At 34.9% G+C, this 274,507-nt stretch overlaps 9 protein-coding genes and 15 pseudogenes across 16 annotated transcripts; 15 read left to right on the top strand and 9 right to left on the bottom strand.

Annotated features, from left to right (window-relative positions):
* Positions 1-5,175: 5,175 nt before the first annotated feature.
* Positions 5,176-7,650, top strand: LOC120184152 (protein KNATM-like). Its single transcript, XM_039188694.1, has 2 exons — positions 5,176-5,313; positions 7,522-7,650. The coding sequence occupies exons 1-2, from the start codon at positions 5,176-5,178 to the stop codon at positions 7,648-7,650; spliced, it is 267 nt and encodes an 88-aa protein (XP_039044625.1).
* A 3,362-nt stretch (positions 7,651-11,012) lies between these two features.
* Positions 11,013-12,133, bottom strand: LOC120184031 (mitogen-activated protein kinase kinase 9-like). The gene has a single exon (XM_039188604.1). It carries the CDS (start codon positions 12,090-12,092, stop codon positions 11,103-11,105), a length of 990 nt encoding a protein of 329 aa, XP_039044535.1. The 5' UTR covers positions 12,093-12,133; the 3' UTR covers positions 11,013-11,102.
* A 5,338-nt stretch (positions 12,134-17,471) lies between these two features.
* On the bottom strand, positions 17,472-18,771 carry LOC120184100 (annotated as a pseudogene).
* A 9,549-nt stretch (positions 18,772-28,320) lies between these two features.
* Positions 28,321-33,909, bottom strand: LOC120184123 (annotated as a pseudogene).
* Positions 33,910-56,403: 22,494 nt separating this feature from the next.
* Positions 56,404-59,112, top strand: LOC120184114 (monoacylglycerol lipase-like). The gene is made up of 7 exons (XM_039188669.1): positions 56,404-56,894; positions 57,647-57,685; positions 57,801-57,871; positions 57,941-58,005; positions 58,100-58,189; positions 58,263-58,355; positions 58,439-59,112. The coding sequence occupies exons 1-7, from the start codon at positions 56,524-56,526 to the stop codon at positions 58,835-58,837; spliced, it is 1,128 nt and encodes a 375-aa protein (XP_039044600.1). The 5' UTR covers positions 56,404-56,523; the 3' UTR covers positions 58,838-59,112.
* Positions 59,113-65,837: 6,725 nt separating this feature from the next.
* LOC120184115 lies at positions 65,838-66,977 on the bottom strand (annotated as a pseudogene).
* Positions 66,978-76,984: 10,007 nt separating this feature from the next.
* LOC120184051 lies at positions 76,985-80,336 on the top strand (annotated as a pseudogene).
* A 26,574-nt stretch (positions 80,337-106,910) lies between these two features.
* Positions 106,911-108,831, top strand: LOC120184151 (annotated as a pseudogene).
* On the top strand, positions 108,769-110,160 carry LOC120184104. 3 transcript variants are annotated; one of them, XM_039188659.1, is made up of 2 exons: positions 108,769-109,303; positions 110,030-110,160. In XM_039188659.1, the coding sequence occupies exons 1-2, from the start codon at positions 109,007-109,009 to the stop codon at positions 110,042-110,044; spliced, it is 312 nt and encodes a 103-aa protein (XP_039044590.1). In that variant the 5' UTR covers positions 108,769-109,006; the 3' UTR covers positions 110,045-110,160. The 3 variants fall into 3 exon arrangements, with proteins under 3 accessions (XP_039044590.1, XP_039044591.1, XP_039044589.1); XM_039188660.1 differs by having other exon boundaries at positions 109,932-110,150; XM_039188658.1 differs by lacking the exon at positions 110,030-110,160 and adding an exon at positions 109,437-109,615.
* A 1,301-nt stretch (positions 110,161-111,461) lies between these two features.
* LOC120184103 lies at positions 111,462-119,074 on the top strand (annotated as a pseudogene).
* Positions 119,075-122,145: 3,071 nt separating this feature from the next.
* On the bottom strand, positions 122,146-123,135 carry LOC120184150 (annotated as a pseudogene).
* Positions 123,136-124,714: 1,579 nt separating this feature from the next.
* LOC120184146 lies at positions 124,715-125,944 on the top strand. The gene is made up of 4 exons (XM_039188693.1): positions 124,715-125,091; positions 125,179-125,259; positions 125,470-125,609; positions 125,788-125,944. The coding sequence occupies exons 1-4, from the start codon at positions 124,777-124,779 to the stop codon at positions 125,942-125,944; spliced, it is 693 nt and encodes a 230-aa protein (XP_039044624.1). The 5' UTR covers positions 124,715-124,776.
* Positions 125,945-133,336: 7,392 nt separating this feature from the next.
* Positions 133,337-136,983, top strand: LOC120184084 (aldehyde dehydrogenase family 2 member B4, mitochondrial-like). The gene is made up of 10 exons (XM_039188644.1): positions 133,337-133,505; positions 134,008-134,142; positions 134,217-134,359; positions 134,431-134,814; positions 135,070-135,159; positions 135,733-135,906; positions 135,976-136,113; positions 136,228-136,365; positions 136,456-136,517; positions 136,594-136,983. Exons 1-10 carry the CDS (start codon positions 133,421-133,423, stop codon positions 136,865-136,867), a joined length of 1,623 nt encoding a protein of 540 aa, XP_039044575.1. The 5' UTR covers positions 133,337-133,420; the 3' UTR covers positions 136,868-136,983.
* A 2,008-nt stretch (positions 136,984-138,991) lies between these two features.
* LOC120184145 (light-inducible protein CPRF2-like) lies at positions 138,992-140,512 on the top strand. The gene is made up of 6 exons (XM_039188692.1): positions 138,992-139,345; positions 139,550-139,634; positions 139,728-139,809; positions 139,853-139,952; positions 140,026-140,151; positions 140,297-140,512. Exons 1-6 carry the CDS (start codon positions 138,992-138,994, stop codon positions 140,510-140,512), a joined length of 963 nt encoding a protein of 320 aa, XP_039044623.1.
* A 412-nt stretch (positions 140,513-140,924) lies between these two features.
* On the bottom strand, positions 140,925-147,723 carry LOC120184144 (annotated as a pseudogene).
* An 11,187-nt stretch (positions 147,724-158,910) lies between these two features.
* Positions 158,911-161,074, top strand: LOC120184199 (annotated as a pseudogene).
* A 1,075-nt stretch (positions 161,075-162,149) lies between these two features.
* LOC120184198 (peroxisomal membrane protein PEX14-like) lies at positions 162,150-166,679 on the top strand. 5 transcript variants are annotated; one of them, XM_039188719.1, is made up of 12 exons: positions 162,150-162,375; positions 162,645-162,883; positions 162,968-163,007; positions 163,103-163,284; positions 163,481-163,670; positions 163,788-163,877; positions 165,018-165,088; positions 165,206-165,248; positions 165,342-165,403; positions 165,535-165,579; positions 165,668-165,736; positions 165,969-166,679. In XM_039188719.1, exons 1-12 carry the CDS (start codon positions 162,312-162,314, stop codon positions 166,473-166,475), a joined length of 1,602 nt encoding a protein of 533 aa, XP_039044650.1. In that variant the 5' UTR covers positions 162,150-162,311; the 3' UTR covers positions 166,476-166,679. The 5 variants fall into 5 exon arrangements, with proteins under 5 accessions (XP_039044650.1, XP_039044652.1, XP_039044648.1 ...); XM_039188721.1 differs by having other exon boundaries at positions 162,642-162,883; positions 166,002-166,679; XM_039188717.1 differs by having other exon boundaries at positions 162,642-162,883.
* Positions 166,680-168,106: 1,427 nt separating this feature from the next.
* LOC120184143 lies at positions 168,107-176,062 on the bottom strand (annotated as a pseudogene).
* An 11,585-nt stretch (positions 176,063-187,647) lies between these two features.
* LOC120184074 lies at positions 187,648-189,292 on the top strand (annotated as a pseudogene).
* A 344-nt stretch (positions 189,293-189,636) lies between these two features.
* On the bottom strand, positions 189,637-201,184 carry LOC120184073 (pantothenate kinase 2-like). Of its 2 annotated transcripts, XM_039188639.1 has the most exons (23): positions 201,092-201,184; positions 200,271-200,612; positions 199,438-199,650; positions 199,225-199,283; positions 198,723-198,839; positions 198,481-198,600; positions 198,282-198,376; positions 198,091-198,184; positions 197,812-197,943; positions 197,307-197,419; positions 197,012-197,204; positions 196,014-196,222; positions 195,872-195,916; positions 195,664-195,712; positions 195,078-195,160; positions 192,019-192,135; positions 191,445-191,508; positions 191,145-191,291; positions 190,889-191,047; positions 190,594-190,677; positions 190,082-190,276; positions 189,863-189,934; positions 189,637-189,762 (listed from the first exon to the last, which is right to left on the bottom strand). In XM_039188639.1, the coding sequence occupies exons 2-23, from the start codon at positions 200,587-200,589 to the stop codon at positions 189,667-189,669; spliced, it is 2,775 nt and encodes a 924-aa protein (XP_039044570.1). In that variant the 5' UTR covers positions 200,590-200,612; positions 201,092-201,184; the 3' UTR covers positions 189,637-189,666. The 2 variants fall into 2 exon arrangements, with proteins under 2 accessions (XP_039044570.1, XP_039044569.1); XM_039188638.1 differs by lacking the exon at positions 201,092-201,184 and having other exon boundaries at positions 200,271-200,663.
* A 377-nt stretch (positions 201,185-201,561) lies between these two features.
* LOC120184142 lies at positions 201,562-202,661 on the top strand (annotated as a pseudogene).
* Positions 202,662-208,338: 5,677 nt separating this feature from the next.
* On the bottom strand, positions 208,339-210,706 carry LOC120184082 (annotated as a pseudogene).
* A 28,856-nt stretch (positions 210,707-239,562) lies between these two features.
* Positions 239,563-243,617, top strand: LOC120184141 (annotated as a pseudogene).
* Positions 243,618-246,412: 2,795 nt separating this feature from the next.
* On the top strand, positions 246,413-248,957 carry LOC120184080 (annotated as a pseudogene).
* The last annotated feature ends 25,550 nt before the right edge of the window (positions 248,958-274,507 follow it).

Raw genomic sequence — 274,507 nt, 5'->3', positions numbered from 1 at the left:
CGTTTCTGTCTGTATGTGGATAAGATGTATGAGACAAATTTGGTGTCTCTTAGGTTTTTGTGTGCAGAAATACCAATCCCCACCGTTTTATGGATGGGAATCACCTTAAAATACATAGATTTCTACATAAATAGTTTCCTTTGTTTGAATCATGAATTAGTTAAGTATTATAAAAAGACAACGAACAACGATTATAAATTACCAAAAAAAATATAAATAATATTAATTCATTTAAAAAATACAGAGAAAGAAATTTTATTATAATATCAAAATTATAAAAATCTTCATTTATATTGAAGTTAATCAATAATTTCAGTAATTATATTTTATTTATAAGATTAATTACTTGATGAAAATGAAAACTTAAATTATCAAAAGCTTTCTTGAATACAATTTTATCTTTTAAATAAAAATTAATAAAATAAGATTATATAAATACAAATTTATATAAATTTAGATTATATATCTTGTTCATTGCTTAGGATGATTATAAAGTATTACCCGTTTATAATATTTCTTAACTATCGATAGTGCACACATTCTACAGACGTAACTGTTCGAACTCAAGATTTTTATAAAACAAATTACACTTTCTTTAATTACTAATGTCACTTGATGAGTTTAACTTTAGGTTGTAAAAAATATATTTAAAATGATAAAAAAATTTATCCAATTATAAATTAAAATCATACGAACCAAATTACTTCAATAGTTAAAATGATGATTATTATCTTTAGAGATCACATATTTAAGTACCTACTACTATAGTGTATTTAAACGTTTATTGTTAAACCATTAAAAATCTTTAAAACATATACTATTACTTATAATCATTCTAAATTAATTACCTTAAATTAATAAAAAATGTAAAATCAAATCAAGCAAATGAGAAGAGTATGATGTAAGTCGGGCGAGAATATGGTGACGAGCGGAGTGCCACGTGGCAAAAGGAACGCCCCCAACTTGAAAGTCTAACCGCCTAAAACCTACCATGTAATTTGAAACGCCTGCTTCGTTAGAATACAATTTTCGTTTGTAACGCAGCCCTTTGAAATCTTGACCGTTGAATTCAATATCAACAAGATTCCACACTATTAATTGAACTTAGTTCCATCTTAGATTTTTGTTAATCTAACATGCTTTGGTTGGATTTGCCATGCCATTTTATATAATGGACTGATTTAATAAATTTAAGGGTAAAATACATAAATGACTCCTCGATTATAGGATACTACTTTATTACGTCATCGCCATTTTTTAATAATTTGGGATAAGTACATGGTAGTATATGTTCAAAGATAAATCTCAACCTTTTGACATTGATCGCTCACACTCCTTGCATCTATTGTGCTCGAACCGGGGTTCTCAAGGAATAGCAACAATTCCTTTACCACGGAGGTCACTTTGGTCCGTGCCCCTTGACTATTAAAATTTATAAAATGGTCATCCGACTATAAAGCGTTGCTTTGTTGAATCCCTCGACTATTAAAAGCTAATGAATGGTCACTTGACTATTCATTATATTCCAAACTCGTCCTTTTTCATTAACAAATTGATTGTATTCTGAGCTAGTCATTAATCTACTGACTGTGATAGGATAAAATCTGATCCTAGAATTTCAAACAATTATCATATCTCAATCTTCATGTTAACATCAAACTTTGACGGTTGTCAATTTTTTAATAGAAAATAACGAGATTGGAACATAATGAATAATCGGGTGACCATTTTGCAACTTTTAATAGTTGAAGGACTCAACAATGCAATACTCTATAGTCTGAGAACCATTTTGTAACTTTTAATTGTCGAGGGACTTAATAAAGCAATATCCTATAGTAAGATAACCGTTTGTGTATTTTAGCCTAAATTTATGTTGAATTGATTCACATTCAAATTTTAATAAATTCTTAATTATTCATTTTCCAATTTGACTTGAATTATTTTATAATTCCATTATAACATTTATAAATATTAATATGTAAATAAGTTTTGTGTACAATAATAAGATCAATTCTAGAATCAAAAATTTAGTTAATGAACAATTGTCTAATATGGAAGTTGACTAAATTTGTTTATAAAAAATCTATCTTATTCAACTATATTAAGCTTTAATTAGACTAATAAGTTAATAAGGATGATTTTTTTTTTACTTAAAAGATGACTTATTTGTCTATTTGTAAATTGAAATATATTCGTATAAAACGTGATTTTTACGTTAAAGTAATGGAGTGGAATACTATTTTTATAAAAGAATATATGAAAAAAATTATATATTTTTATAATAATTATCAAAGTCGTATTTCGATGATATTTTTGATAAGGTGACTCGTTATAGAAAAATTTAAAAAAAATTATGTTAGATGAATGTTACATTCGTCGATAATCATTACCGATTTTATTTAGAGTCGGTGATAATTATCGACCTTTTTTACTTCAATTATATGTGTTTGATTATCAAAGAAAAAAATGAATGGAAAAAGTTAAAAGTAATCCATTCAAGTATAAGAAAACACTTTATCAGAAAAGAAGCACAATGTGTGAAGACGAATACAAAGACGTCTCGATGGGACGAGTGAGGACGTTTGCGGCCCTTAGCCCCAATCGTTCATCGAGGAAAATATAAAAATTGTATTTAAGCACCCACAAAAATCATATTCAATCGGTACAAAAACTTACAAGTATTGAATATATTGATAACCGATCATTGCTCACCACAAAGATAGCTTAACCTTCAATTTTCCTATCACAAAACGGTTTTACCAAAATCTATTGCTTTTATTCCTTTTTGTAGCATATGGGGATTAATGTGCTTATTTTTAAGCAGGGGACTAAAATGCAATCCAAAGTATAGTAGAATAACTTTTATGAAATTTTACCAGACCTTTTTTTTATTGAAAATAAAATAAGGGTAAATAACACCATTCCTTATTGAACTTTACTTTCCCCTATTTCACTCACAGTACTTCAATTTTTCTATTTTGCTCACTAAACTTTACATATTGAATTTTTTGCTCACTCTGTCATTAACTTTTTAACGGTGTTATGACATGACACAAGCACCAAAACGACGTCGTTTTGAAAAACTCAATATACACCAAAACAACATTGTTTCGAATGCTCTTCTTCCCCCACTGTCGGCCACCGTAGAGGGTGGTCTTTCGGTCTCAAAATTCATGGGTCGACTCGTCTCAAACTTATGAGTCCGAATCTGGTGGTTGTTTCACCAAAAAATGTCCTAAAATATGTGAATCTCGACTGAAACGTTTTGGCTTCCTCACTTTCAGCTCTATTTGGACTTCGGAGTAAGGTCCAACAGAATGGAGGTCGAATTCGAACTCAAGTGTCGAGGCAAAGCAACCCATGAAATTTGGGACCGAACGGTTACCATCTACAGCGGTCGATGGGGGCATCCGACCACCTTCTATTTTTATTTTACAGTTGGTGAGCAAAATAGGAGAAAGAGTAAAGTTCAGTAAGGAATGGTGTAATTTACCCTATATTTCAGTTTTTTTTTATAATAAATAAAAAAAAGACATGTCATCACAATGTTAGAGAGATAAAGGCAGAGTGAGCAAAATATTCAATTCATAAAGTTCAGGAGGCAAAATAAAAATTGAAAGTATAGTGAGTACAATAGGAGAGAAATAAAGTTAAGTAAATAAGGGTGTAATTTAACCATTAAATAAAAAGATCATTTGAACATGGTCAATGGTATTTGATCAGCGGAAAAAAAAAGAAATTCATTCCACACCAAACTTGTTCGGTCTTTGGCTGCCGTGTCTTCATACGTCCCCCACTCCATCTCTATCCTTTTCCTCCTCAATCTCTCCCTCTACGTGTGTGTATATATGTTACGATTCGTATTTTCCCCATCAAAACATAAAGATTTGAAGGAAGAGAGATTTGGGTGTGAGTTTTGTTAAGAATTGAAGCAGCAGAGATGGAGTCGAACAACAACAACCACGACAATAATTTAAGAGGAAAAGAAGACACGGGTAATGTTGCAATTCACAACCAAGTTCGGAAAATAAAGCAGGAATCGGAGCAAATCATCGACTGGTCGCCTGGACAGCCTCAGATGAGACCTGTTCTTAGAGAAATTTCCCGACATCAGATTTCTCGTCGGTCTCCTTTGGGGTTAAGCGGCAGCCCAATCTCCGTCGGTTGCTGGAGGGAGGCTCGTGAGATCAGTTTTTGAACAAAAGCTATAATAAGAAACTGTATTCAAATAACATGGGGATGGCAACTTATTCCCCTGTATTCATAGGCATAGCCATCTAAAAATAGAGAAGCAGAAATAAACAAAGGAAAATGTTACGTAAAATATACTTAAAGAATACCATGAGGGAAAAGTTGTTTACCCTACGAAAGAATTTCTAAAACTTTCTTTCTTTTATGAGGAAAGTCATATTTTTCTTATAGTTCTTTACACATTCAATTTAAATAAAAAATATGTTCATAATATCTAGTATTATTTGAATGTTCATAATATATGTTCTCATATATATGGATATATATTACTAGTAACGGAATGTGAAAATGAATCGAAAGGTTTTCCAGATATGGGACACATTGAAGTAGTAAAGATGCCCCCATTTATGCAATCTTCCAAAACCCTGAAATAATTAGACAGGAACTGTAGTCCCCTCATAAACAGTGCTCGTCCTCTCTTCTTGTCTCCATCAAGAAATTTCCACTTAATTACTAATTAATTATGTATATGCAATGGCCGATAGATATCGAATTGTCGAGGTTAAAAAGTCAGGGAAGGCAATGAACAGTTAAGGAACAAGGTCTTTTCCAAGAGTGGGAACAAGGCAAGGGTAACGAAAGAGTACCCTGATATGATAAGCAGTAACGAATTTGGAATTTTCTGCTACAGAAAGTGTGGAGGAGAATGAGCAGTGCAAACGTCAAATAAAGAACAAAAAAAAATAGTAGTACGAGCTAAGCTTCCCATGAGTGTGTTTTCTGTTTATCTGACTGATGATGATACCACTTTCAGGATATGCATGCATGGGTCATTACAAAAATGGGACTACCTTACCTTGTGATGAATTTTGTTACCAGATCGTACCGACAGTGCTATCTGAGGGGGTTCTTTCTTTTAGCTTTTAACTAAACATCTTTCCATTACAAGTATGGCAAAACTAAGGAGTTGTTTCCATTACAAAGATGGAGGCCAACAAGAGTGAATATCCTCACCAGGTGGAAGAAGCTGGAGATAGTGACGACATTGAGCTTCTCAAGACCAGAATTTCTAGTCATCCTTTGTATGGGAGGCTCGTTCAGAATCACCTCAACTGCTTAAAGGTTCTCTCTCCCACTCCCTTCATGTGTAGTTATAGCATGGTAGCTAGCTAGTTTATTTGCGTATGGTTTATGTTATGTAGTATTGACTATTGACCTTGCTAGCTAGTCATTTCTGGTTAAGCTTAGAGCCAAATATATATTTGCTATACCAACCCATTTCACCAACATAACATTTTATATCTGCTAGAAGGTAAAACATTGAGGCTCAAGCTCTTAGCCAATTGCTTATTATATAGGCCAGTGCTTTTAGTGTTCGGCTTCATTGTTTCATAAAACTGTGTTTAATGGAGGGAAAAATTGAAAGGGTTTTGAGGGAGTGGGAAGAAACCATGATGACATATATATGGAATAAGGGACACGTGAGGGTTTCATGGGCACTACTCCCTCTGCATGACCTTCCACCATAAATACTAAAGAGTAGCTCGTGAGAGATTCTTATTTAGGCGGATCCTTTGAGAATTCGTTCTCCTTAGTCCTTACCTTCCTCGCACAGTACTCCTGGTTTAACCGCCGTGTAAACCACCATTCTAGTAGGCTATGCTTTAAATTTAATATACAGTGGCATAGGCGTTAAGATTCCTTTTTCCTATAGCAGGTAGCAAGTTGAGAATTTTTTATTTATATATTTTTCGCTTTGATTAGGTTGGTGGCGTTGACAACAGTGGCACAGTAGCAAGGGAAATCAAAGGCAGGCCGAGCTTTATAATAGTAGCAATAATATCAGGAAGAATCCATGTTCTAGCAGCATGCACCTAAATCAAGGTCGGTACTACTATTTTTAAGTTCGGGGCAAAAAAAAAAAGGCCCCAATTTAAAAATAATTAAAAAATATGTAATATAAAAATTTTATTAGATTTTTTATTAAATTAAAAAAATAATTATTCATTCTAATATAAAAGATGTCAAAAATATATTTAAGAATACAAATACTTATAAAAATAATACATTCGGTCATTTTTTGATGCAAAATCATTTATGATAGCATTTGAAAATGAAAGAACGATCTTATCTAGAGTTTGAAATATATAAAAATTAAAAAAAAGAATTTGAAAACGTGATCTACCTAGAATTTTAAGAACAATCTTCAATATGATTCAAGCACCACAATTGATGATAAACAAGTGTGACTTTACGTGTGAGAGAAATATGATAAATTAAAAATGAGAAAAATAATTTTCAGAGGAATCGTGAAACATGAAAGAGAAAAGAAATATGCTAATTATACTTAAATGTTTTCCTCTCATTAAGTTTTGATGAAAAAAATACGTTAATAAATTTGTTTATTGATATGAAAAATCGGGAAAGAGATTTGGTGAATTTATTGTGGGAATTTGGAAAGACCAAAATTAAAGATATTCAATTGATTTTTTTTTTTAAAATTTTGGGAAAGAAATATTGAATTAGAATTTGATAGAAGAACAAATTATTATATAAAAGTCAATAATGACAATTGACACCTTAATAAATTCATAGGCCCATTATTTTATTGAGTAAATTATATATTTAGTACATAAACTATCAGTTTTGGCCCGTTTTAGTACCTAAACTTTTAATTTTTTCAAAATCATACCTAAGATTTAATTTGTGTTTCATTTTAGTACATGTCATTAAAAACTTTAGTTTTTTAGTTCATTTTAGTACCCATTCAAAATTTAACGTTAAGTTTTATTTTTTTTTTTGAAATTTTAGGTACTAAAACAAACCAAAACTTATAGTTTAGGTACTAAACGCATTAAGTTTTTAACGGCGGGGTACTAAAATGAAATGAAAACTAAACATTAGATATGATTTTGAAAAGAAATTAAAATTTATGTACTAAAACGGATCAAAACTGATAGTTTAGGTGCTAAATGCATAAATTACCCTATTTTTAATTTATTATCAGAAAAATAAAAAAAATATTATACTTAAAATAATTAATTTGTGGGCCCTGGGCGGGTGCCCCTCTTGCCCTGGCCCAGGGCCGGCCCTGACCTAAACCAATCAGAGTTAGACCTATTCATAGTAAATTCCTTCTTTCTTTTATTTCAAAATTACTCACTCATCCATTTATCATATATTTTTTGTGTATTAGTGCATGATACGTAAGCTGATTTTAAGTTGGATTTTCCCTCTTTTTTTGAGGTTGCTATAAATGTTAAGCTATGGAATCAAAGGTAGAGGAAGCATTAATTCTGGATATTGTTAAACACGTTGGCATGCATGCAGGAAGGATATTCCTGGGCACTGACCAAGCTAAAGGAAGCCATGGAAGAACCTCAGCCCGAAACAATAGCTTTCATCAATGGCATGCATTCTCAACTCAGGGACGTCGCCGGAGCTTCCCTTCTCCCCTGACGTCTTTCTGTTAATTTATTTTCAACCCCCAGAAAGATATAGCTTTTGCAATCAAGACTGGAAGTGGAAATGCACTAATTGCCTTTAGACTTTAATAATAATCATATGCCCAGCCAATAACTTGTGCAGCACGAAGCTGGAACGAATAATTCAAAGTGAAGGATCAACAGAAACGAGAGTCGTCGAATGCCGTGGATCATTGGATGTGCCGGTTGATACGGATTGATACCACGATTGTTTTCGTCGTCTTTAGATTATAATATTAAACTATAATTGTAGCATAACGGATTCGTCGTTACAGTTCTTAAATTTATTATAATACCGTAACTAATCTGAATATATTATTTTTTTTAAAAAAAATAGATAAAACTCCCGTAATTATTAATTATATATTATGTAACGTCCAGACATACTCAACTGGCCATCTATCGGACACAACAAGTTTAGTCTTATTCTTTCGATTTAACGAACCAAGTGGATTGGAAACGACAAGATCCTTAAAAATAGTTTAGGAAATGACACGTGACAGGAATATGTGACGTCATTGATCAAAAAAAAATGAATGATGTGTAATGTGTGCAACTAAAATTTGACTGGGTAGTACTTGCAGCTGATACTCTACTACTAGACAGACGGCTTGGTTTGCTCTGGTTCATGCATCCTTCCACCTTTTCATCTTTTGCCTGTGTCCCTTTCTCAGTATCGAAACTTTCAAGAACCATCCATATTTCATGGACTAATTCTACGCTTAATCCTTACATTATATGTAAATTGCAGATTTAATCCCTTATATATAATGTGATCATTTTTCGTATTTGCATTTTAAATCTGAAGATTTTCATCTCAATTCAAACGTTCTATTAGTAACACTTTTATCGTTCTTTATCACACATGAATAAAACAATATGAAATTCTCGGACTTGATTACTCTTCTTAAGTTGATCTCTAAATTTTTTAAACTATGTTAATCCTAGAATTTAACTACTTTTCAAAACTTACATAAGCTTCGGATATAACTTTTATAATTTAACCATTTTTAATTTTCAATACTAATTCAAACGATATTATTTGAATTTATTAAATGTTTTTTTTAATTTATGTGTTATTTATTATCAAAATATATGTGCCATAACTATCAATTATAAACATATTGGAAATCAAATATCGATTATTGTACGTGCCATTACTCATATTTCCCCTTGTCTCTTTTTTGCATATGGATACTCTCGATGATTATCAGTTTCACTGTCAATTTTTATTTATTCTTAAACTTTTAATTAAAATGGTCCCCTTTGCCGTTTCATATCATTGATGATATTTCTGTTTACCCTTACTTGGAAAAGGAATCTCCCCCTCTCACCATCCTTTTGTTTTTCTTTACTTTTCAGCGGCCAACGGGTCATCAGCTCTACTCAATGTCTAACACCTTCCACCATAATAACTTCACGTTGGATATATGTTTAGCTCTTTTGGTCTAATTATTCTCTTAGTCCTTGTACCCTTTGCAAATTTCAAATTTAGGTCCCATTCTTTTTTTGTTTTTGAAAAGTAAAAACTCCTCCATATATGATATTTCACCAAAGCGCCACATCGACTGGCGGAAGTAGAGAAAGAGTGTCCATAATATATCACGTTAAGAAGGTTTGACATAAGAAGTCACGCAGGACGTCTTCCAACCCTATTCTTTTGATTTAGTAATTGAATTCATAATATCGTCAAAGGATTTTTTATCAACGTGATTTTGTGACTTTAAAGAGAAAAAAAAAACTTGCAACTCACACCTATTTTATTTCGCATCCTTAGCCCTTGCTAACATAATATGTTTTGATTAAATCAGTCGATAACAATACCTATTTGGTGTATGAGTTGGCATTACACACTTGAGTACTTATTGGCTGTTTAAGCAACCTCGGCGAGTTAAAAAGGGAAGGGTAAAGTGTTTGGTGAAATATAAATTAATTTATCTAACAAGGATTTTTTTTAAAGACTTTTCAATATTCGGTTATCACACGAGCTTCAAGTTGGATCGAATCGAATTTTAAAGTAAGAGTAAAACTCTTATAAATGTTCTAAACGAACATAAGTTTGTACATGAAAGTTAAAAGATCAAATTAGAAATTAGTGATTTTAATTAACTTGGCATGTCATCAATGCAAAGAGAATTAATAGTCGAATGATAATTTTACGAGTAATCGATAACATTAATAACCTTAATACAATCTCTAGAAATTGAGTAATCCAATAAAAGAAAAGTAACATAAATGTAACATTTTTGTGTAATTTACTTTAATTTTATATTAACGATGAAATTTAGAAGAAAGAGATCATTGAAAGTATTCAAAGTTTTTACAATAAAATTTGCCCAAAATCTAATATATTGACCAGAGAAAAAGAAACAGAGGAATAAAGTCACATTAAACTCATGAAATTTTAAAATATATTTTGAAAATGTGTAACAAAAATTAAAAATGGAAATCGTGGGCTATTTTCCTAGAGAGAAAAAATATGTCAAATTATTGTTTTAGTCCCTCTAATATATTCATATTTGATCAGTAAGTTAATGTGGATTTTTTTTAAGAATAAAAAGATACCATCAAAACCCTACAAGTGTTATCAGTGTTATCTCGAGGGTGACAAAAATAGCACGTGCAAGTGGAAAAATTATTAGACGATTTCAATTCACTACATCATCTATGGTCCCGACTAATAATATTTGTTCATATTATTTTTTTCAAGGTGAATCTTCACATTTTTCCTACATGTAAATAAGAAACAAGTAGTTATTTGGAAGTTATTTTAAAATTTGTGACTTTCATTCACTAAAATCACGTATAACGTGATGAGCCGAGTCTGTTAAATAATTTATAGTGAAACTTTTTCATATATATTTTCTAAAATTGGTGTATATAATTAAATTTACATCTAACAAGATAATATATATATATATATATATATATAATAACTTTTACCTCATAAACTAAGTATTATATGATAAAAAATAATATAAAAAGTTTACAAATTTTTTAAAATATAAATATTTAAAAAATAAGATAATTTTTATAAAATATATTTGTGAAATTTTTAAAATTTCATTTTGTTTGAATTTTTACTTTTGAAATAAAAACCCTAAAAGTTATAAAAACTCATTTTTTTCCGTAAACTATAATATTTTATTTTAAAATATTTTTAATTTTTTAAATAAGTTTTTGTGTGTGACAGTTTCTAATATTGCAATAGTAATGCCATTAGTTAACGAAAAATACTCAAAGTTAAAAAAAAAGGTGCAAAAAATAAGTTTGGGAAATTATCCACCTTTGATTATTGATCATTTTCGAATGTGATGAATCTAATAGGAAATAATATATAAAAAAAGATCCGATTCCAGATTTAATTATTGTCTATACAAAAACCTAATCCCATATCCCATAAAAAGTTCAACCGGGTATTAGGATTCACGATCCGTTTGCCGTCGGGTAAATTAAACTGTCGGCGATCGGATACTTGATTAAGAACGGATGCTCCAAGAGCTGAGAAGCGGTCCACCTCTTACTAGACTCTTTCTGCAAGCAACACTCCATGAAGTTCCGGAACTCATCGGAAGCACCCGGCGGCAAAGTAGGTGGTTCGCCGAAGCATATCGCGCACATCAACGTAGCCCAGTCGGGTCTTTGACCCGCCCGCAAGAACGGGAAGTGACCCACGTAAAGTTCCATCAAAGTAAGCCCCAAACTCCATATATCGCCGAGGAACCCATCGTAGTTACCTCCGTTAGCGTCGGGGTCGAACCGCTCCGGACTCATGTAAGCGCATGTTCCGACGTAGGAATTGCACGGTTCCAAAGTCCGGGACATGATCTTGCTGACTCCGAAATCGGCGATCTTGACTTCCATCTTCTTGTTCACCAACAGATTCGAAGGCTTGAGATCTCGGTGAATTATCTTATGGCTATGTAAATAACTCAATCCTTTCAGAATCTGTCTTGTTATATGAGCTAGTTGAGGCTCCGAGAAAGTACCCTCGTTACGAAGAAGAGTATCCAAAGTTCCCGCGTCCATGTACTCCATCAAAATCGCAACATCCCCGGAAGGCTTCTCGTACGTTTCGTAGCAGCGAACTATGTGAGGCGAATCAGTCTTCCGTAGAATATCCCTCTCTCTGAAAACCTGTCGACGTGCCGTCAGGTCGCCGTCGCCGTAAACAACTTTCAGTGCATAAATCTTGGAAGTCCTTTTGTGTTGGACTTTGTATACAGTGCCGCCGTTTCCGTGGCCGAGTACACCAAGTCTCTCAAGCTCCGCTGCGGGGATAGAAACCGAGGAAGCGGCTTTGACGTTTGAGGCGGCAGATGGAGGTGGAGGGAGAGGGAAGAAGGGGCGGCGATCAGAAACGTCAGGCAGCGGGAGGCGGAGGTTAATCTGGCGTCGCTCACGAACTACTGCCATGTGAAGGAAAAAGGTAGGTATTTGGGGGAGAAAAATAAATGATTTTGAAGGAAAAGGAAGCTTTGGATATATATAAGTAAAAAGTAAAGTGAAAGAGTCTGCTTAGAGAGGAAGGTGAGAGGATAGAGCGGTTAAGTGGGCTCCAATATTTTAAAATTTAATGGATTGGTTGGCGATTATATAAATTATTTGAAATTATATAATTTAATATATTCGTGGGGGCAGAAGCCCTTAAATCTTTATATTGACATGTCGCTTGAATGATTAAAATAAGGGTAAACAACTTATTTAGTATCTAAATTATCTGTTTTAATTTATTTGACTCTCTAAAATTTTAAGTTTTTTCAAAATTATATATAATATTAGTTTTTATTTTATTTTATTACCCTACTGTTAAAAACTCAATAGATAGGTTGACGGAACAGAGCTCCGGTGGACGGACAATCAAAACCATACCCAATATTAGTTTTTGTTTCATTTTAATACCACGAGATAATGACAAGTCAACCAACATAGTCTAGTTTCAGGCCATTAGACGATTGATGATTCAGAGGATGAAGAAGTCGAAGAGTCCATCATTGATTGAAGAAGATTTAGACATTTTTCAATGAAACAGACGTTGAAATCACGTTCAATGGGTCGAAAAAGGTACGGGCTGGAAAGTTTGAGTTTCATTGACTGCTTGATGCGACTGTCGATGATTGTAGACGTGGCGACCGACGAGATGGTCTGCTAAATTTTTAATGATGACATACTAAAATAAAACAAAAACTAAAGGTATAGTTTTAAAAAAAATTAAAAGTTTAGATACTAACATGGACCAAAACTGATAGTTTATGTACTAAATGCGTAATTTACCCTTAAAATAATTACATTATTCAATTTAGTTAAATAATTTTTAAAATAATATTAGGATAAAAATATTTATACTACAGTATTCAAATTATTCTAAAAATGAATCAAGTATTAATAATTATATCTAAAAATTATCATAATTTAAATTCTTCCTTAAAATTATTATCATATGAGTCAATTACTTGTTAAAAAAATCTGTCAAATAAAATCAATGAAGCATATATCAATTTTTGATTGATGGAGCTTTTATTCGAAATGAATTTAGTCGGCGACGATTAAATGTAGGAGAGAGAGTTCAGTAGGGTTTTAGGTGGATTAGGGGTGTATTTGAGTTTTGGACTAGTTTAATATAAAGATTTTCAAGTTTAGGTTTAGGTTTGTACAAAGCGAAAATAAAAAAAAAAAAGTTTGTATGATAAGTGTATTTTTCTTTTAAAATTTAAATATATGTTAAAAGAAAATAATAATAAGGGTAAAGTATACAAATAGTCTCCAAACTTTTAGGGCGATTGCATTTTGGTCACCTAACTTTTGAAACTTGCAATACAATCATCAAACTTTTAGTTCGTTTTCAATAAAGTCCATGTCGTTGCCGCCCGTTAGATTTTACTGACGTGCCATGTTAGCAAAAACTAACGATAGGTACCTTATTGAAAACGAACTAAAAGTTCGATGATTGTATTGCAAGTTTAAAAAGTTGAGTGACCAAAGTGTAAGCTCTCTAAAAACCCGGGGACTATTTATATACTTTACTCTAATAATAAACAAAGTTATCTATCAAACTAAACCTAAAATAATAATTAAAAAACATGGGTTGCACGAGAATACGTCAATAGATACAGCTTTTATAGATATAAATCATGAAAACTACTCTCTAACTTAAAATTATTAATGATTACTAATAAATAAATAATATCGTACCAATAAATTCTTTTTAAAAAATAGTTTATTGTGCATACGTGACGGAGTATGAGAATAAAATGTATATATATAATGAAAAAGAATAAAAATTTATAGATAATAAGGCATTAGTTGATGAGTAGGAACATGGTGGAATACAGTCCATAGATGTGCAGATTTGCATTAGTCTTTTAAGTTTTAATTAATAATCTAATTAAAGTGCTCAACAGGGAAGATCCTTCGGGGATTCATTTAAGAATACCAAAGTTATATTCTGAAGGGAAATATACCTAAAGCTCGTTGAACTTTGTTCAAATGAATATTTTAGTCACCAAACTATAAAAAGTTATAGCCGTTGGAAGTGAGATTATAAATAGATGTTTGGGGTTTTGGTTTTTCACCAAACCCTGAATTCAAAAACAATGTAAAAATTCACACGTTCCGTCAAAATCTCAAAAAATGACAACCCAAAATATATGTTACGATTGGATAAGTCCCATGTTTCGTTGATCTAACGTGTGTCGGACAGTGATGAATGGGGTATTCATAGTCGAGGGATGAAAACCAGAGACCCGCATCAGCGGATGATGACGTATCTACATCAATTTGGTTTATGTTTGACCTTATTTTTACGTGGCTTTAAGGTGTATCCGGTGTTGATCGAGGATCTGATCGAACGTTGATGGCATGAGACGCACACATTCCACTTCCGAGTGGTGAAGCGACGATTACTCTGGAAGACGTCGCTTACCAACTCGATGTTCCTGCCAATGGAGCCATCGTGGTTGCGTAGAACATGTACGACCCTATGACGTTGATTCATCAAGTTTTGGGGAAATGGCTACCATCCGACGTCATGAGGGGATATCGGGTGATGATAACGTGGTTGGAGTCCAAATTCCAATTCACGGACGAGTCTACAGAGACAGAGGTTGTTTTTGCCTCTCGAGCAGTTCTTCTGCAAGTGATCGGATAGATATAATTACCAGACAAATCCGGTAATTTGGTGCACACGCAGTATCTACGATATTTTGATGACTTCGCTGTGTGCCGTAATACCAGTTGAGACTCAGTTATTTTGGCCTTTCTTTATTGGGAGCTTTGCAAGGCCACACTTGCCCAACTGGTCGAAAATCCTATGTAGCAGGTTGTCTGATGCTGCTACAATCTTGAGCTTGGTATCGCTTCCCATTTTTACACCAGTTACAACAGCCCCGGTCGAGTTTTTGATGGTTGCAAGGTAGTTGTTTACCTTTATTTAGGTAATTGTTTAACTTTATTTATTTATTTTTTTGAATTTCTAAATTTAATTATTATTTTTTATTTGTTTATAATGTTATTTTTTATTTTTAAATATTTTAGATGGTGTCATAAAATCTCCGACACGAAGTTGGCGAGTGTCACGACATGAGACATACAGATGAGGATCGACACTGTCGTGTGATTTGTGGTATGAAATACGAAATTTTTATGATTTTTTTGAATCTTTTTAACTTTATATGTACTTACTTTAATGCTTAATATTTACAATTCTCTTGGCTTCCGTACGTCGATAAAGAGATCTTACATGTATTGCCGGGGATTTTTGTGGGGTCCCACTTATGGTGTGTCGTGACGCCATTGTTGCATGATGCGATTGTAGAGTGGCACACCGTAGACAGAGTGATGCAACAGTTTGCGTCGCACCAGTCAATTCCTATACTTATGGTTGAAATGGGCACACTCCATGCAATCGATACACGTGGGAAACATACCGAAAATTGGCCAATGAGACACGCATTCTACATCGAGAAATGGAATCAGTGTGACCAATCGCTCCTCCCACGTCAAGACATCACACCACTGGACCTTGATTTCACCTATTCTCCCTATCTTTGAAATTACGAAGAAAACGAAAAACTATATCTGACAACACTAAAAGAAAGGGAAGAATGGCAAAATCATCAGGCCAGACGAGCCAAGTCGAAGTCTAAGAAGAAAGCATCATCGTCTTTTGCTTCCCCTTCAGCATCTGTCGCTGAAGAGTAATATCATGCATCACATACCAGTTTCGGTTTCTATCCTTCATTTCATACTTCAAACGAGACTCGACCGAATTTGGTTAGAGGTTCATGGGTTGCACCGCAATACACTTAAGGATCTTCCACAAAACATGCGATTGCGGGTAAGTGGGACCATATCTTATATGGTCACCAAAGCCAAGTCGAAGCAATTACAGCGATGATGGCGTCAAATGTCATAAATCCATTACCGTATTCCGAAAGTGGATCGCAGAGTGTGTTAAGTACACCTCCTCGAGAAGATGAGGACGACGACGGCCAAAGCCTACGACCCCGGCGTACTCGACGAGCCCCATGACATTATCATTCGACAACTCCTTTGTATGGTCAAGAACTTCGAAGACATAAAATTTTTTCATGTAAAAATTTATTTGTTGCATTTATTTATTTACTTTAAAAATAACTTTTAATTTTATTTTTTTAAATTTTACCAGGCCAACGTCACCTCGAGGTGACGAGTTCGATGTGGCTGTTGTTGTTCATTGCTGCTAAACTACCCGTTGACCAACGACTAGAAAACAGAGTAAATTTGAATTTGAAGGAACTCGTCACTTCGACGTGATGAGTTCCCCTATTATATATTAAATATTTTTAATGGATTCGTCACCTCAACATGACGAGTCATTAAAATCCCAATAAAATAATGGTTCACGTAGGGCCCACAATACGAGGACCACAAAAATTAATATCGGAGGGAATTCGTCATATCGAGGTGACGAGTTCGATGTTCACTGTAGAGAATGCCGTATTTTTCAAAATAATTTATGGGTAGGCCCAATACCCTAAATAGTTTACCAGCCTGGGGTATTGGGCCAAAAAAACCGGTAGTATATTTCTTAAGTGGACCTAATTATTCTATTACATAACTGGGCTCGATTATAGTTTTAAACTCTCCCATCTTGCACAAACTCAGCTGGACCTAACATCTTAGTAGTGGTAGCTAAACAATAGAAACCCAAAAGTGAATACAATCCCTCGATTGAGCCCGATAATAATAAGTTGATTTTCCAATGTTATAATGCTATTTATTGCATGCTATTAGCTATGATTTCCCAACAATTTTCTGGCATAACATCTATAACATTCATTTATATGTTTGAAGAAAGTCTTCGTTAAGGGATAAAGAGTTTTCGACGATGATATAATGTCAATCAAACGGTGAAAATAAAAGATGGAAGAAGATTTTCGCATCTAATTTGAAGTTTATTTTTAGGGGAAGATAAGTTTATAAAAGGAGCTAGGGTGAATTGGGCGAAGATATGTACACTCAAATCTGAAGGTGACCTGGATTTACATAATGTGAAATCTTAGAACAAAGTTCGTTCTTTGTTTTTGATCAGTAAACTGTTGCTGCAAGAGGGATCTATTTGGATTGCTTGGATCCAGGAATATGTTTTTAAGAGCATCTTCTTTTGACTCAACAACCCAAAACTTCAACCTTACTAACATAACCAAAGCCGAGCAATTTCACATATATTTTCTCGAGAACAAATCAATTTTACGAGCAATTTTGAATTATATTTTCAAAGAATCAAGAATTTGCAACCAAAAGGAGAAAAAAATATCAAAAAGATCTATTGATGTTGTTGAAATCCAGAGAATCAATACACTCCAGTCCAGGTCTGTATGGATTCATTAATTTCAAAAGCTCAGTTGCTTTCTCCTTGGTTTCGTCGCTGCACCCGACTTGTATGAGCAGCAAAAGCTTCTGAAATGCACCAACTTGCAGTGCTTCCATCAAAACTCTCTCTTCATATTTGCTCAGCTTCCAAATGGCCGAAACAGAGTACTCGGTTGCCAATTCTGAGACGCGCAATATTTTCTTCACCAGAACCGGCATCGCCAGAGCGTTATTGCAAGCAGATTCCCTCCCTTGTTTTGTCTCGCAGAGTTTGCCTATGACACCTAAAGCCCTCTCGCAGTAACTTTTTTCGGACTCGATTATGGATTCTAACAGTAAAGAAACGAGGCCCATTTCCACGAATTCAGCCTTGGTCTTCTCGTTTGATGGTGAAACCATGTGGAAAATCACCATGAGTGAAGCTTTTGTGATCCAAGGAAAATAGGATCTTTAATGAAGTTGAGTAGGATTCCGTTGACTCCATCAATGGCTGCCAAGTGTTCTCCGTATTGCTGGTCGCAAGAGAGAAGCTCTCTCAGGACGTTAATGGAGTTCTGCTTCACGGGAATGTCTTTTGATTTCAAAAACCAAACCATGCAACGCAGAGAGGCTTGTGATCCAAGGTATACTTGAGCTTCCTGGGCGAGTGGGAACATCCAGTTCATCACACCCAACATCTCCTCCAACACTTTGGCGTTCATCTCAAACGACTCGCCGGCAAACGCATCGAACGCCTCCGCGATGACTCCGGAGACGTCGTTTGCCACAATGCACCGCCTGTTGCGCTCGCTTTCGAGACCCATTTCTTGATTTTATCAACGGAATCCAGACAGCCATATTGGTCCAGTCGTCTCTTGGAATCGGTAATCGAAAACAGAACCTCGGAGACCTCGGCTGAGCTGACGGGGATTCTGGGTGTCGGGATCCTTTCAATGCCGTGGCTTCGATTCTCAACGCACCAATCCTGGATCATTTTCCTCAAGGAATGATTGGGTGTCTGATCGAAACTTCTGAGGACTTGATTGGTAACAGGGCAAGTGAAATTCCCATCTTCCAGCCATTTGTCGATGCTTTCTCGATCATAAGTTATCCCGGAAGATATTGTGACTGGATCCTTCATAAGATGAAGAGCAATCGGGCAAACGAAATGCCTTGGGATCTCAAGCTCCATGTGATTCACCTTCTTGTCTCCATTTCTGGGTTTTTTTCTTCTCCAACTGAAAACCATTGCCAAAGATTTGATATCAGATTATTATATCAGAGCGAATGGGTTCAAAGGGGGAGCTCCCCGAGGTTTATATATCGAATGGAAACTGGGGAGTTGAAGATGTTCAGTTCTTCACACGGCATTCAAAGTTATGGACTTGAAAACAAAGGATTGTTGAAGATTGAGAAGCGTTCAACTTGAATTATTAGTAACGATCCCAAAACGCAAGGTAATTAGGTCGGGGAATGCGAGTCTTGAATTTTGACCGTTGAAAAGAAAAAAAAAAACACATATTTGAAGGTTTAGAAATTGGATTGGGTGGAAATGGTGAAAGACCGCCCTTTCCTTGCTTGGAGTTCGTACAAGTAAACGGAAGCTTGTTTGAACGTGTTTTTGAGGTTGCGGATTTGACGTGTAGGCCTGCATTTTCTTGGTCTTATATCTGAATTATTCCAATCCCTTCCGACCGGCCATCATAACCTTCCTATATTAAAAAAACATGAACATTTCAAAATATGAGTTTTAAATATAATAGAATGGTTTCTTCATTGACTATAAGTTTTAAGGTTGTATGTATGTACCTAACATAACGTTCAAGATTGTTTAGGTGATGGTCTCGGATTAGAAGTAAGCTTCCAAGGTTGAACTTGTACACGCCATTATGGGGCGTCAGACTCATATTTCTAAATGTTCTTTAATACCTAATAAAAATTAGTCTATCAATGAGCGGTAATTATGGGGCGTCAGACTCATATTTCTAACTTGTACACGTCATAATGGATTTTTGTAAAATTCGATCTGAATTAATCGATTAATACTAATAATTAATTTTAAAAAAATTCAAACAAAAATATCAGTAAATTGCATGGGTGTTAGAATCGGACTGATGAAATGATATAAAAAGTTAAAAGAAGTGTTGCGAATCTTTTAAAAAAATATGAATCAGTAAAATCGATGATTTAATTATTTCAATAAATTTTAAATTTATTTATTATTGTTGAACCGATAACTTAATCAGTTAACCAATATTTTTAAAATCGGACCGGACCTTGAACCGGTGAAGATACTGGTTTACTGGTTCAACCGGATTCAACCGGATTTTATATAAAATACTATATTTTTTTAAATTTTACATAATATTCAAAGCAATATTAATATATATAACACTTTTTTAAAGTTTAAAATATTAAAAGGTATAAAAATATCACAAGTCATAACATATATAAGTTAAATACCATAAAATCAAGTGAAACAAAATGATTCAAATCAATACAATATAATATTTAAGGTCAATATCTAATGAAAATCATCAACAACTAAATAAAAAATATATAATTGATACAAGTATCAATCATCATAATCAGAAAATAAATTTAGGACTGGATTTATATTTTTAAACTTTACCCTAATTAAAACCCCAAAATAAGTTAAAGTGTTTATTGGCGGGAAAAAGATTCTCCATTGGAATTGTCGTGTTTGTTATTTATAGAATAACATTTACTTTGGAAAAAAGTTTGTAGAATTAATTGAGGATGATGTAATGATTATTGATAATCGTTCATTCAAAAACAACTCTTTAAATTTGGTGTCGATTGTATTTACACTTACACAGAGTACGAGGCTGATGTATCCTCATAACTTGTATACGGTAATCGTAAAGTGAGCAAATTTAAATATAATAAATTGTTTTTTGATTAAAAATATAATAAGTTATAAAATATATTAAAGTTCAATTATATTTAGTACTATATTTAATATTAATTTTATTTTCAATAAAAAATATATGATATACTGGTTTTCTTTTCATTTTAGTGAAATTTTGAATAAATAAAATATTTATTATATTAGAATTAAATTTAAAATAAGAATAAATTAAAATTAAAATTGATTGATAATCTTATTATATTAGAAAATACATATTTTAAAATATTTATTTAAAAAAAACAGAACTGGTGAACCGGTTGAACCGGTCGGTTCACACCGGTTTTGCCGGTTCGTTGCAACACTGGTTTTATAGGATAACCGGACCGGATAGGCAACCGGTTCCCGGTTCAATCAGTCGAACCGGCCGGTCCGGTTCGATTTTAATAACACTGCTTTTAACTGACAATTTTGGGACAACTATGTGCTAGCTTTAAACGATGGACTATGCATTATTGTTACGCACAACGCTAGGCCGGTAAATGAGATGAAATATTTCGTGAGTTACTCAAAATCGATTCAGTTAAAGCTTAATAAATGCTCTACTCGAATGGATTCAACTCGAGCTGTAAACCCTAGATCCGGAGTTACAACTGAATAAGAGTGACCACGATGATCATATAAATGGTTCATGTGCGAAAGCTACTAAAAATATCCTTTTAAAAGCATTTATCAAATACGAATTTCAGAAGTAAAATCATGCCACATTTTAAAAAGGTTATATAGACACCCGTTTTTGTCCGAGTCTTTTCTATTTAATTTTAATTTTATTATTATTATTATTATTACTATTATTAATTATAAATTACATTTTTGCAGGCCAATTCTCGAAGCCCATTACAGACAGCCCAAACCAAGACTCAAGAGGACCCATTTACATCCGACCCAGATCCAGTCCGACCCAACCCAGCAAACCCGGTTCCAGATCTGACCCAACAGGACCCGAACCGGCCCAACTAAACTCTAACCCTAAATCAGAGGATAAGATATCCATCCACCACCGCTTGGCCTTTCAGTTTCCACCGCCGGCACGTGAGCTTCACTCACTCCTCCAATCGGTGCGTTAGGCTTCGCCGATTACTCCCGAGATGACCGCCATCAACAATCTGGTCACACAGTGAAGCAAATAATCATCTACGGTGCCCAAATCAATTCATAACCTAACCTAATCAGAAACCCATACCTTAAATCCCTAAAATTCAGGATTTCACCATACCCAAAATCAGAAATCCCATGCCCTATACACAGGATATCATCATAATATCATCTTACCAAACTGAAAGGAGATCATAAGCAACCATTTTAAAGGATGAGACATTCGACAAAAAAAAAACCCAGAGAGAAAACCCCGAAAAAAGAAAAAAACAGAAAATATCAAGGAGGAGAGAACCATATTCGAACAAAAAAAAAATAAGAAGAGAGAAAGGACTTCCCTTTTCGTCGTTGGTGGATGACCAAGTCCTCCGTCGGTCTATAATCTCAAGCCTTCGAAGGTAAAGTCTAGCTTTGGTGGTAGATCTAAGGACGAGGGTTTTGGTGAGGATTTTGGGTCGTTTAAAGTTTGATTGGTAAGGGAGGACGTTTGGGAGTCCCTGTTCTTTTCATCTTTGGTCACTGGTGCCATTCTCGGCGGTGGTCGTGTGGGTGGAGGGAAACTTTTCATCTCCCTCAGTGAGGAGATGGATTGGTTTCAGAGAGTTTTCCCTCTCTAAGTTGGAGAGAAAGAGAGAAATAAGTGAGAATGAGAGTCTGGCCGAATTAGGGTGAGTACTATAAATTATACGCAAATAATGTGCAAGTATACACAATTGCTCAAGTAATACAACGATGAGTGAGTATCGTCTCCACAGGGATTGGGTGAAATTACAAAAGTCTAACCAAAGCAATGCACTATTATATCTAAGCATAGTTAGTCTTGATATATACAAATGTCACGGTAAATGAAAAGTGTATGAAGGTGGATGTAGATGAATGGTCTGATGGTGTAGTAAATGGAAATGCAGTGGCAAGAACATATGTTTAGTGTTGAAAATGGTGTAATGTCGAGGCAATGAAAAATGGTAAAAACAGTAAATAAACAAAAAATAAAAGATAAGTAGATAATCCTCACACGACAAGCTTTCACTGGAATGAATGGTAGGGATTGATTTAAGGATACTAAGCTTATCTCTCAGGCAGATCTAAGCTATCTAGTCTTTACTTACTCGACAGGGATTTTCGAAAGTGTTCACTCTAGTCAAAGGAACCTAACAGAATAGAATGCCTAGGCATCTGCTCTCACTCAACGATGTTGACAGACCACACTATTGATAAAAACACCCTTTTTAGTCGTTGAAATCCTATCCTAGTCTCTTCCGAGTACTAAAGGATTAGGATATAGTATTCCTGGGTCGGTTCAAAGCCCCTTGAAAATATTATAACCCATTGCTTACGAGGATCTTGTCTTGTGTTTCTCTCGAATACTACAAGTATTTTTAGCTTAGGTTTCTCTCGAACACCTAACCTTCATCTAAGAAATGGACACTCTCATGCCTCTTACAAGCTTAGATGGTGAAACATTCATAAGCAAAGCAAGCAAATAACCAAGATAAACATAAATATACCATTAAAATAAAGTTTAAACAATCCATTAAACCAACCACCACCAAATAAGTTAGTTCATGGTGGGGTTCGAAATATCTATATAACAAGCCATAAAATATTCGTTCTAACAACCCAAAAATAATATGAAAAATAACAGCAAAAGGGAAGTGAGTAGAAGCCTTCAATGTGCGCCACCGGAGGTCTCCTCGGTCACCATAAACCACCTTAGCTCGCTAGCTCCTCTCGGACGCCTAGCTCGCCACTCCTTGGAGCTTTATCAATGGAGGAAAACCCATGGAAGAATAAGGGAAAAGGAAAATAAAAATGGGATTTTTCTGCTCTATGCGTGTGCGTATGTATGTCTCTTCTCTCCCATGAGGTGTCATATATAATAAAAATATCTAGGGGTAATGATGAGGTTGTTGGGTGATGTTGGGTGCAAAATACCCCTTATACCCCCTAGAATCACACCACTTGTGTGAACCTTATCCTCCAGGTGGCAGTGGTCCTCTGGCAGGCGGTTACAACAATCATTTCACGTGTAGAGCCAGCTGTCCACGTACAACTGTATCTTTTTGTCGTTTTCTGTGCCATAAATGCCAAGACATTTCAATCTGCTTCAGCAACGTGTGATGCTGCGGCATTACTTCCCAAAGAATCCTTTTGTCTGCTATTCCCTGCATACCACAAACAATTGCACCTTTCTCTCATACAACAACATTAAGAAATAAAACAACAATACCACCACAAATGCAACTACATACAACTACATGATCCTAAAATGACTAAAATGAGCTTTTAAACAAACAATAACTTAAGTGAAAAATGCCTTAAAAGTAGCCTTTATAGGAAGTTAACATAGGGCCTTGATTTTGGCCTTATATTTGGCCATAATTACGACATCGTTTTGCCTGAGGGATGGACCGCGTGTTTTTAGAGAAATGGTGTAATTATAGTTTAGGTCCCTCCTCATTTTGTAATGTTAGGTTATCTGTTATCAATAAAGTTTTTTAATTTTTATTTTGAGCTCTGATTTCATGATTGTTATAATTTAGTCCTTTATTGCCTTTAAATACGCTTGTGTTCATATTTGAGCTTAGACCATTGTACTTTACTTTGTTTATACTTATGTATAATACTTTTCTTGCAAGTTCATTTTAGTCACTGATCTTATATATTATACCCGTTTCTGTGATTGTTTGAGTATGGTCTTGAAATTTGTAAATATTATATTTTAGTCACTGTTTGCGTATTTGGTTTAATTTCTGATTGGTCCTTTATGTTCATGGTTATTTTATTTTAATCCTTTATATTGTCTATGTGTTATTTTCATTTTTAATACCTGTGTTATTTAATATTTATGATATGGGTGCTATTTTTTAGTAATTACAGTTGTAGTCCCTAAGTTTCTATTTATTTTATTTTAGCCCCTGAAGTTTCTTTTTTTTGTTATTTAGATCCTTTAAGTTTTTGTTTGTCATTTTAGTCCTTGAAACTTCTGTTTTAGCTATTTTAGACCTTCAAATTTCTGTTAATCATATACTCATTTTTGGTGATTTCATTTTCGGTTTGTAATATTTATTTGTTTGTACTTTAGTTCTTCATGCATGAATATATTACATAATATGTAATTTTATGTAATTTAATATTCCTAGCTATATTTACTGTAAATATTTCGTACACTTTCGATTACATTTATTTCCCTTTTGTATCTTTTATCTATTGTATATTATTAGAATAATTTCAAGAACGTATTTGTAGAACGGTCGTGGAAAGTATCACTTGATCGAAGTAGTACAATCCGATACGATGTTCGAACAAATGTGAACTTAAAATAAAATTGATTTTATTTTGCTAATTAATTTTTATTTATTTTAAGTTCAACAATTGTAATGCATGTTTCTAAATAGTGTTTTATTTTATTTTATGCTAAATATAAATATTCAATTTATATCCGATTCACATTTTATCAAAGAGGGAATACTCTTTATTGATAAGAAATAGTTGAAATAGCTTTTCCGACGGAGGATTGTTAATTTCGAGGTCTCTTTTCGAGTTAAATAATTTTCCCTAACAATAGTTAATTCGAAGCAAATTTAATTAATTTTAATAAATGGATCACATTTTAATTATCGATGTGATTTATAGTTTCCACCATTACGACGATATATAAGCGACACAGTATCGATTTTTTGGCGTTGTGGGGGTGCTAATCATTCCCCACATGTAACCGACTCCCGAACCCAACAAATCGAATATTTGGTAAACGCATACCAAATTTTGTCTTAAAAATCGATTTTTCTTAAAATTGTTTTAAAAAGACATTTCTAGGTATTCGACCTACCTAACCCAAAGGTCGATGGCGACCTACCTAACCAAAAAAATGGTTATGTCAGGTTAAAAATAAATTTTAAACACATATTGTATGCAATCAAGACCTCGCTTCTGATAGCCAAACTACTCATATAACTGGATAATCTGAAAAGAGAAAAACAAGAATAGAATGAGCTACAAAACTCAGTATGTCCTCTACAATAAACAAAAATATCAATAAATATATAACAACACAAATAATATGTAAACAATAACATCAGGATTCAACCATTAGAATGCAACATCAATAATACACAACCATACCTCTCGTCGCGGATAAACAAGATGGGGACGTTCCCTTCAAAGAAGATCCCAGTCAGAAACAGAAATCATAATGGGAATTTAGCTCTCATATGAGGATCCCAAACAGAAACAAAGCGGGGATACAATCCCTTGCAGAAACAGGATGAGGATATAATCCCATGCAGAATCAAGATGAGGACTATGCCCATATAGAATTAGGACGAAGAATAAATCTCATGCAGAACCAGGACGGGTACTATGCCCATGCAGAATCAGGAATGCATCAATGAGCAGTTCGTGAATGATACCATGTTATACAGAAAATAGAAATGTCACGGATAAATAAAATCAGATTACGATCATGCATTCAGGTAGTAACATATAACATAATAGCACAGTACGCCTAGAGTATTGAACAGGTCTAGAGAACACATCTAACAAAGATAACCGATATCAGTTAAGTCTTATGCTTTCCACGACCAGTAGTACTACGTCATTCGAAATATGAACATATCTCGAGTAAAATGTGCGGAATCAAACTGAGCCGACCAAGATGGTTTGAAACTATTAGAGAGCTGTACCGTAAATAAATTGATCAAATTACGGATCAGATCACATGTTTAGCTAAATGTAGGAGTTTAATCCGAATACAAGCTCATATAAGACCGTGTCAAACTAAGCTGCATTAAAGGCTGACATGTTACCATGTTCTTATTATTAATATTGTAAAATAATAATAACACGTCTTTTGTTTTTTAACTAAAATCTTGAAACATAAATTTCCATTTGAAAGGGGTAAATAGCACCCTATCATACGTATATTAGCAATAATGACAACAATAACAATAAAAAATATATATTATTATTACTATTTCTCACTCCCCACAATTACATGTTTCAGAAAGACAGGATATCCAACACAATTCAATTCCTAAATTATGTGGCAACAAAGGTGGGGCTTCCATGCTTTATTGATTTGGTTAAATGACAGAACAATGAGCTGAGTGGACAAGAATCAAAGCAGTGAGACAGGCTAACATTGACAGAGTCGAACAATATTTAATATTTACTTCTCTTAAAAAAACAATATAAGGGAACGTGGTCTTACCCGAAGCTATATGATTGTTCAGCAGATGATCAGAGTAAAGTCGAGGCAACAATGTAACGTTTAAAGTTCTAAACAACATATCCTTGTGAAAAACACGACAGATGAAAGATGAATTTGAACAAACGAATGACGTTTACCACAATGGTTTTGGCATTTGATCAACCAGAGAGTTTTGGCTCATGAACAGACACTCGAATGGTGATGAAACCTCATGGTGAAGGAAAATGTCATCCGACAATTGTTAACAAAAGCAACCAGACTGGGAGAGACAATGCAGAGAAGAAAATGCCTCCCCCGCCCCACTCTCCAGCAAAACTGCCACACAACTTAAAACTAATGTTTGTACCCTATATAATGGTTAAATCACAAGGCTTGCCCCCTAGACTTTCTAGAGTCTGCACTCTGGCCCATAAGTTTATTTGAATTTATTTTGGATCCCTACTATTCCAGAATTGATTCTTATCTTTGCAAATATCCGAGTTAACACCATTAATGTATAATTGAGTCATCAAGGTTCACATTTATTTCAATTGAGATCTTTCTGACATGACTTTCACCAAACCAAATGAAATTTGTCTCCAAAACTATAGCCCCAAATTTGAGATGTTACACGAGCTTGAGCTTGACTCGAGATCTTAATAAGCTGAAATAAACTACTTGATAGTCGACTCGAAAAGTTCGTGAGCAGTTCGAAAATATAATATATTAAGATTTTTTTAAAATAACTTATTAATAATATTAACATTTATGTGTTGTTTTTTTTAAATGATGTATAAAATTTTCATGTATTTAAGGCTCCAGTTTGAGGCTTTAATAGAGTTAAGTTTAAGATTTTTTTCCTTTTCGAGCTTTTAAGAGTTTCAGTTCATAATTTTGAGTTTGAGTCGATCTTGAAAATTTTAGGCCCGCAAGTTTTCGAGTCAAATCGAGCTCCATTTCAGAGTTTTCAAATTGAGTCGAGCTCAGCAATACTCAAACTCAACTCAACTCAACTTGTTTACACCCCTACGCAACACTTCAAAGAGGGATGCAAGTTGTCTATAAGGTGTTAAATACATTAATTCCATGTTAGGAAAAAATCTTTAAATAGATGATATTGTATATTCTACTAAACATGTTTTCCTGAAAATATGATTATTTTTTATATTCAAAATCGTTTTTATCTTAATAAAAAAATCGTGGTTATCAACCATGTTTTCCTTTATTATTTTATTATATATTTATTTATTTTCATTTAAGTTCACATATATGTGAAAAAAACGTGTTAAAGTTTATTACAAATTCATTAGTCATCAACCAACCTAACGTAAACGTGCAAGATTTGTTTAATAAAAAAAATGCAACAGCTCTTAAGCCTAAGCCATACACAACTCGTACAGGATGCAGAAGAGCATGCACCGAAAGCAAGAAACTATGCAACAGCTCTTTTACTTAGTTAAATAATAGTAATAAAATTTGAGTTTATCTACAAAGGAATGGGAATGCACCCTATTTATTTCTTGTCCAACAAATAAACTGTACAGATATACAAATTATCATCCCAAAAACCCACAAAAATGACTGGAAATATGAATCTCCATGTAAGAAAATATGCTGAAAAGATTGGTAAGCAGCCATCACCAAGAATGTTCAATCTGCTGCAGAATCTATGATACATTAACCACACATCAGATATTGATCACCCTTCCCAAGTTAAATCTTTACTAGTAGCAAGATTCGATCGAATTGCAACTGTTGGCTTTGTGATTACTGGGATTATTCCTGCCTTACAAACGGAGATGAACTCAATTCCGTGCTGTAAAACGAATCTTCTCCATTGATGGCGTACATATTATCATTCTTTTCTTCATCCCATTTCAGTACCTCTCTTATATATTTGAATGCCTCGTCGATCGATTTTCGTTCTCGGCCTCTAGTCTGCCAGACAAACAATTTTCTGCCGCATATAGAATAGTATAGCTCCTTGAATTTCACCGCCACATAATAGTATGCTTGTTGTGCCAGGGCTTGGTGGTTGTGATGAGGCTTTAAGGGGCTAAAATCCCTGAACCACTCACAAGTGGACAAAGGGATCTGGTTTATCTTCTCCTCCAAGACATCGTATTTGGCCAGCAAAAGCACGAAAGGGATGTCCCTAAAAGAAGGGTGGCTCACCAGATTCTCAAACATATCTCTGCTTGCCAGCATTTTGTTGCAGACAGGGCCTGTACCACATGACCACGTCTCGTCATAATCGCTCAAAGCAACACAGAAGATCACCGTCCTTACATCTTCAAACATTTCCAGCCATTTGCAACCATCGTGCAGTCCCTTGGAATTTATCCGAATCAGCTGGTACCTGAGGCAACACGAAAAAACAGATATTACATTATATATATATATATATATATTTCATTGGTAAAAATAGAATAATGAACCATCAGAGAGGAAAAGCTTCTACTTGATCAAAGGAGTAGGGCAGTCAAAGTTTTCGTTGTATACTTCAGACATGGGGCTCCTATCATCAAATGAGAATTCAATGGAGGCAAGACCATTACTCTGAGTAACTCCCTCTGCGTACAATATATCTTTTCTGAAGGTTCATACTCATTGCTCGATATTTCAACAGCCTGCAGGGGAACAAAGAAGAATAACGGTTTGTTAAAACAAGGTCAACAAAGAAGAAAAAGAAAACCTAGATCACTGCTAAATGCTTCATGAAACAGACAACCATGACTTGACGTTTCACACCTTTTCCAAAAAGTATTTGGCAACATCTGGAAGATGATGCAGTTCCTCACTTCTCTTGTATGTCTCCTGAATGGCAGGATCCTTCCAGATCTCATCGACAATAGGAGCATACTCACGGGTTGCAGCGGGAAAGAATGCATCCAAGTCTCCCATAGCCATAATATCCAATAACCAATCAGAAAAATTCTTGAACCTTGCATTGATTGAATAGATACACTGGTCGGTTCCATCCACTCCTGTTTCATCCGAATGAAAATAGCACAGAATTATTTTTTCATGGAAATAAGAAATACCCTCTAGCTACATATAATTTCATAAAAGTATTCTTTAATGACAGTTTTTCACCGTCCCAAAAGCTTAAATTGATAGGAATGGAATCATCTTTTATATGTAAGTTCTAAAATGCCACTTCACATTCCACGGGTTAGACACATCATCTTACCCTCAGAAAACACGCTTCTTGAAGGCCTTTGATCCTATAGATCACTAAGAAGTTATAATCCTAAACTTATCTATTAAGGAATAGTGGTTAAATTGACAGAAGAAAGCAGTGGCTGAGACTGGCCTGGATCAACAGGCGGAAAATTGATATCATAAAATCTGGATAAAAAAACATGGGAAATGAGATTGCAGTAAGACAGTAATATTGAGACCTGATGCAGAATTTTCAGCATCGGAATTATTAGTTCTTAGCTCCGACAATGCTTCTTCTTCGAATCTCTCTCGTCCTTCAAGTAATACACTTAGATACTTGTACATGTGACTTTGAATCATATGCTTAATGCTCTGCATCTCTTCTGGTGTGAACCCATTTCCATATAAAAACTTTGCCTGTTGAATGAATTGAAAGAAAATGTGTTACTAAAAAATATACTCAAAACTAAAACTATTAACACCATTACCATGTAGCATAACTATTAACACCAAGTTATATTAACAAAGAGCTAAAGAAATTAATATATATATATATATATATCCTCAAAACTCCACAGCAGGACGATAGAAAAGTGAACATTGGGAAATTTGCAGTAGAAAAAAGATTTCGTTTTAAGTTAAAACCACATTTGTCAAGATTACGAACAAGACCAGAACAAATATATCAAAGATCGGGTGGATGCTGGTAGACTACAAACGATAAGCATTTTACATAATCGTAAGAAGAAAGCTTGGCTAATAATAATGGAACTATTATTAACCATGGAATGATCATAGAAGCAGGTGAAATGAAAATAATATGCATGCAGTAAAAATAGTTTAAAACAGAAACCATGCCTGTTTGAAGATGGTACTGGTACCAGATCCTTCCAACCCAAATAATAGCAACTTCTGTACCCTTCCCTGCTCCAGATACTCGGGCACTGTTCTCCTTGAAAAGGTAGTTGGATCTTCTTGCAGCCCGTGAGGATTCGCAGGTGGTACAGGCAGCGAAAACAATGAACAACAGAAACGAGTAAAAGCCTGCCTACCAAAAATCAAACTCTACTGAATAAAAAATCAATTCAACTACTGATTGAATTTTAGAACTTATACTTAATGTAAAGATTACAAGAGAACCTTTTCCCATATCTTTCCCTTGATGTTATTTTGACCTTCTTCCTCATAGGATCCATCTTCATATAGCCAAAAATGAGTATCCCTAGGGCATTGTACCTTTGCCAGCTGAAATAAATTAAAGTGAAAATAGAAGCAACATCATTATGCAAAGTAGTGTGTCTAATGAAAAAAGAAACCATGTGTTCCACCCATCAGAATGAGGAATCATGCGTTAGAGACTAGAGAAATAATACACTGAAGAAATGCTACCATCCACCCTACATAAGGCTTAGCGTTGTTCGCAAATTTAGATGGTAGAAATGTTGTTTACAAACTTTATACTCAATCACTAGAAACAGGATTCCTCTGTCAGTCCATGATACTCAAACCTTGCAAGCACTAGCAAAGTGGGACAGAGGGGACAAGCAAAACAAATTTGGAAGTACATATCAAAAGAAAAGAAGTCACTCTCTCCAAAATAAATTTGCTCAGCTATAATCACAGGCATGACAAGGTCGGTTCAGCCCTTTAGTTAACATACCAATTTCCAGAAGGCAGAAAGAGGGAGCAAAAACATGTTGCAGTTTATGTCGATAAAGTTTTTGCTTGACGACCTTAGGGTTTTGCTCTTAGGAGCAAAACGCCTTAAATATTTCTAACAAGTTGCAAAGGGAAAATGTAAAACACCTCATAGTATCTAATTAGTCAGAAAACAGCCATTCTATCAGAGAGTTAAGGTGGGAAACAGATCACTCTGCCCAAACTTGCATGTCACTAAGCATAAGCATCATTGTATGTAGAACACATGAAACTGAGATAAGGTTAGTAATCATCTTTAAAGGGAACATAGTAGTTAATAGGAAGGCTACAAGTGCTAAAACAACATAGAAGATATGGAAAAGTGAAATTGGAATTTCTAGTTCGTACAAAATGACCTTAAGTTTAGGATTAAAAGTCTCAACCATCTTCTAATTTTTAAGTAGGACTGCGTAAAAGAAAAATTGCGTGTAACTCATACACTAAGCCATGACCGAAAATTGCGTTAGTACACTTTTCCCTGCAGAACTGATCTTGAAAAGGAATTGGAACCAAAATAAAAGTTTGTTGTGACAAACTATAACCTCGTCCATTCAAATATAGATTGAATCATAAAAGATAATTTCACTAAAATGACAGAGCGAGTCATTGTAAGTGAAGAAGTTTTCAGGTCAATAGCATGGACTTTAGAATGGTTTCTCATTTAGCATTGATAAACAGCTCAATTTAGAAAGCAAACAGTGATTATTTAAAGCAAACTGAATTTAGCTTCACATCTCTGGTTTCCATTTTGATAAGGAGAAAAATTCTCTTTGTCCCATTGAACTCCAGAAATCTTTATAACACTATCAGACATACAGAAAACCCCATTAATACATTGATGTGTAACTTTTCACGTGTGAAATCCAATAGCTTGAGTTAACGCTTTTCCGATAATCATCATCAAATATAACATGTCGCATGTAATATGAAGAAAAGCAACTTAAGTACCTTCAACATTCTAAGCTCAATCTTGGTGATTTCCCGGCCATTGATGTAAACCCTTGTATTCCCATTGCTAGCATCCTTTATCAGCTTATTCCCAATATTCAACTTAGAACTAATTATCCTGTCGGGCTTTTCCCCTTCCTGAAAGTAAACTCAAAAGGTTCAAAGTTCAAATACATGAAAATAATATAATAAATAACAATCCAATTTGAATACAGAATTTTACCTTTCCCCACAATCCAGAATCCTTATCATACCAGTACTTTCCAGGCTTCAACTTCTGAGGTGGTAGGGCGCACCCTAAAAGCTCAGCCAATTCATCGTGATTCAACTGTCTCCCATTAACAACCAACTGCTCAGGCCTCAATTGATTGGCCGCACACTCTTTCTCAGCCTTCATGATCTGCTTAACCTCCAAAGCACTACAAAGTTTCCTCAAAAGCCTGGAACTTTTCCCAAGTCTAGACCTATTGGATTCATCGATAGGCTTCCCGATGCAACTTACGCACTTCCTTCCTTCCGGCATAGACCCCATGGCCTTGAGCAAGCAATTACTACAATACCTTGCATCGCAGACCAAACACGCCTCTCTTTCCTTCAATCTACTCCGTTTCTTCTCACACCTGCTGCAAACTCCTCTCTTCCTCTCCCTCTTCCTAACCCCACCTGTTTCCGCATTCGTTACAGCAGCAGCAGCAGCATCCACGACGCTGGAAGAAGAAGAGTACCCACTTTCTTCTTCTTCTTCTTCTTTTTCTTCATCATCATCATCGTGTTCCGTACCTTTCGGCGTATTAAACGTCACAACAGCATTCTTCTTATCATCTGGCTGAGTCGGCGGCGGCGGCGGCGACCTCTCAACCTCGATCTCGGAGTCGGAATCGCCTTTTCGAGAATCAACCTGGGATCTTGAAGCGGAGGAAAGTCTATGGCTTTCAAGGGGGTTTCCATTTGTGACAGAATAGCGATTCTTTATAAATCGGGAGAATTTGGGTTTATTGGGGATCGAAGCAGCGACGGGAATCAAAGAGGTATCAGAAATGGAGAGGGCATCGGGATCGAGTGGATCAACACGAGGGACATCATAAGGAATAGGAGGTCCTTCGTATTCAATAGCGATAGAGTAATCGAGATGATCTTGGTCGGGTAACGGAGCTCCCACCGGTAACATACTTCTGATCACATCTTCCCAAGCTTTGTTATCTTCCTCTGCTTCTTTAGATGCTTCCATTGAACGGTGTGTCCGAGTCCGAGCTTCGCTCAGGAAGATGAAGAAGGTGCCAGCTGAGGCAGCCGTTATGGAGTTGGCAGAAAGTAAACGGGGGAAGGTTTAGCGCTGAAGATTCAGTCCGTCGTTATATTTGACGGCTTCAAAGTAGGATCCGAGTTCGGGTTTAATTTTTATTTTATTTTATTTAAAAACAACAAAATGCTAAATTAAATATAGAAATTCACGCTGTAATGGTTAAACAAGTGGAGGTCAGGGGCTGTTTTGTTAATTTTAAAAAATTACGGATGAGTGCAACTAGCTGAGATGTTGCAGGATAGATTGAGGGGTATTAAAGTACAGCAGTAATTCTTGAAATTTTGAAATTTTACTTTCTATTTATTATTTAATTTTGTACTCCTAAAATTTTTAATATAATTTATGAAGTTATATCACAAATGCAGGTGTCTGTGGACGAAAATATTTGGATTGGATTAGAATAAATATACACGTGTGAAAATGCTCGGAGATCATCGTGTTTAACTCTCTCTCTCTCTCTCTCTCTTTCTCTATGTAGGGGTTTGTGGTGAAGTGAGTAAGTGGGATGCAATTAAACGACCATTTTCTGTTGTCCCAATCTCCAACCACCAAGGAAACCATTATCAGAAACCATCATCATCTTCGCTGCTGCGCGCCTCCAAACCTAATCTCTCAGGGCAGGCTCTCTGCCCACACATAATTTTGACTTATAAAGCACAAAACGTAAATTATCCACACATGGCACTGCACATAGGCATCAGTTTCTGTTTTTTTTTTATAAAAAATAACTTACATGCAAGAATGGCCCAATAACCGATTAAAACCCAACAAAATCGGATTCTTTAAAAAAATTAATTTGGATAAATTAGGAGTCAAGATAGTTACCATTATTTTTAATTCTCTCTCTATCATGAAGAGGAAAAAATATTCTGTTAGGGGTCGAGCAGTTTTTTTTCTCAAAAGTCAAATCTCATGACAGATGGATGATGGTAGGTTTCAACTTCAAATAGGGATCGGGGCGGCTAAAAGACAGATCCCGCCCGCCCGTGCCCAATGTGTAACAACACAAAAGGAAAAGAAAATGGATGATTTGAATCCGAAAATACATCGAATCAAATTTAGAATGAAACCAAAACTCGAAATGACTGAACCCAAAGCCCACTAATAGTAAGCAGCTTCGAGTGATTTCAAAATCATAAACATCTCCAAATTCCAATTCAAACCATTAAGATCTAATTAAGGAAATAGAAAATAACCTCAGTGACCAAAAATGCCTTATAATATACGATTTTAACAAACTTTTTTTGGATTTACCAAAATGACCAACTAAATCGCAATGCGATCGATAATTCGCAACGCGATCTCTGGTATCGCAAATCAGTTTCCAGATTCGCAACGCGATTCTGACTATCGCATTGCGATTTTCCAAATTCGCGTTGCGATTTTCCGACTATCGCAATGCGAATATGTAAATCGCAATGCGAGTATGACTATCGCAACGCGATTCTGACTATTGCAACGAGATTCTGACTACCGCAACGCGATTCTGACTGTCGCAACGCGATGCTGACTATCGCAATGCGATTTTCAAAGCGCCATTATTATCGCAACACGTATTTTTTTTCAAATTCCAAACACGAATATTAATATATCAAAACACTGAACCGTCCATAGTATATCCCATAATCGCAACTCATAACCTAAAACCCTAAATCACAACTCAGTCTCATCTCCATCTCTCACTCTCTAAGGCGACATCCGTCCCCATCTCCGACGAAATCCGTCTATCTCCATCTCTCAGAGCTACCCTCACAATCATTCACGGTCAGAAATGGAAAATCAACCAAATCAACCACCGAGGGTTAGTTTTTTTAATTATTTTTATTTTAAAATTTTTGCATTATTATTAGGTTTTTCATATTGAAATTGATGATAAGTTTACTGGTAATTTCAATAATTGATTAACCATTTCATTTAGATTGCTTATTAAATTCATTCGATTGCTGCCAATACTGCTAAATTGTTTAGTCTTTAAACCCTGTGAATTTAGTATTTGTCTTTGTTTTGTCTTTTGGTTGAAGTAATGCAATCCATTCAAGTTTCAATTTTAGTATTTGAAACCGAGAATCGCAACGCGAAATGAAAATCGCAACTACATAATCGCAATACGATTTTAGTTTCGCGTTGCGATTGTCAAATTCGCGTTGCGATAGTCATTTTCGTGTTGCGATTTTCATTTTCGTGTTGCGATTTTAAGTTTCAGAAACTATTCTTCTTCTGCAAATTGAAACTTGAATGAATTGCATTACTTCAACAAAAAAACAAAGACAAATACTAAATTCACAGTGTTGCAAATTTAAGTTTGAAGAATAAACTACTACTCTTTATGTTTATTGTTCTTGGTATATCTTCACAGTGTAGTTTTTGGTATATCTAACTTGGTATGTTTATTGTTTTTGTAGAACTTTTATTCTGCTCAATTGACCTTAAGAAATAAATTAAGCCTGGCCAAAACAATTGCGTCGAAGCTTTCACCTGCACAAAGAAAAATATTTGAGGATACTTGCTTCGGGCCATGGCTGAAAGTACAACATCCGGGTGGAGATGCTATGTTGACCCATCTGTTTCTTCAAACCATGACTAGCGATCTACCAGAGACTATACAACGTCATGATGAAGAGATATAGTTTGATTTTCCACCGGCGTATACGTGTTTTGGGCGGGAGGAGTTTTGCTTAATCACCGGTCTACGCTTCGGACACGATGATGTAGGTCGGTACACTAGACATATTACCCGCCTATCATGGTTATCCCGGGTTTTTCCTGAGCTGTCAATGGAGAAGCCGAATTTACACGTGGAAGACTTGACGAGATTATTGAATAAGAAAGATGGTTTTACTCGGATGGATGACGTCGATGTTGTCCGAGTATGCCTTCTAATACTTTTGCATGCCGGCTTTTTAGGCAGAGAGGCCAGACAAATTATTCCTAATGATCTAATTAAATTGGTAGAGGACCTATATGCATGGAACCTGTTTCCGTGGGGTTCGTATCTATGGAAAGCTACATGGAATAAGTTGTCGTCTGCCTTTGATGATCGAAAAAGTTTGCGTGGCGATGGTTCCAAATACACTTTGTCAGGCTTTATTTGGGCCTTTAAGGTAAGAATTTTTATATAATGTTTCCAAAATTATAATTAATTATTATTTAACAATTACTAATATTTTTTATTATATTGTTTGTAGATTTGGATATTTGAGGCATTTCCCTCCATGCAGACATATGCATTAAAAACTTCTAATGATATTCCTAGGGCTATTTCCTGGAAGAGGAAATGGACCTTGCAGTAATGGGAAGATTTACTACCGTATACGACAATAAATAATGTAAGTTAACACAAATACTACCATATGTTTATAAACACGTTATTACTAGTACACGTTTAACTTTGTTTGAGCTTTTATATTGTTAGGAGTCCAACACTCCATTACAGAGGCTGACACCCACGGAAGCTGAGCTTGCCACTGATTGGTGGCAAGCTAGTAAGTATTTTTTTGATGGCACGGATGATGAGCAGCCTCCACTTCGAGAACCATCACATGATCGACCCGACTATACACCTCCACAACGAGAGTCATCACCTATTCTGTCACATCATCGAGCCTCTTCTCCACCATCACCTCATGATAGGCGACCGACAAAGATGCCACGACATTTATCTCCCTGTTCTCCACCTCCACGGAATGAGTTAGGGGAGTTACGTGATGAGGTCAATACCTTGCGTGAGGAGGCCGGTACTTTACGCGATGACAATGGTGCATGGTGTGTTGAGGTGTCTACTTTACGTGGTGAGGTAGCCGCTCTACGTGAGATGGTATATCGTTACAGAATGAGGTTCATACTCTATGCAACGAGGTAAGTTTAATATTTTTCATATTTAACTTGATGATAAATTTACTCGTAATTTCACTTAGATTAACCATTTCACTTAGATTAACCATTTCACTTAGATTGCTTAGTAAATTCATTCGGTTACTGCCAATACTGCTAAACTGTTTATTCTTTAACCCTATGAAGTTAGTATTTGTTTTTGTTGTCTTTTGGTTGAAGTAATGCAATCCATTCAAGTTTCAATTTGCAGAAGAAGAATAGTTTACTTTCGCAGTGCGAAAATGACTATCGCAACGCGAAAATGACTATCGTAACTCGAAAATGACTATCGCAACGAAAGAATCGCAATGCAAAATGAAAATCGCATTGCGATTCTCTCGTTGCGCTAGTCAAATTCGCGTTGCGATAGTCATTTTCGCGTTGCGATAGTCATTCGTGTTGCGATTTTAAGTTTCAGATTCTATTCTTCTTCTGCAAATTGAAACTTGAATGAATTGCATTACTTCAACCAAAAGACAAAGACAAATACTAACTTCACAGTGTTGAAAATTTAAGTTTCAAGAATAAACTACTACTCTTTATATTGTCATTGAACCTGCACTAAACCTATATGTTGTCCTTTTAAATGTTTATATAAGTGATTACTTTTGGAGTGTTATCTGATGCATTTTGTGAACAATGATAGAAAAATGACTTGGGTGAATACCGTGCAAGTTTGAAATATATTTGTCTTTGTTTTCACTGTTTAATATCATGTATGTTTATTTACTGATTTATGTATTAATTTATTTTTAGCGGCCCGCTAAGGTGGATGCTCTACGTCGGGTTTTTCTTGCAAGACGGAGTTCACGCATCAGACGGCGTACATGTGCCATTAAGTCTCCGTTCACCCCAATAGTGCAAAGAATCCGTAAGAAAAAGCCCGACTCACCTGTCATCATTCAAGAGGCCTCCCTTATCGTTCAAGAGGCCCCTATTATCCCTCAAGAGTCCCCTCCCACCGTTCAAGAGGCCACTGTCATCGTTGAAGAGGTCCCTCCCAACATTCTAGAGCCCGATTCACATGGCATAATATATCGAATTATTGAGAAACCCCCTCACGTGCCGGACATGATGGATTATTGTTGGCTTTCGTATAAGTTACCGGCCAGTACCATTCCGGCAGATAAAGTGGAGAGAAAACAACTACCAGAAATAATTCTGGATAATACCCTTTGGGCTAAGACCGCAGTTGATTTTTATCTACATGAGCGGAGCCAAGGGTGTTACGCTGGCATATACAAACTCAACGATGATATGCATTTGTTGATTGAACGGTCTTTGTGGGGTGTGTTATTAGGGGTTGAAGACAATGGCTATTTCGATGGGGGGTAAGTCTTATATTTCTTCTTATATTTCATTTTGATTAATTTTTTTAAATTTATGTAATTCACTAATATATGTCTTTTTTTGTAAAACAGTATATTGATGCATGAGTGTCATGTCTTCTAATAGTAAGGAAATTGAAAAGAAAAAAAAATACGCGATATACAATTATGCCGACGTCTTTTCACGTAGTTCACTTGAAGAATCAACGACAGGAATCATATGTGTTGGCTAATGGACAAACTAAACTTTATCCTGCATGGTGGGAGGTCGATAAGGTTAGTATTTATTTTTTTTAAATATTTTAAAGGTGTTCATAAATAAGTGCGCAATTTGAATTATTACTTATGATTGTAGGTGTTTATCCCTGTTTTGGAACGTACTCATTGGCTTCTCGTCGAGCTTCAGCTCCCATCCCTGAAGACAATAGTATATGATAGCATGATAAATTACATATCATTATCTGATTTGAGAGATATTATTAAGGGATGGAGCTCTCATTTGGCTAAATTCTTGGATGCGATTAATTATTGGACTTATTCTGGAAACAAGAAGCCAAATAAGTTCAATGTTACAGTTATCAGAGACGAGACCGCGCCACAACAAACGCCGGAAGCTAGAGGGGATTGTGGTCATCTCGTATGCATGTGCTTGGAGCGTTTGATGACAGGAAGTACACAGTTTCTACCTCCAACCGATAGAGATAGAGGTGCAGTAGGCTTGTGGTTTTGGCATTTTATGGCTAGAGTGATATATTCGAGACGCTGCCTACCTGCATCCGCGTTATGAAAGTGTCTATAAACAATTTGTAATTCAAATGCAAGTGTTGTTAAGTACCTAGAATTCAATAATAATTTGTTGTTTGTTGGTTTTAGATGTGTAGAAAGTGTTATTTGAGCAAATGTTTGGTTTCTGCAGGTTAATCTTGAAGTAAGCTGCGTGAAATTGATGTATGGGTGCATAAACAACTGTCTGGGGTACACTTTTTTTTATTGTTTAATTGATTCTTAAAAGTCTGATTTGTTTAATTGATGAGGAAAATAAGAATTATTATCATTTTTTGCTTGTTTAATTGATTTATAAAAATTGATTTGTAAAAGTTGATTTGTTTAATATTGATGTGTAAATAATTCTTATTTGTGCTTGTTTAATTGATTGAAATGTAAAAGTTGACTTGTTGATTTCAATCTGCATCATATTGAAGGCAAAAGACATGTTGGATGTACACTTTCGCAACGCTAAACTCAAAATCGCAATGCGAAAGACAAAATCGCAACGCGAAAGTCAATTCGCGTTGCGATAGTCTAATACACTTTGCGATTTTCTCGTTGCGATAGTCAAATACCCGTTGCGATAATCAAATTCGCGTTGCGATAGTCAAATTCGCGTTGCGATAGACAAATTCGTGTTGCGATTTTTGCGTTGCGATAGTCATATTTGTGTTGCGATAGTCAAATTCGCGTTGCGATTTTTGAGTTGCGATATTCAAATTTGCATTGCGATAGTCAAATTCGCGTTGCGATATTCAAATGAATGTGTAATAAGTGATAACAACTGAACATATCATAGCAATGTTCATACTCAAGTTACTAATACATGCCTAACTGAAAATGTTAAAAGTTTACACATAAAATACACATAATAGTCAAATTCGCGTTGCGATATTCAAATGAATGTGTAATAACTGATAACAACTGAACAGATCATAGCAATGTTCAAACTCAAGTTACTAATACATGCCTAACTGAAAATTTTAAAAGTTTACACATAATACAACGTTTGCATTTAAAAATCACCTAAGTTAATAGTCGCAAAAGGTGAAGCCGGTTGTGATTGGGATTTTGATTTTGATTGCGATTTTGATTGCCTTTTTCTTGACACCATATGAGCTTTGGATTTTAATGAGGATTCATATTTTGGTAGAGGAAAAGATGATTGTGATGGCACTGGTGATCCACATGTCAACCTTGTATGACCACTTTCCTTGCACCGACTACATGTCGATCTCTTCTTCTCTTCACCCTTAGACGGTATACTATCGTGACTTTTTGGTCGGCCAGGTAGCCTTCTGTCCATGGCTAGTGGCAAAATTGTTTGTAAGTCATCTGGTATGTCCCACTCAGAAGGATGTGGAATAGGGTAGATAATCTCGGCATAAGTCTGTTGATATACTTCTGTAGTGTAGCAATCCATAGCATAGCGCTTGAATCATCTTGGTTTAGATGAAGAGCAACTTTTATAACATGCCCACACGGATAACCAGATGTTTGCCATTTCATACAACTACACGTCTTTGCATTTAGATCGACAAGCCCATTTAAGTTATTATCCAGTACTTCAAACAAAGTGTTTGAACATGGTTCAACTCTCCATGACATTGACTTCACAACACGTTTCGTTATCTTTTTTTCAGTCCAAGGTGTAACACGATGTTCCAATGTTCCTGTAAATTTAAATAAATAATACTTAGTAAAATATATGATAAGTTACAAATTTAAAGAAATAATACATGCATGGTTTCTTTTCTTGTAGTACCACTGTTGAATAGAGGCTCGAAAAAACTCCATTAACATAGTAATGGGTAATTTCCGGGAATGACGACTTAGAGCGTTGATTGATTCTGCACTATTAGACGTCATGAAACCATATCTTGCTCCAAGTTGATGTACTCTTGACCATCTTTTAAACCCGACATCTTCTAGTGTTTGAGCACACTGAGGCAAAACACGTCTTAAACAATTTATATGCTTATTAAAATCCACTTCCTGATAAGCTTTTACAGCCTTCCAGTATGTCCATTTGTGATTTTTTATACCAACAGACCTTGATTTTAGATTTCTATATAAATGAACACCACAAAGTCCATGAAAAGCATCTGGGAAACACCTTCTAACAGCGTTGTCAATTGAGTTTGCCCTATCGGATATGATTGTCAGATTGCTAATAGGACCTATGCAATCCCTAAGATGCCCCATAAACCATGTCTATGAATCAGAGGTTTCAGATTTGCCAACCCCGTAAGCTATTGGCAGTATCCCATTGTTAGCATCCATGGCTACTGCTAATAAGTTTACTCCAAGGTATCGACCTTTTAAATGTACTCCGTCAACTATAATAACTGGGCACATGCAAGTAATAAACGAACGAATCTACAAAATCATATACACAAGAAATATAATCATTTAAATGTGAAATGCATGTAACTAACAAAAATGAGTCAACAAAATTATATTGATTTACTAACCGCAGCACCAATGGCGATAAACAGCTACTCAAAGCGTCCATCTCTATCTGTTTTGATATGATTTACCGACCCAGGATTTTTCAGCTTTAAATTGTGACAATAAGCCGGCAGTTGGGCAAACGATGCTTCTGGCGACCCCCTCAACAATTCCAAGGCATAACATTTGGCTCTCCAAGCTTGAGAATATGAGATACTAATCTTGAACCGAGCATTTATGTCAGTCATAATTTCATGTCCCCAATATACCCTGCCATTCAAAAACATTAACTCAGCCAGAAAACCACCCAACACCTTTTTGTTTGTCTGTCTATGGTGAGGAAAAACTTGAGTTCTTGAACATGTATGTTTATCAATAAAAGTCCTAACTTGAAACATTTCATAATCTTTTATCCTCTTTGCAATCATATGCCACGTACAGTTTTTGTCAATCATACACCTTGTTTCGAAACGATCTTTGCTTGATTTGTTAACTTTTAGTTGATAGCCATCTTCCACACATTTCGTATACAAAGCTATCTTCAAGTCTTCATTTGTATCAAAACAATCATCTTTCTTGATACGAATAATTTTTGTATAACAATCAACTGCTATTTTTACCAACTCTTCTTCCGGTATCTGAAGTAATTCTGGCATATTCCAGTTATACTCCCGTGGCATTTTCTTCAGGGATTTCTTTTTCTTCTTTTCCTTCTTCAGGGTTATATGAATTACAGAATGGATGTTCAACATGTTCATTCACAGTCGTATCTTCCTCCTCATTATCATCAACAACATCTTCCTCGTCAGCGGCTGTTTCATCATCAAAATTCGGGTATTAATCAATATCAAAATCATTACACGCAGGGTCTGTTTGTTCTTCTGAAACATAATCAAAATCCGAGTATTGACCAAGATCAAAGTCCGGGTATTGACCAAGATCAAATTTCGAATACCGACTAGTACTCACAATTTTTTCTGTTGGCTCATCATCGTCTAACTGGTTAATACGAAAACTGGAATTTGGTACTGAAAGTTGATTGGGATTTGGATTAGGGAAAGTTTGTGGGTTTTGAGATTGTGTTTGGTATTGGAAATGTGGTGAAACAAAATTTGCTTGGTGATGAAAATGTGGTGGAACCATTGAATTTTGAGCACCATAAACTGTGGTTGAAAAACTTAGTTGATTACTACCCGCTACTGACCCAACTTCACTACTTCTAGGTTCAACAACATACAATGTAACATCATATTGCGAAACACTAATGTAAGCAATTAATCGTTCAACATCTTCATTGTCGGTTAACAAATAAACTTTACCTTTTCTCTGATAAGATAGCCTAAATCCACTTAAGGGCTCTAAATTCAATTTATTTGCAACACGTAACATTAGAGTTTCATAAGTTAACTTTTTTAATGACAGTTTTAGTTGAAGATTCATGGGTAAAGGCATATATTGTAAAACACCATGAACATTCTCCCATGACCCTCCAAAACACAAATATATCCAAACATGATCAACATTAGATGATTTCATTATTGTAAATTAATTTACTAAACAAACGAGCTGCGAAACTAAAACCTTTTTCGGATGGGGAAGGATGTCGTTGGATATAGGAACGGATGTCGCCGGAGAGAGTAATAGATGGAGATGGAATAAGTTACGATTTAGGGATTTAGGTTATGAGTTGCTTCTGCTGCGTAGTTATATACCCAAAATATTTGTGTTGCGAAACTAAAACCTATTGCGAATTTAAAATTCAGTGTTACGACAGTCAGAATCGCGTTGCGACATTCAGAATCGCGTTGCGATAGTCATAATCGCATTGCGATTTACATATTCGCATTGCGATTTACATATTCGCATTGCGATAGTCGGAAAATCGCAATGCGATAGTCAGAATCGCGTTGCGAATCTGGAAACTGATTTGCGATACCGGAGATCGCATTGCGAATTATCGATCGCATTGAGATTTAGTTGGTCATTTTGGCAAATCCAAAAAAAGTTGGTTAAAATCGTATATTATAAGGCATTTTTGGTTACTGAGGTTATTTTCTCTTAAGGAAATATCCTCCAAAACAGATAATGAAGAAACAATGCATGACCCTATTTTTGTAATAATAGAAATATGATACGTTACAAAATCACCCATCAAACATAATATCAAAGGCCCATAATGTATCAACCCAAAAACAGAGTAAAAGCCAATGCCTATTTTTGTAAAAACATAATACCCATAAACAATATTGCCTCTGTCATGCTTATTGAAGTAAAGACTGAAGCAAAGCTGAAGATTGAGAGTGTAGGATGAATGTTAGTATTATGATCACATGCATATGAGTGCATGGATGTAATTTTTTGTTATTGTTTAGTTAGAAGCTGTTAGGTTTGTTATGCATATTTCTCATGTATAAATAGACACTCTCTAGCTCAAGAGAGTTCAGGTTTTTGTTAATGAAATTGCATAGAGTTCTATCTCTCATTTTGTTCATTTATCTGTTTTTTGAGATAGCTCAAATGCTACTGTCCCAACTTCCATGGGCTCTAGCTGCTCAGTGTCTGTGGATTCTTCGTGGTACCTTGACACTAGAGCTACTCATCATGTAACGAATGATTTGTCTGTCTTTCAATCAGGTACCATTTATACTAGAGGTAGTTCCTTGCTCATGGGTAATGGTGAGGGAATTTCAATCACGCGTATAGGTCAAGGTTTTTTGAGTTCTAGTAAGAAACCTTTGATTTTGCAGAATATGTTGCATGTGCCTAACATAAAGAAATAGTTGTTATTTGTTTCTCAGTTCACTCGTGATAATGGTGAGTTCATGGAGTTTCATCCCTCTGAATGTCTTGTGAAGGATGCTCGGACTCAGGTAACTCTACTTCGAGGGAAACTCACGGATGATGGGTTGTAACAGTTGCTGCCTTGTGAGAATCAAAGGCCTTCTTGCGTGGTGAATAACGTCTCGAAGTCACTTGTGTCTTTGAAGTTGTGGCATCAACGTTTTGGCCATCCATCTCTTGATACTGTTCAGCATGTTTTGAAGTCGTGTAATCTTGTTTTTAATAAAACTGAAGCAGTGAATGTGTATTCTGCTTGTATGCAAGGGAAATCTCACAAGTTGCCCTTTTGTAAATCATTAACTGAGTATAATGCACCTTTTCAACTTGTTGTTTCTGATGTTTGGGGTCAAGTTTCTCTCTCTTCCACAGATGGATTTCTTTATTATGTTTCTTTTGTTGATGTTTGTAGTCGTTTTACTTGGATGTATCTCTTGAAACGTAAATCTGAGGTGGCTCAGTGCTTTCTTGATTTTGCAAAATTTGTTGAAGTACAGTTTGGATATAAAGTTAAAACTCTTCAGACTGATGGTGGTGAGGAATATCAACCACTTCGAAAATGGTTCTGTGCAAATGGGGTACATCATCGTCTCTCCTGTCCTGGTACCTCGGAGCAGAATGGTAAGGCTGAGAGAAAGCATAGGCACATTGTTGAAACAGGACTGACCATGTTGCCACAGGCTTCTTTACCTCAGAAATTTTGGAGCTATGTCTTTGTCTCTGTTGTTTATCTCATTAATCGATTACCCACACATGTTTTGCATGGGAAGTCTCCATTTGAAGCTCTGCATCATGTCTTTCCAGATTATTCTTTTCATAGGGTGTTTGGCTGTGCTTGCTATCCTTGCTTGCGTTTGTTTAATCGACATAAGCTGGATTTTAGATCAAAGAAGTGTGTGTTCCTGGGATATATCACTGCTCATAAGGGATACAAATGTCTGGATGACTCTGGCAGAGTAATAATTTCGAGTCATATTGTATTTGATGAAAGTGTTTTTCCTTATGAAGTGTGTAATGTTTCAGGTATTGCTCCAGATAATGGTGTCTCCATGGGCATTATTCCTCTTGTCTCCCCTACACAGACATCACATGCTCCACCAGCGCATGCTCCGCTTGCATCTGCTCCACCACCAGCTGCTCCATCAACTAGTGCACCATTCTCCATAGGCGATATTCCTCTTGTGACCACACATGTTCCATCTCGTGTTACAACATATGCTCCTTCAATGCATGTTGATAATGCTCTTGGTCCCATGCGTGATGCTCTTTCGATGCATTCAACGCATGATTCCTTGATTGCAAGTGGCCCACGTGATGCTCCTTCAACGCGTGCTTTTTTAGGTGAAAATAGTCCACTTGTTTCCACGCATGGTGCTCCACTTTGTTCAACACATTCAACGCATATTCCACGTGATTCTCTAGTTGAATATGCTGATGGGGTTTTGAATACATGTGATGCGCATATTCCATATGCTCCAAACAACTCATGTGGTCCCACGCCTTCATTAAATTCCACAATATGTGAAAATGCCCCTGTTATGCGTGCAAGGCCTCCACTAACTGAAAATAATTCATGTGATGCTCCTTCAACGCACTCTACTGATGAGTTTTTAAATAACCCATGTGTTGCGCCACTGTCTTCAACACTTGGGACCATACCTTTTGCTGAGATGCCTAACGTCGAGGATCAAGGATTAGATAACGTGTATGTGCGTGCTACTTGTGATAATACGCGTGGAGCCACACCCAATTATAACATTGTTAGGACAAGTACTCATAATCCAAGAAATAATATTATTGGGGATATACGTGTTGCGCATGATGGGGCCATACTGTTTAATAATGAGCCACCCGACCATGATGTTGTACATGGGGTCACGCCTTTTGGAGCACTGGCCGACCATGACTATGCGTATGGGGCTACTTCAACGGGTGAAAATGTGCATGAGGCTGTTTCAGTTCAAAATATACATCCTAAGGTTACCAGGGCCAAAGATGGTATTCGAAAACCTCGTGTTTTACATGTTGAATATCTTGATGAAGAACCTCGATCAATTAAAGAGGCTATGAAGATTCCTCATTGGAAGAAAGTTGCACAAGAGGAATTTGATGCCTTGATTACAAATAAGACGTGGTCCCTAGTCCCTCTTCCTAAAGATCATGTACCCGTCAACTGTAAATGGATCTTTAAGGTGAAACGTAATGATGATGGCTCGGTGTCTCGATACAAGGCTCATCTTGTTGCGAAGGGGTTTCTTCAACAACCAGGGATTGATTACCATGAGGTGTTTAGTCCAGTTGTGAAACCTGTAACGGTCCGAGTGATTCTTACTCTTGCTTTGACAAGAGGTTGGTTGTTGCGTCAAGTGGATATTAATAATGCCTTTTTAAACAAGGCATAGATGGAAGAGGTTTACATGACTCAGCCTCCAGGTTTTGTGCAAGCTGGTGGTGGTTTAGTTTGCAAGCTGCATAAAGCAATCTATGGCTTGAAGCAAGCTCCTCGGGCCTGGTTTGAGAGCCTTCGAGAGAACCTGGTCTCTGAAAGGTTCTGTTTGTCTAAATCTGACTCTTCTTTGTTTGTTAGAAAATCAGAAAATAATGTAGTCTACATGCTTGTATATGTAGATGATATTATCTTGACAGGGAGTGATGCCAGTGAGGTTCAGTGTGTTATTGAAAAACTGAACACTCGTTTTGCGTTGAAGGATCTTGGTTCCCTTAATTTCTTTCTTGGTATAGAGGTGTGTCATGATGCTGATGGTGTTGTCCCGACTCAACAAAAATGCATTCATGAGTTATTGCATAAGCACGGTTTTGATGAGGCAAAGAGTTTCCCTACTCCGATAATTTCTAATTGTAAGTTGTCAGCTGATGCTAGGGAACCTGTTGAAGATACGGCTCAATACAGGAGTATTGTTGGGGCTCTTAAGTATATTGTGGTTACTAGGCCAGACATTGCGTTTGCTGTATATAAGGTCTGCCAGTTCATGCAATCACCGCGCAACAGTCATTTTCAGGCGGTTAAGAGGATTCTACGCTATCTTCAGGGAACAGCCGATTTTGGTTTGCGTTTTACTGCGTCCTCGCGAATGTCCCTGACTGGTTTTGCAGATGCAGACTGGGGATCTGACCCTGATGATAGGCGTTCCACCTCTGGATACTGTGTCTACTTTGGTGGAAATCTTGTTTCCTGGAGTTCACGCAAGCAATAGGTGGTTGCTCGATCCACAGCTGAAGCTAAATACAAGAGTGTGGCTTCTGCAGTTGCGGATATCATTTGGATTGAATCATTACTGCAGGAATTGTTTGTTGTTCCACATGGCAAGGCTACCTTGTGGTGTGATATTTCCAGCACGGTTGCAGTTTGTGCCAATCCCGTTCAGTATTCAAAGTTCAAGCATGTTGAGCTTGATTTATTTTTTGTACGAGAAATGGTTGCTGCTGGTCGACTGCAAGTCAATGAGGTCCCTGCTTATGAGCATGTTGCAGATGTCTTCACAAAACCACTCTCATCACCTTCTTTCCTCAAGCATAGACACAAACTCTTGGTGACTCAGCTGTCTAGAGGATTAAAAGGTTGAGGATACAGGGGGAATATTGAAGTAAAGACTGAAGCAAAGCTGAAGATTGAGAGTGTAGGATGAATGTTAGTATTATGATCACATGCATATGACTGCATGGATGTAATTTTCTGTTATTGTTTAGTTACAAGCTGTTAGGTTTGTTATGAGTTTGTTATGCATATTTCTCATGTATAAATAGACACTCTCTAGCTCAAGAGAGTTCAGGTTTTTGTTAATGAAATTGCAGAGAGTTCTATCTCTCATTTTGTTCATTTCTCTGTTTCTTGAGATAGCTCAAATACTATCTTGTCAATGCTCCCCCTGAATTGATAGTCAAAGACGATGCTCAACTTAACATTTTCTTCTCCTCCTAGTTTCTAGATGGGGTCAAACGTAACAGTAAAACAAACAAGATTGGTCATACCGTTAGACCAATTATAACATCCTGAGTATCGAGTCCAGCATTTTCAGCAAGCGTCTTTGGCACCACAAGAAGGGCATCTGTGCGATAACTTCAACACCTAATTGGGCACGCTGTTCCAAATTTATGAACATTAGAAATATTTCATGTCATTTCACCAATTGTAGACAGGGAAACATACCAGACTTACCCCTTGAACAGTTTTCTTTACTTCATTAATTAGGTATTGTCTAGCTGCAACTTCAAAAGCTCCCGCACCCTGAAGCACAAGTACATCCATATATCAAATAATATCATAAAAAGTCTTCTTAAATTTTCCTTACAAAGACAAGATTACAGCTAATAACATGACTGAAACAATTGCTCCAATTATCCCAATGTCACCCAACTAAAAAAAGACCCTAATACAAAAGTACAGAGTTTAGCGATTCTTTAACATGGATTCAAATCAGTCACGCGAGTCCTAACCTTCATCAATGTAGCGCTCAGATTGCTTCATTAGCTCGCCAATGAAGAGCACAGTAGATGTAGTTCCATCGCCGCTAGCGTCATCTTGTGCAACAGCTGTCCTTGCTATCATAAAAGCAGTCGGGTTTTGAATTTGCTGAAACAAAATTTTCCAATCAAACAACTATGTAAATCGTACGAAATCAATTGTTTCCTTTCTCAAACAAGAAAAATCCACATCATCCCTAACTATTTAACATTCTTGTTGCGGAAGACGGCTATCGGATAGAGCAAAATCGCAACTGATAATTTGAGAAAATAAAAATGAAGATAAAAATAGACACAAAATTTACGTGGAAAACCCCTAAATAAAATAGGGTAAAAACCACGGGCAACGGTAGAAGAATTTCACTATGAGAAAATAGGAATTACAACCTCTCTCAATCTACCAAGGAGAAAACAATGATAATTCTCTCTCGATAAAAAGGAGAAAATAACTCTCAAGAAACTCTCTAAATTCTCTCTAGTATTGGAAGAAAGCTAGAATGCTTTGGGATGATTTTGAAGCTAAATGAGCTAGGGTATTTATAGTTAAATTTTAAGGACTAATCTTGTAAATACCCTAAAGTCTAATGACTAAAATTAATTTTTCCATTCAAAATATTCAACACCTAATTCATGCCTACCATTCCCTTTTTCAAAGTTTTAGGTGGAATTGATTTTTTTTCAATTCCAACTTTCGGTGGGAATTTATCAATTTTCAACAATCTCACACTTGAAGATTTGATTGGAACAATCATATCTTCACACCATTCTTTCTACCTTGTACCATCATGTTGCTTACATTTCTGACAGACCACAAAAGGATCGACATCAAGTAAATTTATCAGTGTTGATCGCCTTTATCATGAAATCTGCTATGTTGTCTTTGGTATGGATCTTCTGCATATCTACTGTCCCTTCTTCCACCTTTTCACGAATGAAATGGTACTGAACTCGTATATGATTTGTCCTTGAATGAAATGCTGGATTCATTGCTAAATGCAAGGCGCTTTGACTATCACAAAACAGAGAGACATACTCTTGATTGTGCCCAAGCTCCTCCAATAGCATCTTCAACCAAATTGCTTCTTTACTGGCTTGTGTAGCTGCTACATATTCTTCCTCTGTTGTGGATGTAGCCACAACTGACTGTAATTTTAAAACCCAACTTACAGCTCCACCAGCAACTTTGAACACATACCCTGTAGTAAATTTGTTTTTATCCAAATCCCCTGCATAGTCAGAATCTACATACCCATTGATTAGTAAATTTGATCATTCATAACATAATGCAATATTTGAGGTCCCTTTGATGTATCTCAAGACCCTTTTTATTATATTCCAATGCTCTTTTCCTGGATTCGCCATGTAGCGACTAACCACTCCCACTGCTTGTGCAATGTCTGGTCTTGTGCATATCATAGCGAACATCAAACTTCCCACTGCTGATGCATACGGTACTCGAGACATCTCCATCATCTCTTCTTCACTGCTAGGACTCATACTGGAGGATAATTTGAAGTTAATAGGAAAATAGGATAGAAATTGGCTTACAATCTTGCATGCTGAATCGTGACAAGATCTTCTTCAAGTAATTCTTTTGTGAAAGCCAAATCTTCCTATTACTTCTGTCTCGGTGAATTTGCATCCCTAGAATCTTGTTTACTGATCCCAAGTCCTTCATTTCAAATTCCCTAGCCAGTTGTGCCTTCAATTCTTCAATATGATCTTTGTTGGGTCCTGCAACCAACATGTCATCCACATACAACAACAATATAACAAAATCGTTATCACCAGACCTCTTGAAATAAGCACAAAGGTCTGCATTAAGTCTGTTATATCCAAGGCACATAATGAAGGAATCAAATCTCTTATACCAACACCTCGGCGCCTGCTTTAGACCGTACAGAGATTTGTTCAACCTGCAAACCAAGTTCTTCTTTTCTTCTTTTTCAAAACCTTCAGGCTAGAGCATATAAATCTCTTCTTCAAGATTTCCATGAAGAAAAGCTGTTTTAACATCTAGATGCTCTAGATGTAAGTTCAATGTAGCACACATTGCCAAAACTACTCGAACTGTTGTTAGTCGAACCACAGGAGAAAATATTTCATTGAAATCAATACCTTCTTTTTGAGCATATCCTTTGACCACCAGTCTTGCACGATACCTCTCAACTTGATCTTCACCATTTCGCTTGATTTTGAAGACCCATTTGTTACAAATTGGCTTCCTTCCTTGTGGTAGTGGCACAAGGTCCCATGTATTATTTTTATGAAGGGCTTCAATTTCTTCTTGCATCGTCATCACCCACAGTGAAGCATTTGAGTTGTTTATTGCCTCCTGGTATGTTGATGGCTCACCGTCCTCTGTTAAAAGGCAGTATGCAATATTACCTTCTATAACATAATCTGAGTGCCAATTGGGACGTCTTCTTACACGATCTGATTGACGAGTTGTTGGTGCTTCAGAACTCTCTGGTTCTTGTTCATCATGTGCTGGTTCTGCTTCTGAAGAATCTCCTTGTTCAAACTCCTTTTCCACATTTATCTGTGTAGTCTCTGACTTTTCAGTGCTATAATTGTCTTCTTTTCTTTGTAGTTTATCCTCTACAAAGATAACATCCCTGTTGATGATCACTTTACGGGCAGTGAGATCCCACAAGCGATACCCCTTGACTCCATCAGCATACCCCAAGAATTTGCATTTCCTGGATTTTGGATCCAGCTTTGAGATTTCTTGGGAGTTGTACATCACGTACACAATACTTTCAAATATATGGAGGTTTGAATAATCAGCTGGTTTACCAGTCCACATCTCCATTGGTGTCTTCAGCTCTATTGTAGTTAATGGAGCTCGATTCACCAAATAATAAGTGGTATTGACTGCTTCTGCCCAGAATGATTTTTCTAGGCCTACGTCCCTCAACATTGCTCTTGTTCTTTCTAACAAGGTTCTGTTCATCCGCTCTGCCACTCCATTTTGTTGAGGAGTGTTTGCCACTGTGAACTGTCTTTTGATGCCTTCTTTCATGCAAAAGTCATCAAATTCTTTGCTTGTGTATTCTCCTCCATTATTTGTTCTGAAACACTTGATCTTATTTCCAGAATCAAGTTCCACCCGCACTTTGAAGATTTTGAAAGTTGAAAACACATCTGACTTCTTCTTAATAGGATACACCCAACATCTCCTAGAGTAGTCATCAATAAATGAGACAAAGTATTTTGCTCCACCTAGGGATGTAACTGGTGCTTGCCATACGTCAGAATGAACCAATTCTAGAACATTTTTACCTCTAGAATTTGACGTGTTGAATTTCAACCGGTGCTGCTTACTTGTTATACAATGCTCACACAAAGGAAGTGATATCTTTGTTAAGCCGAGAAGTAGATTTTGTTCCACAAGGACTTTCATTCCTTGTTCTGACATGTGTCCAAGTTTCTGATGCCATAGCATTGCAGAATCTGAACTACATGAGGAAACAGAGGCTTCTGCTTCTAGCAAAGTCTCTCCCTTCAGCATGTACAAGTTTGCTGCTATCTTTTCGCCTTTCAGCACCACAAGCGCTCCACGTAACACCTTCATGATTCCTTTCCGTGTTTCAATCTTGCTTGCATTATTATCCAACAATCTGTAGGATAATAAATTTTTCTTTAGGCCTTTCACGTGCCGCACATCTCGAATAACTTTAATTGTTCCATCATACATCTTCAATTTGATGGTTCTCACGCCAATGATCTCTAAGGCATGATCATTGCAACTATACACAGATCCTCCTGAGACAGGTTTATACTGATGGAACCATTCTCTTCTTGAGGTCATATGATATGTTGCTCCTGAATCAATGAGCCATATATCTGCAAATCTTTTTCTTCCTTCCACGGTGGTTAACGCTTCACAGCATAGTGCATCTCCATCATCTGAAGTGTTTGCGGTATTGCCTTGTGGATTGCAGTTTTTATTTAGACTCCAACAATCATTCTTCAAGTGACCCTTCTTTCCACAGTTGTAGCACTTTAAATTCTTCTTGCTCATCGACTTTGATCTACCATGTTTGTGACTGCTGCTTTGGCCACGTTCTGTTGATCTCCCTCTCGTCGTTGTCAACACTTCTGCTTGTTGCATATTTATTTTTCTGTCTTCCTTGTTCTTGCGCCGATTTTCTTCTTGTAGAACAGCAGCTGCAATGTCATCGAAGACTAGACTGGTGACATTATTGTTTGTCAAGTTGATGATGAGTTGATCATACGAATCCGGTAGACTTTGAAGTAGAAGTTCATTACGTTCTTGTTCTACTATTTTACAGCTTAAGGATGTAAGCTGAGAAAATAAAGTGTTCAGTGTGTTTAAGTGCTCCGTCACTGAAGTAGATTCTGACATCCGAAGAGTGTACAATTTCCTCTTAAGGAAAATTTTATTGTGCAACGATGTGGCCTTGTACAATTTGGTGAGATGATCCCATATCTCCTTAGTTGTCTTCTTTTCCTCGATGCTTGAAAATACTTCATCTGCTAATGCTAGATGAAAGTTTGCCATAGCATTTCCGTCCATCTCGTTCTATTTGTTGTCATCTGCGAAATCCATCGGCCTTTCATTGATAGCCGCTAGACACCCGTCTTTGCACAGGATGGCCTTCATCTTCAATTTCCACAGTGAGAAATTTCTCCCATTGAATTTTTCAATATCAAATTTTGTTGCCATAGCTTCTATTATTGATAGCTCCCACTATTTCACTATCGTGAATAGTTCTCTAGAACCTCAAAGAATGGGTAATACCTTCTTATTTTCTTATGTTGGAAGATCCACCTTTTGGTGGCAACCAAAAAGACAATAAGCAGATATTACACACTCAAATCTGGCTCTGATACCAATTGTTGCGGAAGACGGCTATCGGATAGAGAAAAATCGCAACTGATAATTTGAGAAAATAAAAATGAAGATAAAAAGAGACACAAAATTTACGTGGAAAACCCCTAAATAAAATAGGGTAAAAACCACAGGCAACGGTAGAAGAATTTCACTATGAGAAAATAGAAATTATAACCTCTCTCGATCTACCAAGGAGAAAATAATAATAATTCTCTCTCGATAAAAAGGAGAAAACAACTCTCAAGAAACTCTCTAAATTCTCTCTAGTATTTGAAGAAAGCTAGAATGCTTTGGGATGATTTTGAAGCTAAATGAGCTAGGGTATTTATAGTTAAATTTTAAGGACTAATCTTGTAAATACCTTAAAGTCTAATGACTAAAATTAATTTTTCCATTCAAAATATTCAACACCTAATTCATGCCTACCATTCTCTTTTTCAAAGTTTTAGGTGGAATTGATTTTTTTTTCAATTCCAACTTTTGGTGGAAATTTATCAATTTTCAACAATTCTTTCACAAATAAAAAAGAAGCATTTAAATCTGGTTAAGAAAACGAAACATTTTCCTATCAAGCAAATAACAAGGTAAAATGAGAGATAGCTATAAACTTTGCAAAAAAAAAAAGGAAAGGAAAATGAACGACCCATTTCTTTCAATATAGTGTTTCCATCTTTAGTGAGCTTGATATCGGCAGCTCCACCGACAAGCATTTTGATGGTGCCTTTGGGACCCATATTTGTTTTGAGAACATCAGATGTCTTTGTAATTTAAAGATGGAAATCTAATCTTAATCCGACGGGTTATGACCCGACCCATTTGGGTTGAATTTTAAAAAAATCGGGTTTGAGTCGAATTTTTTAAAGGGTAAGATCGGGTCGGGTGAAAAAACTCCAACCCGATATGGTCCGAGAATAATAATGTAATTTCCTTAAATTTTTTATTATTTTTAAATTAAGTCATTATTTTATATCGGGTCTGGTCGAAGGCAGGTGAAATGTATATATTTTTTGGGTCGAGTCGGGTCGGTGGAGTGTATAAAATTTTCGGGTCGGGTTGACCGAAAACTCGATCATAACCCGACCCGTTGCCATCTCTAATATATTTAAAAAAATCAATGTGGTCCACCAACTCATAAAATAAACTCAATGGGGGTCTTTTGATCAATGTTTTTCATCATTGACCATTACGATACTGACGTGGAGATCCAGGATGTTGACATGATAGTTTACGATGGCTGATAACATGGTAAATAACATGATAGATGAGCTAATGTGGACCGTAAAGATTATCACGTCAACATCGTATATCGTCATATCAACATCGTAAACTATTACGTCTACATCGTAACGATTAACGAAAAAAAATATTGATAAAAAAATCACATTATAAGTTAAAAAAATGATTATCACATTAATATTTTTAAAATACTTATACTACCGACGTATTTTTACGTAAACTATATAATGTAGTAAAATAACTTTTAGATCCTAATACAATTTACTCTCTTAAGATTTAAATCTAATTCTATCATGTGACAATTCCAGCCCTCCGTTCGACGCGCGTCAGCAGAAACTATGGCCGAACTTTTTTTATTTCCTTTTCCGTCAAAATAGATTATTTTCCATTTTACTTGTAAACAACAAAAACAAACTACGTTTATTTCAGTTACTTATCTGCCATGAATTCTTCCAGATAAGCATCGTCTAATCCATATTACCAGTAAACATACCTCCCTTCATTTTCCAGGAAAATGAATGATTTGGGTCGGATCTAAAATTGGTAAAGGCTTAATTTTTATATGACCTTAACACAGATAATTTATTGGACAGCTAAAGGCAAGGTGTTTAGACAATTTTTTTCTATTTTGAGGTGTGTTTTATGTTTTTCTCGTTTTGATTTGGTTTCTCTAGGTTGATGATCTGCTCGTCGAAATAGAGTGATTATCATAATAACTATAGAAGCTCAAATTCAAAACGTTTTCTTTTTCTTTTTCATTTTGTTAAGTATTTCCGATTTCACTGGAACCATTGCAAACCCAGAGAGACGATTTCAGGGATTTGAATCCTTCAGAATATAACTTCTTAAAGGAATGGCGGGGGAACCGTTACCGTGGGGCGTAAGAGACCTCATCAACGAGCTCTTCTTCTCCTTACAATCGCTGAGGAGCCTGCTGCTGCTTCTTAACGCCGTCGTTTTTCTGTTCCTTTTCCCGTTCCGGGTACGGAAACGCGCCTCCGTGATGAGTTCCGAGGAGAAAGTGGGGAGGGATGAAAAGCAAGAGAGCGGGAGGAAAGGTTCGGCGGCGCCTGTGGTGAAGGTCCCGGCGGAGAGGCGTTTGCTGGCGATCCGGAGGGTGGTTCAGGACGAACCTAACGTTATCAGGGAGTTCTCGTTGTTTTCCGGTGCAAGAGGTGATACGTTATTCATCCAGACATGGTCTCCGGCTTCGGTCAAAATCAGGTCAGATTTTGATGAATTTTTTGGGTAAAATAATCACTCAAAGCAGATCATTTTTATAAAAAAAAAAGTTTTACTTAATCATCCAATTATAATATTCTTACAAATAAGTCACTATCTCATTAAATATTATCCAAAATATTAACATGACATGATATATTAATAATTTTACTCTTCAAAATTTATGTATTCTGTAAATTTGATCTAATTCAAAATAATTTAATAAATTTAAACATTCATGTTTATAAATTTTCTTAATTTAGTATTTATTATTTGTTTTTCTCCCAAAAGGATCATATTATTTTCTTGTCACTTTCTTAGTATTATATTTAATATCATTGTTTTGATTCAATGGATTTACTTAATTTGATTGTATCATAAAAATGGCTAAATCAATGGCATTTTTTTAAATATATAAAGATTAGATTTATTAAATTATTTTAAAATTTAAAATTGAACTAAATTGATGAAATGTCTAAACCTTAAGGGTTAATACTATTATTATGCCAAACCACATTAAATATATACTTTATCATGTTATCTATAATTTGGCGCATAAAATCCGATTCAATAATTTCTCTATATAGTCCCATTTAATTTGCTTCATGCGACAGTCTTTCTACAATCTCTACCCTCCTTTTAATTTACAATTCCCTCATTCTTGAATCATACATTCTGTTATTGATTTATTTTTCCCAGTTAAACTTTCTCACTTTATTCATTTTGATACTGATGTTATCTGTGTGTGTTTCCAGGGGAGTAGTTTTTGTCATGCATGGCTTGAATGAACACAGGTTTGCTATTTGGATTTAATGCCTTGTTAGAGATCATCTTCACTTTATTCCATTTTTTTTTTTGGTTTTGAATCTTTCGGTTAATGTGTTTGCTCTTTTTTCCCTCTCACAACAGTAGCAGATACAATGATTTTGCGGAGAGGCTTAACGCTGAAGGATTCAAGGTCTACGCAATGGATTGGATTGGTAAGTTTCTGTTTCAATCTATGGTTCATAGTTTCATGGTTAAGCTAATTTGCTGGTAATATCCTGTAGGACATGGTGGAAGTGATGGGCTACACGGATATGTCCATTCTCTTGATTATGCTGTTGCCGACATGGTAAGTATGTTCAAAGGTTTAGAAGCAACATTTATCATTGAAGTAAATATTGAAAGTAGCATCTCCATTTATATATCTTCCCAACTTGTTTCAGAAGTTGTTGCTTCAAAGGATTTTATCTGAAAATACTGGTCTTCCATGCTTCTGCTTTGGTCATTCCACGGGTGGCGCACTCGTCCTTAAAGTAAGGCCAACAATTGTGGTCGATTAGTATTTGGGATCATGTACCGACATTGAATCTGTTGCGTTAACTGTAGGCAGCACTTGATCCGGAGGTTGAAGACAAAGTAGCAGGCATCATATTGACTTCCCCAGCTGTGGGTGTTCAGCCATCTCATCCCATCTTTGTGGTAAGAGCTTCCTTGTTCATATCATTCTTCTCTTCTTCCTGCATTGCGAATGAAATATCATTTCATATCTATTTCCATGTCAGGTACTTGCCCCTATCATATCATATCTATTTCCGAGGTTCCAAGTCAGTATTGCGAATAAAAGCGGGAAGCCGGTTTCAAGGGACCCGGCGGCACTGGTGGCTAAGTATTCGGATCCACTGGTGTATACCGGACCCCTCCGGGTAAGAACCGGCTATGAAATTCTTAGAATCACAACCTACTTGCAGGAGAATATGAGCAGATTGAAAGTTCCTTTCCTAGTTCTCCACGGCCTGGACGATACCGTGACCGATCCTAAAGCTTCTCAGAAACTGTACGATGAGGCCTCAACCGACAAAACCATCAAATTATTCGAGGGTCTCTTACATGATCTCCTCATCGAACCTGAACGACAAGCTATAATGGATGACGTGATCCAGTGGTTGAATTTTAGAGTATAAAAGGAGTACCTTGAAAAGGATAAAATTAGAACACAACTCTCCCAAGTTTTGCTGGTATAAGGTTTCCAGTGAAGTAGATGACATTAATTTGTATGTCCAAATAAAACTCACCACTTCAATGTCGGAACCTCACAGTTTTTCTTTTTATTTACTTGATAACATCTTGTCATTGATAGGCCAGACTGATTCACCCTGGTTCCTGAAGCTCTGTACATGATGGTCTCGGTTACACGGTGTAAATGGAAATATATTATATAGCTCAAAGTTTGCATCGATTTGTTGTTTTATATTAATTCAAGTGCACTATGTTTAAGAGACGCCATTGTTATCATATTTCAAAGCTCTAAAACTAGACAGCAAATGAGGCGGCCGACGACATTTATATTGTAACTATAGAGAAGTAGCTTCTTTTATGCCTTTGTTTCTAAATATCAACTGCCTGCAAGTTTCATCTAGTGCTGATAATGGCTGAATCTTTTCACCATGCAGCTCCGGCATGTGAAATGATTCGGGAGGCCGATACAAATGGTGACAAGCACTATCTATTCAAAGATAACTCTATCATTTGACATAAGATCTCTAGAATTAACAATAATTCATTTATCACCGATATCAATTAGTTGGTACTTCAATTTTATTATTTTCACGGTTCCTTTTATAAAGCCCAATACTTTTGATGTTTTAGCTTTCACTTTATGGAATTGCCCACCTCAACTTCTCTTTTTGGATTTAAAGACGTCACATGGCTTGTTTCTTGAGCCGTCACCTTTCAACTTTGGGGGAAATTTCTAAAGGTTTTTTTTTTTAAAGATTCCCACTTCATCATTATAGGTAGGGTTTATTGTCGAAAGCTCTTTAACATCTACTTCATTTTCGTATATGATTTTTGATTTAATCATGAATTCCGTCCTTCAAATTGTTTGATCATTTTCGTACGAGTAATTTAAATAATTTGATCTAATAAATATCAATGGTTCATATCCATAATTGTTGCATATTACTAGTATACATACAAACTTGAAAATGCATCTTCGTCGTCGTTTTTAAAGTCCTAACAATGATTCCTTTATCATTTTCGTATATGATTTTTGATTTAATCATGAATTTCGTCCTTCAATTGTTTGATAATTTTCGTATGAGTAATTTAAATAATTTGATCTAATAAATATCAATGGTTCATATCCATAATTGTTACATATTACTAGTATACATACAAACTTGAAAATGCATCTTCAACGTCATTTTTAAAATCCTAACAATAATTCCTTTATCATTTTCGTATATGATTTTTGATTTAATCATGAATTTCGTCCTTCAATTGTTTGATCATTTTCGTACGAGTAATTTAAATAATTTGATCTAATAAATATCAATGGTTCATAGCCATAATTGTTACATATTACTAGTATACATACAAACTTGAAAATGCATCTTCAACGTCATTTTTAAAGGCCTAACAATAATTCCTTTATCATTTTCGTATATGATTTTTGATTTAATCATGAATTCCGTCCTTCAATTGTTTGATCATTTTCGTATGAGTAATTTAAATATTTGATCTAATAAATATCAATGGTTCATATCCATAATTGTTACATATTACTAGTATACATACAAACTTGAAAATGCATATTCAACGTCGTTTTTAGAGTCTTAACAATAATTCCTTTATCATTTTTGTATATGATTTTTTATTTAATCATGAATTCCGTCCTTCAATTGTTTGATCATTTTCGTATGAGTAATTTAAATAATTTGATCTAATAAATATCAATGGTTCATATCCATAATTGTTACATATTACTAGTATACATATAAACTTGAAAATGCATCTTCAACGTCGTTTTTAAAGTCATAACAAGCCGGATAAACATGCCAAAACCAGCAAAGCATTTGTCCCTTAATAGAAAGGCTTTTCTCTCGCAAATAACACCTCTGTTTGTCTTTTAAGACTCTTTCCATTGTGTTTTGTTCACCACTAAAAAAAATCTTTCTTTTTGGTTACTTTTTACTTCTTGTTCTCTTCCTCGGTGTTTGTTCGCCATGCAAGGCATGGAAATTATGTGCTTCGAATCCCTTGCAAACCCAATGGGGAGGGTGACGTGCCCCAGCAACAACAGACCTATGCACCCACAGTTGAAGTTATCACACACTTTTTAGGTGTCTGTGTGAGATTGATACTATATAAATCCACTACCATATTTAAGATCTCATGGAGGCACGCATATGCATGGAGACTGAGAAGGGTCCTCTACCCAGAATATAGTATACGTTACAACCCAAAAAGATGAAAGAAAAGAAACAACATCCTTGTCTGCTATCACTACATGCATGATCTTACTTTAAGCACCCATTATTTTATTTATGTATATTTATTTTAGGTATATAGTGTTTATCACAATTACATCAGAATATTCGATTACAATAAATTAGATGAATTGATCGTACAGGACCTATGAACACTTATACCCTAAACCTTGTAAAATAATATATAAAGTTGTCTACCCAAGCAAGTCATGAGATATTAAGAAGAAGAATGAGAAATGAAAAAGGGCAGAAATAAGGCTGCCAAGCTGGGTGGTAAGGTAAAGGAATTTGGGGATGATTGGATTTGGATTCGTAAACACATACCACGTCGCAGGTGAACGTGGTTTGCAATCATATTGCCCATTGATTCCACCATTCCTTGTAATGTAACTTTTTCTCCAAATTAAACAATTAACATGTAAGGTAGGGGTCCTACTACTTAACATATTTGTTGCATGCAAAGCTACAAAAAATTTTTTTTGAATGAATTATGCCTTGTTTCTCTCTATCTGATCTCTGCTACTTGGGATCAATTTTGAAGCATTTTGATTGGGTGTTGAAACAAAGCTTTTATTAAGGAGAGGACACTAATACAATCTACATCAGCACTGGGGTGAGCGTTCGATCGAGTCAAGTCGAGTCAAAAATTTTTTAGTTATTCGAGTTGATGAGTCATATTTTACAACTCGAGTTTACTTGAAATTTTTTTCAATCGAGTCAAGTTGATTTTTCGAGTTTCTATTTAAATTTAATTGTAAATATTTATAATATTATAATATTATTTTATTCTAATTTAAGTGACTTTCTATAACCATACACACAATACAAATATATCTCTTTATATTTTTTTCATATGTGATATACATATATCATACAAATTTCAAGAACTTGAATCAAACTTGAAAACAAATCTTACCAAGGTAACCCATAAATAAAACAATGGTATTGTTTTGAAATTCTACCGATGATATACCACAAAGGGTTGTTTTGATAATATTCTAAAGTTGATTAGTGGATTGTTTGTTTGTATCCTGCATCTGATGTGATTTGGTTAAATGAAAAGCTGAAGTTATTTTGGCTTTTCTGCTTGGACTCACTACAGCGTAAGTCATTTCCTTGAAGTCTTCAACTGCTAGCACGCAGCATCACTTGAATATAGCCCACGAAAACTTCGATTAGTATTACAAGTCAAAGCGTGAGAGGAAGAGGAAGAATGTGATGGTTCTTTTTCCAAGTGATATGTTAAAAAAAGCTCCATGTTTTTCAGTGCCATAGTTTTTAATGACAGACAACTCTCAGTCGTCGTTCTCAACGTCTTCATTTTATTCGTTCGTTCGCTTTCACATATGCATCAGAGTGAGGCCCAATAGGGGAATTAAGAAGAAGAAGCAAATGCATTTTTCTCTTTCTTTCTGCAGAGGGCCACCATTTATATATGGCTTTTCGGCTCAGATCAGTCATGTTTGAAATTTGTTGTCATCCTTTTCCCCTTCTCAACAACAACAACAACAAAAGGCCGAACGAACGGCAAAATCTAAAGCTGGGAACTTTTACGTGACATTTTCTTAACTAATGTGCTTCTAGTCCTATTTTTCCTTCATGTTTCTACCTAGGGTTGTAAATGAGACGACATATATCGCGAGCTACTTGAAATTAACTCGGTCAAAGCTTGATAAATTCTCGACTCGAATTCTTAACGAGACGAAAATAACTACTTAATACTCGACCCGAAAAACTCGTGAGCAGCTCGAAAATATAATATATTAAGATTTTATTTTTTAAATAAATTATTAATAATATTAACATTTATGTGTTGATTTTTTTAAAAAATATAATATAAGGTTTTAATGTATTTAAGGTTTAGGTTCGAGTTTGAGTTGAGGCTTTAATCAGGTTAAGTTTAAGATTTTTTTTCTTTTCGATCTTTTACGAGTTTCAGTTCATGATTTTGAGTTTGAGTCGAACTTAAAAATTTTAGGCTGACGAGTTTTCGAGTCGAGTAGAGCTTAGTAATACTCGAGCTCTACTCGACTCTTTTAGAGCCCTATTTCTACCTACATCTATCTTTTCTTCTTTACCTCACCCCTACCAAACAAACAGTAAATAAATACACTTTTTTGTCTAACTTGGTCCAAGTCCCTTTACTCTCTGAAACTTTTGAAAGTTAATCCCCTATTTTAATTCCAATAATTGAAATACTCTTGTTTAGCTTTTAAAACCAGACCTATTAATTCAACATATTCGAATTTCGCTGAGGGTTTAAATTCCTGAAATGAGAAGTAGGGGGGCTAAATTTTAAAAGTTTGAAGGGGGCAGAATTAAACCTGTATCTTTACTAGTGATTGAATGACGTGCGATACACGGAAGGAGCTTAGCACATGAAGTAATAATCAGAGTTGTTTCAACTTGGTTGTTTGTTCTCTTTTTTGGTGAAGCTAGCTTAATGAGCAAGCGATAGTTTGCCAGAAAATGAATGGTTAAATTGTTACATAATGGCAATGGCATGCGGGTATGTATTTGCATGCTTCAATGTCTAATTATAAAATCGACAAATTTAATATGATTACTGTTGGCTGTAAATGCGATTCAATCAGATTTGATGTTTATGTTGGCCCAACAAGTATTCCTCTGTAGGCCTTCGGATCTTCATTACTCATTCACCGTTTATATTGGGTCTGTTTCTTTGAGGAGAAATTAATTACGGAATTGGTTTTTCTTGAAATTTCGTGTTTGTTTCATGTAATTCGTTTTTTGAAAAATGTTTTTTAGTATTTGGTTGGAGTAAAACTGGTTGGTCAACGTAAAACATTTTCCTGGTCAACATAATTTTATTTGTGTTTTCTGGAAAATGATTTACGGTCTAATTTTTCGTAAGTCATTTTTCGAACTTTTCACTTTAAAGAATAAATACTCAAAATAATTTTATTTATGAATTTAATATTAATAAAATATTTTAATATCATTTTAATCAAAATATTAATTATTAAAATATTTAAAATATATTATTAATATATCTAATAATATAATATATTTTTAATATTATAATAAAATAATCAATATTGTAATAATATAAGATATTATATTTTTATTTTAATAATATATAATAAATTATTAATAAAATTTATATTATTTATTAATTTCATAGAAATAATATTATTAAATTATTAATAATGAATAATATTATTTATATATTTAATATTAATATAATAATATAATAATATTTTAATAAATATATTTAAAATATACTAATTAATATTTTTAAAATATAATATAACACTAATACTCTAATAAATAAATAATATAATTTATAATATTTTTATTTCAATAAAATATACCAATATTAATATTTTATTAATAAAATTATAAAATAATATTTAATAATAAATAATTTATTTTAATAATTTAAAAATAATAATATTAAGTTTTATGATAAATAATATTATTTATTGTATTTAATATTTGTAATAAATAATTTTTAAAAAACTCATCAACCAGTGGAAAAAAAGGTTTAAACAACATATTCCAAACATCGTAAAACGTTTTCGAGATGTTTTTAAAAAAAATATAATTCATTTTACGGAAAACGTTTTCAAAAAATGTAATTTATTTTCCAGAATTCAATTTCCAGTAATTCAATTTCCAGTATTTCATTTTCCAAAATTCAATTTCCAGAAAACTAATTACAGCCAAACAAACAAACTCTGAATTTCCATTCGAGTTCTAATTTGTTTTATACTTCATGTTTGTTGTTGGTAGCTGTTTCTCCCTATAATATTGTTTTAAAGGTTTAAATCTAAATTTTTAAGTATGATATGTTATAAAAGTTAATATATTTCAAAATCATGAAACTTCCTCGTTTTTTATGATAATCTTAAGACCCTCGTTTATGAGTCCTTATACATAAATTAAATCTTAGGTATGCCCTAGTCATGAACCGAATGAGTCACTCTTGACCTAAACTTTAGTCAACAAAAAAAATCTTTATTTTATATGCACAAAATAAGTTTTACTCTTTCATTATTCTTTTTTAACTCTCCTCTTAGTTTCATTTTCTAATGAAATAACTTGTTGAATTTTAAAAATTATTAATGTTGTATGACGGAATATGTTTTAGGATAATGTCTTAAACATATCTAAAGTTATTTATCTCGTATCTTGATTCATCAATTTAGTACAACAATTTTCATTATTATATTTCTTATGATAGCATCCAACGCTTATTATTATACTATATGTGTTAGTCACATCAATTATAAACTTGGAATTTCTCTCTTTCTAGTTAAGAGGTATCACTTGTTCTTGTATTATATTAAAAAAATTAACCTAACAGACATATGATAACTTTAATTTTTTAAATTCATTGCTAAGGTATCTAATATTTTTTTTTAAATGTATTAGCAAAGTGATTTCAATAGTTAAGAGATAATTATTTTTTTTAGAAGTTTTAAGTTCGAAATGATGTTTGTAGGGGTGTTTGAACGTTCATTGTCAAACAATTGAGAGTCTTTCGAATAAATAATAACTTGAGTCTAATAATAATAATAATTTAAAATAAAGACTAAAAAATAAAGACAAATGATAGATTTATAATATTATTCGCGAAGTTTTCTGAACTCTCACGTATCTAAATTAACAAAAGATTAACCTTGAAAGATGATGGATCGAATCAACAATTTCATGAGATCCATAGAATCAAATCTACAATAATATGTTTTGTGTATACAAGCTATATATATAGCACACATAATCATGCATCCCCCTATATAACAGCCTAAATTCGTTGATAAAATTTCTTAAATATATGTTATGTCAAATGATGCAGTGGGAACAATATTACCTATGAATCGTTGGAGTTAGATGTTTACAAGGTGTGTAAGTGGTGAGTGTTTTACAGGAAGGATGATAATTAGGAGGAGCTTCCCAGCGATAAGAAATCGAAGAAGGCAGGCCCAGGTTTTGTGTGGTGTTGATTCACCTCTTCCTCGTCTCTCCTGCTGTTGTCTGTCACTTCACTTGTATTGGAATCCGTGTTTACTTTAAGGAAATCATAAAATTCAATCGCTTGCTCTTTCTCATCTGCAAATAACATGTTGCGAGGGAACCCTTGCTTGTACTTGCAAAAAAGTAGACCAAAATCATGAGTTATTATCTGAGGTTGATTACAAGGCTTTTGGTGATGATAGGGAAGTGATCGTTGTCGGCATCTACGAGCCATGATAACATGCCAATGGTTCTTCACGGCGTTATCAGTTCGACCGGCAAAAAGCCTAGCAATCACTGCCCATCGTTCCCATGGATACTATGAGCGACCAACAGCCGTTCTTCTTCTTCCGTGAAAGGGCTCCGGTTGATCCTCGGATCCAACTGGTTAAACCATCTCAACCTACAGCTTTTCCCTGATAAATCAAATCATAAGCAAGGACAAAGAAGATAAGATATTTCGCATGTCCAATGCCAACCCTAGTTCCGAAAAGGGAAACAAACATAGTACCTGATCTCGCTTGAAGCTTTTCGGCTATGGCGTTCCAATTATGAGGACCGTAACGTTCCACCAACTCGCGAAGCCTTTCATCTTCAGAAGGCCTTCAGTGACCTCTGCTGCACATCTGAAGAAGATTAATTAAAAGGGAATTGAAGTACTCAGATCAGAGGGTAGAGGGTGGGGGCTAACAAGACAAGAACAGTAAGTACATATATAGATGAGATGGTATATGTATATGTATATATATGGGAAGGGAAGGAGAGAAAGTAGAAAATGGGCAAGTGTTTTCCGTTAGAGAGTTGGAGCAGAGCGGTGATTGATGCCAACGTTTAGGCTAACGAACGCTTTTAACATTAGGGATTGAGTAATGAATCAAGTTTTTTACACACAAATGAGAAAAAAAACAAGGGGAAGAGAGGTTGCTTGGTGGGCTGAATTTCGTTTACCTTTCAACGTCTTCTCAACTTTCTAACCTACAACCCTCTACTTATAACCCCACCCATCTACCATTACATGATCTCTACCTCATCACAAACATACCCATTCCCCTTCATTTCCAAACTACTATTTCGTTCAACCCAGCGATGGTTAAATTTGAATATATTTTAGCTACCCGTTTGGTCGAGTAATATAATGATTTATTTAAGTTTTAAACTCTGAACCCTAAATACGACATACACTATTTAAATATGTAAGATCATAGAATATAAATGTTATATAAAAAATTTCATATAATTATTTAGACGTATATAGTCGTGTGATGGGCTTGGCATGCAGCTAGCAATAAAAATGAAAAAGGAATTTGATATTGTGTTGGGTTGGGTTGGGTGTACTTGTAAATTACGTGACGAGGTTGTAAAGTAATGCAAGTATATCGTGGGGTTTTAGGTTATCGTTAACCTTTCAGACCTAACTAACATTAACAGCTTAAAATTGGGACGTGTTTGATTAATACACTCATCTGTTTCTTTTAACAGTCAAACACCTGCTGACCTGCCCCCTTTCCCTATTTGTAAAATGTATTGGATGTGGTCTAGAGTATTACGATTCAACTTGATTTATCGGACTATAATATAAACATGTAAAATAAAAGTATATTTTTATAATATTATCCAATTCAAATGATTGGGCTAAAGATATCATCCACAGGTAAATTAAGATTAAAAAGTGGTTTAGGTTTTGAGAACTCAACAACTGTCCGGCATTTTCAAGTACAATACTTGGGAGTTTTAATTTGTACTACACTGGGGAAGTAAAATTGGTTTAGCTGAAAACAAAAATGGGGATTGGTTTGATTGTTGGCCTAACAATGTGCAAATGTTTTTGCTTGGCAAAATCCATCTTCCATCTTTCGTCTGCAGCGTAATTTATTTTTATATTATTTCAACCAAATGTTATTTGATGAAGTAATAGGATTACATGTGGAGAGGCAAGGAGTATACATTGGATCCCATCACCCGACTTTCACCTTAAACTCATCTCTAAAGGTAGCATTTTGTTGCAGGCTCCAGACAAACCATAGCCCAGCAGTATCAGCTTATCTGCTAAAATTTTCATACAAATTCTGTGAAAGTTATTTTTCATTTTGATCATTGGTGATGGTTATCTATTTACAAGTTTGTTGAGATTTCTGTCAGTAAAAGGGATACAAGAGCATCAAGCAAAACTGCATTGATAATAGACAGCCGTAAATACAGTGTTCATGATATCGGATAGTTTGAGCAAGTTCGGGTGGATTGTTCCAGCTACGTACACGACGCCTACAGGTGCCCAACACGTTGTCCTTCTGCGATTGGTGGTTGGGGCCGACAGACTTATCTCAATTCTCACAAATCAAGGCGGTGGTGAAGGAACTAGACTCGCTTTCGTCGCCAAGGATTCCCATGTCGGTGCCGTTGCCGAAGCAGGAAGAGGAGAAATAGATGAGGAAGCAATTAAAAGGACTAAGAGAATGTTTCAAGAAAAGGTGTCTAAGCAATGGAGGCATTCTGTGGAAAGTAAGAGGACAGCTGTGTATTGAATTAGTCGATTGGTATATATATATATATATATATAGAAAAAAAAGAGTACAAATCTTTGTTGTACAGTATCATTTGCAGCCGTAAATGGACTTGTTGGGGGCACACAGCATCATGTTTTACTTCTTACACGGTATTAATAATATTGGGCGTCAACCCAAACGAGTGACCAAGTTTTATTGGGTTTCCACCTTCTCAAATCCAAACTGATGAAATGTTTTTTCATCCCTTGAGCAGAGGCCCCAAAGTGTTGGATGCGTCGCCCGTTGGAAAAATCAAAATCTCCAAACTGAAATCAAACCTAAGCATTTCGTAAACACATTACTTATCTGTTGAGAGGTCTACAATCAAATCATACTTCAAAAACTGCCGAGTAAAGTGATAATTAATTTACTGAAACAACATATTGAATCGAATAGTAACAAATTCGGTGTCTTTTAAGTGATGAATCTTGCATGTAGAAAAAAATGATGCTGGCAGAGCTTTACATTTTCTTTTTTGAAATTTGATTCAACTCATATTCAGAGATAAGTTATGTCAATGTGGTCATTGGCAGCTTCGATTTCCGTCCAAGGAGATGAGATTGATCACCCAAGTAAAAAATGCATTTTTTTAAGCATATATATATATACATGAGATGCGTGTAGTCAGTGACGGATCCAGAAATAATTTTTAAGATGGACATATATGTATTGATAGAAGAAATTTTTTATATAGAACAAGCACTTATAAATTTTCAGAGTGGACACAATCATTAAAATTAAAAACAAACATTAAGAAATTCATATTTCAGAGTGGACACGTGTCTATCCTAAACTATACAAGCATCAGTCACTGTATGTAGTTGCATATACATGTAAAATCACACATTTAAAATTACATATGTGGGTGTATGCAAAGGACATGACAGTTGTGAGTAATTTACTCACATGAAGAAGTTTAGTTGCTGATCTTAAATTTGGGCATTGAGGTGAAGGGTTTTGATGTCAAAATGACCTCTACCTTTCTTAATGAGGACAACCATTTCCAGGTTAAGTATTGAATTTGTGCGATTCAAATTCAGGGTTGAGAATTTTTGTGAAGCATTTAACTTAACGGATACACGTTCACGTCTGAGTGGCCTAAGCAATGATACCCAGGTGGGTTAGATCGACCAAACCACCCCGTCGGTCGTTGTAAATACATTAAAATATAATTAGTAATGTTGGATGCAACATTATCATTTGCCTATCTGCCTCTCTTCTCTCATTATTGCTCCATTGCTTCAACGGATTTATATTTGCCTTCTCATATATTATATTTTCTATTTCATTAGCAGATTTTATGATGAGATATAATTTCAAAATATAAACTTAATTATATTTTTTATTAATATGGGTAAGTACAAGGTAGTATGTGTATAAATATAAATCACAATCATTTGATATTATATGTTCATTCTCTTGACACCTATGATGCTCGAACCTGAGACCTTAATTAATAATTAAAAAAGATAAACTTATTTAAACTAAATATGTTATTAAAATTTGTACTATGCATACATTATAAATATAATTAATGTATTTTAGTTTGATTAATCTTAGATCATGTTCATTCTTAAATTTGAATTTTTTTAATTTTGATCTAAATAATATACAATAATATAACTTTTTTTTATAGAAAATATAGAGCAATATAACTAAATTATATGTAAATCGTTGAATTCTAATAATTTAATTATAAAGTAATATAATTAAATTATAGGAATATAATCATTTGCATATAATACAATGATTAATAACAAATTTCGACAAAGGATGTCACGACTCCTGTACTATCAATAACTTAAGTATATAGTTCAATTAACTATCAAGGAGAAGCTTGACAAATTAATACATGCATGATTTTACCAAATACATCCACTTAAACATTAATTTAGAAATCACTAAAACTCGATATTTATGGAGTTTAATATATTCAAATCTTATAAACGAACAAAATTAAAAACATCTTATTTAATGATTTGATTTGATTTCATATCTAATTAGTTCTTAAACTGATATATATATATATATGTGTGTGTGTTTTTGGTAACTACGAATAAACAATCGTAAAGCAATAAGAAAAAGGAAAAAAAAACGAGAATATACGAATTAACATGAAAATCATTAAAAAAAATAACATATAAAAAAGAAAATTTTCACTATAGTCGGTCATAAATTGGAAGAGAATTGTACCAAGAGGTCATCAAAATTTTAAACCCTATATGCATATATATAATTGTACGGACACAATATCTCTAGTTGAATAAAACTATGCAATTCCAGAGTCTCTGCATTTACCAGGTACCTTAATTTTTCTTCTAATCCATTTATTCACCAAATGAGTTACCCAAAAAAAATTAAACCAAATCAAACAAAATTCAAATAACGAGCTCTAATCATATACAAAAACCTAAAATAGCATCAAAGAAATTGCAAACTGCTTCATATAAATTTGTTAGCTCGGGGATTAAATATTCTCAGCTACTACCTCAACATATACATATATACTTTGATTTCAACAATCTAGCTCTACTATTATTATTGCTCATCATCCATATTTAATTTTACGTCTGCATCAGAGCTTATTTACATCCCCATCAGATCTTTTTTTTTAAAAACTCATTAGAAAAAGCTAGAAGATCATGGTTTTATAGATCATGATAAGATTTGTTTTGAATTTGAATTGAGAAAAAGAATCTAAGAGTGCCGTGGAGATGATGATAAGAACATTTAAAGATGAATTAATTTAAGTCGGTCTATAGCGATGGTAATGAATTAATTAGGCGTAGTAGAGCTGGACCATCTGCTTCATTAAGGTGTATTTAAAGAGGATGATCATCTCGAAGTACACGCTCAGCCTTTTTAGATCATGACTCGCCTTCATGGTTAGGTTAACTATCCACTTTCTTAACCTACTTTCTTTATGTTCCTGTATTTTCGTTTCAATTTTGGAGCCCCTTAGCCCTACTTTTTTTTTCAAAAGCTTCGAAAAAATGTTTAGGGTTTATCCTTATCGTATGTTTCAACTTTATTCACTTCAAAAAGCTTGATTAGGGTTTTGTCAGAACATTGGCGGTGCAACTTGTAATGGAAAAACAATGGCTGCAGCATGACATGTATGATCATTTGTATATTGAATTCATTCTCTGACAAGGCTCGCAGACACAATTATATAAATACCGCTGTTGCATATATGTTATGCCAACACATTTTCCAGGTTTCTTCTGGGGTTCTTGAGTCAATGAACAATGAAAAACATGGAATTGTTTCGTCATATAATCTGCTTGCATAATTTAGGCAGTGGTGATGACTGATACGGCTGCCCCCTCTATTATTAAAAGTGAAATTAATGTTGATAATCTCATTTCAACAAGCTCCATCAGCCAAGTGGGGTTTGTTTGCACCACTTTCATCTACATCTTCTTCCTTAAGCTACAGCTCAAGACCTTTCTTTGGATTGCTTTATTCGTAATAAAACCCTTGACATAAGCTACTTCTTTCTCTATCTTCCTTAAACTGCATTGCCTAATTAATTCAGATTTCTTATCGTCTATAATGACTATTTATTACAACATTTTCCCGATCGTTAAATCGCCACGTTGTATGTTTTTTTACCTTCAGAAAAATTACCACAAGTGAAAGTCAATGCATAACGATAATAGCTTAACAATGGTTGGTTTAGTTGACTGAGATTTATTAGTCTTAACAAGTATTAGGCGTGTGGCATTCGGTAGCTTTAGGTATTGGATTGGTTCAGTGGGTTGAAAGTTGAAACTCTTTAAACCATTGATAGACATTAAGGTTCAAGTGTCATTGGTACCAGAAACGTATGCATAAATTTATGTTATAGGTGTAAACTTAAGAAGTTATGTTAAAAAATTTAGGGGATGCAAGGTTATAAAATTTTAAGAGGTGCAAAATTGAATAATCAATAAAAAATACAAAGAAAAATCTAAATTATAAGAGAATTTGAAAATTTTAGGGCCAGCACCCCTTCAGTTCATTGCTGATTGGTACTACATTTAGTGGGTACTATTGTTTGTCCTCTCTTAGGATATGTGATATACTTAGAATTGTGATCTAGAATTTTGTTTTATTCGATTTGAAAAGTTTTTGATGATCTATCTAGTGAATAATTTTTTTTAGAAAAAAATTAGAGATATATGATGGATGTTGAAATTATCTAATCTTGTTAATGTGTGTGTATATATATATATATACACACACAAAAGAATTATTAGGATTTTATGATTTTTTTATTCTCTCTTAATTGGTTTGATAAGGATTGTTGAATTGAATTTTTCTCTCGATCAAATAGAATTTATTAATAATAGAAAATCTTCTATAAGATTATATAAGAAAATATACATTAAAAAGACATAAAATTTAGAGTTTAATAAATTTTTGAAAAAAATACACAATTCTTTATTAAAGTTTCCATTCATTAATGTACATCCTCATAGTGAATATGTATATAATTGTGCTATTATTTTTTCTCCAAGTTAAAGGAAGAGTGTATTTAATTATGCAGAATATAATTTAAATGGGTGTAATTAAAACCAAATAGGACATGTAGGATAAGTGCATTAGTCTTAGGAAGTTCAATTTTATTTCTTTAATATAGGATTAATTGATTCCAGAAACATTTACAGTCCATGATGGTGTTCTCTAAAGTTATTGAAGTGAAGATAAAATGACAAATTAAATTAGATAGTGAAGAGCCTATTTATTTAATTAATTGTTACAAACATAAAACGACATTTGTGGCAAAACAAAGCGCACTTGACATTAACTTCTATCTTTATAAGGAATTGTGTCAATCCAGAATTCCTACATCTATAGGACATTAAACCACCATTAATATCTATGTATAGTTTATATAAAGTGAATGACTGAGGTAAGTGTCAAAATTAATCAAGTTTGAATATTTTCACTATAATGTTTTAAAATTAAACATTTAGATTAATTATACTTTTTTATTAAATTTTATGGAACAATTTGAATGAAAATGATACAATTGACAAAAACATAAAGAATGGTATTATTATATATACATATCTTAAGGTTACCTTCGAAAACAATCATTTTTCTATTTCACATAAATTTTTGAATAAATATATTTGCTTATTAGAGTCTTCAAGGAATCCATTTCTTCGTTATACAAGCCATTGAATTAGTCACTCTATATGAACACGACCTTTGATATATTCACTTGATCTATCAAAGCGAAATTTAAGATTTGACTATCAGATATGTATAACATGTTAAATTACAAATATTCATAATGACTATATGTATGATGTCACTAACTATGGCCATTTTTCAACATGACTGAGAGGGGGGCAGGATACACCTTCTTCTAAAGAAACCTCCTCTATGATGCATGCTTAAAAAAAATCTCCCACATAAAAATATCAATTAATGACTGTACTCTCACCGATTACGATTTTTTACTCAAATTAAAAAAAAAATTAACAATACCCAACAAGACCAACTTTATTTCCATTAACAAATATAAATTAAAACATTAATATATTTATTTCACCAGATTCTATAATCTTTATTTCTCAAATTTTCTCTCGCTCATAATCATTGCATATGAATTTACATACGAAAATACAAAATAATATAAAATACTAAACAAAAACTAAACTCTTTTGTATAAAGATAAGAAAAAAAAAAGTTCGACTTTGCTATCTGGTATTAAGGAATAAAAGATGAAAAAAAATAGGATAAAGTATATTAAACATCGTTAAACTAGGCTCAAACAACCGTTTAATCATTGAGATTTTAAAAATTTCATTAAATTTATCAAATAATTATTAAGTTTTATTATTTTATTACAAAATCATTACAATTTATCGATTATTATAAAATATTTATTAAATTTATAAAAAAATATTCATTATTATAATATCTCAATTAATAATTAGTTAGTGTACTGGGATGAGATATTAGATTCTTTAAGTAAGTTCAGGAGGTTCAAATCTTGGTGTTTGTGAATGGAACAAATAGAGTTGGAAGGATATTCATCGTTTCTATAATACTCAATATGGATTAGTTGACCAATCGATCAGATATCAGTGATTAGTTAAAAAAATATTTAATAATTAAAATTATTATTTGGATGTGGAGAAGAGATATATGATGTAGTTGAGCAGATAGAGAATGATTTGGGCACATGATGTTTTAGTAGATGGTAAATGGTAAGTGGTAGCGTGATTGGGAGAGAGAAGGGGAGGGGGAGGGGGAGGCGCAGAGAATAGCGCCCCTCCCAAAAGGTGTAAAGCTTTGACTTTTAGTTTGTTTTGTAATGTGCGCTAAACAGCCGAGTAAGGCATCAGCTTGGGATTTGGGTCCATCCGTTCTCATTACCATTACAAAACAACAAAATCCACCCGCTGGAAAATAGGACTTCATAAAGCGAAAAGGTTAGTTTTGTCATTATAGGATTCCAATCTTTCATTTTGCAAAACCCATGTTACCAACTCAGCATGTAGTATATAGGCTACTTTACAAAATTAAAATATCATCTATTCACCTAATATATTTTTATCCATTTGATAATACAAAGTTGTATTAAAAATTTAAAACCAAAAATGACTTATTTAAAAGAAAATTTTATATAAATTTTATTTGAAAAAAAAAACTCAAGTACAAGCTAATTTGATCGGAAAATTACGATGACACGTGTCTGAATTTTATCTTGAATCACTTAATGAATATATTAAAAGATTATACTTAAACACTTGACAAAACTAAATGTGCATTATACCATCGTTGTCTGTTGAAAGACAACTGTCTTGGAAGTGGAACTTGAAATATGAAAAGAGGTATGCAATGCATAAACATATGTTTATGTATCGTTGTTTTGTGGTAATTGATAATTTAAATGGTTATTTTCGTTGTGCCCACCTCAACATTGGAACATGTCGAGTTTGGTGATGGTGATGGTGATGGCATGATACTTTTCTTATTATACTACTACTATGTAAAATGAAAATCTAGCCAAATTAAAAGCATTAGTAATATAAGAGAGAGGGATTATTTATTTATTTTATTTGAGTAAACATATTAAAAGTTGTTGAATTATATTAAATAACGTTTTTTAGTTGTCTAATTTTAAAAAGTATTAAAAAATTATTATTAAATTTGTTAAATTATTATAAAATGATTTATAATAAATTTGGGTGAAGTGCTCTAAAATTCACTTAACTATGTCAAAAATGATATTTTTTATCAATAGATTTTTAAATGTTACAAAATTGTAATTAAATTTATCAAATTATAAAATGATTCTTACAATGCTATGAATGGTAATGAACTTTGATAAGTTTAACTATCATTTGTAATAGTTTGATAATTTTAATTACCATTTTGTAATCATCTAAGAAATTTAGTGGCCATTTTGTATTATTTAAAAGTTCACTGATCAAAAAGACCATTTTGTAAATGTTAGATATGTTTGATTACCATTTTATAACGGTTCGATATATTTTAATGACTATTTTATCATTGTTTGAAAATGTAATGATCATTTTATAATACTCGAAAGTTTATTGATGAAAAACTCATTTAAACATAATTTAATGAGTATTGATGTAGTTTGGCCTTTTATTTTTATAAAATAATTGACCCACGTATGATGTATGATGTATGATGAACGTGTCTGAAAGAGGCAAATGGTCTTTTAAAACCCTTGAGTTACACACAATTTGACATAATATTGAAGAGCAAGACATAGTGGAAGGGAAGGGAAGGAGAGAGGGGGAGAGAGAGAGAGAGAGAGATTGATAATCATTCATTTTCATTTATGCAAAAGTGGAAGAGGAAATGCGTGAAGGTTTTAGAGGTTGAAGGAAGCAGCAGAAGTTGCCGAGTGTTTGGGGGCTTTGGTAGAAGTAAAGAATAATTATTTGTGTGAGTTGGGAGAGCAGGCCAGGCCAAGGAAGAGGTCTCTCTGATTTGCTGCCTTTTGCCTACTGTGCTGCTTCTCTCCTACATTTACACCCACTTAACCGAAACCCATTTTCTGCCTAAACTCACTCTCACCCAAATTCATGCCCACTGTCTTTCTTATTTCACCCGTTTTTCTCCATCCCAAAGCTTGATTCAATCCCTTTTTTCCATTCAAAATCTCTTTCTTTGTTCTTGCTCTTCACCTCTCAGTATATTAGCAACAAAAGTTTTTTTTTCCTAGCGATGATGGGTGGTGCTGAAATCAGAATGGGCGATCCTATGGAATAAAAGAGTGTTTTTCTTCTTTTTGCTATCATTTTAAGGTGTATTGGAAGAGAGACCGACGTGCAGTCCATATATGGATTACGGAAGCGGCGGCGGCGGAGGAGTGGGTCCGGTGGGGACCACGACCCCTCCGACCCTTCTAGGCGGAAAAAGCCTTACCATCGCCACACTGCTCATCAGATTCAGCGGCTTGAATCGTAAGAACACTGCCGTGACTTTCTTTGCTGCTTGTTATTTTGGTGGTCTTGTTTTGTTTTTTTTTTCTTTTGAATAAACGAATTGGTTTTGTTGGTTAAAACGTGAAGAATGTTCAAGGAGTGCCCACACCCAGATGAGAAGCAAAGGTTACAGTTGAGTAGGGAGCTGGGACTGGCACCAGGCAGATCAAGTTTTGGTTTCAAAACAGAAGGACCCAGATGAAGGTGGGTTCAGCAGTGACTTTTTCTCTTTCTTCTCCTTCCTTCTTCCTTCATTCACATGCGGTCATGGTGTTTACTTAGGCACAACTCGAAAGAGACGATAACTGTGCTCTTCGTGCTGAGAATGATAAGATCCGATGTGAGAACATAGCCATCCGAGAAGCACTGAAAAATGTCATCTGCCCTTCCTGCGGTGGCCCTCCTGTCTCCGAGGATTCCTATTTCGATGACCAGAAATTGAGGATGGAAAATGCCCAATTAAAGGAGGAGGTATTTCCCATGTTTGCCTTTTCTTATTTTTTACTTCTCATTAATAATAATAATATGACATAATATTTTTAAAAGTTTGTTGCACTTTTGCAGCTTGATAGAGTATCTAGCATTTGGGCCAAGTACATAGGGAGGCCAATCTCCCAACTCCCACCAGTACAGCCCGTTCATATTTCTTCATGGATTTCAGGATGGCGAGTTTCGACGGCTATGGTGTTTCGGGTCCATCACTTGATCTTGACCTCCTCCCGGGAGCTCATCAGCAATGCCAAATTTACCTTTCCAGCCTGTCGTTTTTTTCGGACATGGACAAGTCCCTCATGTCCGATATTGCCGCCAATGCAATGGAAGAAATGCTCAGGCTCTTGCAGAGCAATGAGCCTTTATGGATCAAGTCCATTGATGGCAGAGATGTTCTTAATCTCGAAACCTATGAAAGAATTTTCCCTAGGCCTAATACCCACTTCAAATCTCCCAGTGTTAGGATTGAAGCTTCGAGAGACTCTGGAGTTGTAATCATGAATGGTTTAGCTTTGGTTGACATGTTTATGGATTCTGTAAGTTCACTATGTTGTCCTTTACATTTAATCCCTCCTTTTGGTATTGATCAGAATTCAAAACTTTAACATCGAAAAACGAATACTTCTGCAGAACAAATGGGTGGATCTATTCCCTACCATTGTGTCGATTGCCAAGACAATTGAAGTGATTTCAGATGGGATGTTGGGTACTCACAGTGGTTCTTTGCAATTGGTAATGGTGCTTTGCTTCTTTTTTTTTTTAATTCATGTCATGTTTCTATTTTATTTTGTTTCTGCTAATTCTTGTCTTGTTTTGCAGATGTATGAAGAGTTGCAGGTGCTCTCCCCGCTGGTATCCACACGCGAATTTTATATCCTTCGATACTGTCAGCAAATGGAGCATGGGTTATGGGCCATAGTTAATGTTTCTTATGATTTGCCACAATTTGCTGCTCAATGTCGATCTCATAGGCTTCCTTCTGGATGCTTGATTCAAGACATGCCTAATGGCTACTCCAAGGTTTGCTCTAATTTATTCTCCGAATCTTTGCATGCTCAATTTTGCTAGACTTTATTCTCAAAAGTACATCAAAATGCTTACAGGTTACATGGTTGGAGCACGTGGAGATTGAAGATAAGACTTCAATTCATAGACTCTACAGGGATCTTGTGCATAGTGGTTTGGCATTTGGTGCGGACGGTGGCTTGCGACTCTTCAGAGGATGTGCGAGAGGATTGCTTGCCTGATGGTATCAAGCACGTCAACCCGGGATCTTGGGGGAGGTAATATTTTCAGTATTTTATATACTGGCTCAGCTATTACTTCTCTTGAGCTTTAAATAAAATATCCAAACGTTTCAGTAATTCCATCTCCCGATGGCAAGAGAAGCATGATGAAGCTTGCTCAAAGAATGGTCACCAATTTTGTACAAGCATCAGCACATCAAATAGCCATCGGGGACAACACTTTCCGGTTTGAATGAAGTTGGTGTCCGGGTAACTGTTCATAAGAGTTCTGATCCTGGTCAACCCAACGGTATAGTTCTTAGTGCAGCTACCACCTTCTGGCTTCCTGCCAGTCCACAAAATGTATTTAGTTTCTTCAAGGATGAAAGAACTCGACCTCAGGTATATTCCGATTTAACAATGTAAAGTATATGCATATTATATTATATTTATTTAACTTAATAGTTGTTACTGTTACATTGCTTTCCTTGTTGGTTCTTTCCTTTAGTGGGATGTTTTGTCCAACGGCAATGCTGTGCAAGAAGTAGCTCATATCGCAAACGGGTCGCATCCGGGAAATTGCATATCTGTTTTACGAGTAAGATCCCGGAAACCAAATCTTTTCCCTTAGTGTTATTCACTTAAAAAATTTTGGTTTATAATAAGAATTTTATTGTGTCTGAATAGGCCTTCAATACAAGTCACAACAATATGCTAATACTTCAAGAGAGCTGCATAGACAGTTCAGGTTCACTAGTAGTTTACTGCCCGGTAGATTGCCAGCCATTAATGTAGCAATGAGTGGTGAAGATCCATCATACATCCCATTACTCCCATCTGGTTTCACAATCTCACCGGACGGGCATCCGGACCAAGGGGGAGATGGAGCATCAACGAGCTCCAGCACCGCACACGGAAGCATGGGACGATCCGGGGGTTCACTAATTACAGTAGCTTTTCAGATCCTAGTGAGCAGCTTGCCATCTGCTAAACTGACATGGACTCGGTGACAACGGTTAGTAACCTTATAGGCACCACGGTCCAGCACATCAAGGCTGCTTTGAATTGTCCGAGTTCCTGAGAACTTGCATCCTTAAATTCAAAAGATGAGATAAATTGAATGGGGTGTGTTTGAGGTTAGTTGAGGATGTTGAATGCCCCTGCATACTGGCATCGTCAAAGAGCGGAAGCCTGCTTATTTACTTGTTGCTGTCCCTTTGTTTGCCCTGCCAATCCATCTACACCACCAACTAATGTCTTGTTTACTTTGGGGGCTTTTCTTTTACAAAGGCATTTTGGGTTCTTTTTTTGCAATTTTACCTTGGATGAAGAGTGGCCGCTAGTTTTTAGTATTAAAAGAGAAGTCAAGAACGCACCATATCCTTATTGTTTGTTATCATCGCTAGCTGCTGGACCTCGCCTTGTATGGTTCGGGTATTGACTTCTGTTCAACATAAAACTCGAATCGAATATGAATTGAATTGAATAAGGTGGTTCCTTGCTCATGTGTGAACTACAGCCAGTGAAAAAGTTTGATTTTGACACTTGAATGTTGTACCATATTTTTCAATGATGGTGTCCATGCATTTTGATTTGATTGAATTGTAAGGGTAAAATTTTGCACTACGTGAAATGCGTTTGGGAGCAACGTTATTTGACGTGGTACTGTCATTCCTCACAAGTTGAACCAACTAATGGAATGTTGAAAAAGCTTGACAGAGATTGGTAATTTATGATGACTTTTTCTCACATCCAAAGCAAAATTCATGACAAGTTGTAACACATATAACTTCCATTTTAAAAGTTGTAAAAATTATAATGGCAACTTTACAAATTCATCCTTTATGAATTGTTGATTTAATCAATCGACAAAGTGGAAAGGATATATATTTTGGATGAGTCGCATCATCTGAATTTCTTCAATAGAGAGAGAGAGAGGGTATACGTTTTGGAGGTATGCTGGTCCAAATAGGCTCACAATTGCTTGTCTCCATGCGTATGCAATGCTGTTTGCAAAACAGTGACACAAGCAAAACGTAACCATATCAACAAGTTCACTAGTATGGATAAAATATAGGAAAAAAACCCTCAACTTATTGTTTTATAGAGACAAGTCCTTAAATTTTATTCATAACTGAAAAAACCACTAATCCATAGAACCATAGCTACCTTATGTAGAGGGCCCGCCCCAAGGGAAAAGATCTGGATTAAACTTTTTATCTACAAGATTCAAATTCGATAATGTTTTTACGACTCAAAAAATGGTGGTGAAACGAAGATTCACCTCTACATGTCTATCATTCTTCACCTTTTTGCCTTCAAAACTAATGGAATGTTGAAAAAGCTTGACAGAGATTGGTAATTTATGATGACTTTTTTCCATCCAAAGCAAAATTCATGACAAGTGTAACACATATAACTTCCATTTTAAAAGTTGTAAAAATTATAATGGCAACTTTACAAATTCTCCTTTATGAATTGTTGATTTAATCAATCGACAAAGTGGAAAGGATATATTTGGATGGTCGCATCATCTGAATTTCTTCAATAGAGAGAGAGAGAGGGTATACGTTTTGGAGGTATGCTGGTCCAAATAGGCTCACAATTGCTTGTCTCCATGCGTATGCAATGCTGTTTTGCAAAACAGTGACACAAGCAAAACGTAACCCATATCAACAAGTTCACTAGTATGGATAAAATATAGGAAAAAACCCTCAACTTTATTGTTTATAGAGACAAGTCCTTAATTTTATTCATAACTGAAAAAACCACTAATCCATAGAACCATAGCTACCTTATGTAGAGGGCCCGCCCCAAGGGAAAGATCTGGATTAAACTTTTTATCTACAAGATTCAAATTCGATAATGTTTTTAAGGACTACGACTCAAAAAATGGTGGTGAAACCGAGTTTTGATGATGAAGAAAAGAAAACAAACCTCTACATGTCTATCATTCTTCACCTTTGCCTTCAACACACAGCTTATTCACAATTCACGCTTATAATAACGCATGTAAACAAATCTTATACATGATCAATGTATAAATCAAAACAAAATTTGATAACGACCCCTAAATGGATAAAAACAAGTAACGATTTACAGCATAATCAATGTATATGAGAATTTTCCATACACATGTCTGCCTTATTAGCAGACTTTGCTTTTTTTTGGATCGTGCTGGGAATCTGCTACCATCGAATCGACATTTCAACCTCTAAAATGAAGTTTCATGTTTTATTTCACGTTAGATCTTACTGAAACAGAAGTAACTAAACTATGTATGAACCTTGAATTTGTATTTCTGTTAAAACTTTTTCCAAGTTGCAAACAGAGCATATGCATTCAGTTCTCATGGTGGGAGAGCTAGGTTGTTGTTATATGGTTTACCACAGCTTTCTTCCACGTTCTGGAAGTTTCGCTGTATTTCCGGGCTTACCAACTCCCAAACCTGTTCATTCACTCGGAGTGGAGAGACTTACTTCGGTGAGACTCATATAGTGGTTATGGCTAGGCAAGAATTGCACCTACAATTACAAGAACAAGAGGAACGACGCGTGTCGTTTTTCACGTCAAAATAAATTCTTCTTCTCGAATAAATAAATAGGAAATTAACGTAGTATAGGAGAAGTAGGGGTCGATCCCACAGAAACTAAGGAACCCAATGAAATTCTTGGCTTTTGGTGCTGACCTTTCGAGTGAATTTAAGTAAAATAAATAAAAGGGGTAGAAATTTAAAGCAAAAAGATTTAAAAGAAGATTAAAGAAAATAAAAAGGAAAATAAAACTTGAAAAATCGATTGATTAAATCAATCTCAGTTAATAGCTCTGACTTAAATTCTTCAGATCATCGAAATAGATTTATCCTTCGGGATTCACGTCGGTTACTTTGTCTGCGATGACAATCCATGCTACTGAAATTGTATATCAAATACCCAAGACTATTTTTGATTCTGATTTTGGAAATTAATCTAGTCAACATTAATTGTTGTAGATCAAGAACTGCTTAAGCCCATAAAAACCGACTCGGATAATTATTTTCATACAAACCATTTCCGATCTCAATTGCCTCTTCAGCAATCAATTTGCTAGCTGTGTTCACAGGAAGTCGAATGTGATTTCCATAAGCCGATCCTTACTCCCACATATACATAATCGCGACAATAATTCGAGACCGAATTCTATTTTTGATTTTGAAAAATTGTTTTGATTTTATAAAAATAGGTGCAGAGAATAAGAGAAAAATTCTGAAGTTACTGAAGTGCTATTCAATTCTCTCGTTATAATTGATTCATCGCTTTTACCCGCGACTTAAAAGAGAAATTAGCTAAGCATGACAAAAGCATACTTAGCATTTTAAAAACAAAAGCTTGAAAGTAAAATAACAAAAATAGTAAAGAAAGAAATTTTATAAAACTAAAAAGAAAGAAAGAACAAGAAAGAATTGTTTCTGAATTCGAGATATGAAAAATGACTTACCCGAGGTGAGTATTTATAGCCTTATAAAATCCTAGAAATACTAAAGATAATCCAAATTAAATTACAAAATATAATTCTGAAAAATAATTTGAATTTCATTCTAAAAGATAAATCCTAAATCTTGAATTTGAAGGTGCTTGAAATGCTCAGTCGTCCGCTCATCTTCTAGAAGCCTGTTGACTGGATGTTTCTGGAAGCTGTTGACTCACTACCACATCATCATTTCATACCCAAATTCATGCTCACTGTTCCAGACTTGATTCCAAAACAAAAAGTATAGTTTTCAAACCTTTTAAGCACATTTTCCAACAATGATCGTCCTGACAGGAAGCATGTAAAAACGCCCAAATCAACAATAAAGATGAATAAACAAGGGGCATTTAATCATGAAATGTTGCACAAAATAAACTTCAGTCAAATTCCCTCACTTATCTAATGCTTGCCCTCAAGCATTTCTCAATCAACATACTAAATCCTTAAGTTGCCATTCCTTAACTCATATCATAATCTGATTGCCCCAATAAACCACAATTAAGCAAAGAATTAAAACTTAGAAAGCAATCAAGCAAGTTGCAAAGCTAGAAAATAATCAAAACAAGACATCCTAATGATTACTAATCTCATGATGCACAACTTGATTACCTCACAAAGGATGTACTCATTCCGCTCAAATAAGAAACGCTCAAGCCAAAGCAAGTCAATACATAACCATAAGCTTCTAATGTGATATAATCTCCACTACTTAAGAACAAATCCAAAGCCACAAATGAAATGAAGCACAAGGAAGAGAAGCAAAAAAACACAAACAAAGGATAAATAAATTGAATCAATGGCTATTTCTCTCTCTCTCTTTTTTGTTATTCAAACAAAAGGGCATTTTTTTTCTTTTTGTTGTTCGAACAGTGGACAACCCACTGTTTTTTTCTTTCTTTTTTTTTCTCCTTTTTTCGGGACGAACACAATTTTCAATAATACTTCTTCATAGTTTCGGCAGCTATTTTTTTAGCAAAGTGTGCAATTTTTTTCGAACTGCGATTTTTTGTGGTGAAGGTAAAGGGTGAATAATCAAAGTCTAGGCAAGGGTAAACAAAGAGAGGAAAAAATAGAGAAAAGAAAATCTAAAGGTTGATTTCAATGGGGTGAAAATCAAAGAAAATGAATTTAGGCTCAAATGGGTTTCACTAAGGATAAATTAGAAAGGTAGACTTTTTGGGTAGTGAAAATGGTTCATCCTAAGTGCCTTTATCATACTAAAAACATCGAATCCATCATGCATATAATCTTGATAAGCATCATACCACAAGTTCTAGTATGCAAAAATAAGTTGACACATATATAGAAACAATAGCAAGAACGAAAAACATATGCTCATTAGGCTCAAGTCTCACCAAAATAGGTTCAATGTACCAAGTAAATGTGTAACACCCCAACCCGACCCGACCTGGATATGAGTCCGAGATGTCACATTGACTTTTCAAAACAATATTCTTACAAAATAACATAACATTTGGACTTGTATTAAGAAAATATGATAATATACTATTTGAATAGTATCAATATTGTTTAAATAGTACCGTGAACAGTAATGAACAATACCGTGAACAATGTATCGATGCAACTGCTACAGTAACTTCAACAAAACATATAAAACTCATAAAAACTTAACCTCTCATCATTATGAAGTTACCGTTTACATACATACGTTTAAAATATTACAAAACTCGATCAGAGCATACATACTTAATTTAACGACTGTGTTTACATGCCAACCTATTTATCATATAACAAGACATACTGTGTAATTTACTTATGATTTGATCTTTGAGCAGAGATATGTTGTTCATTTGAACTTAGCTTTGATCATCTTGCTTGTAACACCCTCAGACCAGTTCCCGACCCGAATACGAGTCTGATGTGTCACATTGACTTTTCAAACTTTGACTCCTGACAAAATTCAAAGAAAAATTAAAACTTTCATTAAAGTAAAAGCGGTTTATTTACATAAATTGACCACAATAACCAAAATCGATCAGAGCATATTTAACTCAATCAATTAGTGCATGCCAACTATATTCAAAATAACCAAACACATTTAAATCATCTATTTTCTGATCTGAAATTTTGTAAGGGAGATGCTGACCTATCTTGCTCTTCTTCGCTTCTCTTCTCGTTTCTGTAACTTACGTGTGAAACAATCACACGCTAAGTCTATGACTTAGTGAGACATAAACAAACTAACTATAGCATATCATAACTAATTCCTATTATGCACATTTCATGTAATCATGATAAACCATAAAATGCATCCAAACATAAATATATATATATATATACCATTTCCTTTTTACCTATTATTATTATTACTTCTGTTTAATATATATTATACTTATTTCATTTTGTATATCATATACATACATATTGTTTCACAAAGAAATACCCATATCATCATATAATTCTGGTAACATATTTCCTAACACAAAACATATAAAGCGTATGTAATAAATTTATCATTATCTCTTTAATAGTCTTATTTTCGTTCTTTATCTTTTAGTCATATGTTTTTGTACCTATTCTTCTTAACCAAGCTATATACACATCGGCATCATATCATATATATCATTTCACCATAAAGATTACAAACAAAGCACATAATATCATACAAGGTTCTTTTATATAATCTTCTTTATTAGCCCATGTACACATGTAAGAACTATAGATATGTGAGTCTATAGAGGTTGTGCACTAATGTTGTCACCACAGCTCGTATAAATGCACCGAAGTGCCACATAGAATTGCACCTAAGTGCCGCATAGAAAATCGAAGTGCCATATAAGATGTCCCTAAGGACCACATAGAAAATTCCTTTAGATCCATATATATTCCAATGACCAAGTATGTGTCTCAAAAGACCTCATAGATGTTTCAAAGGATACATATATGTCCCGAAGGACCGCGTAGACCCTTGACTCTTGGCATGCCAACTATACCCCTGGCTCTCATGACATATCATGGGCATTATCTTTATATCCTTTTCCATATTCATGTAAACATATACATATTCATATAAACTCGTAGCTTCATTCACATATACATTTAATCACGTAGTTCATGTAAATTCTCATATCATTTCGTATTCATATATCACATGGCATATAACACTTCTCCTGTGCTCCTATAAACATGTCATATCATATGACTTATATCTTTCATATAATTTATGCTTTAATGTCTTATATTCACCTGATTCAATATCATTTAACTTATTTCACTTTCTCATATCACATACACTTTCTCTTTCATATACCTAAATTCCTGTCATATCTTGTAATCGTGTAAACATGTCTCTTTAATGTAATTTACATAGTAATACCCTATATTTATATCATATAATGATTTAATCTAAGTCATCCTTTATAAAGTTATAATACATGTTCAAATAGTCTCATTCTATCCTATAAATTATTTCTATTATCTTATCTCATTTCCCTTTCACTTACATAATTAATCTATATACTAATTTAATCTATTTAATTAGTTCAATTTCCCATTACTTCATACATATACTCTCATAAAGCTTTGTAGCTCTTCACTTTATAATTCATAAACCATAGTTTCCTTTAACTATATAAATCTTCCCTATATAACTTATGTATCCTTATTTATGTATATGCCCTCGAATTTATACAATCCTCATAGAGTCTTCTAACCTTTCTCGTGTAATCACTTATACCATATAATATGACTTATACTTGATTATCTTATGCTCACTCGTTCATTTCATTCTTTATGTCTCTATCATATAATTTATTTCATGTTCTTCCATTATTACATTTTAGTGTTTTACACTAATCCTATAGCATATACAAAGCATATCAATATCTTTAGTTATGCATACATACAATTAATGTAAAATATATAATCACGTATAACACATATAATAATAACAACCACATAATCTTATTCATGACTTCATGCATATTATTCTAGGAAATAGACTCATCACAAGTCTTATTTTCATTAAACAATACATGTCACTATTATACACTCACATGGCCTCACTAGTCAATTCCAATCTCTTATCTTTCCCCTTGATCGATCTTACATTTCAATAATTCCGGAACTTGTTTAGGCTCTGATTCTACATAATTATACATTTTAAGGTAATTATTAGATACCTACACCTTGTAATCTGATACTAACAACTTAAACGAACTTAATAAACTAATATTCACTTTTTCCTTCAGGGGTGTACCGATGCACTATAGGTGCATCAGTACCCAAAATAGCTTTGAAAAATTGATGCATCGATGCACCCCTTACTGCATCGATGCACCCTCAAAATTTGTCTTAGTGCATCGGTACACACTCATAGTGCATTGATACATTCATGACATTCAATGTTTCTTCTTTAAAGAGTGCATCGGTACACTTTGAATGTGTACCGATACACCTTGCCCAGAAATTACTCTTTAGTCACGATAATTCACTCTTTCATCTTCAAAACTTCATGATTCATCCTCTTTTATAATCCTAACTTACATTATACATGCTTAGATTTATTTTTATTCATTTATCTTGTCTTTAACCTTAATATCCTCTCCTCTTTATTAACTTCAAGAATCATACCAAATTTTCAACATGTTTTAAAACTCATTCTATCACTTCACATCTCTTAATTCAACCCTTGACAAGTCAAATTCAACTTCAAAATCTATTAACTCCTTCTATTACAAAAATTCACTTAAAAACTCATTTTTCTTAATTTCTCATAACTTGTTAATCTTTGAGTTTTAAGCCACCTAAAGCTTTTCTTAATCTTTATTAATATCCCAAGAATCAAAACAAGCTTTAAAATGAAAGAATTAACCAACTGAAGACCCACTTACCTTATACCAGGCTTCACAGTGGAGAGGAGGAAGAAGAAGACTGAAGAATGCTCTGGAGAAGTTATCTCCTTCCCACGGCTTATTATCTTTTATAAAGGGAAATAAAAATATTTCCTAAAAAATAACCATAATACCCTTATTGCTTTCAAACTTTGTTATTAAATCCAACATCAATACTTTTAATTTAAATCCCTAAACTTTCAATCTTTTCTAAAATTGGTCACTAAATTACCAAAAATTCTATTTTGGTCATTGACCCGACTTTTGGGATGTTACAAATCTCCCCTCCTTAAGGAAATTCATCCTCGAATTTTTCGCTACATACCTTTATAATATCATGTCTTCTAATATTTTCATGTTGCTTCCCTTTCTTAATCTTTCCTGTTACCGCTAGCAAACTTACCATTTTCCCCAAACTCAAATATTCATATACGTCCACATATTTATAAGTCCATAAAATATCATTCATTTTATAGTCATTTACTCCAATCCTTATTCCTTATTATTATGAATCACTTGATTTTTTTCATCATTCTCTATATGTTTTGCACATAAATTGAGCTTTTGCTCATTTCTTAATCCTTGTCTGTATTACTATACACACAATCTTTTCCTATCCCTTTATTATTTCTTTCCTTCAAAATCAAAATCTTCTTATACATATCATATCTTTTTCTTTAATGTTCACATACTCTTTTCTTATCATTTATACTCATCTCTGATTATCGATCTTCATCGCATCTTCATAACTTTGATAATCCACTTTACTTATATAGAACCTTATTCTTTACCATTACAATTAATCAATAACAATGTTTCAATTTAGGGCATAAGCCCTAATCAGACTACTACTCATATTCATCTTCTCAGTTGAAATCCAACCAGTGCAATTTACTCACTTATCCAACCCACACTCTTATTCATATACATTACTATTCTTTTGTCTCTTCCATTACCTTACATTTCTGTAATCAAAATACATAATCATGTCTCAATTCACACCATACTTAGTTAATTTACCCTGACAACATCTTCTAATCCTTTAACTTAATACACTTATCATCACATAATTATGTTAGTCAGCACCAATTATTCCAATCTAAAACATAAACCTTCATCGAACCATTTATATACATTCCTTTCAGTCAGAATTATCTCAGCGATAGTTTACTTAACTTATCAAATCCACATTTATTCTCATACACCATGTAATTTCCGTTGTTCCAACTCAACATTCTAACTTCCTTTATTTTATAAACTGATCATTGATGTACCCATTCTTAAACTATTCTTATCGATCCTTAGCTTTATTCAAACATATGAATCCTCATCTTATTCACTATGTCACATTATTATGATCAAAATATACAATTGTATCCCAATCCACCTCATCTTTGGTTGTCTTATCCTGACAACAACTAAAAATTTTATATTTCTATATATTTTCCATCACATAATCTGGTTAGCCAATGCTAACTCTTTCCATCTAAAAAGCAAACCCTTATTCTATTCACATTCTTTCTTATACACGGCACTATTCCTTTATTTCAAACTCATAAACTCTAGCTGTATATATCTTATACACTTGTCACTGATGCACTTATTCTTGAACTCTCTACAATTTTTAACCACATCCTTAGATCTTTTAAGTTTCTTATGGTGACACTTGTTCACCATATTCTATCGTATCAATAAAATAATAAGAATACTTCATATCATTTTTTTGATTTAAACCTGTGAAAAATTTCTATCACTATTCTAATATGATTTCAACTTTCTGAAATCAGTCTTTGATCTTATGAGGCACTTCCTGAGGTGTCCGCTCTTCCTCCTGCCAGGCCAGGGCATGTGAATTGCTATTACCATCAGGTTTATCCCTTGCTTTCTTTGAAATTCTCATAATTAAATTTTTACTATATTAAACTAATCTTATTCTATTAGTAAGACAACTTGCTCCTTACACTATCAGATCAGAAATTTTTCACTCTGTGTTGGCATGTACACATTTTATGAAACTTTGGACTTCGATTTATGCCGAGAATCGGCTAAACTTTAGCTTTGATATCATTAAATGTAACACCCTCAGACCCGTACCCGACCCGAATATGAGTATGAGGTGTCACATTGACTTTTCAAACGTTGAATCTTGATAAAATTCAAAGAAAATTTAAAACTTTCATTAAAGTAAAAGCGATTTATTTACATAAGTTGACCACAATAACCAAAATCAATTAAATCAATCAATTAGTGCATGTCAACTATATTCAAAATAACCAAACACATTTAAATCATCTATTTTCTGATTTGAAATTTTGTAAGTGAGATGCTGGCATGTCTTGCTCTTTTTCGCTTCTCTTCTCGCTTCTGTAACCTACGTGTGAAACAATCACACGCTAAGTCTGACTTAGTAAGGCATAAACAAATTGATTATAGCATATCAAAACTAATTCCTATTATGCACATTTCATGTAATCATGATAAACCATAAAATGCATCCAAACATAAATATATATATATATACCTTTTCCTTTTTACCTATTATATTATTACTCCTGTTTATATTATTATACTTATTGCATTTTGTATATCATATACATACATATTGTTTCACAAAGAAATACCCATATCATCATATAATTCTGGTAACATATTTTCTAACACAAAACATATAAAGCGTATGAAATAAATTTCTCATTATCTCTTTAATAGTCTTATTTTCGTTCTTTATCTTTTAGTCATATGTTTTTGTACATATTCTTCTTAACCAAGCTATATACACATCACCATCATATCACATATATCATTTCACCATAAAGATTACAAACAAAGCACATAATATCATACAAGGTCTTTTATATCATCTTCTTTATTAGCCCATGTACACATTTGAGAACTATATATATGTGAGTCTATAGAGGTTGTGCACTAATGCTGTCACCATAGCTCGTATAAATGCACCGAAGTGCCACATAGAATTGCACCTAAGTGCCGCGTAGAAATGCACCGAAGTGCCATATAAGATGTCCGTAAGGACCACGTAAAAAATTCCTTAGATCCATATACATATTCCAATGACCAAGTATGTATCTCAAAAGACCTTATAGATGTTCCAAAGGATACATATATGTCCCGAAGGACCGCGTAGACCCTTGACTCTTGGCATGCCAAATATACCCCTAGCTCCCATGACACATATCATGGGCATTATCGTTTATATCATTTTTCATATTCATGTAAACATATCACATATTCATATAAACTCGTAGCTTCATTCACATATACATTTAATCATGTAGTTCATGTAAATTCTCATATCATTTCTTATTCATATATCATATGACATATAACACTTCTCCTGTGTTCCTATAAACATGTCATATCCTATGACTTATATATTTTCGTATAATTTATGCTTTAATCTCTTATATTCACCTGATTCAATATCATTTAACTTGTTTCACTTTCTCATATCACATACACTTTCTCTTTCATATTCCTAATGTCCTGTATCATATCTTATAATCGTGTAAACATGTCTCTTTAATGTAATTTACATAGTAATGCCCTATATTTATATCATATAATGATTTAACCTAAGTCATCCTTTATAAAGTTTATAATACATGTTCAAATAGTCCAATTCTATCCTATAAATAATTTCTACTTATCTTATCTCATTTCCCCTTTCACTTACATAATTCATCTATATATACTAATTTAATCTATTTAATTAGTTCAATTTCTCATTACTTCATACATATACACTTTCATAAAGCTTTGTAGCTCTTCACTTTATAATTCATAAACCATAGTTTCCTTTAACTATATAAATCTTCCCTATATAACGTATGTATCCTTATTTATGTATATGCCCTCGAATTTATACAATCCTCATAGAGTCTTCTAACCTTTCTCGTGTAATCACCTATACCATATAATATGACTTATACTTGATTATCTTATGCTCACTCGTTCATTTCATTCCTTATGTCTCTATCATATAATTTATTTCATGTTCTTCTATTATTACATTTTAGTGTTTTACACAAATCCTATAGCATATAAAAAGCAAATCAATATCTTTAGTTATGCATACATACAATTAATGTAAAATATATAATCACATATAACACATATAATAATAACAACCACATAATCTTATTCATGACTTCAAGCATATTATTCTAGGAAATAAACTCATCACAAGTCCTATTTCCATTAAATAATACATGTCACTATTATACACTCACCTGGCCTCACTAGTTAATTCCAATCTCTTATATTTCCCCTTGATCGATCTTACTTTTCAATGATTTCAGAACTTGTTTAGGCTCTGAATCTACATAATTATACATTTTAAGGTAATTATTAGATAACTACACCTTGTAATCTGATACTAACAACTTAAACAAACTTAATAAACTAATATTCACTTTTTTCTTCAGGGGTGTACCGATGCACTATAGGTGCATCAGTATCCAAAATAGCTTTGAAATATTGATGCATCGATACACCCCTTACTGCATCGATGCACCCTCAAAATTTGTCTTGGTGCATCGGTGCACACTCATAGTGCATCGATACATTTCTGGCATTCAATGTTTATTCTTTAAAGAGTGCATCGGTACACTTTGAATGTGTACCGATACACTTTGCCCAAAACTTACTCTTTAGGTACGATAATTCACTCTTTCATCTTCAAAACTTCATGATTCATCCTCTTTTATAATCCTAACTTACATATACATGCTTAGATTCATTTTTATTCATTTATCTTGTCTTTAACCTTAATATCATCTCCTCTTTATTAACTTTAAGAAATATACCAAATTTTCAACATGTTTTAAAACTCATTCTATCACTTCACATCTCTTAATTCAACCCTTGACATGTAACATCCGCAATACCAGGTTAGTGACTAAATTGTAAAGTTTCTTAATTTGGTGACTAAAGTAGAATAATGAAATAGTTCAATGATTATTGGAAATATATGATGAAGGTTATTTAGTAATTATTAAAAGAAATAAAGGGTAAAATGGTCATTTGATCAGAAAGATTTTTATCTTTCTTTTAAGGTTATAAAATATGTGGGAAGGAGATAATTTCTCCAGAGCATTCTTCAGTCTTCTTCTTCTTCCTCCCGTATCTCCCAGCTCAAATGTGAGTTCTTTGCTTGTGGTTTAATTATTGATTTTAAGGTTGGGTTATGATCATTAGAGGATAATGAAGCTTAAGGAAAGCTTAATTTATTCTAAAACAACAAGATGAAAGATATAGAAGAGATTAAAGAAAATGAGTTTTTAAGTAAATTTTTGAAATAGAAGGAGTTAATAAATTTTGAAGTTGAATTTGACTTGTCAAGGGTTAAATTAAGAGATGTGAAGTGATAGAATGAGTTTTAAAACATGTTAATAATTTGGTATGATTTTTGAAGATAATGAAGATGAGAGGATATTAAGGTTAAAGACGAGATAAATGAATATAAATGAGTTTAAACATGTATATGTAAGTTAAGAATAAGAAAGTGGATGATATATGAAGTAATTAAGCTGAAAAAGTGGTTTTTCGGGTATAAATTGGAATTCTGGGCTATGTGCATTGATGCACATTCAATGTGCACCGATACATCAAGGGTAAATCCCAGAAATTGTTCAAGGTGTATTGATGCACCTGAAGTGCATCGATGCATTCTTTTAAAATGCAAACATCGAATGCCATCAATGCATCGATGCATAAGGAGAGCATCGATGCACCCCCTTAAATGTAAACATCGAATAGGATTTATGCATCGATGCAGGGTGTGGTGCATCGATGCATACCTTCATTAAAAGATGAAAATGACTTTTTTTAGCCCAAGGAATGATAGTTAGAAAATATTAATTAGTATACTGATAAATATCAATGAATTACTATATTGATACAAAGCTTAAGCAAGTTCCGAAACTTGGCAAGTAAGATCGATCAAGGAAAAGATAGCAGATCGATATTGACTAGTGAGGTCAGGTGAGTGCATAATAGGGACACATATTGATTAATGGAAATAGGACTTGCGATGAGTCTATTTCCTAGAATAATATGCATGAAGTCACGAATAAGATTATGTGTTTATTATTATTATATGTGTTATATGTGATTATATGTTTTACATTAATTGTATGGATGCATAACTAAAAATATTGATATGCTTTGCATATGCTATAGGATTTGTGTAAAACACTAAAATGTAATAATTGAATAACATGAAATAAATTATATGATAGAGACATAAGTAATGTAATGAACGAGTGAGCATAAAATAATCAAGTATAAGTCATATTGGTGATTACAAGAGAAAGGTTAGAAGACTCTATGATGATAGTATAAATTCAAGGGCATATGCATAAATAAGGATGCATAAGTTATATAGGGAAGATTTATATAGTTAAAGAAACCTATGGTTTATGAATTATATAAGAAAAAGGGGAAGTGAGATAAGATAAGTAGAAAGTATTTATAGGATAGAATGAGATTATTTGAACATGTATTATAATTTTATAAAGGATGACTTAGGCTAAATCATTATATGATATAAATATAGGGCATTATATTGTAAATTATATTAAATAGACTTGTTTATACGATTACAAGATATGATACATGACATTAGATATATGAAAGAGAAAGTATATGTGATATGAGAAAGTGAAATAAGTTAAATGATATTGAATCAAGTGAATATAAGAGATCAAAGCATAAATTATACGAAAAGATATAAGTCATAGGATATGACTTGTTTATAGGAACACAAGAGAAGTGTTTTATGACATGTGATACAATGAATACGACATGATATGAGAATTTACATGAACTACGTGATTACATGTATATGTGAATGAAGCTACGAGTTTATATGAATATGTAATATGTTTACATGATTATGAAAAAGGATATAAAAGATAATGCCCATGATATGTGTCATGAGAGCTAGGGGTATAATTGACATGCCAAGAGTCGAGGGTTTACGCGGTCCTTCGGGACATATATGTATTATTTGGAACATGTATGAGGTCTCTGAGACACATATTTGGTCCTTAGCATATGTATATGATTCTTAAGGAATTTTCTATGTGGTCCTTAGAGACATCTTATATGACACTTCGGTGCATATCTACACTGCACTTCGGTGTATTTATACGAGCTGTGGTGACAGCATTAGTGCACAACCTCTATAGACTCACATATCTATAGTTCTCACATGTGTACATGAGCTAATAAAGAAGATGTTATAAAAGAACCTTGTATGATATTGTGTGCTTTGATTGTAATCTTTATGAGGTGAAATGATATATGTGATATGATTAATAGGTGTATATAGCTTGGTTAAGAAGAATAAGTACAAGAACATATGACTAAAAGATAAAGAACTAATGTAACATCCCAAATCTGGGTTAGTGACTAAAATGAGAATTTTTGAAATTTGGGGATTAATTTAGGAAAATTAAAAAGTTTAGGGATTTAATAAGGATATTTCAATATTGGATTAAATAGTAAATATGAAAGGATTATAAGGGTATTATGGTAATTTAGTTTGAAAGATATTTTTTCTCCCTTATTTAAGGAGATAACACATGGGAATAGAGATATCTGGAAGCTTTCTTTCTTCTTCTTGCTTTCTTCTCGTGGGTTCAAGCTCAAGTCTATAAGGTAAGTTTGCTTCAGTTGATTAATTTCTTGAATTTATAAGTTGAGATGGAGTATTTGGGTATTATATAAGCTTAAGGTAAGCTTATATAAGCTTAAAACATTAAGCAGAGAAAATTTGAAAGGAAATTTGATTAAGGGTTGAGAAATGAATTCTTGATTTAAAGAGGTTTTTGAAGTTCTAAGGATGGATTTGACTTGTCAAAGGATTAATTAAGAAGTTAGAGGTGATAGAATTGAATTTAAAACATATGGAAAATTAGATGAAATTATTTGATTCAAGAATTATGGTGAATTATAAGATATGGTGAAGTGTTATAGTATTATAAGAAGGTTTAAATATGTATGGATAAGTTTTAAGGTATAAGGAGGGATTGATAAGTAGAATTTGGGGTTAAACAAGACATTTTCGGGCTCAAAATGTAATTTCTGGGTTGTGTGCATCGATGCATCTTCAATGTGCATCGATGCACTCTCAAATAAATAAACATCGAGTACAGTTAGCCTTAAAATGGAAACATCGAATGTAAATTATATATCGATGTATGGTAGTGCATCGATACACTTGTTAAAGAATGCATCGATGCACTGTAGAATGCACCGACGCACTTCAATGGGAAATGAAATAAATCTTTTTTTCAATCTAAGAAATTATAGATTATAGTATGTCAATGGGATACTGATAGTATAAATATATGATTGTGTAGACATTGATCGAAAGCAAAGTTCGGATAGCTCGACAGAGTAAGATACGCAAAGAAAAAAAGAGCTTAAGAGTTTTAATTGAGACTATGTGAGTACATGATAGTAAGTGTACGTTATGTTAAGGAATTAAGACTTGCGACGAGTCCAATTCCGATATTATATGATATAAGTACTAAAGCATAAACATTTGGTGATATGGTATATGAGTAAATGCACATGTTTAATTGTTGAATGCATTTTTATGTGTGAACTATGTAAATACATGTATTATGATAATAGGTCATGTGATCATGAGATATATGATATGTTTATATATATATATATATATGGCATGAATACATGTGTTGTATAATAGTGATCTATGAGATATTGATAATAAGACATAAGATTACATGTATATGTAATATAAGTTAAAAGATAAGAAATAATATGTCATATGCATATGAGAAAAAGGTATATGTGATGTGACCATGTTTGAAACAGATGAATAATGTGAATTTCATGGAAAATACTACGTGAAAGTAAACTACGTAACTATGTGATTATATGAAATGTGATAAAGAACTATGTGATATGAATATGTGAATGTGTAATGAGGTAAAAGATAATGTCCATGTCATGTGTTATGAGAGCTATAGGTATAGTTGGCATGCCAAGAATCGAGGGTCTATGTGGTCATTCCTTCGGGATATATGTGTTATATGTGGTCCTTCAGGACATCTACGTGGTCCTTCGGGATAAATTCTACGCGCCCCTAGTGGGATTTATACGAGCTGTGGTGACAGCATAGCGCACAACCTCTATGTACTCACATACCTTAAGTTCTCAGTAGTGTGCATGGGCTAACAAAAAAGATAACGATAAAATGCGAGTTGCAATGAGAAATGTGTTACATGTTTTATATGATGATATATGTGAATGTGTGTATATGTTACAGGAAAGAATGTGTGTTATGGGTTAGGGCATTTGTTATGAGATGTACATGAATATATGTTAAGGTATATATATATATGAATGAATATCAAGGACTCATATGATGATGTAAGAACATGTTATATGAACAAGAGATAATAGATAGAAAGGATAATCATATAAGAGTATGAGAAAATATAAATGGTGACATGCATGTGTGTATATAATTGTTACATGAAAAAGTAGGTATACCAGTATGATGTTGTATTACATGATGATATGTACATGCATTTGATAATTTACATATGTATTTATATGTCTCACTAAGTCTATGACTTAGCGTGTAAGTGTTTTATACGTAGGTGTGAAAAGTCAGAAGATCATGCTTCGGATTCGTAAAGCAGCATACCTTTGCGCAAAGTTCATATCAGAAATATTTTGTAAAGTATGTCTTGTTATATAATTTAGTATGTTGGCATGTAACTAAGTCATGATATATATATGTACGCTCTGATGGAGTCTGATAAGGTTTTAAATATGTTTATGTAAAAGAATTTCTTTATAGAATAAAAGTTTTAAATTTTCTATGATTTTTATAAAAGTATATACTTTGACTGGTCAATGTGACACCTCGGACTCGTATCCGAGTCGGGTAGGGGTTGGGGGTGTTACATTTAATGGTATCAAAGCTAAGGTTTAGGCGATTCTAGGCTTAAACTGAAGTCAAATGAGTTTTAAAAATGTGTACATGCCAACATAAAGTGAAAATTTCTGATCTGATAGTATAAGGAGTGTGTTGTCTTACTAATAGAATTAGATTACTAAGTTATAATAGAAGTATGATTATGATAATTCCGAAATAAAATGAAAGGTGATATTCTTGATTGTTGTAGCTATTCACCTGCCCTGGCCAGGCAGGATGAAGAGCGGACACCTCAAGAAGTGCCTTGTAAGGTCAAATGTTGATTTCAAAAAATTTAAATCATATCTGAATAGTGATAGAAGGTCTTTACTATTTTGAACCGGAAAAGTAATATGTAATAGTTTTTGTTATTACACGAATAAGATAGAATATGGTGAACAAGTGTCACCATAAGAAAGTTAAAAGATCTAATGATGCAATTAGAATTTGTAGAAAAGTTCAAGAATAAGTGAATTAGTGATCAGCTTATAAGATAAATGGTATCAGTATGGATATGATTAGAGATTGCATTTCAAATGGTAAGAGTTAGCATTGTCTAACAATATTATGTGATATAGTGAAAGAGGCAAGGATTCGTATGTTTAAGGGGAAATTACAGAGTAATACAAAAATTTAAGAATGAGTATATCGACGATCAGTTTATAAGTTAAAGGAAGTTATAACGTTTAAGTTTGGAACAAGGGAGTAGTACTGTGTATGAGTAAGAGTATGAGTTCGAAAAGTTGAGTGAGAGTATGAGTTCAAAAAGTTGAGTAAGATATCACTGAGGAATATGTGATAAAGATCGGTAATCAGAGATGAGTATAAGTGATAGGAAAAAGAATATGTGAACATGAAATGAAATATATGATCTGTGTATAAGGAGATTTTGATTCTGAATGAATAAAGAATGAAAAGGATTGAGTTTAAATTATCAAATATGATAAAGATTGATCGAAATGGATTGAGTTATTTGGAAAGTGAAGGCAAATCATTAATTTCAATTGCGTAAGAATTAAAGTTGAGGGAGCAACATGAGAACATTAGCAGATATGTTCTTATCAATGGGTATACGGAAAATTCGAGGACGAATTTTCTTTAAAGGAGGGGAGATTTGTAACATCCCAAATTTGGGTTAGTAACTAAAATGAAAATTTTTGACATTTGGGGATCAATTTAGGAAAATTGAAAAGTTTAGGGATTAAATAGTAAATATGAAAGGATTATAATGGTATTATGGTAATTTAGTTTGAAAGATATTTTATCTCCCTTATTTAAGGAGATAACACGTGGGAATAGAGATATCTGTAAGCTTTCTTTCTTCTTCTTGCTTTCTTCTTCTCGTGGGTTCAAACTCAAGTCTATAAGGTAAGTTTGCTTCAGTTGATTAATTTCTTGAATTTATAAGTTGGGATGGAGTATTTGGGTATTATATAAGCTTAAGGTAAGCTTATATAAGCTTAAAACATTAAGCAGAGAAAATTTTAAAGGAAAATTGATTAAGGATTGAGAAATGAATTCTTGATTTAAAGAGGTTTTTGAAGTTTTAAGGATGGATTTGACTTGTCAAATGATTAATTAAGAAGTTAGAGCTGATAGAATTGAATTTAAAACATATGGAAAATTTGATGAAATTCTTTGATTCAAGAATTATGGTGAATTATAAGATATGGTGAAGTGTTATAGTATTATAAGAAGGTTTAAATATGTATGGATAAGTTTTAAGGTATAAGGAGGGATTAATAAGTAGAATTTGGGGTTAAACAAGATATTTTCGGGCTCAAAATGTAATTTCTGGGTTGTGTGCATCGATGCACCTACAATGTGCATCGATGCACTCTCAAATAAATAAACATCGAGTACAGTTGGCCTTAAAATGGAAACATCGAATGTAAATTGTGTATCGATGCATGGTAGTGCATCGATGCACTTGTTAAAGAATGCATCGATGCACTGTAGAATGCACCGATGCACTTCAATGGGAAATGGAATAAATCTTTCTTTCAATCTAAGAAATTATAGATTATAGTATATCAATGGGATACTGATAGTATAAATATATGATTGTGTAGACATCGATCAAAAGCAAAGTTCGGATAGGTCGACAGAGTAAGATACGCAAAGAAAACAAGAGCTTAAGAGTGTTCATTGAGACCAGGTGAGTACATGATAGTAAGTGTACGTTATGTTAAGGAATTAAGACTTGCGACGAGTCCAATTCCGATATTATATGATATAAGTACTAAAGCATAAACATTTGGTGATATGGTATATGTGTAAATGCACATGTTTATTTATTGAATGCATTTTTATGTGTGAACTATGTAAATGCATGTATTATGATAATAGGTCATGTGATCATGAGATATATGATATGTAATATATATATGAAATGAATGACATGAATACATGTGTTGTATAATAGTTATCTATGAGATATTGATAATAAGACATAAGATTACATGTATATGTAATATAAGTTAAAAGATAAGAAATAATATATTATATGCATATGAGAAAAAGGTATATGTGATGTGACCATGTTTGAAACAGATGAATAATGTGAATTTCATGGAAAATGCTACGTGAAAGTAAACTACGTGACTATGTGATCATATGAAATGTGATAAAGAACTATGTGATATGAATATGTGAATGTGTAATGAGGTAAAAGATAATGCCCATGTCATGTGTTATGAGAGCTATAGATATAGTTGGCATGCCAAGAGTCGAGGGTCTACGCGGTCCTTCGGGACATAGTGGTCCTTCGGGATATATATGTTATATTTGGTCCTTCGGGACATATGTGTTATATGTGGTCCTTCGGGACAAATTCTACGCACCCCTAGTGGGATTTATACGAGTTGCGGTGACAACATAGTGCACAACCTCTATATACTCACATACCTTAAGTTCTCAGTAGTGTGCATGGGCTAACCAAAAAGATAACGATAAAATGTGAGTTGCAATGAGAAATGTGTTACATGTTTTATATGATGATATATGTGAATGTGTGTATATGTTACAGGAAAGAATGTATGTTATGGGTTAGGGCATTTGTTATGAGATGTACATGAATATATGTCAAGGTATATATATATATATATATATATGAATGAATATCAATGACTCATATGATGATATAAGAACATGTTATAAGATATAGAATATGAAAATAAGAGATCATATGAACAAGAGATAAGAGATAGAAAGGATAATCATATAAGAGTATGAGAAAATATAAATGGTGACATGCATGTGTGTATGTAATTGTTACATGAAAAAGTAGGTATACTAGTATGACGTTGTATTACATGATATGTACATGCATTTGATAATTTACATATGTATTTATATGTCTCACTAAGTTTATGACTTAGCGTGTAAGTGTTTTACACGTATGTGTGAAAAGTCAGAAGATCATGCTTCGGATTCGTAAAGCAGCATATCTCTTCGCAAAGTTCAGATCAGAAATATTTTGTAAAGTATGTATTGTCATATAATTTAGTATGTTGGCATGTAACTGAGTTATGATATATATATGTACGCTCTGATGGAGTCTGTGTTTTAAATATGTTTATGTAAAAGAATTTCTTTATAGAATAAAAGTTTTAAATTTTCTATGATTTTTATAAAAGTATATACTTTGACTGGTCAATGTGACACCTCGGACTCGTATCCGAGTCGGGTACGGGTTGGGGGTGTTAAAACTAAAATAAGACTATTAATGAGATAAGGAGAAATTTATTACATACGCTTTATATGCTTTGTGATAGGAAATATGTACTAGAATTATATAATGATATGAATGTATATGATATACAAAACGAAATAAATAAATAAATAATATATATATATATATATTTATTTATGTTTGGATGTATTTTATGGTTTATCATGATTACATGAAATGTGCATAATAAGAATTAGTTATGATATGCTATATTCAGTTTGTTTATGCCTCACTAAGTCATCGACTTAGCGTGTGATTGTTTCACACGTAGGTTAAAGAAGCGAGAAGAGAAGCGAAGAAGAGCAAGACATGTTAGCAACTCCCTTACAAAATTTCAGATCAGAAAATAGATAATTTAAAGGTGTTTGGTTAATTTGATTATAGTTAGCATGTACTAAATGATTGAGTTAAATATGCTCTGATCGATTTTGGTTATTGTGGTCAGTTTATATAAATAAAACGTTGTTATTTTAATGAAAGTTTTAAATTTTCTTTGAATTTTGTCAAGAGTCGAGGTTTGAAAAGTCAATATGACACATCAGACTCGTATTTGGGTCGGGTACGGGTTGGGGTATTACATGACAAGTCAAATTCAACTTCAAAATCTATTAACTCCTTCTATTTCAAAAATTCACTTTAAAAATCATTTTTCTTAATTTCTCATAACTTGTTAATCTTTGAGTTTTAAGCCACCTAAAGCTTTTCTTAATTTTTCTTAATATCCCAAGAATCAAAACAAGCTTTAAAACGAAAGAATTAACCAACTGAAGACCCACTTACCTTATACCAGGCTTCACGGTGGAAAGGAGGAAGAAGAAGACTGAAGAATGCTCTGGAGAAATTATCTCCTTCCCACGTAGGGGTGTTCATTCGGTTAATTCGGTGGCCGAACCGACCGAACTACCATTTTCGAATTAACCGAACTTTTTTTCTTTAACCGTTAACCAAACCGAACTTTTTTTCGAAAATATTAACCGAACCGAATAAATTTCGGTTAATTCGGTTAATTTTCGAATTAACCGAAATTTTTTAGAATTTTAGAATTTAATATTTTTTTAATTAAAAAAATAATTTACAATTAATTTAAATAATATCTAATTATAAATAATATCTAATTAATTTGATTCAAACATTTTGCATTTAGTTTTGATATTATTTTAATTAATTAATATTGATTTGGGTTTTAAATGGATTGTGCATCTTAATATAATTATATTTAAAGGTTAATTCAGTTAATTCGGTTAATTAACCGATTTCGAACCGAATTAACCGTTAACCGAATTCCAAAAAAATCCTTAACCGTTCCCCAACCGAATTAATTCGGTGGTTGATCGAATTAACCGAACTAATTCGGTTCGGTCGGTTAATTCGGTTAAAACCGAATTTTGAACACCCTATTCCCACATCCTTATTACCTTTTATAAAGGGAAATAAAAATCTTTCCTGAAAAATGACCATAATACCCTTATTACTTTCAAACTTTATTATTAAATCCAACATCAATACTTTTCATTTAAATCCTTAAACTTTCATTCTTTTCTGAAATTGGTCACTAAATTACAAAAAATTCTATTTTGGTCATTGACCCGACTTTTGGGATGTTACATTGCTTCTCAGTACCTACGTATAAATCACTTACACACTAAGTCATAGACTTAGTGAGGCATAAAATATAATAATGATGCATTTCATATACATATGAACATGTAATCTAATTATTCTATCATGTCACAGATAATTCAGTGTAAATGATAATAGCATGATAACATGTAATAATGTAAACACTTTTGATACCTTTTGTAAGCCCATGTACATTACTGAGAACTTTAAGGTACGTGAGTACATTGAGGTTATGCACTTATGCTATCACCACAGCTCGTATAGGGTCCCACTAGGGGCATGTGAAATTTGTCCCGAATGACTACTTATAACATATATGTCCCGAAGAACCACGTAGAACCCTCGACTCTTGGCATGCCAACTATACCCTTAGCTTTCATATCATATAACATGGGAATTATTCTCATACTTCTTATGTTCATGTATTCATGTCATTTCTCTTGTAATCACCTATGTCTTTTCTTCTATCACATATTATATAAATCATATATCATTTATCGAATCATGTAAACACATATGACTTATGCATGCATTGTAAATCAAATAAAATTTTAGGAGTCACTTCTTACCATAGTAACTCCATCACTGACTAATCGTAAGCCAATGTTTGTTCGATAATATAAGTACAAATTAAATTGCACTCACTTATATCCTTGTCTTTCCCTCGATCAATCCCACTTGGCAATTGTTTCTGAACTCGTTTAGGCTCTGTATCTACATAAATATAATTTTCAAGACAATTATCAGAAGCCTAAACCTTATACTTCGATGCTATTAACTTAAACGAATTTAATAGACCCATATTCACTTTTTCCTTTAGTGGGTATCGATGCACTATAGGTGCATCGGTACCCAAAATAGCTTCAAAATTTTCATGCATTGATGTCTGCCTTTGTGTATCGATACACCCCTGAATATATCGATGCACTTTAAAGCTGTTCTTCAAAATTTGGTCTTAGTGCATCGGTACCCATTCATAGTGTACTGATACACCCTGCCCAGAAAAGACTTTTTCACCCGAAAATTCATCAATTTTTCACTAAATTTCCTCATATAAAACTCCTTTCATACCACTAAACTCAACTACAACAATTTTAACTAACGTTTATCATTCCAACACTTTATTATCTCCCATATATCATTCATATTCTTAACACTAAGAATCTTACTAAATTTTCCATATAATCCAAACTTATTTCTAACACTTATAACTTCTTATTCACACCTATGACAAGTCAAATTCCATCTCAAAGCTCCTTTATTAACTCTTTTACAAAAATTCCTTTAAAAACCTCCTCTCTTTAATCTTTCATAATTTCTTCATCTTTTGATTTTAAGACAACTTAAGCTTTCCTTAAGCTTAAGTATTACCTAAGGATCAAAACTCATACTTAAAATTAACAAATAATCAGCTAACAAGTTGCCTTAGGGGTTCACGGTTACACAAAGAAGAAGAAGAAGAATAAGAAGAAAGAACTTTTTGGAGAGATATCTCCTTAATCTTATCCTTATATCCTTATCATATCCCATTTTAATTAATTTCTAAGTCAAATGATCGTTTTGCCCTTCACTTCATTTAATAATTACTAATAATAATTCATAAAATATCTCCAAATAATTCTTGAACTATTCAACTATTTTATTTTAATCACCAAATTCTGATTTTTTTTTACAATTTAGTCACTAACCCGTAGTTTGAGATGTTACAAAATGCATCAACTCGACCAATAAACCATAGAATGCCAAAAATTTAATGAAATTTACTTGCTAAATCAACACACTTTCATGCATCCTTCGTCAATTCAAAGCAAAATTAAAGTTAATAGGAAAACAATTAAATTAATCAACAATCCAAGAGAATAAACAACCAATCGATCGAGCATATCAATATCAAAATTACCCAATTTCAAGCATGCAACAAGTGAGGAAAAATCTAGCATGCTATCATCCCCACTCACTTAAAACGTTTTGTGCCAAAACGTAAATCAAAATTGAAATGTAAAGGAGGGAAAAAGAATACTCCCTGATTCAGTTACGACTTTGTTTTACGTGACAAACTTTTTGTAGAGCAGAATGTCCGATTGAAAAGCCACCAAAAGATATTGAAATTTTTTGCAAAACAAAATTCAAGACAAAGAAAATATTATTCCACAATTTTAATCTAAAGGAAGTAGAATCAAAGAAAAGAAAACAAGAAATCGCATGATGAAGGCTTGAATTGTTTTTCTTTTCTCCTCTCTTTTTTTACTGTTCAAACCAAAATTTCACTATTGTGTTTGTTCGAACCAAAACTATTTTTTCTGCACAGTTCGAATATGTTTTTTTACACAGTTCAAATTTTCTGCACTATTTTCAAATTTGCACTGGATTTTTCTGCAATGTTCAAACTAAATCTATTATGCACTGTTCGAACAGTGAGAATTCTGCTTCCATTTTTTTCCAAAATGATTCTTTGTCTGTTGCCGCATGATCTTTTCATGTCTTGGAATCGTGTTTTTTCAGTTTCTCGCTTCAAGTTCAAGTTCAGGTAAGAACCTACAAAATAAAAAATAAAAATAAAAAATGATGAAAATAAAATTGTCGAAATAAAATTGCAAAACTAAAAACGATTAAAAATATGGGTTACCTCCCATAAAATGTTATTTTTAACGTCGTTAGATCGACGACCTGTTTCAAACTATAAATTTTGTGACAAACACTTCCACTTCATTCATTTTTTCCAACTAATAAATTCTTTATGAGAAATTTAAATATTCTCATAAAGATTTTTTCGAATCTTCCCTGATTTTAAAATCTTGTTGAAAAGAATGATCGCCAATACATCTCATTTACCAAAAAGCTCCCCAAGCCCTCAATCTATACTCCTAGACCGAGACAGCTAAAGCTACAATCAACTTTATACAAGGAATTTAACAAAAAAAAGAAAGGGGCAGGCATTGTGTTTTTAGTAAATAATAAAGTAATTTGGTAAGAAAGAAGCAACTGAGATTGAGATGAGGCTGGGGGTAGCACCGTCTGTTTGAGGGAACGGAATTGCAAGTCGGGGCTCTTCCTGTGGTATTTCTTTTAACAGCGAGGCCCTATCTTTGGCGATCAGATTCCTAAACCTTGGAATCTGCACTTTATGAGTATATTTTAGAGTGATAAAAATAATTAATTTAATCATTATCATATTCTAAAAATATTAAATTTCATATCTTTCCTCTTATTTTTTATATATATATATATATATAATTTGAGAAGATTAAGATAGTGGACTATCTCACATTTATTAATTAATAAAAACCTTAGTACAATAAACTATTCAACAATAGATAATTTATGTAAATTCCACTTCATAAAGATTCCTTGCATTTTTCATTGAAATATCTTTCACTTGTCCCCCTTTCAATTCAAATCAGGCGCTCTCTTTCTTTAATGGAGAGCCAAACAGAGCAATCTTCAAGGACGAAAATGGAGTCTCTGAGAAGGATCTGTGACAGAGTTTTCAATCCAACAACAGAAGATAGATTCGTTTGCGGCCTCCTTTCCTTCTTCTCTTAATTCCATCGAGACCCTAGCATTGGATACTGCCCAAAATCATGGTCAGCAACCTTACTTCCAGTCCTTTAGTTCTAGGGTTCCTACACTCTCTATTGTTCACGCATATACTTGAATCTGTATGAAATTATTGTTCTGATACTGAATTCCGGGATTTTCTTGTTATGCTATGTTATACAGCTATACTCGCAAAAAGGAAAGCCAATTTAAGAGAAGCCGAGGATGAGCTTGTCAAGGTTTCAGCTGGTAATTGCTCCCTTCTATTTTGAACTTTCTTTTTAACTTTTTGGGTTTGGATTTTAGCAATTTGTTATGAAATTGGAAAGAACAAGTTGTGCGAGTTTGTAACTGTTCTTTTACAATGCTGCTCTATAGCCAAGCCCCGTATTGAGGCAAAGCAGATGACAATGAGGGACTCAATACCTGCTATTAAAACTAGAGTGCAAGAATTTAAAAGAACTGTTCAATTTCAAATGACTCGAATGAGATGTCATTTATGTTATTGATGTACCATAGTTTTGCATTTCTTTGACAGTGTAAATTTAATTTTTAGAACTTCCAGTAATGCACATAGTCATTGTTATTTTTTTCCGGTGGTTGTGTGACTAGAGATTTGAGAATATTATTTGGGGTGAGTTCTTATATCATGGATAGTGCAATTCATACATTGTGATATTGATGAAGCAAGTTAACATAAGTTGCTTTGGACATTTTTCCATGCCGATTGTACTGTCCCCATTCCTTGCTGAACTCGCTTGTTTTCCTTTCCTTTTAACAGAAGTTTGTACCTGCGCCTTGCACTGTCTGTATCTAAGAGTACCATTTCTCATGCCATGTAGTGGGTAGTTTGAGTCTTTACTGCCTATGGTTGGTGAGGAATTGTTAAGGTATCAGGAGGTCTGCTTAAGCAGTTATTTTGGATCACCATGCAACTTATATTCTCCAATAAATCTGCTCCAAGCAAGGGAGTCACAGTAAAACTTATTCTTTGCGCCTAATTTGCTGGACTGTATGTATTTTTCCTGTTTTCTGCTATTTACTGAACAATTTTGGGGTTGTCATTTCCTCTTTTTGTTATAGTAATTTCTATGTAAATTTATTAATTATTTTCACAACTTAGTTTCACAAGGATCTCTTCTCAGTTACTGTTTATTCTATGCATCTTTATTTTTCCCTATTTGGTTTTATCCATAGTTTTGACAAAAACTGAAGAGGAGGTAGAACATGAAAGAGAGGGAGATGGAGAATTTCAAGAAGCTATTTCCTGGGTACAATCGGGTTCTTGGTTTTCAGATAGAAGGTGGTCATGGTAAGTGAGATAGGTTGCATGAGAATTTGAGCCTGCATGAGAATTTGAGCCCCCTTTCTTTCCCTTCTATTTCTTATTGGCTCCTTTGTTTATCCAGGGGTGAAATTTACGTTTGACAATATTAACTTAAAAAATCCAAAGCAAGAATATTCATTTGCCATTCGTCATGCAAATGATGCCTAGTCCTGTACGTAATTTCCTTCTCCAGTGTTAGCCACATTCTAAAATGGTATATGTTCTAACATATTTATTTCTTCCCCATGATCTTAAGTATTGGACTGCAACCTACACTTGAATGGCATTAAAGAGTTGATTAATGAGTTGAACAACACAATTGACTTATTCGGCTTTGTTAAAATCATGAGAGAAAAGTTTCACCCCGCATGCTGGATTCTTAAATTTGGCATTCCTCAGTTTGAAGGATATGTCTCCATCTGTTGACACCTTTTTCTGTTATTTGTTTGTAATTTAAAAATCTATTATTTAGATTCTTCCCATGTGGTTCCTCCAACATAAGTTTGGACTCAATTGTTTTTAATGAAGTTCTTCCATCATTTATGACTCATCAGGATTGCAGCTCCAATCCTCAAGTTCTCATGACTGTTCCACAATCTCTATGTCTGATCCAGCTTTATCAGTTTCAACTGATAGAAGTGAATCTTCTGCCAAGAAAAATGAGCACCAAATCCCACTTCGAGATGTAAATAGGCAATTTAAGAAAGTCAACCATGGAAGTAAATCTCCAGCAAAGGTAAACGAAAATCAAATTATTGATGGAGTATTCAATAAACATCACAAGGAAGTCGTCAAATCAGATATCTTATCATCGGTTGTTCATCGCTCCCCTCGGCTTAAGGAACTAGCAAAACCAGATCTTTTATCACTGGTTGCTCGTCAGTCCCCTCGGCTTAAGGTATTATATCCCAACTTGCATGTTTTCTGCTATCTTGGACTGTATACAGAAAGTAGCACACACAGTTGTATATATGTGTGTGTATACTTCGTCCACTTTATGGGTAGAATGTTGGTGTTTTTTCTCTTTGAAGAGTTCAACAGATATCTGGCGATAGTAGCCAAAAAGAAAGGGATGGAGATTGAGCTCTCGAGCCTGGCCTGGCTTGGCTTTTTTCCAGACCTTGCAAATAATCTGCTAGTATACCTACCGGATTTTCATGCTTGGAAGTTTGAAGTCTCACATACTGTTTTCCAGGAACTTTGGTCTTGGCCTCTTGGGAAAATGTTTGCCCCTTAGTTTGCCCCTTAGTTTGCATCCTTCTAAGTTGGAGATGCATATTTATTTGTAGAACGAGCCAAGTTTCTTTTTGTAATACCTCTCATGCTCTCTTAGCTCCTCTAGGAAAGAAGCAAGTTCATGAACTATGAAGATTAGGTTTTTGTACTATATAACCTTAGGATCTCGGGGCAAGGTGTTTTACGAGTGATGAATTTGTATGGCTTATTTATTATGCTATTGGATCAACTACAAGATTCATAGTGAAGATTTTTTTTTTTCTAATTCGAGATATTGGAATCTATGACAGGTCAAGAAATGAAGCTAGAGTGGAGGCTGCTTTGTTGCATCAAATTTCCGATTTTGTGCTGGTTTTAAGGTATGAGCTGATGTTCAACTTTTGACTAGCTTGTGATGCAGTAACATGAAGGGTGTGGAAACTGTCCACATATGTATCATAGAAATTAGTCAGAACCGATTGAAGTGCGTTTTGAAACACATCCCGTATGACATTACTATGTTTGTATCATTACCTCATCATAGAAATGTGGCTACTGAAGCTGACTAGTTGAGCTGATGGTTTAAATGCCCTAGCGTTGTTAGGTTTTGGTACTTCCATTGTACCTTTTTGATGAGTGTATTACCACTTTATCATTCTAAAAACCGGCGTAACTCGATATATCGATCTGGCTTGGCTTGAGCTTTCGAATTTTATTACTAGAGTAAGTTGTGAAAGTGTGTATGTGGGGGTCCAAATACCTTTTGACTGTTCATTTTATGTTTGCTACATTTGCTTTCAAGTTCTTAGGATGCAAGAAATTGGCTGCTGCAGTTTTTACTTTTCCCTCCATTTATAAAAGAATATCATTTTGGACAAATTTAGATATTTTATTTTTGATACAAGTACAGGATGTTCTACTCATTGATCAATAACCTGGATTGAATACCGAAAAATCTTATTATAAGAGTGATTCTTCCAATTTGTTCTTTCTTATTTTTACTTAAAAAGAATAACATCGTCAAATCAAATTATAGCATTACAAAATTAGTATTTTATATACATATTTTCGACAATTGTTCATGGCACTTTATTAAAGCATGCAATTTAATACGCATAAAACGAACCAACACAAAGCAAAGAAATGGTTTCCCTATTCTCAAGGTTTTCCATTTTTTAAAATATAAAAGTGAGAGTTTGCGTATCTCTTGTTGCAGTAACTTGTAAAATTCCAAACAAGTAACGAACGTGAGCTGAGGTTAAATAAATCTTTGCGTTTACAGTAATATCAGTCAAATTATTAAGCCAAGGTACAATCTCAAAATATATACAAAAAAAAGGTAAATAAATTACCCTTGCCAAACGCTTTGTTTATATAATATTTGAATTAAGAAATATTATTAAAATTTATGAGAATAATGTAAGTAAAATATAATATTTGAATTTGAAAGAAAAAAATATACAATGTATCCGATTAACAGGTAAAACAATTGTTTAAGTGGTTGCTTATAATAATTTTAATTAAAAATAAAATAAATTTACGATAAAAACTACTGGTAATCATTTTTCACAAAAGCCAAAATAAACCTTCCAGTTGTTTTAATAATTATTATTTACCTTTACTATATATTTTTAGGTGTCCCGATTTCCACTATATAAAGTGGCTTTCACTCTCAGACTCTCTCTTACATGTTCACGAAGCGACTCTTTTTCTCTGCATAGTAGTGACTGGTGACTGGTGATTGGAGGACTGGTATTCGTACGTCTTTTCCTATCTCTGTTTGTTTCTTTGTTTGTTTTATATTTAAAAATGGTTTCTATAATGTATTTTTTTAACATTATCAGTCGATAAGCGGTTTTCCGGCGGCGGTTTCAGTCGAAACTCCTACGCCCTTCAGTATTTCTTCTTTCTCGTCGATGGATCTACTTTCATTGGCTTGGTTTCTGTCGATTTTTCTCTAATTATCTACTGATCATACTTCAACCGTCTGTATTTTGTCTACAATTACTTAGATCTCCGTTTTCTTCTTTGTCTCGTCTAGGGTTTGACGAGATCTTACGGTTTCTTATGTTATTTTTGCATGTTTATATAGTGTTTCTGTTTTTTGTTTTTTAGTTTCACTGTAATTAGTTATATGTATGTGTATTTTTCCCTCGTTGGAATTATAGTGACACGATGTCTGTTTTAGTTGTATTTTTTTGGTTGAAAAAGGGGCTTTAGGTTTTCATTGAGGATCAAAACCCTTTACTTTTGTAAACACGCTGTTGTAGCATTTGCTCTCGCCTCTCTCTTCGTCATCTGCTTTTATATGTGAATGTCATTGTTCTCTTTTATCTTCTGTTACAGTTTTATCATCATGGTTAGGAAGAAGAGAACTGATACTCCCTCTGGCGGAGGTGAGGGATCTCAGTCCCATGACACTGGTGGTGGCAGTGGTCATGGTCCCCAACTTCCTCAACAACAAGGACAAGGTGGGCGTGGAGGTTATACGGGGGGAAGAGGTTGGGTTCCACAGTCCCAACAAGGTGGTCGTGGGGGAGGTGAGAGCTCTCAGTCCCATGACACTGGCGGTGGCAGTGGTCGTGGTCCCCAACGTCCTCAACAAGGACAAGGTGGAGGCTACCCGGGGGGAAGAGGTTGGGCCTCACAGTCCCAACAAGGAGGTCGTGGGAGAGGCTATGGAATTGGTGGTCGAGGTCTTGGAATGTCACAAACTCCTGAATACCAACAAGGTAGAGGAAGGGGTGAGTATGCTGGAGGACCTACTGATCCCCATCAAGCTAGAGGAAGGGGATATCGTGGAGGATATAGTGGTGGTCGAGGCAGTGGTGCACGTGGTGGAGGACCTTACCCTGGTGGACTATCACACCCATCTGTTCCCGAGCTGCACCAAGCAACCCAACCTTCTCAAGTTGAGGTGATCACCCGGTCTGCTCCATCTGAGTCAGGTTCTTCATCTAGGCCACCTGAGCAGGCACCATTGGCAGAGCATCTTCAGCAGCTTTCCATCCAGCAAGAAGCCAGCCAAGCAATTCAACCAGTTGCTCCATCAAGCAAGTCAATGAGATTTCCTCTTAGACCTGGACAAGGTTCCACTGGCATAAGGTGTATAGTCAAGGCTAATCATTTCTTTGCTGAATTGCCTGATAAAGACTTGCACCAATATGATGTGAGTTTTTTTATCATCAGTGTTTTTGTGTCTTGTTTGTTATTTCTTTTATCTGCAGATTCTTGATTGCCATTGTCAATGGAACTAGGTTACCATCTCACCGGAGGTAGCATCACGAGGAGTGAACCGTGCTGTCATGGCGCAGCTAGTGAAATTATACCAAGAATCTCATCTTGGAAAGCGCCTTCCTGCTTATGATGGCCGGAAGAGTCTATACACTGCTGGGCCTCTCCCTTTTGTGTCCAAGGAGTTCAAGATTACCCTTATTGATGATGATGATGGCTCTGGAATGCAAAGGTTGTTGCCTACTGTCTTATTCCCGACATTAATATGTTATGGTGATACTTTTCTTTGAAGGGGAGGAGTTATATCCTTATCATCTTGGTCATAGGTTAGAAACTTGAAAAAGATAGTTCTGGTTTGGAATTGCCAAGGTTGCATTTCGTTTCATAAAACATTTTCCATTGCATTTTCATTTTAAGAATGAAAACATGTTTGGTGATTGAAATTGAAAGCGTGGTCCAGGAAATGAAAATGATTTTTTTTTCAAATACGAAAGAAAAGAAATGTTTTCAAATGAGAAGGTTCACCAAACATATTTTCTAGAAAAAGAAATCAATAATGCTTTTCAGAAGATGAGAACGTAAAATCTGGTTCTTAGATGCACGGCTAGCAAATAGTTTTGATCTTCCTGTCATTTTGATTGGTTCAGGGGAATATAGAACGAAAATGTTTGAACGGGATTGGACATTGCTTTTTTCACCTCTATATTCTGTAACTTTTTTTATTCTTGATTCTTGATGCAGAAGAGAGCGTGATTTTAAAGTAGTTATCAAATTTGCTGCACATGCTGATCTACACCATCTTGGCCTCTTTCTGCAAGGGAAGCAAGCTGATGCACCTCAGGAAGCCCTTCAGGTTCTTGACATTGTTCTTCGTGAACTACCCACTACTAGGTAATACTTTTAGGTTATTTTTTGGATAGATGTTTACCGCACTGCTTCTACCTTAAAATTTTGATTTGAATGTAATGTTTAATAATAATTACAGGTACTGTCCCGTTGCCCGTTCATTTTACTCTCCTGACCTAGGGACAAAACAACATTTGGGTGAGGGATTAGAAAGTTGGCGTGGTTTTTACCAAAGCATTCGCCCTACACAGATGGGACTGTCGCTGAATATTGGTACTATTTTCCTTTGGTCTATTTCTCTTGTCTAGGTGGTTTATGAATGTAACATTGTACATGCATTTTATCTGTCCCCTAATATAACACCCTCTTATGTTGACAATTATCTTCTGGACAGATATGTCTTCAACTGCTTTCATTGAGCCATTGCCTGTTATTGATTTTGTAGCACAATTGCTAAATCGTGATATTTCTAGACCACTATATGATTCTGATCGTGTGAAGGTTAGATTTTTTCAACTTTTCTTATTGGAAATATAATTACCGTATACTTTTTCTTTGTTTATCGTATCTTGTTGGTTAACATGCCGATTTTCTGACAACTATTATTTTGTAGTATTTTACTTTTGTCATCTTTTTTGTTTTTTATTTCTTTTTGGTAAACCATCATTCCATGTTCATCGTATTTTTTGTATAAATAGATAAAAAAGGCTCTTAGAGGAGTCAAAGTAGAAGTTACACACCGGGGCAACATGCGGAGAAAATATCGTATATCTGGTTTAACATCACAAGCAACTAGAGAGCTGACGTGAGTATACTATTATACTATGATATACTATTCTTTTCAAAATCTTTATTGTGATAGATTCTCTGGTCACTTGTGATATGGTTTGATTCCTGATTATCTAACAAGTGGTATTGTTTATAGTTTTCCTGTAGATGAAAGAGGTACAATGAAATCTGTCATGGAGTACTTTCGTGAAACTTATGGTTTTGTCATTCAACATACCCAATGGCCATGTCTACAAGTCGGGAACCAACAGAGACCAAATTATTTGCCAATGGAGGTAAATCATGCACCACATTCCTTTAGATTGCACATGTAATTGATGTATGGATATGCATGCTAATGACTTGTCACTCACATAGGTATGCAAAATTGTAGCGGGTCAGAGGTACTCCAAGAGATTGAATGAGAGACAGATTACTGCTTTGCTGAAGGTCACCTGCCAGCGTCCTCGTGATAGGGAATATGATATTATGAAGGTATCACATTTATGCCTTCACCTTTTGTGTTTCCGAATTCTTTTGCATTGTCTCCCAAGTCTCACTGGTTTTTAGTTTTGCCTTTGATGGATTGATTTCACATATTAGTCTTATCAACTTTTATCTGTGGGTTGCATGTGAACAAATTACTTAACACTTGCATCAATGCTATGTAAGATGTTTCTCTTTTTTATTCTTTATCTGTGGTTTGAATGTCAACAAAATGCTTGTAAAGATGATGTTAATTGTGAATGACAAACTGTTATCTCTAGGATAAAAGTTCAGTGCATTAAGTATGTTGGACTAATTCTCAGGTGTGTGGATGGTTTCTAACTGTTGGACTAATTTCTTTTGTTCCTTGTTTAGACGGTGGAACACAATGCTTATCATGAAGATCCTTATGCAAAGGAATTTGGTATTAAAATTAGTGAGAAGCTTGCATCAGTTGAAGCACGTATACTGCCTGCACCAAGGGTAATTTATCAATGATCATATACTTTCTTCTGTAGCTTTGTGACTCCTTCAAGATTTTGATTTTTGATTGTAATTTCTGTTCTGTGTAGCTTAAATATCATGATACGGGTAGAGAAAAGGATTGTCTGCCTCAGGTTGGGCAATGGAATATGATGAATAAGGTACCTCTTACAGTTATAAGTGAATGTACATTTTATTGTTGAATTTGTGGTCTCACTATGTAATGTATTTTAATCAAACTATTATTGCATACACCCAAATTATTGGAGGAGTATATCAGTATTTTGATTATCTGTGAAAAGAGATGGAAATGTTAAATGTAAAAAGGAAGCTGGTTTAATTGCTTGTACAGTGTTTTAGAATTGAGATGTAGGCACAGAAGAGTGTTTGTAAATATGAAACCTAACCCTACATTAATGAAACAGTTACTGGGAGATAGCGATGCAAATTTAGGTTAACATGTTGTGAGATTGAGGGAAGGTAGAAAGATTCATTCACCAGAAAAGAAATGTGATTTTAGTCGGAATAGATCCACTGAACATTGTTTAATTTAAATTCATATAACATTTTTAACTTCTGGAAAGAAGTGACTAAGTAGGAAACTAAGGGTATTTTTGTGTTGTGCAAAGTATTGAGTGAACTATATGAACTAAATTTGTTAATTTTAGGTTTTTACAGTCTGTCAAGTTGAACTACTGTAGTTGGTTGAAAGAGATTGAATTTTATGTCTGGCTCACTCCGTTGTATATTTTGATGATTTTGATTTGTTGTTGGAGCATTGGTGGGTTTAAGATATAGCCAGAAGCCTGTCATGAAATTTTATAATTTACAATGGCTGTACGGTGAATGTTATCTATCAAGTTTGTCATCTATTTTTTGGGTCTGCCCACAATCTGTTGCAATGTCATGCCATTTTGATTTTGTTTTCCTTCCAACTAAACGTTCTTTGAGCCATGGACACATTTGAGTGAAGTGTGTAATGGCACGTGAATCATGTTCATATGTTGTGCGGCAAATGGTTGAATGTGAAATCTTTTGCATTCTTTGATTTGTAATTGTCTCGTTGCAGAAAATGGTAAATGGTGGGACTGTAAACAACTGGATCTGCATAAGTTTCTCTCGACAAGTACAGGATAGTGTGGCACGAGGGTTTTGTTCTGAACTTGCACAAATGTGTTATATCTCTGGCATGGTGAGGGGGTTGCAGTTATTTGAGATATCTGTCGTCTAGATCTTGGTGCTTTGTTGTGGAATAATTTTTATTTTGAAAGAATTCCTGATAAAATTAATGTTTCAGGCCTTCTCTCCTGAACCAGTGCTTCCTGCTTTTAGTGCTCGTCCTGAGCAGGTTGACAAGGTCTTGAAAACAAGATATCATGATGCTATGATTAAACTCCGGCCCCAAAACAAAGAGCTAGACCTGCTTATTGTTATCCTTCCTGATAATAATGGTTCTCTTTATGGTCAGATTTTCTAGTCTATAATTTCTTGATTCTTTTAAGAAGGTCCAATACCTTTCTGTGAAACTTTCTATTTCCCTTGCAGGTGATTTGAAAAGGATTTGTGAGACTGATCTTGGTATTGTTTCTCAGTGTTGTTTGACTAAACATGTGTTTAAAGGGAATAAACAATATTTGGCTAACGTTGCCTTGAAGATCAATGTCAAGGTTGGTGGGAGGAATACAGTTCTTGTTGATGCAATATCTCGAAGAATTCCTTTTGTCAGTGACCTTCCTACTATAATTTTTGGTGCTGATGTTACCCATCCTCACCCTGGGAGGATTCAAGCCCTTCTATTGCAGCTGTATGACTTTTTATCTGCTTTTGATGCTTGTGGTTTATTGTCTGATTGCCTTGTTTGAAATTTTAATTATAAATGTAAAACATTCAGGTTGTTGCCTCCCAAGATTGGCCGGAAGTTACGAAGTATGCTGGTCTGGTTTGTGCTCAAGCTCATCGTCAGGAGCTCATTCAAGATTTATACAAGACTTGGCAGGATCCTGTGAGGGGGGCTGTTTCTGGTGGCATGATCATGTGTGGTTTCTGATTTAAATTTTGCTTTTTCATAGATTTAAATTGTTGTTTAATTTTTCCCTCTTTTTGTTCTTGGTAATACAGGGAGCTCCTAATATCTTTCCGAAGAGTCACTGGACAGAAGCCAAAGCGCATCATATTCTACAGGTATGATCAAGCTACTCTGCTATTTCTCTCTCCTACAGTCTTTTCTCTAGGTTTTTTTTTGAATTTATTTTTTATTTTCTATGTGCAGGGACGGGGTTAGTGAAGGTCAGTTTTATCAAGTTTTGTTATACGAACTTGATGCTATTCGTAAGGTAAGCCCCTTCTGTTGACTACATTACAACCAGAAATTTGTAAATCATTTGTATTGTCAAATTCTGCATCACATTCACAATTCACACGCCTTCTATTCATTTAATTTCAGGCATGTGCCGCTTTGGAGCCAAATTATCAGCCACCTGTTACCTTTGTCGTGGTACAAAAACGACACCATACAAGGTTGTTTGCCAACAACCATCATGATAAACGTTCTGTTGACAGGAGTGGGAATATTTTGCCTGGTAAGTAGTGTTCTCTCATAACTTATTACAATTTCATAAACGATGCATAATCATTATTTTTGTCCTGTATGTATTTTTCCAGGCACAGTCGTTGACTCCAAAATTTGCCATCCAACGGAGTTTGACTTCTACTTGTGCAGTCATGCTGGAATTAAGGTTTGATTTGCTTCATTTCCACACTCAGATGTTTATCTCTGTTTTCTTTTATAGCTTAGTAGATGTTTCTAATATTTTATCCCCCTTGGTAAACAGGGAACAAGCCGTCCTGCTCATTACCATGTGCTGTGGGATGAGAACAAGTTTACAGCTGATGCATTACAATCTCTTACGAACAATCTCTGCTATACGTATGCTCTATCTCTGATCTTCATGATTTCAGTTTTATGTTGCCGTGTTTGCTTAGGTGAATGTTGTTCACTGCCTTTAAAGATCCAGGTTATATGAATTGGTATCCCTAATTATTTTTACTTTGTTGCACAGATATGCAAGGTGCACACGTTCAGTGTCAATCGGTTAGTTCTTGTTCGGCTTCTTTCATATACAAATGCGTGTTTCAGTCCTGTAAAGTGTAAACTAGTTTGCCCCCCTCCCCCCATTTCTTTCTATTTCTTTTGGTGATTAATGACCTAGAAACCAATAAATGTGCAGTTCCTCCTGTGTACTATGCTCATCTTGCTGCATTCCGAGCTCGTTTTTATATGGAACCAGAGACCTCGGACAGTGGATCAATGACAAGTGGGACAGTTGCGGGACGTGGAGGTGCTGGCCCAGGTGGACGAAGCACAAGAGGACCTGGTGCTAGTGCTGCTGTGAGACCTCTGCCTGCCCTGAAGGAAAATGTCAAGAGGGTTATGTTTTACTGTTAGGGGGTTTGTTTCATCATGCGTTTTAGCTATATCTATCAATCAATCAATCTATATATATATCAAGAGGGTTGTGAACAGTATTTACTTTGTTGGGTTCTACATGGGGTACTGAACTAAAACTTAATGTGGCTCGGCACTTTTAAGCTTTTGTTGACTGGCACATTTATGTTAATTTGGAGACTGTTGTTGCTGTGTTTGATTGTCCTTCGCTACTAATTTAGTCTATGGCGGTTTTAGTTTTTTATGTCGTATGGCCCTTGACGGAGCCATTAAGCCGCTGTGGATCCCAACATTGTTATTTTATGTATTTTTAAGGCTTTTGTTTCTTTCCTAATAATTTGATTTAATTATCTGATAGAATTTTTTTTTTAACTTACATGATTTTGCCCTTCTTCATGTTTGATCCTAACCAGGACATTGGATATGTGAAGTTATGCTGTGTATCTTTTGAAACACGGTACAACGGTCTTGACTATGTTGGATAAATACACTCGGTACGAGTGCAATGTTCTGTATTATCATGTGTGGCTCGCATTAATTGTTCATAAGCACTTCTTGCGTTGATGAAGTACGGTATGTTGTCACATGAAGACGATTATAAATGTGCTTACCATTCTATTATACATGTTTAGCAAGATTGGCTTATGAGTTCAATCATGTGTATTACCATTCTCCATAAAGTAGTAGGAGAATCTATAAGATCCGGTAGCGAAATAAAGTCATCTCCACTGACGCAGCACTCAAATTTATCAAATATGGAGTCATTATACAAATCGCCCAACTGCATGGCAAATTGCATGCTATCAATAATAAAACAAGTATGAAATTTAAAGGGAAATTACTCAGATGACATTCATTCGCAGAACATGTCAACGTGTGTCAAGACTTGTTGAACAGCTTCCAAGACAAGTGACAAATCAAGTTGCAGGTTAGGTTTACCAATGTTAACCTCATATCTGGTACTGTCTAATATCCAAAACATGCTTAAGTTGGTCAATGGTCTCTAGACTCCAGCACCATCAAATCCATTGTTCATTTTATTTCATTGTGTATGTAGGTGCATGTCTCACATGCCAACTCCTTTGTGTGTTTGTGGAATGAAGGGATTAATAAAATAGATGTATGTAGGTGCATGCCTCGCATGCCAACTCCTTTGTGTGTTTGTGGCATGAAGGGGATTAATAAAATAAATGTATGTAGGTGCATGCCTCACATGCCAACTCATTTGTGTGTTTGTGGCATGAACGATTAATGAAATAGATCTAGTTAAGGTCATGACAGCACCAATGATCTGTCATATGTAAGTGTCTTCTTTCTTAAGATGTGTGGGCTATTTGCATTCAACATATTACAACTCAATCGATAACTTAGAAACAGGTAATGTGACGAGAAAAAGTGGAGATAAGAGAGTGACAACTTGTACGGCACAGCTCTAGACAACAAGTAGCCACGAGGAAAGAAACTTAATGTCAACCATTTGACATCTTCTCTTGCCACAGCTAAACCGGCTTCTTACTGAACAATACTATCAAGATAAGCAAATATGCCAATGTACGGGAAATACTAACACGACTTATAACAGAAAGATTGAACCCTGTGCATAGAAGTTAAATTATCCGTTAAATGGGACAAGTGTGGTTTGCTCTTTGCAATTAGCTAAGTATGACTGCTTAGTGAAAATACCATCATCAAGAAAAACAAGTAGGCCAGTCTGTCAATGAACAGAAAATATTAACAATTGATAATGAGAAAAATGGACGCACGCAGTGCGTGAAAGTTAAATGGTCTATTAAAATGAGATTGCAAGTTTTCTGTTTTCTTTGGATACATAATACAAATCATTCATGCAAAAGAAAGAAAAGAGATTACAAGTTCCAGAAAGACCTATAATACAAGACAATAGTACCCGTCTATCATGCATGAGTTTCCACGAGTTATCTTAATATAAACAGACACTGGAGGATATGCACTTACATTTGGGCAAAATTGTTCATGAATCTTTAATGTTGCAACTGGTGAAGAATCCATGCGCACGTCCCATAGATGAAACATAAAATGAAAATCATCAGTTAATAGAAGACAAGCACATTATTTGCACTCAGAAAAATGGTATTCCCGATCACCATGCATCTTTTCATATTATTATGATATCCAGAATTTGATGTACCCGCTGATAGGGATCTGTTCATATTATTATCACTGGAACTTAGGAATTTAGAACAATATAATATAGGCAGAGTTCGGGGGGGGGGGGGGGACAAGAAACCATGCCAAAAAATAGACAGGATCAGAGAATCTCTCTGAAATGCATCCTCTTTTCCAAATCCAGAATCCTAGAATTGAACTAAAACTAAAAAAATAGCATCTTACCTTATTTATTCAAAACAAAAATTTTCAAAGATTAAGCAAACATATTGAAAAAAAATACAATGAAAACAAAGGAGACAGAGAAAACACTATTTTGAATTTGAATTTGGATGAAATTACCTAGAAAATCACATTTCATATTTCATGAGTAATTCTCAGTCTAGGTTAGGCACCTTAAGGTTCATATAGTCACGGCTTAAGATGTGCCGCGTCCATCAACTGAAAGCTTTATATCAGATATGGAAACAACAATCTCGGTAAGGAATGAACGTGACCCATGACACTGTTCATCCTGAAACCTGTATTGTAGAAACCAAAGATAATGACTATTTGAAACCTCCATTCCATGTTTGACTGTAAAATAAGTCGATGGTAGTGATAACTAAAGAACTGCAAGGAAGAAAGAGGACCCACAACTCACATCATTGCATTGAAATCACATAATGATGATTGTCTCATGTCAACTAGATGAATAAAACCTGTAGAGCTGCTATATGAAAGTAGGTTACAATGAGTTGGATGGAATTCAGCTGACCTCTGAACAAAAGTAAAATAGATTGACAAGAAAATGGGTTAAAAACAATTAGATAAAAAAGGGTCTTAGTCATAAGTCGAAGCATAGCTAAGAATGTCATAACATAGGAAGGCTGTCTTGTCAAAAGGAAATGAAAATAATTTGACATCAATTGCATGGGAACAACAGATAGGGAGCTCACCACTAGGCCAGACCTTAACTATGATTCAACCAAGGAATGAGAAATATAAAGTAGTCATCGTCTTACCGGTTACCTCCGCTCACTATATATAATTCATTCATAGCAAAAGTAAATTCAGTACTTTCAGCTACAAAATGTAGAAACAAACACTGAAAAAATTGAAATTAGAGAAAATTAAAGACACCACAGCATACTTCAGAATAAAAAAAAAACACGACAATAGCACCCATTACCAGTAAGATCCTCCATATTTGATGGCTTCGTATCAGTGATATTAAATGACTGATCAGTGACTTCAAGGTTCCACAAGTTTACCCTAAAATCATCTGCAGATATAAATGTCTCACCATCGCTGCAAAAGGGTTATGAAATAAGATTCTCCCTTAGATGCAGCAAAAAGTTCTGAACTTTTAATTATATACTTCGTTGAATGCCTTCCATCATGCAGAACCCAAAACACAGTTCTGTCCGAGTTCTGGAACACATTTGTATGCAATAATTCTAAATATAAACGACAAGGAAAAATTATATTTCTGTTGAAAAAGGAAAAACCAAAAAGCACATAATAAAATTTCTGGATGGAGGATTTACCTGTTATTCGAAATTGAATTGATATTAAAATCATGAGCATAAGCATACACCCTTCTACATCTTGCATAAGCAGTGTCTTCATAGTTGGCAATCTAGTAACATAACAAGGCAGTAAATAACTTGCATACCAAACAAACCAAAACAATACCTCGAAATGATTTCTGACCTGGTCCACTCAATACTCATCATACACACCTTATAATGCAATTCATGAGATGGGAAAATATTGTTAGCCACATTATCTTCCCTTTTGAGATTTTTGCCATTAGCTACAGATGTTATGTTTTGCTCATTCAAAAAACTCCTTTCAGCCAGGAGCATTTTCTGAAGAGACAAATTGACAAGGAAAATCCATTTCCCTGGCTTTCTTCACCTTTCGATCCTTAACCTGACAAGAAAAATTCGTTTCAATTTCTTATGTAAAGAAAATTGGAAGAGGAAGTTATCAGAAGTCATAGGAACCCACACCTTCCACAATTTAATAGTCTTATCGTTGGTTGAAAGGATAAAGAGTGATCCATTGAGACTTGTACACCATTTTAGTTTGTTGATCCTCTATTCAATCTCCAGACTCTTCAAATAGTCGAACTATAAAAAGGGACATGGCATCAAGAACCAATACAAATGGATACAATATGATAAAATGACAGTGTTTCAGGTGTAAGTAAGCATAACTCAGGTTCATGACTCTGTAATTCAGTTTTATATTGATATTCAGGATGGTTTAAGGAGACATAATCCAACTGTTCCAGTTGATTTCGGGAATAGTGCCTCTCTGCAGTCTATGAAGCAATTGTAAAAGAAGATCATAAAACAACCAATACAGCAGCAATGCAAGCCTATAACATTACAGACATTAACATACTACAAAGACAAATAGGGATTCTATTTTCTTCTTTTGGATAACACGTCTCCATTTGATTTATTACTTTGGCTAATTGATTTGAGGTATTTACATTTCTGCACTCCCAAAAGTTCTTAAAAAGTAAAAGAGGGCCAATTTTTAAAAAATAAGCAAATGGATCAAGTAAAATCATGCGTTTTCTTTGTCAAAAAAAAAACAAAGAAAACTCTTCTTTATTGAAGTAGATATTCACTTTTTGCTCTTAGCTTTCTGCATTAGCAAGCGAAAAAGCGTAACAATGAAAACAAACATAAGCTGAGGTTGATGTATTGAAGATAAAGTTGCAATAAAACTGAGAAATTCTCACATCTTTTTCATTCTTTGCCTCGAATATAACAATCCGACCGCGATCTCCAACAGCGACGAAATTGCCACTCTTGTCAAATTCAACTGCAGATATTATATCAGCTGAAAAAGAAAAGAAAAACACATCTACTCTTCATTTCGTTTCAAACAGGTAAAGTTTAAATTCTTCAATTCCAAGCAATCTTAAATTTGAAGAAATAATGAAGATTGCTCATAAGGAGCAGCCGAGCAGTGGCCATGCAAGCAAACAAAACACCATTCGATGGGGAGAGAGAGAGAAGAATAGAAAGCGCAAACGTCTTGAATTTCGTCATCGAGGCTTCTTTCGCCGAAGACTTGAGAGAAGTTCCATTCTAGAAGAGTAGAGCGAGTGGAAGGGTGGCGCGTGGCATGCCTCGTTCCTCAGTCATTAAATGGTGCCGCATATTCCATTCTGTTGGAAGAGGAAGAAATATTGAGAAAAGAGGAGCTTACGTGTTGCTCCTCTGTCGTCGAACTCGAATCCTACGTGTTTTGTTCCCATAAAAATTGCGCCATTTAGTTTTCTCAGCACAGCACAATACGTGGTGTAGAGTCACCGTACTAATCCAGTACTTGTTTGTTTGGACTATACTTTTATATTGGTTATTTATTCAAATAAATTAAATAAATCGATATTTATATTTTAATATATTCAGATTATATATTATAAAAATTTATTTCAAAATAATTATTTTTGTTTTCAATATCCTCTTAAAAATTAATAACGCTGGTTCAAGTTTGCTACCTCATATAATTTAAATATAAATTAGTCTTAAAAAAAGGATAAAGAAAATGCAACAAGACAAAACATAAATGAAATATACAAACATTGATGAAAGCCATACATTCGAGTATGTCTACCATTTTAAAGAAAACCTCCCGCTCAAAACGGATCGGTATGAAAATTATAGGAACGTCAGGTTTCTCTCGTTTGGAAAAAGGAAGAGAATTCCAGGTTGCTGCTGTTTCCGACAACCGCCACGAAGAAAATGCCAGGGCCAGGACCGCACCTCATGTATGCAATGAGCTCTGGCATAGCTCTGACGCACCTCACCAAGGGGCGTTTCACGCCGCACCACACCCTTATTTACGCTCTCAACGCCTTCTTCGGCCCAGACATGGGCTCCTTCTCCGAATGGCTGAGCTCCACTTTCTTTGACGACAATTCCGTTGTCTCGTCTTTAGCCGATGAAATCCATCACCCTTTTTATTACGTGGTGATTCTAGGTTTTCCTTTATGCGTTTTCTACTCCTGGCTATCAAACGAATTGGTGGGAACGAGGATACTTGATTATGGTTATGGGGTGAGTTTACTTTTTTTTTCCCCTTTTCTGCCTTGGCAAATATATAACGGCAATGGTGATCATATGATTTGGTTGCTAATGTTGCAGGTGCCACTTTCAAGGTTGCAGGCCTTATTCTTGATAGCAGCTGGTTCATTATCACACTTTTTCCTGGACCACTTATTTGAGGTAAAATTTCATTTTTCTTATCATCCCCAAGGGTGAGGGAAAGCTGTTGTTTCATCCTCTCCCATCCACAACTATCAGGTTTTGTTAAAACAATTAGAATCAGGTTAGGGAAGGGAAGAGAACCGCTTAGTCCAAGTAAACCTATCTATATTCATGGATTCGAGGGGCTTTGTTTCACGTAAGTTTGATGGGGGAATATATATTGTACAGGAAGATGGTCACACAAAAATGTATACTTGGATAATGAGCACCGGTTGGTGGATAAATCGAGCACCTATCAACCCAGATGCTGTCATAATAGTTGGCTTCTTATGCGTTTGTTTGGTCGGCGGCTTCATCTACATCAACAGGTGCTTATTTCTTCTTCCTATTATACATCCCAGCATCCATATATATATATATATATATCTAACATATAAAATCATTTTGCAGTTCAAAGTTAAGAAAGTCAACAACGAGAAAACAAATATGTGAATCAATGAAATTGATAGTGATTATAGGAAGCCTCTACTGCTTATGGTGTGCAAGCCAAATATACTGGATGAACCCTCGTCGGCCACCGGTTGGCGAAGAAGCTGATCTTGGAGTTCTCGTATTTATGGCCATCTACTTTCTTCTTCCTCACTGGCTCTGTATTTTATCCATGGACCCTATTCCTCTTCGCACACAACGCTTCCCTGTATAGTTTGCGTTCTGACACAAGGTCATCAGAAATTGGATGCATGGGATTATTTCACTCAGCTTCTTGTACTATATGATCCCTATACTCGCATTTAATTTCTTTTGTACGTTGGTTTTGAAGGAAAAACCATGTAAAATGTTAATAGATTTAAACTAACATGATACGGTGAGTCGATCCATGAAATAATTTTTCATCCACTTTTAATTATAGTTAATTATTCTAATGCTCCATGAATTTTCTAGTTTTTGACAAATATAAAATAAATGCGTATGCAATGTTGTCATTGTGGCGTGATAAAGTTGCAAATTGTCAAAGTTTGTTGCATTTACTTTCTAGTCCTATATGGGGGAATAAATTGACCTGCAACCTCTCATCTCATCATGGTAAAACCTAAACCCTAAAGAAAATTATATCCTAAACTATGATACTCTTTTTAAATTAGTCTTTAAACTTTTGAATATTTCAATTTTATCCTCAAATTTATCCAAATATATAATTAGTTTCAACAATAATTTAACCTATTTTTTTCAAACATACAATAATATAACTTGGTCTAATGATTTTATTAGCAATAAATGTGATTAATATATACATATAGTTTGGATGAAATTAGAATGTTAAAAAAAATTTAAGAAAAATTTAGAACGAATGTCATAGTTTGAGAATAAAACAATCGAAAGTTTGAGGACCATTTAGGTGAAAATCATAATTTAGTGATGAAATTAGAAAATTTAAAAGTTGAGAAAGCGTAACAAATGAAATTAACTCATTTCTATATATGCATACAAGTTGAGTCGGTGCAATGTCTACCTATAAATTAGGTAATGTTTACATTCATATTGAATTAAATACGAATAAATAAATTTACGTTAAATTAAAAACTTATCCAAAAAATTACAATCTTATCGATGACCCAACTATTCATGCACTCATTTTAATAAATCTTCAAAGGCCAATTGATCATATGAGCCCCAACCATGGACCCGTGCTTCCAACCTAACTCCTCCTACACTCAATTTGGGTATTTATGAAAGAAAATTAGGAATGTGCAAAAAAGAATTAGGAATTTGTCTAGTAAAAACGTAATATTTATTAAATTTATATATTATAAGATTTATTATTATATTTAGTTATATCACTGTCATTGTAGTCATGGAATCAAAATTCAATAAAACAAATTTCATATGCTTGGTCAGATCAGATGCACCCCGCGCATATATTGGCTTTGGCTAAAAGTCTTTCATTTCCTATGTGACAAGTACCTAATACATTATATATATTGAGTCGTAGTTGGTGTGGTTTATTAAATATTTGAACCCTTTATGATAAAATAATCCAAAAATTAATTTTAAATTTAATTACTATATTGTACTGTTAATATTTGCTTTTTATTGATTAATATCATTTGGTTTACAACTTTTAATTAAAATTTTTATATTAAAGTTGATAAAAAAAAAGTGGAGTCGATGATTTGTTACTCTTTAGTGGTGGAGCCTAAGAATGCACAACTAATGATGACATCTTTAAACCAACCTTTCTAATGTTCAACCAATTATTGCTGCTTCTTTTTTTCCTTTCGATTGATGTTTGTATGTGATTTGTATTTTTTTTAATAATTATTAATATTTACTTTATTTAAAATAATATGTTTTTTTAATTTAATTTAGTTTATTTATATTAGAATTTAATTTATTAATTTTATTTAAAATATTTAACATCATTTCATTAAATTAAATAATAATTAAGTTATATTTTAATAAAACGAATACAACAAATATTAAAATTGTTACTTATATATTACTAGCACATTTATCAAAAATCAAAGGAGCAAATTGAATTGTTCAATTGAGATTATCATTATTGTATTGTTTTAAAATATTTAGATTACAAATTAATTTTTTATTTAAATCTTAGATGTTTAAGATATTGTATCAAATGTATATATTTACATATAAAATTTACTATATCATTATTGTAATAATATTTTTAAAATTAATGTGTTTTGTATATAACATAGATATTTTTATATGTATATAATTAATTGCTTACAAATATAAATAATGTGAAAAATAAAGATAGTATGTGGAGTAGTGCAGTACCGATTAGACAAAATTAGAGAAATAATACAGGTGGGGAAAATTTAGAAAATGTGGGTGATTGAGAATTATTTTGGATCTAGGCCATTTATTATATTACACGTGAAATCTATCACGTATAGGTGACTAATGTTATATAATTTTGATTTATTTTATATGATAATTTATATTTTTCAAATATATTTTATAAAATTCATCGCTCCGTGTTTAAAGTTTTACATGTACAGTAAAAAATGACTTAAATCCTAAAACAAATATGAGGTGTCCTATTTTACTAATTAATTATTTTGCCCGTGTTTTCTAATTTTATCTACAGATTACTTTAGATTATATATATATTTGCATAATTTTCACCATAATAAATATCAAAGATCGAGAAAGCATATTTGATTGGTTAATTAAAACATTTAAACTGCTCATTTATATTTCTTATATATTTTTTTTTGTTATGAGTTCTAAATCTATTAAGAATATTTTTTTTCTTTTAAAGTCTTTCTCCTCTAAGTAGGATTATAATTAGATTTAAAATTTGTCAACAAAATTATATGTTAATAATTTATCAAAACTATTTTATAATTTTTAATAATCAAAAAATTTAACAAAACAAAATTTTATAATTAGATGACCAATTATATACTTTATCCTAATAATTTTCAACACATTAATTTGGATTTCAATTTTTTCGAAATGAGAAAAGGGAAAATAATCACGTACGGCAACCTTAATATATGACTAAAAAAATGTGTTGCTGGTTTTGTTATTATTTAAATAAAAAAATCAGTAAAAATTACTATAAACATTATTTTTTCTACTGATTTTATTATTATTGAGCATTTTACCAGTTTTATTATTTTTCTACCAGTTTTATTATTATTGGACACTTCACCGAAAATATTTAAAAACATTTGATGTTTTAAATAAAAATAATAATATTTTAGATAATTTTTATCCATTTTATTATTATTTAAATAACAAAATTCATAACACTTTATTTTAATATTATATTAAAAGTACGTATATCTTTGAAATCATGAAGATAGGGAAAATGACAGAAAAAGAAAGGCGATAAAATCCAACAGAACCGCTGACAAAGAGGCAAAATTATCAATGTCGTGTTATTGTGACTGATCCCGACCAATTCTACTTGCATATTTTTTATTCTCTTTCTTTCTAACCTAGCAATAATAATTCATGAGACTAGAAAAATATAAAAAGTCAAAAACCCAACCCCAAGGAATTATCTTATTTTTATCCTTTAAGAAACCCATCTATATGACGAACTTATCGTTCTCTCATTGATGTGGTTCATCAATCAACATCACCAATTGATCATATATATATATATATATATATATTATAATATAAAATTTCTTATTCTTATTCTTTATAATTTGTGTAAATTTTATTAATTAATCTAATTTTTTTTTAATTTTCTTTAACCGATGACAACACCGATTTTGATGTTAGTTGTAGTCCGTCAATTTTTTCTTTATTTTTTAATTTTTTAATAAGAATAATTATGTCTTTGTGATATGTTTTATATATTTATGACACGTTTATCTTTACTTTGTGACATGTTTTCTTTACCTTTTGGTAGCTTACAGTTTTTGTCGTTGTTTTTGTTTATCTTTTTTATAGGGTTGGATTTGACATCGCAACGATTGATCATGTAACACCCCCCAAACTGATGCGGGTGACCCGATCCGAGGTGTCATATTAGGGCTACCGGAGCGACCAATAATAAAATCCAGGAAAAATTAAAATTTCTGTTAAAACGCGTAAAATCATAAAACAATTTATAATTAAAATACAAGTTTAGAAAACCATTCATATATTATAAACAGAATTAAAATCATACAAGTTTCAGACTTAGTATAAAAATTAAATGTGATATACATGCCCCTAATTACACTTGTACCGTACTTTGCAAACCAAGCCAAAGAAACTCCCATTACAAATGTCGATAGTTGCACTTGATCAATTTTTTAACCTGAAATGGTGAGTAAAAGAGTGAGCTTTGGGAAGCTTAGTAATACATAACTACCAAGTGATGCTGAAGGACATGCAGATAAATGGGAAACCATAAATTTTTCTTATTGATTCAGACGTTTACAGGTTTTCATGAGAAGTTGAGGTTCCACTGATATTTCCTCAAATAAAAGACATGAATCTTACAATTCAGATGACTAGGTTCAGGAGATCAAAATAGGATGTCTAGTGTGTTCCCACGTAACCAGAATAAATAAAATCATAGATTATAAATAGTAATATTTTATTTCATTAAAACAAAGAAATTTTAAAATTATTGTAATATCTTCGTCAAAATACTCCATATGCAATCCCTCATAACTGCATCTATAAGGGCTTACCTTAAGCACAAAGCAAATGAGCCACCCTAAGGGAATACCTTGGAGCCTATGGTCCTACCCAATGGACCTAGGAGCCAACCTAAGGGAATGTATTGTGTCCGTAAGGAATTATCAGCTTGATCAGAATTGAACCTCCATACTTCAGTATCATACTCAAAATAATATCTCAATAAAACAATTCACACAATAAGTAGTGAATTCAATGGTCCATAAATCGACACAATCATATATTCCAGTGAAAACAAGTAATCATATAATATATATCAGATAGCCATAGTACATAAACAATCAACCTGTATATCAGTAAATCAGTAATTATGGTAAATCACATTTCAAAACAGATAAAACAATTATATAGTACGTAGGGAACACACCAGAAGATTCAGTTATTTTTCGGAGGTATTTGATCGTTATCAAGAGGGAAAACATCAAATTTTTTTAGATTGGTCGAATTTCAAGTACGTTGTCCCTATAAAAAGAGTTCGATTACTAACGGATCTAATAAGATATTTAGGAATTGATACTTCAGTACCATTTAGGATTCAGGTGCATTAGGAAGGTATTCAAGAACCTTAAGTCAGAACATAATTTAAAATTCATATATAACTAGAGTAATTCCATTATTCAGTCAATCATAGGTATTTTAGAAATTTGATTCTTGGAGAATTCTCCGTAATTTAACCTAATAATGGTTGGACAAAAATTTGCAATATTTAAGATTATATCGAATCATCAGACTTTAGTCAAGTCGCACTGATCAGATTCCAACACTGTGATACTTGCCAATCATTTGGGTCAAGATACTTCACATATATTCACTCCTTAGTACTGATTGCACTAATTAAATGAACCTCCTTTATAATCAACATCGAATAGATCTTCACAAGACAAACAAATATTTTGGTGGTGTTTAATTTATTTATGAATTGCAACAATATCCAGAATGACCAATGTACTTGGGTGTGATTCACCTTAAATAACATTACAACACTTAGGCTTATCAGTGTTTCTAAAATCTACCAAGGACATAAACTTATTTTAAGCCGTTAGGATAACATGCAACTTCAACAATTGAGATTACTTCGGTCATCATAAAGTTCAAGGTATTATGGTTCTTTTAAGGTTTAGAGTATTTTGGTCATTTGAACATCAGAGGTTATTTTAGTTGTTTTGCAACTCAAGGACATTTCGATAATTCTGATCAATCCAAACATATGTACATTTTCTGGCAATTTGGCCAGATATGTCCTTTCAGGTTTATTTTTCAATTTTAGGGGCAATATTGGTCTTTACATTGCAAGGGCATTTTTGTACTTTTATACTATAGGGTTATTTTTATCATTTTGATTTTGAAATAATACTTGATAATTTGTCCTATTTAATATTTATCTCGAATTATCATGATTCTGGGTCAAATAAGGTTGAATGGATCTCAACACCGTAGTACTCACTAATCATTCAGGGTGATATCCTTCAAAATATTAACTTCTCAATACTGATTACACTAGTTGAACCAGTCACCGTCATACCACCATTAGAACAAATCTTGAGGAGAAGAACATGTATCCCAATGATATTATTCATTTATGTATTACAATCGTATCCAGAGAGAGACCAACGAGCTTGGGCTGTGTTCCAAGACTTTTAGAGGCAGTTCAATGCTTAAGTTTAAGGTATTTTCAGGGTTTGTCCAAATTAATTCACTTATTCAAGTCGTTTCCACTATCATAGGTAAATAATGTCATATTTGTATCTGAAGGGCATTTTCGACACTTTATCGAGATTAGCATAGGTTTATAATAGTTAACATTTATTCCCATCCCAATCATATTTATTTATACATTAATCAATACCTAACTTGTACCATACAATATGCAATGAGTAGTAAAGTATTACCTCGATTTATGAGCCACATCGATTGACCATTTAAACTCCATTCGATTGCCCTCAACTTTAAGTCAATGACTCATAAAGTCTCATATGCGTAGCAAACGAATTTACTTTAGAAACAGAACTTAATTGAAAAAAACAAATTGAATCCGAAAATAAAACAATGAAAAATAGCTTACCGAGTTTAAATTTAGAAAAACATACTTTAGATTCGAACTCAGGACTTCGAAACACATAAAATATGACTTTTTCGAAAAGTTGACTTTTTTGTCAAAGGCAACGGTTAACGAGTTGAGCAGGTTAATAAAAATATTAAATTAAAATTAAATAAATAATAATAAAAATTGGGGTGTAACAGATCAAGATAACACTTATTTGTTATCATGCTGATATTCCCTGCTTTGGACCATGAGATTGATTTGAATATGCATTTTGTGCTCGTGGATAGTTTTCTCACGTCTCTTGACTCTGATTTGCGATTTGTCGGTGGTCTTTCAATAGTTTCATTCCTTTTTATGGTTCGTTTACGATGCAGTTAGATTTGTTCGTATATTTATTTTATTCGAGCATTAATAAGGTTTTTTAACCTTTTCATTTTATGATCATTGTGTGATTTAAGTGGCTAGTTTTTGTGTTAATGGATATAGAAAAATGTTCTAATTATAATTTAGTTTACGTTTACGATTATGCTCGTAAATTTTTATTGTAATTCTGGATATTTTATAATTTTAATAAAACTAGTGGCTTCTATACAAAATAATATAATAAGATATTCGAGTAGTAATTTCTGAAACTTTGACTATTGATAATTTAATTATTAAAATTTCTATTTTGGAAATAATTTTATAATTAAAATTTTAATATTTTTAGGAAATGTATAATACTGGATAAATAGTAAAAATTAGTATATTTTTAATATGAAAAATGAATTAGGTTTTTTTTTTAAATCCTCTAATTGTGGGTACCCTAAATCTATAAGATTACATACAAGTTGGTGGATGCATCTATTCATTTGAAGTAGGTGTTTTAGTTTCTCTGCCCATCGTTTTTCAGTAAAAAAAAAAGCTTTTTTTGTCAGAGCAGAAACAAGAGAAAAAAGAGTTGAAAGATTATCCCGTGCGGCCATGGCAGCTCGCAGAATATCTTCACTGCTCACTTGTTCACTCTCTGCTTCATCATCTGTATCTTCTTCTCTGCTTTCATCTATAGGTGCTCACTCATGTCTTTCACCTTTGTTTTTCTTCCTTCTACCCTTTTGTTTATTTGATTTGGTTCAAGTTTTGTTTTCTCTTTATTGCTTTAAAGTTTTTGTTTTATAAGCTTAGATATTATTGCATGCCTTAATATAGTAGTTTCTGACTTTCTGTTTGGTTGATGAGAAATTGAACAGTAGAAAGGAAAATGTTGGTTGTTTCATCTGCTTGTGTTTTAGCTTTGTTGTGTGTGTGTGTGTTGTGGGAAAAAGGTTCAAGCTCTGTCCTTTTATTAAATGCAGTAATCTGAGAAAAATAGAAAACGAAACATTGCTTTTCACAAGTACCATGCTTATTGCTTCCTTTCAGCAATAAATGCATTTGGTCTACCTTTCTCATCCTTCTAGCCGAGTTGGAAAAGTTACCGGCTCACTGTTTTTTAATTAATTTCCCCAATTTTCTTCTGAGAAATTTGTATGTAGCGATAAATCTTCTTCCCCCCTCCTTTTTTTTCCAAGGGAAAAGCAGTGGTAGGTATGCAAGTGTGAAGAGGTTTAGCAATGCTGCGGCTCTGGAAGATCTGGTCGTACCTCCTGTTCAAATATCTTACACTCAACATTTAATTGATGGGAAATTTGTAGATGCCGCATCAGGTAAAGAGAGCTTTTAGCTTTAGTTTGTTTTTGTGCATCGAAACTGATGTTATTTGATGACATTGATCGAACAGGGAAAACATTCCCTACCTATGACCCCCGTTCCGGAGAAGTGATTGCACGTGTTGCTGAAGGTGATGCCGAAGATATTAATCGAGCAGTCGCCGCTGCTCGTGAGGCGTTCGACGAGGGACCATGGCCGAAAATGACTCCCTATGTAAGGATTTCGATTCGGGGTTGGCTTTACTATATGAAAAGATTTCTGATTTGTTAATATTTTTATTTCAGGAACGGTCACGGATTCTTTTGCGGTTTGCCGATTTGGTTGAGAAACATAGTGAGGAGCTTGCGGCATTGGAGACATGGAATAATGGAAAGCCTCACGAGCAGGCTACTAAATCTGAATTGCCGTTGCTCGTACGTCTTTTTCACTACTATGCAGGTTGGGCAGATAAGATCCATGGGCTAACAGTTCCGGCTGATGGACCTCACCACGTTCAGACATTGCATGAGCCAATAGGTGTTGCAGGACAGATTATTCCATGGAACTTTCCTCTTCTCATGTTTGCTTGGAAGGTTGGGCCTGCATTGGCATGTGGCAATACCATTGTCTTAAAGACTGCTGAGCAAACTCCATTGACTGCTCTCTATGTGGCTAAGCTGTTCCAAGAGGTACTCAAAATAACAATCAGAAAATATTTTTTTTTTGAATTAGGACCAGGAGTCGAGTAAAATGTATCAACACCCCACGGTTTCTTGCTGGTTATGAAACTAGTCTTAAAAGTCTTGGGCATAGATCATGCAAATGCTGAATGCATTTTGAGATGTCTACGTTAAATTTATCTTAATCACTTCCACTTCAATATTGACACCATTTTGATCACCAAAATCACCATCTTGAAACTTTCCCTTAATTCTTTATGATAGGCTGGTCTCCCTCCAGGTGTTTTGAATGTAGTTTCTGGCTATGGTCCATCAGCTGGTGCTGCTCTTGCCAGCCACATGGATGTAGACAAGGTATCAAAATTCCAGTCTTCGGATCTTCTGTTTCAATATCATTTCATAAGTACATGATAATATAGCAGCATATACTCTTAAGACTTAACCTTTATTCACAGAGGACCAGAAAAGGCTAGGTACATAAATGATGCCAGATTGCTACGGGTAAAATCATTCTACTCTTCATTGGCTGGTCTGGTCCTCGTTAAAATGCACACCTTAATTCTGTTTTTCAGTTATGCCTATGGTTAATACCAAAAAAATTACACATATGGAATGCGAAGACGTCGAAGCAACAAGCTTCATTGGGCTATGGCTGAATGGTAACTGAATTGAGAGTTTAGACTGTTCTGTTTGAGGGAGCGACTAAAATAACTAGCCAAGCAAGAAGATGGATCTCACTTGTTCTGTAAAAAGAAAAACTATGATTTAACTCTGAAAAATAGCTTGCCTGCGTTTAGAGTTTAATGTTCCTCTGGTCGATATCGAGTTCCATGGGTTGATGGGTTCATACCCCATAAAACTATGATGTTACATTCTGTATGTTTTTCGAAATACCAATGTATAATGCCATTAAAACTTTGTCTGCAGGTTGCATTCACAGGATCAACTGATACTGGAAAGATTGTGCTTGAATCGGCTGCAAGAAGCAATCTGAAGCCGGTGACGTTAGAGCTCGGAGGAAAATCGCCATTCATAGTATGCGAAGATGCTGATGTTGACCAAGCCGTGGAGCTTGCTCATTTTGCCTTGTTCTTTAATCAGGTTTGTTGGATATGAAATTTAGGACGTTTGACACACCTTAGATAGTTTTGTAATGTTTTTTCTCTCCAGGGGCAATGCTGCTGTGCTGGGTCTCGCACTTACGTTCATGAACGTATATACGATGAGTTCATAGAGAAAGCAAAGGCACGTGCACTGCGACGCATTGTTGGTGATCCCTTCAAGAATGGTGTTGAGCAAGGTCCTCAGGTAATATACCTAACTAACCCCCTCTCGCTCTGTGTCTTCTTCCCTTGATCGATATTTAGCAAAACATATGAAGCACTTGAGCGGATGTCTCTATTCATATCATAAAAATATCAGATTGACACGGAGCAGTTTGAGAAAGTTCTAAGGTACATAAGATCAGGAAAGGAAAGCAAGGCAACCCTTGAATGTGGAGGTGACAGACTTGGAACAAAAGGATACTTTATCCAGCCTACTGTTTTCTCAAATGTTACGGTAATAACCATCATTCCTCAGCAATAAATACCTTTATGATTAGTTATTTAACATATTGCTTAACATCGTCATTGCATTGTTATCAACTAGGATGATATGCTGATAGCACAGGATGAAATCTTCGGGCCGGTGCAATCTATCCTGAAGTTCAAGTAAGTATCGATTGGCGTCGGCTCTAAATATATGAAATATTTTGAGTTGATATGAATCATGTTTGATTGGTGCCAGGGATATTGATGAAGTGATTAGAAGGGCGAACACAACCCGATACGGTCTAGCAGCAGGAGTGTTCACCAAAAATATAGACACAGCAAACACATTGACGAGGGCGTTGAGGGTGGGGACAGTTTGGGTTAATTGCTTCGATGTGTTTGATGCCGCAATTCCTTTCGGTGGGTACAAGATGAGTGGCATTGGAAGGGAGAAAGGGATATACAGTCTTCATAACTACTTGCAGGTGAAGGCTGTCGTTACTCCTTTGAAGAATCCCGCATGGTTGTAATTTTCCCTTTGCCTTGTTTCGTTTGGAACATAATAAACACACACCACTGACTTTTCTAGTTATGCTACCAAGAGTTCCTGGATCAAACAAAATCATTGTCTCTTTTATTGCTCAAAGGTTGTGTTGTCAATAATTGGATCCACTCGTTCATTGTTTTCCTTTTTATTTATTTCACTAAAACATGTTAGATCAACCTTTTTATTTGTTTTCTGATATCATTGAAATTTTCAACATGATTAACAATTACTGTTTCAGTACATGATTTTTTTTAATGATAAAAAAGTTCATGGTTCTCAGTTCTCACGCGTCTACTCCTGACTCAAGGTCCCATCCATCAACAAAAAGATTTTTTAATCGAGTTTTTGGGATTAAATCAAGGCTTAACTATACTTTTTTTTACGTAAGTGCTTATATTTTTTTTCGTTGTAACGTATTTTTTTTTGTTAGTAATATATGTCACATCTTGATAATTTTAAAAATTTTATATAAAATTAAAAAAAAATTATATATTTTAAAAAATAAAATACATAAATTTTGAAATAATCTTAAACTTTGAAAGATTTCATTTCAATCAATAAACTCACGCCAACTATTACTCTTTGTCGTCGAAGAAATTTCACCCGACCTCTCTCCCCTGACAACCAAAAGTCTTATTAAATAGTGATCACTTGACAACCGATCGACGACAAATCAATGTTTAAAATCCCGCAAATCTAGGATGAAAATCGTTAGCTCATGCGATTTCGTTGGTGAATTGACAACAATTACAGTGACATAACTAGGATGTAAGGACTAAGTCGGCAACGATTGTCGTGGTCGGAGCATTGTGTTTCCATCTAACTGTGTTGCGGTAACAACGGCGGTGGCGAGACCATCTCAGTATTGGCTAAGGACGCTTCGGTCATGAGCTCACTGTACTCAGTTACGACGGATGGCACAACTCTGGCAAGCAAAAAGCTAGTTCACTAATTAAGATTCTTCTCAAGTTCCATGAAACAATTCATCTGGACAAGGGTGTCCAGCATTTTCACATGAACAATCAGTTCATGTTTGATAGCGGTAATCAAGGATTCTTTTCATGTAAATATATAATCATAGTCGTCAGGATCTGAGTTCTGAAACATTAGCTTAATTTTTGCTGGAGCTAATGATTACATCCTATCTATATCGCAATTAGTTTAACTTCCGACTAGAAATTGTGTCGTAATTCTTTTGTAAATAAAATAATATTGTGTAGCAGATGCTTTGAATGAATGGCCTCCTCACTGCATTAATATAAATTTTACACAAAATTGTTATATATATATATATATTAATGAATATAATTAATGACAATAAATATTTATTATAAATAAATTTTACTTATTGGAAAATTATTATTACCATAAAAGAGTAGTCTTCTTTTCAATGTGTATATCTTATTTTAGATACTTTTTACATAAATATTGTTAACTGGAACAATATTATACAAATTCTTTATATGTAGGTTTAAATGAAAAGATGTAATTTAAAAGATGTAATTTTTTTAATTTCAAATACTTTTTTTATTAAAATAATTATTTAAATGATATTTTATTATATTCTATTAATTAATAAAAAATATTTTCATCAATCCCATATTGACACATGTCGTAATCGTTGTACAAAGGCAACGGTCAAAGAGCCATAGGCGGTGAGGATCTGGTTTAGGAATTGACGATGGAAATAAGAAGCAAGACGTCCAAATTTCGGATTTTATGAGTAGTGAATGAAGAAGAATGTTAATGGTAGAAAAGCTGAAAATTGGAGAAGATGAATGTCACGAAGAAGGATTTTAAATTTATTACATTATTTTTTTATGAAATAATGATTGGAGTTATAATAGCAACTAAATATAAATTTTTTTGATAAGATAACAGCAACTAAATATAATCTTGGTTAATGCGCCTACTTTAATATTACCAAAAATAAATGAAATAATTAAAAAGTGAGAATTGTTTATATGAAGAATTAAAGAGATATTCACTTTTTGACTCGACTCTGAATCAACGAATATAGTAAAGAAGAGAGAGATAAAATCTCTATCAGCATATATATGTGTATACATGTAGAAGACGAGGGAAGATAGGCTGACCAAAACACACAATGGACAACCTTTTCTCCGTCCAAGAGATCTCCGCCGCAGACGACAATGACGAAGTTATGCACTGTACTGCTCCCGACTGGGATTTTCTGCGGCAGTTTTTTAGCGAAGAAAGAAAAGAAGAAGAGGCTAGGAGGACTGGGAGGAACGACGATGACGAACTCAGTTATGATATGCACCCTACTGCTTCCGAGCAGAAGAATCCTAGCGAAGATGGCAAGGGGAATCAGGAGAATGTGTGTTTAGAGAGTAATAGTAATGATAATGTTCCCGTGGATGCAGATGAATACCACCAAGCTCTTCTTAAGAACAACCTTTACTTGGCTTGTGCTGCTGTTGCCAATGCAAGGTCAAGCGTAAGTATTTTTACTACTACTACTACTACTATTACTATTACTATTACTATTACTAATTTGCATGTGTTTGGATGACGTACGGCCTTAATAAATAAAGGGTCGGGATTAGGGAAGGAAAAGTTTGTCATCTTTAACAATCTAATGCGTAGAATTTATGTTTAGTAAAAAGGATCTGTAATTCTTGGTTCTATACATATCAAACAGGCATCCTTTGTAATACCCCATGACTCTGCCGACAGTAGTGGATCACAGGCATTCGATACTCCAGGATCCGAAGCTACTTCTAAGGGTTTAAGAGCATTTCTTATGTGCAGCTGTTGTTGTTTCTACCATGCATGCATCTTCATTGCGCATAATATTGGTGTTTCGCTATTATATACAGGTGCTGCTGAAAAAGAGGGTAAGGGATCTCCTTCCTTGCTCAACGGAACAATGGATCCTACTGATGCAAAACGTGCGAGGAGGTAACCCTTGCTTACCCTTTTCTTTTTCCTACATTGTCCGTAGCATTGATCCATGCGGTGGGTTTAGGTTGCAATCAAATCGAGAGTCTGCTAGGCGCTCTAGAACAAGGATGCAGGCTCAAATGACTCAACGCCACACACAAGTGCATGCCTCACTTTGTTTCTGTTGTTTCCCTCATTCGAGCTATACAGATACTAATCCCATTTTTAGTTTAGGTTGCTCAACTCAAACTGGAAAACCAACCCGTATTGCGGAGTCTCGCTGACATAACCCAAAAGTGCGACATATCAGCCATCGAAAACAGAATTTTAACAGCTGAGGTTAAAGCATTGGAAGCAACGGTAAATGACTTATTGTTGGTCTTAAACTTGAGTTTCTTGCTGCCTGTTTAGGTCTTGCAATGTTCATACTGGTCGAAATTTTAGCTGGTCCGACTTACCAGTTGACATCTCTACTTAATGCACATTGCTGAAAATCCTTTTCCAGTTGAAATTGACTGAATGGGAGTTCATCACAGTCACCGGTTGCGACCCTGCATCACTCGATATATCAACAATGAGCATGTCATCTTTCAATGCAAGTCCCTCCGAGAACGATGCTGATCCCGTGCAAGACGGCCTGAATCATCCCCTATATCAGGATGCTGCTGCCTATAATGCACATATGGCCCGAGAACCAATAAATGCTGAATTTTCATGCTGAGATTGAAGACAAATTAACCCCTGGACAACTTGTATTATATACATGCATTTTATTTTTTTATATTCCTTTACATGGATGACTTTTTAAATTGAACCTTACAATCTATGCTAAACCAACTTTAATAATGCCGATTATTAGTTTAGCATCTAAAGAATAATCTTATAAAAGAGAAAGTGCACGTAACGTGATTGTATAAACTAACTAAACCTTAATTCTAGCGTACATCAACTTCAAATATACAAAAAAATACAACAACAAAGGAAACAGCTTTACATTCATTCAACAAAGTGGAATGTGGCATAGCTTCCAACTCCACTTTTTCCTCTTGGCTCGGATCGGATTGTCGTTTTTTTGTTTTCATTATAATACAAACTAGACTTGTTCAACTTTTTAAACAACAGTCTCGCAGTCTTTTTCTTTTTGTATGCATTTTGGAGTAGTTCTTTAAGGCCCTCGATACCTCCGGAAGCAAAAGCAGCCCCGCTGTTGATCGATGGGAATCATACCTCCACCTTTTGATGTGTCTATGGCTTCCAGCATCGAAACTACCTCGTCCATTTCAGGCCGCTTGTCAGGGTTTGCATCCCAACATCGTTTCATTACGTTTGCAAGAGAACCGGGGCAACATCTCGGTATTTCCGGTCTCAAATTCTGTGGTTTCAATGTAAGGATAATTAGAAACCTTGTAAGGACATTGTCGGATAACATAAATTAACGATGAACAAGGGGGAGGGAACAATAATGGTCTACTCTACGGGGGGAAAGAAAGCAAAGTTAATATACCAGACGAACTGTTAAAAGTTTCAAAGTTTGGCAACCAACTTTGGAAAATGTTTTTTCAAAGTTTGGTAAATGTTTCTTTGAAAAATGTTTTTCAAAGTTTGGTAAAATTTTGGTAGATGTTTGTTGAAAATAGGAATGGGTAAATTCACTTTAGTCATTGCACTTTAGGGTATTTTCAAAGATTAGTCCCCAAGTTTCTACTATAAATACCCTTACCCATTTAGCTTCAAAATAATCCCAAAACATTTCTTTCTTCCTATACTAGAGAGCTTTCTTGTGAGTAATGAGTGTTTTGTAAACACCTGTAAATTTTCTCTCTTAGTAAAAGATCTGCAGCAGCCCGAAGACGTAAGCACAATTGGCTGAACTCCGTTATCAATTTTCGGGTATTATTTTTCCGCTTTTAATTCGCATTCTCACTAATCTGGTTATAGAGAAATTACTTGTACTCGGTTTATTTTCCTAACAATCGGTAATCAGAGCTTTTGGTTGTGAATTTTGTCAAATTTTCTGCGAGGTTACTATTCATTACTATTCACGTGAATAGTGAATTTCGTGAATAGTGAAATTCGGTCGGCGATACGAGTTTGTCGACGGTGGTGTTCTAATACACGGTGATTCGCAAGAATTGTCAGAAACGATCCAAACGAAGCCAGATTCGAGTGGGAGCGATGGCTGCAGACGAAGGGAAGGTGAAAATTGAAAAGTTCGATGGTGCGGACTTTGGCTTTTGGAAGATGCAGATTGAAGATTTTTTGTACCAGAAAAATCTATATCAACCTCTCTCAGGAAAGCAACCAGAGGGCATGAAGGATGAAGATTGGGCTCTTCTCGACAGACAAGCCCTCGGAGTTATCCGACTGACGTTATCCAGCAATGTTGCATTTAACATAGCAAAGGAAAAGACCACGGCGGGTCTTATGGCGGCTCTCTCCAGTATGTACGAGAAGCCATCGGCCTCAAACAAAGTTCATTTGATGAGGCGATTATTCAATTTGCGGATGGCGGAAGGGGCATCGGTGGCACAACACCTAAATGAACTCAACACAATCACAACTCAGTTGAGTTCAGTGGAAATTGAGTTTGATGATGAAGTTCGAGCTTTAATTCTCTTATCATCTCTACCAGATAGTTGGAATGCTACTGTTACAGCAGTCAGCAGTTCGTCGGGAAACAGCAAATTAAAATTCGACGATGTTCGGGATCTGGTATTGAGTGAAGAAATTCGACGAAGAGAATCAGGTGAAGCATCAACCTCCTCAGCCTTGCACACGGAGTCTAGAGGGAGAACTTCAGAAAGAAATTCAAATCGTGGCAGATCAAAATCCAGAAGGGGCAAATCAAGAACAGGAAATAAAGATTTTACCTGTTATAATTGCGGCAAGAAGGGTCACTTCAAAATAGATTGCCGAGCACCGAAGAAAAATACCGGCGCACAGGAATCTGCCAACATGACGGAGGAGACAGGTGATGCCATGATTTTAAGCGTCAACAGTCCGATTGAATCATGGATCTTGGATTCAGGGGCATCTTTCCACTCCACCCCATGCCGAGAAATCATGGAGAACTATGTCAGTGGTGATTTTGGGAAGGTTCATCTAGCTGATGATGAAACCTTGAAGATCGTCGAAAAAGGAGACATCCGACTAAAGCTGCCAAACCAGACCACCTGGAAGCTGACAGGAGTGAGACATATTCCTGGCCTCAAAAGAAATCTGATTTCTGTTGGACAGCTTGATGGAGAAGGATATAGTACAACTTTTTCAGGCTGTGAATAGAAGATTACCAGATGAGCACTCGTCATTGCTCGTGGTAAGAAGACCGGTACTCTCTATGTAACCTCAAATTTAGAGAATATCATTGCAGTAGCAGATGTTGATGGAAAATCAAACCTATGGCACCAAAGGCTCGGCCATATGAGCGAGAAAGGAATGAAGATACTTCTGTCAAAAGGGAAGCTGCCGGATCTAAAGAATATAGATGTCGGACTATGCGAGGATTGCATCTTTGGAAAACAAAAGAAAGTCAGTTTTACAAAGATTGGCAAGACTCCCAAGGCAGAAAGGTTAGAATTGGTTCATACTGATGTATGGGGACCATCCCCTGTTCCATCTCTTGTAGGCTCACTATATTATGTCACCTTCATCGATGATTCAACAAGGAAGGTGTGGGTTTATTTTCTGAAGAAGAAATCAGAAGTCTTTGATACCTTCAGAAAATAGAAGGCCATGGTGGAAAATGAGACTGGTTTGAAAGTCAAGCGGTTGAGGTCTGACAATAGAGGAGAGTACAGAGACAGTAGTTTCAGAGTTTTCTGCGCAAACAATGGGATCAAGATGGAGACAACAGTTCCCATAACACCGCAGCAGAATGGCGTAGCAGAGCGCATGAACAGAACTCTGAATGAACGTGCCAGAAGCATGAGGATACATGTCGGATTGCCTAAATTTCTATGGGCTGAAGCTATCAACACTGCAGCTTACCTGATCAACCGTGGGCCCTCAGTTCCTTTGGATGGCGGAATACCAGAGGAAGCTTGGAGCAAGAAAGAAATAAACCTTTCACACTTAAGAGTGTTTGGTTGTATTTCTTATGTACACATAAACTCTGCTGAAAGAAGTAAACTTGATGCCAAGTCCAACAAATGCGTCTTTGTTGGTTACGGTGGTGATGAGTTCGGTTACCGATTTTGGGACTACGAAAATCGAAAGATCATCAGAAGCAGAGACGTCATTTTCAATGAAAATGTGATGTACAAAGATAGGTCAACCGCAGAATCAAGTAATACCGAGCTGAAACAAAGGAATTTGTTGAGTTCGAGGAGATTTCTGGAAATGATGTTCAGATCAATCCTGAAGCAGTTCAAGAAGAACCACACACACCAGAATTGAGACGCTCCTCCAGAATTCCTAAACCAACCCAACGGTATTCGCCTTCTTTGCACTATTTGTTGCTGACTGAAAATGGTGAACCAGAGTGCTATGATAAAGCAATGCAGGTGGAGGATTCAGTCAAGTGGGAGTCTTCCATGAAAGATGAGATGGACTCGCTTATGTCAAATCAGACGTGGGAATTAGCTGAATTACCACCAGGCAAGAAAGCGCTCTATAACAAGTGGATTTACAGGATCAAAGAAGAACATGATGGGAGAAAACGCTACAAAGCAAGATTGGTTGTCAAAGGTTTTAAGCAAAAAGAATGTATTGACTACAATGAAATTTTCTCTCCAGTCGTAAAACTGTCTACAATCAGACTGGTGTTGAAAATTGTAGCTGCGGAGAATTTACATCTTGAGCAGTTAGATGTAAAGACAACTTTCCTTCATGGTGATTTGGAGGAAGAGATCTATATGAGGCAGCCAGAAGGCTTCATAGAGGCATGCAAGAAAAACCTGGTATGCAGGTTGAAGAAGAGCTTGTATGGTTTAAAACAAGCTCCTAGACAGTGGTACAAGAAGTTCGATAGTTTCATGAGTAGCAGTGGTTTTACCAGATGCCAAGCAGATCATTGTTGTTACATCAAGAGGTTCGACAATAGATTCATTATTTTATTGTTGTACGTTGATGACATGCTCGTTGCAGGCTCAAACATGCAAGAGATTATAAACTTGAAGCAAAAATTGTCAAAGCAGTTTGCTATGAAGGATCTGGGCGCTGCAAAGCAGATTCTTGGGATGAGGATCAAGAGAGACACAAAGTCGGGGACTTTGATGTTATCACAGGCTGAGTACATCAACAAAGTACTCTCCAGGTTCAACATGCTAGATGCTAAACCAGTAAGTACACCTTTAGGTGTTCATTTCAGACTCTCCAAAGACCAATCACCAAAGACAGAGGAAGAACGTGCACACATGGTGAAGGTGCCGTATGCCTCAGCAATTGGAAGTCTGATGTATGCCATGGTTTGTACCAGACCAGATATTGCTCAAGCAGTGGGAGTTGTTAGCAGGTACATGAATAATCTAGGCAATGCACATTGGGAAGCAGTCAAATGGATCCTCAGATATCTGCGGTGTACTACAAACAAAACACTTTGTTTCAAAGGTGGAGATACGATACTGACATGCTATGTAGATGCTGACTTAGCCGGAAATGTCGACATCAGAAGGAGCACTACAGGGTATGTCTATACTCTAGGAGGAACTGCAGTGAGTTGGGTTTCTCAACTACAGAAGATAGTTGCTCTCTCCACAACTGAAGTAGAATATGGCGCTGTTACGGAAGCCAGCAAGGAGATGGTTTGGCTCCAAAGTTTCTTAGAAGAGTTAGGCAAGAAACAAGAAAACAATATCTTGTATTGCGACAGTCAAAGTGCTATCCATCTAGCAAAGAATCGTCTTTTCATTCCAGGACAAAGCACATACAATTGAGATATCATTTTATCCGGTCTCTTATGGAAGATGGGATTTTGAAACTTGAAAAGATTAGTGGAGCTCAAAATCCGGCAGACATGTTGACAAAGACGGTGACTACGGACAAACTGAAGTTGTGTTCAGCTTCAGTTGGCATGCTAGAATAACAAGACCAGACATGCTGCTGCATTGATCGAGGTGTGAAGACATATTAAAATCAGTCTTCAAGTGGGAGATTGTTAAAAGTTTCAAAGTTTGGCAACCAACTTTGGAAAATGTTTTTTCAAAGTTTGGTAAATGTTTATTTGAAAAATGTTTTTCAAAGTTTGGTAAAATTTTGGTAGATGTTTGTTGAAAATAGGAATGGGTAAATTCACTTTAGTCATTGCACTTTAGGGTATTTTCAAAGATTAGTCCATAAGTTTCTACTATAAATACCCTTGCCCATTTAGCTTCAAAATCATCCCAAAACATTTCTTTCTTCCTATACCAGAGAGCTTTCTTGTGAGTAGTGAGTATTTTGTAAACACCTGTAAATTTTTCTCTTAGTAAAAGATCTGCAGCAGCCCGGAGACGTAAGCACAATTGGCTGAACTCCATTATCAATTTTCGGGTATTATTTTTCCGCTTTTAATTCGCATTCTCACTAATCTAGTTATAGGAAAATTACTTGTACTCGGTTTATTTTCCTAACACGAACCACAACCGATGTCACTTCAGCAAAACTAAGGTCAGGATATGGCATGTCACAACAATATATCTCCCACAAACATATCCTGAAACTGTATACATCACATTTCCTGTTATATGGGTTGCCGTTGAGAACCTGAAAAGCTCTCCCATTTAATGAGTAACTAATCATTTAAACCATAGTTTTTTACTCTTTACTTCACTTTAGATCTAATTAGCTAAACAAAAAAATCACAGATTCAGAACCAATACGTTACTGAAATAGCTCCAAAGCTAAAACTTCCCATCTGTGAAAAAGTAGTAAAACTAAAAAATAACATCCATACCTCTGGATGTAGCCAAGGGTTCCAGTCTCCCCGGTCATGTCATTTGGATTTGAAGCTTCCACACGAGCAACCCGAAATCAGCAATTTTCACCGTACGTGTCTTGTCTAATAACATATTCTCTGTCTTTACATCTCTGTGAACAATCTTCTGCGAATGAAGGTAGCACAACCTACAAAATAATAGATGCCCCTTTTAAGTCTAATGTTAGAGAAAATTATAAGATGTATACTATATGCTTGAGCAGTAAAAGAACTAGAATACAATAAAGAAAAGAAACTATTTTTTTTATTAAAAAGAAAAGAAACTACAAGTAGGAAATGGGGATATGTGTGTGTGTGTTAATTTACCCTCTTGCAAGATCAAGGGCAAGTTGAACAACCACTTTGAAAGCTAACTTTCTTCTCCTGTTCTTTATAAGGTAAGATTTTAGAGCACCTCCGGGAAGATATTTCACAACAACACAACACACACTATTTGGCAAGCCTATTTGGCCATTCTCGGTTTGTATCTGTAGCCCTGATGAGCCCATCGCTGCCCCTATAAACTGGAAAGCATAAACCTGAATTAGTAAGAATAACAAACTAAACAGAAGTTAAGGGACCGCTAAAACAGTATAGTTACAAGTCATGCGTCTCTTCAGATATATATTCACTTTGTTGGGAAGTTAATCTTCTCTAGCATTCATTCATGGTTTTGTCCAGAGAGTTTCAACATGGTGGCAGAAACAGGTGAGGAAATAAAAAGCAATACTAGTGAGCTTTGAGTCATGGTCGCATAAGCATATCTTCAAGCATTCATGTACAGATCTTGATAGGAAAAAGATCCAACTGCATTTGTTATCGCGAATAATAGTAAAGGAAAAGGAAAAAGCAGCTCTTCTTAAGTTGAAATTGACCTTAGTAACATTGGGATGCTCAAGTTTATGCCAGACAGCAACTTCTTGGGAAAAGGCTGCCCTTTGGGCGGTAATCTCAGATTCCGTCCTGTGGCCCTCCTCACCCCAGTCGAGCAGCTTCACTGAACATGAAAACCCATTGTAGTAAAACAAACAAGCTCGGTAACAAGATGGAAATCAATCAATGAAATAGATCTTATGCTGGCTGGAATTAGAGACTGACTATCACTAAATACCATAACCAGAAAATAACATATTAGAACGGTATACATCACATGCAAGTTAACTATAACAACAATTTGTTATCCAAATTACCGATGGAACCAAGAAATCCAACCCAAACCCGTGTAGAGTCACGGACTCCATAAGACTTCCATAATAGTCAATGCCGAAAGGAGACCATAATTATACTTAATGGAAGAGGAACCAAATGAATAACCCATAAAAACATAGCAATACTGAAGGCATTGAAGTATGAAATGAAGAGACTTGAAGCAACAATTAAGAGAATCCAAAATTGCACCAAAAACGAGAGTAAACCATCTATTTAATGCAGATCATCTGAGTAGCAGTGTAAGTGGAATCGTTTAGAATAATAACGAAAATGGGGTTATTTTAGAAACTGACCAGCAACATCTAAATTCTCTCAACTTCTCTCAATTTCTCTCAAATACTCTTATAATATTTATTTAAGTATTTAATTTATTTAATATTGACAAAAATTAGTATAATATTTTTTTCAAATAATCATAATAAACAATAAGTATAATAAAAAAATTTATCACAAAATTACCTTATAACGAAAAATCGCACGAACTTCTGAATTAAATATGAGAAGATTGTCGGATTGTTGTATTAATTTTTTTTAATCGAGAGGAGATGTGAGGAGTTACCCCGGGGGAAGGGTATTTATAGCCGGGAAAAGCTACAAGACGCGGTACCTGCACCGCATCTTACATAATTATATCAGATAAAACTAAGACGCGACCCATGTTCCGCGCCTAATATAATTGTGTTAAAGGTAAGGCGCGACCCCTACCCTGCGCTATACTCCTAGGTGGCCTAAGGCGCCCCCCCGGGGTCGCGCTTTACACACGTGTACACCATGTCAGCGTAAGGCGCGCTTCAGGGGGAGCGCCTTACCCCACGTGGCACCAAATCAGCGTAAAGCGCGTTGCAGGGGTTGCACATTTCTGCAAATGGTGTTAGATCGGGAAATATAGTCTGAACGGTGCATGATCGGGAAATATACTGTTCAACGGTGATATATCGGGAAAATCGCCAAAATAAAAGATGCCAATTCTCGATTATGTACCTCAACATGCAGTGTCAGTCCTTGTAATACTGTATCCCTTGTTGAAAAGTCAGCCAACAAGTGTCCAAGGCAACTTTCGGTGATATCTCGAGCAACAAGTTGGCCACTTTCTATTTTGTTTTTAGGTGATTTCGGTGTACATATAATTAGGTGGCTGAAATTGTTGAATTTTGGAATGGTAAAATCACAAACTTTAGTCTCTAGACTTTATGGTATTTATAAGATTAGTCTTTAAGCTTCAACTATAAATACCCTAGCCCATTTAGCTTCAAAATCATCCCAAATCATTCTAGCTTTCTCCCAATACTAGAGAAGAGTTTCTTGAGAGTTGTTTTTCTCTTTTTTATCAAGAGAGAATTATCACTGTTTTCTCCTTGGTAGATCGAGAGAAGTTGTAATTCTTATTTTCTCATAGTGAATTTCTTCTACCGTTGCCCGTGGTTTTTACCCTATATTATTTAGGGTTTTCTACGTAAAATTTATGTCTTCTTTATCTTCATTTTTATTTTCTCAAATTATCAGTTGCGATTTTGCTCTATCCGATAATCGTCTTCCTCAACAATTGGTATCAGAGTCAGATTTGAGTGTGTAATATCTGCTTATTGTCTTTGTGGTTGCCACCAAAAGGTGAATCCTCAAACATAAGAAAGTAAAAAGGTATTACCCATTCTTTGAAGGTTCTAGAGAACTATTCACGATAGTGAAATAGTGAGAGCTATTTGTAATAGAAGCTATGATAACGAAATTTAATATTGAAAAGTTCAATGAGAGAAATTTCTCATTGTGAAATTGAAGATGAAGACCATCCTGAGGAAAGACGGTTGTCTAGCGGCTATTAGTGAAAGGCCGGTAGATGTCACAGATGACAAAAAATGGACCAAAATGGACGAGAATGTTATGACAAACTTTCATCTAGCATTAGCAGATGAAGTATTGTCAAGCATCGAGGAGAAGAAAACTGCAAAGGAGATATGAGATCATCTCATCAAACTGTACTAGGCCACATCGTTGCACAATAAAATTTTCCTTAAGAGGAAAATGTACACTCTCCGTATGCCAGAATCTACTTCAGTGACAGAGCACTTAAACACACTGAACACGTTATTTTCTCAACTTATATCCTTAAGATGTACAATAGGAGAACAAGAACGTGCTGGACTTCTACTTCAAAGTCTACCTGATTCGTATGATCAACTCATCATTAACTTGACAAACAATAATGTCACCAGTCTAGTATTCGATGACGTTGCAGCTGCTATTATACAAGAAGAAAATCGGCACAAGAAGAAAATCGGCGCAAGAACAAGGAAGACAGACAAGTAAATCTGCAACATGTAAAAGCGTTGACAACGATGAGAGGGAGATCAACAGAACGTTTCCAAAGCAACAGTCACAAACATGGTAGATCGAAGTCGAGAAACAAGAAGAATTTAAAATGCTACAATTGTGGAAAGAAGGGTCACTTGAAGAAGGATTGTTGGAGTCTAAATAAAAACTCCAATCCACAAGGCAACACCGCAAACACTTCAGATGATGGAGATGCTCTATACTGTGAAGCGTCAACCACCGTGGAATGCATAAAAAGATTTGTAAATATATGACTCATTGAATCGGGAGCAACACATCACATGACCTCAAGAAGAGAATGGTTCCATCATTATGAACATCTCAGGATGATCTGTGTATAGTTGCAATAATCATGCCTTAGAGATCGTTGGCGTTAGAACCATCAAATTGAAGATGTATGATGGAACAATTAAAATTGTTCGAGATGTACAGCACGTGAAAGACCTGAAGAAAAATTTATTATCCTACGGATTGTTGGATAATAATGCAAGCAAGATTGAAATACGGAAAGGAATCATGAAGGTGTTCCGTGGAGCGCTTGTGGTGATGAAGGCGAAAAGATAGTAGCAAACTTGTACATGCTAAAGGGAGAGACTTTGCTAGAAGCAGAAGCCTTTGTTGCCTCATGTAGTTCAGATTCTGCAATGCTATGACATCAGAAACTTGGACACATATCAGAACAAGGAATGAAAGTCCTTGTGGAGAAAAATCTATTTCCAGGCTTAACAAAGGTATCACTTACTTTGTGTGAGCATTGCATAACAAGTAAGCAACACCGGTTGAAATTCAACATATCAAATTCTAGAGGCAAAAATGTTCTAGAATTGGTTCACTCTGATGTATGGTAAGCACCAGTTACATCCCTAGACGGAGCAAAATACTTTGTCTCATTTATTGATGACTACTCCAGGAGATGTTGGGTATACCCTATTAAGAAAATGTTAGACGTGTTTTCAACTTTCAAAAACTTTAAAGCGTGGGTGGAACTTGATTCTGGAAATAAGATCAAGTGTTTCAGAACAGATAATGGAGGAGAATACACAAGCGAATAATTTGATGACTTTTGTAGGAAAAAAGACATCAAAAGACAGTTCACAGTGGCGAATACTCCTCAACAAAATGGAGTGGCAGAGCGGATGAAAAGTACCTTGTTAGAAAGAACAAGAGCAATGTTGAGGGATGCAGGCCTAGAAAAATCATTCTAGACAGAAGCAGTCAATACCGCCTGTTATTTGGTGAATCGAGCTCCATCAACTGCAATAGAGCTGAAGACACCAATAGAGATGTGGACTGGTAAACCAGCTGATTATTCAAACCTCCATGTATTTGGAAGTATTGTGTATGTGATGTACAACTCCTAAGAAATTTCAAAGTTGTATCCAAAATCCAGGAAATACAAATTCTTGGGGTATGCTGATGGAGTAAAGGGGTATCGCTTGTGGGATCCCACTGCCCACAAAGTGATCAATAGCAGGGATGTTATCTTTGTAGAAGATAAGCTACAAAGAAAAGAAGATGGTAGTGCTGAAAAGTCAGAGCTACACAGATACATGTGGAAAAAGAGTTTGAACAAGGAGATTCTTCTGAAGCAGAACCAACACATGATGAACAAGAACCAAAGAGTTCTGAAGCTCCAACAACTTGTCAATCAAATCGTGTGAGAAGACGTCTCAATTGGCACTCAGATTATGTTATAGAAGGTAATATTGTATACTGCCTTTTAAAAGAGGATGGTGAGCCATCAACATACCAGGAGATAATAAACAGCTCAGATACTTCACTGTGGATGATGCCGATGGAAGAAGAAATTGAAGCTCTTCATAAAAATAATACATGGGACCTTGTGCCACTATCACAAGGAAGGAAGCCAATTGGTAACAAATTGGTCTTCAAAATCAAGCGAAATGGTGACGATCAAGCGGAGAGGTATTGTGCAAGACTGGTGGTCAAAGGATATGCTCAAAAAGAAGATATTGATTTCAATGAAATATTTTCTCCTGTGGTTCGACTAACAACAGTTCGAGTAGTCTTGGCAATGTGTGCTACATTGAACTTACATATAGAGCAGCTAGATGTTAAAACAAATTTTCTTCATGGAAATCTTGAAGAAGAGATTTATATGCTCTAGCCTGAAGGTTTTGAAGAAAAAGAAAAGAAGAACTTGGTTTGCAGGTTGAACAAATATCTGTACGGTTTAAAGCAGGTGCCGAGGTATTGATATAAGAGATATGATTCCTTCATCATGTGCCTTAGATACAACATACTTAACGCAGACCCTTGTGCTTATTTCAAGAGGTTTGGTGATAACAATTTTGTTATATTGATGTTGTATGTGGATGACATGTTAGTTGCAGGACCCAACAAAGATCATATTGAAAAATTGAAGGCATAACTGGCTAGAGAATTTGAAATGAAGGACTTGGGATCAACAAACAAGATTTTAGGGATGCAAATTCACGAGATAGAAGTAATAGGAAGATTTGGCTTTCACAAAAGAATTACTTGAAGAAGATCTTGTCAAGATTCAACATGCAAGATTGTATGTCAATTTATACCACTCTTCCTATCAACTTCAAATTATCCTCCAGTATGAGTCCTAGCAGTGAAGAAGAGATGATAGAGATGTCTCGAGTACCGTATGCATCGGCAGTGGGAAGTTTAATGTTCGCTATGATATGTACAAGACCAGACATTGCACAATCAGTGAGAGTGATTAGTCGGTACATGGTAAATCCATACAAAGAGCATTGGAATATAGTAAAGAGGATCCTGAGATACATCAAAAGGACCTCAAATGTTACATTAAGTTACGGAGGATCAAATTTACTTATCAATGGGTATGTTGATTCTGACTATACAGGGGATTTGGATAAAAGCAATACAGGATATGTGTTTAAAGTTGCTGGTGGAGCTGTAAGTTGGGTTTCAAAATTGCAGTCAATTGTGGCTACTTCCACAATAGAGGCAGAATATGTAGCAGCTACACAAGCCAATAAAAAAAAATTTGGTTAAAGATGCTATTGGATGAGCTTGGGTACAATCAAGAGTATGTCTCTATGTTTTGTGATAGTCAAAGCGCCTTGCATCTAGCAAGGAATCCAACATTTCATTCAAGGACAAAACACATACGAGTTCAGTACCATTTCATTCGTGAAAAGGTGGAAGAAGAAACGGTAGATATGCAGAAGATACATACCAAAGACAATATAATAGATTTCATGACGAATACGATCAATGCTGATAAATTTACTTGGTGTCGATCCTCTTGTGGCCTATCAGAAACGTAAGCAATATGAATGGTATAAGGTAGAAAGAATGGTGTGAAGATATGATTGTTCCAATCAAATTTTCAAGTGGGAGATTGTTGAAAAGTCAGCCAACAAGTGGACAAGGCAACTTTTGGTGATATCTCAATCAACAAGTTGACCACTTTCTATTTTGTTTTTAGGTGATTTCGGTGCACATGCAATTAGGTGGTTGAAATTGTTGAATTTTGGAATGGTAAAATCATAAACTTTAGTCCATAGACTTTAGGGTATTTATAAGATTAGTCCTTAAACTTCAACTATAAATACCCTAGCTCATTTAGCTTCAAAATCATCCCAAATCATTCTAGATTTCTCCCAATACTAGAGAATTTCTTGAGAGTTATTTTTCTCTTTTTTACCAAGAGAGAATTATCATTTTTTTCTCCTTGGTAAATCGAGAGAAGTTGTAATTCTTATTTTCTCATAGTTAATTTCTTCTACCGTTGCCCATGGTTTTTGCCCTATATTATTTAGGGGTTTTCCACGTAAAATTTCTATCTTATTTATCTTCATTTTTATTTTCTCAAATTATCAGTTGCGATTTTGCTCTATCCGATAGTCGTCTTCCGCAACATCCTTATCTCTCTACTTGTTCTTCTAATTTTAATAATTTTAAAAAATATATAACCATCAATCCAACAGTGGTAAATTGATCTAAGCTTTGGTTGTTTGGGCTGAGGTTCTTCTACTCGATGATATGAACTGGACTATTACACTTCACTGCCTAGACAATACCGATAGATTTTATAATATGTATATTTATACACTTGAATTCACTGCCCATGTTATCCTTCATTCCATAGAAACCCACAACTCTAAAGAGAAAACAAAAAACTGAACTCATACTAATACACATCAGAGAGTTGGAGAAAAGGATGTATGTGGTGTGGGATAATCAATTTCAATGCCTCGCCTAAAACCCTTTTGTTGTATCGATCTCCCTCCCAACAAATTATCTAATTTGAGCTTTGTTTTAGGTTTAAATTAGAGTGTTGTTGTTGTTGCTGCTCAAAACAGGCCATTTTCGAGCCATCAATCCAACAATTCGTATTGGCATTGCTGCTGCAACAACAATCAGACCATCATTTCTTTTGAATTCGATTGGAATTGATGGAGCCGCCATTTCTCTGAGATTCAACACGCTGAGAGTTATGCTTCTCTTTTCAAGGTAATTCAAGCTTCCATCTTTATCCTCACCCATTTTATGTTTCTCTCTGGTCTCGATTTCATTGTTTCTTATTCAATTTGTGTCCCCATGTACATTTTACCACACTAACTACTACTAAACTTCCCAAAATTAGAATTTGATAGTTTGCCCCCAAAAGTAATAACTTGAAGAAATACAGAGCTATATGTTACTTGTGCACTTTTCTCCCTTTCTTTTATCTTTTTTCACCTATAGAAGAAGAGGAAGGGGGATTTGAACCCTGCTCTCTAGCCAAGGTGTACGAAGGCTCTTTTCTCCATCTCTTTTTTTCCTTCAACTTTTTTTCATTGCTGATTATGAAAGGATGTAAAGAAGATTTGAAATTTATATGCTAACGACATTGAAGTGCTATAAGCGGGCATTCTTGTGAGTGTAGTGCAGTAATATATATAATATATAGAATACAGGTCATCTAATTTACATTTAACTTTGTTTTGTTTGTACTTTAAATTTTTACATGTATAATTCAGTAGTATTAGTTTTTGATAGGGAAGTGGTGACGGTTTAACGAACGTTGCTCTTGCTGAAGAATTAAACCTAGAAAGCTCTATATTTGATGAAGAACAAAGGGGGATGAATAAGGGAATGTGGTGGTAGCAACTAGGTGTGGGTTTATTTTCTGAAGAAGAAATCAGAAGTCTTTAATACATTCAGAAAATGGAAGGCAATGGTGGAAAATGAGACTGGTTTGAAAGTTAAGCGGTTAAAGTATGACAATGGAGGAGAGTACAAAAATAGAAGATTCAGAGATTTATGCGCAAACAATGAGATTAAGATGGAGACAACAGTTCCCATGACACCGCAGCAGAATGGCGTAGCAGAGCGTATGAACAGAACTCTGAATGAACGTGCCAGAAGTATGAGGATACATGTCGTATTGCCCAAATTTCTATGGGCTGAAGCTATCAACACTGCAGCTTACCTGATCAACCGTGGACCCTCGGTTCCTTTGGATGATAGAATACCAGAGGAAGTTTGGAGTAATAAAGAAATAAACCTTTCACACTTAAGAGTGTTTGGTTGTATTTCTTATGTACACATAAACTCTGCTGAAAGAAGTAAACTTGATGTCAAGTCCAACAAATGTGTCTTTGTTGGTTATGGTGGTGATGAGTTCGATTACCGGTTTTGGGACTACGAAAATCGGAAGATCATCAGAAGTAGAGATGTCATTTTCAACGAGAATGTGATGTACAAAGACAGATCAACCATAGAATCAAGTAGCTCAAACATCGAAGCTGAAACAAAGGAATTTGCTGAGTTCGAGGAGATTTCTGGAAATGATGTTCAGATCAGTCCTGAAGCAGTTCAAGAAGAACCAGGCACACCAGAACTAAGACGCTCTTCCAGAATTCCTAAACCAACCCAACGGTATTCTCCTTCTTTGCACTACTTGTTGCTGACTGACAATGGTGAACCAGAGTGCTATGATGAAGCAATGAAAGTGGAGGATTCAGTCAAGTGGGAGTCTTCCATGAAAGATGAGATGGACTCGCTTATGTCAAATCAGACGTGGAAATTAGCTGAATTACCACCAGGCAAGAAAGCACTCCATAACAAGTGGATTTACAGGATCAAAGAAGAGCATGATGGGAGCAAACGCTACAAAGCAAGATTGGTTGTTAAAGACTTTCAGCAAAAAGAAGGTATTGACTACAATGAAAATTTCTCTCCAGTCGTGAAGCTATCTATAATTAGACTGGTGTTAAAAATTGTAGCTGCAGAGAATTAACATCTTGAGCAGTTAGATGTGAAGATAGCTTTCCTTCATGGTGATTTGGAGGAAGAAATCTATATGAGGCAGCCAGAAGGCTTTATAGAGGCAGGCAAGAAAAACCTGGTATGCAGGTTGAAGAAGAGCTTGTATGGTTTAAAACAAGCTCCTAGGCAGTGGTACAAGAAGTTCGATAGCTTCATGGGTAGCAATGGTTTTACCAGATGCCAAGCAGATCATTGTTGTTACATCAAGAGGTTCGACAATCGCTTCATTATTTTATTGTTGTACGTTGATGACATGCTCGTTGCAGGCTCAGACATGCAAGAGATTATAAACTTGAAGCAAAAATTGTCGAAGCAGTTTGCTATGTAGGATCTGGGCTATGCAAAGCAGATTCTTGGGATGAGGATCAAGAGAGACACAAAGTCGGGGACTTTGATATTATCACAGGCTGAGTACATCAACAAAGTACTCTCCAGGTTCAATATGCAAGATGCTAAACCAGTAAGTACACCTTTAGGTGTTCATTTCAGACTCTCCAAAGAACAGTCACCAAATACGGAGGAAGAACGTGCACACATGGTGAAGGTGCCGTATGCCTCAGCAATTGGAAGTCTGATGTATGACATGGTTTGTACCAGACCAGATATTGCTCAAGCAGTGGGAGTTGTTAGCAGGTACATGAATAATCTAGGCAATGTACATTGGGAAGCAGTCAAATGGATCCTCAGATATCTGCAGTGTACTACAAACAAAACAATTTGTTTCAAAGGTGGAGATACGATACTGACATGCTATGTAGATGCTGACTTAGCTGGAAATGTTGACATCAGAAGGAGCACTACAAGGTATGTCTATTCTCTAGGAGGTACTGCAGTGAGTTGTGTTTCTCAACTACAGAAGATAGTTGCTCTCTCCACAACTGAAGCAGAATATGTCGCTGTTACGGAAGCCAACAAGAAGATGGTTTGCCTCCAAAGTTTCTTGGAAGAGTTAGACAAAAAACAAGAAAACAATGTCTTGTATTGCGACAGTTAAAGTGTTATACATCTAGCAAAGAATCCGTCTTTTCATTCCAGGACAAAGCACATACAATTACGATATCGTTTTATCCGGTCTCTTCTGGAAGATGGGATTTTGAAACTTGAAAAGATCAGTGGAGCTCAAAATCCGGCAGACATGTTGACAAAGATAGTGACTACAGACAAATTGAAGTTGTGTTCAACTTTAGTTGGCATGCTAGAGTAACAAGACTAGAAAAGCTGTTGCATTGATCGAGGTGTGAAGACATATTAAAATCAGTCTTCAAGTGGGAGATTGTTGAAAGTATTAAAATGGTTTTCAAGTTTGGTAACCAACTTTGAAAAAATGGTTTTCAAAGTTTGGTAGATGTTTCTTTGAAAATGGTTTTCAAAGTTTGGTAAATGTTTCTTTGAAAAATAGTTTTTCAAAGTTTGGTAGATGTTTGTTGAAAAATGATAATGAGATAATCACAATTAATCCCCAGGCTTTAGTGTATTTACAAGATTAAGTCCTTAAGTTTCAACTATAAATACCCTAGCTCATTTAGCTTCAAAATAATCCCAAAAATCATTTTTTTTTCTCCCAATACTAGAGAGATTTCTTGTGAGTAGTGAGTTTTTGTAAACACTTGTAAATTTTCTCTCTTAGTAAAAGATCTGCAGCAGTCCGGAGACGTAAGCACAATTGGCTGAACTCCGTTATCAATTTCGAGTATTATTTTTCTATTTTTATTTCGCATTCTCACTAATATGATTATAGAGAAATTACTTGTACTCGGTTTATTTCCCAACATCTAGTTCTATGGGTTGATAAAAGGAACATAAAAATGGAGGTGGTGGTAATCAGTCCCTCTTTCAGGGAGAGCAGTGAAGGAAAAGAAAGAAAATGTTTTCCATGTCTAGGAATATATTGGTGAAACAGTAAGTCAAGGACCTTTTAGACGTAGTTCATGAGATATGTTTGGACAACTAGTCTGGATGTCCTTTCTTTTTTAATGTAAGACAGTATATCCTACATTTTCAGTTAGTTATGAATCTTCTGCTCATAAGTATTTATCTAATGCTGTGTGCGATTTGGGCTTCCTTCCTTATCTTTTCCACAAACACCATTTCTGATCTGCTTTTGAATAAGTGATGTGCGTGTTTTCTTTCTCTTTTTCACACCATGAATCAGCTTCGGTTGTGTTTTTTGTTAACCAAGCCTGGCTGCAGTAGTATAAAATTTTGACTTCAATAATTGGGTCTGCCAAGTATGAATTGAATTTTTGGGTGTTTAAATCTGACTGGTCGCGTTAACTATTCTTAGACGTGTAATTTTATTGTTATTCCAGTGTAAATTTGCACGCCATATTTTCATTTTATAAAGCTGTAAGCTTGTTTCTGCTTGCACACACACACGAGTGCTCTAGAGCTTTCTAATTCATTTATGGAATACGCTTCTGACTGTGCATATGCTGCAGGTAGTTTATTTGCAGCATGCCAAAGGAAGTTCTACGAGTACAAGTTCACCGTCCAAGCCTACAAAAACTCCATCCACTTCTGAAGTTGAGAATGCATCTGTCATGAATGTTGAGTTTCTGAGGAAGTAATAGTTAATGATTCTGTGGAGAAATTGATACAAGAAGAAGATGAGAAAACAGCTGCAGTGAGAATTCTGAAGATGAAACTGCATCATCTGGAAGAGATTCAGCCTGATGGAGTTGCTATGGGGCTGGGTGGCAATCTTGCAGATGACAGAAATTATTTGGATATGAAGCTTTTTATAGGTGGGCTTGTCCATAGAAATGAGAATACTCCTATTAAGGATGAATATATTCTTCTTCCAGCTGATAGAAAGGAGTTGGAGAAAGATCCTTTTCTGCTACATGTTCCCAAGAGAAGCTTAGATAGTGATACTGGAGAAAGCAAAGCATCCAATGTGAAAATAGCAGCTATTGCAACTGAAGGTGTTTCTGAGTTATGCCCCCGGATGTTGACAAGGCATTTTGGGGTTCAGATAAGGCTTCTTCTAAGGTGAGATTTAAATCTAAACCACTGGATTCGGATAATTAACATTAAGATTTAAATGGCATACGAACATTCTTCTCATTGGTGTTATCAAAGGCCTTTTTTTAGTGGGACAAGCATAACATAACTGAAATACTTCCAGATGTTTAATTCTAACGACTCTTTCAACTTATAAAAGCCGCACATCCTTTTAAATGTAGTCGCCATGCTCCCTATTGAGTGATGTTGAAGTGCTGAGTAGACGCTTTATCACCACTTTGTGCCATTTTAGAAATAGGAGGAAATGCTGATTTTGAGGTCTATTATATTTTCCTCAAATAATGGATGTTGTGTATAGGTTGACACTTGATAACCGAGTCTGATAATTATATGGCCAACTGTTAGTGTTATTTTAGGTTTCTAGAGATGTGCGTGAAATTTTCAAACTTGCTGTTAGTCAGGCACAGAGGCGGAGCAGATTATCTGAGTTAACAACTTTAAACCGAATTAGCAGTGACAATGGAAATTTGGACCCATTTGAGGGTGGCTATTCTTATGGTATCCTTTCTTTCTTCCCCCGCATGCTAAGCACCATTGATAGATACCAGCAGTTGAACTGCAGGCCTCTATGTCGGTGCATTTGGTCCTTATGGAACTGAAATAGTTCAACTGAGGCGTAAATATGGTCGCTGGAGTGATGCAGGTGATGAATCTTCAGATGTCGAGTTCTTCGAGTATATTGAAGCTGTGAAGCTTACTGGAGATCTCAATGTTCCAGCTGGCCAGGTTCTTTTTAATTTTATGTTGTAATGTTGTTGGTGGAACATGCCTACGGTAATCAATATGCTTTTACGATCTTAGGTTACTTTTCATGCCAAAATTGGAAGAGAGAGCCGCCTCCCAAACCGTGGGTTGTATCCAGATGAGTTAGGACTGGTAATTACTCTCTTTTTCTCTCTCAGTTTGTAAGTTTCCTTTACTATCTAAATGGTATTGCGCTACACGTTGCCAGTGTTTTTCTTACTGTGGTGCGGAATCAAGCAGATCCTATTAAGTTGGAACTCAAGTTGTTTACAAAATGTATGAAATCAGGAAGATCATATAATTTGCTAATAGGAACTTTAAAGCTGTATGAAATGAAATAAATAGATAGTCATCCCACTGACCAGGAAATCTTGTTAATTATTCAATCTATCTTCTTCTTTCAGTAAACCATTAATGGTACTGTATCACTCACAGATGAAAGCATGTGCCTTGTATTGGACTTTATTCAGAACCTCGTATTGGTTGACATTAATCTGGAATTGTGATTGATGGGGCAAAACTAAAAACACAGGTTGCATGTTACAAAGGTCACGGAAGAATAGCAGAATTTGGTTTCCGTTATCCACGATGGGTAGGGCGAACTTCAACTTAACGGCAAGGTAAGAAAATATTGGATTAGATGTGACATGATGCAATGAAACTGAAATCATTTTGTTGATTTTTTTAAAAATCCCCGTTCAGGGCATTGGAGCGTATGGTGATCTAGGTTTCCTTTACATGGTGCCTGAGCAAAGTTTCCTTGTGCTATTCAACCTTTTAATATTACCGGATTGAAATCACCTTCGACACACAAGAATCTGAGGTATTTTGTTTGCGACTACGAGGATAATGCTGTCTTGTAGTTTTGGTTAACGGGACACGAGCAAATGGATTCTTTTTCTCTTACTTTTTTTGGTGTTGTATGTGTGTATATCAATTTTGAATATTGATCAAATCTTCCTATAGTGATACATGCACCATAGTCCATAATGATAATACATACTTCTTTAAACTAATGTTTCAACTCGAACATATTAGAAGAATAAAGTCTTGAAGATTCAAAACATATCTATTCGGTAAATATAGTGTGAAGGAATCATTAAACAATTCTAATGAAAACCTCAAAGAATACTAGTTATTGTCGCCACCTTTCCCTATTTATTCCCATTTGTTTTTCATCAAATCTAGAGCTTTCTAGGTTTGATTCTTCAACAAGAGCAACATTTATTAATCCGTCAACGTTTCCCTATCGTATAGAAACACCACTTTGTATGATTCATGGCATGATAATCATATTAGTGATGATGCTTGACATTTCATACGCTGTCATTATTAATCATTTTTATCCCCACAAATTTGATTAGATATGATCACCATTATAAAACCACCACCATTTTTCGAAAATAGTAGCATATTTTATTTTAAGTTAATTTCAAGACAAAAACTAAAATACAAAAAAAAAAAACAAGAGATAATGGTGCTGATTTTTATATTGGTCACTTGATGATGATGAAGGGAACATGATTTTTTCATCTAATTACAAAGGTCATCTCTTTATTTTATAAAAATCAATAAATAATCGTTTTATTTTAATTTTTAAAATTAAACCTCAACGTTAGTAATAACCGGATAAACTTTTTGATTTTCGTATAGTGTAAGTAATGACCAAGTTCTGGCGAATCAAAATGAAAAGAGAAATAAATTCCAAGTTAGAGCTTTGTGTTTCTTTCAGTTGACTTGATTTTCCTACCAACGAAACATGTACTTTAAGTGAAGCCCATTACACAGGTGAAAATGTGGGCTCATCGTGTTGTTTCTGTTTCATCGTGTGGCCCTAAAAACCTTGGATGTAATTGAAAGGATAAAGGATGAGCAAATTTCGTGATAAGCAACATCGAAATCAGCAAAAAACCTCTTTCTTCTGAGTCTTTCGTTTTTCATCATCGTCAGCAGTCCCATCACCAAGTCCTCACCCTCTTCCTATTTTCCTTTTTTGTTGGTTCAGGGTTCAGGGTCTTTCTTCGTCTTTCTAACTCAGTGAGCCGCCATGACGATGACTCAGTCCCCTTCTCCTCCCAATTCCAATGACGATAAGCCCCAAGCAGTATCAGGTTTCATCCGCTTTTTCATTTTCTAAGTTATTTTATATAGTCTGTAATCTTCATTGCGTTGACTTTATATTAACATAGAAATAAACCCAATTGTTTAGAGGAATTTGCTGCTTATATACAGCGTCATAAGAAAAAGAAAACTCTGGGTGTGAAAACTGGGAACATATCGAAAGGGAAAGGGTGTATATGTGAAGGAGAACTGAATAATTCTGATTTATTTGTCCTAAAAATACCCAAGTGATTCTAATTTAAGATACCAATTTCAACAGAGGTTGCACAAGAAGCAAATCAGGCTCAACAAGATGTTGGGGCAGAGGCTGCTAAACAGAGTGTTCCAGCATCTGTGTTTGTGAACTCCGAACCAATAAGGGAGGACCAGGTTTCGAATGCTGTTAAATTTCTTTCACACCCCAAAGTTAGGGGTTCTCCTGTTATCTATAGAAGATCATTTCTCGAGAGGAAAGGCCTCACAAAGGAGGAGATAGATGAAGCTTTTCGGCGTGTGCCGGTAATATAATTGTTTTCTTCATTTTCTTGGTATTTTGATTCTGTTGTTCTAACTGTTTATGAACCACTCATTCATTGGTGACAGGACCCTACTTCTAGTTCAAAGCCGGCTAGTTTGAATCAAGGTAATATATTTTATTAGTGAATTGGGAGTCAAGCCTTTGTTTTCTTATCATTTGGTCACTGATGATATTTTGTTGCTGTATCATTATGGAATCAGATGGGCAAGCCAAGTCTTCGTCTAATGTTCAAACTCAGGCCCCAATTCAAACACCCCAGCCCGTGGCAGTTGCTCCTACTGGTATTGCATCTTTGGAAGGGAGGCAGTTTCATTGGTACCATGCTGTTTCTGCTGTAGGATTATTGGCAGCTTCAGGTTGTGGCACAGCTTTATTAATCAAGGTATGGAACTATGGATATCATTTACTGTTTCATTACACAGAACAAAATACATCTTCTATCAACTAGTATTTGGTAAGATGTGCCATATGTTAATGCTGAATTCTTTCCATCTCTTCAAACTTCTTTTATCCGGCTTCAAGTGCAATCTCATAAACTAGATTTTTCTCACATTCATGCTACTTTTGTTTTGTTTTAGAAAGTTATTATCCCAAAGTTGAAGTTGTGGGTACGTAAAGTTGTGCTAGAAGAAGAAAATGATTATGCCAAGAAAATTGATGCAAAACCAAGTTTGGCAGAGGAGGCTGCAGCTGCAGCAAAAGCAGCAGCGGCTGCAGCTTCTGATGTTGCAAAAGCGAGCCAGGAAATGTTGAACTCCAAAAACGAAGGTGGAGTTATAAAGGCATTTTTTATTTTCTGCTGACTGGTTTCATTATGTTTGATTGGTCTTTTGTTCTTGCATAAATATCTTCTTGATTTACTGAACCGTGTTTGATACCTGCCAGAGAGAAGGCGCTTTGAGGAATTTATGAGTCTGATGGATGCGCAAGTGCAAGAGATGAAGTCAATGAGTAATTCAATAAGAAAATTGGGAGGTACTTTGATATCAATTTTTGGTGTAGCTGAGTCTCGTGAAATATTCACCTTGACCTTTTCCTGTTGTGGCCATGCTTATATCTAGGGGTGTTCATTCGGTTAAAACGGTGACCGACCGAACCGAATTACCATAAACCGAACTTTTTTTTGAAAATATTAACCGAACCGAATAAATTTCGGTTAGTTCGGTTAATTTTCGAATTAACCAAATTTTTTTAAAATTTTCTAATTTATATAAAAATTGAATATTTTTAATTAAAAAAACAATTTACAATTAATTTAAATAATATAAATTTTAAAATAAAAATTTTATATGAATTTTTTAACTAATTAATATTGATTTAGGTTTAAAAGTTATTGGATCTTAAATTATTGATTGGGTTTTAAATGGTTTGGGTTGAGCCCATATGTTATATATAATATATTTAATACTTAAAATTTAATTTCGGTTAATTAACCGATTTCGAACCGAATTAACCGTTAACCAAATTTTAAAAAAATTATTAACCGTTCCCCGACCAAACTAATTCGGTGGCCGACCGAATTAACCGAACTAATTCGGTTAAAACCGAAAAAAGAACACCCCTACTTATATCTGCAGTGTTGCATATTAAAGGAAGTAATGTTTTATTCAGGTTCTACTTTGACCTTGGTTAATAAACATGGTGTTTGATATTAATTTACCTGTAGATATTGATACCGTGCTTCTTCTATGACCCTAGTTAATATTGGGTGCACTTTATAGAGATGTAAGGAACCCAAAAGAATAGCAAAGGTCCCTTAGGAAGTTACAGCTTTGGAAGAAGAAGACTCTTCTTCTTGCTATAAATTGCTTGATATTAAATCGCTAGATTATATTTGTTTGCTAAAGGATATTGCTCCAGCAAGGAACCTAGCTCAATTACACAGCAAGCTATCTTCTTGTATCAATGGTGCTAAGAGAAAATATTGTGATGATTATTAGACGACTTCAGTTGGCATAGGATAACATCCAATGTCATTTAGTTTCATTGGTACCGTTGCTTATCTTTTCCCAAGAGAATCTTCTGAAATTAGTAAAATGAAAAGTTCCTTCTGAAGCCAACCCAATTGCGGCTGGTGAGTTGAACTTCATTGCTTTTTTTTTTTTTTGCTATCAGGACAAGCTAGTAGCTCTGGCAGGGTATTTTCTGATCATGATGATCATAGAGTATCAGCTTCAAGTACAAAGGTATGCCGAAACTAGGTTAATTCCGAACATTTCATATCTGTATTGGAAAAAGAAATTCTCTGATCCTAGTTTTAGCTCTGCGAGATGAGCTATTACTAAATAAGAATGTCTTTACAGCAATCCTATGCAAATGGCAAGGTGGATGTCAATGTGCAGCTTGGTAATTTTCCTCTGCTTAGTTTTCTGGACTTGGATGTCTAGTCTGTCCGAAGAATTTGAATTCCAATATCCTATATAACTATTTTTTTTAAAGAAGGGAGATCCTCCACACCACCTGCATCTGCGGAACCGCCTCACCCAAAGTCATACATGGAGGTAGTAATTTGCTTCATCATTAGATAAATGCTCCGCCTGAGTTATGATATATAACAGTTGCAAAACAAATGCCATATTTCTGGATAGGTTTTGAAGACATTTTTGTAATTGATATTGTAATTATGTTGCAGATTATGGAAATGATCCAAAGAGGGGAGAAGCCTTCAAATATCCGAGTAATCCAGTTAACACCTCAAAGCTGATATTTGTTCGTCTATTGCATGCATCAATGATAACTTTGTTATTCCTGGTTGATATATGCAGGAAGTTAATGATATGCCTCCCAACCCTAACCAGCCACTGTCAAATCCTCTCATAGCACCAAGAACTAAGGTCAGTTCTGGAGTTTCTCCTTTATCTTTAGGATTATTTTATCTTGCATTTGTTTCATATAGACTACTGGGATTCCACTTCAATGTGGTTAATTAAATATCTTTGAGAAGTGGGATATTCTAAGTATCATGTTCGACGAGTTTTGGGGGACATAAATATATTTTCCAAATTGGTTACTGATTCTATGTTTAATCTGACTGGTATTTCCCCCTCCCCTTCTCTAAATGAGTAGCCCTGGGATGCCCAAAATGGCTCCGACCACCAGGTACTCCAGTCTCAGACAAGTGCTGAAGGCTTGAATCAGAATGGGCAAGACGATGGGTTAAACTATCTGCTGGATGATGAGAGCTCCACACCTTGGTGGCAACGGAAAAATGTCAGAATCACAGAGATTGAAAATGAAGATGAAGTTAAGGATACTGGACCTTATGGTGTGAGAACCAATGAACAACCACCACCACCCATTCAGCGTACATGGGTTCCTCCCCGACCACCACCTGTGGCAATGCCGGAAGCAGCTGAAGCCATTCGGCGGCCAAAATCAACTCCCAAAGAAACAGCTACGCAAGAACAATCAGCTGATGGTCAATCGGCAGCTCATCCCTCAGAGGTAACTGACGAGTTACAGAGGATTACAAAGATGTCAGAGTCAGTGGGTGCACTGGAGATGAATGGAGGCTTTTCGACAGGGAACTCCGCAGTTATACAAGAACAGGAAAACAGCTATGGTGAGAACTGAAGCCGGATTCACTTTCCGGTGTAAGTGGGATCTAAAAGTTTGCCCAAGTTATTTGTGTCAGCATCTAAACTGTGTGTCGACCTTTCTCAGTATGACTAGTTCTTTATATACGCCAATAACTGTAGACTCATTGCCAGTTCCGTTATGTGCAAGTATCATCTGGTCTTATTAGCATTTTTCAACTTTAAGGGCTCTTTCCTCAAATTGTTTTAAATGATTGGGGATGAAAAGAAATGGATTATTCATTTGATACTAGAGGAGAGTTGGCTTGCACTAACCAACCAATACGTCTTAAATAAAACTAGAGGCCGACTCTTGTTTACCTCTACCAACTCACGCCACTATTTTGGATTATTGTTGTTTTAGACCATCAACTCATTCATATGTTCATTTTCGCGACATCTTCCGTCAAAGAATAACCATTAATTCTTGAATTTTGCACGTGAATTTCCACCTTATGTCGTAGTTAAAACTTCTGTTTACCCCGGAAAGACCTTTGACCAAACACACCTAAAAAGGTAGAGGGGAAACATGGCATTCAATTGCCCATGTTTTGAAATGAAGCAAACTCAAACATATTTGAGGTTATTGGAGTTGGGTCTACATATTTACTTAAACCGACATTGTGGGTTAATAGAAGGGAAGTCCAAAATGCCATGGTTTTCAGAACCGGACCGGTTAGCGAACTGGTCAGGCTACCAGTTCACTGGTTCAACTGGTCGAATTGGTCTGACCGGACGACGTCATAGTTATTTAAAAAATTAAATAAAAATACCAAAAATATTTAATAAAAATAATTTTTTATATCACAAGTCATATTCAAAGCAAGTCATAACATATATAAGTTAAAAACCATAAAATCAAGTGAAACAAAATGATTCAAATTAACTACAACATAATATTTAAGGTAAAACATATTAAATAATAAATATAATTATATAACTATAATTAAAAAATAAATTTGGGGCTAAAAAATCATAACAAAATGATATTTGTTTGGTTTATTTTTTTAAAAACAATCCCACATGGCTAAGAAACATAAAAGAGCATCCTAAAAGTCTAAAGAGTAAAAAATATGAGAACAAAACAATCCCACATGGCTAAAAAAACATAGAAGAGAATCACAACTAACTTCTATAAATAATATAGGTAATTTGGCATTCAAAATCATGGAGCCTTTTGGTGAGCATTGAGTGAACTATTCTTTCACTTCAATCAAGCTCGAATTTTAGGCTTCAATCGAGCTTCTAATTTTTTTTTGAGTTCAAGCCTTTTTGAGTTCAAGTTTCAATATTATATTTCGAGTTTGAGTTGAACTTAATAATTTTTAGCTCATGAGTTTGAGTCGAGTTGAGCTTACTTTTAAAGTTTTCAAGTTTAACAAACGACGTCGTTTGGTTTAATTTTTTTTTTAAAAAAAACAAAATTTCCGGTTTTTTTCGGTTTTCAGCCGGTCCGGTTCGAACGGTTCAACGGTTCTGGCCGGTTCACTAGTAGCAGTTCAACCGGTGTAAATTGAACCGGACTAGGCAACAGTTCCCGATTGAACCGGTTGACAAAACAATGCAAAACGCTAAAAAAGAAGCTCACGATCATTTATCTATCTATATTGACTTCTACCATATTTTCACTCAGCGGTTGCTCACTTGTACTTGGTATTGCTGCAAAATCAGAAAACAATATCAGGGACTGCACTGCCAGTTGCATATAGGCACAAAAACTATTATTTGCTCTGCCTTTTCGATACATTAAGACAAGTGTGAGAATTAACTGATGCATAATGGATCAGCTACAACTATCCTATACCCTATGCATTCACATTTACAAATGTATATTTTACTTGAATCAAATAATCTAAAAAATGACTTGGATTTTTCAATCCCTGCTAGTAAGAAATTAGATGAGTACCTTGATGATTTGATTAAGAAACCAGATGAGTAGCTTGGTCCTAGATGATTTGATGACGGCAATCAACAACGCTATTTGTCTCACAAGTTGGTATCCTCGAGATATTTTCTTATCCTGCCCCACCAAAATTTCAACCAAACACAACATTCTAATTTGCAATTATAATAAAAAGTAGGCACACTTACCCTGTCATCTCTATAATACTTGGATAACTGCAGATATAAGAGCTGGAAATGATCTCCATGGTGATGTCGGCATCTTCAACTTATCTTGCATCCCAAGCAACCCTAAAATAACCACCAAAGTCGAAACCCATACCTACAACCGACTTTCAAACCCAAAATCATTTTGGAATTTGCTCATCTTTCAAACACGAGGGAACTCTGAAACTCAAAATATACTCTGCCAAAATACAAGTATTCAAATGAATACTACTCCACACGATATACTTGTTCAGCATCCACAAGTCATCGACGCTGGAATCAAACTCATCTGAACTGGATGACATTGCTTAGAACCGGGCTGCACCAGCTCTCTCTTCCCCAGTATCACGCGGCAGAGCATCAAATAAAGTATCCCGTTACTATCAACCTGAAGCAAAACAAGCAAATTAATTTACAAGAAGTCAAAAAAAATGAAGACGTTTCTATATAATTAGAACATAACTAAATATATGGCATTCTCATGGTCTTTTGAATTTTACCAATCCTTGGGAGAATCATCAGGCGAAAGATTTGACGCCATGATCATACAAGCCGCTGTTTTTAGGAATTCATAATGGCCAAAACCGTGCTCAACGATCTTAGCAATCTCGTCTCTAGTGGCAGCGCACCAAGCGTACTTAACATTGGCGTCGCCGCCACATTTCTTTTGCACTGCCTTGATGAAAATAAGCCATAAATAAGTAAAAACAAATTTACAATCTATAAAACAACTGAAAATTTGATCCAAACAGCGTGGGGTACTCTTCAAATTGGTAGATAGAAGAAAAACTAAAAACAATTCATCAATAATATAAAAGAAATGGCAGGTTAAAAGGGTTTTGCTTGGGGACGAGTTTAAACATGGGTTGAAGAGAAGCGACCTTATGAGGAGTACATGGTACTCTCATAATCCCATTGTGTGTTGAATGGACTGTGTGCGTTGTTTCCAAGGAAAATTTAGAGTATTATCACATCGTGTTTTTTCATCATTGGTACTTTTTTTTTTGCAGGAGGCAAAGTCAACAATCCTGTAAAACAAACCACTCATCTCATAGCATCATTCTACTACCACCCTTGGTTATCTTATAAATAGCCACCAAGGAAATCAACACCATGCTGCCACACTAATCCCATTTAGTAAAAAAACCAACAACCCTGTTCAAAGTAAATCATTGTCATGAATTAAAATCGTAAACGTTTTATTCGTAACAAAAACATCTAAGTTATAGTTGAATTAAAACATAATGTGTACACAATATAAGAAAAATAGTAATAATAATAATATAATAATAAAAATAAAAAATAGAAGCAAGAAAAGATGTGTAGTGCCATTGTTATGGATACCTAGAAGGAATATAACTTGTTTTATGTTTGCTATATCTCACACACCATATTAACAACCTTGACCGCCGAGATTCCAATTGTTTACAAACTGATTCTTATGATAAAAAACAAAAGAGAAGCACATGGAAACTTGAGAGAAACCCCAAACTGAAAATGCAAAGAAATGGTCGAGTTGCCCACTTCCTGAACAAATATTTCGATCTGGTTTTGGAAGCCCACTCTTTTACAAACAGTCATTTAGTCGCTAAAATGGATGTTTGATCGATGCATCTCCCTAATGTCTGCTGCGAATATGGTTATAGATATAAATGGTACATACAATGATGGTTAAGGATGAGTTTGGAACATACTGAATAGTCGAGTGACCATTTTAGAACTTTTAATAGTAGGACTCAAAAAGAAACTCTTTATAGTCTAGGGACCATTTTGTAACTTTTATTAGTTAGAGGACTCAACAAAATGATATCCTATAGTTGGAGAACTATTTGTATACTTTACCCAAACTTTTTAAGTACAACAAATAACAATTAACAATTAATTATACTCAAATAATTTAATAATCATCAAAATTATAGAATATCATTAAATTTATAAAATTATCATCGTGATATTATAAAATAATCATTAAAATTATCAAGGTGTTACCAAATAATTATTAAATTATCAAAATTTATTATTATTATAACGTCGTGATGACATTTTGTTATAATTTAATAAGTTTAATGACCAACTAAAAATATCGTAACTTGTTTACCAAAAATAGCATGAAGGTAGTTCTCGATATGATAACTTGTTTATCAAAGAATTTAATATTTTCTCTTACCACTAGTAGGACAAAAGCATTATTTCATATTTGGCAAGAATTTCAGTCATGAGGCTTCAAGACAAGATGTTTTTGTGGAGATATCCCAATTGGTACAAAGGGATCTTGATGGATATAAAGTGACTTTGCTATTTTATACTTTTTTTCTCTTGAAAAATAGTTTTTTCCTATGTGTATTATAATATTAAAAAATTATCTAATGTGACAAGTCATAATGTCATTATAAAGTTGACAACAAAGTAACTAAAAAGTTTCAATCTTCAAAGTTTAGTAAGTTAATTGATTTTTTTAAATTCAATGACTAAAATAGGAGAGAGAATAAAGTTCAGTGAAGATTTATGTAATTTACCCAAAATAAAAATAAAAAGACATTCTCTCTTTTGCATGGCTAATTCATGTAATTGCAATGTTTTAGGTTGTTTGTCCCTGAAAATCTTTTAGCATCTGACATTCAGGTGACATAATCGATCATATACTAACATAAATACACTAAAAAACCTAAAAACAAATCAAGGCTTAATCGAAAAGCTTAAGAGAATATAATACTTTTATTGATATAAAATACAATTACAATACTACACACTTACTCCACTATTTTTCTCTTATCAATCTTTAAGCTCTCTTTCTTTAACTCACACCTTTTGCATTCCTTTCACCCATTTTCATTATTCTTACAATGATAAAACTCACCCCTATTTATAGATTCTAGTAACCATTAGATTGTTGACACGTTAAAATCTTACTCTTTTAACATTACAAATATTTAGATTATTTCTAATAGATAATTTTAAATATAATATTAAATATTACAAATATCTAAATTTTTTATGGATACTTCTACGCATCTATAATTTCTATGTTATTCTAGAATATTCCTAAGATATATATATATATATATATATATTAAATGGACCTAAAATTTGCATTGTCATTTAACATGTATATTTTATAATTTAATCAATTGTAATGGTGTAGGTATTGTGTTTCCATTATTTGAATACATGAAACTCTTGCTTGGACCAAATCAATACTTGTATTTGAATAATAAAAAAATACACTTAATCGTTTTGTTCCTAGTTTCAAAGTGAATTAGTTAAAGGTACGAATTACCTAGCTTCAAGATTTAATAAAGATGTGGTACCTCCTTTTGGAATATCACTATTGGACCCAAAATTTGAGTGGACCATATGATTCCAAAACCATGGCTATCTTTTAATGTCCATTAAAAGATATAGTGTAACACTTTAAACTAGTATGACACTCAGTCAATCGATAAGATTGTTACACGGAACAATTGAAGTGGCTAACAAAAAACTTTAACATACTTAGGATAAAATAAACAATAACATTAATATAAATCAGTTTAAAATCGGGAGCTCCCAAAATAACAATTCAAAATATGTAGACCATCAATTTAAATAAGTTATTACTCGATTAATAAAAAAGGGTTACAAATATACATGCCCTCTAAGAAGAAATCGAGTCGTACTTTGCTCTGAAATTTAGGTCTGGATCTATTCTGCACAAAAACTTTTCAACTGCTCTACCTATGAATTTGCGTAAGGAAACAGATTCCAAACGCTGAGCTAACTAGCACAGTGCCACACTAATAACTAAAACATACAAAAAGGGGTTTATTAGCATGCTCAAGCCAACTGATAAAAATAATATAGTGAGTATATTCATATACTCACTCTTACTCTATGGTAGACGTTATGATCTGACTGAGGGATTTTTGAATCTCGGAGCTCATGCACCCCTCTAGTCTACCGAGGATAAGGCCCAAAATCTCTGCAACGGACCAACACCCTCGTCTAGCCCACCTATAATACCCATAGACCGATGCGGGTGACCCAATCCAATCGGAGGTGTCACATTAGGGCCATCAGAGCTACCCACAGTATAAATCCCGAAAAAATTAAAATTTATGTTAAAGCACGTAAAATCGTAAAATCGTAAAACAATTTATATTTTAAAAGTATAATTTAACAATATCCATAAATAAAACAGGTTTCAGACTCGGATATAAAAATAAAATACAACCTACATGCCCCTTAATCACATGCACTATACTCCGCAAGTAATGTCGCTGAAACTCTTATACTGATGTCGATAGCTGCACTGGATCGATTCTTTTAACCTGAAAAGGAGTGTAAAAGAGTGAGCTTTGGGAAGTTCAGTAATACAAAACAATGATGCTGAAGGATATGCAAATAAATGGAAAAACAATAATATTTCCTTGTCGATTCAGACATCTACAGGTTTTTGGGATGAGCTGAGGTTCCACTGATATTTCTTCGAGTAAAAGACATGAAGATTTCAGTTCAGAGGAAACATTCAGAGAACCAAGTTCAGGAGATCAGAATAGGATGTCTAGTGTGTTCCAACAAAACAAAGTAACATATATATATATATATTCTTTAAAAATGTTAGTAGTTTAAAACATATTTTAAAATCACAATAATCCCTTCCATCCGAACACCATTATACAATTACCCAGAACTACATCCATAAGGTCTTACCCTAAGCACACATCAAACGAGCCACCCTAAGGGAGTACCTTGGGGCCTATGGGCCTACCCAAGGGTCTCCTTAGGTCTGTAAGGAATTACCCGCTTGATCGGAGCTGAACTTTTATACTCCAGAATCCTACCCATACAATATCCAATAGAAATCAGATTTAACTGTAAACTATAATATCAAGATAATGATCTAATAAAATCTCGTAAGAGTGACAATAAAATAAACCACATAACTCCCTCCACTCGTACACCATATATAGTCCAATAATTTACCCAAGTAAGAGCCTTGGGGCTTGAGAGCCTACCCAAGAAAGTTTATCGGGGCCTCAGAGACTACCCAAGGATCACATTAGGTCCGTAAGGAATTACCAGCTTGATCAGAGTTGAACCTCCATACTTCAACCTACCCATATAATGTCCCAATAAACCAGTTCAAGTAGTAACCAGTAAATCCCATGATCCATAAATCATGAATGGTTATATTTTCCAGTGAAAGTAGGTAATCAGAGATCATATACCATGTAGTCATGGTTCATAAGCCAGTAAATCAGTAAATCATAATTCTCGGTGAAACACATTTCAAACAGATAAAACAGTCCGGTAGTACATAGGGAACACACTAGAGGATCCAATTACTTTTCTGAGGTACTTAGCAATTATCAAGTGGGGGAAACACGAAACTTCTACAACTGATTAAATTCAGAAATGAGATCCTTATAAAAAGAGGGTTGGATAACTGACATATTCATCATTAATTCTGGAAGTGATTTATCAATGTCATATAATATCTAGATATTTTAGGAGGCAATTGATCGTGATCAAGAAGGAAAAACGTATAACTTTTTTAGATTGGACATAATTCATAATCGATGTCCCTATAAAAGGGCTCGTTCATTAACAGATCTAATCAACCTTTCGAAATTGATGTTTCAAAATTCATTTAAGATTCGAGTATATTAAAAAAAGTACTCAAGAACCTTTACATTGGAATTTTTGAAGACCATGAGATAACATGAGTATTTCCATTGTTCAGGTAAATAGGGGTATTACATACATTTTAATTTATGATGGATTCTTAGTAGCTTAATCCAATAAGAGAGTCCATGATTCATGGTATTTAAGATTCATGTCTATTTATCAATATATCGAGTCATCTCTAACTGAACAAATCCCAACACTGTGATATCTGTCAACTAGTCAAATTAATGCGCTTCAAGGATATTCACACTTTAATATCGACAACAATAGTCGAACTGATCATCTTTAGAATAATCGTTGAATGGATCTTATGGAGACGAACGGGTATTCTAAGGGTATTTATTTCCTTTCTGTATTGCAACGATAACAAGAAATGTCAATGTGCTTGATTCACGGTTCAAAGCCCTTAAGGACGACACAACATATAAGTTCATCAACGTTTCCAGACTTGTCCAAGTCATCCGCTTAATTCTAGGTCATTAAGGGTACTTAGATTAATTAGTATTCAAGTTTATCCTGGTCACTTCAGAGTTTCAAGGGTAATTCGATCGTTTTAACAATTCGGATACGTATAGTACTTTCATTCAGTACAACTTTGTCATATAATATAACCATTTCAATATCGGAGGTTATTTTAGTTATTCTGCAGCTCGATGCCGTTCTGATAATTCTCTTCAATCCAAACATAAGCATTTTTTTGGAAATTTAATCAAATATATCTTTTCTGGATTATTTTTCTACTTTCAGGGACAATTCTTATCTTTTTTAATAATAAGGGTATTTTTGTAATTTTACCATATAAGGGTATTTTCAAAATTTTACCTAACAGAAATATTTTCATAATTTCTCGTCCAAATGTTTTTTGGCATTTAACCTTTAAGGAATTAATTAGAATTTTAGATCCTGAGGTCAATTTATTTACTAACTAACCACTGAACTTAGAATTGTTTCCGATCGGTCTACTAATTTCTTCTAAGAGCCGTTTGAGCCTTACACAATGTTCTGTCTTTAATCCAAATTTAGTTTAAGTCCAATGATAATAAAATACACCTAATTGACCTATCATTTCCATTCATACATTTACCAATTATCAACTTGTTCCGAAAAACATAAAAAATAGTATAGTATTACATCGATTTAATAGCCATATCGATCGGCCATTTAAAATCCATTGATTGCCCCCGAACTTTAATTCCACATCCCATAATGTCTCGGATACATATCAAACGAATTTACGTTAGAATTTGGACTTAATCGAAAAACCAAATTGAATCCAAAGATAAAACACTGAAAAACGACTTACTGAGTGAGAATTTGACAAAACGAACTTCAAAATCGGACTCAAAACATCAAAAAAACATTAAATATAACTTTTTGAAAATTTTGATTTTTTTGTCAAAGTCAACGGTCAGACCAGTCAGAGTCAACGATCATATCGGTCAACAGTCAACAGGTCATGTCAAATTCAATGGGTCGGGTCAAAATCAATGGGTCAGGTCAAAATCAACGGGTCGGATCGGGTTGACTCAGTTTAGGACCGATTTGACTCTACCGGTTCCATAAGCTTCCTGGACAGACGGATGAATCCCACGCGTACTGCCGGCGCGTGGCGGCGCTTGTGATGATGAAATGGTCTGTTTTGACCGATCGATCTTCCTTGAATCATCTACATATTCCAACTAATTATATTTCAACCCAAAATTACAACAAAACTATGTTAAAATTACCAAAATTCAATAGGAAACTTACCCCGCCGATGGTGAACGATGAAGAAAGCAATGACGATGCATCATACTGGTCGGGTTTCATGTGCACGACGATGTTGATGGGTGTGGCGGCGAAGTGAGACGGTGTCTAGGTTGGCCGAAATTACGAAATAATAGATGCGACGGTGGGGTTATTTTGTCACACGATTGAATGACAAATTACGATGAATGATGACATTTCATGATGGAATGAGGGTCGGGTTTTGGTCGCCAGGTGATGACGATATGAACGGAGGCAATACGAAGTTCAACGGCGGCCAGACGACGATGTACTTGGTAAAGACGGTGGTTAGGGCTTGAGATTTGGGGAAATTAGTAATTGGGGATTTTGGGAAAATTAAGGGATTAATCGGGTTTTAACTTACCATGAAAAATTAGGAAAATTCAAGAGTAAGTCCCTGAACTTCCTACAGTATCCAAAATTGAGTTGTAACTTTTAAAAAATTTATAATTTGGTCCTCAACTTTTATCTTGTTAAAACTTTAATCTAATACTTTAAATTAATAAAATTTAGGCCCTAAATTGGGTATGATACCACCCCCTTGCTAATGTCGGACCTTGCCCCCTAGCTAGTTAGTTTAAAGTGACTTACGCACTACCAAATGATATCTAGACTGATTTTATACACCGACACACTGAACATTACTAAGGGAACTCGAGTGTTTGATTTATTTCCCGAGTATCAACCAAGGCTAGTTTTATGTTACAATGATTTATGTTGGTTCTTTGTACAATTGCACATTATTATTGTTTCCACTTGTAGTTTTATTTGAGAATAATTAGAGTTTTTGGGAAACCTCGCTTTCTTATACAATTTCACTTGTATAAAAACCCAAAACATACGTTTGGTATCGATAATGACCTTACAGTATCAATATCCTCTCTTAAGTATCAATATGTTTTCTGAGGTATTAGTACCCCAGTACAAAACATCTTGAATAAAAAAAAAAGTATCGATACTCATATGGGAGTATTGATACTTAGTGTATTGGGTATCATTACTCCATAGAGTACCGATACCAAAATACCATTATGGAAAATGGGTTTCGATAGAAATCATCCCGGTCTCGTTATCAAACTCTCAGTATCGATATTCCTTAAAGGGGTATCTGTAATACCCCGAATTCTGGGTCAGTAGTTTGGGTCAAACCTAAGACCAATAAGTTGAGTCCATTATATTTCCTAGACAAATTTATAAGGGTATTGGGCTTAAGTTGGCCCAAGAGTTCAAACTAAGTGGTATTTAAGTGTGCTTAAAAGGTGAAGGGCCTAAAGTGTAGTTTACACATTTATCAAATTAAAGGATAAACCCCCTTATAATAGGCATTTTTCACGTGAACCAAAGCCACCAAAACCTTCATCAATTCCTCTTCTTTCTCTCTTCTTTTTCCTCTCCAAGAGTAAGTAGAAAAGTGAAAGCTTTTCAAATTCCAAGCCTAGTTTGTAGCAACCAATGTAAGAATTCTAATCCTCACCCTCCAAGCTTCATTCCAAGCTCTAAGTCTTAAGTTTTACTGTTAGTTTTAAAAGATGGGTTTTAAGGGAGGTTAAGGGAGCTAGTAAACCCTTTTCATTATCTTTGATTAGTTAAGAAGGTGAGAGTAAGTTAAGGGCTAGAGGTAATGAGAAAGTGAATCCTACTTGATTCGAGAAGAGTTATAGTAGCCAAGAAATCAGGTAACACGCTCACAATTTCCTCTTACCAGTTATAGTTTATTAGAAATGAGTTTTAGCTAGAAAGTTGAGATTTAAGCATGTTGAGTAGAATTCCATGGTAAATTATTTAATAAAATGTTTTAGCATGTGTTAAAAGCCTTGTTTATGCCCCTTAATGTCATACAAGACATTAATCACAATTGGAAACCTCAAGGAAGCCAAAATGGGGAGTTTGAGTGGGATTTTTGTGCCCAAGCTAGGCATTCTGGTCTGTCCGTATCGGTACTGGAAGAACAATACCAATATTGTTCTTTGGGAAAGACTAAAACCCATAATATAGTTTAGGGCTGTTGGAAATTTGGTCATTGAAAGCCTTGATTTAGTCATAATCTGTGAGATATTCTAGGATATATTTTCTATGTAAATATAGAAAGTAAAAGATGTAAATCAAGAAAAAGTAGGAAAGTAGAAGCTGTCAAATATTGACTCTAATTAGTTTCCTTTTTTTTTGTAATTTCCCTCTGTATAAAAGGAGCCTTGTACTCATTCAAGAAATAGACACATTATTTCTTCATTCTTTTCTAATTTGGTATCAGAGCCATAATCGTGTCTTAACCCTAAAACACAGTAGTTCTAAAATCATTGTAGCCATGTCCGAAGTCGCGTCAGAAATCACCTCAACCCCTGCTGCGGCCACTCCGCAGCACCACTACAATTCTTATTCCGTCCAAATCACCACCATCCGCTTAAATGGTGATAACTTCCTCCGATGGTCACAAACAGTCCGGATGTATATTCGTGGGCAAGAGAAAATCGGTTACATCACTGGTGTTGATGATACGTTGTACGCCACTTGGGATGCTGAAATCTCCATGGTTATGACATGGCTGGTCAATTCCATGGAGGATGACATAAGCCCAATTATATGTGTTATCCTACTGTAAAAGAATTGTGGGATAATGTAGTCAGATGTATTTGACCTGGGCAACCAATCTCAGGTTTTTGAGTTGACTTTAAAATTGGAGGAGATTCGCCAAGGAGATAATTCTGTCACCACATATTTCCATTCGTTGAAAAGGATGTGCTAGGATCTTGATCTCTTTAACACACACGAATAGAAAAGAACTTACAACTGTAATCACCATAAGAAAACTGTAGAAGATAGTCGTATTTACAAGTTTCTTGACGACCTCAATGTTGAGTTTGATGAAGTCCGAAGAAGGATTATTGGCAGACCTCATCTTCCATCCATTGGCGAAGTATTTGCCGAAGTTAGAAGAGAATAAAGACGAAGGAATGTCATGCTCAAAAAGAGGAGTACTGGTGAGTTAATTGAAAATTCTGCCTTACTGAGTGATGTTGCAGCCTACAAGGCAACAAACTACTAGCGCAGGTCTGATGATAAACCACGGGTCTGGTGCGATTTTTGCAACAAACCCCACCATACACGTGAGACATGTTGGAAAATTCATGGAAAACCTGCTAACTGGAAAAGCAACAAGCAATGAGAGAAGAATCGTGGAATTCCTAATGCAAGTGAAGCTGACTCAGGTCCCTTCAACAAAGAGCAGATTGATCAACTCTTGAAACTGATAAAATCCTATTTCTCATCCGGTATTCCTAGTGTTTCTTTGGCACAAACAGGTAGTAATCCTAAAGCCCTTTCTTTTCCAAATTCCTCTCCGTGGATAATAGATTCCGGAGCCTCAGATCACATGACTAGTTTTTCTTATTTATTTAATACATATTCACCTTGCCCTGGAAATGAAAAAAATTAGAATTGTCAATGGTAGTTTTTCACCAATTGCAGGAAAATGACTCATTAAACTGACAGAGAAAATTAATCTCAATAATGTTCTTCATGTCCCTAAATTAGCCTGCAATCTTTTGTCTGTCAGTAAACTATCTACAGATTCTTATTGTTCCATTACCTTCTTTGAATCACATTGTGAATTTTAGGACCGGAACTCGGGGATGATGATTGGACGTGCTAGGATGAATGAATGTCTTTATTACTTTGATGAAGTATCTATCAGTAATAAAAAAAAGTTCAGAGCTTTAGTGGTACTAGTTCAATTTCTGTTTGAGAAAAAATAATGTTGTGGCACTATAGACTAGGACATCCTAGTTTTCTTTATTTGAAACACTTATTTCTAGAATTATTTAAAGGGGTTGATTGTTCTTCTTTTCATTGTGAAAATTGCAATTTTTCAAAAAAACAACAGTTGTTCCCTTATTTACTAAAAGATTATCAGGCCTCTAAACCTTTTTATCTTATTTATAGTGATGTTTGGGGTCCTTCTAAAGTTACTATTATTTTTGGTAAAAGGTGGTTTGTTACTTTTATTGATGAACACACACGGTTATGTTGGATTTATCTAATGAATAAAAAGTCTGACGTGAAATATTTATTCAAAAAAAATTACACTATGATTGAAAACCAATTTCAAACCAAGATTAGTATTTTACATTCTGACAATGGAACAGAATATTTTAATGAGCACTTAGGTGATTTTTGAAAGAGAAAGGGATTTTTCATCACTCTACATGTCGGGATACCCCTCAACAAAATGGCATTGCAGAACGAAAAAATAAACATTTACTTGAAGTAGCACGTGCCATAATGTTTTACATGCATGTTCCCAAATACTTATGGGGTGAAGCAGTTTTAACAGCCGCTTACTTGATAAATAGGATGCCTACTAAGGTGTTAACATACAAAACACCACTCGATTTCCTAAAATCATCTTTTCCTGGAACAAGGTTGTTTTCTGATTTACATGTCAAAGTTTTTGGATGTATTGTCTATGTTCGTGTTCCATGCCAATTTCGTTCAAAACTTGACCCACGTGCTATTAAATGCGTTTTTTGGGGTACTCTTCAAATAAAAAGGGGTATAAGTGTTTTGATCCTCAAACAAAAAAATTTCATGTGAGTATAGATGTGTCGTTTTTGGAAACAAAACCTTATTTCATAAAAAATTCTCTTCAGGGGGAGACAAGTGATGTAGAAGACAATTTTTGGGACATTTCTATCCCACTACCCAATGTCATTTATCGTATACAAAAACCACGTATTTCTGAGAGTGGTCACTTTGAAAATCCAAATTCAAGTGTTTCTAATAATGATTGCCTAGGAGAACTAGGTTTGTTGGTGCCTAATGAAGGAGATTCTCGTTCAGGGGGAGAAGTACTACAAACTAATCAACATGATTTGAATTCTGAGCTTCAGTTTTATACTAAGAAGAGATTTCATATGAGAAATAAAGACTCAAATATCAAACCTGCATGAAACCAATCTGAAGATCTGAGTTCTGGTGACGAAACTTAATGTAATCCTATCCCTATACACCTTTGATTTCCTCCACTTTGTCCAACAATTCACCTAGTATTCCTGATCTTGATGTCCCTATAGCACTTAGGAAAGGTGTCCGAAATTGTACTCAACATCCCATTGCAAAATATCTTTCCTATCACAGACTATAAAAAAACCATAAAGCTTTCACATCTAGGATTTCACATTTGTTTGTTCCAAGGAATATACAGGAAGCATTGGATGATCCGAATTGGAAATTAGCAGTCATGGAGGAGATGAATGCTCTAAGGAGAAGTGGTACATGAGAGATTGTCGATCTACCCAAAGGAAAGAAAATAGTCGGATGTAAATGGGTGTTTACAATAAAAAAGTAAAGCTGATGGAAGCGTTGAGAGATACAAGGCGAGATTGGTGGCTAAAGGCTTTACTCAGACATATGGGATTGATTACCAAGAGACTTTTGCTCCTGTTGCTAAAATAAATTCTATTAGAGTGTTGTTATCTCTTGTAGTGAACTTTGATTGGCCTCTACATCAACTTGACATTAAAAATACATTTCTCAATGGTGATCTGGAAGAGGAGGTGTATATGAGCCTACCGCCAGGATTTGAGAAGAAACTTGGCAGTAACAAAGTATGCAGATTACATAAGTCACTATAAGGACTCAAATAGTCACCAAGAGCTTGGATTGACCGTTTTGGAAAGACAATTATCAGTTATGGCTTCTTTCATAGTCAAGCTGATCACACAGTATTTTATAAACATTCAAAAGATGGTAAAGTTACAATTTTGATTGTTTATGTTGATGATATTATACTCACTGGTAATGATGAAACATAATTAGCTATTATGAAGAAAAGACTAGCAAAGGAGTTCCAAATTAAAGACCTGGGAGCTCTTAATTATTTCCTTGGAATGGAATCTGCAAGATCTAAGGAAGGCATATTTGTCAATCAGAGAAAATATGTTCTTGATCTCCTTGGAGAAACAGGTTTACTTGGTTGTACGATGGTTGAAACTCCGGTTGAGCCAAACTTGAAGTTACAAGCTGGTAAGGTTGAAGAAGTAAAGGACAGGGAATAATATCAGAGACTTGTAGGGGAGTTGATTTACTTGTCTCATACACGGCCTGATATTGCTTTTGCAGTTAGCATGGTAAGTCAATTCATGCACTCACCAGGGGCAGAGCATTTTGAGGCTGTCTATAGGATCTTAAGATATTTGAAAGGAACTCCATGAAGAGGCTTATTGTTTAAGAAACATGGACATCTTCAAGTTGAAGTCTACACAGACGCAAATTGGGCAGGAAGTGTTACAGACAGAAGATCAACGTCTGGATATTGTTCATTTGTTGGAGGAAACCTAGTTACATGGCAAAGTAAAAAACAAAATGTGGTAGCTAGAAGTAGTGTTGAAGCAGAATTCAGAGCCGTTGCCCATGGAATCTGCGAAGCGATGTGGATAAAAAGGATTCTTGAAGAATTGAAGTTTTTTTACTCGACTCAAATGAAGGTCTATTATGACAACAAAGTTGTTATTGCTATCGCTCATAATCCAGTTCTTCATGATCGCATGAAACATATAGAAGTGGATAAACATTTCATCAAGGAGAAAGTCAATGCGGGAATAATATGCATGACATATCTTTCAACTGATGAATAATTAGTTGATGTACTAACGAAGGGACTACACAAGAAGCAATTTGGTAAGATGACTAGCAAGCTGGCTATGGAAGATATCTTTAAACCAGCTTGAGGGGGAGTGTTGGAAATTTGGATATTGAAAGCCTTGATTTAGTCATAATTTGTGAGATATTCTAGGATATGTTTTATATATAAATATAAAAAGTAAAAGATGTAAATCAAGAAAAAGTAGGAAAGTAGAAGCTGTCAAATATTGGCTCTAATTAGTTTTCTTTTTTGTTGTATTTTCCCTCTGTATAAAAGGAGCCTTTTACTCATTCAAGAAATAAGACACATATTATTTCTTCATTCTTTTCTAATTAGGGAAATATTGGTACCCATTCAAGGAGTATCGATACTCAGATGGTCGGTATCTATACTAAGGTATTTTTGAAAACATCGAACCTAAATTTGATAACGATACACAGAATAATATCAATACCCCAGTACCAGAGTATCAATACTATATAAACGAGTAGTTTATATTAGTAGAGAAGTATCGATACCAACATGTGAGTATTGATGCCCAGGGGTTAGTATCGATACTAAAGGGCCAATATCAATACCCATGAGCAGATTTGGATAAGTGAGCTGAGAAATGATATGAGGAGTTGAGGTTTCCCAAAAGTGTATAATTTCTCTCAAATAAGACTACAAGTGAGAACAATCATAATGTTTAATTCAAACGTAGAAACGATATAAAGTAGGGTGAAATAAGACTAGCCTTGTTTGTATGCTCGAAAGTATAGATTCAGTCCAGATATATCCTTAGGGAGTGCGCAAGGTACTTTAAGTTGACTAACTAAGGCTAAGGCCTGACACTCGTAAGGGGTGGGTTAGTCGAGGGTGTGGTGTCCGATGTAGAGATTTTGGGGGCCTCACCATCGGTAGACTAGAGGGGTGTGTCAGCTCCGAGATACAGAACCCTCAGTCGCACCATGATGTCTACCATAGAGTATAGAGTGAGTATACAAGTATACTCATTAAAGAAAAATAGTAGACTTGATAACTTGAGCCTTTTAGTGATATACAATTAGTATGATCCAGTTGTTAGTGTGGCACTGAGATAGTTAGCTCAGCATTTGGAATTTGTTTCCTTACACATATTAGGTGGAGCAATCAAGGAGTTTTAGAGTAACCGAGGTCCAGACCAGAGCAGATCATAGTACATCTCAACATTTTAAAGGACATGTTGTAAAGTTGAGCCGTAAATGTATATTTAAGTCGGTATGTATTATTTTTTATGTAAATATTTATTTTGGAAGCTCCCTAGTGTACAATTTAATTATATTTTTATACTTAATTTTGTTAAGAAAATAGTCATCTTTAAGTAAAATAAATGAGAAAAAGTTTGATTAACCATTTCGGTGGTTCCATGTAACATCCTAATCAGTCGATTATGTGTTGTACTAGTCTAGGGTGTTATAGTATCGATATTACCCTTATGAACTTTAATGTTTTCAAGCTTGAAACACGAAAAGTATCGGTACTGGAGGGACCAATACCAATACCTTCCCTCGAAATTGCCCTTTTTGGGCACTTAAACTCACTCACGTTGCTATCTTGAGGTTCCCAAATGTTATTAGTGTTTTATTTATCGACAAGGGCGATAATTAGGGCTTTAAAACATACCAATAACATAAATAAATGAGCATGTTCCTCAAGCTTTAATCTCAACTTTCATGCTATATTACACTTCTAATGACCCACTAAAGGGTATGAAGCTATTGTAAGTGTGATTACCTGATTTTCTTTGTTGCTAAAACCTTTCCCCAAGTCAACTAGGAGTCACTTTGTCTTTTCCCTTTGCGTTGGAACTCTCTCCTACCTTTTTCACTAAATAATGTAGAGAATGGATTATGAACTCAACTAGATGTTCAATATAATCTAAATACATTCAAATCCACCCAAAAAAGAGTTAGAATATATATATTCTCACAACCTTCTCCAAAACTCATTTTTGGTTCCAAGGCTAAAACTTAGAGAAATGAAACTTGAATTAAAGCTAGGAGAATGAGGATTTGAAATCTCACCTTAGTTAAGCCAAACTAGATTTGAAATGCTTGGTATCTTAGTTTTGAAAAGGAAGAGGGTGAAAGAAGAAAGTTTGGTGAGATAAAGGGGGTTTTCAACTTTCAAAACCATAAGGGGAAATTACAGTTTTGGTCTGTAAACTTCCTATTTCATAAAATATTAATCATCTTTCATTAATTCTTTTGGGTCTAACAGCCCAAAACCAAATAAACTTGGTCTAAGTTATTTTAATTGGTCCTTTGAGCTTTAAAAATGGGTCTCGAGTTAACCCAAATAACTGACCCGGGTTTCGGGACGTTACACATAGTGCTTTCTATTCATCACCTTTTGTCTCCTACGTGATATTTGAGTTGAGTGAAATAATAAATACGTCATATGAAAAATGATACGTACAATATTTGCCTGGATAGAAGTTTTATGTGTTTAAGGTTGCTTATTTTGAACCAGTAGGTGCTTAATGTCTATCATATCTCTACTCGTTAGCTTTGTTGATTGGCAATGGTTCTGCATTTAATTTGTTAGGTCTGTTTAGTCTATGATGAAGTGTGTTTTTGAAAGAAGACAAGGTCAAAATGCTTGCATATTTAAGATATTTTATGTTCCTATGCTATTTAGCAAAGTGATATTTCTTTAACTAGTTGATTGTAGCTTTTCTGCTGGATTATGGCCCTGTTATTTGCTTAGATTCCACGCTTTCTTAACACCAATTCGTCTTCTATGTCCACTTGACTCGATAAAATTGCTCATATTTGCTTCAGTAAGTCCCAGTTGTCATCTCTTGGAAGACGGTGTAATTTAACATCTCAGGCAACAATTTCCCCCCTGCTCCATATACATATGATTGTTTTCCCTCGAAGATTGACATGAAAGTAAAGAACCATGCAGAAGGAGAATAATACAACCCACTCATCAGCAACTACTTCTCGGGTTTGGCATCGTAAACGATCTAATGAGGTTGGTTACTCAAATGTCGATGTGTGGGTGGTTTTGTTATCCTCTTTCAAGCTCCGTCAATTTTATTTTGAATGTTTCAATCTGTTAGTTTTAATTATTAATTCCAGAGGAAGGAATTTGTTCATGAGACGAACAGACAAGACTTGGAACAGTAGGGAGAGGAGTGGGACCCACAGCAACTCGGCAAACCCGACGACGCTGTCAACAATCTCTAAGGAGATACAACAGAATGCGAGTGTCATGAACTCACTAAAACATAATACGAAACGATACTAAATGAGAGGCTAAAAACTGAAAAGTTAGATTTCAAGGTAAAACTATTATTGTAATTAATTTTAGTGTTTGTTTATAAATTAATTTTTTTCATTTGTATTGTTTGTGTAGGGTAAATATGAACATGTGGCTGAACATAATAAAAGGCTTAAGAATTCATTAAAATCTCTGAGAGAAAATGCATTGATACAGATAATTTACTTATAAATTCATAATAAAAGGCTCATGAATTCGTTGGATTGCTTCCAAAGTTAATTAGAGTTATTGCTTATTTAGTTTATTAACATTTGATTCTTCAGAGTTGGAGAAGAAAAATAAGGAGGAAGAACTGAACCCTGTTATTTATGAACTAAGGGACACTAATACATCTTTACAGGAAAAGCTTTCCAAGGAAATGTCAGAAAGGCTGGTAAGATACTAATCTATTAAATCAACCTTGCATATATGTTTATCTTTAATGTCTTATTTACATGTTTGCTTTAAAAAAAACTAGGATGCTATTGAACGCCATACAAGTGAAAATGAAGCTAGGGTTGCAGTTGAAAAGTTGGTTGCTTCACTGAAACAAGAGTTTGAAAGAGCTGAGAAGGATATAGCAGCTGCTAATGAGAGGGTAATACATGAATATATATTATATCTTTACTTTTTCCTTTTCCTTTCGAAAATTTATCCTATTATTATTGATAGTGCTTAGTTTTTAGGCTGAACTCCGTTGAATTTTGCAGGCCGACTCCCTTGAGCGATTACAAGAATATATCTTGAGTCTTCAACAATAGAAATCCAAATTAATCAGTGACCTTGAAACAGTTTGTGTCACTCAAACAAGTAGAAAAGGAGAAACTGGTAATGGTTGAAAATCTGAACACTTCAAGAGGCCAGTGTAGTTCATTGTAAGAACAATTGACCTCGTCAAGAGTAAGCTTTTATATCGGCCTTGTTTCTATTAGCTGTTTAAGTTATTTCCTTTGCTATTTTTCCTTCCATGTTTCATTTCTAGTGTTTAAATGGATTTTGAATAACTCCCTTTGGAGTGGTTGGACTTTTTTGATCTTTCCTGCTATATCGAGCAAGATATAGATTGTCTTTTTCCATATTGCTTATGTGTGATGATGAAAGAATGGGGTTCGTCTCACATTTATTTGTCTGTCTCCCCCCTAAATTCATATATTGATCATCCGTCCATTCATATCTTACAACATTTGTATCGTAATGCTCCCATCTCCTTCCATTCATTTGTGTCCTAATGCTTCATCTGTATCCTAATGCCCCCATCTCCATCAACATATATATATATATATATATATATATATATATATATATTCACATCAGAAGCATTTCTAAGCTAAAATAATTAACATGCCATTTCAATTGTTACATATAAATATGTTAATTAATTTTACGTATCGATAGAAATATCTTCAATTGTTTAACTATTTGATTACATATCTATATCAATCATATAAATAAACAAGTTAAATTTATAGAGAGGATAAATTTAGCTCTCCATCGTTTATATATTTTTTATTTGCCAGTTTTTCTCTTTTTAATTAAAATTTGACGCTATTTAGTAAAAGCAAAATATTTAAATAATTATTATTTTCTTTTTTAATTAATATTAATTTTACTCGTTTATATAAATAAATTTAGTACTCCGATATATCAAAAATAGTTTTTTGTTAGAAAATTGCAGGCCAATCTCGTCTCTCTTCACACATCCAAGCAAGCCTCTAACCACTGTTCTCCGTCAAGTACGTATTCACTCCCTCCTCCCCCAGTTCCTAACCCAAGCCCTTTCTTTCCCTCAAGTTTCGACGGCCGAGAAATTAAATAAGGTGATTTTTTAAACCCTGAACTTAACTCGAAGATTTCTACCTGAGTCATGGGATTTTGATTTATAGCTCGGTTTGTGTTATCTGCTCTCTGCCTCTACCTATCCTTCAGCTTCATTCTGCTATATTTCATTTTCTGTTTCCGATCCGCTGCTATTGATGTGAAATTTGTTCACGCCGCTATTGAGGCAACGGTGGCAGATGGCGCCGCTACCGCAAAACAGCGTCCGCAAAACTTGCTTTACCTTTTTTTTGAAACCCTTACACTAATCTTTTTGAAATAGAATAACTTGCTGCGATGCGAGGAGGTATATGAAAAATCATATTGTATGTGAAAAAAAATATTGAAGTACATCGAGCTTGAAATCTTGCATTGTAATTGAATTTAACCTTATTAGATAAACTAGTCTAATCAAGTAAGTTCAAGCAGTTGGATTTTTCTCTTAGTTCAACTCGAACAGGAACAATTTAATGTCGTTGAACGTGAGCTGAATATTAAGTCTGCCAGTTCGGATTTAGGTTCATTGAGCATTTCAGTTTTTAGTCTCAGCTCAATTATACCTGGTGACTTGCTCTAGCCAAGTGTTAAAATGTTTTTGCTTGCTTGAGTAATGAGTTTAACTTGTTTGTTGACGTTGAAGATGGTAAGAGTTTGATACTTGGCTATTAGAAGTAGAACTACGAGTGGAACACTCTGATAACAAATCACATGATTGTTGGCTCAACTTTCTTTTGATATTTGAGAGTGTCAGCTGCATTTATGTTAGCCGTGAGAAGTGCTTTCCTCTGCAAAATAGTGATAAACCTTTCCTTTCCCTTCAGGTGAGATCTTGTCAGGTAGCACTGAAAGTATCTAAAGCCAGAGAAACCTTTTACTTAATTGGTTGAAGCGGTTAAACTCTTTCTATCCATATTGTCCGTAAACCATTGTGTTTTCTGGTGCAAAACAATGAAGTTGGTTGGACTTGCAAAAGCAATTTGTGCCCGTCCCTCCGTTCGTGAAATGATGGGGCCTTTGCAGGTTCGGACGTTTCAACATGATTTTGTTCCAAAAGATCCCAATGCTAAGCCTAAAACGTACAAATATCCACAATTTTATGATCCATATGGCCTACACCCTCGGATAAGATTGTTGAACTGGCAGAGCGAATAGCAGCTTTGCTAACAGAAGATCGCAGACAAATTGGTCCTACTCTCACCGAGAGGCTAAGGCACCCAAAAATGCAAACCATTGAGGATGAAGGAATGGAGTTGGGATCTCAGGGTGGAGAAGGTGCAGGAGCTGCAAAGGCAGAGGAGAATTAAGAGAAAACAGCATTTGATGTGAAGTTGGAGAAGTTTGATGCTGCTGCAAAAATCAAGGTTATTAAGGAAGTGAGGGCTTTCGCTAATTTGGGTTTGAAAGAGGCCAAGGATCTTGTTGAGAAGGCACCCATTGTACTCCAACAAGGGGTCACCAAGGAGTAAGCAAATGATATAATGGAGAAGATTAAGGCAGCCGGAGGAGCTGCTGTCATGGAATGAGCTCTTTTGTTCTCTTTTACAAAATATGAAGAAGAAATAAGTTTGCTTCATAGTCTTTCAATATCCAAGGTATTGTTTTTGAATTTAACGTGTTGTCCTTCAACAAAAGATAAAACTGTTGCAACACTTGGGAAACCATGTTCAGTGCAATCTGCATAATGAATAATTTTTGAGTAAGCTGTTGCACGAAAAGATTCATACTGAGAGAATATACATTAACAATATACAAATACTGTTTGCAATTCTCTATTCAACGAGATCCTAAACTTAAAAACTGAATGAATATTTATAGACTAATGCCATGGGATTCCATGCCATGGGATTCCATCCTGGTGTTTTTATGTTTCTTGCAACAGCTCTTAAGCTGTTAGTATCGGAGATCAACTGGCAGGTGCAGGTTCATATCGGCAAACACAATCGTATATTTTTCCTTTTATCAGTTTTTCTGCCAGCCTCTGATTCTTCACCATTGCAAGCTGCAAACAAAGGTATTTGAGTTAAAATTAATAGTCAAGCAAACGTCTTTATGCCATATATTTGATCTTTAGAGAGAGATACAAGATCAGATAACCATGCCTTAAGGGCTTCACATTTAAACCGGGCATTGAAATTGGTATGAAGAGCTCTACCCATCCCTTCTAAGATAACCTGCATGGAGCAAAATGCGTTCTCTCTTATTTCTTTTGGCATTTCTTAATTCTCAAAACAGAAGAACAGAAAGGTAAGGTGGTCAAAAGGTTCTATCAAGATGAATGCTTCAAAAAGTTGAGGTGTATCAGAAAACGAATAACCTACCAAGTCGGCATTTTTGGCTGCTGCAGCTAGCTCAGAGCTGACCTGCCTTAAATCTATGCATGGGCTCCCACAACCATTCTCAACAACCATCAAAGGAACTGAAGAAGAAATTCCTTTTGAACCATCTAATGTGTTGGTCATTGCATCCACTAGGAGCCCTCCTGCTTCGGCAGCTCTGCGAAGAATGTCACAATGCTGTGTACTAGAAGAATCAGATTATTGTGTTTATGCATGACGGTACAAAGTACAACAAAAGTTGAAATAAAACCAGAAATTGTGCCAGCATTATTCTTTTATCCCGTTAACCCCATCTCTGCTATAAATGTCTTTTATTACCAGTTAAATGCATGTTGTACACTAGTTCATCTATAACTTTTATCTGGGAAACTGAGTCCCTCCTTTTTCCAAATTAAATAGAGAATTTTTATGAGATGCTCAACAAAATATACAACTACAAAGGGATGAAATAAACAATGAAGTGGAAATGAAGAAAAAGATCAACAAAGGCACACCTTTGCAGCCTCAGCAACAATATCAGGAAGTTCCATGGCAGTTACGTCATTCAGTGCAGGAAGAGAATTTGCGACCAAAACAACCTGCATAAACATCACATTATAAGTTAATTCTGCATCTAAATTGTAATTTCCATTTCAGTTCCCAAGTTACTGCATTCGGCAAAGAAGGAGAATCATCATCAGAGAAGCCTGATTATATTGCTTAATTCACAACACTCCTTGAGACAATCTTATTGTGGAAGAAATAATTCACTCGGAGATCATTCACCAGCAAAATAAGAGACGAACTTACTTCTGTTCCATGTCGAAGGAGTTCTCTTGCTAGTGGAAGCATGCCCAAGACAATGTCAGCACCTGAGTTATCAACAAAGAGTAAAGCTCTCTTATGGGGCATAGGTTTCTTCCCGTCATATCCAAACATTCGCTCCTTAAAGAGGTCAAAATCATCTACCTGCCTTACATAAAATTAGATTTTCCTTATCTACTATAAGGAGTGATATAATGTGAATTAAGATTCAATAGTGTTGATTTTTTTTTGCTCCACTTACGCGCCATGGTCTTTGCATCTTGTTGCGACTCATTCTATAAATTTCAATAATTGTTCCTTTATGATAAAGATCAACACAGGCACGGGATCCCCAGTCGAATATGTTTGCAGCTAGAACACCTTCAATTAAGGTAAGCAACCTTGTCTCCTGCAAAATGAGGAGAAATTCAAAAAATCAGTAAAATAGTTGTAAAGTCAGGGCAAGAGAACTGGTAGTGTTAATTTACTGCATCTACGTAGTAGTTTTGGTTACCCTAAGTCTCCTTAAAAGAGGAAAGGACTAAATTCTAGATTACCATACCTCATCCATCTGGTCGAGTTCCAGTAGTAGATCAGGTAAAACAGCCAGAGATGCCTCATTTTCCCTGTCATCATTGGGAAAACAATGATAAATGAATGAGGTCCCAATAAACATTCATATATGCACATCTGCATGCATAGACTTGAAAAAATGTGTCATGAAACTGTATGTAATGTATAACCACCTCTCCAGGCAGGTATTTGAACAAATCTTCAAAATTTGGCCCTTTTCATGAATTTTAAAAAATGCTTGGAAATTAACAGTGAAGATAGAAAAAAAATCACATATTAAATACTTCATAGAACTACCTTCTGCTTGGGGCCAGACTTTAGCCCTTCTCAACGGAGCCATAAGCCCCCCAAAGGTTTTCGAAGTGGTTAATGCAATAATGGGCTTATTATTAACATTAAAAGGAATATGGTCCACTCCCCATATATATTTTTTAAAATAAAAAATATATGAAAAATTACTCTTTAAGAAACAAAAACAAAGTATAAATGGAAAAACAGATACAACCACCCATCTAGTTTAGCTTGCCATTTACCAAGAAAGTTGTACTAAAAATGATGGTTACCTCTGTTTGATGCTTCTATAAGCATCACGAAACTGAAACTCCCTCAAGCACTCTTCTCTTAGTTCCAAAAGATTGGCCAAACCCAACTTCCCATAAGCAGCTGGTTCCTCCATCAATCTATTAAAGAGATTGTAAATGCATGAGCATCCAAAATTATAAGTTAAATTTGTTCCAATCTTTTCAGTACAGCAGAATCTAGAAACAACAATAAACTGCATCACAAGGTTCTAGTGTTTTTTTTGTGTGCGCATGAGCGCACGTGGGGGTCAAGTATCACAAGCTTCCGTTAAACATAATTCCCTATAAAAATTATAGGAAGCAAGTTTTGTAACAACTGTTTACATGTACACAATAAATCATCAAAAGCAGAATTCACATTAGCAACAATAAGTCAATTTCAAATAAAGCCTTCTCCCAATCATGGCAGCTAAATGGATTACAACATTCCATGGTGCTCTATTTAACTCCAAGGACTTCATCGTGATAAATATGGCATTTACATTTTTCTCAGATTGATTTCAAAATTTCCTTCTTTGAATCTCATACACTATTGCTTATGGCGAGTAAGGTGAAAAGATATGTTGGGAATAATTGCGTTACGGTGATCATCTTTAATATTCCAGAGTTTCTTCAAGGTCTTTGGCTAATATTCGATAATTATGGTGAGGTGGTTGATTCTTTCATCCCGACAAAAGAAGCAAGGGAGGAAGTAGGTTTGGCTTTGTTCGCTTCACCAGATTGGAGGACGCGTGGAAGGCTATCAAATGTGCTGATAGATCTAGGATTCAAGGTAATGAAGTTAGAGTTTTCATGGCGAGATTTCAACCTCGTGATGCTTTCTGGAGAAAGAAGTTTTCTGGTCCAAAACCAGCCGAGGCCAAGAGTAAAGTGGAGGATGTTAGGCTTTCAGAGGCTCCCATTGTCGGTTGTGTTGACGAGGATAAGCTCTTAACTCTCAGAGATAGCTTGGTAGGTTGGTGCAGAAAGTTTATCAAAATGAAAGAGTTGGTTGTTATTATGCACAAGGAAGGCATATTAGGTCCGAAAATTATGAGGTTAAGCGGGTTAGTAATTTTAATCATTTTTGAAGATGAAGAGAGTAGGGATTATACTCTTAAGAATCAGATTGAGGCTTTGAATAACTGTTTTGACAAAGTGGAAGTGTGGTCGGAAAATTTTCAGTACAGCAGTCGTTGGGCTTGGCTTTCGTGCAAAGGGATACCACCGTTTGTGTGGAGTCATTCCACCTTCAGAAATATTGCAGACAACTGGGGAGATCTTATCTCCATTGAGGAAGGAACAGTAAATCCAGGTTCGTTTGATAGGGCTTTGTTTCAGATTATTACGAACTGCCAAGCTCGAGTGGAAGAAACCGTTGAGTTGAAAGTCGGGGAATTGATCTTTACAGTTTATGTTTTTGAGTTTGATCCTTGTTTCAGTCCAGAATCTGTTTGGGTAGACTCGTCTTTGTTGGATAAGGCAATTGCCTCCCCATTATCCTTGGCGGGGGAGCTCGTCGGTATCTCGCCAGTAAAGTCTCCCGAGTTGGAGGTATGTGCTGAGGAAGCAAGCAGACGCGTGGCCTCATCGGAGGAGAAGAATTCTGAGAGGTGTTCAGAGGAAGAAGACAGTCAATTATGTTGTATGGGGAATAGATCTAGAGGCAGCAACTTGTCGGGTGAGGAAGAGGAGGAAAGGAACATAGGGGAGGAAATAATTATTGGTCTGGGGAATATTGTTGCTGGTCAGGGGAAGGTTCAATCGAGAATCGAGGAAGTGGTGGAACACGAGATTGTGCTGGAGCATGCGGAGAGAGAGGCAGAAAATGACAACACGAAAAGTTGTATGTTTGCACGTGCTATTGAGGGAAGGAAGGATTATTTTATTGATGTGCCCATCTTGGATGGTTGTTTAAAGTCAAAGGTGGTGGAGGAGGTGAATAATATGGGCCTTACAAATAATTATGCTATCAGAAATTCCAAGGGCGAGGAAGTCTAACAGGATGGGAAAAACAATAAGTATAGTTCTCTCCAAACATTTCAAAAGAAATATTCAGTTCCCCAAAGGAAGACTAGTTACTACCGAAGCAAGTTTATTCAGAAGAAGGTGCAACGCGAGGAAGATTTGTCTGAACTTGAAGGCCATTTCCTGTATGATTCTGACTTTCCAGCATTGGGGTAGTCTCAAGGGAAGGAAGCGAACTACTCATTACAGTTCGGGAAATAATTGGGTTTTGAGTCCAAAGGCTCAGTAGTGTTTCTGAACTCGAAAAATTATAGCAAGGGAAGAAGTGGAAGTTTCAGGTGATTCGCATATGATTATTGTTATTTGAGTTGGAGGTTCGGATGGTCTCAGTCGACAAGTCGAGTTATAAGTGGCAGAAAGGCGGATAGAGTGTTTTCGTTGATTGCTTTTCTGTATTCTATCATGTGGAAGCTCATGACTTTTGTGTTAAAATTTGGCTTCTATGGTTTGAGTCAGCTGTTTCTTTGGCTTCTATTATTGTTGTTTTGTTTTGTGGCGTCTTCGGGCCTAGTTTAGGCTTTTAGTCTGGTCAGTCTTTTTTGAGGCTGTTGTTGTAGCTAAGTTGGATTAGGCCGAGTCAGTGTTGTTTAGGGTTGTTTTCGGTTGTTTTTTGTTGTTTTTTGTTGTTTTTGGTGTTCGGTTTATGTTGGGGGTGGCTATCTGGTTGTATCTTGTATTTTCTAATGTTTAATGAAATCTTAAGGCACTCTTTTCCTCCTCCCGTTGATTAAGGAGCTTCTCTACAAGTTCCTTTAATCATGAAGGAGGTTTTTAACGAGGCCTTCAATTCCTATAAAAAAACATTTTTCTCAGATGAAAATTTCTAAGTGACCTAATTTACAATTATTGACATTATGTTCTTGTCCAAGATTCTCTTGTTTTATACCAATCCTCATAGAAAAGGAAAAAAGAAAAAAGAACCTCAGCTACAACAATGATAGTTTACCATCTTTATCGTTTGATTATATGTACCAGTTAACAAAACTAACTTTAAAAGCCAGAAAAAGTTAAAATGTTACGATAGGGTAAGTCACCTTGCCAAATGAGCAGAGAAAGCACGAGCAAAAGCATCACCTCTTCTTTTAGCATCATCAGTTCCACCTTCACTTGCCACAGCCTAACACATTTGCAAACTCACAGATTATAGAACAAGTGTAGAAGAATCCAACTTCAAACTATACAAACTAATTTACTAAGAAAATAATTTTCTTGTTGGACTTCATGCTATTTTAATATGGCCAACTAAGTGAGGAGAACTTTCTTTATTATTTCTTTCTTTCCATCTTTCGAGTTTCTCCCCCTTTAGAAAAAGGAAAGCTCTTTTATCCAATCTAAAAGAAAATAAAAAGGGAAAAATACAAGTCATTTCAAGTATTTTTAAATTCTAGCTACCCTTAAGGCCTTAACACCTTGAATAATATCTAGAAATGCCAGAGAGGATAACAAAAACCTCAGGGCTATATTCTCAAATTCTTACATTAATTTTTTACTGTTATAACAAAATGCCATCAGCCATCGAAAGCAATAACATTTTCAGTGAAAATGACTTCATTCTTAGAACACAATTGGCAAATGCTCTTCTGAGAGAGACTCTAGATGCCTCTTAGTGTTTATATTTACCTTATCAACAAGGTCTGGCAAGTGCTCCGAAAGTACAGCGAACCAATACCTGAAGTAACATGTATACAAAAAATAAGCCAAAGAATCAATGTTTGCATAATCAGTATCTTGGAATGTAAAAGTTATTTTGATCTTACTTTGCAAGGCACTCTTCTTAGGGAATCTAGAATAATAAATATTAAGCAGCACACTGGAAGTGCATACTTACTCTAGCTCTTTGTGATCTGATAGATCAATGGTATTGGGCTCGTACCTGTTAGCATGCAATTCACGAAATGAAATTAGAACATTGTATGGTAGAAACACATAGAACTGTTGGCATGTAATCACAAACATACTATTTTACATACATTTTTGGGTTGGCTAATAATGGAAACACCTCCAAAGTGGGTACAAGATGGAGAACACCAATGTTTAAAGCACTAGCATCAGAACGCAGAGTGGCCCCTCTGGAAGAGGGAACTTCAAATCCTCCAAGTCCTGTGGTTCCGGTTGGAGCCATTGGTACTGGTGCTGTGATCTCAGTCCCCTTCTGCACAAACTTTTCCATCCAAGAAATCTACAGTTGACACACATACTAGGAGTTAAGCCTAGGAGGAGAAGCAAAGTACAAGAAAGAATCTAAAAAGGAAACATCGTTCAAACTTATCCTTCACAGTTAGTCCATTTTAATTTCTTCAGCTGTCCAAGATTATTTGTCTACGACTAGAAGCAAACACACACACATTATTAACATAAATAATTATCAATTATAAAAGAAAGTAAAAGGGCACTAAAATCAATGAACTAATTGATACATCTAAAACTTAGTTCCATTTGGGCTAAATCATATATGAATCTAAGCCTTTTGTTTTTATCTTTCTACAGAATGAATGTATGGAAACTCTGTGTTAAAGTGCGTGCAGCATTAATCCATAATTTATTTATTTTTGATAGGATTAATCCATAATTTATTGTCCAGAAGAAATGATGTTTCCTCCTATAACAAGAAAAGCAAGAATTTTTTTCATATTAACAGATAACAGAGTAAACTGGGTAAATAGGCCCTCCTTGGAACTAATAAGGATATAAAATAAATACTAAAATTTCAAATGTCATGAATGGATCAAAGTTTGTCTTTTAAAGTACCGTGTCAAGATTTGTTAATGTACAATCCTCATTTGATTTTCACTTGAAATTATCTAAAAGCCTAGCGTTAGGCCATGTGTAATTTATATGCCAAGACTAAATCATTTGGTAATAGGTTTGAAATCAACACCCCATTCCCCATACAAAAGATCAAACCTGATTTTAGTGAAAATAAATATATACACTTGGGACCAGTATGAGAAAATTCAACTGTACTTGCCTTTTCACTCAAGTCACCAAGTGGCGGTCCATGTATTCTTCCCCCAGTGTATGGTGCTCCCATCGGGAACCTCTCAACTAAGTGATGCACCATCAAGTCATCAAGACCATGCTTGTGATAACTCATAAATGCACCTAAAGCTCCCAAAAATCCCTCGTGTCTCAAGAACATAGCTTGTGCCTCTCCTTTTGACCTAGACCATAGATGAACTGTTTGGCATTTTCTCGAGAGCACAATAGCTACTCGTCAACAGGAACAGAAAAGGATAAACTTGCACAAGGTGTTCTGCACTTACCAAAAATGAACCGCAAAGGAGATTGTATCCATGGTATACGCATGACCCCTTATGAAAAATCCTCCGAAAAATATTCGCTTAAGCCCGAACCAAAGTGCATTTAAATAAGATATCTATATAGCATAATTACTCAAAGTCAGAAGCAGAGAGACAGCTAACAATATAGGAATGCCAATATTAATTATCTGATTGGTTATATAGGAGCTTGAATGACAAATCCAAAATTGAAGTTATTTTCAAGATAATATGGAAATAAATTTAGAAGCATGTTCTTAGAGCATCAAGAATTTTCACAAGAAAATGAAATGTTCTTCACAATATGATTCTTTACCTTCTCAAGAATATAAAGAAAATGGAAATTTTTAACATGGAAGATGATTGAAGACAATTCAACCAAGACTTTAAGCATAGTCACTATACCTATTCCTTTGAAAAAGAAAACAACACCGATGTATTTCAAATCAGGTACTTTTACTTTACATGATAGCTTGTTTTCTAGTTTAACCTGTCCAATATTGTAAGAAATCATTCTCAACAGAGACAGGGAAATATCTTCAGGTCTGTATTCTTCAAGCTCCTTCTTGTCAGAAATAACCTTGCCAAAACTTGAAGCTATGGTTGATGCAGATAGACCAATCTGTCATAATTAAGATTAGAGGGTGGTAAACACCGTGGAGAAAATAAGAACCAATCTATCCATGAATCATATAATTGATGCATCTTAGAGTAGCTCATGTCTTTTACATTCTGGTGTGAGAAAGCAAATATCGTAAGTAATATATACCTTAGAGTAATCCATACCGCCATAAATGTCCCCAACAAGCATGTCTATGTTTCCATTGTCTCCCCTTTGACTCAATTCGAGCAGTTCATCAAAACTAGAAAGGGGGATCAATCGAGGGGAACGTCTGGATAAAACTATAAACACAGATATATTCAGGTAACATTAAAAGGGAAAAATGAGATTATTATAACCTGTTGCACTTTGTTAGTAGCCTTCCCAATCCCCAATAAGTACCACCTCCAACATTTGTTCCACTAACACGTTGAAATTTGCCATCCCCGTCAACCTGCACCAGACCAGGAGAGTTGATTGTTTTATACTCTAGTCAAGCTCATGTCTCATTCTCAAGCAGTTTGGAAAATAAGGGCAAAAAAAAAGGAAAGAAAATACCTTTATTATGCTAACACCAGATCCAATATTAACAAGAAGATAGGGGAACAGATCATTGTGGTCAATCTGCACAAACTCTTTTTGACCCTCCATGTGTGTGAAAGCTTCATGACGAATAGCCTGCTCGGTTACATATACCAGATTTACATCAGCTGATTTACATATAACAGAATTTAGACATAAGGATTTCTTTGCATGTTTAGTTAATAAAACAACAAAATAAATTTTGATGATGATTTGACCTTAAGTAAGAAATTTGCTCCTGAAACAAGACAATCCATTTCATCTTCTTTCTCGATACTGACCCCGAGCCTTTCTTTAAAGAGGTCTGAGAACTTGTATGCCCCACCCCCTGTGGCCTTCTCAAAAACAAAACTTGTTAGAAGATGTATGCATTCATAAAAGTATAAATTTGAAGCAATTGATGCAACAAGTTTGTTAAGTATTGGGGAAATGAATGGTCAAGAACATGAACCAGGCCAGATAATGACCTAAGTGTTTTGCATGAGAGTAAAACAAAAGGAAGCAGCTTAAGAGCAGTCATACATTGCTTCATCAGTATAAGGAAAAAAATGCTAAGAACTGGCATCACTTTCATATTGCCGTTTTTTTCCAAAGATAATTACTTCAATGTTTTTGAAAACAAAGATTTAATACAGGATCTTCCTCGACATACAATATAACACTGTTCTAATTTCCACAAAATTATAATGTGAAAAACTATGAAGTCTTAAGTGCAATTACCTTGATAACTGCATTTTCGTTTGCAGGGGCCTCAGAATTCCAATGATGGGAATCCATTCCTATTCAGAAGAAAATAAAACAGCTGAACATAAATATTGATGGAGGTTGATAAAGCCAAAAATCTGATATTACCATTGTGTGCAATCTCAAAGTTCTAGTAATACATAAGATGGATCAATGAAAAATGAAAGGGGGAGAAATAAGAATATATACTGCCGCAGTGAAGCTGCTTGGAAGAAATAAAATCCAAGCACTCATTCAATTTGCTTGTTTCAAACTTCACAAAGTGAAGCCTCCCACCAAGAACGGGATAGCTTCTCCTGTTACCATTTGTAATACCCAATCTTTCCTTGGCAGTTTTCTTCCTCTTATCCTCAACTGATTGGTCTTCATGTCTTGAAAAATAGAGCAGCTTAATAAGAGAACCTGAAATAGAAGATGTTTGAAGTTTTGAATGCGCAAAAAGAGGCCACAAATATATTCTTTCTAGGTAACCATTGCTATTGTGCTAAGCAGGAAGAAAAGAACAGAACCAACATGTAGAGCTACCGATGACACAGTAAGAACCTTTAATTCACATCTTAACTCATATCAAAAGAAGTTAAAATGCAGGAATCAAAATCAGGTAAGAAGGATTTCTCCAAGAAACAGAATAGAGCAATCTTAAAATAAATTGGGAAGCATATTTTACACTTCAAATAGTTCCTTTAGATATAATATTTGAATTTTCCCGTCCTATAAATTCCAGGATCATTCATGCTAGATTTGGTATTGGCATGGTAGAACTCCTTCCATACAAGGAAAGGAAGAAAAAAACCAGAAGAAGAAGAGGAGGAAAAAACACATATAAACTAAAGAAAGGAAAATTAACTCAATTTTTGTCCACCTCCATTGCCCCAAAGAAAGAGCAATAGTCAACAGTTTAAACTAAAACCAAGACAAAACGGGAAAACATTTCCAAAACTAAGCAGAAAGAAAAATAAGCCAAAAAGGAGTTGTACAAAAAGCAAAAGCAGCAAAGAGGTTGAAATCGGAAATGATGATACCTCCAATATCAAGAGCCAAATGAGAAATATCATCAGACTGGTTAGGCAACAAAATGGTAGGATCCCTTTCCTCAGAATTGCCTTGGATTTTAGCCTTGCTAAGGTCAAGTTGAGGCCTGGAACCTGACCGGTGGATTGAATTGCCAGCCATGTCTTTCTCACCTCCCTGATTGTTTTTATTATAACTAATGTTTTCTTCTCCTATTCCCACCAACTCTGCTTTGTCTATAATCTCGTTGCTGTTGCTATTATTATTATATTGAAGGTCCTCTATCTTATCGTCAATTCCAAGAATGGGGTCTCCATTTAGACCAGCCATCAATCCTGCAATATTCTTACTACCTGCACCTAACCACGTCAACTAACAGTTTTCTTTTGTTCCTTATTCCAAATTCAGTTCGTTTCATTAAAAAAGGAATTAGAATAATTAAGCAAATAGTGCAAGTCAAAAACGGCTAGGATCAAATATAATACTCAAATAACTAAAATTCTAAATCATTATACAAATCAGTAAGCTAAACTAAGAAATGGGTTTGTTGAATTTCAATTGATACAGTTGAAATAGTTTTGAGAACGGGCCATATGATAGATTAGGATCCCAATTACCAATGAAAACGAGTTGAAAGAAAATAAAAAGCATTTAACATAGTTTAATGCAGGGAAAGAGCAACCAGAAACGTGGCTGACATTGAATGATCAAATAAAAACACAAAAGTTAATCAGAAAAATCGAAGTTAAACCCAGATATGGTCAAACATTGACTTGGTGAGAGAATGAATAACCAGGAAACAGTAAAGAAGAAGAAGATAGCAATAGCAGACCTCGGAACAACTGTTTCGAATTTATGTTTGCTGGAGTCTAGAGTTGTTGGTGAAGACCGAAAGAGTAACGCTATTTGCGATTTACAAACCCAACCAAAAGTAGAAACAAACAAACGACGCACAGTATTGCGGGTGACCCGATCCTATGACTTGTAATGTTATAGCAACTAGACCGACCTACATTAAAAAAAATTAAGAAAAAATAATTTTTTTTTGTTAAAATGTGTAAAATTATAAAATAAATTTATAAATAAAATAGAAGATCAAAAAATCGTTCATATATTACAAATATAATTAAAATTATATAAGTTTCAGATTTGGTATATATAAAAAAATCAAGCGTTACATATATGCCCCTAATTACACATTGTACCATCTGCAAGTAAAACCGAAGAAACTCTCAATACTGAAGATGATAGCTGCACTAGATCGATACATCACGGCGGATACGTAAAGACTTAAGGTACCGGATGGAGTTTGATCCAAAGCATAGGGAAAACATGTGCCCTCAAGGCCAGCAGCCGATGTTGTTGTCCGACAACTGTCTAAAACCCTTTGAAGGCCCATCTTCATCCTACAAGGATTATTATCTGCAAGACTTTGACCACCTCGATCATGATCACGTCAACGGCTCGTCGTCTTCGAACCCTGTTTTTCTATACGATGCATTCCCCTGCGGTTGCTCCGCAAACAATGTCGATTTTTACGAGAGTAAGCCATTGGCTGCTGTGGGACATGCACAGGTTATGGACAACTTGGGGGTGTGAACCTCTTTCAACAGAGGAACTCGACCAAAGATGTTATTATGCCCTTTGATTTTGTGATGGGGTATGAAACTGGTTACTACAACAAGAAGAAGAGGGTATTGGCTTATTGGAAAGGTCTTAGGAAGTCAACTGGAGTGAAGGGACAATGGACAATGGAAGAAGACAGGTTATATATATGGATTTTTGTATTTCTCCTTTTTGTTGCTGATCCATGAAATCTTATGGCATGCATGAACAGGGTGTTGATTCAGTTGGTTGAACAGTATGGAGTGAGAAAATGGTCTCATATTGCTTAGATTTTGCCGGGACGAATAGGGAAGCAATCCAGAGAGAGATGGCACAATCATCTAAGGCCACACATCAAGGTTTAACAATATTAATTATGACCTTGTGCATGCATGTATTGATGTACATATTGTTGATTGCTGCTAAAGGACACATGGAGTGAGGAGGAGTACAAGGTGCGAATACAGGCCCATATGGAAATAGGAAACAAATGGGCGGAAATTGCCAAGAGGTTCCCAGGAAGAACAGAAAACTCCATCAAAAACCACTGGAATGCAGCCAAAAGAAGGCAATTTTCAAAGAGGAAATGTCGTTCCAGAGGCTTAAACTTGGAGTCCACCACTGAGGAGGTGCGCACAACCCAAACCACTGACCGTTTGGTGCCACAATATGAATTCTCTTTCGATGAGAAAATGCTTCAAGACAGCTGCACCAATGACTTTCTGCTTCATCAAATACCCACTGCTGACCAGGAGCTGGACTTGGTGGAGATGATCTCACCCCACCCTCAATTCTAATACTATTTCTTAGATTGAATGTCACGATATACCAGAAGAAGCCATACAAATAAAGAAAGAGAGGTCATACTCTCTATTAATATCTTTAAAACGGATCACACTATATACAAGAAACAGATGCTATCAACAACTGTTAACTAAAACAAATTTTAACCCTTCTACTCAACTGCTAACAGCTTTGCCAATGGTGCAATACAATCACAACTAACCTGCCATCAAATACTATCTGCACTCATTAAAACCACGACACAACAATACTAAGACCACCTATATTCATAACACTCTAGAGCTATGGTCAAATTGTTTATAAAACAAATAAATGCATATAAACTTCAGTTCATGCGAGGCAATTCAACCATCTTGTTTCTACTTTACTAATAAAATACAGAAATCTAAAGCAAATTCATGAATATTTATTTAATATGTTTTTTAATTAGTAATATGATATATTGTGATTAACCGATGAGACATGAAATTCAGTATACTGTTAATATATCAAATATTTTCTCATGAAAAATTAATTAAATTAGTTTCATAGAAAAAAGTTCACATTTGTTTTTCTATTTATAAACTTATTATTAACGGAAGGAGGAAAATTTGTCAAACATCAAATTCAGATTTTATTTCAACAAAAAGTGTCATTATATCTCAATGTTATTTCAGTATTCATAAAATCTTAAGGATTGAATATTATATTTGACCCAATAAAAATTTAATAACATGAATTAATCAAAGTAATAAATTTTAATTTTAATATGGTTTAAACTTTAAAATATAAATATCAACTAAGATTATCAGAAATAATCTAAACTCGATTATTAAAGGATAATAATTCATTATTAAATCAACCCTAAACCCGAAACAAAGGAAAAATAGAACTTATTAATTCCACCAATAATGAGCCGATTCAAATTCTCCCCACCAAAAAAATGAGTCTATACAAACTCTTTCATCAACTCAGGGAAGAGATTATAGATCGATCCTAAATGTTTTAAGACAAATCTAATTTTTTTGGAAGGGTAAGTTATAAATTTAATAACTAAATTTTATCGTGTTTTCTATTTTGTTACACTTATGATTTGGCTTATTTTAATATTTCGTCAATTAATGTATATTTGGGACAAATTAAAAAGTGTTATTACACTAGCGCAACCTTTGAAGACTTAATCGGACCCATTTTTGAAACAAACGGAGTCACTGTTAACACCAGTGGTTTGTACACGCTTCAACTGTTCGTTTTTCACCCAATGGTTTGTGTACGATTCAGCTGCTTCTATATATTTGTTTTAAAAAACATTTTATGATTAATAATGTTCATTTTATAATATTTGAGATACCACGTTTTCCATTTAGTTTTATTTTTATTTTAACTTCAAAATAATTTTGGATTTTTTGCTTCTTAGCCGGCGATATAATGGATGTTGTAAAGTAAATTTATACGGAATTTGTATCGGTGTGTTGGAGCTCAGATTCATAGCTCCAACTCCAAGCATGTGATGTTTGGAGCTCAGATTTTTATCGGTGTACAACACTTAGACATTTTTTTTTAGTGGTTGAGTCAGTCTAAACCTTTTAAAGATGATGGTATTGAATATTTGAAAGAAAGATTTATAAAATTTAGAGAATGCTTTATAATTGTTTGGATGGATGGATACCTTTAACAAATAATCAATGCTACTTTATACAGCGTTTCACCTCCTCAATGGATCAAGAGTTTATCTAGGCTTAGGCCTATCTAGACCATGACTCCTATACTCAGAAAGGGTAAATTACTTATTAAATCACCTATTTATATTAATTAAAATTTTGTTTTAATAGAAGTTTTTTTTATCATCTTCGCCCTTCTAGTAGATTAAATTTATCATTTTTATCTTTATCGTATTTTTACAACAATTTAACTCTCAAAGTTGTTTAATTACATCATTCTATATTATTTCCCTAATTTAAATCCCTAAATTATAAATTCCAAGTTAATATTTAGGGTTTAGAGATAACATAGTTATAGTTTAGGGTTTAAAGTTAGAGGTAAATTATAGAATTATGTAATTGAACAACTTTGAGGGTTAAATTGATGCGAAAATACGATAGGGGAGAACGTGATAAATTAAATCTATTATCTGGGCAAAGGTTACTTTTTTGCTTAATTAATTTAAATTTTAAGATAACTGAAAATTAAAACTTTAAAACTTAAAATATTAAAATAAAGCATTTTTAAGATATATTTTTTAAATTATTGTTAAAGTAATCCAAAGTCTATAACTAAATTAAAAGTATTCATCTTGAACTGGATAAACATAATTATATTAAATATATTTTATAATAATAAAGATATACTAAAGAATAATATAGGTGTTTTTGGTTACTCAAATCTAACATGTCCACAATGTTTCATTTTAAAATAAGATTATGTTATATTAATTTTTAATATTTTGATCGTCTTATAATTCTACATTCTTAAGTAATATCAACAACAACAACAAAACCTATTCCCATATACAATAAGATAAGGGGAGGTATGGTAATAGGCTGCCCTCAACACCAGGTTGAGAGCAGCTTCTGTGGAAAACCTCCGACAGTCAGAAAATAAAAAATAAAGATAAAATGACATGCATGTATAAATAAATAAATACATAGTTGTACAGTCTTTATATGCAGTCAACATACGCGCATCTGTAATGGGTAGTAATCCCTGCAAATAAATCCCTTGTAAAAAGCTCTGCATATAGATAGAAACGAAAGACCCGATTTAAAATTAAAAAGAGGAAACATGAAGAGAATGATACACAGAAGTCAACGATAGCAAGCAGCGAAAAGGAATAAGGTCAAATGGGTTAAAACCTAACCTAATGCAACACTTCTCCGCTACCCTAGTTCTAAGCTTTCATAAATTCCAATGACATAAACGTATAAAAAGTAGAAGTCGTGGAAATTTCTACGAATGCATTAAAAGAAGACAGAGATGGTACACCCTATGGATGTGACCCGCACTACTCGGTTACCTTGGTCTTAAGTCTTCATACTTTCCTATCAGATGTCATATTCTCGGTAAGGGCTAAATTCTTCAAATCAGATCTCAAGCAGTCTTAAGAAATTATTCTTAAGTAATATCAAGATCTATAATATATATGATTACTACCTAATCTTTAGATAAATCTTAAATTTAAAATTTGATTACTTTATTTATCATATAACATCTTTCAGTTATAATATGTTGTGATTGTTAATAGGCCTAATGGCCTCTTTTCCTACTGCTACTGAATTGATGCCAGCCTTTGATTTTTTTCCGTTTGGTGAAATCTAACAATTAGCAGTATAAATTCTATTCCCAAACAGAGCCAAGATCTGATGGTTATTATTATTATGAGCCAAATCTTCGATGACTTAAGCCTAGATCTGATGTCATCGATTAGATAAAAACAAATAATTATTTTAATTTTGACTGTTACAGTATTTCAGTTATAGTATGCAGTTAATCATTTTTTTATAAATAAATGTAAGATTCAAGAGAAAAACTACACAACATTAAACTTCATAGAAAAAAACGAATGATTAATATTTCTAGACACCAAGTGCTACTTGTCAGGGAATCCATGTTGCTGACCACGGGACACCTTCCACTGCAGCCTATCAAAGGAATCTATAGAAGGAAAGTAAGATCTATTCCGTTGAAAATAATGACAACGAAGAAAGATGAGGAGTGAGATTATCATTCAGGTATATCTAGTTAAATAGAAATCTTTTAGTTTTCTTTAATCAAATACCATAGCAAGAAACGGGCTCAGACCAAACCTTTTTACTTATTAGTTTTAAAACCAAGAAAATGTTTGACTAATACACTAAGAATAGGATTTTGAATCTTTATCACCCATCGTCAGGACGTTATATTTAGGGGTGTACAAAAAAATCTAATCCAATCAACCTGATCTGTTGACTTGATCCTAAAATTTAGATATTTTATATGTTCTTTAATTTTTAGATAATTCAGATCGAATATTTAAGAAAAAATCGGATAATCAGATATTTTATTCAGGCTCAATAGTTCTAGCCCCAAACCCAGCCCCAACAGGCCAGCACTCCCCCCTAGCGCCCCAGCCCCCTACCTCAAGCTCCAACGCCTCTGCTCTAGCCAACATTTTTTTAACTTTTAAATTATTTAAACTTTAAATTATATTTTTAATCCTATAAAAGAGATATTTTTAGTCCTCTGTATTTATATTTTCAGACTTCACTAGAAATTTAGAGACGAATAGAGTGTTATAGAATATAACTAATGGTTCTAGAACACAATGGAAGGATCAAGAACATTATGAAAAGTTCTAGAACACAATGAAACGTCTTAGATAATTTAAATTATTTAAACGTTTCATTATATTTATAAAAGAGGACTAGACTATGATTTTTGAGTTTGGAGTTGGAGGTTCGGATGGTCTCCAATGTCAAGTCGAGTAATTAGTGGTTGTTTGGCGGATAGAGTTTTTTCAAAGTTTGTTTTGTTCAACTATATTCATGTGGAAGCTCATGGCTGTAGTGTTTGAATTTGGCTTATATGGTTTGTGTCAACTGATATTTTTGGCTTCTTTATAGTTGTATTGTGTTGTATTTCGGGCCAAATTTTGGCTTTATGTCTGTCTAGTCATTTAGAGCTGTTGGTAGATGTGTATTTGGCAACAAGGTATGGGCAGGAAATGGGATTGCTCGGTGGAGGATGGGCAACAGCCCCGGTTTGTGTGCTCGTGGAGCAGCAGGCCATGGGTGATGGGGAATCGGCACGTGGGATGCAGAGCTGCTGGGCGGTGTGCATTGGGGCGCAACAACATGGTATGGGAATCAGCCACCTTCACGTGGGTGGCATGAGCACTAGCATGGGCAAGATTAAAAAATGTTCATTGGGTGTTGTTTGGTTTGTTTTGGGTTGTAATTGTAAGGGGATTGTTTGTTTTAAACTTTATGTAATCTTTTCTTATTAATGAATTTTGAGGTACTCTTTTCCTCCTTCTGCTGATTAAGGAACACCGATTGGAGTTCCGTTAATCATGAGGGTTTTTTTTTTAATGAGGCCTCAACTTCCTATCAAAAAAATTCAGACATTCAACATAACAACTGCACTTCCTTAGATCCGTCATTTTCTCAATATCTCTTAACCATTCAATATGGTTCGGCAATAAATTTGATTAAACGGAAATTTAATTACTGAATCACATAGATCAATAGAGTTCAATTTCAAGATTAATAATATGCAAAAAGTTAATCAAAGTAACATTTAGGCATAAAATTTTAATGTATCAAACAGTGAATTTTTGTTAGAACATTCAATAAAGATGTCCATTTAAATAAGTTATCAAAACATATACAAACTTTTTGAAATTTCATATATATAATTATATATCACATGATATTTCAATCCATGAATTTTTTTTTCAAATTGAATTTACTTCATTATATTCAACAAGAAACCTCCCAAAGTTGACCTAATAACTTTCATGCCTTGTCCCATTTTTAGTTCATTCTTCATATTTGCATCACTATGAAGTGACTTCGAATCCATGTATTTGATTCTTAAGGATTATGAAAAACCATCAACGGCCGAAATTCTCACCTGCTGATAGGCGTGGAAGGAAAGAGCAGCAAGCAAAATCTTACAGCAACTTCTTTAACATTCAAGCCCTGTTAGACAAGATAAAAGTGCAGCACATTACAAGGAAACGGAGAGAAAATTTTCAAAAGTGAAATTAGGGCACCTATAGCAACTTAGCTTATCAAGAATACTCACAGCAGATTGCAAGTAGGCAGGGGTAAATTTTATTCCCTCCATGAAGATAGCCACAGGGGCTAGCAAGAAAAAGGTCATAATTGTTATTATTGAGAAGAGGGTAATGTTGTCCATAGAATCATACTAACTGCTTGTTATGTGCCATACGAAAGTCAACTCCAAAATTAGATTTTCAATAGGGAGAGACCACTCTGCAGTGAATCAATCAGGGAGACAGAATTTACACTCCAATAAATGTTATCACCTTAGTGTCCGATAACGGAGATCAAAAAGTAAAATTACCTCTTTCTTAACCATAACTTTTTTGCTAAGAACGTTACGGGACTGATTTGTTAAATTGGAAGCCATTGCACTCCAAAATCCAGCCCTTTATAGATAAAAAGGAAAAAAAGGTTATATTACAATGATATAAAGTAACCAATTCAAGTATTTGCTATCAAGATATCTGCACCAAAATCAGAAATGGAACTCGAGAAAAAGAAAACTTTCTGAAGTTTCATAAAGATGGTACATGCTAGCATGTAAAATTCTTACCAATTGAATGAGGCCTCTGTAACAGATGCAAGTACAACTCCTCCTACAATAGGTACAAGAGAACCAACTACCCAAGGAGTTGGCAGCTGTAACAGCAAAATATCATACTCAAAGTCAAGTTAGAATCAACATGAAATTGAATTATTAGTCCCAAAAAATGAAAGAAATTGCATCAGTTTTCACACAAAAGGAGTTTCAAACAGGCACAATAATCGCTCTTGCAGAGAAAACATCACCGTGAATAACTTCAAGAGATATTACAGGAAAAAAAAAGAGGAAACTCGAAAAGGAATTTATAGATAAACTATAATTATGAAAATGTGAAAAAATAATAATAAAAATAACTAAACAAGAAATCACCTCTCCTAAAAACATTGCAGACAGCACAACTGAGAAGAATGACTCCATAGATTTAATCGTATGAGTGAAAGAAACGGCCACTTTCCTAGACTCGTATTCGTAAAGAGGTTGCCCAAGGTATGCACCACAGCAAGTGGCAGAATTACTGCTAGCTGTGAATGAACAATTCAAAAATTAGTATCAAACCAGAAAGGAATCAACAATCCCAATAGATTCACTTTTTGCGCCAAAATGTTTTTTTTCCCTGAATACCTGTGCACCGGTGATTTTCGGCCTCTTATACAAGTTAAAAGTCCACATCAGGGCAACAAGTACAGTCCCAACAGCAAACTGAATGACAGTGACAGTTACAGGATAATGGTAGACCTTAAGAACCTGTTAACAAAGAAACAGAATTCAGTAATAGTTCCGTCTTGTTTATCGAATATTGTTGTTTGAAAATCACACTGTAATTCTTAAGAATGAACAAATAACCAGCATGCACCACTAGTTTCCCACATCATTAAGATATATTGAAGTTACATATATTTTCACCAAAACAGTTTACCCCCTTCTTCTTTTTACGTTAATTCTTCAAAATATTATTTGCTCCTTGCAACCATTTGCAACTTTTTTCCTTTGATTCTGAAGCTTCGATGCACATTAATGTCCTTTTACAGTTTTATATATAAGAATATCGCTGAAATATTTTCCATTAAGCTGGTTTCTAAGCGGAATTCAGTTAAAATAACAAAGAAAGTTGAACGAAACATTATATCTTAAAACAAGAAATAGGAAACCGAAGATTTTTAATAAGAACAATGAAAGAGAGTGAAACCTGTTTGTTGTAGATGTTGAAGTAGATGTTAAAGAGGTACCACAATCCAAACAACAATCCAAGCTCCAATGTCTTCACCAAGCTACCTGACTTCTCGCCTTCACCGGCACTCTCCGCCGCTGTGGCTCTAACTTCGAAGCGATCCGGTCCTGAACCGGAAGGAACAAGGTTCCAAGGCCTGAGCGGCAAGGATGAGGAGGAAGAGAGAGGCCAGGATCGATTAGGCAAAGAACTAGGGGAAACGCCATGGCTTGAAGCAAAATGATCGTGGCGTTTGGGAACGGAGGAGGAACAGGAAACGTGAATAGGATCAATTCCAGCAGTAGAAGCGAATTTACTCGGTTTCAGAGAGGAATCGAACAAGGAGAGGACAGAGAAAAAGCCGCAGTTTGCATTGCTGATTTGGTTTGACGAAAGAGGAGATCTACGGAGACAAAATGAGAAAGAGATTTAGAATGGAAATGGGGAAGAGCTTTGAGGAATCCGTCGAGAAGAGAGAGCGAGGGAGTGTGGTTGGTGGGAAAAGTGAGGAGGCTTGCTCTTCTTCCCTTGGCCCTCGCACTCGGTCTTTCAGATTATAGAATGTTTTACTATCGGATTGTCTCACGAAATGCCTGTTAATATATTGTTAATATACGACGTTACTAAATATATTAAAACATATTTAATAAATTTAATTTAGTGTTATCGAAAATGTTGAGTAATAATAATATAGTAGGTCTAAATCATGAATAAATATTAAAAAAATTAGCAACCGACAAACTTAACTTGTCGATTTGTGTTGATCCAAATTAAAAATGTATCGATTTATATCAATATAACAGGTAAAAATATGACAAAACCGGTCACGAAAAGACAATACCGGTAAAGCGCTACCATATATATTGAAAGTGTCGATACTTATATTGTTGATACTTTAAAATAAGTATCGACACTTTGTGAATTCAAAAAGAAACAGTTTTAGTGCTTATAAAGTGACGATACTTTATAAAAATGTATCGATCCACAATATATAATAGGTAAAAATATGACAAAACCGGTATTGAAATGATAAAACCGGTAAAGCGCTACCGGATATATTGAAAGTATCGATATTTTAAAATAAGTATCGACACTGTGAATTTAAAAGAGAATCAATTTTAGCGCCTATAAAGTGTCGATACTTTAAAAAAAATATCGATCCACAACGATATAACAGGTAAAAATATGACAAAACCGGTATCGAAATGATAAAACTGGTAAAGTGCTACCAGATATATTAAAAGTGTCGATACTTTAATAAGTATGTGTAATAAATTATCGATACTTTTAAAGAAATAGGTAATTATCCTATCGAAAGTATCGACACCTGACATAAAAGTATCGACATTTTAGTAGTTGTATCGATTAAATATAAATAATATCTAATGAAAATATAAAGGTCATAGCTAAATATCCTCTGAAAATAGATAAACGTACGAGATTTTTAAATCGAAGCGTAATTGTTGCTGCATTTCAGAAAGCGTTTCTAAAGCGAAGTTTGTTTGTTTGTTGCTGCAGTCGAATCGAAAAGTATGTTGTCGAAACCCTAGTTTTTTATTATTACAGTAATCGGAAATAGGATTTTTATGTGTTGTTTGAGGTTTTGGAGTAAAGAAGCATTTGAGACCGATTACAGGTAGAAAGTGATATTCAAGGTAAAATATAAATGTCGAAACTTTTATTAAATATTATAGGTAGAAAATGATATTATAGGTTGTATAAATGTGCCGACACATTTTGTAGTGGCCATTCAAATTCTTTTGAAGAAAATCGTTTTACAACAAGAGTAGTTATCTATATTTGTATATTGAATAAAGTGTATGTAACAAGTATTTGATTTGATTTGCGTAAACTGATATATAAAGTGTAGTTATCTAATATTAACGCTAAAGGATGAAGGAAGGTGGCGAACACATCGGCTCGGTATGTAAATTGAAATTGACATTGAGTATTATTTAGCGATAATGTATTGATTAAGAAACATTTATGCTTAATATTAGGTGAGAAATGATGTGTTGGAGAAATGGAATTCGATGAGTGATGCTGATAAGGAACCTTACATCGCACAGTCAAAGATGGATAGTGAAGAATACAAAGAATGGAGGAAAACACATTAGAAGAATGTATTCATTAAACTTGTAAATATGTTGATACAAAATATATAAGAACTATAAAATTATATATTGTTAAAAAATATAGGAAGTGTCGACAAGGTGCAGCATTAAAAGGGTGAATTCATTAATTAAACACCTTAAGGAGAAGGGTCAGTTGAATATGCTGGGAGAAATGGGGTTTGGATCGTTGGTAGGAGTAAGGGATCGACCTATTCGGAGGGAATTGTGTCGATCCTTGATGGCTCAATTTGATGTCAAACAATATATTGCTAAGTATGTTGATTTTTCATTTCCTCTCGGGATCCCATGTGCTGCAGCCGTATTGGGGGTAGAAAATGAAGGCAAAAGTGTTGTAGAAGTCTCTAAGAGTAAGAACTGGAAAGAACTTGCCTCCAAATATGGTTTGAAGCAAAAGGTGACATATGCTGAACTTGAAGAGGAAATCAAAAGTGGATCTTACGGTGGGATGAGTTGAAGGCCAGAGTTATATTGTACCTTGTCGGGATCTTTCTTTGTCCAACGGGTGATACGTCAAACGAACAAGGACTATATGAAGCTCATTTGCGATGAAGGCTTGAAGGGTGAATTCAATTGGGCTGAATATGTCATTCGAGATTGATTGAATCAATAATCACCTTTAAAAAGGGCAGCCAGAGATACCACAAAGGGTGCATAGCAATCTTAGAGGTAAATGCGTTGAAGAACTTTTTTGTGTTTCTATATAAAATGATAGTATAGTTATTATATAAAATTATAAATTTTATTATAAATGCAGGTTGCACTGTTTGATTTTTGGTCGGGCTGTGAGGTAGTGTCGGCTTATGAAAGAAGCGGGGTGGTACACATTTGTGCATGGGGAAGAAAGAGGTGGTTAGAGTGACGGCGAAGTTGAAGTTGGATAGATCGAGGAAGTAATAAAGGGTAATAAATGTAATTAAATAATATTATGAATATAATCAATGTCTTAATATTGTAATTTAATTTTGAAGGTTATTGGCAAGGAGGCAAAGGAGAAGAAAGAAGAGATGGTTGTATTGGGGGATGACGGTGAGGGAAAATAGAGTAACTTCGACATTTTGATGTCTGAATTGGCTGATATCAAAAAAATCCAATTTGATATCATGCAAAGACAATTAAGAGTCGAAGAGAAACTTGAGAGAGTTGAAGAGACACTTGAGAGGCATAAGGGGGAAGTGGAAGGAAAAATAGTGGACGTAAAAATAGATGGAGTGGTGAAAGAAGTAGAGGTGTTGAGGGGTGAAGTGGTGAAAGAAGTTGAGGTGTTAAGGGGTAATCTTAAGATGGTGACGGGTGAAAAAATTGATGGAGTGGTGAAACAGGTTGTGGAATTGAGGAGTGAATTTACGGGGGTGAAGGAGGTGGTTGATCAATACTTGGATGAAGGGGAAAAATTAAAGGGTGAAATAAAAAAGATGAAGAGCTATATAGAGCAAAAATACGATGAACTGAAAAAATATGAATAAGAAAAGAGGGAGGAGGAAGAAGGAAAGATGGGGGAAATGAGAAGGAAGGATGTCGATGTGATCTATACACCGGAGAGTGTTATAGATGCAGATTTGGATTCGGAATGTCATGCACCCCAGAAGAAGAAGTAGAAGGTAAGTTGAATAAAAGAAAACTTAATTTGATCTTTACCATGATGTTTGTGACAAAAATTTGTATGCAAAATTGTAGGTTGAAAAAGCGAATATTCCAAGCGGAATTGATGACATCGAAGCTGCAATTTGTGATTATTTATGGAATAGTGGGTTAGAATCGGGGTAAGTGAAATATATTGCTTTGTGAGTGATATTTAAATATTTCATGACAAGATATTAATCCTAATGATTCATACAGCTATTCTGTAATCTCAATGGGAAATTAATTCGATAGTGTATACGACGTTGCAACGTTGAAGCATATGGAATGGGTTAGCGGTGTGGTAAGTAGAAAGCACAAAATGTTAAAATCTATTGAATATGTTCTGATTGTGTAATTAATTTTGTTAGGTTATTGATTTGCTCGCCTGGACAGTATGCTACGATTCGAAAAAGTCACTCCGGAGGATTGGCTACCTTCCATACCACTTAGCGGTGAGTTAAATTAATAAATGTTGAAAAGTAGTGTTATAGACGGTAAATTAATAATGATTGTTGTGTAATTGCAGCAACAGGCGTTGGATGCCAAAAACAAAGAAAGTGTTGAGAGTATTGTTACCTTTTGGGGTCCCATATTGGATAACTATGTGAAATTCACCGACTGTGAGAATGTAAGACACCATACCAATTGCAAATGATGTTTTCGGATATATAATGTTGAATTTTGTCAAATTGGGTGTGAAATTTATTGCAGATCATGATCACAATAAACTATCTTAATTCACACTGGTATATGTTGGTGTTGGATATGGTAGATCGTGTTGCAACAATATATGATAGTTTGTTTACATCTGAAGCAGCTAAACAGAGACTGAAGGATGCTAAGAGATTGGTATGTATGTATGAAAGGACATTATGTAAATTATAATGCATAATTTGTTTAGATCATAACTTTTTATTTTTTAATGTAGATTAAAATATTAGATATTTATAATAAAAAACGCATTTGGGTAGAATACTGTGGATCTCTAGGAAAGTTCTCCTTGAAAATTTTCAAATTTGTGGAGCATAAAAAGAATAAGCAATTGAATGGGTATGATATATTATCATAAATAGAAAGCTTAATTTATGCAGGTTTCATAATTGACATGTGTGGTTTTCAAATTTTGTAACAGATATAATTGCGGTATGTATGTAATGATGTGGATGGAATCGATCGGTTCTACAGGGGCAACTGGTGATTTTGTAAGTGGAATTAAAAATTCGTTTGTGGTTAAATTGTTAAAAGTTGTAGATTGAATGCTGTGGTTTATAATATTTAACGTTCTGACAATTTGAATATAGGTTGTTGAAGAGTGGGATCGATCGCGAATATTAAATGATCTCGTAAGCCACAATCAAAATCAACGAAGACAGGAGATAACAAAAGCTGCCATGAGACACAAGAATAACAAAATGATGCAATGATGTAAATGTAGGGTTAATTTTGTATACGATTTATAATTTTGTATACGATTTATAATTTTGTATGTGAATGTAATTATGTATGAGATGATAAAAGTTAGCAATAGGTTGTTGTACATGTTTCTTATACACATTAAGATTCATGTTGATACTTACGATATATGGAGATTGTTGTCTGTATTATTCCAAATATCATCATAATTATCATCATGTGCGGGACTGAATGGTCATTTCATATTGAGGGTATGTACAATAACTACAAAATTCAATAACTTTAAAGTAAAAGGTAAATTTACAATGTATTGGTAAAAATAGACATTTTGTCCAGTATGGTTCCCAAACGTAAAGTTTCCAAAAAATAAGTAAGCATATGAGTCGATCCATATATAAAAAGTATCGATCTCAGAAACATCGAAACCCATAAGTATAATGTAATAGGTAATTTTTCAATCTAACCGGTATAAATATACCGGTTTTATGAGAAAATAGGTCTACAACATGTATTGACACTTTTTTATTTTGTGTCGATACTGATACTTTTTGTCCAGAATAAATGCACAAAAAGGGTGCAACTATAAAGTGTCGATCCATTTATAAAAAAATATCGATCCCAGAAACATCGAAACCCATAAGTATAATGTAATAGGTAATTTTTCAATGTAACCGGTATAAATATACCGATTTTATGAAAGAATAGGCCTACAACATGTATCGACACTTTTTAATTTTGTGTCAATACTTTTGGTCTAGAATGAATGCCAAAAAGGGTGCACCCATAAAGTGTCGATCCATTTATAAAAAGTATAGATCCCAAAAACATCGAAATCCATAAGTATAATATAATAGGTAAATTTTCAATGTAACCGGTATAAATATACTGGTTTTATGAGAGAATAGGTCTACAACATGTATCGACACTTTTTAATTTTGTGTCGATACTTTTTGTCCAGAATGAATGCACAAAAAGGGTGAACCCATAAAGTGTCGATCCATTTATAAAAAGTATCGATCCCAGAAACATCGAAACCCATAAAGCGTATGTCTTTGATACAATGCAGCATAACCTACTTGACGTTGAACATAGAGCAGCGAACCTTGCCATTTGCATTACTTCTGGAGACACATTCAAGTCAACATAACAGGGTGCAAAAGCCTTCGCATCCTTAGTTCACCTACTTTGAATCAAATTCCCGGGCAAATATGTGTAATCCAAGTGCTTCAAAATGTGAAGTTGATGGCGACACGGAAGTCCAACGGTCTCGAATTTTTGTAATAGCAAATTAGGGTTTCCGTACGAGAATCAAAACTAATTTCAAATGTCCTATTTTTTTCTTTGTACTTTGACAAAATATAATGTTGACATTCATCTGATAAGGACTGAATCTCTTCCTCAATCTGATACAATGTCTCCTGTAGAAGTTCATCTTGGAACGCACGAAAAGATTTGCGGGTAAAAATCTCAGCAGCATGGCTTTCAAGGTCGACCAGTTTTGTGATCTGGAAGGGCTTCGTATGGGAACTTAAGTAATTCGCTTTCAACTCGTTCATACACATTCTACTAATTCCATCTTCAATTGCACGAACAACATCTAAATATGTCTTCTTGTATTTTAGTGCAATCGCTAGTGAAGCATTCATAGACTCGCACCTTTGTGTTGAGCGAATATTGGCAAAGAAATGACCGGTTAGATATGTTTGTGCCCATTAGTGCCGTTTATTTCCCTTATCAATCACCCATGGATACTTTTCGAAATTGAATTCTGAAACAACCGAACGCCATTGAATATCAAATTCCTCGGTTGTCCATGCATTTTGGGAATGCTGCTGTAAATTTTGGGTCACCAATGTTAGCTTGTGCATTGCGAGAAAGATGCCAAGAACATAATATGTGCTTAACATAAGGGATAACAGATTTGATAGCCCTCTGCATTGCCCTATCCCCATCGGTGACAACTGAAATAGGTGATTTATTAATCATGGCTTCTAAAAAATTCTGTAGCACCAACTCGAAAGATTGAGACGTCTAGTCAGCGATTATGGCAGTGGCAAACAAAATTGTGTTATGGTGATGATTGACACCGACAATAGGTGTAACACCCCAACCCATACCCGACCCGGATATGAGTCAGAGATATTACATTGACTTTTAAAACACAACTCTTAACAAATAATAGCCAAATATTTGAACTTATATTAAGAAAATAAGATAATATACATATTGTAATATAAGTTTACCAAAATATTCAAAGCATACACAACTTAACCCTTTAATTACATGCCAACTGCCATTTACATAACAAAATGACCTACTGATTAAGTTGCTTCTGATCTGGTGGTTGTAGGAGTAATGTTGTCCAGCTATTTAACGTGTCCCGTCTACTTTCTTGGATCCTACGTGTGAAACACTCACACGCTAAGTCATCGACTTAGTAAGGCAATGTAATAATTATAACAAGGAAATGTAATAAAAATGTCATAATGATATGAAATGAGATGAAAGCATATACTTAATCAATGTAGTTTACATCCCCAATATCCATACCTGTAAGCATATTACTTTAACATTCATGAATTTGTATTAATAAGTTTATTGGCCCATGATATCATATTGAGAACCTAAGGTATGTGAGTATTGTGAGGTTGTGCACTATGCTGTCACCACAGCTCGTATAATTGCACCGAAGTGCCATGTAGAATTGCACCTTAGTGCCATATAATAAAGTCCATAAGGACCACATATCATTCCTTAAGAATCATATACATATACTAGGGATCAAGTATGTGTCTTACAAGACTTCACACATGTTCCACAGAATATATATATATCCCGAAGGACCGCGTAGAATTGCACCGTAGTGCCATATAATAATGTCCATAAGGACCACATATCATTCCTTAAGAATCATATACATATACTAGGGATCAAGTATGTGTCTTACAAGACTTCACACATATTCCACAGAATATATATATCCCGAAGGACCGCGTAGACCCTCTACCCTTGGCATGCCAACTATACCTATAGTTCTCATCTACATAACATGGGCTTTCACACTTCACATAATTTGTATCACGTAGACATAGTATTTTCACGCCTTTATCACATAGGCATATCATTTCCTGCATATTCATGTCATGTAATGCATATGGTATAAACTTATATCATGTTGCATAATATGAAATGTAATCATGTATTAAAATATTGAATCTAGACTTATCATAAGTCTAGAACTGATTATAATACTATATTCATGCTATGCATATGCACTCACCTATATTTCCTTGCTTTTTCCTCGATCGATCCTACTTGTCGATTGTTCCAGAACTCGTTTAGGCTCGATATCTACATAGTAATCATTGATACTTATCAGTATACTAATTAGTATATTCTAAACTATCATTTCTTAGGATAAAAGAAAAGCCATTTTCATCTTTTAATGGAGGCATGCATCGATGCACTCCTGATGCATCGATGCACTGAGGGCATTCGATGTTCATTTTATTAGAAATGCATCGATGCACTCCTTATGCATCGATGCACTCCTTATGCATCGATGCACTCCTTATGCATCGATGCACTGACGACATTCGATGTTTGTATTTAAATTAATGCATCGATGCACCTTCAACAAATTTCTGGGATTTATCATTGATGCATCGGTGCATAATGAATATGCATCGATGCACATTGCCCAGAAATGTCTTTTAAGCACGAAAATCTCTTCTTACTCTACTTGACACTTTATATTCCCCTCTTTTAATATCCCTAACTTGCATACTCTTACTTAACTAATTATTATCCATTAAATACTTCTAAAACTTATAATCTAATTCTCCATGTAGAATTTAAGAATCTAACCCAAATTCCAACATGTTCTAATTTGAATGCTAACACCTCATACTTCTTAGTTAGCTTTATGACAAGTCAAATCCCACTTTCAATTCTTATTATGAACTCTACTTCAAGATTTCACTTTTTTACTTTCTTTAATTCTTCATATACTCCATCTTATGGTTTTAAGATAATCTAAACTTTCTTAAGCTTAGTATTATCTAAGGATCAATAAGCAACCTTAAATTCATCAAGAATTTGATCCACAAGAAAACTCACCTTTAGCTTGGCTTCACGGGAGAAGAGAGAAGATGAGAGAAATGTCTAGAACTCTGATTTTTTCTCCATATGCCATCCACGTGGGTATAAGATAACCCCAAATAATATTAAATTCATTTACTTGATAAAAGAATAGTTTTCCCTCTTAACTTTTCCTTATATACTAAATTATCCTTCTCCAAATATTTTAATCAAGTTCATGAACTTTCAATTTATCTAATTTGGTCACTGAAATTAAAATCTCACAATTTGATCACTAACCCGATATGAGGGATGTTACAATAGGCGCCGATGTCGATCCTCCCACAACACGACCCACTCATGATGCCTCACCAGCAAATCTGTATCGGTCTTGCCGCGTTTATCTGTTCTATACAACTCATCCATATTGTGAGGTGCTTCCGAAATTGGTTGAAAACAACCAAATTGCCAGAGCACGCGATCAGTGGAGTGTCACTAGACGGTCGCATAATATATCAAAGAGACCATCGCCATCTAAACATCTGATGGACCCCTGAACTCAGGTGGGATCACCGTCCTCACATCATCATTAGAATATGACCCATTCAAACTAAAACAAATATAATTTTTTATCAAAATTATAATCTAATTATATAACTATAATCTAAAATCGATTTTTAAACATTAAAATTCATACCTGTGTGCCAGCCTTCTGATCAATTAGCACCATAATTTTTTCTAAATCATCAGGTAGCTCCTGATGATTTTTCCTATCAGTCGACCACCTATTCAAGAAATAATTTTTTTATTATACGCTATATAAAATGATTAATACACGAAATTAGTTTTTAATTACCTCAAGAGTAGCGGAAATAGGAATGGGTTCTTCACAACGGGACATAAAAAGGGCAATCGATACCATGCCCAAGACTGCAGCAGGAGGAGACATCCGTCAATAGCATTTCTCCTGTAGTCAGTGGCTCGACACATCTCCCTATATAATAAAGCCAAAACTGTCGACCCCAACTGAGTGATCCGGCCAGATGAAAGTCGACAATATGTCACAACCACATACAATGAACTTGGTTACGCGTTTTGTCCGGCATCAACAACCCTCCTATCAGCTGCAGTATGCATGCTCGTGCATACATTATAACCTCATCATCTGACGCGTCCTCGCTCAACTCCCGAAAATTGGAATATAACCAATTTAACGATATCCGACCACTGTTAAAACTTTCCGGGACACGTCTTATATTATCCCGATACAAAGCAGTCCAGGAACCCTGCGCGATCCCCGATATCACATCTCTATCCACCGGAAGCCCCAGGTGCATAGCAATATCCTCAAGTGTAATCGTGCACTCTCCGCACGGAAGATGGAATGTGTGGGTCTCCGGCTTCCACCGCTCTACTAAGGCAGAAATAAAGTCTGGTTCTATCTTACAGTGACCCTGATATCTACCTATATAACCGAATCCAGCCTTTACTAAATACGGCAAGACACAGCTAGGTGTCACTAACTTAATATTCCTAATAAATGGATCCAATACACGGTTCTTCTCCTAAAATTAAATAATTACAAAAATTAATTCTTAATCTAATAATCATGCATTAAATAAATCAACAAATAATTACTAATAATTTAAATTAAATTAAAACGTTAAAATTTTATCGTATCATCAAAGTGTCGAGATATATGATTTCCATCCAAGAGAAGTATATCGTCTTCCATTTTATATCTGCAAAAAAATTAATTAAATAAAATATTAAATAAATTAAATACTTAAATAAATTAAATGCAAAATATTAAAAATATAATAATATATACCTTAGACAGAGATTATAAAGTATTTGAGAGAAGTTGAGAGAATTTGGTGTGATGAAAGTGATTGAGGATGGGGGTATTTATAGGGAGGGATTGGGGTGTGAAACGTCGGGGTAGGTGGGTAATTATACCCAAGGCACGCCGCAGGGGGCGCGCTTTACTGACGCGTGGCAGATTTGGGTAAGGCGCGGCCCTGCACTGCGCTATACCCGCTTTACACACGTGTACACCATGTCAGCGTAAGGCGCGCCTTACCCACGTGGCACCAAATTAGCGTAAAGTGCATTGCAGGGCTACACCTTTCTGCAAAGGGTGTTAGATCGAGAAATATAGTCTGAACGGTGCCTGATCGGGAAATATACTGTTCAACAGTGATATATCAAGAAAACCGCCTTCATGTAGACATCATGTAAACACTCAATTATCACTTCAATTATCACGTCATTACGTGTTAATAGTCTAATGACATGATGTTTTAATTGAATTCAAAATTAAAATAAAATGTTTTAGAATTTAATGATAAATCAATATATAATAAAATCTCAAGATATTTTATGTAATTTATTATAAAATTATTTATATACAGAGCGAGAAAAAAACTATCTATTTAGTCGCTCACCGATTATTTAGTTTTTGTTTTGATTACTTAATTATCTTTTTTTAAAAAGCATAGTTAATATTACATTTTTGTTATATTTTGTTTACACACTGTTAAAAAATTAATGATGATGCAAGCGTGTCACTCATTAGATAATGTCACATCAATATTGTAAAATAATAATGAAAAATGTCACATTAGTGCTACCGTTAATTTTTTTAAAGATCGGCGATCAAAATAAAACCAAAACGTAACATTCTGTATGATTTTGAAAGAAATAATTGTTAGATGACCAAAGTAGAAACTAAGTAATAAATGGATGATCAAATAGATAATTTACCCATATATGTATAATAATTAAAATTTCATTAATTTTTAAAATATTTTGACATCTTATTATATTTATTAATTATTACACATAAACATTCATTTATCTGAATAATTAATATAATCTAGATACATTCTAAAATGATTTTAAACACCCATGACTGAACTATCCATTTACATATCAAAATATCAAAACACGTTAAATTCATCACCTATATAATGCATTTTCTTTCCATCGAGAAGATTTGGTTTCTTCATAGATATTATGTCAACAAAAAAAATCTTCATAGATATTGGAACTCTATTTAGAGAACCATCTTGTAGTCTTCTTATTTTTTTATAACTATTAATGGCTTATGATATGTTTGTATGAATTATCTTGTAGTATTTTTTAAAAACAATTTCTACTTAAAGAGGGGAGGAAATTTTGCTCCTAATAAGTACTTAAAAACTTTTATATTGAAAATTATCTTGCACTAGTATTTAAATTCATATTAATTAACTCCATCAAATTAAGTAACAAAAGCTACATGTATATATAATGTTATTTTAAACTTATTACTATTTGATAATTTAATATTATAAGAAAATAACTAAAAATAAGAGGTCGGGGAACCATCATTCAAGAACAAAAAGAGTAGGTGAAAGTGTAGCGGAAAATTGAAGGAAATGATAGTTAAAAAAACCATGAAAAGAAGGTAAAACGACAGATAGGGCCGAGTTTTTATTTTTTGGGACCTTCTCAGGGTAGGTGACGGATAAGAGGAAATTAATGGACCTTTCAGAGTTGGGCTACATCTCTAAAAAGATCTTTGTTTGGGGTCAGAGAGTAATGGTTAGCAGTCAACTTCTTTCCCTAATTTGACTGTTATGATTTTAAAAATGTTGGCAAAAAGCATCTTCACAAAAAATTTAGAGATATTATAGGCCTAAACTATTGATACGTCAAGGGTTTTGCACATTTGGAACAAGAAACTAGTGTGGTTATATTAGAAATACGAGTTTAGACGCTTAAAAAAATTGACTAAGTATAAACATATGCTTCGAATTACAGAATAAACTTTCTTAAAAAAGTTGACAATATATCCATCAGGATCAAGGGATTTGTCAAACATCTTCATTAGTGACATATTGAATTAATTTCTTTTCAAAAATACAATATTGTACATATTAAGTCTGAACCAAACTTTAATGACTTCCTTATATGTTGCATTAATAATTTTTTCTTACAAAAAACATCATTTCTTTTGAGAATTTATCATAAATATTTATTTAATTCGACATCGTTTGTAACCCCCTCAGACCGATTCGGATAATCCGATCTGATTTGGAGTGTCACATTAGGGCCACCGGAGCGACCCATTGTAAAAATAGTAGAAAATTTAAAACTTTTATTTAAAACATGTAACTTATAAAATGATTTATCAGTATGCAGAAATAAAACAGATTTTCAGACTTTTATATAAAACAAAATACAATTACATGCCCCTAATCACATGTATCATTCTCTGGAAGCAACGCCGGAAGAACTCTCATACTGATGACGATAGTTGCACTGATACAATTCTTTTAACCTGCAATGTTGAGTAATAGAGCGAGCTTCGGAAAGCTTAGTAATACAGAACTACCAGATGATGCTGAAAAACGTGCAGATACAGATAAACATATGTTTTCTTATTGTTTCCGAACATTTATAGATTTTTATGCTGAGCAGAGATCCTACTGATATTTCAGGTGGTAACGGACAATGAGCTTTCAGTTCAGAGAAATATTTCAGATGACTGAGTTCAGGAGATCAGAATAAGTTATCTAGTGTGTTCCCAAAAATCATGTAACTTTTCAGATCTTTTTAAAACATATATATATATATATATATATATATATATACCCCCATCCCATCCCATCCCAACACAACATAATATGTAGGTTCCCCAGAACCATACACCCAACCTACACAACTTGTAAGGCCCTGAGCACAAAGCCGAGGAACTTGTGAAAATACTTCCTTCAACAATACCCCCCAATTAAAACATGTTCCGTCCGTAAACGGAGATATCAGAAATCAAAACAGAAGTCAGAACAGAATCCAGATCAGAAATCAGAACAGAATTCAGGTCATGTATCAGAACAAAATTCAAGTCGGAAATCAGATAAAATATTTATATGATTAGGGAACACACCAGAGGTTACATATATTATTCAGAGGTACTGGATAATCTTATCATATAGAGAAACATAGATCTTCAGTATGTCGATTGAATGTTGGAATTTAGAATCACTATTAGGAGAGCTCATTAACTGACAGAATAATCAGTTATTTAGAATGTGAATTGAGCTGATAAGGAAGAAACGAAGATTCAAAAAATTTATGATTTGTGTCGATCTATCGGAATATCGAACAACTCGAGCTGAACAACTCCCAGAATTGATACTTATCGATTGGTCAATTCATTACCCTTCCAGGGTATTTACTCTTTAGTACCAAAAATTCTCGTCCAAAGATCATCTTCGGAATCATCGCTGAATAGATCTTTCAATGTCTTTATTATATTTTCACGCTTCCACAATATCATGAAATGCCGACGTGCTTGATTTGTAGTTCATGACCCAGAAGAACAGTACATCGTGTATGTTCATTAACGTTTCCAGACTCATCCAAATCACTTATTAAATTCTCAGTCATTGAGGTTACCTAGTTCATTTAGCAGTCAAGTCTATTCCAGCTACTTCGGGATTTTTCAGAGTAATTCAAACGTTCCTGAATTTCATATACATGTTGTACTTCCGTTCCATTCAATTTGGTCTTCGTGGTTAATTTGTCGAACAAACGTCCAATTCTTAGTACTGAATTCGATATAGAGTTGAGCTGAGCTGAATACTTCTAAAATATATCATCGAGCCAAACTTGAGAAGACGAACACGCATTCCAGTAATATATGTCATTCAGGTATTGACATAGCTTTAGGGTTGATCTACTCACTTAAATTATGTTCCATTACTTTTAAAGGTAGTCCAATACCTACGCTTATTTGGATTCCTTAATTAATCCATACATTACTTAGTTTAGGCCATAAGGTTATTTTGATAATTTTGGTGTTCAGTTTTATTCCATTCATTTAAGAGCTCGAGGATATCCAATCATTCCTGAGCTTGGTGATATTCTTGTGTCATTTCTATTACGAGGTATACTGGTCATTCTATAGATCCGATGTATTTCAATCATTTCCTTCTATTCTGTCTTATTATTTAATTCCAATTTATTATCTATTTCAGTCCCTTCGAATAATTCTGATAAAAGAGCACCCCGATAAATTGTTCTTCAGGTATTTACTCGTAATTTGGATATTTTCGGGTCAAGTTCCTTATCAGATTTTTACCAACGGAATATCAAGAATTTTCTGCACTAAGTCAGGATCTTAACAATCAAATTCGTACTTAATCGAGTTAAGTACAAATCCTTAAAGTACTTTCTAATTCAGGGTCAACTTGGACTATTTTATCTCTCAGGGGGATTTTCGTAATTTCCTAACTAGATAATTCCAGTATTAACTCTTAACGAAAATAATTATAATTTAAAGATCATATGGTCAATTGCTTTCCCGAACATTCTCTGATCTTGAAATTATTCCTTAACAAACTTCTAGCATCTTGCGTAAACCCTTTTTGGCGTTAAAAACCAGTTATCCAAATTTTCTAAACAAAACTATCATTTCTTATGCACATATGTAATTATATCGGATCAATATGTCTTCTCAGAGTTATTAACCAACTTCCAGGGACAATTCTTGTCATCCTACAACATAAGGGTATTTTCGTAATTTTACCCACTGGAGTATTCTCATAATTTTCCATCCAAGTACGTTTAACATTTAACCTTTGATGATATAAAATATAAGTTACAAATTCATGGCTGATTTCTTTATCACTAATCACAAACTTGTAATTTATTTCTAACAATTCCTCAATCTCTTATATTAGTCATTCGATCCGTATTCAGTTACAGAATTTCTACCACATTCATATCGAGTGTATAAATTACCCAACTCCACAAAAGTGAACAACATTATCTTATTCATGCATTTACCAATATCAACATATTCCATAAATCATAAAGATGTAGTAAAATATTACCTCGATTTTTGTGCCATATTGATCGACCATATAAATTCCATTCGAACGCCTTTTGATCTTTAATTCAACTTCCAATATTTCATCGGATCCATATCAACAGAAATTACATAAAAAACGAAGCTTAATTCTGAAAAACAGATCAAATTGGGTGATAAATCAGTGAAAAACAGCTTACTAGGTTCGAATTTGACGAAACGGACTTCGAAATCGAAATCAGGAAGTCAACAAAACCCAAAATATTACTATTGAATTCCAGCTCACCAACTTGATTTATAGCTTCCAATATTTTCTAACGAACACGGATAATTTATTGTGCAAATACAACTTCAAATAATTTTCCTCGCCATAAAAATAACTTATTAGAATCTATTTAATAATTTGGGGACCCAATTGTTAAAACTAAAAACTTTAAGAGTCAATATAATTTTTAATTAATAAAATTAAGGACTAAATCGATCTTAATAAAACCATTACACCATAATCATAACAATATGAAAGCTAAGAGACAAAGTTGAGCTTTTAACAGCTTGGATGGCTTACCTTGTAATTTACCCGTTGCCAAGAGTTGTGTTCCACCGTCAGAATCTCTAAAATGCATTTATATTAAGCTCTCAAACTATTTCCAAAACTACGTAGTTTTGGTTAATATGTAAGTATCCATTTATAAGCCAAAATCTCCCTGCAGTTCTCATTTTTATAACATTTCATTTCCTTTTACTTTTTACCAACGAAAGACTCTGTAGGAAGGTAGAGAAGCTTCGTCAACCGGCCACCAAACTCCGATAACCACTACGTCAGCCATCGTCGTTGATCGTCGGTCTAAGCCCAAACTTTATCATCCAAAGCATCTTGGTCTCCACATCAAGAATCCGGCCTTCGATAGTCGAGAAACCCCATGGATAGCCGTAGATCTACAAAAGAAATTTCAATCTTCATGAGCTTCAACCACTCCGATCTTCTTCATCCATCGCTGGACGGTGTTGCTTTCGATGTATGTGCTTCTTGTCATTGATCACTCGGCTTAATGGGGGTTTTCATTGGAACGTTAATCCAAGAACGATAAGATAGATGGGTCGGGTTTACGAGTTTCAGTTTATTTTTTTCTACCGAGCAATTCCTCCTATGACGGTTCTGGTAGTTGATTTGCCGCCATAAGAAAGCAAACAAGCTGCTCACGATGGTGAAGCTATCGAGCAAGGGATGTATGCGGCTTTAGTTGTTTATGAATGCTCTGTAATATAAAAGATTGGTACTACTATTTTATGAGATAACAAAGAAGATTAAAGACAAAACAAATCTAATTTACAGGACCCACTAGGCCACTATGGTACCATAAGATATGATTTATTATTGGGTAGTTGAAATTATACTTCATAAATTGGGTGTTACATCGTTATTATCATCAACACCCTAATAGCATGCTTCGAACAAATACCATATTGAAAAAGAAATTGAACATTGGCCTTCATCCTTAACCGATAAATAACAATAATGTTATAAAAAAACTAACCCTGAACTCAAAGCGGAACCGGGATGGAATCAATGGTCCTTTTATGGATATGGATTCTGTTTTTGTTGAAGGATAAATATGGATTATAGGTATAGAAATGTGCAACAAAAGAAATTTCGTACTTGTATAATTTGATAGGCATTTACGTTGGCACACGCATGCAAGGATCTCTTGCACACGATAAGACGGTAAAATGAAAAACGTGGTGTCTCTTGCTCCTTAACGGTTGTGCTGACAACACTACCCTCCTATCCTATCATATCCAAACATACATAGTTTTCCTGGCTCTCAGAATCCCGGGAATTTTCCTTCTTTTTTGGCAGCAAGACACTGAAAACGTGATGGAACTGCCGAGGTGATTTTAAATAAAAGTAAAACAAAAGATGCATTCGCTCAGCCTTAAGTTTTTTACTGATTTGAATTCTGGGGCAACGAGGAGCAATCACCTGCTTTCCTGCTTGGCTCGGTCACTGATTGGTGATTGACCTGGATTTTTGTGGTTATACTGCTCGCAAGTGTTGGGTGGTGAGTTGTGCGGTGGATGGGAACAGGAATGACGGGAACGCTGGTGGAGGGTGTTGGTTTTTTGGCAAAATCCCACATTGGTTGTGTATAAGGAGGAGGGGAAATTCTTTTGTTATAAATAGAACCCTCATCCTCCTTAGTTTAGCATCCTACAAATATAAGCCTTCTTCACTATTAAAGGCTATTTGTACTCTTTCTCTCTTTGTAAAATTTCTCTATTAGTGAAGTATTATTTTAGTAGTGTTCGAGGACATAGGCATAATTTTGGCCGAACCTCGTTAAATTTTGGTATTCTCTTTTATGTCTATTTAATAGCTATTGTCGGGTATAGTTGTTAATTATTGTCCTATTAAAATTACTTGTCTTGGTAGTTTTGTCTAAGAGAGCGAGTTTTAAGAGGGACCATTGTGACCCATCCACTCTTTCTTGGGAATCTACCTTGGGGTATTTTTAGTACAATCGTTTTCACACTAGTCACCTAGATAATAGTTTTCAAGGTGAATTGTTATTATTGGTGCAAATTAACCCGAATTCCACAACAATTGGTATCAGCGCTCTTGGTTTATTTTAGTATGCTGTGGTTGCGGCTTAGGCTGATCTTCCACATCAGAAAAAATTTCCTTGGGATAATTGGCATTCCGCATTGACATATATTAAATAGAGTTTGTAGCAGAAATGGCAGACGAGACAAAAACATCCGCAAGAAATGCTGTGACAAATGTTAGATTTGCAGTGGAGATTTTTGATGGCACCGGTCATTTCAGCATGTGGCAAAGTGAGGTTCTAGATGCCCTATTTCAGCAGGGTCTAGACATTGCTATTGAATGAGAGAAACCAGATGATGTTGAGGAGAAATAATGGAAGAGGATCAATAGATTGGCATGTGGTAGTATTCGATCGTGTCTTTCTAGAGAGCAGAAGTATGCATTTTCTAAGGAAACTTCTGCAAGTAAATTGTAGAAGGCACTAGAGGATAAATTTTTGAAGAAAAGCAGTCAGAACAAGCTCTACATGAAAAAGAGATTGTTCCGCTTCAACTATGTACCAAGTACCAGTATGAATGATCACATTACTAACTTTAATCAGCTGGTGACTGATCTGATGAATATGGACGTAACTTTTGAAGACGAAGATCTAGCTCTGATGTTGATGGGATCACTTCCTGATGAGTTTGAGTATCTTGAACCTACTCTACTTCATGGGAAGGTTGATGTGTCTCTTAGCGAAGTAACTGCTGCCTTGTATAGTTATGAATTGAGAAAGAAAGACAAACAAGAAAACACAAGTGTCGAAGCAGAAGCTCTTGTTGTTAGAGGCCGTTCGAAGAGTCAAAATAAAGGAATGAGAGGGAGATCGAAGTCAAAGTCCAGATTGAGCAAAGATGAATGTGCCTTTTGTCGAGAAAAAGAGTATTGGAAGAAAGAATGTCCCAGGCTAAAGAATAAAGGTAAACCTGAAAGGGGAAAGGTTGTCTTAGAATCAAATGTGGTTGAGTATGATAATGCATATTCAGATTTCGCATTCGCTGCTATACCATCAACCAGTTGTTCCAGTTCATAGCTATTAGATTCATCTTGTAGCCACCATATGACCCCAATAGAGAATGGTTTTTTGATTTTAAAGAACTAAAAGGTGGAATTGTCTATACAACAAATAATTCTCCTCTTGACACGCTTGGGATTATGATGTGATCATATCTAGCACCAACTTTCTCCATGACACACTCACATCATTGAAGATTCATCATGCTCAATATAAAGGAGTTATACCTTACTTTATATTATATTTACTCATTTATGCACTATATATTATTATGAGCATACATTTGCACATTAGACTATACTTGAATTATCATAGTATGTGCATTCATTCATTATATCCTATAGTTTATATCATTGATTGATATTCATGTATATAATCTATAGTTATAATATTAATATTCATTCATTATCATATGATGCATGAGTTATTATTATAACCTATAGTTCACATCTTTATAATATGCACATCATTATATTATATGCATTATATAGTTTATTTACTTAGTTTATTTCTTTATGTTATGCATGTAGGAATATTCGGCCAACACTTGGGAGCTACATTTGAGCTTAACTAAGGATAAGTAGCTAGGAAAACTTACATAGGATGACTCGGGAGATCATGAAGAACAAATGGTGAAAAGTTATCAGCTGACCGCCGAGCTCATAGCTCACTTGAGCTGGACTTTTGAGCTAGCTAGAGACCTCATTTCAACTGGAGAGTTGCACCATCATCACCACCACACAGAGTACTTCAAATATGGTCTAAGTCAATTTTTGTGGATTCATATCTTTTCGCGAAGAGTTGCCATTCCAAGAGGTGCCTTTTCACAAGGAGCTGGCCAAAGACTCATCTTCATGTAATTCACCTATGACCAGCTCATCTTCAGCTCATACACATAGGAAATAGCTCAAATGATGAAAGGTTACCTTCCACAAATGTGACCTTTCATGACAAGTTGAAGACCATGACACCTAGATGCATGTTGGAAGCCAAGTCACACCTAGTTGCTGCCATCTTCATTCCATGGACTTCAAGACATTATCCTATGGTTGCAACCTCACCAAAGCCTTGCAAGAAGATCCATGTGCGTTCAAGTAGGCTGCCATGTGCATCATTCAAGCATGTGCACTCCATGTGACATCAAATTGGAGCCAAAACACCAAGGGATGCTTCCTATTCGGCCAAAGAATCTTTCCTCTTCATATTGGCGCCCAAATAACTTCCAAAGGCATTCAAAACATCCTTAGGCCGAACCAACACCTTACCATTCAGCCAAGAGCATGTATCTTCATTAAAATCATGTATTTTCATTTAAAAATCATGTATTTTCAAAGGGGTTTAATCCATAACCGAACTATCATGTATCTATTCGGCCTAAACCCTTTGAAAAACTATAAATAGGCTAGTGCATTTCATTTGTAAGGATCTCATCTCTTATATAAAACATACTCTTGTGAGTTATTTCTCTTCAAAGTTCTTTGTGAACTTTATCGATTAAGCAAGTATAATTCATATACTTGTGGCGTCATTCTTTCCATCTTGATTCCAAAAATTCCTAGATTGATATCTAGTGGGTTGAAGACACTATCACCACCCCTCAAGCAAGTTTGTGAAGATCGGGATTGTGCTCCTTAGTACTATTTCATCTTTGGCGTGTTTGAGATACAATATCACCACCATTACCATTACATCATCAACATCATCCATTAAGACCATCAATTTCCGCAACCATCTCTATACCATTCTTTTAAATTCATTTCTTATCTTATTATTCCATTTATCCTTCCATTACTAAACATATTTATTTCTTATCTTATTTGTAGCCCAAACTTATAATTCAAGGACATCAGTACTTGTCAATCCTAGATCGGGACACAATAAGGCTATCTACTCTCTTCCATTAAAGCGTGTAGATTCGCCTTACATCAAGTGGTATCAGAGCATAGTTGGATTGACAACAAAAGTTTCATTGGCATGCAAAGCAAAAGAAAAATAGAAGAAAAGACTCCTTCATCAGAATTGGAGTGCAAAAAGAAAGAAAAAGACAAAAGAGGAGAAAAATCAGAAAAGAAGAAAAGAAAAGAAAAAGAGAAGTTCAAAAAGAGAAAGCAAGCCAAGGAAAGTGCTCTACCATTACAAGAACATCAAAGAGGCCATCTACACTAAGAGAAGATAACCTTATTGTTTCTTGAGAAAGATTGCAGTAAGTGTTGTTTCTTTAATTGTAAGTCACCTCTTTCTTTTCTATACCTTCATTTTCCTTATCTTCAACCATTTTTTATCTTTTAATACCTTTAAATCCTTTCTTCTACCTTTACATTTCTTCTATTATTTCTACCCTAACCTATCTGCAGCCGATGCACACAAGGAAGGAATTAACTTGTTCTAATCTTGAGTAAGTTCTTTAAAGGACCTAGCAAGAGAAATTGGAGTAGAAAAAGGCTAATTGAGAGAGTGAGATCAGAAGGGGAATTGTTAAAAGCCAAGATATATTCCAGAGAGTAAACACGAGTGTGGAGTGATCTTATCATTTCTTTGGAGTGAACTTGTGAGACTTTGTGAGTGTGCTGGTAAGGTTTTAATTTTATTTAAATTTTTTTACTAACAAATGTCTTGTGATTTTTCATCTTTCCAAACCTTGGAGGACGAACAGCAAAGAACAAATACATTTCACACTCGTTGCCATGTAAATGGTAAAGTGTGTCTTGTAGCTATTGACGGAGGGAGTTGTACAAACATTGCAAGCACATACATGGTGAACAAATTGGGGCCTACGACAATTAAACATTCCAGCCCATATGACTTGCAATGGTTGGACGACGAGGAAGAGTTAAGGGTCACTGAACAAGTACTTGTGCCATTCTCACTTGGAAGTTACAAAGACGAGATTCTATGTGACGTGGTACATATGAATACGAGTCATTTACTCTTGGGGAGGCCATGGCAATTTGACAAGCGGACTGTCCATGATGGTTTCACAAACCGATACTCTTTCTTTCATAATGAAAGGAAAATCATCTTGACTCCACTATCTCCTAGCCGAGTAAATGAAGATCAAAACACCTTGAAGAAGAACATTGAAACAATGAAAGAACAACTTAAATACAATGCAACTGAAGAATGTTTGGAGAAAAATTCAGATGAACAAAAGCATTTTGAAGTTGAACAAAATGTTGGAGTTGAAAATGATGAACGTAGAGTGGATGCAGAAACTGTTGGAGTTGAAAAGAATGAATTTGGAGGAAAAGAGGAGAGTGAAGAACAATTTTTATCTAACCTTACTTCTTCTCATATTCTCTCTTTTGTTTTGCAGGATAATTCAAGAGACATATCTTTTCAAGGGGATGATTCAAAAATCATGGCTTTTGGAAAACCAAAAGATGTGACTTTTGAAGAACCAATAGTCATGACTTTTGGTGATTCACAAAACATGTCTCTTGATATTTCAAAGGTTATGCCATTTGAAGAAGCATCACTTGAAGTGCCAAGAGTTGTATTCGTTGACAATCCAAGTACATTGCCAATCCAGAAAAGAATTCAGCAACCAACTCCCATTAAACATCCACCCTGGTTTGATATTTCCTTTCATCTTGTCAATAGTTTTTCCTTTACATGTTTTGATTTATTTTGCAGCAATTCGATTCATATCTATGGTATTATCTTATCACTTGGTGATGGCAAGGTCATTCGAGAATGCCTATGGATGAAACGAAAGATCAAGGATGATTATTCTAACCATGTAATTGTAGATTTTTTCTTTGATTTTTTGAATGTTCCAAGCGACACAACTTGTCAAATTGGGAGGCTAGGGGACGTGACCTTCAAAGAGCCAAGAGATGCGAGGCAAAGGGAGACATTTTATCTTCCAAAGGACGTGTCTTATGAGGATTCTAAGGACACTTCCATTCCAAGAGTTATAACCTTTCATGATTCAATGAATACACCTATTGGAGGACCAAGGAACATGACTTTTGGGGACATGATCGTTCAAAGCAACATATCTTGTGATTCAAAAGACATCACTTTTGGACATCCAAAAGATGTGAACAGGGGAGTATACCTTTAACTTTCTAATGATTAATATTTCCCTTACTTATAAAAGTCTTCTTTCTTTTCAGGACAAGGAGGTCCAAAGTACTTATTCAAGATTTATGACCTTTCATGAGGATCCTTTCATAGATCTTTTCAAAAGGAAATGTCTTAAACAATTTTCTATTGAATGGATATATTTTGAAGTCAAATCAGCAACATTTGAATGGAAAGACACTAAGGAGAAGTCACCTTACGATTTGAGGACAAATCGCCTAAAAGAAGGGGAGGATGATGTGATCATATCTAGCACCAACTTTCTCCATGACACACTCACATCATTGAAGATTCATCATGCTCAATATAAGGGAGTTATACCTTACTTTATATTATATTTACTCATTTATGCACTATATATTATTATGAGCATACATTTGCACATTAGACTATACTTGAATTATCATAGTATGTGCATTCATTCATTATATCCTATAGTTTGTATCATTGATTGATATTCATGTATATAATCTATAGTTATAATATTAATATTCATTCATTATCATATGATGCATGAGTTATTATTATAACCTATAGTTCACATCTTTATAATATGCACATCATTATATTATATGCATTATATAGTTTATATACTTAGTTTATTTCTTTATGTTATGCATGTAGGAATATTCGGACAACACTTGGGAGCTACATTTGAGCTTAACTAAGGATAAGTAGCTAGGAAAACCTACATAGGATGACTCGGGAGATCATGAAGAACAAATGGTGAAAAGTTATCAGCTGACCCCCGAGCTCATAGCTCACTTGAGCTGGACTTTTGAGCTAGCTAGAGACCTCATTTAAACTGGAGAGTTGCACCATCATCACCACCACACAGAGTACTTCAAATATGGTCTAAGTCAATTTTTGTGGATTCGTATCTTTTCGCGAAGAGTTTCCATTCCAAGAGGTGCCTTTTCACAAGGAGCTGGCCAAAGACTCATCTTCATGTAAATTCACCTATGACCAGCTCATCTTCAGCTCATACACATGGGAAGTAGCTCAAATGATGAAAGGTTACCTTCCACAAATGTGACCTTTCATGACAAGTTGATGACCATGACACCTAGATGCATGTTGGAAGCCAAGTCACGCCTAGTTGCTGCCATCTTCATTCCATGGACTTCAAGACATTATCCTATGGTTGCAACCTCACTAAAGCCTTGCAAGAAGACCCATGTGCGTTCAAGTAGGCTGCCATGTACATCATTCAAGCATGTGCACTCCATGTGACATCAAATTGGCGCCAAAACACCAAGGGATGCTTCCTATTCGGCCAAAGACTCTTTCCTCTTCATTTTGGCACCCAAATAACTTCCAAAGGCATTCAAAACATCCTTAGGCCGAACCAACTCCTTACCATTCGGCCAAGAGCATGTATCTTCATTAAAATCATGTATTTTCATTTAAAAATCATGTATTTTCAAAGGGGTTTCATCCATAGCCGAACCATCATGTATCTATTCGGCCTAAACCCTTTGAAAAACTATAAATAGGCTAGTGCATTTCATTTGTAAGGATCTCATCTCTTATATAAAACATACTCTTGTGAGTTATTTCTCTTCAAAGTTCTTTGTGAACTTTATCGATTAAGCAAGTATAATTCATATACTTGTGGCGTCATTCTTTCCATCTTGATTCCAAAAATTCCTAGATTGATATCTAGTGGGTTGAAGACACTATCACCACCCCTGAAGCAAGTTTGTGAAGATCGGGATTGTGCTCCTTAACACTATTTCATCTTTGGCGTGTTTGAGATACAATATCACCACCATTGCCATTACATCATCAACATCATCCATCAAGACCATCAATTTCCGCAGCCATCTCTATACCATTCTTTTAAATTCATTTCTTATCTTATTATTCCATTTATCCTTCCATTACTAAACATATTTATTTCTTATCTTATTTGCAACCCAAACTTATAATTCAAGGACATCAGTACTTGTCAATCCTAGATCGGGACACGATAAGGCTATCTACTCTCTTCCATTAAAGCGTGTAGATTCGCCTTACATCAGATTGGTTCAATTCGCTTGAGGAATCAGGATGGATCAATTAGAACCTTAACAGGTGTCCATTATGTACCAGATTTAATGAGAAATCTCATCTCTGTGGGAACCTTACAGTCAAAAGGTTTAGAAGTGAGGACAAAAGATGGGATTATGAGGATTATCTCTGGTGCACTGGTGATAATAAAAGAAATCCGGAAAAGAAACAATGTGTATTACTTTTTGGGTAGTACAATTGTTGGGACATCAGCAGTGGCAGTTTCTACTGATGAACAGAAGTCAGAAGCAACCAGGTTATGACATATACGCTTGGGGCATGTTGGTGAAAAATCATTGAAATTGCTGATAGATCAAGGATTATTGAAGGGTGCTCGGGCTTGCAAATTAGCTTTTTGTGAGCATTGCATCAAAGGGAAGAAGACGAGGGTGAAAGTTGGAACAACAATCCATGATACTAAAGGTATTTTGGATTATGTTCATTCAGATGTATGGGGGCATTCCAAGACAACTTCATTGGGAGAAACACACTATTATGTCACATTTGTTAATGATTTTTCCCGGAGAGTTTGGGTGTATACAATGAAGATAAAGGATGAGGTTCTAGGATTTTTTTCTTAAATGGAAAAAGATGGTGGAAACTCAAATAGACAGAAAAATCAAACGTCTCCGTACATACAATGGTGGAGAGTACAAAAATGATCAATTTCTGAAAGTCTGTGAAGAAGAAGGTATTGTCAAGCATTTCACTGTCAGATCTACACCATAACAGAATAGGGTGGCAGAGCGTATGAACCAGACATTAGTGGAGAAGGTTCGGTGTATGTTGTCTAATGCTGGGTTAGGCAAAAAAATTTGGGCTGAGGCTTTGGTTTATGCTTGTCATCTTGTCAACCGCTTACCATCAACTGCTATTGGTGGCAAAACACCATTAGAGAAATGGTTTGGAGAACCTGCTACAGATTATGATTCCTTACATGTGTTTGGTTCCACTGCATACTACCATGTTAAGGAGTCAAAGCTGGATCCAAGAGCAAAAAATGCGATCTTTATGGGGATCACCTCTGGTATGAAAGGCTATCGTCTTTGGTGTCCAGAAACAAAGAAAATAATCTTCAGCAGGGATGTTACCTTTGATGAATCTACCATATTGAGAAAGGTGACTTCAAAAAAATTGGAACAAACAGATGAAACTCCCAAACAGGTAGAGTTTGAAGGAAGCAGAATTGTCCCATCCAGTAAAGAAACTGATGTTGACTCTCCTATGGTAGAAGAAGAGTCAGATGAAGAAGAGGTTCAGACCCAAGAACCTCCACATCAATATGAATCAATTGCACTCGGAAAGGGAAAGATGACCATTAGACAACCCGCTCGTTATGCTGATATGGTCTCTTTTGCATCACCAATTACAATTGATGACGTTCCTGCCACTTTTAATGAATCAGTCCAAAGTTCAGGACATAAAAGGTGGAGGATCGCCATAATGAAGAAATGTAATCCCTTCAAAAGAATCAGACGTGGAAACTAGCTAGTCTTCCGAAGGGAAAAAAGGTAATTGGGTGCAAGTGGGTATATGCAAAGAAAGATGGATTTCCTGACAAGAATAACATCCGTTACAAAGCAATATTGGTGGCTAAAGGCTACGCTCAAACGGAGGGAGTTGATTATAATGAAGTATTTTCTCCAGTTGTAAAACATTCCTCCGTCAGAATTTTGTTGGCTTTGGTAGCGCAGTTGGATTTGGAACTAGTTCAGATGGATGTAAAAACTTCATTTTTACATGGAGACTTGGATGAGGAAATCTAGATGACTAAGCCAGATGGATTCAAAGTTGCCGAAAAAGATGGTGTACAAATTAGAAAAATCGTTGTACGGTTTGAAGTAATCTCCAAGGTAGTGGTACAAGTGATTTGACAAGTTTATGATAGGGCAGAAGTACACAAGAAGCAAATATGATCATTGTGTGTATTTACGCAAGCTACAAGACGGATCCTATATTTATCTTATTCTTTATGTTGATGATATGATGATAGCTTCCAGGAGTCAGACAGAAATTGCGAAACTAAAGACTCAATTGAACAGGGAGTTTGAGATGAAGGATCTTGGTGAAGCGAAGAAAATTCTAGGCATGGAGATATCAAGGGATAAGAAATTGGGGAGACTTTGTTTGTCTCAGAAAGAATATCTGAGGAATGACTAAATGTTTTGGCATGAATGAGAAGTCAAAACCAGTTAGTACACCTCTTGCTCCTCATTTCAAGCTCGGTGCATCCATGTTACCTAAAGATGATGCAGAACAAGAATACATGTCAAAGGTTCCGTATGCAAGTGATGTTGGTAGCTTGATGTATGCAATGGTGTGTACGAGACCCGATATTTCACAGGCAGTTGGGGTTGTGATCAAGTATATGCATGATCCTGGAAATGAGCATTAGCAAGCTGTGAAATGGATTTTGTGGTATATTCTAAACACCGTAGATGTTGGTTTGGTCTTTCAGCAGGACAAACAAGATGGTCAGTGTGTAGTTGGGTATTGTGATTCAGACTATGCAGGTGATTTGGACAAGCGTTGATCAACTACTGGTTATGTGTTTACATTTGCAAAGGCACCAGTCAGTTGGAAGTCAACCTTACAGTCAACAGTGGCTTTGTCTACTACAGAGGCAGAGTATATGACAGTTACAGAGGCTGTGAAGGAGGCAATTTGGCTTCAAGGGTTGCTTGGTGAATTGGGAATGGAACAGAAGCACATCAAAGTGCATTGTGACAGTCTGAGTGCTATTCATTTAGCAAAGAAACAGGTTTACCATGCAAGGACGAAGCACATCGATGTTCGATATCACTTTGTACGAGATATTCTAGAAGAATGTGGAGTCATAATCCAGAAGATTCGGACCACTGAGAATCCTGCTGATATGTTGACAAAAGTGGTAACTACGGTCAAGTTTAAACATTGTTTAGACTTGGTCAATATTGTTACAAATTGAAAGATGAATTTTCAGACACTACTGAAGATTGGATTTTTGAGAGATGTGTGTGGAATTTGCCAAGGTGGGGATTTGTTGGTTTTTTGGCAAAATCCCACATTGGTTGTGTATAAGGAGGAGGAGAAATTCTTTTGTTATAAATAGAGTCTTCATCCTCCTTAGTTTAACATCCCACAAATATAAGCCTTCTTCACTGTTAAAGGTTATTTGTACTCTCTCTCTTTGTAATATTTCCTCTATTAGTGAAATATTATTTTAATAGTATTTGAGGACATAGGCATAATTTTGGTCGAACCTCGTTAAATTTTGGTGTTCTCTTTTATGTCTATTTAATAGCTATTGTCGGGTATAGTTGTTAATTATTGTCCTATTAAAATTACTTGTCTTGGTAGTTCTGTCTAAGAGGAGTAGGTTTTAAGAGTGACCGTTGTGACCCCTCCACTCTTTTCTGGGAATCTACCTTGGGGTGATTTTTAGTACAATCGTTTTCACACTAATCACCTAGATAATAGTTTTCAAGGTGAATTATTATTATTGGTGGAAATTAATTCCACAACAAAGGGGAGATAACGATTTTGGACCCCAATCCAACTCAGAAAAGGTCGTTTTTATCTCGGAGTCAAACTTATGCAACGCTTAAACAACAAATGGAGGCTGCTGCTAAATCTGAGGTCTGCTATTTTCTACCTCTTTTTTGTTTTGTTTTGTTTTTTTTCATTTTTCTAATTATATAAACGAGGCAAGAAGGTTTCTTTGGGATTTTAGGATTATAAAGAAGCTGCGAGGATACGTGATTCTTTGAAGATATTCGAGGAAGAGGAGCCTGTTTTGAGATTTAGGAGGTTGATCAAAGAGCCTGTTGTTGCTGAAAGATTTGAGGTATTTCCCCAACATTCTAATGTCCTCTTTTGTTTTTACCTGCCTTTTATTGATTCACATTCAATAGCTTTGAAAGATTTGGAATCATGGAATTTGGCATTTTAGTTTGAACTTTGAAATGCTATCTGAATTACAACTAATTAACTTTCAGTTAAATATGTTCTCACAATCAAACTACAGACTGCAATATGGCAGTACTTAGTTCACATCTCATGTTTAGTTCACATTTCATGTTTGCTTTTTCTTGAGTTTCAAAAAGGATAAGCTAAAAGATTAAAACTTAACTTAGTTTTAGTTCTTCAAGTCAGTAAGTTTAAACACAATTACGAGCTTTATTTTTGGGTCTCTAGTGATGCAAGTTGCTAGCCTGTTCTCAGTTTTTGGCATTCTGTTAGAGTTTCTTTATGATATGTTTACATCATACTTGTATATTTTTGCTTTGTTTCTTTATCTGTATATACTTAGGTATGGCTTCTAATTTTATTTCCCAACTCCTTTTTGCACATTTTGATGGCCTTTTTATCCATTTTTTAAAGTCATTTTTTCTTTAGTTTTCCCATTGTATTCTCTGTAGTTTGAACGCGGATAAGATCAGTCTCATATTTAGCTCCTGTTAATTTTTTTCATCCTTTTTATTTTTCCCGTGAATCATCATGAATGAAACAAGATATTACTGAAAGATATTGGAAATTAACTGCTGTTTGCTGAACTATGCTTGTTTCATGTCACATTGATAAACCACTTTCTATTCATTTTAATACCATCCAGATTCATTTCTGTTCTGGTTTACTTTTATATTTACTCTACTCCACCACCACCCCTAAAAAAACGCACACACCAAGTTCCTTTTTGCATTGCCAGTGTTAAACAATTATAGATTATTTGTGCATAATAATCTTATACAGTACATGTTTATGATACACATTTTGACTCTGATGCCATGCCTGCAATTCTTCAGGATGCTGCTAGATATCGCGACTAGTTGAAGGAAATTGCACCTCACTCTCTCCTGAAATGTTCAAGTGATGCAACAACCTTGGTATGAAATTAATCGAATTCCATATAGCTGTCATTGCTGGTTTCTAGAAAGATATTATTACTTTGAAACGTTTTTCTAGTCTCTAGTGGACTGCATTGGAGTGGTTGATAATTTAGATTGTTTTTAATCTTTGTTAGCAGGATTCAACCTCCTTTGACTTAGTTTCTAAGATTCAATTCGGTGTTGGTTTTGTTTATTGCCTTTTTATTTTGAGTTGGAGTAACAAAAGGTGTTTGGATAGAAAAGCAAACATGAGTTTGTGGAATTAGAAATAAATGTTTAAATTTTCATAAATAACAAAAGATAAACTTTAAAACCTTTACATGTGAATTTATTTACATTTTATGCATTTTTTCATCCTTATTCTAGTATGTTTTTCTGGATATTGTCATTTTAGAAAGTAAAAGATATGCAGTGTGAGCAACAAGTGAATAGCCTTGAATAAATTAGAGATCTTTCTGAATTGTGAGGTGTGATTATTAATGTTGTGAAATGTCTTCGTTGCTAGGTTCTTAAATTGTATTCTAGTTCTATAGGTTGACTTTGGCCATTACTGTTGTCAAGACTCAAGACTCTAGACTTTCAAGTATGATACGCTTTCTGTTATGTTCCTTTTAAAAGTTAGTTATCTGACCAAACTTGAGGTATTCTTTGTGGTCCTAATCCTTGTATTTTTTTTTTCTGTTCAGAAGTTCTATTACCATCCAAAGCATCAATTAGAACAGTTTTCTTACTGCATATAATTGGTATAACCTGACTAACTACTTACAGTCTTACAGTAATCCCCATTTTCCAAGTAATTCACCCGTTAGGATAACATTTGCATTAGGTAACCTATCTCTAACTATACATGCAATAAACTTGAATAAAACTTACACTGGTTTTGGAGATCAAGGCAGCTCATGCATTCTAAGAAGATTAGAAATCAGCTTCTTCCCACCTCCAATCTAATCATCCATTCCCAGATATCACCCCATGCTAACCAAATTAGCTGTAAATCGAGCTAAAAACACAATAACCCAAAGTTGTTTTGTATATGTATAGCTACAAAAAAGATGATACCTAGTCTTCAGTTTTCACTGCATAAGCAGCAGCAGTCTGAATTGCCCACTCCACCAGCTCGTCTTTAACCACCAATCTGTCCAAAATTACCAACCAGGCAATGAATGAATGCCTAGGGAAAGTGAGATTCCCGCAAACAAGTTTATGGCAAGCCACTTTTTGATTCCTATGTCTCAATCGATCCTATACTTTACTGGTTTTAAAAAACCCTGCAGTCCAACAAGAAGGGGTATCGAGCTCCAGCATCTTTTTCCAGGCCCAGATGTCCCCGTGAGATTTATGAGCCAGTAGAATGTCTTACCCCTTTAAACTATTTCCACTCCCTTATTGGACATTTTAATATGTTAATCTGGATCTGTGAAGACAGACAACAAAAAGATAATTGCTTATTTAAAGATGAAATAGAGGGGACAAAAACTGTTAGTTTGATAAGATATTTGGATTTTTCATTTCAGGGAATCAGAGTTCAAGTTAGGAGTGTGTATATGGAGGGGCGTAGTCTGCCTTCAAGGGGACAATACTTTTTTCGCATAAAGAATAAGAATAACCAATAATTCAGATCGTCCTGTCCAGCTTCTCAGAAGGCACAGGATTATCACAGATGGCAATGAGAAAACTGAAAATGTTTGGTGAGTTAACAAATTATCTTCTTTTTAGGAAAAATAAAAAAGAAGCAAACTATATTGTTTGCTATCTTTTGCATATCATTTTTACATAGTTTCAGTTGTCTCCTCCTTTGATTGAGAATTGGATGGAAGTTATTTTATTCCTTGAAATCATAGGATCTGATCCTGTAGCATTCTTTTACCTCAGGGGGATTGGAGTTATAGGTGAACAGCCAGTTATTCTTCCCAAAACAGGGTTCGAATACTCATTTGCGTGCCCATTAGCACTCCCAGACTCCCAGTGGGAGAATGGTATGACAGAGCTGCTCTCTATTTGCTGGAAAAGATGTTTGATTTTGTCAAAATGGAAGTACAGTTTAATTAGTGGAATTAGAAAAGAATTAATTTTCATTTAACTTGCATTTTTTTATTTGGCTTTTACTTTTATAATAGCACTTATCTTGATGTTTAATTCATGGTTTAATTGATGCAACTTGCACTAATCCGTTTTAGTTATTGGGTAAATTGCTTCCATTTTTCAATAAAGAAATATCATATTCCAAGGTCTCAATTTGTATTGCTATATTATCTTAGTTCACAATAAATTGATGGTCCAGGTAGAAAATAGTTGTGATAGATGAGTAGAGGGACAAACAATGCAAAGCATATCTTGGAATTTAGTCAGTCCCCATTGGTTTGTGATTCGTACTTCAATTTTTTGAGCTGAATATAGGTATTCTAACACCGCCCTAATGATGATCTTTCTTTGGCAATGACATAGTCATCATAGAATATATAAGCTGACTCACATGAGTTGGACTACTGACCCTAATCTTTTTTCTTGGTATTTTCTCCTCTTTATTGAGGGCATGGAAGCTTAAATTCTGATGACAATCCCTAAGGTTCCATGGCCCGGCCCCTTGTATGTAATGCATATCTTTTTGTGCAACTTTGGTGTATTCATTTTTCAGTATTGGTGCCCTCCTATACCCTGATCTTTGGCCTACTGGGACTACAAAGGTTGTCCAAGTCCGTACTTGCTCAGGTTCATTGCGGTGATGGAAGGAGACTTTGAAATGAAACACATTGACAGAGTAAGATCGCCTACTTTCAACGTAGCCATTGCCCCGTTTTCTCTCTCCACACCCGGGGACGATGCTGATACCTTCTGAAATCTGCAACCCCGTTGTTATCTTGAGAAGCAGAGTAACCATACCTGGTTAAAGTATGTTCTTTTGTGATCCAAGTGTAGATATTCTTTATATAAGAGGCTATATAGGTTAATATCATAGTCAGTTTCTTGGAGAAGGATAATGAATCAATGAAATGTATGTAGCAAACTTTCTACACGTATGTATGTATAAATGTTTTACCTTTTGTGTACATTCTCTCAAACCTTGTGAAAGTCAAGCAACAAATCGCCTAACCATGGAGGACAAAGGTTAAATTCGTACTTCCATTTTCTGTGTTTTGCATGGCATTACATGCAGATAGATGGATGCAGTCAATGGTAAAATCCATTTCCTCCCATCTTATCAATTATTTTATTTGGAAAATTATTTTCCAAAAGTAGATAGAGAACTTCTGTCTTTATAGATTTAAGTTCGTTAATGCTTTGATTTGAACATGTTATTTATTCTTCAACAACATTACTTGAGTTGTTAGCAGAGACTAGAGTTAAATTATGTTCAAACAATTTTTTCTATCATTAAACTTTTAAAATTATAGAATGATTATTAAATATTATAAAATGATTGTTAAAGTTTATTAAATTGTTAAAAAATCATGATTAATATACTAAAATTTCACAATTATTGTAATATAACAATAATGATTATATCATCACTTTCTTTGGTGAGTGAATATAGGTCAACACATGTAATCTTTGAATCGGACTCAATGCTTATAGTCAACAAGTTGTCTCGACCGGAGGAGTTGACCACATTGGGTTATCATCCTTCAGGAAGTTTGTAGAATTTTGGATGCTAATTTATATTACAAAGTGTGTTTTGTTCCTTGAGTTTGTAATACAACACATATTTTGGCTATGTGGACTCTCCGTTAATGCCTTGTATTTTGACTCTGTTTGTCCCGAGATGATAGTGTCTGTTGTATCCAATGATTATTCTTTTGATAATATAAGGTCCTAAGGAACTCTTTCCCCCTTGTAAATTTTATAATGGATTTTTAACAAGGCCTATTTTCTTTAAAAAAAAATAATAATAATTTTATAATAATTTAAAAATTTTAATACTTAAAACGACTAGTAGAGTTGAAAGATTGAAGTACGTTAGGTCCATTAATTCCGCAGCAAATGTTGGGGCTGAGAAGGGGGTTTTGTTGTGATGTGTGAGTGACCTATCATGCTATTCTTATTGGTTGGAGTGACAAAATTGTAAAATCAAAAGCTTCATCCTCCTTTTTTGTATTTGCGCGGACTAAATCAATCCACGACTAATCTTGTATTATGTTGGTTTGGGAAGGAAATGGAACACGATTCCGGGATTTTAGTCAAGTTAAATTGGTGTGTGCTCAATTCGCTTGGACAGCACGTTTTATATTTTTACCAAATAACCCCAATTTTCACATTATTCCATTCTAACCCAAATGATCGAAGGCAAAACATAAAGAAATTATCTCTCCCCTTTCCTGTCTTGTAGATATTCTCTTCTAAAGTTATTAAAGTTTTCAGTATAATAATTAATTCCCCGGATTTCACAAAGTAGGACCACACTGCTCCAAACTTACTGAACAAGTTTCTCTGGTCGCAATTAAACCAATACATGCATGAAAAGTGTCCCGTATATCTGTGAACTTCCCCATCTGAAAAACACGACTTACAACAAGTTTTGTTTCAGAGTTTGTAGGCCACCAAAATTGGGACCCTGTGGCTCCTTACTATGACCATCAACTGACTTTTTTATGCTTTAACTAATAAACTAAACAAATCTTAATATCATCATACCATTCTCATTGCCAAATTATTATTTCCATTAATTTTTTATTCTTTTTAATTTTATAGAGAGGCTAATTAACTATATATTGAAGATGGCTCGTGTGAATATTAAAATTATTACTAATATCAAATATGTTTTTCATTAAAAGAAATTAGATAAGGTAATAAAGTACATTAATTATATTTATTTTAAACTTTAAAAACATATTATTGAAAGACGTATCCACAAATATCAAACATAAATGATACCCAAAAAATTAAAATGGAAAATAGTGAAAGAATAGTCGAAAGTAATGTTCATGACTATTGCATGGTGCCTCAACGCTTTATCGTACAATCACCCTATCCCTTTGATTTGCTTTTTATTGATCCCTTCCCTTTGAACAGTGTTTTCGTTCAGAAATCACAACACACAATTTCCACAATGCATCAAACAAATATCCAAATAAAATGGTGACTCTTCATATCGTATCTCTCTATCTCCTAAATTTCTAATAAAATGGTATTAAAAAGACAGACCCTAAATCCAAGTAAAAAAATAAATAAATAAAGGTGACAAAAAACTTGGATATCTATCTGAGAATTTAATATTTGCATTGCATGGAGATACACGTACACATGAAAAACTGTAAAAGAGTGAATTTCCCAAGAATTTTCTTTATAAACTAAAAGCAAGAAAACAGAAGCTTGCCCTCACAGCACAGCATCCTTTATCCCCTTTCCCTCAATTTTAATTCTTCTCTCTCTCTCTCTCTCTCTCTCTCTCTCTCTCTCTCTCTCTCTCTCTCTCTCTCTCTCTCAGCAAATAAGCAAAGCATCTCCTCTTACAACACACACCCTCCACATTTACTTGCTTTCCCTTGTAAGTTTCAACTTTCTCTTTGCTTAGAGTGTAGCTTCTGCTTTCTTTTTGCTTATATAAATATTAATTTATCTTTCTCTGCTAAAACATTTCTAAAGTTTGGAATCTTACTCCAAAGCCTGTTGTATGCATTAGTTTATGAGGTCAAATTCAAACTTGGGTTTTTTTTCTTCTTTGTGTCTGCATTAGGTCTTCTTCTTAGACTTGTCTTACATGTGGCTCGTCATGTCATTTCAGCTATTCCTGCGTTATTTCATTCTTTATCTTTCTTTTGATTTGTTATTATGTTAAACATCATTCTTTGAAGCTCTTATCTCATAAAAGTTTTATGTTTTTTTTCTCTGAGTTTCTTTCATGCATTCAATTTAAGTATACTGCTTCCTTCAAGAAACTAACTAATCACAATTTTTTCATGACTTGTTTTAGATTCATTTCAAGTTTTCCCATTTTATTCAGGTCCATACTTTAATCATCCTTCCTTTCTGTTTTCCAAAAATCAAATCTCTTCATCTTCTTTCTCTGTCCATAAAAAATTTGAACACAACAAACCATCTTTCCAGTTCATTCATTCATTGGCGATATACAGAGGAAGTATTTATTTATTTAGTACCCAAACAACAAAACAGAGAATCAATCAGCTGTGGTTTACCGTGAGTTCTTTAACAGGAGCAGGAGATTCTTGGCAACCGGCAATGACTGCTAATACCACCACCCCAGGCTACTGGTTCAACTGGAGGGTCTTGCTCTGTGCGCTTTGGGTCTTGTTTACAGCAATTGTTTCCTTGATTATGATATGGAAATGTGAAGGTCTCCGTAAACCGAATCAGGATGGTGAAGAAACTCAACAAGACACGGAGGGATCTCTTCATGAAGATGAGACCTGGAGGCCATGTTTAAAAGGGATTCACCCTGCATGGTTGATGGCTTTCAGACTTGTTGCTTTCTTCGTGCTTTTGATATTGCTAATAGTCACCGCTTTTGTAGATGGAGGCAGCATTTTCTACTATTATACTCAGTAAGCTCTCCTTTTCCTTGGGTGCAAAATTTGATTTATCTACGTTTGTGGAACCAGACATAACATGATTTCCCTACAGAAATAGTCTTTTAGAGTTGCTTGCATGGATAAACTTGAGAATTGAACTTCTATGGACTCAATCAGTTTCTGAATTCTGAGTCTTTATGGTATTTCCATGTTGGGTGCAGGTGGACTTTCACACTGATCACCATTTATTTTGGGGTATGTTTGTATAATCATGTTTCTTCACAGTAGCCCTTTGATCTGTTATAGGCTTATTTGTAACGTATTTCATTTGTAGCTGGGATCGCTGCTCTCCATACGTGGATGTTACCAATACCACAAAAGGTTAGCGGTGACAAGGTCGACAATGTAGAGTTAGATGCAGAGCAAGGGAACCATGCCGGTGCTGCATCTGGAGAAACATCTATCAATGCAGGAAAAATCATTAGCCCCGAGCCTCCTGAAGGACACCTTGTTCGCCAACGTGCAGGCACTTGGGGTTATGTCTTTCAAATAATTTTCCAGGTGCACACAAGACATAAACCCTTCAATTATTTCGACTACTACCCATTGGCCAGTTTGCTTCCTAGAGATGGTGACAGTGTTTTTGCTTGTGAATCAGATGAATGCAGGTGCTGTTTTGCTGACGGATTGTGTTTTTTGGTTCATAATTGTGCCCTTCCTTGCCATTAAAGATTACAATCTCAGTGTTGTAAGTACCACCATTCATTCGTTCATTAGAAGAAAAGGAAACCCCCCCGCGATATGTTGTCAGTTTCTTATTGAATCTTTTGGTGGCAGCTTGCTATTAATATGCATACCATCAATGCTGTTTTCCTGCTTAGTGATACTGCTTTAAACTGCTTGGTAAGTTTGCCTAATCACATTCAGTAATTGTTTATAAATCTTGATAAATTTTGCTTTTTTGTATCGTTCAGCGCTTCCCCTGTTTCCGGATTGCCTACTTCTTCCTATGGACTGTGATATATGTTATATTCCAATGGCTCGTTCATGCTTGTGTGAATATCTGGTAAACCCAGTCCCCCACCCCCCTCATCTTTCTCTAGTGGAATCGTTTGATCAATGTATGTTGCTTTGAATGCTATAAACAGGTGGCCGTATCCATTTCTTGATTTGTCATCATCGTATGCTCCCTTGTGGTATGTATAAGAAACCATTTCTTATGGTATCATCTACACACATACATCTACTCCTAATCTCTGAATTGGGTTTTGAAGGTACTTTTTGGTAGCATTGATGCATTTCCCATGCTATGGCGCCTTTGCTTTTCTGCTAAAGCTGAAACACCATGTGTTTTCAAGATGGTTCCCCGAGTCCTACCGGTGTGTGAGGTAGCTTGAAATGTTGTGGACACAATTTGACTAGAACAAGGTTCTGAAGAAAATTGTAATTTCGAAACCCCACAGAAGAGACCAAGAGAGCTTGAAATATAGCATATTGGAATACTGGATGGTTGTGTAAAACAAAACAGTTGATACATATGTAGGTCGAGTTTTGGAAGAAACAAAATTGCTTAGCAAAGAAAGCAGGGACATCTTTTGTTTATTCAACAACTAGCTTTAAACTGTAACTGCAGATATATTCCAAGGAAATCTCTTATTTATCCAATATACCTCTCAGATTCTTAATTTTCCCCCTCCTGTTTTAACATTAAATTTAAAGAACTGAACATGAGAGTCCCCAGAGTCGGATAACATGACATTTGCACTCAATTTCAGGTAACCTCCCCTTTCAATCATTTGATCTACATTTATAATCAAATTTCACTCTATTTTGATCTCTATTCTAACAACACATCACAATGGCTAAATGATACTTGCAACTTTTAAAATATCACCTTCTGAATGTTTCAGCTAACGTAGACCACCACTAGCTTGGTAGATGAGATAGATCGCAAGCTATTCGAGATTGACTCGGTTAAAGTTTGATCAACACCTGTGTTTCTCTCTCCTGCTCCTATTAATAATGGTCAGTCAATAGTTAATGGAACTTTGGCATCTCCTCCACTTCAATTATCATCTCCATTACATCCACCACCATCTACTTCACTTCAACCATTATCATCCACTTCTCCATTTCAGTTATCATCTCCATTACATCCACCACCATCTAATTCACTTCAATCACCACCATCCACTTCTCCACTTCAATTATCATCTCCATTATATTCACCACCATATGCTTCACTTCAAGCACCATCATCCACTTCTCCACTTCAATTATCATCTCCATTACATCTACCACTATCTACTTCACTTCAACCATTATCATCCACTTCTCCATTTCAGTTATCATCTCCATTACATCCACCACCATCTAATTCACTTCGATCACCACCATCCACTTCTCCACTTCAATTATCATCTCCATTATATCCACCACCATATGCTTCACTTCAAGCACCATCATCCACTTCTCCACTTCAATTATCATCTCCATTACATCTACCACTATCTACTTCACTTCAATCACTACCATCCACTTCTCCACTTCAATTATCATCTCCATTACGTTCAACATCATCATCTCCACTTCCACCACATCCACCTTCATTACCTACTGTTCGAAATTCTCACTCTATGGTAACAAGGGGGAAGTCTGGTATCTTTAAGCCAAAAATATACCTTTTGGAAGGTGAACAATTTGAACCGGTTACTGTTCATGAAGCTTTGCAACATTCAGGCTGGAGTGATACTGTTCACGCATAATATTCAGCTTTTTTAAAAAATGAGACATGGGATTTGCAGCCCCTGCCTACCTCTCGTAAGTTAGTTGGATGTAAATGGCTTTTTAAAATTAAAAGAAAACCTGGTGGTACCTTCGATAGGTACAAGGCTCGCCTTGCTGTAAAAGGATACTCCCAAGTGGTTGATAGTGATTTTAAAGAAACCTTCAACCTTGTAGTGAGATCATCAACTGTTCGGACAGTTTTAGCCACTGCAGTTTTATCCAAGTGGACTGTAAGGCACATTGACATTAATAATGCTTTTTTGAATGGAGAGGAGCTATTTTGTCTCCTCAAGAAGGCGTTGTATGGTCTTCGACAAGCACCAAGGGCTTGGTTTGACACCACGAAAGCTTTTCTTACATCTAAATTGGGTTTTGATGCATAACGTGAAAGACTCTTCACTCTTTATTCGCAATACACCCAGTTCCAAGCTGTTATTAATTATGTATGTTGATGATATTGTGGTCACTGGCAGCAATCCAGCTGAGATTAATATGGTAATCAGTCAAATACATTGAGAATTCCATCTCAAGGACCTTGGGCAGCTTGAATTTTTCTTAGGCATTGAAATTCAACAAGGACCTCATGGGTTGCCCTTAAATTAAAAGTACATTATTGACTTATTGGTTAAAGGAGATATGTTGGGTTGCACTTCTGCTCCAACGCCTATGGTGATCTCAACTAAACTCAAGTGTAATGATCGTGACGTTTTCACAAATGTTCATCTTTATAGGAGCATTGTAGGTGGTCTTTAGTACATTTGTTTGACTCGACTTCTTGTTGCATTTGCTGTTAATAAGGCCAGTTAGTTTATGAACAGCCTCTGTGAGTAGGGATGGCAACGGGTCGGGTTCGGGCCGGGTATTGGTCCCCCGTCCCCGTCCCTGTTTAAAAAACTCGTCCCCGCTTAAAAAATCACGGGGATTTAAATGGGGATCTCCATCGGGTAATCGGGGAAAACCGCGATGAAACGAGTATCCCCGTTTAGCATAAACAGTTATTTAAACGTGTATCGGGCCGGGTATATATATTTAAATTAAATATATAAATATTATATATATATTTTTTTAATTTAATTTAAATTTATTAATATTATATATATATATATATAAAATAATTATTTTTAATATTTATCGGGTTGGGTATCGGGTCGGGTAATCGGGACGGAGATTACTAAACCCGTCTCCATTTAACATAAACAGTTTTTCTCCGTCCCCGTTTAGCATAAACGGTTTTTCCCATCCCATTTAATTCGGTTTTCGATTTTTCCCGTCGGATTCGGGTTTTTTTGCCATCCCTATCTGTGAGACTCACTGAAAGGCTGTAAAGAGGATCCTACGTTATCTTTCAGGCACTCTCTATTTTGGACTGATTTTTCGAGCTTCAGGTGATTTCTCTCTTGTTTGTTACGCTAATGCAGATTGGACTGCTTCTGTTGATGACCGAAGGTCCACAAATGGATATTGTGTTTATTTGGGTGGGAATCTGATTACATGGTGCTCTAAGAAACAGTCTGTGGTTTCTAAATCCCCCTCGGAAGCTGAGTACAGGAGTCTTGCCAACCCTGTTGCTGAATTGATCTGGGTAGAGGAGCTTTTAGGTGAAATTGGTGTTGATTTGCATGGAAAACCTGTTTGTGTGGTGTGATAACGCTTCAACTGTATCTATAGCTACTAATCCTACTCATCATGCTTGAATTAAGCATGTTGAGATTGATCTGCATTTTGATCGAGTTCCTGCAGGGAAGCTTTTTGTTAATTTTCTGCCGTCAACTGAGCAAGTTACTGATTTGCTCACTAAACCTATACCTCCTGCTGTTTTTTCCTCTTATGCGTGACAGACTTGGAGTGGTAAATCTTGATAGATGTTTTACAGGAGCAAAGAAGGAAAACCAGGAGAATGATGGAATATACACTTAACTATGGCTATGTAGTTAAGCCAGGCTGGCTGGTTTTTAGGTGGTTAGTAATATAGTTCTGATTAGTCGAGTTAATTAGCTGTTTAGTCAATTGCAGTCGAGCCTTATAAATGTGTAATGTACTGGGCCTTTGAAAGTGTAAAAACAGAATATTATTTTCAATAGTCAATGAGTCAAAATCCCTAGATTAAAGTTTTGTTCTTTCTATTTTCAAGTATCAGTATCTTTCTTTCAAGTCATGCTTAATTTCTTGAAATCCTATTATGGCGTGTATACTGACCTGAAAAGGAAATATGAGAGAACACTCCCACATCACAACATATGAGACATTGCTCTACGATATGCTCCTCAATTTTCCTTGATTAACAAGAAGAGCGAATTCACACATTTACTTCTAAATCAAGTCAACATGGGAGGAGAAAGGCAAAACAATGAAAGAGAGTACTAGGGAAAAAAAAAATCTAAATCCCATATTGCTATAAAAATATAAAACCGACTACATGTAGATGTATTAAAAAAAACAGATCCAAAGCGGAAGTTCAGTTTTATTTCTTAGGTGACGTAGACAACACAATATCTGATGACTTTGCATTCACTCTCAGATAGAGGGATGGATATGTATTACTTTTAAAACCTTAACAATCAAAAACGTCAATAGTCTGTGCATGTTTGATGGATTTGCAGGTCAGTCTCCGAAAAAGTGGCAGTCTGCCTGCTTTTACTGAGAAGGAGAGATTAAAAAATATAATAACCAAAGCCTCCGGCACAAAAGGAAATGGATGGGTTCAATTTTTAGATGATCTTTTAATGATTAGATTGTTATAAAGTCCATCTTAACAAGGTTTTAAACTTTATACATCATCTATTTCCACTAAGCACCAACTGGCTAACCCAACCACCGTCATGGTCATAAGGGAGACTGAAAGCACACTAATCTTGAAAGAAAATTAATAAAATTCTCATAAACACCTTTGGGTTTTCTTCATTCTTTACCCCAGATTTACAATGCAAAATAATCATATAAGTCCTTAGAAAATGAGTAAACCATTAAAACTTTAAAGCTGAAAATGTGATAAAGCATCTGCAAGTTCAAATGTTTGCCATTGGAAGTTAACCTGCAAAAGCTTCTTTGGAAAGATCAATGCGATCTTTAATTGCAAAAAAAAAAACCATTGCTTTCAAGAAGATATCATCTAGTTCTAGATCAATGTCCTTTGTTATTGACATGCCAAATGGACAGTAAACATGGGGAAGCATCTTTCCTTTTTCTTTTTCCTGATGCCCATTGTTAGAAATCAAACTCAACTTTGCAACCATATGTTGGCAAGGAGAATTGTATAGAAGCTACTTGAATTAGCATGTGCATATAAAGGTGGCAAAAATATAAACCACAAAATAATGGAGACATCACCTGAAGAATTTCACCACGGCAAGGAATTGACCAATGAAAGGTGGTATTTACAAAGCAAATTAACATGGCAACAAATCGCTTATCAATTAAGAACCATCAATTAACGTGGCAAAACATGATGGAGGCAGCAAGCAAGGTTTTATCACAACAAATTCAAGGCGGTAGAATGGAGCTTAATGAGGCGGTTAATTACATCTATATATATGTTAGTAGTCTAGAGTATGTAATACGAGTTATATACGAGTAAAAAAAATTGTGTTAAGAGTGAAGCTTAGAAAAGTTTTGATAGTGGGGTTGTGTTTGTAAACTAGCCGCAGTTAGTGTTGTAGTATTGGGGTAAAGTCGTTATAATGTATTTTGCCTCGTATCAATAATAGTTCAAGTTATAAAGTATATCGATGTGCCCACTTACGCTTCTAACAAGTGGTATCTAGAGCTTGGTTTGAGTTTAACGTGGTGAAGAAAATGGCTAACATGATTCAACCTCAAATACCGAGATTGATAAAAACAAACTATGGCAATTGGAGCATTCAAATGAAGGTGTTACTAGGTTCCCAAGATTGTTGGGATATCGTCGAAGAAAGTTACGCCGAGCTTGAAAATGCAACAGCAGAAGCAACCCTGTTAAATGAAGAGAAAAGAATACTGAAGGAATCCCGAAAAAGAAAGAAAAAAGAGTGTTATTCTTTATTTTTCAAGGAGTAGACGAAACTACTTTTGAAAAAAAATTATGATGCAAAGACCGCAAAGCAAGTGTGGGAGATTTTACAAAAATCTCTCCAATGTGTCAAAAAAGCGAAAAAGATATGTTTACAATCTCTTAGAGTTGAGTTAACAAGTATGGTGAAAGGACTGCCAGAGATCAACTCCAAATCAATTATGCGAGGCTTGCATTAAAGGAAAACAACATAGACAAAGCTTTGAAGTTGGTAGATCCTGGTGTGCTCGAAGACCGTTGAAGATAGTACATATAGATGTAGCCGATCCTTTTTACATACTATCACTTAGTGGTAACAAGTATTACCTAACTTTTATTGATGATTTTAGTAGAAAATGTTGGATTTATATCTTGAAAGAAAAATCAGAAGCGTTACAAAAATTGAAAGAATTTAAAGCAATTGCGGAAAAACAAAGTGGCCAATATATGAAGATAATCAGATCAGATAGAGTAGGCGAATATACATCAAAATTATTTAAAGAAAAGAGCATGACATCATCCATCAGCTGACAATTAGATACACATCCAACAAAATGGAGTAGCAGAAAGAAAGAACCGCACAATTCTTGACATGGCAAGAAGCATGATAAAAGGTAAGCATCTACCTAGAAATTTCTTATCTTAAGCTGTTCAATGTGTAATTTATTTGTTAAATCGATGTCCAACAAAAAGTTTGAAATATATGATGCCAAATGAAGCATGGAGTGGTCAAAAACTAGGAGTTACACCTTAAAATTTCTGGGTACATTGCATATGCCCACGTTCATGAGTAGAGAGGAAAGAAGCTTGGGAACAAAGGAGAAAAATTTATTTTCATTGGTTATGATGAAAGAAGCAAAGCTTACAGATTATATAATCCTCTTACCAAGAAGGTAATAATTTCAAGAGATGTTGAGTTCCATGAAGCAGAATATTGGAGATGGAGCTAGGAAGAAAAGAAAGTTGAAGGACTATTTTTAATGAATATATAGATGATGATGATCTTATCAATCAAGATGAACAAAATGATGATCAATATCCTCAACAAAATGCAACATCGTCATCAAGCAGCAGCAGTGGTAGCAAAATAATAGAAAATCCTGAAGTACCTCCCACAGAAGTTCGAAGATCTACAAGAGAGAGAATGATACGAGAAAGGTACAATGACTATTAATTAGAAAATATTTCACTTTTCTTCTTACTTGTGAGTAGTGATCCAATAACATATGAAGAAGCGATTGAAGATGACAAATGAAAGAATGAAATGGATGAAGAAATTGCATAAATAGAAATAAATGATACATGGGAGCTAACAAGGTGACCAGAAGGTCATAACCCAAATAGAGTAAAATGGGTTTTCAAGACTAAGACCAACAAACAAGGAAAGGTCGAGAAACACAAAGTGAGACTAGTTATCAAAGGCTACAAGCAAAGACAAGGAGTAGACTATGACGAAGTATTTGCTCCAGTAGCAAGGATCAAGACCATTAGACTTCTCACAGCAGTTGCAGAACAAAACGAATGAAATATTTATCAAATGGTTGTGAAGTCAACATTTCTAAATGAATACCTAGAAGAAGAAGTTTATATTGAGCAACCACTTGGATACATTAAAAAGGGACATGAAGACAAAGTTTATCGATTGAAGAAAGCTTTATATGGACTAAAGTAAGGTTCAATAGAGTGGAACACAGGAATAAATGAATACTTCCAGAGAAATGGGTTCATAAAGAGTCTATACGAGCATGCCTATACACGAAGAAAAATGAAGATGGTGATATCATGATCATGCGCTTATATGCGGACAACATGATTTTCAAAAGAAATAATCTAGGTATGTTTAATGATTTTAAGAAAGCTATGACTAAAGAATTTGAAATGACATATATTGGAGAAATGTCATACTTCCTTGGAGTTGAAGTGAAGCAAATACAAAAAGGAATATTTATATCACAAAAGAAGTATGCATAAGAAGTTTTAAGAAAATTTAGAATGGAAGATTGCAAGACGGTATCCACTTCAGCAAAACTAGGCGTGAAATTAAATGTGAATTCAACAAGAGATCAAGTGAATCCAACATTGTTTAAAAGCAAAGTTGGAAGTCTAAGTGATAACTTCGTAAAAAAATTATATTTAGGGCATTTTCACTTAAGTTATTGATTGTCTAAAAGCCCATATAAGATCAAATAGTTGCATTTAGGAGCATATAGTTTCATGTGGTGGAAATATATATTGTTGCGGTATTTTATTTTGTAAACATTGCTGCGTTGAGGGAAAAGTGCTTTGTTTGATGATGTACATGATTTGAGAGCAAGATGAGTGATGAGAATTGCCATGACAAATTAGGAATGCTGAGCAGAATGCAAATGCCAACTCGGACAATATTTCGAAAGCGAAAAAGACAAAAGGAATATATTTTTCAGCCAGGTGTCCTTATCTTCACGTGCCTTCAGCTGTCAAACACCTAGGAGGGAGCATCTGCCACCCTTTTCAGCCGACTTTACCTGCACGTATGCCCAACTGCCAACCTCCCATGATAGACCACTTTCAGCCACTTAAGAGGGGACCACTACCACCTTTGCATCACCCTACGTGAAGGGAACAAACTTGGGGTATCTGAGACTTTTGACATTAATCCCTAAGTTTATTCCCCACTATAAATAGGAGATGAAACTACCATATTATAAGACTTGATTTTTTTTACACCGTTTTGAGCTTAATTTCTAAAGAAAATGTACCTCTTTTTTAGTCAATCATTTTTGCCGACATTTCACCATTAACAAGCTAGAGAGAGTGGCAAACATATCACTAGCTAGACAAAATATCAAAATAGGTTTCTTTACTAATTCAGACGATAGCTTGATTTTCCAGGGACGATACCAATCTGCTCCCTACTCGATAGTCTTTTCCTTTTATTTCCCCACGTGTGAACCAATCACATGCTAAATATTTACTTAGTGAGACGTTAAGGAAATAATATTAAAACCAAACAATATACAAAATATCATGTAAAAATTAAAAATATAAAACTCATCAAAAATAATATTAAAACTCATAAAAAATAATTCACATAAAATATATAAAAGAAAATCAAGTATCTGATAAAAGTCTTGTGAGTTTCTAACTTATATCAAGTGTACTATTAATATTCAAATCATATAAACTCGTATTATCTTGTAAATTAAATTATTTAAATTATAGTCCAATATATTACAATCGAGAATCTAAGGTACGTGAATCTCGTCGAGTGTGCGCGCTGTATGCACTTTAAAAGTGTCTCGTAGATCTAATATTACACTCGAAAGTGTCTCGTAGTATTACACTCGAAAGTGCCTCAATGTGTTGCACTCGTAAGTGCCTCATAAGATTGCACCATGGGTACCATATAAACACATATATCATATAACAACTCCACCTCATGACGTCATTTGTACCTCACACTCTCAATACATACACATTGGGCATTTTATCAAATCATGTATCATTTCACATGTAAATTTATTAAAAAATATGAATAAAATAAAATATCGTAAAACTATGTATCAGAATTCATATTCCAAAATATCTCGAACACTGTATTAAAACTATATAAAAGCCTAATTCAAAATATGTTTAAAAAACCGAGGTCGATTCATCGCATGTATTTTTTATTGTATAAATATATAAATAAGTTAAACACACTCACCTTTTTTCTCACTGATAAATCTTATTGTCAATTTTGCTTTCAGTTCAGTCTTTTACTTTTCTATTTTTGCTCTGTTTGATTTTGGTTGCTATCACGATCTATCCAAGAATAAATTATTCGATAAAATAATTTCAAAATATATATTAGTATGTAACTAACATATTATATATGTATTCACCTAAATTCAAAGCATAACAATTACATATTCGGTACTAATTTCCTTGAATTAAATCAATTCTAACTCAATCTTCCAAATAACATTTCTAATCCTTGCAAATAATATTTCATGAATTTAAACGACTTAACTTTCACAATTCATCAATTAGCCCCCAGTTAAGCATTTATTTATTTTCAACCCTACATTTTGAAAATCTCCCAAAACAATCCTTTCTTGATCACTTCCACTCTAATTTAATCATCATATTTACCATTCTTCCTACAATTTCCAACTTCGTACTTCAAACTTATACATTTGCAATTTCATCACTAATCTTTTTCCAAGATTTCCAAATTGGTCCTCAACTTACACTACTTTCCAAATTAACCCAATTCAACATCTCAACAGAAATTTCTAGCATAATAATTCAATTTTCAAAAGCTTATATCTTAGTCCTCCTAATTCCCAAGGCTTGTAAAAATGGCATTCTAACTTAACCATGTTCCATAATGGTCCAATATTCAATTCAAAGCATGTAAAATCATCCTTCAATCCAATCAAATTCTTAAGATATTTGTATCAGCATTTTCTAATTATCCTTCACCATGGACGAAAATCAACATTAACTTTTCAAACTTTAATCTTTTAACGAAAACCAATGAAATTTAAAACTTTTATTAAAATAACATTGTCACTGTACACGAGTTAACCAAAACAAGACAAAACTAATCAGAGCATTTGCAACTACCACTTTTCTTACATGCCAACACACTACATACAACAAAATACCTACTGTGACTTTACTTCTGATCTGACCGCTGAGTAGAGATAGGTTGATCTGCAAATTCCTATTCTTGATTCTCCTGCTCTTCGAAACCTACGTGTAAAAACACTTACACGCTATGTCATAGACTTAGTGAGGCATAATTACATAATGAAGAATTACTAAAATATAAACAGGTCGTCTACTATCCAAACACAATTATACTATCATCCCATCATGTATTATACCACATATGAGCCAATATAAATCATAATAATACCATATTAAGATACAATTATATACATCCTCGTTATGTCTTATTTAAGCCCATACACACTATTGAGAACCCAAGGTATACGAGTATTATAAGGTTGTGCACACGTATGCTGTCACCACAGCTCAATGAATATTCCGAAAGACCTATCCAGAGGTCATAAAGATCCTTGGTAACTATCCAGAGGTCATAAAGATCCTCGGTAACTATCCAGAGGTCATAAAGATCCTCGGTAACTATCCATAGGTCATAAAGATCCTCGGTAACTATCCATAGGTCCCGAAGAACCTAGGTAAACTATCCATATGTTCCTTAGAACATAGGTATACTGTCCATATGTCTCGAAAGACATAGGTAGTTCTTCGACTCTTGGCATATCAACTATACTTACAGTTCTCATAACTCATATCATGGCATTGTCTTTTACCTTATTACATATTCATACATCATATCACATTTTTCTTTTTCTATAGCTCTTTATCACATGTTCATATGATCATCTTATTACCTATACCTTTTCATATAACCATTACATACATACATACATACATGTCATCATTTATGTTTTTATCATACTCCTATAGTATTATCCTTCATCTCTTTTATCTCTTGTTCATTTTTCATCCAATAACTTAGATAAATGTATATTTATCACGTATACTAGTTCCTAGTTCCCATCACACTAGCATATTTTCATATAATTCATGTCACCCCTCATATGATTTCATATTCATATTCTATATATTTCATATTCTTTCTTATGTCCTTTTCATACTTCTTATTTCATATTCTTATGAAATCATATTGATCATTTTAACTATTTCACATATTTAACACATTTATCTACCTATTTACACCACTCATATCATATATATATATACTGTAACATGTCAATACATATGCTCATTCATACCTATAAACCATAACAAACACGGCACACACACTTCATATACCTAATATAGATATCTCGTAACTCATTCATATATAAGCTCTAATCTGGAAAATAGACTTACCACAATCTGCATAATATATCCCATAATGTATATGGTATGAATTCATATCATATTTAATAATATTGAATGAATCATGTATCGAGATATTAAATCTAGACTTATCGCAATTCTAAAACTGAATATACTAACATAATCATGTTATGCACATGCACTCACCTTAGCCTTGTTTGAATTGAATTAATTCTAACATTTCGATTACTTTGAAGCAAAGTCACGTTCAATATCTACATAAGCATAATTTTCAAGATGATTATCAGATGCCTAAGTCTTGAAATTAACCTCTAATAGCCTACCAATTTAAGGAATTAATAGTTTAGTTTCTCTTCTTTCTTCTTTTTTTTTTCATTATGGGGGAATCGGTTCCCCCCCTGGGGGTATCGATTCCCCTCTAGCATTCTGGAAATTCATATTCGTTTGAGGGGGGATCGATTCCCCTTGAATGGGTACCGATTCCCCTAGCCCAGAAATCCCATTTTGAGCTCGAAAATCACCTTATTTCAGCTCAAACCTTCCTATTTCATTTCCTTTAATACTCCTAACTTTAATACACATACTTAAACTTATTTCGATTCCATAATCACTTCTTTAACTTCAAATCTAGTCATTCCTATGAAATTGCAAAAATTATACTAGTTTTGCAACATGTTCAAATTCCTATTCTAACACTTCCTATCCCTTAATTAACTTGATGACAAGTCAAATTCAACTTCCAATTCTCAATATAAACTTTATTTCGATATTTCATTCAAAAACTTCAAATCTTTAAATCCTCATAAACTCTTCATTTTGTTGTTTTAAAGCAAATTAATCTTTCCTTAATCTTACTTAGCATCTAATAATCAAAGCTAAACTTAAATTTCAGCACATAATCAACTCAAGAGAAAACTCACCTTTGCTTGGCTTCACACGTGAAGAAGAAGAAGAAAAAGAAGGGAACTCTGGAAACCTCTAAACTTTGTTTCCTTCCTTCCATGTGTATCTATATATACCATATATTATTATTATATTTTTCTTTTCTTTACAAATGACCATACTATCCTTTCATTCCTTATTCTTTTCAATTTGATCTTACCCCTCATTTCTCATATAAGTCTTTAAACCACTCAATTATTCTAATTTAAATCACCAAATTTTGAAACCTTATAATTTAATCACTAACCCGGTATTGAGGATGTTACATCGAAGGCGGTTGCTTACAACATATATTAAAAGTTGAGGAAAATGTATGTGGCAACCAAGGGGATTCATATTCAGTCTATGGAACTGCCTTCTTTCATTGATATGGTGTTGCTTCTTTTGTAGCTCGAATCTCAGTCGGATAATACAAAACAGCCTGTCATAAAAAATAGTGAAGTATAGACGATGTCATACCTGAACTTGTCTTTCAGCAGGCAATTGCAGCAAGCAGATATATAATCAGGAAATGCAACATTATAATCCACAAAGGGGACATAGTTGACATCCAATAACTAACTAAAAAAACCAAAACTTGTACTTCAACATATTTTTGATTGTAAAAGTTCTCACCAATCAGAACTTCAGAAAACAATATTGTCATGAGCCATAGAGGCAAACAATGTATAAAAGTTCTATCACATGTAAACAAATACACCAAAAATAAACAAGAATAAGAGAATTATAGTCAATGTTGAAGAACTGAAGGCAATTTATAAACATGGAAGAGACTATATCAGAATTTGGTTGGGGTCACCTTTGGTTGCAGTTGGATGAACTTTTCAGTGGCTTCAAGAAGTCGAGTGTTGTCGACTCCGAGTTTAGAAAATATTCGACGAGCAAAACCATTATTCTGCTCCAAGAGGGCCTTCATCAAGTGTTCTGTTTCCACTATTTGATGCTTTTTCTCTGTAGCCACATCTGGAGAAGAAACAATGGCTTGCCAGGCGATTTCTTTAAACTCTTGTTGAGTAATCTGTCATGACATCCCACCACTGACTCAACAAACAATCTAAAACGAAAATAACATTGAATACCAATCTACTTCGCATTGTTATAAAAAGATCAAAATTCCCAATGCTTAATAAAGTATAAAAACACTTGATAAGCAGATTTCCTTAATTCGATAAAATATTGACAACTCTAAATTAATACGGATCCAATCTCCCTAACACCCAAAAAAACTAAATTCATTAAAAGAATCTAAAAACAAGATGATCGGACGAAATATCTTGAGTCGATGAAACGAAACTCGTCAAGTACTTAACGAACTTACCCTTCTAGCTGAAGCTTTGCAACGAACAACAAAAGACGTCGAACAAGTCCTTGAAAACCTCCGGAGAGCCCCGTTTTTTCTTAACCTGAAGGGGCTTAAAGGATTTTAAAGAGTTTGGTCTTGAAAGCAAGGTGGGAGAAATGCATGGGTGAGTGGAAAAGAGAGTGTTGTTATTAGAAATGGAACGTATAGCACATAACTGACGTTTTATGTGGTAGAGCAAACTCCCACATCCAAGGGAAAAGCAAAGAGAGAATGGTTTTTTAAGTAAGAAGCAGCCTAATCCAATGAGTGGCCGCATGCTCATTGGTTATTGCTGGGGCTTTGGGTACAGAGCGTTGAAAGATACTAGGGCGTTGGGTGGATTCGGACTTGCTTTTTTTTAGGGTTTAGAAATCCCGGATACTGATTCGAATTTGAGATCCCTGATATTGACATGCTTCACATACAGTGGTGCGAAGGGTACTTTTTTGGTTTTTGGAAGTTATATATGATTGATTTTCTATCTTGTGAATAAAGCCAACATACTCATGACTCGGTTACTTTTAGGACATAATGAGGATGCCTGGTAACTGCAATTTACGTGTTTTTTAATGGCTTATTTGGTGCTGTTTTTCTCTTCTAAATGTCATGGTTGATTCTGTTTTTACTGGTTTATCATATATTTTGTGTTCATTGTTGGTTATCAATATTCAGATTCAAAGATCCTTCAAATATTTACCGTCATTTGGAAGTAAAGTATTATGTAGAATTGTCCTCCTCTACCGGTGTTAATTTGTGTATATTAACTTATGGTTTGGTAAATTGTTTATGAACTGTCCATGTGAGTTATTAAGTTAAATAAATGAATATGAACAAAATTTTTATGTTCATAATAAACTTAAACATAAGTATGTTTGGTTTGTCTATGTTCATGAACAAGTTCGTTTATAAATTTGCTTCTCGACTCGTTTATATGGTTGTCCTTTTCTTTTAATTTTTTTCATATTTTATATATTAGTGAAGTTAGGGACTAAATTAAACACAATGTGAACTTTGAAGCTTAAACTGTGAAACTTTTAGAGCTTAAGGATTAGTGGTGTAATTTCATTATTTTAATGAAAGAGTACAAATTAAAAAATGAATATGTTTACAAATGCCAAACGAATATATTCACGAATGTTAAACGCATATGTTCGTGAATGTTAAATGAATTGAACATTTAAATTTTAAAATAAACAAAAGAACACAAATATGATATTAAAAATTTAAATGAATATGAATTGAACATAAACAAAAATACATTAACAAATATTAATATAAATAAAAATGAATTAAAATTAAAACTTATTTGAAAATTTTAATAAAGTGTTGATCAAACCAAAAATACAATGAAAATATTAATCTAAATAAATAAATAATTATAATTTTCAATTTTGAATTATAGTAAAAAAATTTCCAATTAACTCTCTATTATTATTTTTCTATGGCTGACAGTGGGGCCTCCTATTATATTTTCTTTCTTTCTTATTACAAGCATACAAACCCCAACCCATGCCTAATTTAAACAAGGCCCAAAAGAAATTACAAAGTGTACAAACCGAGACCAAACAAACTAAAAATTCAATGACTTTAGTACAAGTTTTAAAAATTAGATGACCAAAATATAAATACTCTGAAAATTTACAGACTACTAGTATATTTTACCAAAAAAACACTTTTACTAACTAACAAAACACTTGATGGTCTTTGTAGGATGTTGTTTTATTGAGTATTTCGACAATTAAAAGTTACAAAATTATCTCTCGATTGTAAGACGTTGTTTTGTTACGTCCATCGATTATTAAAAATTATAAAATAATAATTCGACTATTAGTATATTCTAAAATCATTATTTTTCATTGAAAATGACTACAATATGAACATTAATCTCCTGACAGTGATACGATAAAATTTAATCCCAAAATCTCAAACGACTATTATATGCCAGTCAGCATTTTAGCATCAAACTCAGACGACTGTCAAGTTTTTAATAGAAAAAGACGAATTTAAAATATATAAATAGTCGAATGACCATTTTATAACTTTTAATAGTATGAAAACTCAACAAAACAATATTCTATAATCAAATAATAATTTTATAACTTTTAATAGCTGAAAGTATCAACAACTCATTTATATATTTTATCCTAAATTTTATAAAATATGCTTTTTTATATAGAATATTTTTTTCATCTAGAATAAACGTTAATTTAATATTTTTATAACAACTTCAATAATCATTTTGCTTCTTATTGTCCATCTTACACGTGCTCCACATGCTTCTGATTATATTTATGCTTTACACCTGGATACTGTAAAATTTCTCCATTTATTCCCCGTCTAAAATCTCTTCGCAGGTCTTGAATCTCACAATCAAAAGCTTTTATTTGTAAAAATAAAATAAAATAAAACTCGAGGCCCAACTCATTCAGTCTTCATTGGCGACCGAGTTTGTGAGTGAGAGTGTTAGAGAAAAAGAAATATAAGATCTCTTTCTACCAGTCTTTGTAATGCTAATAGAAAATCAAGTATAAAATTAATGGCACTACTAATGTGTCATTTAAAGAAAATCACTAAAAGGGTAGTATTTAGTTTTGAATATGTATTAAACACCAAACATTTTGCATATTTTGGATCATGAATATGTCGCTCTTCCGGCTGCTGAACCCTACCTCTGGCTGAACCGTTTCCATCGTGGGCAGGCTATTAAACAGAAAAGATAACTCTTCTCGAGGCTCCCGTCGACGTTTCCGGACTCCCTAACGTTACCGTCAGTCGTCGCGTCCCGATTCAGAAATTTTAACTCGATTCCCTTTTGAAGCTCGCGCGGAACGTGCTATCGGACGGGCTTCCCCCGTCTCTTAGGATCGACTAACCCATGTGTTCCTACAAAGAGCGAGTCATCAGCTCGCGTAGACTACATCCCTGTCCTTTGTACACACCGCCCGTCGCTCCTACCGATTGACTGATTCGGTGAAGTGTTCGGATCACGGCGACGTGGGCGGTTCGCTGCCCGCGACGTCGCGAGAAGTCCACTGAACCTTATTATTTAGAGGAAGGAGTCGTAACAAGGTTTCCCTAGGTGAACCTACGGAAGGATCATTGTCTTGTAGTAAATATACAAGTGGACATTCATAACAAAATCGGTCTTGTTTTCCTTTGTAACTTTCTTGCACATTGTTTAAATCAACTAAATGATAAAAAGTGTAAAAGAAACACTATTATAATACCATTAGAACATGTAGAAGAAACACACTTATGACTTACCTCTGCGGTGCTCCTTCCCTCTCTCGCATTAACTACATCTCTTTCCCTCTCTAGCATTTATCTACATTGGCATCAACAACTTGCTAAAAAATAAAATCTTTACAAAAGTCAAATGCGAAGTGCATTATGAGAGGACCGTTCAGAAGTATTTAACTAATGATAATTAATTCATTGTCATACTAGATCTCACTAAAACATCAATAACTAATTGAATGAGGAATATTTTGGCTTCAATTAAAAATGTCTTGTCAGATTACTAACAGCATACAAGATTGGAAAAAGTCAAGTTATTGTTGCAGGATTCGGATGAAAAGATTGTGAATATGGTTAACTTAATATAGAAGGCTAACACAACTTCAGTAAAAGAAAAAAAAATTGGGAGGAGGGTAGAAGAACATTAAGAATAATATATTGCAGATGGAAGAAAGTGCAAAGATATGTAACGTTCCTTCTCGTTACTTTGAACAAGCACAATTGTTTGGAACTAGAAGAGAAAGAAAATCAAAAACTTCTTATGCAAAACACTGAAATTATATCCTCGTACAAAATATTTACAATATCAAGCAATTCCTCATCACTTATTGTTATGTAAGAAACCAAAGGAAAGAAAAGGTAAAACTTGATCGGATAATTTTCCAGCTTAGCCAAAAAACAAAAAGCTTCTAGAGTATCTATGCACTTGATAAAATTTGAAGCAGCAGAAAACAATCAAATTTGGACACAAATTACATGAATGTATACCTCACCCTCTGGAGACACTCCGAAAACCTTTGCAACATACTGCTTCTGAAGCATCCCAACCTCGATCTGGAATCATCACATTCAGATTAAAATGAAAATTCTCATTATGCAATAAGTCTCAAATTTCCAGATCAAGCATATTGATAAAGCAATGAATTTTTATCTTTGATGAACAGAGCATCTAGTGTCCTAGTTATCATTCTACCAAATCATGCAATACTGCACAACATGTAGCCATGTTGTTAAATAAGCATATAAAATGGAAAAGGATGCAATTGACAGCTGTTTGTGATTATAGATTATCAACACAGTAGTAACAAGTTTTGTGCCAAAAAAAGTTTGCCTACACACAAATAAATAAATGTATACATAAAATCACAGAAGAGTTACATGTTGTCTAAAAATGTCAGCTTTAGCTGGTTTTTTGGTTATGATAAAAAATCCTGGACCAGACGATCTAGTCGATGAATGGCGTGTTGTCCGACGACTTTCATCCTCTCGTTCTTCAGCCTCTATTGCGATTGCCTGTGCTGGGCATATCTGATAAACCACCACCATTCCATGAGGAAAAAAGTGATAGTAAATCCATATTTAATAAAAATAAGCGAGCTTAATCAGGAATTAATAGCAGATTTTATAAATAAACTTCAACAGGAAAACCAAGCAGACAAGAACAGTTTGACTGGTTACAACTTTTTTACAGACTGCCGACTTTGTAAACAATGGTAGTCACTAGCCTCACTTCTATAACCAGAGGGTGTGATAAAGACAATACAAACCGGAAATATAGTAATAAGTGCTAACAAAAGGAATCAACGAAATGACCAAAATATCCATTTTAAGCTACCATATTTCAACCTAAAACAACACACATACTCAAAGTTCAAGCTTAAGCAAGACCATTTCCAGTTAGGTGTCATACCAGAGAGCAGTTGATGGTTTCTACCCAAGTGATAATATTTGTCATCATATTGAAGCACCTCATGATTCTATCATTCCCACCCAATAAAAAACCAATTTAGACTACTGGGATCAATACGATGAAGCTTCAACTTACAGCTTCACAAAGTTTACAAGCAATGCAACGTTCCTCTCCAGTTGGATATCGTCGGAGAGCATGCTCCACTCGAAAACGAGGGCTCAATGGACCCTTCTCAAATGGATAGTTCATCTGCATAAGAAAAGCCAAGTTTGTATCATAATTCATACACCTTCAACATCCACATAGTCCACACCCACCCCACAACAAAAAGATAAAAAAAGGATCATAAAGATGCTTACATTAACTTTTCTCTCAAAGAAATACTTGAGTGTCAGACTGAGACTGCGAACCATTTCAGTTAGAAACAATTTTAATGCTTCGCTCAAAAACTGCAATTGTCTAGAGTATAAGAATTCGTTTATTACCTAGACATCAAATGGTAAAGCAGGGGACATACTTTTTAATAGTGTGATGAGTGTTCCATCCGATCAATAGCATCGCAAAGTATATCGCTCCGGTGGCAAAAACAAAGTGGAAGAAGCCGTAACCATATGTTACTGCATCTTCAGCTAAAAACTGGGAATTCGGTTGACATCCCATTTGGATCATCTCATCAAGCATGTGTCTTGCTTCTTCGAAATGACCTCTACGACACTGTCCTGGAATCAAAATACTGTAATTCGATAACCTTTTCTTCGCATTTGCAATCGCATATTCATCCATTTCAAAGGATCCTAGAAAACACAAAACCTTTATCAAAGCATGGATACCAGAAACACCACATGGCCCATGAAGAAAAAGAAGCAGAGAAACTGTGAAACCAACAAAAATCAGATCTATTGGAAAATCGAGAAAATGGGTATGGTGCAGAAGAAAAGGAGGAAGACCCAGATAAAGAAATTTTTAAATGAGTCGAAGAATTGGAAGAAGGAACGGTGTGAACTTGATGGAATATAAGAGTCTGCCACAGTTTTATCTGCGTAGAGAAAATCCCACATTGGTGAGGAAACCAAAGAGGAAATGGGTTTTAACGCAAAAAGTAAACAATGCATTAGTGGGCCGCCAGGCGTATGCATTGTCATTGGTGTTGGGTCTTGGTCCCCTGGCTCACCCCTGCAGGCTGCAAAAAGATTAGGGGTGACGGGTGGGCTTTTTGGGGTTTAGGGTTTAACTTTGTTCGTAATGAACTGAACTATAATATTCCCAATACCATGTTAAACTCAACCCAACTCCACACCCTAGTTGTAGGCTTAATCAGTAATCACTCACTATCAACACAACAAAACTCTCGAAACGCACACTAAAATATTTCTTAATAATTAGGTATATGTTAAAACAATGAAACTCCCTCAATTGAAAGTAAAGCAGTTTGCGACAAATGGGTAGTTGATGGAGGGATGCCAGGAAATGCCATCTTGAGGAGACAAAAACCAGATCAATGCACTTGGAGGGTTAGAAGAACATCAGGAGACGCATTCCCAAATAACTTTCTAGATTCTGTTTATAAAGATAACTAGGGAGGAGGAATAATCCAACTTGTTAGAATGTCGATTTTAAGCGACCTGTCAGAGGTTGAACGTAGATACCGTGATTTTTGTACTCTTCATCGTCGCTTAAAATCGACATTCTCTGAACAAGTTGGGATTTGGATACTCTTCATAAATGACAGGTTGATGTCTTAAAAGTTACATACTGAAAATAAAAATCTTGCCCATCCATGAATAGTTGGGATTTGGCATTATATACAAACCAGTTACAAGAGATGGCTTTATCATTGAAATAATAAATTATACAAATTTAATGAAGGTGATCAGGTAAACGCACAAATGCGTGTAGGTGTCTGTTTGTATGTTTCTATAACATGTGTTGAATTTTGCTTGAACATTGATTTTTCATTTACATTAGCTTCAACTGAGAAAAAACACTCTCAACTGCATACTGCACATGAATCATAAAGCGTATAAACTCTCTAAACATTATAAAGTACCAACACCATGCTTGACAAGTAGTTAATAACACAATGCTTAAGGACCAAATAAATTTGAGGCGCACCTGGATAGCCTCTGGACTAGTATAAGTTCAAGGAAACTTCCAGTGGTGTGCTCCAATAAGACAAAGTCTAGCACTATCTGAATATGACTCAAAGTTTTCTTCCGCAACTAAGTAGCAGATGTGTGTTGCCATTATCTAGATTTGAACTCTCAAGCAAGAGCGATTCTATAAACAATGAGAATAAATAAATATGCTAATAGTGCCATCCAAAAGGGAGAAAATAGAGCTAAAGTAGGCAATAATGTACCTCACTTCTTTCCTTCCAAAGGCGATCTCCAAGATGGATAATTACAAGCTCGTCATCTTTGGTTATATTTGCAGTTATTACAGCCAAATTCTCTTCCCAATCATCAAGTGTGCAATTTGCCCTTAACTGCCCATAAATAAATAGAGAAGAAAAGCAAAACAAAATACACAAAGGAATTCAGCTTGTTATGGGTTTGGGCAAAACGTCCTATTAATATGAATTCAAACATATGGACTTGACGTGATAAGAAATATGTGGCAAAAGCAAATTGAAAAGAAACAAAATGAAATATAACAGGCCATAGCTGGATGAAGCATCAGTTCTCCACAACGTAAGTACTCTTCTTCCCAATAGTTGGCATGATCATTCCAAAAAAGTGCATAGAATAGAAGCATCAAAAGTATCTGAAATACAATCTCTTTAACCAATGTCATTTTTCTCGTAGCTAACCATTTCACCACACGAATTTTTTTCCTTAAATCTCTTATAGGAGAATCCACAATCACCCATGAAAATAATCAGAGCATATCATGTCTTAATACCTTTTTGGTAGAAAATTTTACTGCCTAAAAAAACCCAATTAGAAAATTTCATGCACCAATATATTACCTCCGCATGCAGTTGCGGCAAAACCATACTATCAACTGTGGAACCTGTGGAAAAAACTTCAGCTGGTTGCCCTGCAATTAGCAGTCATAATGTCCGTAAAGGAGATCCTGCTACCATCTGATGAAGTGCCATTTTCCTAACACTATCAATGTAGAACTACAATGATCCAAAGTCACCACTAGGAACCAATGGTAAAGAAAGAGAGATTGCATATTCATTTGATTTTCATTGAACGTGAAAATAGGAATAGGTCATGGGTGCATCATGTGGAGACGCCGAATGCAGATTCTTTTTCATTCAAATTAGCGGATTGGTGGTTTTGTCCAGCCTCCTGTTTGGGTTCATTCGGGTTGCTCATGTGTTCAAGACTTGTTGTAACAACCTGAATATTTACAAAATAATATTTAATTGAAATTGGATGTTAATTGTGAAAATTGGTAAATTGTTGGTGACTAAATCAAAATTTATGAGAGTTTATAGGCCATTTTAGAAGTGAAGGAAATCCAAGGACCAAGCCTTGAATTTACCCTAAAACTGTCGGCAGCTTTGATTATAAGTGTGCATTTGGTTCTGATTTTCAGAACCAAAATGCTCCCAATTTTCCTTTCCCATACGCAGTTTCCAACTCCGATTCCGACGTCGTCCAAATTCCGATCGTCGTTTTAAAATCACCGTTGTGTTCATCATCGAGCGTGGAACAAATCCTTCAATTTAATTGAAGTGAAACGCTGTCAAACGTCGGGAATTTACAGTCAAAGTCTCGACGTTTTTGTTAGCTCTATCGTCGGGAAAATCTTAAATTTACCGCCGATCGTTGCTCTGTTTACGACACCTCCTGCACCATCGTGTTCCTTGTGTCGTTTCGAGTCCGCCGGTGTCAACCTTGTTCGCCGTCGACGGCGGCGCGTGAGGAGGTGGAGCAGTCAAAGATTCGACCGAGTTGAAATCGAGCTCTCTGCCGTTCAAAAATTTGAACCGATCTTTGTAAGTATCTCGAAATCGCTTAAAATATTTTTTAGAAAATTTTCCGGAATTTTTAGACCCCCGGAGGAGGCCTCACGCGCCGCACGCGCCGCCGCAGGGAGAGTGGAGGGCTGGAAACCGGTTTGACCGGTCTGACCCGACCCGACCGTTGACCGTTGACTGTGACCGTTGACCGTTGACTTCCTTTAACCAAAACTTAAAATGGCTTTGACCGACCCTTAAACGACCGTAAATCTTTTCCGAGTATACCTATTCTGATAGTTTTCGACGTCCTAAATCCGTTTCCAAAGTCCGTTTCATCAAATTCGAACCCGAAGGCCTCCAAATTGACGGTCAAGTGGTTGACTTTGACTTTGACGAAGAATCTGAATTTTTGAAAATTTATACTTTATGTTTTTCGACGTCCTGATTCCGATTCCGTAATCCGTTTGGCCAAATTCAGACTCGAAATACCCCAAAATGATAGTCAAACCTGAAAAATGCTTATATACTTAAGAATTTTAGCTTTGAACAATTAAGTAAGCTTTGGGGTTGATTAATTATTATTGTTTGAAGGTACAAGAGACTCTCCGGATCGTTCGACAGCTCGACCCAGCTCTTCTAGATCAGTTAAACCACGTATACCAGTGTTCACCCATTCGAAAACTATAACAGAGCGTGGTGAAACTAGCAATCAGTAGATATACTATCTGAACCCATTATCGAGGTGTGTTCCTATTTACTAAATAATGGTTTTATATGTTTTGAAATATGGTACATTGAAATCTATGGTTTATTATTGTCGGTACACTGATTTATTGTTGATGATTTATGGACTTTGATGACTGGTATATGGATATTGATTTTGGGATGATTGAACTACAATTGTATAGCTCTGATCAAGCTAATAAATGGGCCTAATGTGACTATTGAGGGCCCCAAGATGTTTCATTAGGTCGGCTTTCCTTTGCTGTGTGCTTAGGGTAAGCTATATGGACTTATTGACTTGGGCTTAAGGATACAAGCTTCATAGCCTATCCTTAAGTCGGCTTTCTTTTTGCTATGTGCATAAAGTAAGCTATATGAAAAATAATTTTGGGAACTACTGATAGTGTACCAGAAAAGGGTTTAAACTATGATTTTCAAAAGTTAAACTCTTTTACGAATTTGTGAGATTTACTGGACTATGATTTGTTTAATGTACCTATTATGATTTTATGGTAATGTTGGGACACACTGAGCCTAGCTCACCTTTCGAAAATGTTTTTCCCCTTTCGAAAATGTTTTTCCGCTTTCAGATACTGTTGGTTAGATACCTCGGTTCGAGCACTTGGAGGATCAACATATCTCTTGAAGTATATATGATTGTAATATTTTAAACTTGCAAGTTGACTTTATTCTGGTGACATGGATCTATTTTAAAGTATTGGATTTTATAATTATGATACTTTTGCTATAACTATTCAGTTTATCGGGGTTTTGATTTTTAAGATATGTTTTAAATTAATTTATTACTGATTGGTTTTATATTTAAGAGTTGAGTTTTAATATTATAATTTATTATAATTTCATGTCATGAATAATGTGGTTTTACATTGATTGGATATCGGTTTCAGAAAATGTCTTTAAAAATCATGTATGTGATCCACTAGACTTAGTCGAAACGCATAGGTCGGGTCTAGGGGATTACATTTATTGGTATCAGAGCTTTTGGTTTTTAACCCTCAGACCGTGTATGAGTCCATATTGAAAATACGGTTTTGAAATATTTTACAAAACAAGTTACAAAGGCCATGTCACAAAATTATTAAGATTTTAACTGTGTTCGAGACTCCAAGTGATTATCTAACCCTAAGTTTTATCTTCTGTAGTAAACTTGATATCCACCAAAATGAGTGCTAGACGTAGTCGTCGAACTAGCCGTGGATGAGGTCGAGTGGCTAGATTTACAGATCCGATTGATGAGATATGGGTAGATCCCCCACCTCCGATAGGTGATCTGCTCCTACGACCCCAACGAATCTGCCTCATGTCGCTGGTATTGGCATGACTACACCGATCATAGGAGCGACCAATATTGAGTCAGAGTCTACCGGAGTTGCTTTGGATGAGAATTTTGGTAGACAATTTCTGCAGTTGATACAGGGAGCAGTCAGAGCTACTGGTGTTGTATCAGAGTTCCTATTTCATAGACTTTGATTGCCAATGGAGTTAGAACTTTTGGGGGACCGATTGGTGGAGCTCCTACTGAAGCTGAGGATTGGCTTCAGGATACAGAGAGACGCATGGATCAGTTGAGTTTAGACTCAACTAAGATATATCAGGATGCTGTGGCGATATTAGATGGCAATGCCTACACTTGGTGGGAGTCAGTGACCAGTAGTGTTCCTACCGATCGTTTGACCTGAATTTCTTTAAGGATCGCTTTCGGAGTCGTTTTCTGGGAGAGCGCTATTTAGCTTAGAGACGTCAGGAGTTTCAAGACCTGGTTCAGGGAGACATGACTGTTTCTGAGTATGAGATCGAGTTCTTGAAGTTGCTGAAGTATGGATTCAGTATGGTACCTACTGAGAGAGATCGATGTCGTAAATTTGCCCTTGGACTCAGATACGAGCTGCATAGGCAAGTTGTAACCCATCAGGATGAGATATTTGATGTGCTGGTGGGCATAGCCAAAGATGCTGAAGAGGTGGAGGTTTTAGCTTCTGGTAGAGAGCGTGTTGAACAGGAACGATCTAAGAAATTTTCAGGCCCGATGGAGTCATCAGCACAGTCCGGGAAAAGGACTCGTACTTCAGTCCCTTAGAGAAGCAATACACGTTTCAGGCCTGCAGCATCCTCACCGTTAGTTGGCAGTCGAGGCGGTTCCTCGTCGTATTATCATGGGTTCCTCTGTGAGTTTTGTGGTAAACAACACACAAGAGAGTGTCGTAAGAAGATGGGTCTTTGCTATCAGTGTGGATCTAGTGGTCATTTTCGGAGGGATTGTCCTCAGCTAGCTTCGTTTGAGCAGACCGCTACTCAGACTCCTGTGCGTTCTCAGACTACAGTACAGACTCCAATTAGAGATCGTAGCCAAGTAAAGGCTCGTGGTTCAGCGTCCAGGACTGACAGTAGAGCCCGACCTCAGCAAAATAGAGGGCCAACAGTTTCTGAGGCTAGACAACCAGCTTTGGTTTATGCCACTAGACGTCGGGATGACAGAGATGAGCCTGAGGTTATAGCAGGTACATTTACTATTTATTCTATCCCATACTTTGCATTACTGGACAATGGCTCCACTCACTCCTATGTATCGAGCTCGGTATCTCGAAACCTTCAGATCCCGATCGAGAACACTGAAAATACTG

The sequence above is a fragment of the Hibiscus syriacus genome, unplaced genomic scaffold (assembly GCF_006381635.1).
Source record: "Hibiscus syriacus cultivar Baekdansim isolate YM2019G1 unplaced genomic scaffold, ASM638163v2 tig00112857_pilon, whole genome shotgun sequence".
NCBI lineage: Eukaryota > Viridiplantae > Streptophyta > Magnoliopsida > Malvales > Malvaceae > Hibiscus > Hibiscus syriacus.
This window is presented reverse-complemented; position numbering and strand designations above follow the sequence as displayed.

Excerpts from the sequence above, each read along its gene's own strand:
- LOC120184114 (XM_039188669.1), top strand. The coding sequence starts at position 56,524 with ATGGCGGGGGAACCGTTACCGTGGGGCGTAAGAGACCTCATCAACGAG. Across the intron at positions 57,872-57,940 it reads CTACGCAATGGATTGGATTG|GACATGGTGGAAGTGATGGG; the intron begins GTAAGTTTCTGT and ends AATATCCTGTAG. Across the intron at positions 58,356-58,438 it reads CATCTCATCCCATCTTTGTG|GTACTTGCCCCTATCATATC; the intron begins GTAAGAGCTTCC and ends TTTCCATGTCAG.
- LOC120184073 (XM_039188639.1), bottom strand. The coding sequence starts at position 200,589 with ATGGCTGGTCTAAATGGAGACCCCATTCTTGGAATTGACGATAAGATA. Across the intron at positions 189,935-190,081 it reads CAGCCAAAAATGCCGACTTG|GTTATCTTAGAAGGGATGGG; the intron begins GTAGGTTATTCG and ends TGCTCCATGCAG. Across the intron at positions 189,763-189,862 it reads TTAAATGTGAAGCCCTTAAG|CTTGCAATGGTGAAGAATCA; the intron begins GCATGGTTATCT and ends CTTTGTTTGCAG.
- LOC120184146 (XM_039188693.1), top strand. The coding sequence starts at position 124,777 with ATGCCAGGGCCAGGACCGCACCTCATGTATGCAATGAGCTCTGGCATA. Across the intron at positions 125,092-125,178 it reads TACTTGATTATGGTTATGGG|GTGCCACTTTCAAGGTTGCA; the intron begins GTGAGTTTACTT and ends CTAATGTTGCAG. Across the intron at positions 125,260-125,469 it reads TCCTGGACCACTTATTTGAG|GAAGATGGTCACACAAAAAT; the intron begins GTAAAATTTCAT and ends TATATTGTACAG.
- LOC120184084 (XM_039188644.1), top strand. The coding sequence starts at position 133,421 with ATGGCAGCTCGCAGAATATCTTCACTGCTCACTTGTTCACTCTCTGCT. Across the intron at positions 133,506-134,007 it reads TTCTCTGCTTTCATCTATAG|GGAAAAGCAGTGGTAGGTAT; the intron begins GTGCTCACTCAT and ends TTTTTTTCCAAG. Across the intron at positions 135,160-135,732 it reads GCCACATGGATGTAGACAAG|GTTGCATTCACAGGATCAAC; the intron begins GTATCAAAATTC and ends CTTTGTCTGCAG.
- LOC120184031 (XM_039188604.1), bottom strand. The coding sequence starts at position 12,092 with ATGGCAGTAGTTCGTGAGCGACGCCAGATTAACCTCCGCCTCCCGCTG.
- LOC120184152 (XM_039188694.1), top strand. The coding sequence starts at position 5,176 with ATGGAGGCCAACAAGAGTGAATATCCTCACCAGGTGGAAGAAGCTGGA. Across the intron at positions 5,314-7,521 it reads ATCACCTCAACTGCTTAAAG|GAAGGATATTCCTGGGCACT; the intron begins GTTCTCTCTCCC and ends GCATGCATGCAG.
- LOC120184104 (XM_039188658.1), top strand. The coding sequence starts at position 109,007 with ATGTCTGATCCAGCTTTATCAGTTTCAACTGATAGAAGTGAATCTTCT. Across the intron at positions 109,304-109,436 it reads GTCAGTCCCCTCGGCTTAAG|AGTTCAACAGATATCTGGCG; the intron begins GTATTATATCCC and ends TTCTCTTTGAAG.
- LOC120184145 (XM_039188692.1), top strand. The coding sequence starts at position 138,992 with ATGGACAACCTTTTCTCCGTCCAAGAGATCTCCGCCGCAGACGACAAT. Across the intron at positions 139,810-139,852 it reads GATGCAAAACGTGCGAGGAG|CATTGATCCATGCGGTGGGT; the intron begins GTAACCCTTGCT and ends CATTGTCCGTAG. Across the intron at positions 140,152-140,296 it reads TTAAAGCATTGGAAGCAACG|TTGAAATTGACTGAATGGGA; the intron begins GTAAATGACTTA and ends ATCCTTTTCCAG.
- LOC120184198 (XM_039188717.1), top strand. The coding sequence starts at position 162,312 with ATGACGATGACTCAGTCCCCTTCTCCTCCCAATTCCAATGACGATAAG. Across the intron at positions 163,285-163,480 it reads GCACAGCTTTATTAATCAAG|AAAGTTATTATCCCAAAGTT; the intron begins GTATGGAACTAT and ends GTTTTGTTTTAG. Across the intron at positions 165,737-165,968 it reads TCATAGCACCAAGAACTAAG|CCCTGGGATGCCCAAAATGG; the intron begins GTCAGTTCTGGA and ends CTAAATGAGTAG.